The sequence below is a fragment of the Pezoporus flaviventris genome, unplaced genomic scaffold (genome assembly GCF_033815535.1).
Source record: "Pezoporus flaviventris isolate CSIRO_AGI_PZ_B2104156 unplaced genomic scaffold, CSIRO_AGI_Pfla_v1 ptg000063l, whole genome shotgun sequence".
NCBI lineage: Eukaryota > Metazoa > Chordata > Aves > Psittaciformes > Psittacidae > Pezoporus > Pezoporus flaviventris.
This window is the reverse complement of record NW_026892611.1, coordinates 8,712,351-8,992,660: the sequence shown is the minus strand read 5'-3', so window position 1 is coordinate 8,992,660 and position 280,310 is coordinate 8,712,351. Positions and strand designations below refer to the sequence as shown.

Sequence of the window (280,310 nt, the reverse complement as noted above, 5' to 3'; positions counted from 1 at the left end):
AGGAAGGGAACAGAGATCTGGCTGGTGCCCTGAGAGGGCACAGGAGCCTACAGGGAGGCATGTGGGAGGCTGGCCTCCTCCTCAGCTGATCTGCTTTTGTGTTGCAGGTAAAGGAGCAGGCATTGAGGAGAGATTTCAAGGGCCAAATGCTTGGAGCCCAAGTCCTTCCCTGGCCCACAAGACTATTAATTTATTTCCATGTGTTGAAGAGTGCAGCCAGAGCCCCAGCTGCTGAAGACGTGCGTGCAGGGAGAGCTGTGGCCATCACCCGCTGCTGCAGAGAAACAACAGAGAGCAAGTAAGAGACACGGCAGCCTTAGAGGAAGAAGAAAAGGGCTTGAGGTACCTCCAAGGAGCTTTTTTGAGCCCACCCCACTTTGTGTGCTCAGTAACAAGCCTCAGATGATTTTGGGCAAGATCCTTCTTTGTGATGGCCAACAAACTGCATGTCTCTGCTGGCTCCCACTGCAGAGATAATCAGAGAGCATGGGAGAAAAGGCTGCAGGTTCCCTGTCCCTTGCCATTGCAGCATTGCTTACCTCAGTACAGGGGTGCTCTGGACTATAATGAGGAAGCAGCAAAAGGTCAATTCAGCCAGCAGTGCATCAGGGTTTGGCTGCCAGCACTTACTGATGCTCAGGTTTCTGGGGATCTGAGCAGGAAGAAGATACTGACAATGGATGTGCAGTGAGGTCACCCACCATCCATCTCATCCCACCCCAAAGAAATGAGCAATAAACTCACAATCCCTGTCAATCACAGGTGTTCCAGCCTGATGATGGGCACCAAACTACCAAACTCATGGCAAGATGGAGATCTCGACAAGGAATTTGCACCTTGATCTGGAAACCCTGCAAGAAACCTGTGCTCAGAAGGAGCACAGGACCAAGACTGGAGCTCCCTTGCAGCGCAGTGATGTCTGTGCCTCCCTTCTAGGCCTGAAGGGCCAAGAAAGGACAAACGCCAAAGGCACCTTAGTGCATTCCCACCCATCCTGATCTGATCTGGAAACTTGTCAAAGTCATTAATGGACAAACAGCAACGGTGAGTGTACCTGTGCAGACAGGCACTGCCACAGTTCAGGAAACAAACCACTGCTTCCTTTTATTCATTGCCTTTTTTCTTTTAATGAAAGCAAATACTCAGCACACACAAGCCCAAAGTTTCCTTTGCAAACAAATGCCTGGGCTCCCTGAGCCTTCAGAGACATGTGCACAGTCAGACTCACACTGTTGACAAAGATGTTGGAATAGGAGTTTCCCCAAGAAGCTGCATGTGTTGTCTTTGATTTTGCATTTATGATCTATCCTTAAATTATCTATATGCTTTGCTAGGAAGAACTCAACCAACCTGCCACTGCTTGTTTCTTGCTACCCCGATACTGTGATATGAGTGAATCTGACCCTGTAATCTCAGCACTGCTAATACTGATTAAAAACAAATTATTACATATTTATATCAACCCTGGCAGCAGAGTCTCCCTTGTCCTTCAGCATTAGCAAGTGCAGCTCTGAAGCAGCTGATGCCAAGAAAAGCAGATGATGTCCCTGGAGAATGGAAAGCAAAGCAGTCCCTTGAGAGGGGAGGGGAGTATTGCTCCTCAAGTCAGTGCTGTTACAGGGTGGGCAGTGTGTGAACGTCTGCAGAGCTTATCTGTGCCTGTTGCTCGCTCCTCTCCCAAGATGCTTTATCCTTTCGATGCAGACATCACTGGAGCACCCCAGGATCATGCACTGCGGATTACAGTCATTAAAAAGCCTGCCACACTCTTTGCTGGAGAAGGTGGCAAGGCACAGGGATGCTGTCACAGACAGTTCGGTCTCAAGCAAAGTGATTGCTGTCTACAGAACTAATAGAACAAGATGAAAGGTGTTTTGTACAGGCTGAGGATTATCTCCTGCCACACAAATCCAGCACAAATTGTTCAAATCCCCTGCCCTTCTCTTCTTAGCATATCCTCAGCTATGTACATTATGTTCAGGAAAAGAACACATTCTTGGGAAAGCCAAATAAAATCCCAACTCTACTATAATTCCCAAAGTAGGTTGAAAATATAAATAAGGAGGTTTATAGTAGTATCAGAGTGCCCTGGCCTTGACCACAGCCCGTGGAGCCATGTGCTGTAAAAATGTGGAGGAAGACATCCTCTGCCTCAATGACATAGATGTCTCTTAGGTCTTCTAATCCTCTCTTTGATGAGACATGGGGCAGCCTGACAGGAAGCCCAATGATTTAAAGTCCTGCAGAGGGACCCAGGCAGTGAGAGGCAAGACAAGGCCCACAGACCTCTTCTAAGGTATTTTATTACTGGGGAAATGCTGCTAAATTGGTTTCTTGAACTCTAGATATTTCAAGTTTACAAACGAAAAACAATTTTCAAAGAATAAAACTGTTGGGAAGTGATTTAATTGTTATTTTCCCAACCCAAAAGAGTCTGGGGAACCATCCAGACAAATTGATTCCTCCAGAAAAGGGTCATTTCTGCAGAACCATCACTTTTCTCCCTCATGAAATTCAGCACCTCCTGAGAAGTCACCATCTCCTGTCAATCCTTCACCAGTGAGATAAGAAGCATCAGAACTCACTGAAAGGTAAAAACTGTGTTGGCAAAAGAGTTCCCCTCTCTTCCAGTGGATTTGTTTTAGGTTTCACACATTTCAAAGCTGGGAGCAGTTCTAATAACTTTTCCCCTGCTCTATTTTGTTAAGTAGGTAATTCTTCAAGCCACTGACTCTTTTAGTCTATGTACGGATTTTAACACAACAGAATCCCAATTTCCAACAGTGAGTTAATGTTCTGCAAGTAATTAGAAAAAGTCTTGTTTTTTAAAGCCCTGATTTAGTGTTGTGTGGTGCTGGAGATAGAATCACAGAATCATAGCATTGTTAGGGTTGGAAAGGACCTTAAGACCATCTAGTTCCAACCCCCCTGCCATGGGCAGGGACACCTCACGCTAAACCATATCACCCAAAGCCTCGTCCAACCTGGCCTTGAGCACTGCCAGGGATGGAGCACTCACAATGTTTGAACTCCACCGAGAACTAACTCTGCATCTTATTCCTCAAAAAAAAAAGCCCAACAGGAGAAGTTTTGTCCAACCCCAGGTCAATGACTCTCATAGTACCAGAAACAGCAGGCCATGCAGTGATACGGCAACCCACTCTACTACCACCCAAACAGCCTTGATGCTGACCAAAGGCACTGGTAGCCACCACTTGCTGCAGCTGTGGAGAGAGAACTTCAGTGCAAAATGCAAAGATAGCCTGTTCCACGCTTATTCCTGACACAAACAGGAGACCTGTGCAGGACATTGCTCTTTCCATGCTCTACCTACCCCGTGCCTCTGGCTTCTCCCCCTGGAGAGGGTCTTGCATTAATGGAAACACAACCTATGCTCCCAGGTGAAACTGGAAGGCCTCGTGCTCAGGTGGGACAAGAGCCAGCCCTCAAGATGCTTCTCTGCCATCAGGTCCTGTGAAGCAGCTCTCTCCTCAGGCTGGCAAGGTGCTTAGGACTCACGGGAGCAACACAGTTGATCAGGAACAAAGCACCGACTGTTCTGGGAGGGATGGGAGATGAAGGGATCACTTTGCCTCCTAGTCCCCAGTGTTGTCAGCTCAGTGTTGGTACAGGGGCAGAGAGAAGGTCACTCAAACACCATTACCTGATGCTTATGCTCATTCCCAGCCTTGCTGGCAGCTTTCCCAGCGGGCAGCACTCAGAGGTAGCACAGAAGAAAAGTGTAACTCAGGAACCAGGGAAAGGGCAGGGAAATCTAGTAGAAATGAAGAGGTCTGAGGAGGTGCCACGTTATTAAGTCCTGTTGTGCCCACTCCAGGCAGAACAGCCTTTGACACATGATCTCTGGGCACCTCACTTGCTTGCCTTGACAAATGGCTCTCTGCGATTCTTAGAGGGGAAGAAAAATAATACTCCCCCCTACCCGCAGGTCATGCTCCCCATCTGACTCACAGAAATCATTTATCACTTATCTGATAGCTTAAGCATATCTGCATAATGTGTTACACGCAGCTGAGAAGCTCTCTATATTTCACAAATCCTTAGCAATGCATTTTTTAATAGGAAACATCAATCCCAAGTAGCCCGAAGGAACGATCCCTCTTTAATCATCCACCACACTGAGGACTAATTTTAGACAAAGGCTCAACACTCCAAGTCACCTGTACCACATAATCACACAGATGATTCCTGGATTCACAGGGAAAGTTGCAGTCTCCTTTTCAAAGCTGGATTGCAGATCCTGTGGTAACTGCTACAGGAAATTCCAGCTCCAGGAATACTCAGCCGGGCTTTACAATAAAAGCTGTCTGATCTATTCCTGCTCAGCCCCGAACTCTTTGTGGAGTATTTGTAAATGTAATGGGTACTTCATTTCCACCACTGCTCCTGAATAATTCATGCAGTGGAAGATCCTTCTGTGGTTCTGTGAATGGAGAGACTTGGGGTATTTTGTTCTCTGTAGTTAATGGATTAAAAGAGGGTTTTTTTTTCAGCTATGAAACCAGGTAGTTTGTCACCACAGAAAGAAGCATGGTTCATACATCAATGGCTCAACCTAGAAACACATCTGGGAGTATGGATAGCAGGACTTAACAACCAATAATTGCTAAATCATCCCATGTTACCCGAAAAGCCAACGGAGTTGCAAAAGGAAACGTTGAAGAACTGCTTTGGAGCAATCACAATATTTTCCTTCCCTTTTTTCAGGCGTTTCCTTCAGACTGAACCATTTTTTTCCCCCACGAAACAGTTCATTTTGAAACGAGAAAAAGAAATAAATCAAAACTCCTTCCCATTCAGAACATGTCATAACTGGGAGCCGCAGCACTTTCAAGCTATTCCTCCCCAGCTCCCTTCCAAGCAGAATTGTCAGACTCGCTGAGATTTCCTGAGCAATTTCTATTGCATCAAAATGACATTTCTCAAGACAAAACTGTTGTGACAAAAAAAAAAATCAAAACCAAACCTCAACAACCCTGAACATCTCTGATCCAAGTGTCTCTGACTAAAACAAGATGTCTCCAAGATGCCAAAGCTTGCTTTGGGTGAGTCCCAGAACATCGGTATGACACATTCAGGCTGAGCAAGTAAGTCCCTCTTAGGTAGCACAGGCTGCCCAAAGAAGTGGTAAATACTTAACTCCTGGCAGTGTTCAAGGGCAGGTTGGACAGAGCAACATGGTCTAGTGTGAGGCACAGGGCAGTTCCAACACACACACCCCCCCCCCCGGCCTAAGGCAGAGGGGCTGGAACTGGATGATGTTAAGGTCCTTTCCAACCCAAACCATTCTGTGATTCTATGATTTTATGAACCCTAGACCCCAGGGATACCTTCACATATGTTTAGAGCCAAGCCCAGACTTTCCTAGACTATATCTTACATCAACTTCACCATTTTAACTGAGGAAATTCCAGGTTCCAGGCTTAAAATGTGGCAACAAGAAAACTGACACCTTGTCAGGTCCCTCTCTGAAGGTGAGCACTGACCTCTTGGCTCTGCATTGATGCATGATTTGGTGTTAAAGCTCCTTCCAAGGGTGTTAGTGCAATATGCACTTAAACCTCTGGGATGCTGCCTGCTCTCTTGGCAGCAGTTGTAGCCCTCAGCAGGCTCTAAATCTCAGTCCCTACCTGATCCCTTCAATCAGCAGTGAGGAGATGTGCCCAGGCACCAGCTGCATTGTCTTTATCAAATGAAGTTCATTCACCAGCACAAAATTCAGAGCTGTCACACACTGCTGGAGTTTTTAAAAGCTGTCTTTCCAAAGCTGTGTTGAGAGGCACCACCTCCGTTTTCTCAATGCCAGCAACAAACCTGCTCAATTCACATCATCAAACGATTCCTCGTACCCCTCTGCCAAGCGAAAATGCCCATGAACTCACCTGGGAAGATCAAATCATTTTCTCTTTGGCTCAGCCATTGTCACAAGCCATAGAAAGATTCCACTGCTCATGCTGGATACCTCCACACAAGCCCCTTCCTGTGAAAAGGGCTGCACAAGGGAGCTCAAGGCTTAGACATTAAGTCAATCAGGACTTGCAGGAGGAAGTTTATAACTCCATCAGTTCACACAAGGCAGAGCAGACTGCTGTGCTCTCCTGGAGCAGCGCTGGCTCTGCAGGGGTAACAGTGGTCAAGATAGTGAAAACCACCTCTAATTTTTTCCTGCAGCAAAGCAAATGCAACTCAGACACTCAGTGCTTGCTTCCAGAGGAAAAAAGGGTCACTTCTACACTGGCACTCTGCTCACCTTCATCTCTCCAACAGCATGATGTGGGTTTGGATTTGTAAGGTGATGCTGTGTGCTGGGCAGGCGGATGCTCCAGCACTGAATCTCAAAGCAAGAAGGGAGATCTGACACAGAACATGGCAGCGAAGGGGCTGTCAAACCAAAAGGGGATGATGCAGAGAACAATTTCCCATGTGAGCAGAAGAGGACACCAGCATCGCAGGTGCTTGTGATGGAGCAGAGCAGCTGCCTTGCTTCCCAAATTCACAGGCTTGGGTTTGCCTTTTAACCAAATCCCAAGCCCTTATCTTTGCTTGAAAAACTGTCTTCTGTTGTCCTGCACATATTTGCAGAGGTCAGGGGCAGAGAGGGCCTAACATAGTGTTAAACATTTGTACCACCTTTGTATCTGTCTTCATATCACAGACACCACAATTTTCCTGCTAAGCCTCCAACAAACCCTCCTTGAACTGGTGGAGTACATCCTTAGCCCACAGCATCCCACCCCAGCCTTTGTGGGAGCAGCTTTCTACCCACCAGAGGAAAATTTCCCTGCAAATCCCAAAGCCTGTGGAAAAGTCACCAAATTTTGCCAGTGCTAAACAGGATAATGCCTGCTCAGCAGAAACAAGAACCTTGCCAAGGCAGATAGGCTGCAGAAAATGGAGCACTCTGCTCCCATTTAATTAAAAAGGTATTTGGGAAAGTGCTAAGTGCACTGGAGCCTGCTACAGACACAGAGCTTTGCATGCTTTAAAAAACAATTAAGACAAGAATCACCATTAGTTCACAGGAAAGGGCATGAAACAGAAAACCCATAAGCCATTTTCAGCTCACAGGCAAGAGAAACAAGGGGGGAAATGTCACCTCCAGCCCACAGGTTTGCTTGGAGCATCCTCCCCTTTGAAGCCCAGGCTGAGGCTGTATCCTCCAAAGCAGAATGTTCAACATGCAGGAACACAACCAAGGACCAGCTTTCCTGCTCCAGCTCAGTCAAGCTCTGCTCTCTGAGGACAGCTCACTTCAAAGCACGACAGGACCATGATTTATTGACATAGTTTTGAAATTCTGGGGTCTAAGCTGACCATATGCAGAGGAGAGGCTGCATGAAACAAGCAGGGAAGCAGCAGGGCGTCCCTCCTCCGCCAGGCTCATGGAATGTCTCCAATTCCCAATTCATCCACCAGGAAGACTCGTACTTCAGTCCTGTCCCAGTGGCCAAAGAGGACTTCTGATGGTTCCTGTCCAGGAACAGGACTCGATCTTCACTTCAAAGTAGAGAGAAAAACTGAGAGACCAATCCAGAAAGAGAGATTTCCCAAGGGATCTGCCCCTGTTCCCCATCACCTAATCCATCCAAGCAGCCCTGAGCACTAGTTCACAGCCTGGGTGTTCCCTTCAAACAGGAGGGCACTGGGCAAGTTCAGCCCCCAGCATTAAGCACCCTTCTGGTCACAAAAAGGGAAGAAAAGATCCTTCAGCTGGTACCATCTACCCTACTCCAAGCTTCTGCACCAGAACTACCCTGGTTGCTGGAGCTGCACTCCCAAACTGTATGAAAAGGAACCTATGGACAGAGACAGCAACAGTACAGCATGAGACCAACAGACAGAAAGGGAAACTGATGCACAGACATGAATACAGCCCACTCAGACTCACCTACTGAGCCAGTGGCAAAAGGAACAGCAAAGCCCAATATCTTACAGCAAAACCCAACATCCTGCATTAATTTCAGCAGTGTTTCCACACCAAGCAGTTAAAACAATGCTGGTTGAGGTTACCACTATGTTCTGCAGCCATCTTTGATGCCTCTGACAACTCACCCCAGCCCACAGGGCTGGCAGGCAGAAGAGAAGGGAAACATCTTCCGCCTGTCTCAAGGAAAGACACAAACTCGAGGTGTAACTAGAGAATTCATTTGTTACCCCAAGATACCAGGGTTGTTGTTTGACTCCTTTTCACTAGCAAAAGTGCACCTTTCTGAATTGTCTTCTGAGCACCACTCTTGCCTCCAGCTTAGCATTTGGTTGTCCAGAACACACTTAAGTATTACCAAATACTCCCCACTTGAAAGCAAATTTCGGCTTTTGGTTTCAGCTGCACCACCATTAAACACCCAGAGCAGCCTAAAGCCCACTGTAAGGTGGCCCCTCCACATGTCTGCACAATGAGACTGCTGCTAAGGAAAACATGCCAGGGCCAAAGGAAGAACCTCAGTCACTGCAGTTCCCACCTGTGGCTGAACATCCACATCTGCTTCATCACGAACAAGAAACTGAAGATCTCTGCAAGCAAATGCCAAAGAATTCACTTTGGAAGCACGTGCTTCCTCATGGCTGATAATTAGCCAAAAAGCAGAGTCATAAATAAAAATACCATAAATGTGTTGTTTCCTTATTGCAACTTAAAGTAGAAAAACGTGTGGCACTCAACTCAAAACACAAGCATTTGTTTTGACACCTCCCGGTTTCGAGGGATGCTGGAAGAGACGTGTTTGCAGTCAATGTTTTGATTTTGACAAAAATGTTTAAGAAAAAAAAGAAAGAAAAGTTTTCCTGCAGTTTTCTCTGCCAGCTCCCAGAGGGATCAGGAAAAGCTTCCTGCAGCTCCAAGTCATTAGCAAGCTGTCACGGAGCTCAGACCCTAACATGCATCTGACACATCAGATCACAGTTCTATCAGACCTGGCAAGCATGCCAGTGCTGGATTTTCATGTGTAACTGTTGGATCAGACTCCTTTAGGATTCACTCACTTTTCTGGTTGAGCAAGAGAAAGGAAATTGGCCAAGTTCATCCTCCAGCCAAAAGCATGGGTTCATCTGCTGTTCTGGAAGAGGAGTTTAAGGAGGATCTTGTGCCATTCTCACTGCATAAAAAGCACAGTTGCATACAGATATTCTGCATGATCGTAGAATCCCAGACTGACTTGGGTTGGAAGGGACCTTAAAGCTCATCCAGTTCCAACCCCTTGCCACAGGCAGGGGCACCTTCCACTAGAGCAGGTTGCTCCAAGTCTCATCCAACCTGGCCTTGAGGACTGCCAGGGATGAGGCTAAAGAACTAAAATGCTTCTTGTTTTCAAGGTATAATTCACATAAATGATGCTTCTAAAGAGACAGGCTATCAGGGATCTCATGGGCACATGCCTAAAGGGCCTCTACCTGATAATGTTACCTCCTGAAGATCCTAGGTAGAAGCTGCAAAGTGCAAAACATGCTGGTTTAGGCAGAGCAAAGGGTTGGAGCTGACCCACCTGGCAGGTGACCTTGCACTTCCCATAGAGCTGAGCTATTTTCAGATCACAAACCTCTCCTGGCTCTTCCCTGAGCATCAAGATAATGACTTCCTGGGAAAAAGATCGTTCCTGCTCCAGTAAGCAAACCAGAACATGACCCCTCACTCAGTTTTCTTCTTGTAGTTGAAATAAACATATGTTCCAACAGCCCTGATGCAAGCCTAAGCGCAGGTGGTCACACTGAGCTCCTGGTGCAGGCAGATGTCCCCATTTACACACAGGCAGGTTTAGGACATGTTTGCCTTGTTCAAAGTAACCCCAACAGTGCTTTGTGTGGACTTCTCACTGCTCTCTTGGCTGTGATACGGAGCTTATCTGCACATAATGGAACTTTTGCCTGTATCTACCCCAGAACAACACACACCTTACCCCAGATTTTCTTTGCCTTCCCTGATGGACACTGGGACTCTCCCAAATGACAGTGGCCTCGCAGAGATCCACCCCCATGATATGCAAAAGGAAGAGCCTTCCAATTGCTGTGAAGTGGCACAACCCCCATGGCACATTTGCAGTGCTCAGGAGCATTAGGAGTCCAGCTGGATCCCAAGTGCAATCTTTCATTGTTACCACTGTGATCCTCCCAGAAACGAGATCAGGTTCTCAGACAGGAAGCATCATAAGGGGCATAGTGTCCTGTACCTGGGCCATTAGACTAAGAGCTCAGAGCTCCAGCTCTCTGCACCAACCTTGCCCTCAGTGTGCTGGGGAAATCTGGGTTTTTTAGGATGTAGGCTCCTGCATCCTCTCTGGAAGCATCCCACCTTCTTGTGTCCCACACTCAACTGAGATTGAAGTGTCTCATCCCAGATCTGACTAAAGCTCCTTCTTTTCCTGCAAGGACACTTACAACTTTTCTTCCCTCCTAAAGAAACTTGTTCTCTATGAAGAAAACATGGAGTAAAACACAGATCAGGAACTGACAAGCAGCAATGCTAAAACGTGCAGTGGAATCACCCAGACCCTCTGGATCATCATTAGCTTTGAGAGTATTTCAGTCAAGTTTGCAAGGTGCTTTGTATCAGCCAGGAGAGACCTTCTAATCAGCAGAGTTTAAAGCCTTTTGAATTGGGAAGCACGTCCGTAGGAACCTGAGCCCAAGCCTAGATGTATAAAATTGTAGGTGATCAAAGGTAGAGTATCCAAGGCAGGATTAAAAGACGTTTAATACAGCTTTTCCCAATAAGCCTCAGAGATGAAAGAACTGCCACAAGGCCTTGCTGGAGGCTTAGAAATTGCTCTGTGAAATCAGCTGCAATTGGTAATTAAATGGAAACCTTGGGGGTGTTCTGAAGACTTTTTTCATAACCTGGTATAAGGGAACTCATCTTTAAATTACATAGACTTTTACCTTCACAGAGGTGAAAGTAAAACACCATCCTGCTGCTCCTACACGTCCTGCCTGGCTTTATGCATGAGCAGAGGTGGCAGACCTCTTTGTGAGAGGGCCAGGGTGCAGGATGCTCAGGAGCCCCTCAGGACATCCCTGTCATACCACAGCCCAGCTGTGAAGTGCGTAACTCACCACTCACACAGAGTCTGCAGTTGTGGCTTGGTGCAGCAATGACTGTGCCCCTGCCTCATGCAACACACACAATCAGCTGTGCTATGGAAGCCTCCAAGTAGGTCCCAGAATCTCCTCCTCCTTGGAAGTACTCACAGTTTCAACAACTTCTTCCAGCCTAAGTCTTTGCTCTCTTACAGGGAGAGCCCAAAGCTGGCAGGAGGTCCCTTGGCTGACTAAGAAGTGGGGAGAGAAAGGAAAAGCCTAGTCCTGATTAAAGACAGCAGAATGACCGAAATGAAAGATTGGAAGTTCCGAGCATGCACAAGAAGATGAGGGAAACCAGACCATAGCAGAGAGCACAGCCGTGTGAGCAGAGCATCCAAACGGACCTCTGGTCCATCCAATTGGACAGCTCTGCTATGACTTTCCTCACCTTGGATGAGGCACAGCCCTTCTCATGGCCCACTTCCCTTCTCTGATAATAAAAGAGGTCAGTCCTTTTCGATGTACTTGCAAGAATGGATTATTTACTCTTCACTTACAGAGTTCATCGGGTAATAAAAGCCACAAACAAAGTGAACCTTGCACTTCGGACCGTAGTTCCAGTGTTTAAAATGCCTGGTTGATGCAAAGCGCTTTGTTTTCTGTTGCAGCCTTTCCTTTCTAGATGGCATCACACTCTGTGGCAAAGTGCTCCTAGAGAAAGCTGAGCGTGCTGAGAAGCGGCCGTGGATATCCCATTCTCAGCAGAACAAGCAGCAGCAGGTGAGGGCAGCTCAACTCCAGACACTGCTCAGCTGCTGGGAAACAAACTAGGAGAAAACCTGTTTGAAACAGAATTAAAAGGAGGTTCAATTTCAAAACAAAGTGTAAATCTCCACTGAATACAAGTAGCCAGAAATAGCTGCCCTAGGAGAGACCAACAGCCGATATAAATAGGAGTGAGTCATGGCATAATGGGGAGCCAGTTCAGAAGAAACTCCTATCGGTTGCTCAGACAAAGCCTCCTACGGCAAACAACCCTGAAGGTGCAGGCCTAAGTGCTGCCAGGCATCTGGAAATACAGAGCTCAGGATAATATTGCACAGGCAGACAGGCCTTTGTGCCAGTCTCCTGTGCAGGAACTGCTGGGGGTGGCTTTGGTTGCTGGGGATGACTCTGGTTTGTGGCCCAGGACAGAAGGATTTATGCAGAGTATCTCACACAGACGTTCATGTATCAACTGTGTTCAGCTGCTGCTGCTGCAACCTCTCCCCTGAGAGTCCCTCCTTGAGGACTTCACACACACATTTTAGGTGAATGGGACCCACACACACATAGAGGGTTTGGGAAACAAATAACTGTCCTTTCATTTCCTAAGGACTATAGCTGGGACGCAGAGCTCCAGGCCTTGCCAATACTGGTTTGCAGGAGCTGCCTATCTTACAGCAGCTAGCAAACAGCACTCGCACACACACATTGATTCTCACTGCTGCCCACCTGCAGTCAGAGCCCATGGGCAAAGTCAAACCAATCAGAGAGGAGGGAGATAACAGGGAGAGGTAGAATTATTCACAGAATCCCAGACTGGTTTGTGTTGGAAGGAACCTTAAAGCTCATCCAGCTCCAACCACTGTCACGGGCAGGGACTCTCTCCATTACAGCAAGTTGCTCCAAGCCTCTGTGTCCAACCTGGCCTTGAACACCGCCAGGGATGGGGCAGCCACAGCTTCTCTGGGCACCCTTTGCAGCGCCTCAGCACCCTCACAGGGAAGAGCTTCTGCCTAATATCTAATCTAAATCTACTGTCTTTGACTTTAAAGCCATTCCCCCTTGTCCTGTCACTACCTGCCCTTATGAAAAGCCCCTCTCCAGCTTTCTTGTCTGCCACTTTAGGTACTGGAAGGCTGCTCTAAGGTCATCAAAAGCAGAAGACCATTCACACCTGGAAGGCATCCCCAGGATACCAGTGAAATGTTGACTATCTGGTACTTGAATCCTTTACCTTCCTTTTACTTTTAGGGCCCTAGTAGCTAGGCCTGGAGGAGATGCCAGCTCTCTGCAGCCAGTACTTCCAGCCTCTGAAATTGCTTCCTGCCCTGTGCTGATGTTGAAGTCTATCCCACAGGCAGAGCAAGCCTGAGGAATAAGGGAGTAGGAGCCAGCGCAGGCAAGCCAGCAGCTGGGATATTGCACAGAAATGGCAGTCCATGCAACACAGAGATGCTTTTAGTTCAGCTGCTTTCATTTTTTTGCCCCTCCATATAATTCTGTAATAATCACCCTATTAACAATGTTCCATTTACCACACAGCTCGGGATATTAATCCTATTAGTTCGTGCTAATCCTCTGCAAAACAAAATAGAAATATTCATTTTCTCAGGGTAAAAAAAAAAAGAGGAGAGAAAGAGGTGGGGGAAAGAGAAGACAAATTTGCTTTCAGAGCTTTGCTGTTCTGTAAGGAAATTGAATGGTACTGGGTCTCCTGTAGTCTTCATATAGGATTCCATTATCACATAATGGGGTGTCACATACAGCCTGATTGATAAGAGACAGTCTGTCAGATTACGCATTAACTATCATATTCGGAAACCAGGCATTTCTCTACCCATTGGGGCATCAAAACACAATATCCCATTTCCCTTTCCTTCCCCAACCCCTTCTTCCTTTATTACCCACTAATTAAAGAGCAGGGGGGAGACTGGGCTGTGCTGTGAGCCCAAGATAAACTTTGCTGAGTAGGGAAAAAGAACTGAAGTGAGCATCCCAGAGAACAGAGGTCTTTCCTATAGGCTTTCATTATCCCTCCCACCCCCTCTGCTGCTGTATTTCTTCCTTATGGCCGTGCAGGATTGCTAGCAGCTTCCATTCTCCCCTGCTCCACAAGGTGAGACTGGCACCTACTGGAACTCGCCTGGAAAGGCTGAGCTATTTTCATCACCAGCTCCACATTATTTTCGCCCTCCATCAGACAAACAACCAGCGCAGCAGATACAGCACCAGACAGCACATGCTGCATTAAGGGTTTGACACAGCTCTAGCTTTTTTAAGGTGCTCAATTTTTAAGCTGTTTTGTGGTATTCGGGGGTAACCATCATTAGTCCCTTCATTTGTGTCAGCCCATATGGAGGGAATCTCAGGCACAGGTCCTGATAAAGCTCCCAAGGTTATTTTGAGGCTATTCAACTCTGCTATGTCTGAGTACCTAATGGAAGCAAGAGCAAACATCCCTCCAGGTACAACATCTCTCTTCATTAGTTTCATCTCCCCTTCCTACACACACTCTATGCTGGTATTGAGTATTTCCTCACATGAGTTCATATGCTGGTCCATCCACTGGGATTCAGACCCCAAGATGCTGCTTTTCCATGCTTTTCCCCTCACCACAGACTTATTCTTTGATGTCCCCTCCCAAAGCCCCACTGGCCAGCAGCAACAGAGCAGCAACTTGGCTTCATTCCTGTCCCTGCTCCCATCTTTCTTTGCTGGCCCCACTCCCCACCATAAGAGCAGCCTTGTTCCCAGACCTCCAGGAGAGGTCACACAGACCTCCAGCAAAGCCCAGCCATCCACTCCTGTTCTCCAGGCTTCTATGAGCCCTGGAGAACACATCCTGACTCCACCAGGATCATGCAAGAGAGCAGCTGTTTCACCAAGGTTCCCTGCCAGTTTTGCTCTGTACTACGCTGTGTATTTTATCATTTGCTTCAATGCACGGAGCAATGTGCCTCCCAAGTCAGAGATCATCAGCCCAAAAGCCACAAGATAGGTGCCACAGATTATGCAAAGGCACATGAAACAGGGGGGAGGAAGGGCTGATGCCACAGCATGATCAAGGAAGGATAAGAGAAGAAAAGTAGCAGAACAGCCGATTTTTAGCTGGAGGCTTGCAACATCTCATGAACTGGAGGTGCCTCCATTATAGGGCTGCAGCTCTTGTTAAGGGGTGGTCCTCTCTCTGTTTACACTCAGTCTACCCTAAGGCTGCCAACCTGAGCACACATGACTTACTGCTATGAATAAAGCTGTTCCAACACAGGGCACCAGACACCTCCTGAGTAGTGAGGGTAATCCTCCCTCTCCAAACCCCTGCATTAGGGAGCTCTGGCTCAATAGACTCCCCTTTTGTTTGAGAAGCAGGGGCCTTGTCAGAGATGTGTCAGCACCAAGGGCTGAGACCTGACTCATGTCCCCCAGCTGGGGATGTTTCAAATCCTCTGTCCTCAGGAGCAGTGTGCCCTGCTTTGAAAAACAGAGTTCAGGTGTGGTAATTGCCGTGGGCTGCACAAACACACAAACAAACAGACATTTGTTTGCACAACAGCTCTCCAGAGCAGCCTCCGCAGTTGTGTGTGCACAAGGTGGGCTGAGATGCTCTTCCTCACCTCCCAGACTGATCCGCTCCCAGCTGCGAAGGAACCAGAGGTGCACAGCATGGAGCTGCTCAGCAGCCTCCTCCTGGCTGCAGCAGAAAGGAATAGAGACAACTCCTTCCAACAGAGCTTCAGTGTCCTGCTGCCTTCAGCAGCATAGTGGACAATGACCAGGGATCAGACACACGCCACAGAAGAAAGGGCCCCATTAATCTGATGCAAGCTTGAAAGGGCTGTTACGGCATCTGTGAAATTCCTCTGGATTTACAGGGGGGTAAACCAGAGTCAGCACTCAGCTGCAGTGACCGTTAGCACCTACAGCCACCGATGGGACCTGGACAAAGAGAAGGATTGGGTCTAGGGAAGTACATAAGGGTTCAGGTACCAGACAGCTCATTTCCTGGCAGCAATTCATAGCCGGGTTCCGAGATCAATAGATGCTGAGAGCGCTCAGCAGACAGGCGAAGCCAGGTCTGTAATTTACTGCAATTCCAAGCTGCTAGATTACTTTCTTCAGGTTTTCCAAGAGGAACAGTTAGTCACAGTGGTGAGTTACTCCCCTTTGTAGGCTGTTTTCCTGACTGCCAGACCCCAACTTCCTTTCCACTCCTGGAAAGTAGAGTGTTTTCCAGCCTCCCATCGTGGCCTCTGTTACCTCAGTGCTGTCAGTCTGGGGGAAGCAAGAAGGCTTTTGCTGGATTTTAGAGTACAACCTGCTCCCCAGCTTCATGGATGTCATTCCTTACACCGTTCCTTACTCCAGCAGCTACACAGATCTCTGAAGAGGAGCCAGCTTTACTGATGCTTCCAGGAACAACTAAATCCCAGCCACTACCAGGCTTCCTGCAAGATCCCACAGCACATTACACCAGAGGACCAAATAAATACTCAAGTAGAGCATTTAGTGTCTTGGATTATCTCCTCACCTGTGTTTGACAGCACACACTTAAGAGACCCACCTATGTGTCCTACAGCTTAAGACAGACTCAACGGGACAATGGCATTCCCTTTCATGCTCCACATTCGGGATTTATTACTCCAAACACCAACCTATGCCACAGGCCCTCTCTTTTGCAAAAGATGATATTTTACTCTCCTGAGAATAGAAGACTTTTCCACCAACTACCAGTACTGAGCTGTGACTCCCATTGCTTTAAAGATACTGCTTTGTGTAGCTGGTGACAGAGCCCACTGGGCTTCTTTTAGGAAGGAGAACTATCCCCAGCACATCTATGCACTTGCACTGCCAGAAAGCTGTAGCTGGCTCTCTCACTGCTCGGAACAGCCTGGGAAAGAAAGATTTTGACCTCTTTCATCTTGACTGGGTCAAGGGAACACTGACTCTGGTGATGGATGGTTGACTGTAATTCCTGCCTACCCATTTAATCAGTGTGAGCAGACAGGAGCACAGCCATGCTCAACAGGAAAGCAGCAGGCAATGGTGGAAATCCCAGAGGCTCTGCAGTGTAGGGAGGTGTGAAGGTAAGGTGCTGGCAGGGGAGCAAGGCACTGGGGTATAGTTCTGAGACAAGAGACAACAGGGAAGGAACCTGGGGCTTCTCCTTGGATGAGCCCTGTAAACCTAAAATCCCCTCTGCTGGCTGTGCCATTTCAGAGGCTGAAACCATGCTGCAGTGAAAGAACAGCCCCAAGAGTAGCATAAACCACAGCATGGCTGCACCCTGCCTGCCCACAGGCAGCCTGCCTGCCATAAATACATGGGGGCACTCAAGCATGGAGGAGAAAGGAGGGGGTCCAGCCATACCCAAAGCTACTTTTACAGTCTCACGACATGAAAGGCAAATAAACCTGCTCTTAAGGGAGCCTCCCATCTATCAACAGCCAACACATGCACAGAGTTCAAGGCCAGAAGAGACCATGTGGTCTGATCTGCCTAAAAACAGATGACCAGTAAATTTTCTCTGTTTCCAGACCCCAGTAACATGCCCCAAAACCAAGAGCTCCCCACCTCCACCCCTCAGCTCAGCAGCAGTGTGTCTGCAGGACCCTGTAGCCATTAGAGCACATTCAAATCAAACATGGTGGTGTGGTGTAGGGGACCCTCCATGTGCCCCTGAAGCTGGCACTAACCTCAGCCCCCGGCCTGAGGGCCAGTGGGTCAGACACACTGGAGCAGAGTGCTGTGTAGCCAATGAGGTGGAGACAGGAGAGGCCAAAATGGCATTACTGCATTTCTGGCCCCCTGCACAACCAGCAACAGTGAAGCAGCCACAGCCACTGAAGCAGGGGAGCAGCACGATGAACACATCCAGGTTGTGCTGTCAATGAACAGCCTGCTCGGAAAGAAGAGGGACGCATTGCGAACCAAGGCCAGCCCTGAATGTCTACTTCTGATGTAGCAGGAGTACCCTCTAGTGGGAGAACAGCTTGGAGAAAGCCTTGAAAATCATTACATGCACACACAAATGCAGGATTTTAGATCTCAAAGAAAAAAAATGCACTGAGATTGAGCATCAGACAAACAGAATGGGCTTGAAAACTGAGGGCAACAAAATATCATGGCAAATACAGGCATAAAGTCTGATTATCACTTACAGTGTTATTTTTTACTTTTCAAGGAAAGCCAGCTAAAAACATAGTCAAAACCACTCCGTCAAGGACTTCTATGCCAGGAGAGCACTGGCTTGGAAACTAGATAGAAGTGTACTCATGTTCATGAAGCCAGGCCAAGCCTATTTAAATACCCAAAGGTCACAGAAAAGCCTATGGCTGTGTGTCTTAATCCTGCTTACTGCCTGAAAGCTTCTGGGGGTGGAAGCAGTCTCTGTACTCATGGCAGAAGCCCAACACGTTTCCTGAGGACATCAGAGCTGGTGAAGCTGCTTTGCTTTGGCTCCTGGATGAAAGATTTTGCTGTTAGAGCAGGGAGGGAACCGGGCAATGACTGATGCATTGGACATAAAGAATGCAGAGGATGCTGTAAACTGGACACAGATGGGATCAATATGCTCCCCCCAGTGCCCTCTCTAATACCACACTGACACCACAGTGACAGGTGAGTATTAGATTCTCAATAGAGTGGAATTACGTGGTACCTCCAGTGCCCTTGCCATGCAAAAGCCTATCTACCCTCAGTGGTATATATCTAGACATCCCTTCATCCACTATTGAAATGCACCTACCTCTAGGGAGACATTTGTGGTGTCTACACCTCCAAATCTTCTGATTTGGGCAAAGAGAAATACAGCTGAGGCTTCTGAGCTCTTGTTTTCACATTAAAGATCTGAGCATTGTTTTCTGCAAGACAGCAGTTGTAAAGGATTTAAAGAAACACAGTCCACTTTAACAGCCAGGGATAGAAGGAAACTAAGAAAGTCCATCCCAGACTCCACCTAATCTTTCCTATAGAGATGTCACCCAGTTAAGCATCCCACAGAAACCTGTGCTGGTAGAAGTGCCGTCAGGTGAAGCAGGAGTGAGAGCAGGGCATGGGGACACTTCACAGGTCAATTTAGAAATGGTGGGAGAGGTGAGAGGCATAGGAAAGTGATGGGTTAAGCCCAGTATCCCTCCTGAGAGACATCACAGTGCTCCCTCTGCATGGTGTGCCATGTGCAGCCCACAAGTTCCCTACTTCCTTCAAGCTCCAGTTCCTCCCAGAAAACATGGCTAAGTCAGAGCCCCAGTTTCTGGCTGTAAGTATGAAAATCCCTTTTGGGTCCACCTTCAGTTCAAAGAGCCTCCTCTCAAAGAGGAGCTGCCCCACAGCAGAGCTCACTGCCACCTTCTTGCGCTAGACTCAGCACCCACCTGGCTGCTTCAGCCCACAGGGACTTCCCAGCCAAGCACTAACACAGCAAAGTACAACGTGACAACCACAGGAGCAGGAAAAGATGCCAGTCCTAGACACTGACTCCACCTGGATCCTTCTTATTTCACTGGGAAGCATCTGGGAAAAGATAATTACTCATCATAGAGAAGGGAGGAGCCCTGCCCAAGGTGACTGGGCTGCAGAACTGGACCAAAGCCCAGACCTCTCCCAGAGGTTTTCCTCTTCCAGAGGCAGAGGGAGGGTTTGGCTCTGTGGAGGGTTACTTTGCCTTCCAGAGCAGAAGGCTGTGAATTCCCCATTCCCCACACTGCACACTCAGTTAAAGTGACAGATGACTCTGCGTGTGTGTGTGTGCATGAGCCTCCATCACTGTAGCAAGGAGAGTGCAGATGATTGCTCAGGGAGAATGGAAGAGAAAAAGAAAGAAAACAGATGAGAGAAATTTGACGTAGACTCCTGAAGAAAGAAGTGGAAGAGACTCCCTGGATGCAGAAGGTGCCACTGCAGAACCAGGCACACGCAGTGGAAGAGACTCCCTGGATGCAGAAGGTGCCACTGCAGAACCAGGCACATGCAGTGGAAGAGACTTCTTGGATGCAGAAGGTGCATCTGCAGAGCCAGGGACATGCCAAGGAAAATCCATGAGAAGTTTAAACTTTAAAGGAAAAGCAAAGCAAAGAAAAAAAAAAAAAGGAAGAGAAAGGATCCTATTAAGATTAATGCTTTTTGGCTTTCCATCTCCCTCCAGCATGGCTCTTCCATTTCCATAAACCCATTATCCTCACTGCTGTTTCACTTAATTGGAAAATGCCTATTGCAACCGAGCATGTTCCAAGACAAACCTTGGATGTATATAGAACAGGCACTTAAAAGCTTTCAAATATTTCAAATTTGCTCAACACAATTATGTTAACAAAAGCCCTGTGGGACTCTGGTTTGGGTTTTTTTTAAGCAAAACAAAACCCACCAAAAAGAACAACCCCCACAACAGTCATAAAGCATGTGTTCACAGGGCTAGAAACACCATTACACTGCTCCTGATTAGCATTCACTAAGCTTTTATGTGCACACACAGCTACTGCCAGGGTAGGGAAGAGGGGAAAGGAGGAAATGACAGTAAATTATTTGGCTGGTGAAGGTCAGGGAACTGAAACAAGGATATTAGTTTCACTGCAGTGGCACAGTGTCAGCACAGGGAGGTCGTGCTCCAAGTCCCCTTTGAGCTGTACCCTCATGGGAAGGCCCCAAGATGAGCCTGGGGAAGGCAGGAGGGAACTGGGCAGCGTTAGGGGCAGTGAGTAGAGCTCCAAGTGGCTGCTTAGGAGCTAACTTGGAGGAAGTGGGCCTTCCTGGTGGTTCCTGTCAGTTCCACAACTCTAAGAAGCAGATAAACTCCTTTACCTGCACTCCTCCTGATGTCTTCCTTCCCCCCATCCCCACCAGCCTCTCACAGCAGCACTACTTTGGGACGAGCAAGGCATCAAGACACTTTACATGCATTCAGATGTTCACGTGGGAGCTGGTACAAGGCATTACCTGGCTGCAGGACAGCAGGAGTTGCAGGAATCAGGTCAGGAATGCAATATTTTCCTACCCTGTAAATGGTGGCTCTACTTGTTTTTAGCTGGTAAGGATCTCAGCAGAATATTCTGAAGTAGACTTGTGTGCACATATGCGTGGAACAAGCTTAGGGCTTCCCTTAGAAGATAATGGCTAGTTTTTCTATTGTCACATGTCCAGCTAGTCTCATCATGGCCATATTACCTTGATAACGAATAAACTCTGCTACTCTCGTTTTGTACAATAACCCCCACCCCATCATGCCACAAGTGCACATCACTATTTAAGAGACAAGAATGACATAGATTTCAATGAGCTTTAGAAAGCCCTCTGGGGATGAACCCCACAGTACTCAAGGTAAGTGCCAGCCCTGGCCCCAAGAGCTGTGTTAGGGAACAAATCTCTCCGATATTTGCTCTGCTCTCCTCTCCAGCACATCCAGGCTGCTGCCCACAGACATTACTCTCCTGCTGACGTGCCCGCTGTGTAATGCTATTACACCATTTCAAAGTATGAGATTTCCCCTCGCTATCTGTGCATCTGGCTCAGCCCAGCAATACTGTGAAGAGAATGCCAGAAATGTTTCCCATCTACCAGAACTGCAGGAAATCCCCTTGACAGTGTCCCTGACTGCACCGAGAGTGGTGTTCCTGGCCCTGCACCTTCATGCTGCCCATTATACAGAGCTGAACATGCCAGGGTTTCTAGCAAGTATATCACAGCACCTTCACCTCCAACCTTCTCCCTCCTCATCCACACCAATAAAACACCTCTCCTCAGATCTGCCTTTGCCTGTTTGGGGAATACTGAGAGCTATGGCACAGGCTGAAAGTGGAGGCAAACCGTTATCTGGCAGCAGCACAAAGGCAGCAGTAACCAAGCTGTGTGCTGCAGAATGGCATTGCCTGTGCCAGGGCTGGGCTCTGTGTCCTCAGCTGGACATTTCCTGAGACAGAGCTGCTCCTCTTCCAGCACTGTTTGACAGGCACTAATCCTGCCTGTACAAAGTGCCTGTGCTGTGTTTTGGGCTTTGCAACGTGGGGAATCTGCAAGCTCCTAAAGTCTTTTTGCAAGAGTTCTTAGGCCCAATGAATGAATGAAATAGCAGCAGCAGTGATGGAGATGGTGGTGGATGGTGGTGGAGGGCATTCAAAGCAGTACCTTGAAGGTGGCTGCAGCTGGGTTTGTAAGTGAAACAACTGCACACCTTAGGTCTGTTGCACTGCAACTGAGTGAGAGGTCTGAGGTGAAGAGGTGACTACCCATTCTTGGGGTGTCCAGGCTGAACTGAGAACCCATCTTCTGTAAGGGAATAAAAACTGAGGGCTGCCAAATGTAACTGGTGCCTTGGACTATTTCCAAGGCAGCACAACTCCTAAAGTCCAGCCTTGTGCAGTGCATCTAGCAGTCAGAACTTACAAAAACCAATCTGTGCTGAAGGCAAAGTGTGAGGGGACATGCAGTCCTGAAGCAGGTTGTGGAGCATTAGCAAGATCTGAGCACTGTAGGGGGAGGACCAGGACGAGGTGAAAAGAAGATTCCTCCTGGCCAGACAGAAGAGAGCCCACTATAAAACATGACATAGTGGGAGAGAAATTCAGTGTGAGGTGTCCCTGCCCACGGCAGGGGGTTGGAACTGGATGGTCTTAAGGTCCTTTCCAACCCAAACTGTTCTGTGATTCTATGATTCTATGAACCTAAGAAACAAGGATGTATGCTTTAGAGGACCCAGTCCCAACTTCCATCTAGCCACAGCTATATGATCGTTTTTCTCTAGCTTTATTCTTGGCTAACACTAAGGCCTGATATCACTGGTAGAAAGATAAACTCAGTGCCCAGCTAAGGAAATGCTCCTCTAACTTCTGCAGAGACTGCAGGGCCACACTTCCTGTGGGAAGACCACAATTACTCAGCAGCCTGTTATTCTGTACCAACAGAAAGCACATGCAGGGTGATGGAAGGTACGTACCAAAGGTAGTACAAACAGAGACTGAAATACCGTCCCATTTTTCCCTCCCCAAGCATCAGGTGCTGGCTAAAATCTTGCCCAGGCAAGCAGGACACAGGGAAAAGGCACTCTGGGTTTATTGCTAATTCACACAGGGAAGAAGAGGTCTCAGTGACTACCCAAAAGCCAGGCAGGAAGGTGTAGAGAAGAGCAGCAAACCAAGAGAAGACAAACAAGTATCTCCTCAAAGTTCAGAAATTCACCGCTTCCTTCCACCTCCACTGAAGTTCTGCTTAACCCAAGAGACAAATGTACTGCTCACCACAGATGTCCAGACAGTGCAATTTATTGTGTCCAGACAGAGGCCAGAGATGATAGGTCACTACCCCTACATATTTATTTTAACTGCCAAGACAAAGGGTTATGCTGCGGTCGTGCTGAGAGCATGAGGAGTGAGCAGGAAGAAACAGACATTTTGGAACACAACCAGAGAAAAGCAGCAACTTCACTGACATCTGATGCTGCAGCATAAATGCTTTGGAGGGCTTTGCACTACGTCAGCAACTAATTTCCTCATTTAGCTACCTCTAACTCCTAGGCATACCTTCTCTTCTGCTAGTTTCAAACTCAGTGCCCCATCTAACTGGTTTTCAAACATCTCCTATCCCAGATACAAACATAACTGGGTTTTTTAAGGCCAACACTACATTTTTCTGTGGGAGAGATCATATGCATGTCTCCAGAATGACTAAGTGGAAGTGGAGGCTGACCTGACTTGCTGCTGCACAGTGCAACATGCCTACAGCATGTGAAGGCCCAAATGCAGTTGTGTTAGGTCAGCTTTTCTGCACTGCCTCCTCTAAGCCTGCTGGCCCATCACACTGACAGAACAGCAGCTCCACTATCTCTTGCCCTCAGGCTGTTCTTCCCTTCCCTACCCTCCTCTGGGCCCAAACACCATTTTCCCGACATGATTTCCTCCTTCTCCATCACAAGAAAAAAACCTTCCTCACTTTCTCCTCTAATGGAGGCTGCACTTGATGAAGCAGCACTGTTATTAGGGGAATGGACTGTTAACAGCATTTGGGCATTTCTTGGTAATAGGGGTAGTGAGATGGAAGGGGGGAAGTAATCAAAAGACACGTACCAGATGGGCTATTTCAGGCACATTTTTCTCCCTTAGCACCTGTGAAGGGCACTGGCTTTCAGCAGGGACACTTTTTGTAATGAAGTTAAACCCACAGAGCATGGCGGGACAATTCGTGTCTCAGGCGGTAGGAGGGAAGGAAAAGCACTGTCCTCAAGAGGAGTCTTCTGTCACTGAAGGGATTCTGCCCTGGAAAAGCCCAGAGGAGGGGGCGGAGAGCCCCATTTCTCTATCTATTCCCACCACAAGCAGAGGTTGATTCAGTCTCCTCAAGCTTGCCAATGCTTTCTCTGTTATTGGCAACCATTAAGGGGGACAGAGAACAGATGAAAAAGCTCTAGGCAGCTGAATGACACACAGCATCTCAAGGTGAGAAGCCAAAACCACAGCCCTAACACCAGGACATCACCTGCTGCTCAAATCCCACCATTCCCTCAGACTTTGCAGTGGTGAAACACATCCTTAGGACAGAACAGGGAACAGCTCTCCTTCACTTCAGAGAGGCTCAGAAGTGCAAACACAGGGCAGAGTGAAGCCTTTCAATGTCTCCAGGAAGCCCAGACACTGCTCTGGCAAAGCCACAGCTCCAACCACTTGTAGGGGATTGCAGGCCCTGTAAGGAGCTGCTTAAGGGAAGTTGCTTCAGACAAGGAGAAGGGATGTCAGAACAGCAATGGATGCCTCTGAATATGGAGAGTTTGCAAAAAAGATGCTTGCAAAAGGATGGAAAGTCCTGGATGTGAGATGGGGATAGAGAGTGCAGTGGGTTTCACTGCTGAATCAGTGCATGTTCGGGTAAACCAGACAACTCAGCCAGGGGCCACCATCTGAAACCAACAGTACCTACAACAGTGCTGGGCATCACAGGACTGTATCTGTCTGCTGCAGAGATTAGTAAGCTTTGTGGGCAGCTTTAGTACAAGTGCCAGGACTGAGGCGAGGACTGTAACAGGCACTGAAATGCAGAATCTTTCCCAGCCACCCCAGAAGTTTCTACACACCATAAGTCTCCAGCTTTACATCACTTGTTGAACTGAGTGCATATCTCCAGCCTTGAAAAGGGAACAGCGATAATTCCAGCTCATATTGCTGAGCGGAGAACATAATAAGATGGTAATCCTGCCATTTGCATATGAGCTTTATTTACCCAGCTGTTACCTGCAGATATGACAAGGGTAGAACAGGCAGAGCTCCAGCAATGGCAACAAGCAAAGATGTTTCATTATCTTTAAGCTGACACAGTGAAGATGGAGCTTTAACATGTCTTCCATATATTGTGCTGCAACAACTCTTCCCCTGCCCTGATCTGTTTGAAAACCATCTCACAGAAGACAGAGGGTCTAAAGTAAAACAACAAAACCCAGCTCTCAGTGCACTATTTATATGACAGAGGCAGCAGCAAATGGTGGCTAAAACCTGCCCGAGGCATTTGGCTTTGCAGGACAGCAAAAAATCCCAACCAGCCGTGCTTGCATTCAGAGGAGGACAGCCACAGGCTGTCAGCACACAACTGATCACCAGAGGACTGTTGTATTGCTCAGCTTGTTTTGCATTCATACAGTGATAAATTAGCAGGAAATGGTGGTATCAGCTCTACCTGTTTTTAAAAGGGAATTTAAGGTGAAACTCGGGTTGGGGGTTGCTTTATTTATTTATTTGTATCCCCTTCCCTGGTCCTGTTTGCTTTCTAGTCAAGAACTCTGCTTCTTCAAGTGTGCATTCAATATTAAATTGCCTCTTAGCATACTAACAGGCAGACTTCTCTTGAAGAATATGCTCCAGCATCAAGAACTCACAGCATTCATCAAGGAGAAAAGGATTAAGTGAACAGGGACTCCAGCCAAGTTTGCTTGAGGTATTTTTTTTCCCCAGGTAATGGTAGATAAACCCCCCACATTGCCTGGATTGTTCATTTGTTTCTTTATCCTATAGCTACAAAAGCACTTTTTTTGTGGACAAAACCATCTCAAGCTTTAATCTCAGCCACCCACACCACCAGCAGGACTCACCCAAGGTCACAGAGTCTCAGGCAGGGAATCAGACTCCATCTCCCAGATTTTAGCCTTACAAATCTGGCAATGGACAGATTCTTTTTGTCAGGAATATCTTGAGCTCACAATCCTAGAGCCAACCTGGGAAAGAATGAAACACCACCTCGATGTTCAGAAAGAAAGGGCTTTGCCCCTGGACTTCAGATACAAGCACACTTCCAAGAAGGGCACCAGCACAGGCACTGCTGACAGCACCTCCAGGGCTGAGCAGCACAAAGCCAGACCTCAGCATGGAAGAAACTCATTTCTGATAGGGAAGGGAAGTATCTCCCAAGCCTACTAAGACTGTCATCTCTGGGGTCACCTTGTGATAAAGAGGGTATTTTCCTCCCTGTATTTCAGAGTCAGCAGCCAGGAACAGCTGCCTTCGAACTAAGTTTTCAGACACACATGAGCAGCATCCAGAGGGAGAGATAATGTATGAATTTAGAAATACAACGCATCCTTTGCAATCACTCTTCATGGCCTTGACTCCTTAAAACACTACAGGCTCCAGCAGTGTTCCATGGACAGTTCAATTGCTCTCCTGTAACGCTCCACCACCCACTTCCTGAGTTATGGAAGGGCTCAGCTATATTTCTAATGAGAACCACATTAGCCAGTGGAATGATCATAGCTGTGAGGATCCACATTAATACTGCTCATTGCCCAAGAGGTCAAGATCACTGAGATGAGGGCAGAAGAGGGTGACTCTTCCTCTAAAACCAGTGCTGAAGGAAAAGATCTGGCAAGCTAGATCCCAAATATCAAAGCAGAAAAGGAGGAAGGATCTCCCTGCTCTGCAAAGGAGGCTCCTGCTTCCTCATCCATCCATAGAGTGAGTAAGGTTACCTGGCGAGCCGCAGAAGTCTGCAGAGGGAGGGGGACTGGTATTATGAAGACAAAATGCCTGCTTAAAGCACACTGTCCCTCTGAACTAGGTCCCTCTTTTTTATCCAGGGATTTCTGCCCTCCCTGAGAGGACAAAACAATGAAAGGGCTCTGTTCGGAAACCCTAAAACTGCCTGCAGGGAGAAATGGCACTGGAAAAGTCCAGATATGTTTATCCTCCCACATGCCATGTGGCTGCCCCTCAGGCAGGATAACAGCTAATCCTAGGTATGAATCCCCCTTCCCACTGATCCAACAACACTGTGGCAAAAGCCTTCCCGTTCCTATCCTCAGAGTAAGGAAAGCTTTAATCCTGATTAAAAAGCCTCCAAGGCAGCCCAGTTTCCCACCCAGCTTTTCCAGCAGCAAGGCAAATCCCAAGTGCTTTTAACTCCATTGCACTATAAACATGCAAGCACTAAACAGTCCTGAGAAGCACATTTCTGAGTGAGCCTCAGGGACCTTGGGCAAAGCAAATAAAGTGGCAGAAAGCCTTTCTAGAGGTTTCATAGCCTATGATTTCCTCACCCAAAGGTCACAAGTATAACAGCTGTCACTTAAGGCTCTCAGCAATTCACACATCCCAATCTGGCTCTTGCTGTTCAGTGTTTGAGAAACACTCAAAGCCATTTCCTCAATGGTCTCCAGAGTAAATAACATAGCAGTATGACAAGAAAATCAGAGGCTGTAAAGTCTTGAGAAGCAGTGGTAAGGTAAACTGCCTTGCCCAGTGCAAGGTGCATTAACTTACAGCCCCTTGTAAGTCATTTCACCTTGCCTAGAGTTTTTGCTCAGAGCAGCTACCAGCTGAACAAAGCAAAGCGGATGGTGCTGCACTCAAAGGACAGAGCACTCAAGGGGCCATTAAGGGGATTTCTCCAGCCCAGAGAGAAGGAAAGCAGAGGTGACTCAAAGCAGAGCACTGGAATGAAGGTCTGGACACATGCTTAACTGGTGGGATGCGACTGTGGAAGGAGGGACATCCAGGCAAGTGGATAAGCAATGCAAAGACCTGCAAGCACAGACATGGAGGAAGAGCATTAGTACCAATACAAGGCCTTGATACACAGTAGACATAAAACGGGAAGAGGACTACAAAGTTCTAGGAAGGGATAAAGGAACAACTTACAACAGAAAGGCAAATCAAATGAAACAAAGGAAACAAGCGACACAGAGGGCCTGATTTCCACCATCATGGGCTGGTGGCAGGGAGTGATACTGCTTTTCAGGAGATCTAACCTGCTATTCTGTGCAGCACGCTTTGAGGGAGAGAAGAAAAAGTGAAGATGGAGAAGAATAAAGACAAGAAGTGAAGGAAGCCAAAGAAGGCAAGAAACCAAAAGCAAAAGGCTCCAAGGCATGCAGTGATGTAAGGGAGCAGCCAGGCTGGAGGCAGGCAGCCGGGACGCTTCTGCCAGGAGCTCTGTGATCCACATGGGATCAAAAAAAGATTGTTCTGTGGTACCGGAGGTGTTGCATTCCAGTTGTCACAATAGCACAAACAGGGCAGAAATAACTGGGTGACCCTGAACACCCAAGACACAGAAATAAGATCAAATAGCCTAGAACGGAAGAGGTTTTGTCACACACTCACTGCCTGCAAACAACAGAGGCTCTAGATGGGTTTGGAGACTCAGTCCTTCCAAGACCAGCCAAATGATGTGACAGGAGAAAGTGTGAGAGAGAAGAGGCATTTCCATCAGAGAATGAGCAGCAGAGAAATCTCATCTCCTGTAGGCCAGTTGAAAGCCACAACATGCAGGCACAGAGGACCACCATGAGGATGTACAGTGGAACAGAAGGCTGAACAAATGGAGGCTGAGCTTTGCAAACATTTCCAGGTAACTGCACACATTGCCCCCAGCTCCTCCACTCTCTTCCCAGCCAGACTGCCCAGAACCTGGAAAGCTGCACTGGCACAGCGCGAGGCCTGGCTCAACACACCTCCCCAGCAAATGGGAAAGAGGTTGAACTCTGGCAAAAGAGATGCGCCTTCAGTCATGCTTTGTGCCTGAGAAGCTGCTGGGCTCCTTCCCTAATGCAGAGACATGGCAGAAAAAATTGCAGCATAAAAGTTGGGCTTTTAAAGAAAAAAGCTTTCTCTGCTATATCCATCATTACCCAACAATACAGAGTAGCTACTTACAGAGTATCTCTAGGTTTGTTAAGAGACCTGATTTTAAAAGCCAGCCACTCTATCCATGGTGCAATGTATCAAGTGCAAGCTGAATTGACACTTATGCAAGTCAAAGCAAATGTTTTTAAGATGTGACAGCAGAGCCATTACTAGCTTCATATATTTCATTCTACTTTTGTGCACACAACCAAGCATATTATTGGCTTTTTATTTCCCTTCTCGTTTGCTTCAGGATTCTGATTAAAGCAGGGACATATTTCATGAACTGCCAGGTTGTGCTTAAACCATTAGGTCCATCTATGAAAAATATTTATTGTTTTAGGAAATGGGAGAAAAGGAAAGCTGCAGCCCTGGTGATACATCTCGTCCACTTAGAAAACAGAGCAAAAAGCTTTTCAAACCCTTGCTAGCCAAAGCTCGAGTTTGGGAGAGGCTGAACTTGGCTGCATATCAAAAGCTATAATGGCTAGATGATACAGAGCCCTGATCTGGTCTAAAGCTCCTGGATCTCTTCAGCTTTGTACTGAAAATAGTAATGATGATAACAGAATTTATGCTTGGTTAATGGCTTGTAATACAATCCCACAGGCCTCTGCGACAGTCCTTTTTACACTCTTCCCACTCCTGATGCTCTTTGGGGTCACTGTACATGACTGCATGGCTCCTTAACCTTCAGACTGAAGCACTGAGTCTTCTTTGGCATGAGCCAGTGGTGTTTTACTGCTAGCACTGCTGAAAAATGCTTGCTTTACCTGACATGAGATGGCAGGAGGGCAAGCAAGGTCCCAGAGTCACAGCCATCTGTGGTTTGTAGTACAAACACAGGCAGATTTGGGTGCAAGTGCTTGACCTCAAGGAGCTCCAGGGAAGAAGAGAGCAGACAGTGCAGCAGTCCAGTACCAAATGACACTTGCAGAGCAGCCCATCCCATGCTGGTAGAACCAAGATCTTGTGCAGTGCTGTTCTGAAGCTCTGAAGAGGGGTCACCCGTGAGCCAGGGACTCCCAGCAGGCACTAGGCAGCGCCAGAGCAATGTGCCCCATCTCCAAGAGCACTGTTGCAGGGGGTCAAAATTGACTGGGAAAGCAAAAGGCAGAACCAGTAGATACCAGTTCTGGACCAAGAAGTCCCACCATTCAAAGGTATCCAGTACGATTCAAGATGGAGTGAGGTGCAGTATGCCAAAGGCTTGTGTCAGCACACAGTCACTACTGTACCACCTTGCAGTGGCTGTGCAACTGCTTTATTTGTACCCACATCCAGGTTAACTGTGACATTACAACCTGAAAGACCAGTCCTCTAGAAAGCTTAGCTAAGCAGAAGTGGGGAATATGCACATTCTCTCATTGCCAGGTATGAAATAAAGCAGAGGAGGGAGGTACATCGTTTCTAGACTTGCTTGGGTTAACAAGACACTCTGCTGGGTTCTTTTCCAGCCATGCTCGAATAAGAGCCTGCAGAGTTTCACTGCAGCTTAAAGCTGGGTGCAGTAAAACCTGAATAGCCACAATCAACATAACCAGCTCAAGGGCAGGGAAAACCTAACCTTCCCTTTTCATTCTGTGGGGCACAGCAGGAGCTGTTCTGCAATGAAGCTGGTGGACACCAATGCATGAAGTTTCTGTTGTTCAAGCTTCCCCAGGAGGGAAGGGGGAGTCAGAGCTGAGGTTCCAGCATCTCCAGGGCAGGAACAGAGCTGAATGAGAAATGGACGGGGGGCAGAAGAGCAGGCGATTTATTTCAGAGGTTTCTAAACCAGTTCCCTGACCTTCTGACAGTGACTTAATCAGCACAAAACATTCTCTTGATTTGTCACCAGGGAACAGCAAAATATTCTCGGAAGAGCATCATATTTCATCTTACGAACTATTTACATCAAGGAGGTTAAGACACAGCTTTAACCGCTCATAGAGCGTAACCTTTGGAGCACAATCAGATTTGCTGTTCTTAAGAAACATTAAGTGGGAACAAAGTCTTTCTTGTCTTGACTTGTATCTGCTTATCCACAAAGCAAAAAGCTCTCTGTTGCATCATTTTTATTCATGAAGATAAATCCATTGTGTATTTTTCTAATGATCTCTTAAGTCTGCAATATGCACCATTTTACAGCACTAAAAGTTAGAGATGCAGTAAGCCATGTATTTAATGCTGGTAACTTAATAGAAACAGCATTAACTACTATTTCAGATTTTTAGTTATGTCCCCTCCCTATCCTTTGTAATTACCTTGTTACTCACCAGCAGCATCAGCAATTTTATTGATGTGCTTTTAGCACAGGCCACTACCAGAGGACAAGCGTGCTGGAGTATGGTACAGACTCCAGAGGAAGTTTTATCTCCTACTCTTCCTAAAAATATGAATTACCACCCTTACATACCTGCATGCACCACCCAGGCCTGCTTCACAGGCAGTTTCAGTCAGGCATTTTCTAAAAGATAAAAGATCCCTTTTGTCCCCCAAATCAGAACTCATGTTATCCCAAGAGGTAACATCCTCTAATAAGCCTGGCTTTCTCATTTCTCTGGTAACTTTTTGGGGTGAGGGATGGGGGAACTCTGCAACCCCATTACGAGCAAGACTAATTCAGGATGCAAGTCCTTTTGGCTAGACAAAAAGAAGTAAAGAAAGGCTTAGCAAAAAGATCATTGCGATCCTTCACTTATATCTGGCCTGGGTGATAAGTGCCTCTGAACCCCAAAATGGCCCATGCTCACTCACCCTGATCCTCAGATGAAGGCTCTGTGGGACCCCACATGAGCCTTCCACCCAGTGGCCAGGCCTCTTAACCAAGGAGACAACACACCCACCAACAGTCCATGCCTATCAGCACATGCCAGCACTCCCGCCCTGCTCATTTGCCTTCTCAGCCTGATGAGGCTGTCTTATAAACCAAATAATTCCACATCTGGCAGTGTCCAACCAGCATCCACCTTCATTACTGCATTTTCTGTACATCCCCACAGCTGCTAGGGAGAACAAACACCGTCTTCTATCAGGCTTTATATGACTGGCAACAGATCTGGGGAGCTGTATCCACTATTCTACTGTGCACTTTGTCCTGTACACATGCAGCAGGAGAAGACAAAAGGTCTAGCATAGAGCTTATCAGCATATGGCAGGCATTTGAAGCCATCTAGCAAAGAAAAAAAACATATTGTACATGTAAAAGAAGGAAATCCCTAATTGGAAACACAATTGTCTTGTAAGAAAGACTCCAAAATCAACAGCCACTCCAATTTATGCGGTGTTTTATCAAGCCAAATAGCCCCCAAGAGCTTTGAAAGATGAGACTCTAATAAGGCTTATAAAACTAACCCTCTATTGTAGAGGCTGGGGCGTGGAAGGAGGGAGTTAAAGGACTGGGAATTGTAACAGGAATGTAAGCCTGTCAAATCTTCAGCTAATAGAGGCTAGAGGAAGCTCAGTGGGGATATGCAATAGTTTCAAGTGCAGAGGTTCACAGGAACAGGCAGAGCAGCTGGGATCCAGCCACCCAGACTGAGCAACCAGGGCAGGCTCTGACATGGGACCAGGCACAGCTCTCAGCTGTGTGACAGTCACTGGGTGGATCAGTGCCACGTGTGCAAGACACTCACAGTCCACAGGTCACAGCACTGCTGGATCAGCTCAGAAGACACCCCTGTGAGGGGGTGAGAGGTGTCCTGCCTCAACAGCACCAGCCTTCCCCATGGTCTCTAAAATGAAGCCATGGCCTTCATCCCAGGCACCAAGACATTTCACAAGAGAATGCAATTTTATGTCTTTTTTATTTCCTCTTTCCCCCTCCACCCATGTAATAGAAGAGAGGCTGAAGGATTTATTTGAGCCTTTATGGTGCATCTGGAAGGCAATGAAATACTGCAGCAGTGAGTGTGTGCTAAGGAACATGAACAAGATGAGGAGGACCAACTCTGAAATGTGCATGTAACATCAAGGGCAGGAGCACGTCCTCTGAGTACCATTGCTCCATCATCACTGCCCTATCCAAGTGATAATACACAAGTCAAACAAAGCAAAACCAGGCTGCATACAAGTCACACTTCACTGCACACTTCTGCAAATGACGCTAAAAAACCCTCAGAGGAAAGAACCATTGCACAAGTAGTTTCAAGTCTATTTTGAGTTGCACACTGGGGTTGTCAATACCTTGTTTCTGACAGGTCTACAGTGGTTTACAGAAACATGAATTAGCCATAGAAAGCCCAAGACATAAATTTGTTACAGAAAGAAACGCCTCCATTTTGCAACAGAGAGAACAAGTGCTTTAATTTGGTTTACATTTTCTGCTTGGTGCTGTTTTGTGAGCAAGTCTGTAATGGCAGCCCTGTGTTTTGTGGTGATGACCGAAGAAGGATGTACCCTGCCACTCAGCTAACAGATTGAGTGAGGCTGTCACTAGTTTCAATGTCTTTAAGATCATCTTGCTGAAGTCGGTGGGGAGGGAAGGGGAATCAGCTTTAACATTGCCTTAGACTTATAAGTGGTACATGAAAATCACTGTGGATCCAAGGCTACAAAGCATACCCGTCCATAGGGAGATGTTTGTATTTCAGGAGCTACATGTCTGGGCCTCGACTGCATCAACAAGCTCTACAGTCTTTCCCACACGTGCCTTTAGGACTCCCCACAGCTCAAGGTTGACTTCCAGACCTTGGCAGAGACTCTGAACAGCCGATAGAAGCAACCTGTGTCACCAGACCTGCCCAACTGCTCTTGCTGAGGTACTGTGAGACTGCATTGCGTGGCAGGAAGGCCACAGACTGCTTGTCCCGCTGTCACCCTCAGCTCCCTGCTCATTCTCCCTTGCTGCTCCCTGACAAGAGAAGCCTGCAGTTATGCCTGGAGTTAGTAATATCAGCATTAGAAAGGAGCAGAAGCAGCCAGACAGGCAAGTAACTGGCCTAAATAGGAGACCAGCTTCCTCTGAAAAACACAACTCAGGTATGACTAATGCACCAGAAAGCTCATGTCTCAAGTAATCCCCTGCTTAAGACTTTATCAATAATGCAAAATTGGATTGTGGAATACAAAACCCCTGAAACTTAACAGAAGAACTGGCTTAAGCACCACGTTAACATCATTGAAATTGATGAGTAAGGAGAGACAGTTACAAACAAATTACACCTTAGAGCCAGATAAGACCTAATCTCCAGGAGACCGGATGAAAGACAAGGAGCTCAGAGCAGCTGTTCTCACATCCAGAGTGAAGAGGCTCCGAGTGGAAAACAGGTATAAGAATTAAACACACTTCCCAAGCAGATTCTTCAGAACTGAAGGGTTATAAATTGAAGGAGGGGGTGGTGTCTGTCTAATGCTATTTTAGACATTCCAGTAATTGGCAAAAATTCACCCAAACACAGGGGTGGGGATGTTGGTACTATGCTTGCATTGTGAAAGTCCCCGGAAGGGCCACAAATGTGGGTGTCTTGCACCCAGGTCAGTTTCTCTTCACATCTGTAGATGCTTGTGCTAAAGTCTTTCTGCACAAACACCCTGGGGCTATCCTGGCACAGGCATGTGCTCAGTGTTGTCATGAGGGCAGCAATAGGGTCAGCCACAGCCCCCAAATAGGCTTAGTTTGGCCCTGGAATGGGCAAAGCTGCTGTAGGAGAACAGACTCTGGGGAAAACTGGATAAAATCATCACAGTGTGGCACACAGAAAGGAAACTTCAGAGGCAGTCTCATGGGCTGAGAGAACAGGGAATGGACACTGGGTACTGCTCAGAGGGGAGCCAGAACTTCTGCACCAACTGTGGATGGTGCAGAAAGGAGGGAAGAAAAGTTTAAGACGAACTTACAAAAAGCTGAGCCGAACACACGCCATCGATTCATGCAGACTGTGCAAGCAGTGAACTGCAGAGGTGAAGTGCGATTACTGCACCACAAGACCTGCCAGCCAAAATCACAGTTTCTAAGGCTTATCCTGATCCTGACCTTCGGATTAAAGTTGTGCTGGATTCTCTGCTACCATTTCTGAGAGGCTTCTTCAGTGAATACCAGCTCCCTGGCTCACTGAAGCCCAGGCCTAATGTTTAGGTTGCATGTTCCTCACAGGAGCCACCCTGCACCCTTCCTTCTGACTCACAGAGCCCTTCCTGAGGTTGTACAGTGTTCTACAGTGTCCTCAGAAGACAGCGAAGGCATCAGCACTTCACATCACATCAGCACCCACAACTGGCATGCAGCAAGCTCCAACAGTACAAGCAGAGCACCAGAGGAGCCTGTCAGGAGGAATTAGCCCCACACGCCTCCCCCTGCTCAGGCATAGGCTAACAGGACAGCACGGACAAGCCCAGCAGTTCTCATGAACACTTTACACGTTGCAATCCAGGGAGAGAACATCTAGTGTGGAGCCAGGCTCCAACCCAGCTCCAAGTATCAACCATAGGGAGTAGCTGAAATTACAGGAACGCAATTTCAGTATCTTCACAGAGGTAAATGTGCTCAGTTGCCTCAAGGCCTCTCTAATCATTAATTATTAACTTAATGTCTGTCTTCCCTGAGGTATCCATTATCCTGTGTATTAATGGCCCTTCCAATAACGCAGGGGGTAAACAGCTTGCAGATTACCTGAGAGTATTAATGAAAGCTTGCAAATTGATTTGGTTGGATTAGAAAGTGCTTGGCAGTTAACTGATCCCAGAATCTGGAAAAACAGCACTGTACAATGCAAGATGCTTTCTTTCCTCTCAGCTTTATCTGCTCAGAAAAGAAGAGGAGCCAGGCACGACAGTGCTGGCTGTTCTTTTGGATGCTTTTCTTTCCTGTCTCCCATCCAAAGTGTAATTAAGGGAAGCCTCAGGCAGAAAACTCAGCTGTAGCAAAAGGTAACACTAATGCTGCCATGTTCTAAATGTCCCTTCACAAAAGTTAAGTCAATCTTATTCTTAAGACCCAGGCATTTTCTCCAGGCTGCCATATTTTCACTGCCAAACTATGGGAGGGGCCTGAGAGGCCAGATTCACAATAGGATTTTAGTGAACAAACTCCAGTCCAGTCCAACACTGAGATCCTCAGGGCTGCCTAATCCTTTAAATACTTCCAGATCCACAAACACAGAGTGAGGTAAGGGTGACAGGCTAGGTGTACAGACATTCACAGTTGGCACTTTCTTCTTGCATAAGCTGCTGCTCAGCTTATTTCTGACTCCCAGAAAGCTGCTTTTATAATCCCCTGAAACATCTCATTTAACCGAAGGAGTATTTGTTCATTAGCGTTCCTTGCAGCAGGATGCACATGTCAGCGTGGGAGTTCAATCCCTGAAGATATGACAAGACAATTCATACACACAGACTCTTGAGATGCTTCTGTTCCAAGTTCACAGCTCAGCTCTCACCCCAGTTCCATGGGCTGCCACCTTCACCCTGTCAAGGTATCACAGTCAATTCTCAAGCAGAACAACCACATCTGCAGGTTGGTCAAGATAAGATTGACCAGCATCCCCCCTTCAAAAGATAATGAAGCCTGAGCTGATTACCAGTGCTGTTTGTCATCCAGAATACCATATGCTTTTAACAGCCACATGCACAACAAGCAGCAGGCATATTTTCAATCTGCCATGCACATTGCTGGGCCCCTTCTGCTTGAAGAGAGATCTGTATTGTCTGATTCTATTTGAATGTCAGGGAGTGATTTAAAGTGAGAGCAAGTAATTGACTTCCATTATAGATTTCTGGATACGTCGCAGTTTGCTGGTTAGTCAGGTGGCATCTGTTTTTCAAGCAGAGAAACATGATACTGCTCTTTCATGTAAATTTATGGAAGAAGATACGATTTTATCCTATATCCTAATAAGGATTCAGACCCAGTTTTTAAAAGGAGAACCTTGTTTGTGCTGGAGTTCTGTGCCTGTTATTTTATCATAATTTAAAATCAAACTAGTCAGACACTAAATTATTTCCTGCTGAGAAATGTGCAAAAGCTCCTTTTATTCCTATGTCCTCTTTACCGCTGGCATCTTGTATTTATAGAGTGTAGATGGAGAACTTAACATCCATGTTTTCTCCTTTCAAAGTCTCTCCTTTGATCTAGCCATCCATCCAGGAGATTGCTTTGATCCTTGCAGTTTTGCTAATTCCAAATATGCAATTATGCTTATCTCGTCCTGGAGGATCTGGATGTTTAAAGCTGTTCCTCATACAGTGCAGTTTACCAATACACCACAGCTGGAATCAAAAAGAACTTGTTCTTGCCCAGAGCACCGCAGGCTACAGACTGCTCATGTGCCATCCTGGAAAATCTGGGAGAGCAGGCTCCTCCTTGCCTGCCTACATCACAGGGTAACAGGCCTCTTTATGGAAAGCAGGATGGAGAACTGGCTGACCTACTGACTGACCTACTGCCCATGAGAAGGGCATCTCATCGTGCTGAAAACTGAGGTTGGTGAGCAAGAAGAAGAGTCCCAAAATAAATGGTCATCATGAGGAACAGAGTTCTTGGCTCTCAAGACAGCTGCACCTGCAGGAAGCTTGTAAGGTCACGGGATCACACTGTCTTTCCCTCTCTCTTCCATCACTTTTCAGTCATTCAAAAGTCATCGCTTACATCTGATGCCAAGAACCAGGGGTATGTGAGGAACTGGACATCACAGCCCATTAAGGAACTGAAGTTAGCAGGGAAGGCAGCAAAAATAGCACAAGAGCAGTTCTCCCAAAAGACAACCATACTCCCCCTCCCATCAACCACAATGAGAGTGGGCTGAGACTCTGATTCCAGCCTGTTTATTGCTTGTTTCTAAATATCTTCTCTCTTACAATATCATTATGCCACACGAATGAAGCCTATGGTTATCTAAAACTGCCTGATCTCTCCCCAGGGGAGCAGGGAGGGAAGCAGAAGAGAAGGAATGCCATTATTTCATGATGGGATTTGAAGTAGTAGATTTCCTTTCAGGTTCCAGAGGACTGAAACAAATTGAGATGTATCAACCTAATGCTTCATTGCTCAGTATTTTGACTCTACATTGCTGCTTAGCACCTGAAACTGATCTGATGGCAGACCTGACCACAGCCATGCTTCCCTCTACTATTAACTTTTTGCATGCCATTCCCCATTCTCCAAAAGAAACAGAAATCTTTTCTAACATGTTAAAGAGTGATAGGAAAACACTAAAAAAAGGAAGGAGAAGACAATGTGAAGAGACAGCGAGTGGCCACAACCAAGGTATAGCATTTAAACAACCTTCTTATGTGAGCCCAGTCAAACCTGCTGGAACTGCATGTTCCTCCCATCGGAAGATAAATGCAGGTTCCCTTCTCTTTCCTCCTTACACAAAGGTTAATATTTCTGTTCTTGCAAACTGAAGGTTGAAGTGGCAGTTTCTGTGCAAAGGTTTCTCCTACCAACAGCACATGGAAGGAGAATTACCTCCTATGGCTTAGCACCACCCTGGCACTACCAACAGCTTTTCAACTGGCAGATAACATATGGAAGGTAAGGAGGAGAGCCGCTAAATCACCCTCTTCTATCCAGCAACCCCGTCAGCAGCAAGGCAAAGCACATTTTTCAGGCTTTGCTTCAAAGACTGACAACACTAGAGCAGCCCCAACAACACCCTGTGTTTAATAAATCAGCTGGGAGAGTAAAGAGGACTTTATTTTGCCAGTCTGCCCTAATGACAACTACTTCTCAGCAGCTCTAGTAGTTCAGACAGGTACGTGACCGAGGTCCAGTGTCTGCCCTTGCAGAGTGAATCCTGATGCCACAACAGAGTGCAAAAGAGAGGCTTACAGCTGGGAGAAGACAACTATTAAGTGATGCTGCGTGCCCAATCCTGATACACTGCTCTAGAGAAAACCCCTCCAGGCAAGTTGGAGCAGCGGAAAATGAAAGTAGGTGGCTGATGATGGAGCTCTTCTGAAGTCATCTTGCCTTGTGCACTGCAAAGCTCTCATGCAGGCAGAGTTTGCTGCCTCCAGAACTTCAGCGGCCACCATCACCTGAATCTCCAGGCAGGGTCACTGAAATCACTCAGCAGAGTTGTGTTTTGCAGACTCAACACTTCAAAATTGCAGCCTTCTTACCCAGCTCTTCCAAGCTGAATTTCCTGCCTGACATTTGATAAATCTCAGTGAACTCCCTTTCTTTGTAAGGGAAAACCTCTAAAACTCATTCTTCCTTTTTCTTACAGAAATTCCCATCTAATCCTCCTCCAGAAAAGCTTAACATTGTTTATTCTGCAACAGGACTTCCTACCCTGGCAGATTTTAGACTATCAGGGTCATCTTACTCTGAAGAAAGACCACTCTCTAGGTGATACCATAGACATTGAGCTGAAACATATTTAAAACCTGGAATTCTAGTACCTCACTTTTCTGTCCTCAAAACATCTGTCTGCATAGGTGGTTCACCTCTGGTTGCATGGGGTAAAAACAGAGAGAAAAATGGGAGTACGTGGAGGTCATACATCTTGGAAAGAGGAAGGAGAAGAAAGAATTGTTCAAATCTCATTAATTTGCATTTAATGTAACCATCAGCTATGTAACATAACATGGTCCCAACTAAATGCAGGCACCTAACACACTCCATCTGCACAAGCAGCAAGCAATCCAACCTTATCTTGGACGATAGATGTAGGATTGGCACATATTTATCACTTCACTATCTGGAGATTGATCATCAGATAAGCAAGGAGACTGTTAAACAGCACCTGCTTTCCAGCACAGAAATTCAGAAGCTCATACTCTGGAAGCTGCCCCGATTTGAAACCTGCTCTATTTGATTTTCATGCCTGTTTTACCCTTAAAAGATAGAAGGCTCAAAGACACCTGACATTTGTACTAGGAAGCCAGAGCAAACAGACAAAGCTGGATTAGGGCTCCTCTGCTATGTGTGCTAACAAAGGAATGGACAAATATGTCAAGTCAAAAGCCAGAAGCTCTGGGAAGACTGCTGGACAAGGCTGCATCTCTTCACAGATCCAGAGCGAGGGGCTGTAATAGTTCTGATGTGCAGTGTGACAGCAGCAGTGAAGCGATTCTCATGGTTGCAGATGGCATTGGTTAAGACACCTCCTGTTTTAAGGAGGGATGTCTCTGAGGGATGAGGGATGGCTCTGGAGGAAAAGGACCATACAGTAATAGAGGAAAAACTGGAAACTCGGCCTTCCACAGCATCTGCCTGCCCTATGAGGATATGAGGTGATCCACACAACTGCTCTATGCACAGTTACCCTCCTACCAGCTCAGCAGCTTCCAAGCTTAGTTAGACTGCAGAGCTGGATAGCTTGGGGTTTACATTACACATAAGAGGCTTCTCACGGCTGGTTTAAAAATCAGTCTGACCTCTGTTCTAAAGCACTTTAGGGAAACTTTGTCCCAGAGCTTGAGGAAAAGGTTGAGTTATAAATTAAAACTGCATTAGGAGCTGCTTTGGTGGTCCGCAGAGCAGGAAGGAGAGCAGGAGGGAAATACTTTTTGCATTTATAAAAAGTTATACCCCAAAATTAGACGCAGTGCTTCAGCACAGCAACCCAAATCCGCTCAACAGCAAAAATAAAGCACTGTATTGCTCAACAGAGAGGAAATGGCACCCCTGAACGACCGAGTGCATTCACTGCCGTGTCTGATGTTCTCGTAACCCTCTGTGCCTTTGATATCTACATAAAAACACAAGCTCTCATTTTTTCTGAAATAATTCTTTTTGTGCAGTTTCATATACATGAAATGTACAAAACTTGGATGCTTTTACTTGCAGTTTGCACTATTTCCAGGTAATTTCTTGTTAGCACTTAAAAGAACTTCGATCTACCTTTAGCTAAAACTCAAGTTAGATTCCACACATTGATTTCATACTTAAAGGGTAGTCTGAAATTAATCCACAGACATACTATTTTATTGCTTTTGCACTGTATTTCCTGTTTTAATGCTGTATTTTTTTGATGGAAGGTGGCAATCATTTAAACATTAAGAACAGTCATCTTGGGGACACAGTTGTCAGATTTAAGGATCAGAAATTATACAGGCAGCTATAAAAGGGTAGGAAGTGAATAGATCAATATTATGAGGTCCAGTAATTCTTTGAAGTATTAAAATGAAATGGGAGAACTGTTTGCAAGGACAAGTTAATGATTTAAGTTATGCAGCAACTCCAGGGGCAGGTAAGAAAGCAGCAAGCAACCTCTGTAAGGTGTCCTGAAAGAGTTAAGGACATCTTTATCAGAAAGATTTTTGCTCTGAAGCAAGGGCAGGCTAAGTCAGACTTACAGTATGGCCCCACTTGGAAGGCTGGAAAACAGAAAGCCTTGCCAATTTTAGTGCACACCACAGTGCTGGCAGCTATTTCATCTGCAGGAGAGTCACTGAGGAGGCATTTATAGAGAACAGATCTCTAGCATTACACACCCCCTTTAGAGCATCCTCTCAGCACCCTCCAGATCACTATTTACACACAGAAAGCAAGCAAGCCATCATTGAATTAACCTTCCATTTCCATCACAGAGACAGTGAAGCATGTTTATGAGCAAAGCCCTGAGCATGTAGTAACATACTGCTTGGTGCTGCCAATCCTAAGAGAATCTGGCACTGTTTGGAAGCATTTGGTCAATGAATTTTTAGTGCTGATTTGGCATGCATAGGAGGAGGAATGTCCCATCATATTAACTAGAACACAGGTTCCCTCTAAGGATATGGGTCTTTGAAAGAAAGGTAGGATACAGCAACCCCACCACTTTGAAGATCTACTCACATTAACTCAGGAAGAGTTAGACAGCTCCCATGGAAATGTACAGTCAGAGGAAACCAAAGCTCAGTTAAAAAGCTACACACAAACCTGGGTATCCTATTCCACTCTGAATTTCAACCACATACTTCTGAGTGTCATTTATTGTGCAGGAAAAGCGATCCAAGCCAGTCATTATTCATCCCATCTGACTCTAAGCATGCAGTAGAGGTGAGTTAAACTCTTAATCTAAAATGACTTTATGCATTTCAGTGGGATTTCAAAACTCACCCTGCACATCTAAGCACTTCAGATGGGTACAAAAAGCAGCTACTTGGTTTAGTGATTTTTCTAGGACACAGATATTTAAGGCTGCAGCATGAAAGTTTGGAGCCTTTAGTAGTTTGGTGGCTCTTTGAACATGACAAAGCAATTACCCCTTCCTGTGCAAGTCCAAACCAACAATCCAGATGTCTCCTCCAATCCCATCTGAGGATAAATCTAGGGGAACCCCCCTTTTATCTGCCATTAGAAGGTAACTTTCTATTAGGAAAAAAAAAGATTATGACGAAAGCAACTGCCTGTGGATCATTTTCCTGGTCCTGTTATTTCCCAAAACTTTTCAAGTCTTTGTTGACACATCATAGCAGGGTTTGGCTTTGAAGAAGAAGCCAAAGTTTCAGCTCAGAGCACTCCTAAAAGAGGTGTTCCCAATCTGGTTCATCTGTACTGAGTAATGAGAGAGTACGCTGGGAGATGGAGATCACTTTAAGTAACACACTTCCAGAGCAACAGTCGCCCTGGTTATCCCACTGAAGTACAAAGGCAGAATCATTCACCCCCTGTGTTTAGGCACGCTCCCTTCCAGGCACATCTGAGATTCAAATTGGAAGCCTCTGATTTCAAGGTTTTGCCAATGACTTGGACTGCAGTGGCATTAGCCCAGGCTTAAACAAAGATTAGCAATTCAAAACATCTCGAAGCAAGGACATAATCCCTACAGGGAGCAGCAAAATGGTAGAACCCTAAATTAGCAAAACCAGGGCAAAGTGTGGAAGGTTTCCATGGGAGAAAGGTTAACCCCCTTGTTTCAGATTGCAGCACCAGGGTAACTACAGTGCCTGAGCTTTCTACGTAGTGAACTCAGCAACCATACCTGAACGACTCATTTCCAGTAATAACTCTGCTCACACACTGCATAATGAGGTCCCATCTATAGACCCAGAAGTTGTTTAACCCTCAAAAGTGACTTATTCCAGGCTATCAGCCAAGCAAATGCTTAAGTAGAATATATGTAGTGATGATCTTCACGGGCTGGTATTCATCTTGTCCCAGAAATTGTTTAGGGCAGGGAGGTTAAGAAGAATAGAGTACAGGTTTAAAAAAGATTTGTTTCTAAGAGACACTTCACTGGATTCATTCAATTTAGTGAGGAAACTAAGGTTAGGAGAATGCCTTTCAGAAACTATTGTCTCACAGTAATTTAATACATAGGTTTTCAGAAGCAGACAGAAAGCAGTTAAGAAATGGTAAAGTTCTGTTTGATAAGAAGCTATCTCATTAGTATGGATTAGATCTAAACACCTTAAGAATAGCTGTCAGCCCCCTTACACAGCAAATCCTATACCACATCCTTTTAGACTCTACAAGCCAATCTACACAGAGATTTTAACAGGTCCTGTCATATCACAGACCAGTCTAAAAATATTCTGGAAATTAAGGAGAAAAAGATACTGATCTAGATAAAGCAATTACACCTGCTTTAAGGAAAATCCACAGATGCCACAGACATTGTTCTCAACTAGTGTTATAAATCACAGCATCTCCTACCATAAGGGGAAGGACTCTTTAGAAAGACAGAAGAGAGAGTAAAACTCCTAGCTCTGAGCATGAATGCAGCCCACACACCTCTCTCCCCAGGCAAAGAACTAGCAGAGCTGCTGCCTGGGGTTTTTATAACAGTGAGGCCAGTTAACTGGGTTTCATCTGCAGCAGGTGGCTGCCTCCAAAACTGGGGGCATCTGCTCAGACAGTTAATGTGACCTTGTGTGTAAAGATAATGGTGGAATTGCAAGCCTACTGGCTTTGTCCACAATACCAACAGCCAATGATAATGGAGATGGGAAAGGTTTTTTAAATGTATTTGCTTCAGCATGCAGGTGTTTTCACTCACTTTATTTCAATGAGATTCTAGATTTCGGCTAATGAAAGGGGCAAAAGTGGGAGCCAGGAAGGGACAGGATGAGAAGACAGAGGGACAGGCCAAGCCTGGGACCTGAATTTCTAGGCCCCAGCCCTGCAGAGAAGGACCTGTGGCTCAGACAGCAAGAAAGAGAATGTGGAGTTATTTGGCAGGAGAGACATAGAAGTTAAGTGACAGCTCCTCAGCTCACCTTAAGTCATTTGCAAAGCCCTTCAGAAAGAAAGAGGAGTTGTATTTCATTGAAAGGAAAGGGATAAGATATCCCAGGCAGCAATAAACCCATATTCCCCAACATGCTCTGCCCATACACAGAAACAAATAGCCCCAGAAGCAGCATTTGCAGAGAGGTCAGAGGTTTTCCAGTTGCTCTGCCTTTGTTTTTATCCTATTTCCCATGCCCCAGGGTTCTGAAAGTGGAGCAGAGGTACTGTGACAACCCATCCCCTCTCCAGAGGGAAAAATGAGGCATTTGGCAATCATTACAATTCCCACTGTTCGGGCAGGAACCCCAAACCCCAAGTTCCAGCAATGGCATCTAGGCGCAGGATCTATGCAGCAGAAGCAGCAGCAAACAGCCCATCCCTAGAGGGCTACTCTCCGCATAAACAGCTGCATAAACAGCTCTGCAGTGGCAGTCACAATCTGGCTCTGGAGACTTTTATGTCTCCAGTTTCTAATGAGGACCAGTTTAATACTTTTTTTAACATCCTGACTCCCTACTGAAAGTCAGCTCCAGTGTGGAACTGGCTTTAAGAATCGCAGTCCCCTGATCATAAATGCTTTCAAGAGATGTGGCATGGTGATCAAGGCGAAGGCTGGATTAAGGTTTGGACTGCAGCTTTTGGGAGTGATACAAGTCACTAAATACACATACAGCCCTCAGCACAGCAATGCGTAACACCACATACTACTTTAGGGAAGATTCAAAGAGAAATAAAGTAGTTTAGCATTAAAGAAAGTTCCCTGTAACATTAAACACCAGAATTACCCTCCAAGCAGAGGTCTATGCCTCCTTAGCAGGAGGCATCCGGAGGCTCTATTAAAGCCCAGAGATAACAACTCCTACACTTGCTGAGCAGCAGAGGCCAAGAGCTGGCTTTTGTCACTTTGTACCTGAATTTCCATTTGCCTTCTGAAACATGGTCTTGTTTCAGAAGACCTAAAGAAAGCCTAAAGAGTGCTAATACTTCATATACCTAAAGATATCCCACAGCCTCCTTGGACACGACAAAATGGAGCAACTCATTATTGCTACTCAGGTATCAGAGTGAGATTAGATCTGCAATCAGGAGTACTTCAGTCCCACATTGCTGGCAGCAGGGCACAATCTGTACTGTATTTGTTTAGGAGTTTCTTTCATTTAACTGACTTTGCTTTGAATGTACGACACCCATACAGACCGGCTGTCAAGTACGGATTTGACAGATGTGGCTTGAAAGAACACAGGAACGTGCACAGCAGCCTTGGGACTACTTTGTATTAAAGCAGAGAACACAGATTACCTGAGACGCAAAAAGAAGTTAAAACTGCCTCGGCCAAACCTGTTCTCTTCGTACACAACTGCCACTTACTATAATGAAGGAAAGGAGAAGAGAAATTGGAAATGGGAAACCTGCAAGATTCCTGGCTTTTAAGATAATGAGCACATGTATGCTTTTAACACAACCAGCGCAGCGCTGATGAGGACAATGAAAGGGAGGCACCGATTAAATTGCACCATTCTCTTTCTGGTCACAAGTGTTACCTTGCAGGAGGACTATTCAGAAGTGTTTTAATAAAAAGCTGTTTGTATTCAAAACCAGCCTTTTTACCAGCAGCCTTAACGACTTTTCAAATGAAAAAATAAAAAAGAAGTTTGAACTTTTCCAGCCTTTCTTAAAAACATTCCTGGTTTTCTAAACGCAACCGGAGATGTCTCAAAGAATGCGATCAAAATGATCTCCAGGTTTTAGCAACAGCGATTCCCTAACCAGATCAACTGCAACACCTTTCAGTCATGGCTTCAATCTCATTCTCAAGGATTTAAAACTAAATTTTTCCATTAAAATTTTGGAAAAAAAACCTCCTCCAAGCACGCAGCAAAGACGAAGGAATTTGGGAAATGCTTTGAAACAAACAAACAAGAATTTGTCAAGCGATCTTCTTTCAGTTCCTTTGTTTTCCACAAGTAGGTATCATCTTTCAATCAGCGCCAACATGTAGCATGAGATTTGTGTTCGCTATACCTGCATGGCTAATGATGCTGGTATAATTTGCAGCAGATGCACATTTGGGGAGAAATCATTTTCCTCACATTCTATTTGTGTGGGAGGATGAAGTATGGTTGTAATGAAGGTGCTGTGGGAGCTGAACGACTTTGCATCTCAAGTACAGGTGCACTTGGGTGTAACTTAAACATAGTTTGCAATCTCTCTAAATGGAGCATTTATAGCCAATTACACTTGTCATTCACCTTGCAAATACCTCTATCTAATTTAACAGCATATACAGTAAGCAGAAAAATAAAGGATATTCTATTAGCTGACAGCAGAATAGAGGTGTAGATATCAGCGTCTGTATCTATCGCACATTTGGCAGATTTCTGAACCGATATACGATGGATTCAAACACTGCCTCCAATGCCCCTGCTCTCTCTGCATCAGAAGCCTCCTGTCAAATGTAATTTCCTCCAGGAAGACATGTATCTAGCTGAGACTTTCCAAAACCCATCCAAGTGATTTGGACGCTCACTTCTCGTTAGCATTAACAGCAAATGGCCATAAGCAGCCTTTGGAAATCTCTGACATGGTTTTTGTGGCCGTTAAATGACTCTTCTGGGTAACCTGCACAAGACATGACAAATCCCACATTTGTTTCCCTGTACTCACATATTCATAATGCCCATGTACCAAATGTCGAGATTTTCCCACAAAAAGACAACTGAGATGGGATAAGAGAGAGGGAAGAGTCAGACTCTTGCTGTGTTTGGATTAAAGGACAAAGTTCACATTCCAGAACCATCTCCTCACCAGAGGGCCGTATATACTGATTTCAGGACACTATCACAGTCACTGTCATCTTTCTGTCACCGCCTGAGGCAGGCACGTCACTGCAATGGGAGCAGGGCTGCAGAGGAGTTACATGGCTGCATGCGCCATATGCACTGAATCACAAGCACCGCTCTGGAGCACGCTAACGTGGAGGGAAAGGAAAGGTGAACTCCACCTGTACACCTTATAGTATGTCCCAAAGAAGGGAACAGCTACTCTTTTGAGAAACAAATTTTTAGCATTACACTTTAGATCATACTAAGTCCCATTTACTGTTCCAGGAAACACTCTTCTTGTCCATAAGAAGGAAACAAGAACTGAAATCAAGCAAGCTCACTTGTAAACTGGTAATAGATTATATTCTTCCTTTTCCTCACCAAACCAAGTGTCAGAAAGAGGCTTGCAAGAGATTTCATTCTTGTTATATCCAGCTTCCACTTTTCACACTCTAAGAAGCCAGAAAGCCTTGTAAGCCACTTCTCAAACCAATCCTTTCAGACTGAACTGCCATCTATCACTCTATGCTTTACTTCACCATTAAGCTTGTAGTAGCTTTTCCTATCAAAACCTTAACAAAGTAAGTCTAACCAACAAATATATATGCAAATACATGAGGCATATTGAGCTTTACAACTCCCTTCCCCGGCTTCTTGATGTTATTTAACTGACATCACTTCCCTTTTTTTCTAATGTATTTCATGTATATATGTCTGTTTTCTATAATCTTCTCCATTTCTCTTATCGCTTCTGTTTTAATAAACCACATGTCCAGATTCAGTATCTTCTTTAGTAGCCAGACAGGGAGATAGATTGTTCATTGCAGTTATTAAAATTCTAAGTATCTCCCTCCCTTTATTTGATTTTACTGAGATTCTGGACATTTTCTCAACACCAAGATGGGATTCATTGGAATCTAACGCTGAAAGATGTCTTGCATTGAAACTTTAATTTTGGCTCAAAACCCCAGCTATTTAAGATATCCTCAGAAGACCTGAACAAGGTGAACCTTTTTATCTGGACTATTTGCAACACTATTTTAAGGGAAAGAAAAAAAAAAAGGTATTTAGTTTCATAACACTGAGAAAAACCCACAAAGAAACCTTGAGATCATTATTCAGCTTTAATGTGTATTTTAACTCCTGACAGCACTCCAGATGACCACTTTGCTTAAGCACAGACAGACTCAAACCTTTAAATCTGACTTCTGGGGCATTATCTTCCCTGTATTAGTGGAATAAACTACTTAACACAGAGTTCTGCACTGGTCTGTCATTGATGACTTTTACACAGAGAGAGCATTATATTAAGAGGCTCATCTCAGCAATGCCAGTATTACCTACCAAGAGAGACACCAGCAGTGATTCCTTGTTGATCCTTTGAGAAACAACAGTGACTTGTCTCCTCATTTTCTCCCAGCTTTCTGTGAACCCAGTGTCCTGAGTGTTGTGGAGAGCCACTCACTGGAGACATCACTCTATTCACAGCTGTTTAAAGGTACATCTTGGCCAAAGTGGGAGTTGGAAGAGTCTGTTCAAATAAAACTGTAAAATCCACACTAATTTTCATTCCTCCCCTTGCAAGCATACCTTCCCACCCAGAACAGGAAGTCCCACACTAGCTGAAACCTCTATCACTTCCTAATGTACTCTAAAACTTGCCAGCCTCAAAAAGATCAGAAGATGCAGTTTCAACTTTCCACCCATTCCCTTGGGGCCACAGTGGAAGGAAAGCAAAATAAATGTTCCAGACTGAAGAGTCTTCAGTTACATTGCTCAAGAGAGCTGGAACTAAGCATGCCCCAGCTTTGCTGCTGTTATTCCCAGGCCTTTCAAAAGCAACCATCACTTGTGTCAGTCTGTTACTGAAAAAAAATAACCTGAAACTCACACGTGCATTCTGCATTTCACCACGGGTCAGGTCATCACTCTCCGGCCTCAGCACAAGAGGGAAGCCCTTCATTTACCTGCCCATTTTAACACCTCCCAAACCGAAAAGAGCCAGAAGGCAATTCATCTCACCCTAACTGAAGCCTCTGAAACGCCCTCTGCAGGTTCACAAAGGCGTTATCATATATTGTAACAGCCTCATCTACATCATTTTGCTGACTTTTAGCCAGTAAAAGATAGGGAAGCAAATCCTACCGCTGGGAGGCTGCTCAGCTGCCTCATTTAAATCCAATAACGATGGACTGCAGTGGGTGTCAGCCCTTGAGCCTATCTTTCCATCTCTTTTACCAGGCTCAAACACACAATGACTGAGAGATCTCACACAAGGCATGCTGTGAACACCGTGCTGTGCTCCCAGCAAGCTCTCCTTCAACATTACATCTTTTCCCAGGTTTCACCATTTTCTTCCCCTGTAAAACGTCAGTGTTAATGCAAACCGGTGCACCAGGCACTGCTGGTTCTGTAAATAACTTCCTCAATGGGACATCTTTTCCAGAGCAATCTGAATGATTAAGAATGTAACTGTATTAAACGCATACGCTTACCTTTACACCGTGCCTGTCAGATGTGTGGTCTTGGAGCTGGATGTGCACAGCCTCTTGGATCAGCGTTTTAAAACTGGAGCATAGGGCTGGTCTGGATACCTTCCACATGAAGTCAACAGCAGTCAAGAAATCCCGCATGAACTCCCTGAATCCTGCAGTTCCTCTTCTGTGACTCAAAGCCCCGGTTGGATTTGGTTGGGGGAGCTTGTTTCTGTTGTTTTGGGGTTTCCACCACTTCTGCGCCACGAGGCATGTGATTCTGTTCTGGGATCCTGGGTTATTCCACTGTCCGAGAGCAAAGTATTGCAAAGAAATGCAGACAGGCTACTTTACAGCCAAATCCTATTGATCAGAAACGCTTATCTCATGGCCTTCATCCCAGTTTTGTGACCAGGTGTGGTTGTGCTGCTCATCCGCAGCTCCAAATACTGTGGCTTGTGTAGCTGGAGTTTGATGTGCTGACAAAAGGCACTGTAGCTCATCTTACAACTAGCTGGAGGCCAGCACAGAACAGGCACACACCTGGTGAAGAAAATTCTGTACGTTATGTTTCATTCTGTACCTTACACCTCATACCCTGCCTCTGAGGTACAGCAAAGCACGTCAGGGCCAGCCTGGCCATTACAACTCACACAGCATCCTCTTCTTGGGCAAAGGCAGGAACCCTGCAGGAACCACTGCACCTCCCTCAGCAGCCTCCTGGCGCAGCAGAAGAGCACGTTCAGGGGCAGGCTGCACCACGACAGAGCAGACAGCAGGGCTGCAGCCATGTGCCCACCTGTATGGCGATGAAGGGCTGGCTCTGGACGGGGTGGGGGGGGAAAGCTGAAGTCTACATCAGCACCGCCGCGCTCCTGGAGGGCCTGTGTCGGGAGGCCGCACGCACACAGTGCAAGGCACAACGCCAGGAGGCAGAGCAGCGCCTCAGCCCTGCGCGGGGCCGTTCTGCAGCCCAGGGCACACGGCAATGCCTCAGCCCTGCACCGACACGACACGGCGCGGCTCTGTCGCGAGGGCCGATGCGGGGCAGGCCGCAGCCGGGGCTCCCCTCACCAGCCCGGCCCGCCCGCCCGCGCCGCGGCCTCGCCTCACACACAGACACACACCCCAAAGGCGGGAAAACACCGCTCAGCGCCTGCGCACAAAGGCTTGCGAGGCGGGCGCCAGCACAGGGCGGAAGGGGCGGGGCGCGGAGCGGAAGCTCCGCGAGCCGCGTTTGAAGGCCCCGCGGCGGCGGCTCCGGCTCCGGCCTAACGGGAGGGCACGGGAGGGAGCCGGGGAGGCCCCCGCGGGCCGGAGCTGAGGGCGGGATGGCCGCGGTGTGAGAGCTCGGTGAGCGCTTCCTTCGCCATGGGCACGGCGGGGGCCTGCGGGCTGCAGCGGCTGGGCCGGGGCGGGCAAGGCGGGAAAGCGGCCTGTGGGGAGGCGGGGTTCGGGTGTGAGGGGTGAAGAGGGACTGTGAGGCGGGTGGGGGGGCCTGTGGGGAGGCAGCTGTGGGGTGGGTCTGGGTGAAGAGGGTGAGGATCGGGGCCTCCCAGAGCCCCCCACCGGGCACAAGGCCCTCAGCGTGCCCTCTCGTTCACAGCGCACACGGAGCGGGCTGCATGCCCGCAGGCAGCAGGACACTATCGCAGGCTGCCCGGGCGCTCGGCAGGGGCACAGAACTGGTCTTCCACACACAGGTCTCCTTGCCAAGACCCTTCCTTTGCTGTGCTGGCCTCCCCGGGGCCAGCCTCAGTTGCTGGTACCAGGTGCTGTTACAGCCTGTGTCCCTCCGGTCTGCAGGCAGAAACCAGGGTGGTGGTGCTGGGGCTTTCCGCTTCTCCCCGCTTGTGAACGCTTGGCTTCGCCAGGCCTGCACGGCTGTAAAGGACATGGCAGAGCAGAGGTACTGCGTAGACTATGCCAAACGTGGCACGGCAGGCTGCAAGAAGTGCAAGGAGAAGATCGTGAAGGGAATGGTGCGCATCGGGAAGATTGTTCCCAATCCTTTCACGGAGTCTGGTGGGGACATGAAAGAGTGGTACCATGTGAAGTGCATGTTTGAGAAGCTGGATAAGGCTCGGGCCACCACCAAGAAAATTGAAGACATCACAGACTTGGAAGGGTGGGAAGAGCTACAAGATGCGGAGAAAGACTTAATCAACAAGCACATCTCAGGTGAGGTACAGTCAGCACCTTGTTCACTTCTGTACTTTACCCATTCGCAAGGTATGCCACCAATTGCCATGATTTTACCATGAAATCCTCACTGATGTGATGACATCGATATGACAAAGTGCTGCTCAAATCTGTGTTTCAGCCATACAGGAAAGATAAGAATACTCAACTCTAAATTCATTTGTCACAACTTACTATGGAGAACATCTGAGTGATTTAACTCCTGGGCAGAGAAATCCCAGGAGCACACATCAGTTATTTTTTATTTTCCCTTTCAGCTTTTTTCCGTGATCTTTACTTTTAACTTGATATCTGAAAAAACGTGCATTTTTCGTCCTTCCTCACCAGTTCTTTTAAGACTTACTTGTTGCAGCATCTCTTATGTAGTTTATTGAGTGATATATGAGGTTAGTTCTGACTGCTGGTTTGAACCTCACTGTTTTACAGAAGCTAATTCCAAGGCTGGAAGTACACCGAAGAAAAAAGTGATAGTCCAAGCTAAGCTCACTGCCACAGGACAACTAACTACAAAAGATCCATTAGGTCTCAGCAATCCATCACCAAAGAAGTTCTCTGGCTTCACAGGTAAAAAGAATGCGATTCTGGGAAATCCTTCTCTTCTAATACCAGCATCAGAGGTGTTTTAACTTGGCTCAGATAAGTAGTTTTTATCTATAGAAGACAGTTTAGTTTTAATACTGTTCTGAAATCTGTTTTACCAGAAATGGTTAGTGCTTTCTGAGGTTGGTAGTCTTGAGTTTGTAGTATTCCCAAGGGAACAAAGTTTATGCAGTATCCCACATTGTCAGGCTGACTTAGTCCGTTGGTCAACTTAATCAGGCTGTGAAAGTCCAGACTAAAGATACACCATGTGGAGCTCAAAATCTGTAAAAACTTGGTTGTGAGGGATTCCCAGTGGTGGTGTTCATGGAATGGAAACCTGTTATTCCTCCGCAGCTTGTCCTGAGAAACCACTGTCAGCAGGACAACTGGTGTGCGGGCACTGCCTGACCTGACACAGACATGTAGCTCTGAACCACCCACTTATCTCCCTGTACGCAGCCAGAGCTGGGAATGTGCAAGGGTTTTGGTATTGTAACAGAAGAGGGGATGGGAACATTTTCTTCCTCATTTTAGAAATACCTTGGAAAACATCTTGCTGTGAAGGGCAGAGGCCTGTAAAACAGAAAGAAGACAGAAGCATCTGCCAGCAGGAATTCCTTTTCACCAAGGATTAATCGTATTAGTTCAGTAGAATTACAGTTCCGAAGATTCTGGTATACTGTGAAGATCAAACCTAATATAAAAATAGGTTAGGATATATTTTAAGTCACAAATTTTGGCATAGCACAGGTCATTCTTCAGCTCTGAAGCTTTGCCAGCACACTGGGGTTGTTCTTTTCAGGTTGCCAAGCAGAGGTAGCTACAGTTGCAAAATTTACATCATACTGTGCTTATTAAAAAGGCAACTTCTTCTCTTTCTTGTCTTTGCAGCCAAGCCAAAGAATTCAGATGATATCTCTGCAAATTCTTCCCACAAGTCCAGCCTATCTGCAAAACAATGTGATCCAAAGCACAAAGACTGCTTGCTGCGTGAGTTCAGGAAGCTCTGTGCCATGGTAGCTGAAAAGCCCAGCTATAATGTGAAAACACAGATCATCCAGGATTTTCTGAAGAAGGGATCTGGAGGAGGTAGGATTCCTGCTTGGTGGTTTCAGCATATGAAAACCACCTCAAAATGAACCTCAAAGCATTACTTCAAAAGCAAGGGTGACATAAAACCTGCTTGCTGTGTGTTGTGATGATTTCTGAACTATGGAGATAACATTTACAAAGTGAACTGTTTATCACCATAACAAATTCAAACAAGAATGTCTCAGTCTAGAATTGCTGAGAACATTCGTCAGTGCCGCCAAACTTAGCGCTGGGGTCACATCTGGAGGGCAATTGTGAGTGTATCCCTTAAGGAATCTCTTATGTGAAGCAGAACAGCGTGGTGAAAAGAGGAATCCCTGGCTGCAGGGTTTCATTCCCAGGGCCATCCTAATGGGCACAACCAACCAGAGCCTGTGTGTGAAAACAAACTGTGCCCGTTTCCAGTGCTGTGTGCTGTTTTTTTTCCCCAGATGGCTTTCATGGTGATGTGTACCTGACCATTAAGCTGCTGTTACCAGGCGTCATTAAGGTTGTTTACAACCTGAACGATAAGCAGATTGTAAAGCTCTTCAGTAGAATTTTCAACTGCAACCAGGAAGAAATGATCCGTGACCTGGAGCAGGTGAGTACAGACACCAGTTCTCTTCCCTCCCTCGGTATGGCACTGCTGTAATGGGGTTTTTAACTCCTACTTGAAACACAGTTAGCTTGGCTGTTAGAATGGGAGTTGGCAATTCTGGGGATTTTGGCCCCTTGCATAGCACTTCTTGCCATCTGGAACCTTTAGAAAAGAATGCTTGAACAGAAAACAGTGTACGAATTCACATGCCCAACTTTAAAGAGCAAGACTGAAATATTTAGGCAATTTGGGCTGCATCTGCATTGTCTAAACTGCTTTGTGGAGCGTATTCCTGCATAACTGATTTATATTACACTTTTTGTAACATCACTTATCAAAACCTCTGATTCAATTAACAGATCTGTTCCTGTGAGCTTAATGTGGTTCATACAGTTAATCTACACTCATACAATTGTGAGTGCTCATGTGTGCGCTTAATTCCTGTGCACAGGAGTTGTTAATGGACTCTGCACACTTCTGATTCATTGCAAGATGAAGAAAATGGGTGAATTAATGAAGCTAGTATTGGTATATACTGTCTTCTAGTGACATCACTACACTGTTTCAGATCCTTGGATTTACAAGTGGATTCATCCTGAGGAAATAAATGGTCTGTGATGCTGCAGCAGTGAAAAATAGAGCAATGAGATAATACTGGTACTCTTACTTACCTTTCTTTTGCAAATGAAACAGCTGAGCAGCTTTATTCTGTGTCATGGCAGCTTTCTTCTAATGTTTGATTCAGTTCCTTCATGCAATCCTAGCATTATTCCTGTGGTTTATCCTACTTATTGAAGCCATATTGAATTCCCAGTGACATCCCCATTCTGTAGCCATAGCCCTGATCCACACCCTTATTTCTTTTCTGGAGACAGGGAGATGTTTCCGAGACCATACGCCTCTTCTTTGAACAGAGCAAGTGTTGTCCTCCAGCAGCCAAAAGTCTCCTCACCATCCAAGAGGTAGATGAATTTCTCATCCAGCTATCAAAGCTCACTAAGGAAGATGACCAGCAAAGTGTGCTGCAACATATCACTCGCAGGTGAGCAGAGTAATTGGCCTCTGAAGGTTTGCCCTAAAACTGGGAGCAGTTATCAACATATCACAAGCTGGAACAGGTGGAAAACTAATCATAGCCACAGAGACTGAACTTCATGTCTTCAGGCTGCTATTAGTGGTTTGATTAAGACACCCTGACTGCTGACCAGCAGTGGAGAACATGTTTGGCTCATGTTCATGCCAGAGAATTTCATCCTGGCCTGACAAGCCACTGTTCAGTCAATACTAAATAGCTTGCAAAACTGCCCTCATGGGACTTAGCTGTTAATGAAGTTGCTGTACTTATTTATGCTGGGAAAAGCCTTCAAGCCATTTAGACAGGTTGAAGATTCTTGGTGTGGCTCAGACTGTGTTGATCTGATTTGAGGATGTTCCTGTCGCTTCCTTCTGATGCATTAATTAAGTGAATTTTGAAAGCATGTCACCACTGAGGCAGAATTAATACAGGCATTCAAACACAGAGACGCTAAAAAGCTTTTTTGGATATTCTTTTGTGCCTCTGAGGTGTCACTGGTAACATGTCCTTATTTAATTTTAAACCCTCCAGAAGGGGAGGACCTTTTTTGATCAGTTTCTCTTCAGCTGGCAAGTAATTCAGTTAAATATCTGCCACTTCTGAATCTTCTCTCACATTTCAGATGTACGGGCAACGACCTGAAATGCATCATCAGGCTAATAAAGCATGACTTGAAAATGAATGCTGGAGCAAAGCATGTGTAAGTCTTACCTTTCGTTGTGAGAAACCCACCAGAAGTGGGCATTAGCCTCATAAGCCAGGAGCAGCGGAGCTGAGGTTGATCCATGCTTCCCTCTCAATCTGTTGAAGGCTGGATGCTTTGGATCCCAATGCTTACGAGGCGTTCAAAGCGTCACGCAACCTCCAGGACGTGGTAGAGCGAGTCCTGAAGAACCAGCAGGAGGCTGAGAAGATGCCAGGTCTGAAGCGGACCCTCAGTGTGCAGGCCTCCCTGATGACCCCCGTGCAGCCCATGCTGGTAAGGTTGGCTCCCCTGCAATGAGCACCTTCAGCTGCTCGAGAGATGGGGTTCTCACATGCGCTGTCAGACCCTCACCTTTAACAAGCAGTAGATGGATAAATGACTAGTGTGAGCTAACAGAGCATGCAGTGCTGATTTAATACCACTTTAGAAAGTGTTTTCTACCAGGAGGCCAATATTCAGTGTACTTGCATCTTCAGTGCTGCTGCAGAAGCTAAAATCTTGACTTGCTTTCAGTCCAGAAGTGACTTTTTTGTTTGCTGTCATTCCAGAAGTCCATTCTTTCTATAGAAATAGTGTAAGCTTTCAACTGCATTAGAGATTCAAATAAGTTTGAGGTTTTATTTGAACAGATTGAGTTAAATATTTACTTATGGGCTAAGCACTCTTCTGCTAAAGGCACAGTACTTACACCTTTAAGTATTTGGAGGAGATAAGCACTGAAAAGCTGTAATTATCTGGGTATGTGTAGATGATTCTAAGTAAATGAGTAATTAAGAAAAGGTAAACTTGGACTGGATATTAGAGACCCTGGACAAAAAGAGCTACAGAGCATTGTTAGCTCATGAACTTGACTAAAAGGAACTTCATCTTTTAACGTATAATCTGAGTGAGTTTGGAATTTGTCTCTCTCGACCTTCCTAAGGCTGAAGCCTGCAAGTCCATTGAGTATGCCATGAAGAAGTGTCCCAATGGCATGTATGCAGAGATCAAATACGATGGCGAGCGGGTGCAGGTCCATAAAAATGGAGATCATTTCAGCTACTTCAGCAGAAGCCTCAAGCCTGTCCTCCCACATAAAGTAAGCACCTCTCCTCTTGCACCAGCTCCTCTAGAAACATGACTGCATTTCACAACCGCTTCTGTAAGCAAGGGGAATACCTCCTGTTGTAGACTTTCCTAATTACGTAGACTCATGGAATCTGGAAAAGCAATAGAGTTGTAATCAGTTAGTTTGGGTGGACATCCAGAGCTTGAAACTAACGTTAAGCTCTCTGCTTTAGAGTCCTCTTACACAGCGCATTTCGGGAGGCCTGATACCAGCTGGGTGACTTGGTTATATTTGTTCAAGACTCATTTTTCTCTTTGTACAGTGTATACCATAGTAGAAAGCAAAGCTAGTGCAGATATGCCTACACGTGCCTCAGATACGCTTCTGGGAGAGCGGTCTGCAAGGGGGTGAGTCCCTCTCTTCAGCCAGTAGATCTATTTTTCCTTCCTTTTCTCCAAGGTGGCCCATTTTAAGGACTTCATCCCTCAGGCTTTCCCTGGTGGGCAAAGCATGATCCTGGATTCAGAAGTTCTTCTGATTGACAACAAAACTGGCAAGCCCCTTCCTTTTGGGACTCTTGGCGTGCACAAGGTAAAGAAACTTTGCTGTGGTTGGAGGCTGTTCCTCTGCTGACTTCAACACACCAGCATGTGATCTGTTATCCCAGGGAAGAGATCTGGGGGAAAAAACATCATCCCTGAGAAGGCTGGTATCAAAGAAAAGGGACTGCTCTGATACAACAGACTTGATATTAATCTTGCAGGACAGCAAGAACATTTCAGCTCAAGATAAATATTAAAACCCCTTAGAAAACCCTGCAGTTTTGTCATTGTTTGAGCAATGTGTGGCAAAGTGGAACACCACAGTATGTCAAGAGCATTTAGTCCGTGTGAATGTTGTATAGTGTCTATATCTAAACTAAATGGTGGTGAAGAAGAGGACAGTAACATGAAAATTAAGCTCTAAGGGCTTTAACTTAAAGTAGCCATTAATCTGAAGTCTGGAATGGTGGTAGTGATGGATGGATATAACATCTGCCTGAAGTCATTACTGTTTGTAGTGATGTTTCCCTGTCACTAGGAAATGAGCATTTTTTAGTTTCTTTCTCTATGCTTTGACACATTCAGTCTAAATCTTAATTCTTAGAATAATTCTGTCTTTTAGAAGAGGCCTAAGCTGCTTATAACTAAAAGATGATGGAGATAAAAATACATCCTCTTGTTTCTGTCATCTTTCTAAACCTTCCTGTTGCTGCTTGCTATGACTGCAGATTTCTTTTAATCGCTCCTAATTGTCTTGCAGAAAGCTGCTTTCCAAGATGCCAATGTTTGCTTGTTTGTGTTTGACTGCATCTACTTCAATGATGTCAGCCTGATGGACAGGTATGTGTCTGGCACAGTGTGAGAGTAGCCTGACCAGTTTCCCAGCATGAACTTGCCACAGAGGGAGAGGTTTATGTGGGCTGTTGAGCCTAGAAAATCCAGACAGCATGGGAGGATCCTTGCTGTGCTGAGGAGTTTCACTGTGGAGCTCTGTCTTGCTTTGCAGTTCCAAAATACCAGGTTTGACTCTATTTCAGTGAGCGTGGTTCAGTGCCCAGCTCATCTTCTGTCTGAAACAAAATGCACACTTAACATGGAACTTCCATTTTATAACTCGCTCCCTGGAGGAAAGTAAGAATTGATTGTCCTTTCTGGAGCGCTGTAGGATACATCATTTAGTTCTCTAAATAGCTTTTCTCAGTGCTCACATGTCTGCTACTTGCTTGTCCTTCATTCTCCAAACCTTCCTTCAGGCCTCTGTGTGAGCGTCGCAAGTTCCTCCACGATAACATGGTTGAAATCCCCAACCGGATCCTCTTCTCGGAGATGAAGCACGTCACGGTGAGCTCAGTGTTCAGACTGCCTGGCTGGTGATCTCATTGCTTCCACTCTGGACACCCCATTGCTCCTTTACCACAGGGCCTTCTGACTAAGGCTGCAAAGCCAGCAATCCCCTGCCTGTCAGGATGGTTCTGCTGTCTGTACAGGGCTCCTTGAGCGAGTGGTGTTCAAGAACACTGTGCCTGTGCTCCCATCTTGAGCAGTGCAACCACTTTACATAGTTGAAACTTGCACATCTCTTTTTTTCCTCTTGGCTTCTTAATGATTTTGTACCCATCATAACTTTGTTGCTAGGAGGAGCTAAATCCTCTTGTAACCTAGTCTTTACTGTGCAGTGCTGAGCTGTGGAGAAAGACTGGAGTATGACTGAAGGGAGCTAGACTGCTTCTGGCAACTTCAAGTGCCACACAGCCCACATACATCCCAAGTGCTAAAAGCTGCATTTACATTGCAGCACGCTTGGTTTTTCCTTTCACCGCTATGCACAAGGCCTATCTCCCATTATTTTTCCCCACTGCTACTGATTTCTGTAGCATCTTGGTTTTGGTGGAGAATGCTTGGGCGTTTGGGGCAGAGGAAGCATTTTGGGAAGAAGCAAAGAGGATATGAACCAAGGCAGCTGGATAGAGCATTAAGCAGGCTGAGAAAATCCCATCTTGCAGACATAGGACATACCTGGGACACAACCAATGTGTGTCCTCATCTCTGAGGAGTACGTTTAACTAACCACCCCTTCTCTTCCTGGGACATATTCCCATATTAGTTACTGGATGTGCAGCAAAGAGAACAGGGTTTAGTGCACCACTGCTCCACATAGAAAGCCTGAAGACCACAGCCCTTTGACACTCTTGATGCCTTTCCATTTCAGAAAGCTTCGGATCTGGCAGATATGATCACCCGAGTCATCCGTGAGGGCCTGGAAGGACTGGTGCTGAAAGATATAAAGGCAGGTTCATATTTACTCTTCACTGGGTATGCTGGGAGTTGGGGAGTAACAGCGGGCAGATCTGTGGATGAAGCACACAAAGCTGAGCATCCTGGAAATCTCTGGGTTCTTGCTGATGCTGACATCCAATCCAGGTTGCTCTTTATAGATCTGAGCACTGCTGTGCTCTTGCAGTGTTAAGCTGGATAAAACCAAGGGCTGTTTGAGGAGACAGCTGTCCCCCAGATGATCTTTGTGACCGGGGGTTCTTGCCCTGTTCTGCCCAGGGCAATTATGAACCAGGAAAACGGCACTGGCTGAAAGTGAAGAAGGATTACCTAAATGAGGGTGCCATGGCTGACACAGCAGACCTGGTGGTGCTGGGAGCTTTCTATGGACAAGGCAGTAAAGGTAAGTCTGGGGTTGGCTTATGCTGATGCTGTGAAGCCATCGCAAGCCCACAGTCCTTTGACACCCCAAGATGGAAAAGGGTTTTGGTTCATTACTTTGCTTTTTGGAAAGCTGTGGCAGGTCCTGTAGAAGCTGTGAACCACCCTGCTCTCCCCTCCTGCAGGTGGGATGATGTCCATCTTCCTCATGGGCTGCTATGATCCCAAGAGTGAGAAATGGTGCACTGTGACCAAATGTTCTGGTGGCCACGATGATGCCACCCTGGCACGTCTGCAAACAGAGCTGGATATGGTGAAGATCAGCAAGGTGAGAGGGGCTGGGGCATGGAGGTGATCAAGGACTGCTCAGCAAAGGGCTTGTAAAAGCCACCTTCCTGCTGAGCTACACCTGGGTGCTGGCTTCTGTGGAACTCAAGTGCTCTGCTGGGAAGACTCTGGATTAGTGGTCAAGCAGATAAATCCCTCTGACAGCAGTGAGATGTAGGTGCAGCCACCTCCCGAGATGAGGCACTGCCTGAGATTAGGCACTGCGTGGGAAGCCAGACACCATCTGTTTTCCTCCCAAGACTGAGTTTTACCGAGAGGAGCAGAGCAAGTGCCTTTGCCTTTAGTGCATATTGCATTGGTGAAGACAGTCACTAGATGGGGCTGCGGGTGAGCAATGCAGGTCAGGCTGGTTTGTGGCTGGACAACCTGACGCCTTGGAGTTGAGACTTGGTGTGAGTGAGGAATCTTTACTTTTGAAGACTTAAATAAACAGCTGAATTCTAGTATTTACTTGACATCCTGAAGGCCATTTGAATCTTAAAAAAGGGTGGTTTTATATGAAAGACAGTTGGAGCACCAATGTTATCATTCCCATATGGAATGTCAGTAATCAAGAGCTGCTGCAGATAGTCTGTGTGATTCTCTGCATATGATAAACTGCTGCAGATCAGTGCACCCTGCACTGCAGGCTGACAGATTTTCTCCATACAAAAGCAATGTAATACCTGTGGTAGACTAATCTACTTCTGGGTTATCTTTCGGCACCTTCTTTTGTAGAAGTAGGTCCATATATGCTCATAAACGCTGTCATTTTGGGTTTGTGCTTTTTGTTAATAGGATCCCAGCAAAATTCCAAGGTGGCTAAAAATTAACAAAATCTACTACCCAGACTTCATTGTCCCAGACCCAAAGGTAAGTCACAGTCACTGAACTGTTTTCCAGCCCTGATGCAGCAATTGCTACACTTCATTTAAATGTACAAACTGTCTCTATTACAATTAGTCTTCATAGCTGGAACAGGAAATTAAGTGTTTATTTCTGAATCTTGCAGGTGTATTTGAGGCTAAGAGCTCCCTGAAGAGATCGTACCTGCAGCACTTCTGGTACTTTTATGCATTAAATCCCTTCCAGAAGTGAACTCCCTTTAAATTTGAGGCATGAAAAATCTGACTTAGAACATTTGAAGCACAGCTGTACCCCAAAAGTTGCTGGTTTACAGAATGTTTCAGTATGCCTTGTGCCACGTATGGCTGACTGATAGAAAAGCTGCTGTTTAGAAGTTGGCATTCTGTGTTATGACTGTAGTGATAGGACAAGGGGTAATGGGTTAAAACTTAAACAGGGAAAATTTAGCTTAGATATAAGGAAGAAGTTGGTGCCTGTGAGGGTGCTGAGGCGCTGGCACAGGGTGCCCAGAGAAGCTGTGGCTGCCCCATCCCTGGCAGTGTTCAAGGCCAGGTTGGACACAGGGGCTTGGAGCAAGCTGCTCTAGTGGAAGGTGTCCCTGCCCGTGGCAGGGGTTGGAGCTGGATGAGCTTTAAGGTCTTTCCAACCCAAAGTACTCTGTAATTCTATCATTAGTTGAGGTTCTTTGACCCACTGAAAAAAGTTTGTCAAATGAAGGTGACCAAGGTGAGTCTGTGGGTATGGAGCTGTGTGCTGGGGTGGGGAAGCGGGGTTGTGGCAGGGGTAGAGGAATACAGACACATCGAGTTAGTTCATGAGAGAGCACAGGAATGTGACACGGCTTCCTCAATCCTGTGTTTAGAAAGCCCCAGTGTGGGAGATCACAGGGGCCGAGTTCTCTAAAGCTGAAGCCCACACTGCAGACGGGATCTCCATTCGCTTCCCTCGCTGTACCCGCATTCGAGATGACAAAGACTGGAAGACAGCCACCAACCTCCAGCAGCTAAAGGTGAGTTCATGCAGCGTGTCTGCAACGTGTTGGAGAAGAAGTTCTGACTAAAACAGATTTGGATAGCAGGGTATGCAGTGAAGATGTCTGCTGGCCGGTACCTGTTTAATCTAGGCTCAGGCTGCTTGCTGGGTTATTTTGATGTGGATTTTATTCTTTCATGGGCCCTCTGGAGTCTCTTGAGTTGTGTTGTGCACTTTCAGGGAAGTCAGTGCTGGCAGCTGGTTGTATCAGCTCTTGTAACAGCCTTCATGGTGAGGCATTTCCTTCCTGAGAGAGGTGACCTTTGTTCTCTTGTTTATGGTCATTCGGTCTCCCATGAATTGCTGAGGTTGAGGGAGGCATCTGGGAAGTGACATGGGGGAACCTAGCCAAGTTCCAGGGCACAGGGGCCACGTGGCAGGCAGCCAGGCCCCCTGTACTGCATCCACCCCATGCAGCTTCCATACCTCCTGCACTGGGAATCGGGCTGGCCTGCTGCCACCCCAGCTGCTCCTGAGCTCTGGTCTTAGGTCTCAGCCTAGTTATTGTCATTTGGGCTGTCTTCACGCTGCCCACAGGGGTCCTGGCAGCAGACAGAAGGACTTGTTATGCCATTGAAGCAAGGAGGGATTCTGGCTCCCTATGCAGGTGAAGGAGAGAAAGGTAAAGTACGTTCTTCAGACAGACTGTTCTTGTGTGAGCAGTGGTGTTCCTTCTCAGGCTAGGAGCCAGGCTCTGAAGAGGTAGTTTGTCTTGCTGTGTAGCAGATGTGAGTGGCTTTTGGTAGTATGGCTTCTCTTAACGCCAAGTAGCTGGGTGGAAAGCAGAGAGCTTGGACAGAGTAGACAAGAAAATGGCTACAAAGAGGAAGAAAAAGTATTTGAGCAAACACATCAGGGGGAAACAAACTAGAGAAGACCACACGTTACAGCTCTAATCTAATGTCAGAGGTTTCCCTGTGGTTAAAGGCAATGCTTTGTTTCTGGTGGGACAGGAGCTGTACCAGCTCTCCAAAGAGAAGGCTGATTTCAATGTTACTGCTGGGGAGGAAGATGAGTCCACGGCTGGCAGCAGTGGAGAGAACGAGGGAAATTCCAGGTCTTCCACACCACACAGCACTGTTAAAACTCCCCCAAACAAGTCGCCTGCAAAAGCCCAGAAGCCAGAAGGTAAGATGGTGCTTTTGGGAGAGGAACCTCAGGGTGTGCTCTGTGCCTTTGGAGAGGCTGGCACTGGATCTTTGCCTTCTGTCAGGTGCTTGAAGATCCTGTGGCAGCTTCCATGTGTATGTCGGGGATCATGAGCAAAGCTGTGTTTACATAGAATCATAGAATAGCTAGGGTTGGAAAGGACCTTGAGATCATCCAGTTCCAACCCCCCTGCCACAGGCAGGGACACCTCACACTAAACCATGGCACCCAAGGCTCTGTCCAACCTGGCCTTGAACACCATCAGGGATGGAGCATTCACAACCTCCCTGGGCAACCCATTCCAGTGCCTCAGCACCCTAACAGGAAAGAACTTTCTCCTTATATCCAAACTAAACTTCCCCTGTTTAAGTTTTAACCCGTTACCCCTTGTCCTGTCACTACAGTCCCTAATGAAGAGTCCCTCCCCAGCATCCCTATAGGCCCCCTTCAGATACTGGAAGCTGCTCTGAGGTCTCCACGCAGCCTTCTCTTCTCCAGGCTGAACAGCCCCAACTCTCTCAGCCTGTCTTCATAGGGGAGGTGCTCCAGTCCCTGAGCATCCTCATGGCCCTTCTCTGGACTTGTTCCAATAGCTCCATGTCCTTTTTATGTTTGGCCTGTGTTGCTTGAGCACAGACTGAGCAGCCACAGCTCTGAGCTGGGAGTGAGAAAAGATGGGAACAGCATTGACAATGCTGTTTAGACAACTCACTTGGACAATAAAAGCTCTCTGGGATTATATGCTGCTTGGAAGTGGGTATCATCTTGAACCTAGCAGTCTGTTACAATTCATACCAAAACTGCTTTGGAGTGATTCCTCTGGGGCTCAATCCATCCCTTTAATCTTGACTAGCTCAAGGTCCTTAGCAGAAGGTGTAAGACTGATCTGCACAGCAGACCTGCTGCTCCTGTTCCTGCAGATCTCATGCTCTCTGGTTGGATGGGTTTTGGCCGTGAACCAGTGTTTAGTTTTATTGGCTGAAGTTCATGCATGTAACAGGGCACCTGGAGGCAGGGGATTTCCAAATTGCAGAGCTGTGACATGAGTTTGCCTCCCCAGCACTTTGTCACTGGGGAGGAACTGAGGCGGTGCAGTGCCAGCCAGGAGGGAAGCTCAGCAGCTCCATGAGGGCAGGACCATGCCCCGCACCATTTGCAGTACAAAGGCCTTACTTAGTTACATTCTAATACACAGGTTTTCCAGAAAGGGGAGCAGGGGGGAACTTCTTCCTTTTCCTCTCCTTCATTCATCCCCCCCTTTTAATGCACTGTATCTGGACAGAGCACAAATGAGACAAGGTTTTTGTTTCTAGAGAGCAAAGCAGTCATTGGATCCCCTCAAAAATCGGAAGAGAAACGAGGTGAGAAGAGGAAAGCATCTGAGATGGAAGACAATGGCAAAAAGGTATGGTCAGCTGGGCAGCAGCCACTTTGGGTGGGAAGGAGCTGAGGCACCTTTGGTTGTCTCTTCACTTTTGCCTTCCATCAGGAAAGCTGGAAATCCTCCTACAGCAGCACCCTAAGTTAAAATGACACGTAAAGGCAGAAAAAGCAAGTCCCCTGGTAAAGGCAGCAGATGGCTGAGCTCTGCTGGCTGCAGAGCTGATGCAACTGGGTTTGTCATGCTAAAGGCCAATGTTGGTGAGGAGACCCACCAACAATGTCCTGCTCTGCGAAGCATTGAGACTGCTGAGTGGCTGCTTTTCCTGACTGATGCGTACGACGGAGTTGGGAGGTGTAGGAGAGAGCTGTCCTTTCTAGCCCATTGTGCAGCAAATTGTGGGAGTGGAATAAAGTCACTGAGCTGTAAATTCCATGATGAGCCTGGAGCAGTTATTTTGATATAAAAAGCAAGTTCTCCCCCCCGGGGTTGTTACGTTCTCCCACTTTAACTAAGAAGCCTCAGCTTGTAAAGACAGAGACATTAAGATCATGTTTACTGGACCACATCAGCATCAGCACTACAGGGAGTAATGGGATAATAATTCTCTTTAGTTGGGACAGTGCTGTTCAGCTGGAACATCTGGCTTGCAGAGGAACCATGTGGGTGCTGCTCCTGTGTACGATTTAACAGCAGTCCCGTTATTAGGTGTGGGATTAGAATGAGAACCGTGGGAACTGCAGATAGACTCGCTCATGCCTTCAAAGATCTGTAGTGTCATTCCCAGACCAGTTTAATGGCTTTTCCAACCTCTGCTTCTCTCTCACCATCTGCAGCTACTGCTGGACATATTCACTGGTGTGAAGCTCTACCTATCGCCCTCTGTGAAGGACTTTGACAAAATCCAGCGGTACTTTATAGCATACGATGGGGACCTTGTGACAGAGTCTGACACAGCCTCAGCAACCCACGTTATAGGGGACATCGATGACAATCCTGGTGCTAAGCGTGTGTCTCCCAAGTGGATCTGGGAGTGCATCCGGAAGCAGAGGCTGGTAGCCCCATGCTAGCAGTGGGGGGCAGCTGAGCAGGCCCGACACAAGAACAGCAGAGAAGTAGGTAGGTGGAAGAAATGGTGAGGTTCCTCTGTGGAAACATGGATAGAAATAAAGTGCCCAAGACCATCCGAGGTAGCTCTAAAGAGCCATATGGAATCAATTAAAACAGCTCTCTGAGGAAGTGTCACTGCTGACTCCATTTTTCTGCCCATACCATAGGCTGCTGCACTTACCCTGGTGCTGCTTTAGTCTCTGGGTTTTTAAAGTTTGGGTATTTTTATAGATAAATAAAACTGAAGCAGTTGCTCCTTTGCTGTCAGGACTTATTTCCCCAAAGTTACTCTCTGCCGGGCCAGGAACACAGCCCATCAGCTCTGTGAAAGCACCAGCTGTGAATTGCTGCATGGCTACAACTCCCATGAAGGACACGTGTCCTCCTGCTTTGACTTTGCTTTCCTGACACTCAGCACAAGTCTGTACCTGGTGGCAGTGTGCGCCTCTGCGGTAGGTTTCATACCAAAACTGGGGCACCAAATGATCTTCCACTGCAGCAACTGCTGCAGCATTGTCTGAGCATCCCCTTGGAGGGTTTGTTCTCTAGAATATGCTGCTCTTGTTTCACCAAGGAAAAGTTGAGGCAAGAATTCTTGCAACACCTCCTCTGAAGGTGTTCGAAACTACTGCAAGTACTTGAATAGTAAGGAAATAAGGAAAATGGGGTTTAGGAATGGGTTCATTTTAACTGTTATGCAAATACCACTGTGACTCTGCATGACATACTCGTGACTGCATGGGCAGGGCGGGTGCATGTGTACACGATGGAAGGAAAACCAAGTTGACCAGTTTACTGGTTTCTTTAACCTCAAGGGTGCTCTCCCCTTTGTAATCTCCACACCATTAAGACTGCACTGCTGAAAGTCAGTGTGTGTTTGTTACCTTCTTTCCTTCAGCCTCTCCTGTACTTGTCCCTCTCCTACTGCTGGTATTTAAGCGCCTGCTCTCCCAAGCCTCTCCAGGTTGAAGCTCAGAAGTAGCTGTAGCATCTCTGCTCTCTCCTGGCCTGTTGGTAACAGTCAGAAACCAAGGTTAACTAAATCACAGTTCAACTTTATTATAAAATTATAAACCAAACTTCTGTACCAAAACTAGGAAGTTTCACCATCATCGTACCAAGAGGATTTAACATGCCAGTTTAAGGAGAATATGAACTTTTAAAGTATGTACAGTGGACATAAAGCACATAAATATTACCCTTTATTAGTTCAGATCATTATATTCCTTTGGATCTTTAATCAGTTTCCTCCACATTTTGATTTTCCTTTAAAAACAACTCAGCCATAAGTAGAAAATCATTTTTGCAAGGGAAAAACTGGAGCCAGGAGACAAAAACAGAACCTCCTCCCTTCAGAAAGCACATTTCAGAGTTATGGGGGGGGGGGGGGGGGGGGAATCTTCTCATTCCTAAGGTTTCAAGCGTTGATCCACAATTTGATTTATCTGCTGTAGAAAATAAGCCTACCCTCTCCAGGTACATCTGTCTGCAGGGGAATCCTCATCTTCCTGCTTCCCCCCAGCCCTGAGTTTATTGAGAACTATGACAACATGAATTTTCACAGTGAGTTTATGAATGAGGCAGTTCAGCACTTTGTGTGTGTATTCCTGTACCTCTGAGAGGGCCCTGTGAACCTCCTGAAGAGTAAATACAGTGACTGCTTACCTGCCCTTCCTTTCTTTAACATGATGCATGGAACTGTACCAGTGCTCATCTCCTGCTGGAAGCTGTTAAGCCAAATACTAAAGAACAACCTGAACAGAGAAAGAGGGAAAACTCTGAATTCTTAGTTCAGTAAAGCTCAGTAGTGCAGCAGTTCTGCTACCAACTGACAAGATTTCTTCAGCTTAAGTGCTCTGTTAACACTCAGAGACCCTCCACTCCAAGCCAGTTGAGAAACGAGCTGCTACTCATGCAATACTCCATGTTAAAGATGACACCGGTTTAATTCCCTGTTAACATACATTGCCACTTACTGCAACAGTAGATGTCTTTGGTGATGGTTTCTGTAACTGCACTTCTGCTGCTCCAGGAGCTGTAAGTGGACACTTGGTTTTGTGCTGTTGCTCTGCTGGCAGCTGTGCAGAGATGCAGCTTGAACACTAAGTGATCGCTCCCCATGAAGGGAAAAGCTAGACGGGAAAGAGCCTGCAGCAGAAGCTACTCAGCAAATGACTTAAAATGAGTGTACAATCCTATGGTGGTGAGAACTTAAGGCATCAAGATTCTGAAACTCAGGGAGAAATACGCCAGCTACAGCTCTCTCTAGCAAGGCTTCCAAATGAACATGCTGCTCCTGAGGGCTTGCACTTGTCATGAATCAAACCGGAGCCTCCTGTCCACCCTCACACGCAGGAGTGAAAATCAACTGCTCTGATAAGCAGTCTGCATGTACTGGAGTAAGGGTGAGCAAAGGGGAGGATGGGGGAAGCATCTGTAATGATTTGAGGGAGATAAAGCTTCCTTTCTTTCATGTCTCCTCTCTGTAAAGTCACCTGTACTTAAGCATGATTGTGTAACAGTAGAACCCTTACTGCTCTGTAGCTGTGTCTTGGCCTCACTAAACCCTCTGAAAGACTCAAGCCTTCGATTTGTAGCTCCTTAAGTGAAATGAGTTCAGGTTTAAAACTGAAAGTCCGAGGGATCTCCCTGGTGTGCAAACCAACCCACCACAGAGGTCAGGCTCCATGGGCCAGAGCCTCGCTCTTGTTCTGTTTTCAATACTATAAAGTCCACCTTCAAATAAAACCATACAATTGTCCACCGTTGCACTAGGCTAGACGTGTTTATTGTGCTGTGGAGGGGGGAGGCTTGGCTGCCTGTCCTGCAAGCATAGGAGTTTAACATTAAATTAAAGGTAAAATTAACAAGTACAATAAGCTTTCATCTTTGAAAATAAAAGTTGTTGCTGGGCGTTGAGCCTAAGCAGCAAAACAAAGGTCACTGAGATCCCACTGTATTTACTAGTCAGGGGAAAATATGAAGCCTCTGCATCTGAGCTTTGGGGTGGGAAGCCAAACATCCCTGGCTCCCCACCTCTAACGGATCACGTTATCCTCGAACGTAGGTTAAGTTTGTGTGTCTGCTGCTGGCAATGAGCTCCAAGGAGTCCAGGCACTGTGGTGTAAAGCACTATCATGGGAAGAGCACAGCCAGGCATGGCTTGGGTAAGAACAAGTTTTCTCAGGCTTCATCCTTCCCTCACCTCCAGCTTCCAGTGGGGTCCACGTGCTAATCTCTGACCTAACTAGTAGCTATTTCGACCGTTTCTCTCACAGCAGATGAGGCTTTAAGGCATTCCCAGTCTTCCTTCCGCACGCTTAGGACTTAAAGACATGGACGGCCCTTATCACATACTGCCGGCAGATGGGGCACTCGCTCATCCGCTTCCCGCACTTGGTGCAAGTGACCATGTGGCCACATTCCAGCAGGACACAGTCAATGGGGGCATCCATGCAGATTTTGCAGAGGTTTTCCTCCGTGCCCGGGAGCCCGGCGCCACCTGAGTAAAGAAGAGACCGGGGTTGGCAAGAGACAAGGAAACAGAAGGCAGGTACGTTGTCTCTGAGCAGTGTGTGAGTTGGCTTTGTCCAGCTTCTCTGATGGACTTGTGCACACTGAAGGTCTGAAAAAGAAACGCTTGTGTCTGACTCAACTGATGTGGAGGTATCTGCTCCATCAAGGGGCAGGAAGCTGTAGCTTTTAGAGTCATTTGTGCGATGAAAACAGAAATACCACTGAGATTCTTAGCAATGAAGCAACATGGATCTCTCTTCACTAAGTGACAAGAGAAAACGGCCTCAAGTTGTGCCAGGGGAGGTTTAAATTGGATGTTAGGAAAACTGTCTTCCCCAAAAGGGTTGTCAAGCACTGGAACAGGCTGACAGGGAAGTGATGGAGTCACCATCCCTGGAGGTAATTGACAGACATGTAGATGTGGCACATGGGGACACGGTTTTGGCAGTGCTGGGTTAACAGTGGGACTCGATTTGAAAGGTCTTTTTCAAGTCACACAGTTCTAGGATTAAGAATATCACTTACCAGTTTGATCATCAGTGTCAGAAACTGCAACAGAAGAAGAGACAGTTATTTGGTGAGAATAAGGGGAGCTGGGGAAATAACATGTTTCTCAAGCAGTATTATTAACAGGGGACGAAAGCCTTGAAGGGAGATCACTTAAACCAAAACTGCCTTTTGCTGATCCCCATGCAGGGGCTAAAGCTGAGGCTCTGATCAGGATAGGTTCAACTGACGAGAACCTTCTCTTCTGCTGCGCTTGCACAACAGCCAATGCTTCCCAAAGCTCAGCAGCCACCTACAGTGATGTGTCAATGTTTAACACAGAATCGATGCGGTGCTTGGCTTCCAAGAACTACACTTTCAGTTCCTTTGGTGTTGCACAATCTCACCAATATTGCTGAGCACAGCCGAGACAGGCAACAGGGATCGAGAGAAAAGGGCAAGTGCTGTCAGAAGCACAAGATCCAATGAAAGAAGAACATAAACCCAAAGCAGTTGTCTTAAATCTTGTTATCGTTCCCAGAGGACAAAGCTTAGTTTTGAAGACAACAAAGCCACATTGGACAAACAGTGAGAAACAAACCCCTCTATGAAATCAAAGCGTCCCAATCCATTTCTCTTGGAAACCATTTACAAGTGTGCGTCTCTTTTAACCCTAGAATTGCAGACTGGCACCTGCAAGTCTAGCACACCACCATCCCTCCCTGCTCAGCGTGCAGGCCTGGCAGTGCACTGCAGGAATGGCTCTTGTGATCAAGAGTCAAAGCACAGCTCCCCATGGCTGGGCAGCAGTGGGAGCCGCCGTCCCCAGGCACATGCCTGGTTCTGAAGTGCCCGGCTGCTTTCGGGTGGCATTTTCCTGCTCACTTTGCCAGTCACCATGAGTCGACAGATCAGAGCTTACACTCATCCCTCTGCGGTCGCACATCAGCCGTTCAGCGGGTGATGCAGTGACTCCACGATCCGCCACAGAGGAAGGGTGCAGAGTTCTCCTTTGCTGCTAACAGAGGGAAGCCACTCTCCAGAGCTACCATAATGCTCTCCTCTTACACAAGTACAAGCAGTGGTGAATAAAAGTTTAGCTACTTTCACTCTTAAGATACGTAACACTTTCTCCTCCCTTGCACAAAACAGATGTTAAGTTCTAGTTCCTTCTGCAACTGTCCATAAAAAGGGAACACCTGGGAAACAGGCCCATGTTTGCTCAGTTCCTTACCTAGATGTTGAAGGTCTTTCTCTTTATAAAGACGAGTCACCCGCTCCAGCAGCTCCCACTTTTCACAGCAGCCTTTGTAGTTGACAAAGTTGCGAGCAAGGATTTCCTTCAGCTGTCGCACGGAGAGCGCGTTGATGTCTCCAATGCTTGTCAGATCAGACAGAGAAGCCTTCCTCCCCTGCACCAGGTTATCTTCGGAGTCTGTAGACTGAAAGGGAACAAAGATGGAGTGATTCTTGCCCTCAACACATAGCTCTACAGCTTAAATCGGCTTTCAATGTGTGCTAGCAGGGATTCATGTTTGGATATAAAAACAACCCTGACTCCTCTGTGAATTCCTCCATCTATCAGAAACACAAGTCCTAGGATGGAGATAAGTCATTTCTATTAGTATAGTGTCCAAGAACACCAGTTCTTTGCACGTGTGGAGGACACGATGCCAAAGAAAGGGGCTGATTGGGTCTGCCCGTGGGCAGCCTGAGTTACTGGTTAGCCCCCAGTCTCTCTGCAGTAATGATTCTCTGGCAGCAAATACAGCCTTGAAAACCTGGTATTCCTGGTTATTAATTCCAGGACACACAAACCTGAGTCTCCTCCTCTGCTTGCGCTTCAGCTGCAATCTCGACTCCTGTCAAACCAACTTGGCTTGGAGGCACGTAACCATTTGCCTAGAAGAGGAAATAAAGCTTTCACCAAGAGCACGTCTGTGTGTCCAAAGCGAAATAAACTCACTATTCAGCATGACCCTGCCCATGGCCAGGGGTTGGAACCAGATGGTCTTTAAGGTCCCTTCCAACCCAAACCATTCAGTGATTCGAGGATCATTCTGTAACTGCAAACGCTGCCCACTGGAAGCACAGACTGCAGCACAAAGTACAAGTGAGGCACACTCACAGGAAGCTTTTCCTGTGCATCACTAACAAAACCAAGCTTAGAATAAGTAAAACTCTGAAACTGAAATCACCATCTGACCCTTTAAAGCCTCACTTTATTTAAGCCCTGACAAAGTATTTGTACAGCAAGATCCCACATAAGGTTCTTATGAGGCTGGATCAGGAGGAGACCAAATTTATACACACACACATATATATGCAGCGCACTGCAGTGTGGCAGTATGCTGTGGTACGGTATGACAGCCCTGGTGGTACACTGCTGCCAGTACAAGGCTCTGTGTAACACAGCTCAAAGCCAACAGGTCATCTTCAAGTAACCACAAATACCTCCAGGTGGGTTCTGGACTGGACAAACAGGAGATATCACATGAAGGACCACCAGCAGCAAAGCTGGAGATGAGGAGGAGCAGCTGCTTTGAGCACTTAAAGGAACTGCAGTGTCATTCAAGCTGACTCCCCCCCCCCCCCAAGCAGCTGCCGTTCCCCTCTGTGGTTTCCCTATGACAAAGGAGACTGTAACGTTACCATCCTACTTATCTAAGTGGGGACTTGTTAATATTTACCAAGTAAGAGGATAACGATAATGATGAAAGAGCCTGAGCTGCAGCAGGATGTCATGCAAATGAGACAAGCTGACATGTGTCATGGGGGCAGTAAGGGAAGACAACAGAGCTGAATGTGCTGGTAAAAACTGGAATGGCAATAGCCAGAAACCAGGCAATGAAATGGTCTTTTAATGATTTGTGAGAACTGTCCTGCCAGGAAAGCTCTTCTTTGGCACTACACACAGCTGCTGAGGAAGCAGGAGGTACATACACTTTCACAGCTTTGATCCATAGGGAACTAAAGACACCTATTAACTTCCTAATAGGACTAGGAGCAGATGTCAAACACGGAGTAAACTTTCCACAGCAGATAGCAGAAAGACAAACAAAGCAAAGTCAATGAAACATAATTAAGCTCCAATGCCCCTGCCGTGGTTCATTACAGACTGCAGAGTGAATAACATCCTCAGCTTTGCCTTCTCTTGGTCTGAGTGCAGAAGGCATCAAAAACCTCACCTGTACTGCAATCATCTCATCAGTTTCAGTTCCAAAATGGCTTTAAACTGTGCTTGTGTCTTGCACATGAATTAAACAACAATAGTAACCATTTCTTCTAAGACCTACAGACAACTGTCAGAAAGCCATCAACATCAACACACCAGACAGATCTGAGCAGTGACACAGCCATCGGGTACCACAGCAATCAGCCACAGAGGATCTAGTGGCAATGGCACATTTGGACCAGAGCACCAGAGGAAACGCATCTCAAAACAGTGGTGGAGTTGTCCGAGTGAAGGTTCAGCACTGCCCACCAAATTCCATAGTGTAGAATGGGAATAGCACATCAAAGCTGGTGGTGGCATGTTGAGGTTTTGGCTGGGATAGAGGTAATTTTCTTCCCAACAGCTGGTGCAGTGCTGTGGTTTGGATTTAGTGTGAGAACAACGGTGATAACACACCGATGTTTTAGTTGTTGCGACGTAGCGCTTACCCAAAATCAAGGACTTTCCAGTCTCTCCTGCTCTGCCAGTGAGGAGCTGCACAAGAAGCCGAGAGGGAGCAGAGCCAGGACTGGTGACCTGAACTAGCCAAAGGGATATTCCATACCATAGAACATTAGACTCAGTACAGCAACTGTGGGGAGTTGGCTGGGGGCTGATCGCTGCTTGGGGACAAGCTGGGCATCAGTCAGTGTGGGGTGAGCAATCGTATTGTTCATCACTTATCCGTCTTGAGTTTTATTCCTCTCTTTCTCATTATCATTGTTATTACATTCTACTTTATTTCAACCATTAAACTGTGCTTATCTCAACCTGCAGGTTTTACCTTGTTCTTATTCTCCTCCCCATCCCACCAGGGAGGGGCAGGGGGCAGTGAGTGAGCGGCTGCTGGTACTTAGTTGCCAGCTGGGATTAAACCATGTCACAGCAAGTCAGTTTTACACACAGCAAGGCAGTGCAAACTAATTCGTCTTGCTTCCTAATCACTCTGTAAGAAAGCAAAGTTCTCACTGCAAAATCAAAACCAAACCCAAATAGAGCACGTATAAAACACAACAGAAGTATTTTGTCATCTGTTCTATACAGAACCCTCCTTGCTTTTTACGCAGGTATAACATAACACTTTTCTTGCCACACATCTACCTGGAAAACCTCATGCACCCTCAGTAGCTAATCCAAAAATAGAGAGGAATGAGGTTGCAAAAGATGCTTCCGGCTGGAGACTGTACCTGTTCATGTTCCTGAGCTAGTGAACTTGAGACGGGATCTGCAGACCCTGGAGACGCATCATGTGAGGTAGAAGATGCTGGGCCGGTTGGTGGGAGAATCACGAAGCCTTGCTGTCCAGAGGCACTAGTATGAAATGGATTTGTTCTTATCTGATCTTCCTGGGTAATTACAGGCTGCTGGCCAAGAATCAGCAGTACCAGGTCCTCCTTTTCACGACACAACTCTGTGGATACCTCGTGGAGTGCCAGATAGTCTCGCAGATCCTTCACCTTCATCTTTATCAACTCCTCCCGCTGAAAAGCCGTGGCTCGGAACCGCTGGCAGAGGTGGCAGAGGAGGGGACCACCGTCAGCCTGGCTGGAGCAGGACGTACAAAAGTTCTTCTTGCAGTCCAAGCAGACGTGCTGGTAACGAGAAGGAAACAAAATCAAACCCATCCATGACCTGCAACAGAGGCGCGCGACAGCCGCGGGCAGCGCTCCCCTTCCACCTGAAAGGCAAAGGAAGCAACAGCCTCTGATAAAGCATCACCAAAACCTCCTGCTTTATGAAAAAGCATCCAGTTTGTTACTCGTGTTCCTAGATCAGGAAAACCCCCATTTACCCAGAATGAAAAGTTAGATTCTTAGCCTCTTCCCTCAGACGACAGGCATTTTCCGCACCTTATTCAGGACCTGTTCATGCAGTTTAAGGCACAGGTGAAATCAGGAGATACCTGTGAGGCAGCAGACTTTGAAGTAAATTACACCTAGTTGTGCACTGCTTCATAAAACAACCAAACCCCTGCAAATTAAGAAAGCCCTGGCACTGGAGGGAACCACTTAAAACCCTTTCTCCATTTCATCAATGTAATACTTGCTATGAGTGACCTTCCCCCTTGGTTTTTCCTTCCTCAATTTGCTGCAGTCACTGAATGAATCTTTTTTTTGCCATAAGAGGGAAAGGAAACGGCAATGCTGAGTGTCTGACAGACATCAAAGAATCCAACATTTATTTATGCAACAAAAATAGCCAGCTTCTGCTGAAAATACCAGGCAGGCCATGTGCCAGCTAGGTGCTAGGCAGAACGTGTTGGAAGGTTTGGAAACAGCAGGCCCCGGGTGTTTAAATCTCTACAGATTCAGTTCTGTTGGTCAATGTCTCTATTTTACCCTGTTCTGGTCTCCTCACTCAGGGCTCCATTTCCAAGCACTCCCAATCCACGGTGACTTCTGCAGACACTTGGCTGTTCAAGTGGGAAGTCAAATCCTACGTTTTCCAATAGGAAGAGCAGCAGAACAGCCCCACTGCGTGCCTTTTAAAAAGTCCAGAGGGAAGAAAGAACTGGTTTCAGTGCTGCAGAAGACAAGCACCTCTATGAAATGCTGACATCCTGAGCCTTTGGAGCCATGCCAGGAGAAACACACGTGTGTAGTGTATGTGAGCAGAGAAGCAACAAATACCAACTCAGAGACAGAAATATTGCTTCATGAGCTGCTTCTCCTGATTAAAGAACGTTTTTAACTTCACAGTGCAAAGCAAGCAGATGTTCCTAATGGTGGAAATGCACTACTTGCTTACATGAGCTCCTTCTGATCCCCTGGCAGCCCCCTTGCCCCACACACCCCTTACAATTATAACCAACAGGCTTCTCATTTAGACCCTGTAATAAACTTACAGTGACAGTGGAAAGAATCCCCATTTCCTGCCTAAGCATTTTAAGACATGAAAGTTTCTACCACAAAGAGAACCTCTGGTCACGCAAGCTTGAAACCTCATCTCCAGATTGCTGTTTGGGGGCCTGCCAAGTAGAAGTGACTTCCATCAGTGACACAGCAAGAAAGGAAGGGCAATTTCCACATACCCATTTTGAGAAGTTTTGCTTCACTTGGTCATTAGAATAGAAGCCCATTAGTATTTGCCTGTCTTCTTCTGACCTTACAATTGCAGGAGCACTCAGGGTAGAGACAAGAACTACTGGTTGTGTGCATGTCTAGAGTAGGGGAACAGGCATTGCACAAAGGCAGAGGAATGGGAAATAACCCCATTGACAACACTCCCCCTCTCTCAACCTTCCATCTGTGACAAGGGAGCAATCAGAACTGAGGAAGAAAACAACCAAACCCCAAACAGCCCTGCTTTGCTCTGGGCAGGGGGAAGCCTGCACCACACTCCAAAGGGAACCATTGTGTGGCCAAGGACCTTCCAGCCAGAGAAGTCCTACTTATTTACATGGTTAGACATCACGTAAGCAAGCCCAGAACAAGGGCTGCATTATCCAGCACGGGGTTTGGAAGCAATTAACAGTAATAACACAAGCCTGCCTTAGTTATCAAATGATACAGTTGAGAAGTCAAAATAAACCCAGGCCTGTCTCTGGCTTATCAGTTCACCAGTAGGATTTATCTTCAGAGGAAACAAGCTCCCCAGCCTGTACCTAAGCATCGAGTATTTAAACACGCACAGAAGCTGTCTGGAACCATCTCAGCATTAAGCAGCTTTTACAGCTCTTGAGATATTTGCTGAACTTTAAAGACACCAGTCTCTTCAGAATGATTACTTCCAAATGTTGCTGTAAATGAAAACCTGTTCTGAAAAGGTCAGGCCACTTCTGACTGATGCTCACTGACAGTCACAGCGTAGGCAAACCCAAGTGAAATGCTTCAAATCAGCAGCCTGTCCAGAGTGGAAGCTGCTCCTGGTTGGTTGCTCTCACAGCCAGTCTCCCAGAGATACCAGGATGGGGCTTTGATACACTTGGCTCTCGTCTGTATGCAGGATAAAAGAAGGAATGCCAACGTTCAAGCTCTCACTACAGCTACTGTTGTTCAGGGGGTTTTTTAACCTTACACTCCAGCTTGCCAGAGCTTTTCCTGTAAGTATGCAAAGAAAAGCATCTTCCTGAAAATGTCAGCCAATGGAAGGCACTGAAATCAGAAAATGGGGGAGGAAGGAATAACAATGTGACATATCCCCTGAGGATTCCTGCCACAGCCTTCTAGCAGCAGAGAGGGAAATGAAGGATGCTCGGTTTACATTGGAAAGATTTGGGGGAAGCGGTTTGCTGCAGAAAACTAAGGTCAGAAGTCATCAAAGAGAAGGAAAACACCAAAAAACTCAGAGATTTTTGCCCCCGCAATTAAGTTTTACATCCTTTAAAGATGCTCCAGCAGTTACTTAAGAGTGTCTCATACGTACATTCAAATGTCCCCTACCCTGACCCTTTTAGTAGGTGCCATGTTGGACAATAATTCCAGTACAATTAGGATAAAAGGCCAGGCTCTCCCCATGCCACCATCCTGCTTTGGGGCTGGGGGTTGGTTTTCTTTAAAGGAATCTAGGTTATCCTTATGGTCACCAGAGCAGAAGGAATTCATTTTTGTCCACTGTATTCCAGCAGAAACATTAACTGGACACTAGAGTTCAAAGGTATTGACTCTCCTGGCAGAGACTGCAGAGTTTTCCATGCTCTTGTTGCAGCAGACTGAGATCTCATACACTTCTCAGTCCGGATCAACAGCATTAAAGAATTAACATGGCCACAAGCATGTCAGCGTTCTCTAAGTTCTGTATTCAGTTCTCTGCTGGAGAGCAGGGAGCGGTGGAGGAGCTCTAGCAGACTTCCCAGCAGCTGTTTGAGCTTTGCCACCCAGCTCAAGTCAGTCCCAGAGATCACTGCTCTGTGGTTGTGGTGGCAGAAGGAAGGTGGAATGAAGGTTCAGGAGCCCCCCTTCACAATACTGAATCTAAGCCTCAAACTCCTTTTCATTGATAGCCTGCCCTGAATGGGAGCAGCTCAGACACAAGCACACATTGTACTCTCCTGCCCCAGTTATGCTGACAGCCAAGTTGCACAGAACAGCACCTGCTGGGGGCAGAATGTCTTGAACTGTTTCAGCAGATCCTCTACAAGGTACATTTGTGCACCAGAGCTTTAGCTAGCCCCGATCAGTCAGAATGTTTTCACGTATCTGGAACAGTAGCGATTGCTCCTATCCAAGACATTGCTTCAAAGACAGCTTACACAGAACACAGAATTCAGAAGATACAAGGAAAAATGGGACTATGGGTCCAGCACTGCTGCTGTATAATTCATACTTAACTGGGTGAATTGTTATCATTTCAAAAGCAGAATCATCTACATCCACTGTTTGCTACTATGCTCAACAGGAAGCACTGGATCCAGAGTAACTCCTTCCACAAGTGTTTGTGAAGGCACATCACATCAATGAGGACAATGCTGAAGATGACACAGTGTATGGAGTGACGTGCAGTGACTGCACTATTCCAGCTGCCCTAGAACCTGCCTACTGTCAGAAAAAGCCTAAGCATCCTTACATACCCAAAATATATGACTGTGTATGTAAGACACTTAAACCTCGGAGTACAGACACTGAACAACTTTACACACAAAACCATTTTTCAAGCAGCATTATAGAAACCACCATGGCCAAATAATGCCCTAGACAGGGACTGCTGCCCAACTAAAAGTCCTGTGGCAACAATTGTTTTGGTATCTATATGCTCATAAATGAGCTTTACAAGCACGATAAAATGGATTTGGTCTTTTGTAACTTTCTTCTACACACACCCTCCATAAACTTCTATGCTTTTTAGTTTAAGCAACAACAGTCTGGAAAAGAGAACTGTAGGTCCTCCTTTACTGGAAGCACAAACGGATGACTAAAATTCTGGCCACAACTAATTGAAAGGACATCAGTGCTTTTAAATCTATTTCAAAACTCAAGTCCAACTCATGCTCCTTCAAATGGTCATAAGCAGTTTGGCTTTCTTCTTCCAGAGCCTGGCAAAGCCAAGTGTGCTGAAGGTTAACTACCACATTTCCAGTCACCTTTAACTATGCCTGCTAAGGGTGAAAGAATGAGTAAAGACAGAAGCAAAGGCAAGCTGTCTTTTCCCATAGGGAATGCCCTTAAATCAGACGCTGCTAACGTGCACTCTTCAAAGTGGCTCTGTTGTTAAATGGAAGTCACGTATCATAGTGCCAGGGAAGACATTTGCAACTCACCTTCCTGGAGGAGCTGTCGAAGCGCATCCCACAGGCTTTGCAGCTCTGTTCTGAAGTGGTTGGAGATGGGTAGGAGCTGTACCCAGGGTTGGAATAGGCTTGGGCTCTGGCTCCCTGCTCTGGCTGCGGCTGCATCTCTTCAGGTGAGCCATCCAGACAAAACCAATTACAGCAGCTTGCCCACATAGTAACTGAAAGAGGGAAAGAGTCACATTAGAAGGGACATGGGAAACAACCTGTCAGCGAAAGGGAGAGCAAAGCATAAAATGCCTGTTTGAATTTGCCACCGTCAATTCGTTTCTGACAGTGCGTTTGTAAGTTTTGATCTTTAACTTTCAAGCACATGCAAAAACCACACATCCAGTCCAGCATGGAAAGCCTTTGGTGAGAAAGGACAACTAAAGTTCAGGAATTATCACTGGAATTCCTTAGAGTTAAGAGATTACAGTGAAGATATGATCAATTTTATGTTCCAATTGCCTGTATGAGACTATGATCCAGTTTGCTGTAACAGGCTGTGTCTATTCCACATAAACCTTATATACTGACTTTGAGTTTTGTGCATTGGGAAAAGCAAGCAGGAGTTGTGTCTCGCCCATTGTTTAAAGAAGATCAGCAGCAGGATCATAGACAGTGTTTGGTTTTATTCTAAATCCTCTCCAGATTTACAGATACAAACCTAAAAGGCTAAGAGACAAGGACAGTGGAGCCGCTGATTTAACATACGCCAGTTCTCAACTGAATTTGCACCATTACAAGGCTAAGCCATCAGACAGCGAGTAAATGTCAGTATAATGAGAAATTCAAACACCAGCTTCTCGTAACATACTTGGGAAAACAACTGCATTTGAGATAGAATCACTTGGGGGTTTATTGCAAGTCAAATAATGAGAGAGAGACAGAGAGAAAGATACACGCTTACCTAAAAGCCTAACAGTCCAGTGCGAACTGCAGTTCTGGAGCCCTGGAAGACCACCCATGCAGCAGTATTCCAGAAATACCCTGCTGCAAACTTGCTTTTGGGAGTTTACAAAGAAATCGGAATGCATCTGGGCATTCAGTTTCTACAGCATACCCCACGTGTCATCGCTTACTGGTAAAGAGAATACAAATCGCCTCCTCTGCGTTTCTGTATTCACACTGGTGTTCCTGGACCATGTTTCTTTTATGTCTTAAAAATCAGCTCCACCACTGATAGCGTTCAGCAACTGCTCCATTTTATAAACTTCTGGAAATGAAACATCTCTCAGCTACACAGCCAATTCATTTCTTTCCCTCAGTAAGTACTGCCACTGTGAAACTCCAGCTTCCTAAGGGATTGGGGCTGGTATGAGTCCTAAAGGTTATCTGGTATAACACAGCAACATCCTGTTCTGTTGATTTCTCTTTTTTAAGCTGTGTTAAGTCTTTTGGGTTGATGGAGTTGAATTGGGAAGGGTTTGCAGGTTGGTGCTGTTCCAGTGTCTGTAGCTTTAGTGGCATCTTTAATCCTTTCAAAATGTAGCTGAATTTGGCTCGTCAAAGTTGCTGCTGTCATGGGAGTGGACATACGCCTTTGAAAGCCTACAATGGTGAGCTTACCAATGCACTCTACCCTGCAGGCTCAGCACATTTTAATGTTGAAGTGAAACTCTATGGATTCATGACACGACGAACAATTCTTCATGTAACTGATGTGCGCAGTGCTGCAGTATCATCTGCACTTAGACTGGCAACTAGAGCTTAATACATGGAGAGAAGCGTTCCATGAGCAGAAATAACCTCTCATGCATTTGCTTTCACTCTGCACTGCAATCAAAACACATACTTTAGATATTATACAGCAAAGAATGACTCCTTTTCCTTCTGCACATTCATTTGCAAGCTGTCGGTCCCCACTCAGAACTTAATACCCCCTTTCTATTGCAGAGATCCTGAATTTCTATGCAAAACTACGCTGTTTGGAGGTTTAATTTGTTCCTAGGACTTGCAAATCTAAACAACACGAAAGCTGCACAGTCCCAGCCTCCCCAGCAGTGGAAAACTGCATCCCCAGTGAAGTTGCCTTCCTGTTTCAAGGACCCCTACAAACCGAAGGCCACCCACGATAACAGAATACGTAAACGCTGCTGCCTGCCCCTAAAACTTTGTTTTCTTAAGAAAAAAAAAGACAGCCCACTAATTCACCCTGGAACACTGCAACATGACAAACGTGGGGAAGAAAAACACAAGGGAGCACACAGAGCAGGATAAAAGAAGACAGAGCTCAGCATTTAGCTGGAGTTGTACTTTTGTGTAATTGCCAGGAAATGAAAAGGTTGACAAAAGGCTCAGATGTTGCTTTAGAAGAACCTTAATCCTGCCCAGCTACAAAGACATGGAAGGGAAATGTCCATAAATAAACAACGAATAACCAGGACTGGCCTCTGCTCTGTAATGTTTTCCCAAAGGTATCTCCCATCTTTAAGAGAAAGGAGCACGTGGAAACACGAACAGCCATTCACACAACTTGGGTGCACCACTTCCAGTTCTTTGAGGACCTCTGCATACAGGTGTATGTTTCAGTGAGAGCTTACCTACATGCAGCACTTACACCAACAAAGATGCTCCACTGACAACTGCTTTGTGCTGACACTGACGGCCACACAGAAGCAGAGAGCTCTCGCTTCTCTAGCAGCAGCTCAGGACGGTGGGTTCCTGCTGAGCACATCCTTTGTGCTGGGAGCAGGCATCCCACGCTCCTTTTGTGCCACCACCAGCTCTTACACAAAGTGGGAATCTCCTCCAGGCACATGGAAAGGTACCTGCCAGCCAAGGTGAGTGACCACCATCTCTCACCATGGCACACAGCGTGCTCCAGCTTAGACTGCTCATATACAAGTGCAAGAAGCTCATATACACACCTCTGCCTACACAGTGGCCATTGTGCTAATTTTGCCTCTAATTTTGTAGGTATCTGCTACCATTTCCTAAATCCCAGGAGACTATAATGGCTAAAAAGCAAGAATTACACACTGACACCAGCACAACATGCAGTAGATGCTACATGGGGACTTCAAATGCTGCCACCAGATCAGCAAAGCTTTACTAACTGCCAGCTATGCTACTTAAGCGGGTACGACTGAGGCTTAAGATGCTAAAACATCTCTGTATCTACCTACAGCTGCACGAAGACAACAACAAGAAATGCAGGCAAGATTCAGCAGCTGCTTCAAGAGCAGTTCTGTACAGAATCAGTTTTAGATGTGAGGAAATAAGCACTGGTAGGGTGGAATTTCAGGATGTCATTTCCTCGACCTCTCTACAACGTTTGCTACGGCCTAATTATTCCCTTCTTTATTTTGTTACCCATTCAGAGCTATGCGGGCAGCACCATCCAGAAGTTGGTAACTGCTGTAGGCAATGCTTTGACAGATGGGTGGCTGTTGCTACAGCTGCTGCAGAGTTTGAGCACCTCCCTGTATAAAGCCTGTCAGCCTTTTGCAGCTGCACAGAGCCAGGAGCTCCATAGTTACACTGAAGTGACAAATAATTGCCCAGCCAAAAAAGTTTATCAGCAGAAAGAGCTACTTCTTTGTTGTGCTCCAAGAGTTACCTATTACTAACATGTTGGTTTGGAAAAGTTAACACCACCAGAGGTTTCAGGAATTCTCAAGCAACTTCCTGAATAAAGATGTTGACTTAGTGGTATGACTTCATGTTACAGGCATTACTGGTATCAGAAGTCTTCATTATTCTTGGACATCCTGTTCATACTGGCCAACAGGAGCCACAGAAAATCACTGTCCTGACTCTGGAGCTGAACGTGGCTTTGGGAAGCTGAAAGCTCTATGGCAGGCACTCAGTAGATAACTTCTGGCAGCCAAAGAGTACCTGCCCTAAATCGTAACTGCATGTTGTGCTTGGAGCATCTGCAAGAGCAAAGGGAGAAGGAGCTTCACCAAGGGTGGAGACAGGAGATCAACAACATCCACCCACACGGCAATCATCACGCTGGGCTGGGGTTGGAGAAGCGAGACCATTTTATCTTCTTATTGAGTCTCTTTAAGGAAAAGCCAGAAGAAATCCCATAAATACTTGACAAGGCAGGGAGCTGCTTGCCGCAGTCTGTGGGCAAAGCAGTGCTAGCTCTCTATCATGCTCTGCTGCGCTGCCTTTTTCCCCTTTATTTCCAGTAAGGAGCTTTGAATGCCGTGACTCTCTCACTGATTTTAACAGAAGAGTGAAATTCATCTTACCATCCCTTTATTATCATCTATACATCACCAAGAGCTTTGTGTCCATTTGCAAGTATGATTTCATTCCGCAGGAAACACCGGTGATATCAAAGTTTTCCTGTTGAAGATGGTATTCATAATGCAAGCCTGGAGTTTTAGACTTTCCATCGCCACTTTAAAAAGTCTTTGAACTCAGGTTCTCACTACATATGCAATGTACAGTGAGAATAGCTGGAGTACCAAAGATTCCTGTCTACGTACAGGATTTATTACATATGCTTTGTGCACTTCTATCAAAGCGAAGGCTTTGGCTCTATAGGAAAACTGTGGCTTATGTCCCAATATAAAATTTCCCTTTATTTTCCCAAGAGTACAAACAATCAGAGACTACAGCAAGCAAAAGAACATCTCTCAATCACGGAGCTTCCAGCTCTGCCTAATAAAGCTCTCAAGGACGGTGTGTGGCTTCTTTTCATGACTGCTCAGGAATCTGGGGGCTGGAATGCAGTAGCACCATCAAGACACTTGAGTTAAGGGATCAAAAGGAACTGAGCTCCCACAGGCAGCTGGTTTTGCTCCTACATGAGGACAAGCCACAACAAGTTCTCCTCCTCCTGAGAGGCCTTCAACCACTGGAACACCAGGGCTGATGACCCTTGAGGCTACTGCAAATGGAGAAGGATGCCAAAAAGGGAGGGAGATGCAAGACAAACAGCAGCTGTGCTAGGGCATGCTCCCCTACAATAATACTTGCTCATTAGCTCTATCAGCTGCCCTTGCACCTCCTAGTTTGGAGGAAGACTGTTCACCATGAGGAGCTTGTTTTCTATTAGCTCCCTGAACCATCACACTCCTCTTTCCGTATCATTCCACTGGCCATCCTCTTTAACTACCTTCTTCTCATGTTTCAGAACGCCCCAATGATCCCAAACTGTCTTCTCCTTTTTCTCAGCAGTTGCCAGATTACTGCAGAATGTCTCAGTCTTCTCTCTTTTGTCAAACATCAGGCAACTGCCAACCTGCAGACTGCAGGGAGGGCTGTGTGCTTCAAATACAGATGTTACACAACAGCCCATACCCAACCCGTTATCCACCGTGTGGCCTCCACAACGTTCCGTGGTAAGACACAACTTTCAAGGCAATACACTAAGGCTGGGATGAACACTCTTCACCAAATCAGCAGTTTCTGCCATTTCTAGTAGCTGGAAGATCACTGAAATCTGTTCAGGAAGGCAGCAAAGGGCAGCGTGGCTCTAAAATACTTTCTGTCTTGCAAAAGCACCTCTTAAATTATTATTTTGCTATTATTAATCCATGTTGCATCCCTGCAAAGTTAATCAGATCAGACTTTCACTAATGCTGTTTTGAAATGGCTAAAGTATGACTTAACCATCTTGGTGCCTCATTAATAGCACAAATGAGCATAAGTGCTCATTGCTCCAATTTACTTCTTTATTTATCAGTAAACCTGCACTGATAAGAAATGCCTAGCTAAAATTAGTTTCACTAATAACCTACTACTTCCAATTTGTAATCACAGCTTGTTTGGTCAGAAATTAGTATTTACTCGATAACAGAGCTATAATCTGCTCAAATGGCCTCTATGCATGCAGCATTATTTTTATCAGCCCGTGTCACAGGCACACAGACCTGAGTTATGATAAATGGGAGCAACCATATGTCGGGACAGGTGGAAGTCAGCAAATGCAGGAGGCAAGGGGAAGGAGGCAGGTTGCCAGTCTGAGCAGGACACTGGCACAGGTGGTGTCTGAACCAGTCCAAAGCATGAGAAAATGATGAGCAGGAGCAAGCCCTGGCTGTCACAAAGCACATAAACCTCATTTGCTGTACTGAGCACATAAGGATTTTATCTAAGGAGAGAAAAAACAATGTGTTTATGAGTAAAGGTACTAGTTCACATGTGCCTAAGGTGACAGCACGCACAGATTGAAAACAGTGAGTATCAGCACTGTATCACAGCTGGAAACACGAGTGAACAGGTGGAAAAAGAGAGACTGAAATTTTCCTTTGGAGAGAGGAGACATTTTGCCACTTTGTTTTGTGCCTTTGAGACATTTCATGTCTCTCACCATCTAAGTATGCAATACCCAGTAATCTTTACAAAGACAAACACACGACTGCTCACCAGTCTGATCAGCAACTTGGATGCCAGTCTAAAGATTTTCAGGTGAGAAACTGGCCAGCTACGAAGGCAGAGGACAGGGCATTCAGGTAACCTGCACTGAGCTTAGTGAGAACCAGGTATCCAGGTGAGCCTCTGTGGCTTCCGAGCACCCAAAAGTGCCTATGCTATCAGGCACATCAGGGCAAGCAGCTGCACTTGAATAGCATCTCCAAGCTCACATCCACTGGCTCCTTCCAATGGACAGAGGAGGCTGACAATGGCACCCCATGCCCGTACACTGTCTTAGACCTTCCCCGTTGCATGAAGACACTACGTGGCTCATGGTTCAGCTTGTGCCTTCCTGTAATCCATCTTCAGAGCCTTTTTAACAGCATTACACAGTTGCATCTGTGCTTCTCCACCTCAGAGATGCCTCCAAAAGCCTCCACATGCAGGCGCCAGGCGTCCCAGAAGCCAGGAGTCGCAGTACATCCCAACACATCCAGATCCAGGAGCGTGGCACACAGCTGGATTCAGCAGCGCGTGTGCTGACGAGGTGCGCTGCTCCTCCAATCGTGCGAGCCCAAAAGGGAGAGGATTTGGCTGCACACCAGCATTTTAATCAAGGAAGTGACATCCATTTCCCACAGAGCAGAAAGTAAACAGCGTGGTCCGCTGGGGCAGGGTGCAAAGCAGCGCAGGGAAAAGCTGGAATGGGGCCACAGCAGTTCAGCCACACACAGCTTCACTGAACTGCTCTCGCCTTCAATCACTGCTGATTCCAAGAGGAGTACCAGAAGTAACTTCAGTTACGTGGTACAGAGGAAACCATCATGCAGACAAAGATCCTTTTATATTGCTAGAACCTGGTTGACATCGGAGTAAATCATTTACAAGGTGAGCCTTTAGAAAATGTGCTTAAATGAGAGGAAAATTAAGAACTGGAGTTCTTGAATACATGGGGGAAAAAATACAGTGGGTATTCCAGAACACTCTGCAGCTTTATCAGTGTTTATCAGCACCCTGTTACAGTCATCTGCAAGCTTACTCGCAGCAGCACTTGCTGATGTTCTGTTTGTTGGAAGATTTACACACAGATGTTCAGTGAACTCGCCTTTGCCATCAGCAAATCCCACCAATGTTACAAGCACAAAGGATCTAAACTTCAACCCTTCTTTGAAACCACAGAGCTGCAGTTTTCATTGTAAATTGGAGACAGTGGTCTCAAAAAGCGGTGTGATTATAGAGCATTGGAAGGGAAGCTCGTTCCAAAGGCAGAGACCCCTTAATTTGACCCCCAGCCTCGCACCTGAACTCAACACTCACCCACCTTCTCCTCTGTAGCACAGTAAAACCAAATGATTTTCCCCAATTTCAACAAGAGAAGCTTGGAAATTTTTGTTTCAAACGGAGCTGGGTACCTGGCGTGCGCATTAGCTCAATATAAACTGTTTGTTTTGACCCCAAATTGCACTGTATATATTGAGAAATATTTAGATATAACATTCTTCTGGCTACTAACTGTAATGAGGTCTGCAGGCATCTGCCAAGACAGAAATTCAACAACAGCCTTTTTCAGTTGCAAGTCAGCAACATTCTTCCAGCGAGTTAACCCAAACCAAAACATGGTTAATGAAACCAGGTGACTAGGTTTAGAAAATGATTTCTCTTACCCAGTCCACTTTAATTCCTTATTCCCATGCCCCTTCCCAAATAATGTGCTGTGAGAGCAGACAGACTATCATAGAACCATAGAATGGTTTGGGTTGGAAGGAACCTTAAAGCTCATCCAGTTCCAACCCCGTGCCACGGGCAGGGACCCCTTCCACTGGAGCAGCTTGCTCCAAGCCCCTGTGTCCAACCTGGCCTTGAACACTGCCAGGGATGGGGCAGCCACAGCTTCTCTGGGCACCCTGTGCCAGCGCCTCAGCACCCTCACAGGGAAGAGCTTCATTCCAATAGTAACCTAAATCTACCCTCTTTCAGCTTAAAGCAATCCCCCCTTTTCCTGTCACTATCTCCCTTCCACTCTCCTGCTGTGCTGAAAAGCAGTTTAAAACCCCAGTGCATTCTTTCACACTAGTGAGCTGCTCATCAGCAAGACAAAAATTAAGTCAGCTCTAATACAGACCGTGAACCAAGTCAGAAGAAAGAAATCTCTGTAGAAATAAGATGCCAGAGTGTTCCATTTTATTACTCTTCCCACCCTCCTAGCACCCTGCATGGGTGTATGAGTGTCTCTGTCTCTCATCCCACACACCAAAGAGGCAGCTCTCTGTCAATACTTTAGCAATGAGCAATGCAGGAACCCTGGACTATCACTGTCCATTTCAATCCATCCTTTCCATTATGGGGAAAATGGTCAGTGCTGCCTTGCACCCAGAATTTCTTGCCCTGTGCAGTCACACCATCACAAGCCTTGCTGGGATTTACTTTCAGCCAGATTGCTTTTTCAAGCAGCAGGTAGCTGCTAAAATTACCATTTGATACGTAGCAATAAACTGCTAAATTAAAACCTGAAAATTAAATCAGAATTTAAATAACATGTCGCTTCCTTAACCGGCTCTACTTGAGGGAGGCTGCCACTCCATCCTCTCCAGACTTCATCTCAAACCCCACCTAGAACACCCTACTGTGACAGCCACGTGGCAATAGCTGGGGGAGGTTAGCTGGATCCGTGCCCACCTGAAAGCCAGAAATGGTCTCTGAAGGCTCAACATAAGCTTTTCAGTGAGTCCTCCTCCTCATAATGATACAAATACCTCACTTTCTCTGCAAGTTCTACATTGCCCAGAATAGAAGGTTGCTCAAACTGAGTTTCTGCTCTGCTGCAAAGAGCTGCTATGAAGTAAATGACTTCAGCATTCAGATATTACAAACAAGCAGGAGCAGTTCCACAGTTCCAGCAGGGACGTCAAGGAACAGCTTTGAATCACCTCAGCTTTCACCATGGAAGAAGGTAACCACTGTTGGATGGCTTTAATGATTCTTTTAGCCTAAATGAGGGGAATGCAGGGAGCTGGAGAGAGAAGGGGAGGAGAAAGGATGTCAATTTGACATCACATCACTAGAGCTCCCATTTCAGCTAAAGAGACCAAGATATTTCCATTTAACTCCTTGGCCCAAGAGGCCTATGAGACAGCTGCACATCTTGTTTCATTGTGACAGAAGGTTTCTCTCCAACTGGATAACTTACATATTCAACAGCTCATCTTTGGAATGACGCACAAGCATATGGAGCAGGGGAATGGAGGAGAAAGAGGCATTATCCCAGCTACAGCTCCTCAAGCTTATAAAAGCCCTTACCCCCAATCTACCGGGACTCAGGAAGCATCTCAACACAAATTGCAGCAACGGGCACAGAAACTCCTTATCTCACCTGGTGTACAAGGATTCAGGGAGACAAAGCACTCTAAAGCATTTATTCCTAAAATAGAGGCAGTTCTAAGTGCACTCTTCAGTCTTGCAGTGTTACTCATCCAACAGCTGAGCTTGGGTTGGAGGTGGTACAGCATCAGTCAGAACCGCATTCGGTTTGGATGCAACTGGGACTGCAGTTGGCACTAACACTTTAAAGCTATCGCTGTGTCTCAGACACCCAGAATTGAGTGTTTGCTGATAAGCTACACCACCAGTTGGAAATCCCATAAACTACTTCTTACGCCAAGCTTCAGCTTTATTTTTAAACAGCAAACTTCTACTTTTTCTTTTTCCTTCTATTTTCCCCCAGAAATCAAAGATAGCCTCAAAATTCCTCACACACAAAGCCTGCTCTCTCCCCCCCCCATTTCAGGAGTTAATCTAAAATTCAACCTAAACCCCATGGAATTCATGCACATGGGAAAGCGCACGTGGAGCAAAATTGCACGCCACAAGGATGTGTGCAGACTGGCAGGCAACCTCTAACCTGTTTAACTGCAGCCTGAAAAAAGAGCGTTTTTATTTGGCTAGACTGAAAAAATATCTGAATGTATATAATTGAGGCACATCATAGCAAGTACAAACACTGCAGACTCATTTCCTAGCTATGCCTATTCCAAATTCATCTGAATTCAAATCCAAACTAGGTGCTGAAATAGAATCCAATGCAACTGCATATCATCTCCTTTGGTAGACATGTACAAAGACCAGCACATACATCACATCTGAAACAGCGTGGAAAGCTCTCCTCTCCCAGACCACAGAAATACTCAGGAGTTTGTCAGCAGCTAAAGAAAGGTCTGGGATATTGAGTACAGCACTAAAAGGCAACAAACCTGAATAGCAGTTTTGTGACTGAGACAACAAAAGATACGGGAATAAAAAAGTCTGTTCACTTGTGGCTTAGTCATCTCATCTGAGCATGAGGAAAAATACCCCACCCTCATTTGAGGTAAGTTGGTACAGGTGGAACTTTGAGAGACACTTTGAAGTTGCACTCTTAAAGCATTTCCATAAATATTAACTATTACTTTTATGCCAACCTCCATTTAGCACAAAAGCATTTGAAATTCAAAATCACTTGCATGCAGCCCTGGAAAAGAGCTGGAAAACCGAGGAAAAGTTCAAGCTTTGCCTTCTAGTGTCTGTCAGTAGGACTGGCATGAACTACTTACAACATTCATAGGCTACGTCGTAGAAAAGTTCATTTCCAACCATCTACAGGGGTTGTTTCTAGGCAAGAAAGACTCTGAATTGGTGATTTTACCCCCACCTATGTTCAGTTGCCACGCCTCTTCTTCCAGCCTCAATCTCTACAGAACATTAAGGACTAGTAAACCCAAGCCAATGCAGACTGGAATTTGGGCTGGGAATTTAAACTGGGACATGAACAAACCCAACAGCCATCTTATCCCAGATTTTTGGCTGCTGAGTTGAAGGGTAAGATCCCGAGGAGATTCTGCAGGAGCTCACGCAGGAGCTTACCAACATCATCAGTACGAACCATAAAGTAAACATTTGTCTCTTGGAACAAAACCCATGACCTCCCACAAAGGCAATTTTCCTTTATTGCCACACCTCTATACATACATTATGGCAGAATATTAGGATCCTTTGTCAAGCATTTTAAGCATGCGTGTGAATTGCCAACAGAGGCACAACAAGACATCGCCGAAGGCACAACTCACCTAAAACTGCTGCAGCTTATGGTGATCAAAGCAGAAAGTCAGGATTGATGAACGTGCAGTCATTGTTGGAGCCAACCTGTACAAAACAGTTACTTTTTAAAGACTGAGAGGATCCTGGGTACTGAAAGCTTCAAACAGCCCTTAAGGACCCGCATCTTCTGGATTCCCCACTTTTGTCATGAAGAGGAAATTTCCCATATATGGCCCACGCCAACAAGCAGACCAGGGTCACATTTCAGTTCATGGCTGTTGGCAAGCCCAAGCATTCAGACACGGTGAGTCAGTGCTCCAGAAATCATTGGGGTTTATAAACCAATAAATCTGTTTCGTTTGGGGTGGTTTTAATTTGCTTGGGTTTGCAGATTGTTTTCTCTCAATGTCTGCCATACAGCAGCATCATCACCTTCTCATTTTGCTTCCCTGTATCTGGGAGGAGCGCTTCTTTCCCTTTGGGTTTGCTTGCTTTGTAAACTGACAGATGAGATCTTCGTATTAGATTAAATCCTGGTGTTGAAGCATTAAGACAAAATCCCTACCAACTATCATGGAAGTTGGGAACAGACACTCTGCTGTCTCGTCCTTTAACAACAAGGAACACTCAGTTTTTAAATAAAACCTCAAAACCTTTGGGATCTGTTCTCAGATCCCAAACAAGTAACAGCTTATCTGGCCTTCCAGCACCAGCAGACATGAGTTCTGCTGCTAAGAAGCTCCCTGTGACACAATCTTTTCCACCATTAACATCAGCATGAACTTGCTTCCATTCTGAGCTCTGCTTTTCTCAGTTCAATAGGTCAGCAGCAACTGCCCCAGGTTTGATTACACACACACACAATCCAGTTATTCCTATTAAGAAGGAAACAAAGACCTCAAGTTCACCAGAATGCATTGGGTAATTAATTTCAGATTAGTAATGGGATAAATAACATGGGACAGCTGAGACTGAGGATTTTTGGTTTCAGTTTCTAGCTCTGTTACAGATGCCTTGTGCATCCGGCCAATTCAATTCTCTGTACCCCAGTTTTCCACCCGTAAAATACAGGTAATACCTCATCAGGGAATGGAACTGGGTTACTATTTCAGTTCTTCAAAGCAGTACTGTAATCATAATGGTATTAAATACTTTCAGAGAGCTATCACAGCTCACAGAAGTAAGGCACGGCAAACCTTCACAGTAAAGAACCTCCTTGCACGTTTGCAGAGCTTCCTGACATTTTAACGTCACAAACCACATAAATGTATATAAATAAGGACAAGACAAGATGATTTTGAGGGCAACTTCAGGTTTCACACAAGTGCAAAAGACAATGCAAGTCCCATTAGGGTTTTTGTCCTTCTTTTGCTGGGCTTTGTTTGAACTTTTTACCCATTCACAGTGAAAGTTAAGGTAACGTGCAGAATAAAATACTGCCCCATACATTTGTTTTTACTTAATGAGGTATTTTAATGTTTTAAAGAAGTGTCCCTGCCAAATGTGGCCTTGTCAATAAGAAAAAAGGCATTCTTGGTACCTGGGACAAGAATAAGGTCTGAAGGAGGCAGCACGCTGTCACACTGCTGGTTAGAAAAGCATCTCGGATTTTAGATGTCAAGTCTTTGGTGGATGTTGTAAAAATTCCCTTCTTTCAAAGCTCAGAAGGTTCAGTAAGTAATTTTAGACTTTTTCCTCCATCATCAAGGATTGAAGCTGATCAGTCAAGCAGACAGTAACAGTTCACAGCCTTTTCCTCACATTTGCTTTGATTGGGGGAGTTTTTAGGAACTACTACCACATATCACAGATTTAATTTCAAGCTTGCATCTGTTATTCCAGACAGAGCAAGAAAAGCCTGAACTTGCATTATAAAGAGCCACATCCAGAAGTAAAAAACCAAGCTCAGGCCTCCCTAACAACACCTTACCAAGTTACTTGGGTTTTGAGCAGCACGCCAATTGGAAAATACTGATGAAGAGACAGGCCTCGTTCCAAGAACGATCATCTTACTTCACTTAGACAAAGTAAAGCCTTTCATGAGCTTGGCTTGGGTTTGGCCTATGTTCCGTTGCATGAAAAGGCTTCATTATATGCAGTTGAGCATGTTGTTTGAAAACGTGATCCAAATGGCATTTAACGCAGCAAAAGGTGAACAAGCTAAAAATGGTAAAACTGCATTAAATGTGCTACATATTACCTCTGAAATAGACACACTTGGAATATCCTGAAATAGGTTTTCACCCACAGAAGACTTCAGAGATGGTATCAGCACCATTCATGACTATCAGATAAACCTATTTGCAGGTTTAAGTTGTCTCTGAAGGCAGATAACAAGAAATGCTGCAAGCACTTTGTTTTTAACTGCATTACTTTGCTGGATACAAGTAGTCGTTTACTGGTGCTTTGAATTCCAACTGCATTCTCTAAGCACACTTTGTCGGCACTGCAATGCACTCGTGAAGCTCCAGCAGCGAGCTGAGCAACATATTTCAATTCATTTCAGGAATTTCTTCCTTCACTTAGGATGACATTCCTCACTTAGTTATTTCCATCTCACAGTCTCCCTGTGATCTGTCTTCACATCAGAGAAGCAAGTAACAAGAAGCGAGAGTTCTAAATAACAACAGGAACAGAAAGAACAAGAAGTTTGTCAACAGGAAGGCTGAGGTTTGGGGCTTTTTAATCAAATACCTGCATTAACTCCCTCTCACTTCTGCGTAAGAGACAAGATCTAAATCGTCTCACCCGAGAGCCCTTTGCACAAAAGGATGCACAAGGACAGGCTCGAGTTGACTAAGCCAACAAGGAAATGCACGATCACACGCAACAACTGATAAGCCTTTCAATCCGAGAAACACAAGGTAAGAATAATGCAAGTATCAGCCTCTGACTGGAAGAAACCTGCGTTTCCGAGAGCATAAATCGGCCTCTATAGAAACACCAGCTTCCATTTCTATTTTTATTGTGATTAGACAGTCCAAAGGGCCTTTGAAATCTACACTTTCCGTGGAATCTGAAAACTAAACTGTTTCCAAACTAGTCTGCAATGCTTGTGCAATGGCCTCAAGACAGGCAGTCATTTAGACAGCTGTGCAACTGGCCACAGAAGCTGCATTCTAGAAATGCCCCTTCTTTGGAACAATTCAAACTTTCTCCAGGACGGAGTCTGCACACAGGGAGCAGTGTTTCCCTGCAAGCACACAACAGTTTCGTTATTGTTTAACCACCAAAAACCAGCTCCAACTATCTATCAGGCTTGACATTTTACCCGTCTCTGCTGCTAGCCAAGAATACAGGGCATGTATAGGAAGAGGGTGCATGGGTGCAGTCAGAAAGGTTTGTTAATCTAACCAGGAAAACATTTGCCTTCTTTCAGTGATTAAGTTGACATTTAAAAACCTGCTCAGCAAACCACGGGCCTGTTTGTCCTCCAGATTATCAAATCCAAGGATCTATAAATAAATCTATGCCACCAGATGAATCAACGCTTCATTTTAACTCTAAGGCAATCCTATGGAGAAGGGATTCCTCACTGCAGCAGAGCAGCAGCACCAGTTGCGGTTCCAGCCTAGCCATGGTTATTGTAACACCAGACTAGAGCAGAGGATTAACTTGCTGCTCTCCAACCCTCCGTTCCCAGGAACGCCACTGCTCAGCAGATTTCCACGTAACCTTGGCTCAGGCACAGTCCTAAGAAGCACCAACACGTTCATGGAAGAGCTCAAAGTAATGGGTGAATGAAACATGGAACCCAGCAGTAACTGCTTTCTGAGCAAGGTATTTTGACATCAACAGAAAGCAGAGGCACATCAGTTTCCGTGTGGAATTCCACGGGGTGCAATATTACCGTTTCCACCTCATTTGGGGAACAAGCCAAACCAATACAAGCTCAGGCACACTGCAAGTGGCATTGATTCAGTGATGCCACTTGTGATACTGCAATTTGGAGTTATCCATGTGTACGTGTAGAACACATAATGCCCAAAGGAACTATCCTTCTGCAGTAGAGGTTACTATGCAACAAGCTACTCCCAGAAGAGACTACTGTAAATTTGCCTGTTTAAAGTCTCACTTAACATCTGTCTAGAGGCTAAGCCGAAAGATCCAAAGCACATGATGCTTAAATTTATTCTTATAAGCATATCCCATAACCTCCTGAACAGAAATAAAAAGGTGGCAGTGTAAAAAGAGCTGATGTTAAATTAATACTCTAGTCTCCACTGAAATACAATGTGGAAATTCCTATTCGAAGACTATGTGGCAGAGAAGCCGGAGGGCATTCGAGGAAGAAGCCTAATTAATATTGTGGAGTAAAGTGAAAACCTCAAGAGCAATTAACATGGAGAATCTGTAGATTTTATGGACACTCAGAAGAATAAACAGTGCCCCAGAAAACAACAATTCCTTTTTAAAGGAAGTCCCTTATGGGAACCTAAATTGAGAAAGCCAAAAAGGGCTTTCAGAGCCATCCCTCAGCTCTGAGCTCCGGCTGAGAAAGAAGGGAGAAACTAATAGAGAGTTTTAACTCTGGATCTGACTGTCATACTCTGGTTTCTGAAAGAAAAGTGTCATTTTTCAACCTTGCAATGTTCTTTGGAGACTGAGTAATAAATCTGGAGGGCCCATACCATCAGGTGGGTTAGAAGACTTGGCAAGCAGGTGAGTTCTGTTTCTGACATCAATTCAGTGCTGATGTGATTCTCCCCACCTGGGAAACAGATACTGCACTTACTCACCCCTGCAAAGCATTCCATGCTCCCTGAATGCCAGTTAGTGGGAGTTCAAAGTACTAATTTCTGGCTTCTCATAATGACAGCGTCTGGGAAGTGGAGGAAAAGGAGTTTGATATGGGGAGACACTGATAGGTGCTACCAAGAATAATGACTGGAATTACCCTGGGGAGCAGGAGACTGGCTGGAATTTCACAATGGAAGTGGGCAGTCACAAGAGGGCTGGAGAAACACTGGCACCACGTGAATACATATGGTGTATGCAAATCACAGCAGCACAGACCTTACCATAGCATTGACTGTAACACTTAGATCAATACTCAAGCATTTAGCCCACACCAGCAGTATTCAGGTAGTTTAAAGCCATGCTATGCTTGTACTCAGGGCTCAGACTACAGAGAAGTACTGAATTCCCTCAGGTTTTACTACCACATACCAAAAGGTCCTCTTGTCCTAGTCAGCATGGATTCACACACAGTTGTGTCCAAACCAGTGCACACAACTAGCTGCATCTCACATTATCTTTCTGCTGCAAAGTGGTTTATTAAGCTCCAAGTTCTTGGTTGAATGTACTTTCTAATTCCTTATCCCTGGAACAGGCTCTGTATCCCCCAGGACTGGTCAAATGCTTTAGAGGAGAGACACTCTGAGATACCCTGTGTATGAAAACTCACTCTTCCTACAAGGGATGAGAAAGCAACCTAAACCTAATTAAACCCAATTTTCCCTCCATGTATTACAGCAAACCCAACACACAGGAGCTGAGGACAGCATTTTACCTGGCTGGATGTGAGGACACAGAGCTGCAGTACCAGGTCAGACACAGCCTGTCTAGCTCCACAGCTGCCTCCAGCACACGTCCAGGCAATTCAGGGGCAGACACACTGCTATAGGAACACCACAGCAGATGACTGGCTGAAAATCTGCTTACACCCTTTCACCATTCAAAAGCTGGTTCAAAGTCTAAAGCCCAAGTTTTAATAACCCTGCTATATATAGAGCTGACAATTCAACTCAAATCCTGCTCTAGCAGGATGGAAGACTTTACAGTGCGAGTTGTTAGAAACAACAAACCCTGTATAAAAACACATGAGAATGACACAAGCTAAAAACCGAATTAAAACACAACACTAAAGTCAACCCCAATGCAGACAAAACTGAAGGCCTGGAGAAAAGAAGAGAGATTTCAGTCAGAAACACAACTGGTGACCACCAGCCCCAAAATATAACTTAGATATATTGTTCCTTTGTGCTCTCACTGCAGAGTATTGCATTCAGCTCTGAGTTTAAGTTGACTCCCAAGAGCCCAATCACATGTACCTGCCAACAAGAAAGACAAAGCCTCACTGAAAGCCTACTTTTCTACAATTAAACACGATACTTAAGTGATGGCTTTAAAGCTAATCCAATCCAGCATAAACTTGAGTAATGAAGCATTAAGCCATGAACAGCAATTTCAAGGCAATCAGCTTTTAATTAAAAGCTCAACTGCCACCAGCGGAGTGGATGTGCAAACACCGAGCGCTGCAGCCGGGAACCCTCCACCAGAGCTCCCACAGGCACAGAGAATTGTCCCATAATGGAAAACACAGCAGCCACAGTAGATTATTTTGTTTCATTAGACCCAAATGTTCTACCAAAAGCAATTATGTTTTCAAAGAATGAAAACAAGACCCTGCTCCCCACCACTGGGAACACAAAACGTGCTGAGGAGTTAAGAGGGTTTCACAGAATCCCAGGCTGGTTTGGGTTGGAAGGGACCTTAAAGCTCATCCAGCTCTAACCCCCTGCCACATTCAGGGACACCTTCCACTAGAGCAGCTTCCTCCAAGCCCCATCCAACCTGGCTTTATATTTGAGAGGTAGGTAAATACAAGGATCTGGAATTCATAAGAAACTTTCCAAGATCCCAGCTTTCTGTTCCGCTTCTCAGCTCTGGAAAAACAAGGTAACAGTGGAAACAACAAAAGGTTAATACTCTTTTGGGCTTTTTTCCATGTACATGCCTTAATGACCATTTATCTTAAAATGTGGGCTTCCAAGTTTTGAAATACAACCCACTAGGATGTAAACACACCAAACCCACCAACTTACAGCACTGTCACTTCCCATCCTAGTGAAATGGAGAATTTAACAAGCATTCTGCAAATCCACTAAGTTCTTCACCAACTCTATAATCAGGTTAGAAAGGCCAGAAAGCTGCCACGAAACAGCTCTCCCAAGGCTGTGCCATCCATGGCAGACACATTCTGAGCCACAGAGGAGGAAGTGAGCTCAAACAAAACAAATCCTTTCACATCTCACATTAAACATTACCCTGAATACATCTAAACCAAAGAACCATAAACCTAAAACATCCCTATAAATGCTTTAACGTTATACTCACCTCTATGGTATCTCAGCAAGCCAGACCAGCCTCGCAGTGCTTGAAACACGTGAAACTCCCAAGTGCAACACTTTATTTATCACACAGCCACTACATCAAGCACATTCATCCCTAGCTGCTTTGCCTGTGTATGAAAGCTCACTCTTCCTATAAGGGACGGGAAGGTAACCTAAACCTAATTACACCCAGGTTTCCCTCTGTGTATTACAGCAAACCCAACACACAGGTGCTGAGGACAGGATGTGAGGACGCAGAGCTGCAGTACCGGGTCGGACACAGCCTGTCTCACCCTGCAAAGGCTCAGCCCGGACCACTGCAGGGAGTTCACAGTCACCAACCTGCAGTCACACACCGAGCTACCGGGAAGCACCTTGACCAGCTCACAGGACAAAGCGTCCCGAAGAACACCCCAGCGCTTTTGTGTTCCGAGCTCCTTTTGCAACGCGTGGTGCAGGGAGGGCTCGCACGGCTTCCCCTTTGCTGTCTCCAGCAGAAGCAGCTCGTCCTGAAGGGAACAACTCGGGTCCGTGTCACCAAGGAGTCACCCCCCCGCTGCCACCAAGCACAGTACTTCAGACACGCTGTAAACGCCCAGAGACAACGGTTTAAGCAAAGGGCTCTACTGACGGCTGGTGCTTATGCAGAACCCCTCCATTCTCACAGCGTTTCGAGCAGAATAACCTACTGAACCTCGCAGTGCCTTTGGGAGCGTTACCTGGAGAAGGAATGAGTTTCTCAACTCCACTTTCTAAATCCGAGGAAAGAGGCTGCACCTGAGTCTCACCGGCCCTCCATAGGGAACCCTGCAAAGCGCTTCCCATGGGGGAGCCCCTTTACCTCATCTCCCCACCACCAAAATCCAGCCTTTCCCAGTCCAAGCGGCCCCATTCTCCCCCAAACCCTGGCACCCCCCCCCCCCTTAAAACCAACCCCCCCAATCCACAGCCGTTACCCAGAGCCCCTTCATAACCCTCAGGGACGACTCCATCACCTCACGGGCCCCACATTCACCCGCACCCCCCCTGCTCCGACACCCCCACAACGGGGCAGCCCCCACAGAGGCCTCACCCGCCCCCCCCCCGAGCCCCTCACCTGCCTCCTCCGGCAGCCCCGTCCCGGTAGAGGCCGAAGGGGCCGGGCCGCGGCTCAGCCCCGAGCCCCCCGCTCGGCCCGGCGGCGGCGGCGCTATGGCAACCGCCCACGGCGGCGGCGGCGGCGGCCGGCCACGGAGAGCCCGCCCAGAGCGGCGGCCATAGAGCCGCGAGCTAGACAGCACCGGGCGGCCCGCCCCCCGAGGCCTCACTAGCGCCATCAGGAGGCACAGAGGGTAGAGCCCACCGAGGGGCCGCGGGTTCGAGACCCCGTCTGGGCTTGGAGAACCCCTGCTCTCCGTAGGGTTTCTGCTATATGCACAGGGGCTTAGCTACATTAAACCGGAAACACACACAAGGACACCTATATAGAGAGACATACACACAGGCATATATACACAGTCCCCCATACACGCATACCTGTAACACGGTACATATAAACATACACTTGTATTCTGTACATATGGACACATACAAGTCCTCAGTGCCAAAAGGCATCCCCATTCCTTGGGACAAGGGGTGTCCTGTCAGCCCCGAGATGGGTTTTATCACCACTTTCCGGGCAATGGGAGGGAGCAGGGAAAGGGGATGTCCCCATACAGCTTACAAGGCTGCAGAAGTGCCTGTCTTGAGCACAGAGAAAGGCTGGATGAGGACATTCGGGTCTCAGACTCTTTCCAGGCTCATTTTACTACGCAAATTTACGGCCAATCAGCTGGGATAAGCAGCCAAGATCTTCCAGATCAGGGAATGGATTCCCACAGCCCGAACCCTTCCACTGCACCCACACTGAGCAATGACCAGCGCTCACAGCACAGCCAGAATCCATGAGGACATCCATCACTGTCACCATGCACACTGCCTCTCTGCCTACCTCTGCAGCAAACCCAGGAGCCGAGAAGCCCTGCCCCATATCACAGCGTCCTCCCCAACCCGTCCAGCTGCTTCCTAAGAGGACACAAACTTCCTGCAGCTGTAATCAGCTGATTGCCAAGGAGAAAATACCCCCAGGTCATGGCTGTGCCCCAAAGCCTGGGATGGGTGGCTCTGGAGGAGCACAGCCCACATGGCAGTGACTTTCCCCAGTCTCTTCCCCACAGAGCAGCACCATCCCCATTGAATCACAGCCCCATGACTGCTCCCCAGGGATTAAGAGCATGAGCAAGTGATGCCTGTCATTTCCTGAGGCCATGGCAAAGATGCATGCAGGGCACAAAGGTGATGCAGGGTTCAGAGCAGGCTGCTCCACTTCTCATCCTCTTGCTAGCTAGGGGAAGGAAACAGCAAGAAATGCCCCTTGGTTCAAATATAACCAAAGAGGTTTCGATTTGGCTCTTCCCCTGCTCCATGCTCCACCACAAGAGCTTTGCCTCCCCTACGGAACCTCAGGCAGAGAGGGGAAGTAGCAGCACAGTTTTTGTTGAAATTGGTGTGGACCAGCTCTTTACACACAGCTTCAAGACACACAAACCACATTCTCTGCTGGTGAGGACCAGCCATACCAGCTCCAGCAGATGGGCAAGCCATCCTCCTCCTCCTCACCCCAGCCAGGCTGCAGTGGCTGCAGCCAAGTCTCCCCTCCCAAGCTCATAAATGCAAATCAGTGCACAGCTTTAAAATGCATTTATTTTTACTGAAACCTGTTGAATGGCACAGCCCACAGCTCACATTGCTTTGGCATATTCCCCTCCTCAGGCAGCCCTTCCTACAGCACCCCTTTTAGCTGCCTCTTCCCTCCAGCAGCTATTTGCTCAGGAATACAGGGCTGTACACTGTTAGATATAACTCCGGAGAAATTAGCACCCAAATTGTGGCTAAATCAGCCTCCTCTTTACCCAGCAGAGCCTTAGAAAGCTCCAGGAGCTCTACTGCTGTATCAGTAGCTTAATGAGCATGCCCTGATGAGTCTCAGCCCCCACAACCTACATCAGCAGCCTTGGAAGTGCAAGCCAGAGCTCAGCTCACCTGCCAAAGAGGCTTCTTATTAAGCAGTGGGGTTACGGGTGTCTAAGATACCTGGGAACAAGAGGAGAGGCCACATTCCATCACAGCCTCCTGTCTCCTCCCCAGCACTGCACAAGCACCCATGAGGTTGCTCAGAGCAGGCAAGAGCAGCTGGAAAGCACTGGAGCAAAGAGAGGTTAAACTTCACCACATGCAATTGAGTAGGAACTTGAGCATGAGACAGGGCCAGCTGGTGCAACCAGGACTCATCCACCCCAGCTGATGCAGACCATAAGCTTCAGCAGTTAACAGCAATTCTTTCTGAAGCACAGCAGTGCCCCCAAAACACCAGCAGCTCTCTCCAGGGCCTGGTGTTAGTCTGTGGAGGAGGTCAGATGAAGCATCTGGTTATGTCCCTGCTCATCAGCAGCCTGTCCCACCTTAGTCCTGCTGGGGACTAACCCTAATTGTAATGAAGTTAACAGCAGTTACCATTAACTGAACTCCAGCTCTCAACCACCACAGCGGTGTGCAACACCTTTCATTTCTGAGCCAAGACCACTGTGGGCTGCTCCCAAGGACGATCAGAGCTCTGGGACCAGAAGGCAGGGAGTTAAAGGGGAAACAAAACCACCACGAGGAGTTATGGGTTTGTATAGGAACATGACAGCTGGTCCCAAGCCAATACCTGAGGACAGGGCTGGCTCTGCTGCTTGAAGACAGGCCTGCAGCAGAAGAGACAACCTGGTTGTTGTGTTGCTCACACAGCCCAGCCACTGCAGGCAGCATCTGCTGAGGCAAGATCTCCAGGTAGCCCCCCGCTCTTTCTCCCCAGTGCAGAAAACAAGAGCTTCTTCACATTGGTCCTTCCCAGGGCTGCAGGACTCATCTGTAAAGCCTCCAGTGTGCTGATCTGCTTTTTTGCAGCTCTTCTGGAACTTGTCATTTGGTTTTCCACCCACATTAGAGCCTCTCTGTGGGTGTCACATCAGCACTTCCAATATCCAGCTCCGCCTGTATCCCAACTGGCTGCAAGGAGAAACAGAGAGGGGCTTAACCTCACTCTATCCAACACTCCATCACTGGCCACAGAGCCAAAGATCCCCAAACACATCCCCTTGAGCATTTCTCTATGCTGGTGCCCTTCATTCTAACTGGGTCTGCTGAACACAGAGATACAAATAGAGAATGCAATTTAGTAAAGAAAGAACAATTTGGGCTGAGATATCCCCAGACACACTTATTTAGCACATCCAGGATGCATTTCTCTGCCCAGCAGACCACCACATCCAAACCCATTTGGATCAGGCAGCAGAGCAGGCTCAGAGTCAGGAGGCTCACGCAGAGCTGTCTTGTACTAGGCAGGATTCAAGCTAAAGTCACCTTTGCAGGTGTTGGAGCCATTTCTGCAGGACTCCCACTGATCAGGAGAGCAAGACAAGCCCAAGGAACACTGTGACCCACATTGGAAGTGGTGCCACTCATTTATCATGCCTATAAATACAAGCCCAGGCTGTTGCGAACAGATGCTCTTCTCTTCCACAGCACACAACCAGGCTGCATTTGCTCCCCTCCCGTTGCCATGGGTCACCCATGAGACCTGGTGCTGCCTGACCCACAGCAGGAGCCTCACCCTGCTCCAAAGCCAGGTCCAAGTCACACAGCATCGCCTCCATACCTGAGGGACCAGCCCGAGGAGCCTCACCTGCCGGGGTGACTTAGCCAAGGAAGCGATGCGCTGGGTGGTGGCTTTCTCCAAGGTGACTTCTTTGCTCTCCAGCAGCACCCGGGTGCTGGGCACAAAACTCCAGGAGCGGCCAAGGGCTGGCTTTGGTGGACCGGTGCTGCTGTCCCTTGTCACCTGGTTGGTCACCTGCAGCACAAGCAGGCTTAGCAGTGCCCAGGAAAAGCAGTGCCACGTGGTGCAATGAAACACCAGAGATTATCAGGAGATAATGGCCAGTCTGCTACTTCTGTAGTGCTTTTTCTTCTCCATCCTGTGCCCTCCCTTCTTGGCACACTCATGCCATCCCCTTTAAACACAGCCCATGCTACTGCCCCAGATGTATTCAGGTAGGAACCCACTCGTATCTGCAAGCTGCAGAGACTCCATGTGCTGAAGGCACCTGCAAACTTTAAACTTGGAGCTTCCAAGCATCCTTCCAGACACTCCATCCTTGTCACTTCATTGCTAATCAAAGGGCAGGACTGTCTCAACACCTTCCAGTGCCAGGTTTAGCAGAACACTGTTTTCTGTTGTGGCCTTCCCAGTTCAAACACATTACCTGTGGTCCCACTGAAGTAAATGCAATTGCTGGGCCAAGCACTGGGGAAGACTACAGCAGGGCCCCTTCTAGTCCCTAGCTCCTTCTGGATGATGCAATGCCCAGCAGTTTCTCTAAGGTAACTGAGCAAGAGGTTACTTAGAAGCTGGCCAGTTCCTTAAATGACTAGTGTTATATCAAAAATAAATACAAACAACCTTTCAATGCATCTGTGCTTAACTTTACCTTGCTCAATCAAGTTAAGGCCTCGCTGGCTGAGGACAGCGATAAGAGCAGGCAGTAAACCAGCCCTGTTCTCGCTCCACACTCGCTGGAACAAGCTGCAGAGCACTGTGGATACAGGGCTTTTGCTCCTGCTTAGCTGGGATTGGGGTCCCACCCTTCCCAGGACTCCTCACCATGGCACATGCCAGCATGTGAAGGACAAAGCCCAGAAACACTCACCACAACAGCAAGGCTGAACTCCCTGGCCAGTGTCTTCAGCTCCCTGGCTAGCTGCATCATGATGGCCAAACCTGAGGAGGGCAAAGGATTTGGGTGTTTCAGAACAACCCTAAAAGCACTTCTTGGAAGCAGGTGACATCTGTATTTGCATGAGCACTAGATTTAGTGCCACTGCTGGTACTCATAGACACTTACAACCCATTGCCATTACCAGCACCCACTGCACCTGCAAATACAGGGCACTCTGTCCCAATGGATGTGGCATGGACAGACCAATCCCAAAGTTGTCCCACCACCTCCTTTCCCATCCTAGAAGCCCTGAGGTCAAAAAAAAACCCTACGAAAGCACCAGGAGCTCCAAAGCTGGCCAGGCTGATTTAACAGGTACAGGGCCCATCTCTCCAGCTCACAGCTTTATTTCCTACAGCCCATGGTTCCTGTGATAGCACTGGCTGCCCCCCAGGTCTGCAATACCCTCTGGAAGGTGTATGAGGGGCCTCCTTGGCATCCCAGCCAGCAGGAAGCCCCTCACTCCTGATTTATGGTCCTTTCTGGCAGAAAGAGCCCCAGGGGAGCTTCACAAACCGTGCCAGCAACCACAATGTACTTGCGACACTGTAAGCAGAGGTTTTAATCTGTGGGCAAACAGCTCGGTGCCTCCTCTGTCCCCTGGCTGGGTTTCAGACCACCTACACGAGCCTGCATGGCCACAGCCAGCTTGAATGTTTGCTGATAACACTGCAGACAGACTCCCCTTTACATACAGTAGCAAAGGAAAAGCTGGGAGCTGTGGCACCGACATCCATCCTGCCCCAGCACACGTGGAAGATGCTCTTCAGGATGAGCAGAGATCTGCAACCTCATTGCACATCCCAGTGAAGCAGCTCACCCTCTGACTGCTTCCCACCCAGCACCGGGTACATCACAGCCGAGACAGAGTCGATCACCACGATCTTGAGAGGACTCATGGAGCTCACAACCTGAAAGAAGGAGGCACCATGTGGAGTAACACATCTAGCAGTTCTGGAGCTCATGAGCTGCACACAGGCTCAGATGTCCCCAGGGCAGGGTGATGCGATGTCACTCATCAGGCACACAAGCCCTGTTGCTCCCAGTGCAGCTCTGGGGAAGGGAGAGGGGCCCGGTCCCTTGCTCCTACCTGCTGGGAGAGGCGCTCCCGCAGCTCCTGCAAGGCACTCAGCATCTCATAGATGTCAAACACACGGACCACCTGGATCCGCTGCAGAGCCTCCAGCTGCAGCAGAAAGTGGCATCACCAACAGCCTCAACCCCACCAGGATTTGTTACAGTCCTCCTGCCCCAGCTGCTATCAGCTCTTCACATCTATACTATGAAGCCAGGAACCATTATTTCTTCCGCATTTGCCTCCACCCCATGAATACTCTTGTCCCCATGGCACTGATGGAAGAAGCAACACAGATTATGCTCATGGAGCAAAAGTGAGAGCAAGTACAGCAAGTTCTCTCCTTCTCCCCAAGAAAAGCACCTAAAGTGCAGTGTCTGTGCCTGAGCACAGCACCCACCAAACCACAGGAGGAAGACTGTGGATCCAAAGAAGCCCATGGGGATGACAAGGCAGAGCTGGAAAGACAAACCATCTCTGGGGGTTGTCTGCAGGCAAGAGTCAAGTGCGAACGGAGGGCTCAGCTCAGGGGAACTTGCCTGCTCTTCCTCTTCCTGGGCTCGAAGCATCTGGTAGAGTCGAGAGGCAGTGAACCCCCCCGTGGAGTCAAGAAACAGGACATGCTGCTTGAGGCCAAGAGACACGCTGGCTGCAATGCCCAGGCACACCTGGAAAGGCAGGGAAGTCAGCAAGCCCTCCCAGGCCCCTGTGCTTCACATGCCTGAAGGCATCATCTTTGTCCTACCTGTCCTCTCCTCCACCCCACTCACCTGCGTCTTCCCACTGCCCGGTGCCCCCATGAGCTCCGTCACTTCCCCCGTGTACAGCCCGGAGTCCAGCAGCTGGTCCAGGCTATGGGATGAACGCAAGGTGGGATTATCAACTCCCCTCCAGCCAGAACTGCAGGAGCAGCAGTCCCTGGGTGTTTGTCCCTAGAGCCTCCTTCCCAAATGCAGACAAGTGCCTCAGCCCCTGGCTCCTTCCCAGGACACCACCACATTGAGATTCAAAGCCTGTGCTGGGGAACCATGGCCTTCTGCAGCAAGCCCAGCCCTGGGCAGACCCGCTGGCTCACCAAGCAATCACCCACCTCGGGCTCCCAGTGGGCAGGATGGCCGTGGAGCTCTTGAGCTCCTCGTAGAGGTCTGCTCCATTGGCAGGGAAGGCAGAGAACTGGGCCAGGAGCACCCGTCTCACTGCAGCCAGCGCCTGGTGGACAGAGAGATGCCCAGAAACAGGACTAAGGAAGTCCAGGGACAGCACCATGCTGCAGGAGGTGCCCCCAGGAAAACCCATCCAAGTAGGAGCTGAACAGCTCTGAGCTCTGCAGCGAACATACCAGGACTTGGGAGTCACCCTTTACCTTGTAAGACAGGGAACACTTCTGGGCAATGTCCTCCAGGTCTGATGACACGAAGTCCACCACTGCAATAACACAAGGAATGAGAAGCTGGCAGCCAAACCTGGACAGATCATGGACACTAGAAGATGGCCAGCTTAGACAAGCCTGCCTGCACCAACAGGCAAAACATCTGCACCCTTTGGCAATGCTTCAAGTGAATGAATGGGATGCCCTACACAATGTAAAACTGGAGATGGCCCCACTGCCCATTGCAAAACAGATCAGGGAAATAAGATGGTAAAAATCCTCCCTGTTCTGCTCAAGAGCTGCCCAGCACCATTTGATAACTGGTTCCAGCCAAGAGACTCCCCTTCTGCCAGTATGCCACAGCCTCAAGGGGCTACTGACTGACCCAAAGTGCCAGGAAGGGCTAAAGCCCCAGGGATTAGAACTGGTGGCCCCATCTCTGCTCTCAGGAACCACTCCAACATCCTTTTTTTCAGATAAATGTGTTTGTTACTGGTTTAAAACAAGTCAAAAGTAATTCTTAGAGGGAAAGCAAGGATTACAGCATCCAGGGCTCCAGCAGCCACAGGATCTCACAGGCTCCAAATAACAAGAACAAAACAGTGTTTTCCCCAGCTCTAATCCAGTCAGAACAAGTAAAGAACCCACTCAAAATCTTTTCCTTCCCCCTAAGGGCAAGAGGGGCCCAGGCTGCAGCCTGCCAGGAAAATGGGCATTTTTCAGAGGAAAAAACACACAAACCCACCCAAAATACCTTCCAAAAGCCTCTACAAGAGCCCTGCCACATCCTAACACTCTCCTGCTTCTATGGAGAAGTCCTGACTGCCCAGGCTGGCAGATGGGTCCCGCACAGGGGGAGAGGCCCGTGCCACCCCAAGTGTGCTGGGGGTGACATTCCCCAGCCCGAGACCCCAGTGCTCCCCATTACCCGTTTGGATGCTGTTCGCCCTAAGAAGCTGGATCATCTCCTCGGTGAGACCAGGGCAGAGCCCAGCCCGCAGGACCACCATGCCCTCAGGCACCCCAGCAGGGAGAGCCACGGGGCCAGGAAAGGAGAGACCTGCGGAGGAGAGAGGAGAGCAGATTTGGCACCATCCTGTCACTGAGCATACCCGCTCCTGCAGCCGCGGGCGCTGGGGAGATGCTACCGAGGCTGTGTCTGGGAGGGGTAAGCACAGCGAGTGTTCAGTCTCTCTCAACACGGAGGAGTGCGAACTCCTCCGAGCCCCAAAGGTACCTTCCGAAGCAGGGCTCCCGCTCCCTGCCCATTCCCCTTCCTGCTTCCTGCCGGCAACGGAAGAGCCGGGCAACGGCCCCGTTTGCTTCTCCGTGTGAGGGCTGTGGCCGGCAGCTCCCCCGGCCCTGCACTAGGGGTCCGGTCCCCGCAGAGCCAGCGCGTCTCCCGGCCCTCCCCCCGTCCTCCAGCCGCTGGTACCCAGGGATGCTCACAGAAGGGTTTACCATTCGTACCGGTGGGGAGCAGAACGCACTCAGAAACGGAGACAACAGGAAACAGGAATTCCTCCTTATCTATTGCAGCTCCCTGCCACCAGCTGCCTTTAAATGACCCTCAGCACAGGTGCCTGCAATGCTGCAGCCCCCCAGGCTCTATAAATAACAGCCCCACAGGCTGGTCTGGCTTATTAGGGAAGCAGATGCAGTGGGAGATAAAGTAAGCTAGTTTATGAATTGAGCAAGGCAGAAGTAGGAGGAAGAGGTGAAGCTGTTTTAGCCTTCTCTCACAAGTGCTCTGAGTGTGGTTTGTTTCACTTCTAAAGTCACAGTTTGTAATTAGAGCTGGGCTCTGTGCTGCTGGTGTGGCTGAGCAGAGCTCAGTAAAGTAAGCTAGTTTATGAATTGAGCAAGGCAGAAGTAGGAGGAAGAGGTGAAGCTGCTTCAGTCTTCTCTCACAAGAGCTCTGAGTGTGGTTTGTTTCACTTCTAAAGCCACAGTTTGTAATTAGAGCTGGGCTCTGTGCTGCTGGTGTGGCTGAGCAGAGCCATGAGCCCTGCAGAACTGGTGGGGACTGAATCCTTTAGGAGAATTGCTGATGTGAGAGGGAAAAAAAAGCTTTCATTATGATTTCTGTGGTTATTTCAGAGGTAAACCTGAGCTCTGTGCAAGCCACGAGTGGGGTTTCCAGTGGGGCAGGCTCCCAAAGGCCTCGTGAGGAGGAGGCAGTGCTGGGTGTGAGCTGGCTTCCCCATCCCAGGGTGTTCTGGAAGGTGCTGGTGCTGCTGCAGCTGCTGGCATGGGGCCGCTTGTTCCCGAGGCTCAGCTGTCTCATGCTTCCCTAAATAGAAAGGGAGAAGGGTCTGAGCACTGTGGTGGGGGTCAGTCCTCCCAGTTAGGAGTTTCTATGGCATGAACCCCCCCATTCTTGCTCCGCACACTGTGCAGCTCTGCAGGTAGATGGAAGCTGGGGTTTGCTTGCAGAGGTGGCAGAGGATCTCCTCTCCTGTAGAGAGGGGCTGTGTGCTTGCATGCAGCCCCCCCCCCCCCAGCAGGGCTGCAGACAGGGGCCATTCCCAGGCAATATATAGCACAGGGGACAGGCTATGGTGACAGGTGACATTGACAGGCAGCAGGAGCTGCCAGGTCCTGCCCAAACTCGGAGCGGGAGGCGAGCTCTTTGCTGGGACACACAGGCTCTCTGTGGCACCGGTGGACTCCAGTTCTTTTTCTCTTATTAACTGAATCCTAAGGATCTATAACCGTGGGATAAGCTGCTGTGAAGCTACAGCCTTGACCTTAGGTCTTCACTTTCAAAGCTCTTCAGCCTGGTAAGCTGCTTTTATTAATGTGGGTGTTCATTATATGTCAGTCTTATGGTGGGGTAGGCAGTTGGAATGGGACACAAATCATTGTTTTCCCTTAAAGCTCTCCAAATGGAGGATCCCATCCAGCTGAAAGAGGAGGGCAATAAGTACTTTCAGGCCAATGACTACGAGAAAGCTGCTCAAAGCTACACTCAAGCCATAAAGCTCAACAAGGACAAGGCACTGCAGGCAGTGCTGTACAGGAACAGGGCAGCGTGTTTCCTTAAGAAGGTGAGGTTTGCTCCTGGTTTGCTTGGGCTGTGCTCAAGGGGAGAAGAGCAGGGAGGCAGGCCAGGGCGCTCCCGTGCTGCGGGTTGTGTGTTTTGTCCATTGATTGAATAGCATGTTTCAACTGGCCTGAAGTGGTTTGTTCTGGGCTTATTCTGGAACTGTAAAGCTGCCTCCCTGCTTCAGTCCTGATGGTTCAGGTCAGAGAGGGCCTCACATAATCACTTTGAAGCAAAAGCTTTTGGCAGCCACGAGAGCACTGTAGGCCATGAGTTGGGATGCGGAGGCATTGCTCTTGCCATCTGCCCTAGCGCAAAAGAAGCAGAAGTCAGTATTTAGCAAACTGAGTTATTGGTATCTGTACCAAAACTGTCTTGGCTTCCTGCAGTCAGCTTGTAGTGACCTGCTGTGGGGTTTTAGCAGATCTCCTGCATGTGCTTGAGTTTACACTAACCCAGAAGAAACACCAGAACAAGCTGCAGACAGGCTGTTGTGAGTATCCCCTCTGCCCTCACTGCCCACTATCTGCTGCTGCAGCAGCGTATATTGTCTCACCTGCATCAGAGACCTTTTCCTCTTTTCTTCCATCAGTGATGAAAAGGCTTCACTGAGGTGTCCTATGGGAACACAGAGGTCACAGAGTGTGTCAGCAATGGGGACATGCCCTGCTATTCCACTGCTAACAGATTTCTCTCTTGCTGGTTTAACAGGAGGAATATGCCAAGGCAGCCTCAGATGCATCTAGAGGTAAGGAGGGGGCTGTTTTGAGAAGGCAGAGCTGCATTGGTGGGTGTGCTTGCTTCAGCCTGCTCTCACATCTGGTTTTGGGGGGCTGTGGTCTTATTCCTTCATGTCCACTAACACCCAAGTGCTGAGGCCACAAGGGAACTAATGGAGGAGGTTGAAAAGAAGATGCACCAATTTGTTGTATTTGAGCTAATCCACAATAACTACATCTCAAAGAGCTATAGTCACTGTAAAGCAAATCACAGTTTACACAGGTTATTTCCACGCAGCAGACTCTGATGGCTGGTGTTTTGGATCATTCTTCCAGCTATTGACATCAATTCCTCGGATATCAAAGCCTTGTACCGGCGCAGTCAAGCTCTGGAAAAACTGGGAAAATTGGACCAAGCGTTCAAAGATGCTCAGAAATGTGCTGCCATTGAACCCCGCAACAAAAACTTCCAGGAGACCCTGAGGCGACTGGGAGCCAACATCCAGGAGAAGGTAAATGCCAGGGAAGCAGTCCTGGGTTCACAGACCAGGCATGGAATGTTCTTGCTCTGGGTTACATTAACAGAGTATTGATCATACTGGAAACTCCTGACAGTGTACAGGCATAAACAGGCTGCATTTACTGGGAGCTCATATTTGGTGCATGTAAATCTGGGGGTCAGACTGAGTTGTTAAGTTAAAAAGCAGCTCACTCCTCAGGCTGGCCTGGGCCTGAGTGTTGTGGTAAGGTCCTGGCAAGGAACTGGACCAGCTTTGGGGCTGGGGCTGGCAGCTGCCACTCTGACATCTTTACAGGGTGCTGTGAAGAAGTCCCTGCATCACTAGGGATGGTTAGATCTCAGAAATGATGGGTATGGGCTGGCTCTGCTCGTGCCTACAAGTCTGAGATGGGCAATAGGTGCTGGTTGCTGAGAAGTGATGCCTGTTTTAAACTGTCCACGGTTTGAGGGGCTGTGATGTCCTTGAAGTGATAAAGGAAAAACAAACCTGCGCTTCAGGTTTCTGCCTCTGATGCTCCATGCACTCTCTGTTGGCACAGCTGCGCATTCAGTTCTCCACGGACTTGAGGGTGCAGAAGATGTTTGAAATCCTGCTGGATGAGAACAGCAACAAAGAAAAGCGGGAAAAGGTGAGGACTGTCCTGGACTTGACAGAATTGCTATTTAATGTCAGAGGAGCAGTAAGGTGCATTCCCTTTCCCTCCTGCCCTAGATGGAGGATGAGGAAAGGAGCTGGGAGATGAGCTGTGCTTGGAGAGCGGAAGTGTCTCAATGAGGCATCACCCCTGTGCTGAGGGGGAAGGTGATCTCACCTCCCAGTATACCAAAGGTGGGATCAGACTGGACTTATCAGGCCCATCTCTGCCACCTTCCCCTATGTTCCTCTCCAAGCAGTGACCCACTTTAATGGGGCAGGGTGAAGCTATTCCCCAGATGTACCTGGAGAACTGTGTGGTGTGGTCTGAGCTGGTTGTCTGTGTCTGCCACTGCGGGATGGCCACCACCCCAGAGCTGCACAGAGATGTTCTGCAGGACTGGGCCACTGACCTCAGGTCTGTCTCCCCCCCAGGCTGCAAACAACCTCATTATCCTGGGACGGGAGGAAGCGGGCGCTGAGAGGATCTTCCAGAACAACGGGGTCAGCCTCCTGCTACAGCTGATAGAAACCAAAAACCCGGAGCTGGTCCTGGCAGCCGTGAGGACGCTCTCGGAAATGTGCACAGGGCACAAGGCTCGGGTAAGCAGCCTTCGCTGCTACTGCCTGGCACCAGGGGGAGTGGAAAACTGCCATGGTTTAATGCTTGTGGGCAGTGGGGCATTAGATCCTACAAGACTTGTAACACGATTGAAAATGCCCCTGACCTCTAGGGGTGAAAGCTGTACTTGTTCACTATGGTGCCTTCATGTGTGCTGGTGAAGTAGAACTTAGGATGAGTTGTTCTCACAGGAGTTGTGATGAGCATGGTTGGGTCAAATCCATGTCCTTCATCACAGGTCTCAGAAAAGCAACAAAGAACAACTAACTTTAGGAAAGCTTTGTCTAAGGCTTGCAAGCCTTGCAATGCTTTTAACATCCTCTTTGGAAATAGACTTAATTACTGGCAACTCTACATGTTAGTTGTTGCCTTATTAGAAATTAAGGCTGAAAAGCAAAACTCTGCCTTGTACTGACTCAGGATTCACCCAGGAAAAGAGTTCCTTTGTACAAGCTGAGCCTAAAGTATGCAGGAAGTAAAGGCTTTTGCTAACGGCTGCCCTGCTCTCTCCTTTCTGGTGCCAGGCCACTGCCATTCTCCATTACCTGGGCATTGACAGCATTTGTATGTGGATGTCTGTGGACAATGAAGAGATCTCCCTGGCTGTCTGCAGCCTCCTGCAAGCCATCACCGACTGCTTGCTGGGCCAGGGGAAAGAGGAGCATCACGGGAAGGAGGAGGCTGTAGTGCTCGGTAACACTGCATGACCTGGTGGTCCTGTGGTCTTGCTATCAAAGTGGGGTGAGCAGAGAGGACTCTGCTCCTGGGATGTCCACCTTATTCCTTGTTCCTTGGGGAAGTGGGGCCTTTACCCTCCAGCTGTCCAGGATGACAGCCTGCACGCAGGTCTTATCCTTATGGTGTTAAACACCGATATTGCAGCCACGTAATGCCTTTGAATGGTTTTCACCGAGTTCATCTGCTTTTGAAGATAATGTCTTGTAACTGGCTGCTACTGTCTTGCTTCTGTGTAGATACTAAGAAAGATTTGAGGATGATCACAATGCGCTTGCTGGATATGCTGGTCAGCAAGAAAGTGTCTGGGCAAGGACGAGACAGAGCTCTCAACCTCCTCAACAAGAATATACCAAGGAAGGACCTGAAAGACCATGACAACAGCAGGACCATCTTTGTCATCGACAATGGTGAGTCCTTCCCTTCCTCCCTGTTCTGGTCTGGGAGATGTGGAGCTGTGTATTCTTGCCTGAATACCTGTAGAACTGATCCTCTGTAGCTTTCTTTGGTGCATGCAAGCCTGGAGAGAGGTTAGATGTATTAGCAGGTAGCAGTATTAAGATTAAGAGAGAAAAAAGCTGTGTATGAGAACAAGACTTTTTCAGTTTCTAGAGGGCTGACTTCTCTGGTTCATTTATTCCAACGTATTTGCTAACATTAGGAGGATTTGGGTTGGATAACTTGTCTATCTTCAGATGAGATGAGCACCTGCTGAGCTTGCTGGATCCTTAATCTGGTCATTTCTAAAACTGGAAGGGGGTAAGAAATTTGTGTGGGATGTGTTTTTATACTAATTCCAATGCATATGTACGGTACCATTTTGGAAGGTATTAAATAACACTTCAGCAAAAGGAGGGTTAAGACATCCAGGATCCCTTGGAAGTCACTGACTTTTCCTTAGTCAGAGCCTCCAGCCTTGGAAGTCAGTAGGTTTAAACCCTCCTGACAAAAATAACTGATCCAGCCAGGGACCACATGCAGTTTTGCTTATCTCATTCTGAGAGCTGGATAAAAGCCTGATGCTGCAAACCTGCAATCTCAAGAGCAGAAGCTCCTCCCCAGTAAATATCTGAACATCTTCTTTAAGACTTGTGTGATTAGGCTGCAAAGTAATTGAAAACCATCCAAACTGGCTATTTCACTGCAGGAAACCAATAAGTAGTATCTTGAGCTGTGTACAGACCCCTCCCCTCTAACAGCCATACAACTCCATTGTTTCCAGGCTTAAAAAAGATACTGAAAGTGGTGGGCCAGATTCCTGAGCTGCCTGACTGCCTGCCGCTGACAGAGAACACCCAGCTGAGTGCCTCGGTGCTCCTAAATAAGCTCTATGATGACCTGCGCTGCGACCCGGAGCGTGACAACTACCGGGTGATCTGCGAGGAGTACATCAAGTGAGTTGAGCTCAGAGGCACAGGAGTGGGAGGTTTTAAGGATGAGGTGAGGTACTTGGAGTCCACTTAGATGCCAAACTGAGGACCTGGGAAATAATGATTGGGTTGAGATCCTGCTGGATCCTTCAGCTGGGATCCTCAGATCCTTGCATTGTACTCCTACCTGCTGGATCACAGCCTTTGCCTGAGTTTAGGCTCAGCTGTGTCCCATGTACCTACTATCGGAGGAGCTCAGCTCTTGATCTGAGGGAGGATGCTCCCTACTCAAGGGAATGAGAACTTAAGCAACTGCTGTTCCACATGCTATTCCCTCTCTCTATCCCATGCAGGAGCAAAGTTGACCCACAGGACATGGATAAAACACTCCATGCTATCCAGATGGTGTCTGGAGTTCTGCAAGGGCCCTTTGACTTGGGCAACAAGCTGCTTGGCATGAAGGGAGTCATGGAGATGATGGTGGCCCTGTGTGGGTCTGAGAGAGAGATTGACCAGCTGGTGGCGGTGGAAGCCCTCATCCACGCCTCCACCAAGCTGAGCCGGGCCACCTTCATCATCTCCAATGGAGTGGCGCTCCTAAAGGAGATCTACAAGAAGACCAAGAATGAGAAGATCAAAATCCGAGCCCTGGTGGTAAGGATGGCAGCCCCTGCCACACTCACCAGCTTAAACCCTGGACTTGGGAGAGGGGGGAGGACCTGGGAACATGTTGGATTCGTTCCCTTCAGCTGGGAAATAGTTTATAGTGCTTTCCTTACAAGTAAGGGGGAGATTGCAAATGAGGATAGCATAGGGAATACTGGTAACCTTGGTTCATCTTGCATTATGGATATCGGATAAGAGCACAAAACCTCAGCTTGCTGTGCTACAACCTGAACAGTCTACTGGGTATTTCTTTTACATACTGCTTCCTCTGTGAGAACTGACTTCAAACTTCAGAAATGGGGTTAGGCTGTTTGGGGGCAGCAATACTGGAGGATTAATGAACCTTTCTCACTGGTGTATCCTCTTGCTTCTCCTCAGGGTCTCTGCAAGCTGGGCTCAGCAGGAGGTACTGATTATGGACTGCGGCAGTTTGCTGAGGGGTCCACTGAGAAGTTAGCCAAGCAGTGCAGGAAGTGAGTGACCTTACTTTGTCCTTCTGTTGTTCTGTACCTTGCAAAATACAGTATAATCCTTTCCCAAGAGATCCTGCTCACACATTGCCTTCATTTACTGGTGCTGCCTGAGAGCTGACAGGGCCCCCAGAGCCATTGCACTGGGACCTGGAACTCTTCTGTGCCTGATGCAACCGTATGTTCCTCCTGCCTTGGTATCCAGAGAAGCCTTTCTCCCTCCTTGATTTCCTATGAGAGACACCAGACATGGTGCTTCCCTCTTTGCCAGAATGGTACAGACTAATTGAGTGCTATCTAGAATATGCACAAGTGTCTTTTGAAGGTGGATGAGAGGAGGAGCTGGGATGAAGTTAGGAAGTGACTGAATGATCATTGCTCCTGACACTGGAGAGCAGGGCATCATGTGTTTGTGTGGTGGTGAAGGCAAAGCGGTGCTGAGTACCTGTCCTGGTCTGTCTTTTCCTGCAGCATTTAGATCCCTCAAGCTGGGCCATGGGAGAAAGGTCATGTCTCGAGGGAAGCATCCCAGTCTATAGGAGCTGCAGCAGAACTTGAGGACATGTTGGGGCCTGAAACAGTCTCAATATGTTTTTCCTCCCTCTTCTCCTAGAGTAGTTATTCCTGGGTCCTGGGATAGAAACGTGGATGTTTTTCTGTCTTCCAGATGGCTGTGCAACACCAGCATTGATATCCGCACGAGGAGATGGGCTGTGGAAGGGATGTCATATCTAACCCTTGATGCGGATGTGAAAGATGACTTTGTTGAAGATGAGCCAGCCCTGCAAGCTATGCTTGAATTGGCCAAGGTCTATTTCCTTACTTTGTTTCCTCATTCCTCTAGTAGCATCACACTCTCCCAGGTCTCCAGCCCAATACTGTCTCCCCATGCAGGAGGAGCTGTGACCCCAACCTCTCTCCTCTAGTTTAACAAAATTTCAGCCTAGCCTGTGCAATGGAGACACCTCAAGGCTGCCATCATCCTGCTCTTCTCCCAAGGCTGAGGAAGGTTGCTCTTGCCTTTACTGTCAGCAACTGCATGAAAATCAAAGGCATGAAGGTGCTGACAGCATCTGATGATGTCAACAGCCTGTTGGACCATAAAAACATTTGGTTTTCCCTGCCCTGGGCTATAAAGCTGCAGCTAAGCCTAAGAAGGCTTCAGCTAGTGCAAACCACTACAGCGGGGCAGTCCTAAGGGACCTGTTTCCCTAAAGTGTTTTCCCTCACCTTCACATAAGCTTTCCTTTTTCTGTGCAGACAAGTGACAAGACTATCTTGTATTCTGTGGCTTCTGTGCTGGTGAACTGTACCAACAGCTATGACACCAAGGAGCTGGTCCCAGAGCTGGTGCAACTGGCAAAGTTCTCCAAGCAGCACGTGCCTGAGGAGCATCCGAAGGTATCCCAGGGAGCTGGGAGGAGATGCTCGGATCTGAACACCTTCCCTGGTGTATCCATTGTCACAGACCTCAGATCTCCTATCTCCAAGACTGAAATTGCTTTGCTCTCCAACCAGGCTTGGCTGTAGTTAGCAGCATGGCAGCTGCTAAGGGGCTAATCCCTTTCCAATGTCCCCCCTCAGGACAAGAAGGATTTTGTGGTGAAGCGGGTGAAGCGGTTGCTGAAAGCTGGTGTTGTCTCTGCCCTGGCCTGCATGGTGAAGGCAGACAGTGCTGTGCTGACAGACCAGAGCAAGGAGCTCATTGCCAGGTACCTTCACTGCTGTGAGTGCTGGCCAGCCCATGTGCCACTGAGATGGGCTCTTGGGCTGGCTCTCTGCTTGGTGGGGCGGTGCCTTCTGCCTATGGGGGAGGGATAAAAGGGAGAGGGAGAAAAGATTTAACACAAATCCACATTCTGACCCCAAAGCTGACTTACAGGCCTGCTTTGCTGGGCAGCATCTTGAATTTCCAGTCCTCTCTACTGGTTTTGACTAGAACAGAGTTTATCTTACAGGCCTGAAAACTTCTTATTGTGCCATCTGTGGTTTTCTCCTAGAGTGCTGTAGGGCACTGGGTTAAACATCTGGAATTAACTGATGGATCTGGCACCCTTGCAAAACCTTAGGCTCCTTCCCTGGGGGATGCTGGCTATTCCCTTCCCCTGTGGCTGTTTCACTAAATGATTCTGTGCTTCTGCAGGGTGTTTCTTGCCTTGTGTGAAGACCCCAAGGACCGGGGGACCATTGTTGCTGAAGGTGGTGGAAAGGTGATTACTCGTATGTTTGCAGCCCAACCTAATGTGCAGCTTGTCTGCAAAGTGTCTGCAGTGAGGGAAGGTGCCAAAGAAGTGTGAGCTGTCTTGGCATAGCTCCTGGGGCCCACACTGACACTGCAGTCCTATCCCTGTGAGCCTCCAAACAAGTAGTCTTGAAACAACTGAATGAGCTACAAGCTCTGGTGTGATGCCTATCGGAGAACCAAAGACATCACTCTGGGCTACAGTGCAGGCTTATTTCTTCAACAGACACATCTTTAGGTGGTTTTAAACTTATTTTAGTATATTAAGGCAATCCTGTAAATCTTCTCAGAGGCATCATATGCTTTCACATGTGTCACTAGGCCCTGATACCTCTGGCTCTGGAAGGCACAGAAGTTGGCAAGATAAAGGCTTCTCATGCTCTGGCAAAAATTGCTGCTATCTCCAATCCAGACATGGCATTCCCAGGAGAGAGGGTAAGCTTAAAAATACACCCGGAATTAATCTTGACATTTCCTTTAGCAAATGAAAATTGCCAAGACCTGAGAGCTGGAAAAGCAGAGACATCCCTTCTCTTCTTAGGTGTACGAGGTGGTGAGGCCCCTTGTCAGCCTGCTGAACACAGAGAGAGATGGCCTGCAGAACTACGAGGCTCTGTTAGGTCTCACTAACTTTTCAGGAAGAAGTGATAAACTTCGGTGAGTTTAACTGGTTTCTGCCTGTCTTCCCCTGAGTACACGTGAATGTCAGTCAAACTGGTCAGTTTGAGATACCTTTGGCACAGCTGCGACAGTCTCAGAACTGAAAGATGAATACGAAGAGGAGAGTGGCACTTTTTCCTCCAGAAAGAGGAAACATGTGAACATCACAGTCTGCATTAGATAGGGAATGAACCATATCATGAGCTCCAGTGCTGCAGACACTGATTGGTTTCAAGGCTTTCCCTTGTCTGCAGCTAATATTGTGTAAGTTGGTCATTGCTTGTCTCATGATAAATTTTGACTGCTCTTCAACACAGGATGAAGATAGTCAAAGAGAAGGCCCTGCCAGATATTGAAAATTACATGTTTGAGAATCATGACCAACTTCGACAGGCAGCCACAGAGTGCATGTGCAACCTGGTGATCAACAAGGAGGTAACTCACTGGGCAGCTCTAACTAGACTGTGTGCTCTGGTTTGTGAGCCCCTGTGATGAGGCATTCCTGAATGTATTATCCCTGGATATCATGGGTTTGGGTATTTTTTAGGTTCAAGAGCGGTTTGTGGCTGATGGAAATGACCGGCTGAAGTTGGTAGTGTTACTGTGTGGTGAGGATGATGAGAAAGTCCAGGTTGCAGCGGCAGGAGCCCTGGCCATGCTTACAGCAGCACAAAAGAAGCTCTGCTCTAAAATGACTGAAGTGGTAAGACCCAAAGTCTGATTATTGGTAGTAGATATACCCTTGAAGGGGCCTGGCTCAGCCATGGAAATACGACTCAAAAGGAAGATGCAGTGCACCAGTTTTATAGTGAGGAACTTGGTGAAGTTGAGACCTGGCTGTGCATGCTTCTAGTTCATCCCTGCATGAAGTAAAGCAGTCTACTTTATAGAAGACTTCATCTCAGAGCTGAAACATTTCTATATAGCCATTCCACAAGCTAAGTCCAGGATGCTAACTGTCAAGCAAGGGTAGGAATGCAGAATATTATTCTATAGGCTCTTAAAGCTTTTGATAAATAACCTGAGATCCAAACCTTGTTTCACTCAGACATGAGAAAAGCTTGATAGATAACATATTAAGCTTTCCAGATCCCCGAACATCTCAATTTCCTGCACAGGTCTGTAAGTCCTTAGGACTCGGACCCTGCATGGTTGAGTATCTGTGAAGAGCTGTGGTTGAGAACTAATGAACTCTGTTGTGTCAATGTTGGACACCGGGCCTTGTTAGAATAAAAGTGGTGAATCAAGCCACAGAAGGGGCTCAGGAAGATCAGTGCAGGGGGGAATGGGAATGGGTGGTCTGCTTCAGTTATCATTGTGTCAATATTCTGATCAGAATCTTTGCACAGAGATTAAGTGGCAACCTAAACGTGAAACATGTTTCATGCGGTGCCAGTGCCTTTGATTCATGTGCTTCCTTCTGCTAAGAAATGCCTTTCCAAACTCACGTTCTCGGTTGAGGTGTTCTTCAGATCAATACTAATGATCTCTCTCTCCCTCGAAGACCACCCAATGGCTTGAAATCCTGCAGAGGCTCTGCTTGCATGAGAACATGGAAGTACAGCACCGAGGACTGGTCATAGCTTTCAACTTAATCAATGCTGACAAAGACCTAGCAAAGAAGCTGGTGGAGACGGAGCTCCTAGAGATCCTGACGTACATCGGCAAGCAGGAAGACCCCAAGAAGCAGCACATCATTAACGTAGCACACGACTGCCTCACGAGGTGCATGGATTACGGGCTCATCAAACCCCTCTCTCAGGCATGAGGAAATGAAAAGCACCAAAGATAATGTGGACAGGAAAAAAGCCACTGAGAAATGTGTAACAGTGAGAGCCATGAGGGAAATCTCATGCCATTGTTAAGGCATGGAATCATCTGGGGATGATTTTGGAAGATCAGAAACAATATGAGGAAAAGAGGGACTGGGAAAGTTGGGAAGTGTCCATCTGAGTAATTGGTGTTAAACCCTTTCTGCCCCTTCAATGAAGGCTTCAAGGCCCAGCTGTAAAGAGTCGGTTGTGTTGCAGATGCACTGTGGATTGTAGAAGGCAATTCAGTTGAGCTGCACTCTCTCCTGCAACCATCCTGGTAGTTGTGGGATTCCTAGCAATGGTGGAATGGGGAGGGTTAAATGCCTTCTGTTCTGTAGTCAGAAAATAGGCTGGGTAATAGCTGTGTGCTTTGTTAAATTATGGTAGTTTTAGACAGCCTTAAGAGGTGGGTGAACTCTTAATAAATTCACATCTTTGTTCCATGTGGAATTCCTCTTCTGGTTTTATTAAGCAAAGGGAGAACTCCCACTTGCAGCCTTGTATTAGACCCAGGAGGCTGGAGTAAGGGGTAGCACAGGCTGGATTCTCACCACTTGCAACCTTACCCAGTGATGCTCAGATGAATGGGCCAAGTCACTGTGAAAGGCTGTAGGAGCTTAATGGCTTAAGCTGAGGTTCACACCAGGGAACGGCATTTGGCTCAACAGGGAATGCTGAAAAGAGCTCATTGACGGAAGAAGCAGAACAAAGAGAAAACACACCAGTTGGTCATTACATTCAACTTCATTATATAAATTTATATTGAAATCATGTCCATATACAACTTGCAGCTGAAATAATTAATGTTATGGCTTAACCTGCTTCATAAGTTTTCCCCATGAAAGTGATCTAGGCTGGGGACCACTCTGGAACATCCTCAGTGTCACCACCCTCCTTGGAGCCAAATTCCAGCCAAGGCACTGAGATTAGAGCAGTAATGGGAGGACTGCTTGCAGCCCAGAAGCCAACTGTATCCTGGGCTGCATCAAAGGGAGCGTGACCAGCAGGTCAAAGGAGGTGATCCTGTCCCTCTACTCTGCTCTCGTGAGACCTCACTTGGAGCATTGTGTGCAGTTCTGGTGTCCTCAACATAAAAAGGACATGGAACTGTTGGAACAAGTCCAGAGGAGGCCACGAGGATGATCAGGGGCTGGAGCACCTCCCATATGAAGACAGGCTGAGAACATTGGGGCTGTTCAGCCTGGAGAAGGGAAGCTGATGGAGACCTCAGAGCAGCTTCCAGTATCTGAAGGGGAGCTATAGGCATGCTGGGGAGGGAATCTTCATTAGGGACTGTAATGATAGCACAAGGGGTAACGGGTTCACTTAAACAGGGGAAGTTTAGTTTGGATCTAAGGAAGAAGTTCTTTCCTGTTAGGGTGGTGAGGCCCTGGGATGGGTTGCCCAGGGAGGTTGTGAATGCTCCATCCCTGGCAGTGTTCAAGTACAGGCTGGACAGAGCCTTGGGTGACATGGTTTAGTATGAGATGTTGGGGGGGGGGGGGGGGGGATGGAACTGGATGATCTTAAGGTCCTTTCCAACCCTGACTGTTCTATGATTCTATGACTGAGAGCAGGGAAGGGCTTGGGCTTCACCGCAAAGCCTTGAGAAGCCTCTCACAGCAGTGGAGGAGAATTGGTTTGAGGGAGATGAGAGAGAATGAAACTGCAGGGAAAAGAGCAAGCAGGAGAGGAAGGAAATAGAAACAGGCTCTGTTTGTGGGCAGGATTACAGCTTCATGGACAATACAATAATGCTTTTTAGCTTTTCATTCCGTACTGTGTAAAAGAGAGTCCCCTTCCCGACCCCCTTGGCAGGAGACGGTCTTAATCCTCCCCTCCTTGCTTTGCCCCTTGTCTTCCTTTGCCTCTCTTCAGACTGCATTCTGGTGTCCTGGCCTTTATTCCTTACATCTGGCCTTAAATACACATTTTATTCGAACTTGCACATTAAACCACGAAGTTTTGCCTTCCAAAGCACCTCAGTGATTGGAATATTTTTATTTACCTATTTCTATTTCTCCCTCATGGTTTATTTCTTCCCTCCTCTCAGCCGGTTTCGCGCTGCCCCTCTGTGGTGGAGCCGCCTCTACACAATATGCCGCCGGGAGAGCCGGGCTCTCGGGACTGGGCGGTGCTGGAGGCGGTCACTTACCATCGTCGCTTCGGCTCCGCAACCGGCGTCGCTGAGGAAACGCAACACAACGTTAACGGGAAAGGGAAACGCCGCTGGCTCATCCCGCCCCTTCCCGTCCCCTCAGGCCTCCTCACAGGGCGGGAAACGCTCGCACCGCCCCGACCGCGGCTAACGCGCCTTCCGATTGGTGCCCACCCGACCTCGCCGGCAGTGCCGCGCGCTGCCATTGGCTGTTGGCCACTGGGGGTGGGACAAAGGCGGGGCAGCTTCGCCTCGGCGTGTCTGGGTCTGCGGGAGCGGTGTGAGGGGGACAGGGTGGAGAGGGGCTGGGGGTAAGGGGGGATCAGGGTAGGGTGGGTGAGGGCTCGGGGTGCGGGCCGGAGGCCTGGCTGGGAGCGGGAGACCCGACTGAGGCGAGGGATCTGTGGCTGAACGGGCGTGGAGGTGAGCGGGATGGGGGGGGGGGGGGGTGCTGCAGGGGCCGACTGGGAAAGAGGGTGGGGGTAAAGGAACGGGGGACTGAAGAGCTGCAAGGGTCTGGGGAGAGAATGCAAGGAAGGAGGTGGGGAATGGGTGGTTAGATCGAAACAGACACCTCTGGACCCTCGGAGAGCCGCTGGATTCGGCAGCGTTTGTAGGTACGATGGGATATTTCCCCTTGGCTTTGCCTGGGACTGGCCGTCCTGGCCACGGAATCCTAGCTCGTGACCTGTCTTCCCGAGCTCCAGTTCCGTTCCATCAGCATGTCACCTTCCTCCCTTGCTAAATGTGCCTTCTCCCCTTGTTACCTATACCAGGAGGTCGTGATAAGGAGATAAACCACACCGTTAATTAATGGATGAGCTTAAAACTTTATCTGCAGCCTGCCTGCAGATCAGCTAGAGCTTTAATGAATGCTTATTTGGAGTTTCGTGTGCCTTGTGGGGTGGCTTTGCGTATAAATGTCAGGAGGAAAGAGAGGAAGGCTGCTGGTTTAGCTCGTGGTGTTTGGGAAAGGGAAATGGAGGAGTTTTGCCAGTGTTACTCCACCAACATGGATTTATCATGCACAGGAGCTCCTCATGGAGAGACTACATCCATCCTGATGGTGCAAAGTACCACCTCCATCCAGCTGTGTGAAGATAGAAATAGCAGCTTGGGGCTCAGTTTCTTATAACAGCCATGCCTGTCTCATCTCCCAAGGGTTGCTGTTAACTTACTGCAAACTCCATCCTGTAGAAAGCTGTGTGATCCTGAAAAGAATTAACCCAAACCCCAAGTTAATCTGTGTTTGGGTGTGGGGAGATGTGTGTGTGTGGTTTTCCTTCAGGGAAAAAAACTTTTCTGTTTAGTTTCTGAGTTGGGAGCAAGCTTCTTATGGAATGGAAATACACTTGCCTGAAGCAATGATGAGCGAAGTATAGTCTGAACTGGTATTGCTGAGACTGTGTGTCTTTGCTCTGACCAGGGCATGATCATGTAATCTTCTCTCTGAGCTTATTTAGGCTGAGCTCATCTGGAGTAAATAGCTTTGCTGCTTGAAACTTTTCCATGTGTCCTAAAAAAAACTGGGGGGGGGGGGAACACAACAAACCAACCCAAACCCTAAAAATCTTCACATGTAAAGTATTAAGAATTTGTAGCCATTTATTTTATTATCAGAAAACAAAAACCTTGATTTGGCAAGTGAGTGGTGCAAACACTCGTTTGGGTTTGTGCATCCTGCTGCAATGATGGGTTTAGAACTGAGCTTGCAGCAAGGGAGGTTTCTTGTTTTGTCCGTGTGCAGTATGGCACATGAAACCCCAGATGCTCTGCCACTGCATCTTCTCTGTTTGTAAATGCAGTGCATTTTACTCTGTAAAATGGAGTTCGAGCTGTCTGTCCTGTAGGCACCTCATTAGCAGTTGGTTCAGCTGTACCCTCATACAGTGATTGCTAGGAGGAATGGTTTTGGAAGAGAGTTGTGGTGTTGGGCCTGGCTCTGGTGCTCTGCTCTGGAGGAAGTGACAGGGGAAAGGCTGGGCTAATCAAGGAAGTACAGGAAGAGATCTGGAGCTATTCCCTAATCAAGTTTTTAATCTCTTCCAGGTCTTGATGATAGCTCTACATTAATTTCTCTTTTCCTGTGAAGAAGGAAGCTTCTACAGGGAGTGTATACTGAGGAGTATAATTATGGTGGGTTTCTCATAACAGAAGCAATGTGGTTTCTGTAAGGAAGTGAGGAAAGCAACTCAGTTGCTTATGCACTCACTTTCTAAGTGTCTGGATGAGTTGTGAATGTGGCTTAGCTTCATTAAACGCTTTTTAAAAGACTTTAGTCAAGTTCTGACAGTAACATATTGAGCAGCTCCAGTGCTGCTGTTAATGTTGATGTAATTGTATTAAGCCATAGAACTTAGAACAAAGCATCCTGAATGTATACGTATGTGCCTGTATAGAAGTCACAAATCAGTATGTAAGTCTGTAGGATGGTTTAATAAAGTTGATATTCCCTAAAAAACATCTTGTCTATCTTTAGGCCATCATGGCTTTAATAACACTATTACATTTAAAAGCACATAAAAGGGAATGTTTGTATAATCCAAACTGGTTTATAGCTTTGTTTTAGAGCAATAAACCTGATAAAAGGGTATGTATTTGGCTCCTAAGAACAGGAGGGTTAGAAGAAGCAGTCAAATCCAAGTTGGTATTCTGCAGGAACTTATAAAATCTGCCAGGTAACTGCTGAGCCTGTCACTGGTGTGAGCTTAATGCTTGTTAGTCAGCTAAGCATTAAAAAACAATTTAATATTCAAGAGAGTAATTACAGCTGTTCAGAACTGTGGGGCTTAGATGTGGGTGGTTCTGTGCAGGTCTCAGAGGTGCTGTGGAGTTGGTCTGGCAAGGACAGGGTGTTGTGTGGTGTGAGGCGGAGTGGAAGCAGCCAGGGCCTGGCAGGGAGGCATCCACTCTGGGGAGAGGGAAAGAGATTAACCCTGGAAGAAGGAGGTGTACAAGGGGCAGTGTGTGCACGGAGGCAGCTTGGGTTGTGCTTAATTTGGAAAGTATAGGCAGGATAAAAGGACATTAAACCTATCCTAAAACTGAATCATCAGTCAAATCCTTCATCCCTTATGTAAATGAGTGGCTGCAGTCAGTCTCCAGGACGCTCAGGCCCATGTCTGCCTGATCAGATAGGTACTTTTAAGACCACACAGCACATGCATGGAGTGGTTTAGATGCTGTTTTTTCACAGAGATGATGATTTCTCTGTATGAAGCAAGTGATGTGAATTAACAACCAGCTCAAAGCCAGCTACATTAAAAGTGATCTGAAGTCTCAGAAAATCTTGGTCCTTTCTGTGATTTCTTTTCCAGCAAGATGCACATGCTCTTCCTGGCTTTTTAAAGGGAGAGGAGTCTTTAAGGATCCATTAACTACTAAAGGAAAAATGAGAGAGTTTTTATTCCATAGTGGCACAGGTGGAAGGGTCTGGAAGTTGTATAGAGCTAGTAAGACAAGTGACAAATCTCATTTGTTACAGCAGGTGTTTTCCAGAGCATCTTTAGGATACAACTTGCTGTCTTTTTCCATGTTATTCAATAACCTTGCTATCTTGCTTATAGGTGAGGCAGGATATTGGAGATTTTCATCTTCTGAAGCAAAGCTAAAGTGCAGAGGGAAATGAGCTGACCCGGTTCAGTGGATTAAATGTTAGAAATTACCACTTAATCTGGAAAAATCTTGTACATTGTGAGCAAACTTTCCTCTTCATGTTCTGCAAGGGATGTCCTGGTGGTGTCTAAGAGCTGACTGCTGCTCCCTAGAGCCCAGTCAGGAAAACACCTTCCCTCACAAACCCAGGTGTCTCAGGGGCCAGCCATAACATTCTCTCCTCTGTTCAGCAAAAAGATGCTTTGCTATGATGTGAATGTGCTACATGGCTGGGACTGGAGTAATTGCCATGCAGTAATTAAACATGGACATTAAAGATTCTCAGCCTATAAAATACGCCTATCCATTATCGTTGTCTGTAAAGATGAAAGCTGCTTCAGTCCAGTCTCCCTTGTGTAAACAGAGCTCCTGTTTTTCCAATAACCAGAAAAGAATTAAGGTTAGGTTCTCAATCGAGAGATTTTTGCTTTATAAAAGCAGATAATAACCGATGCAAAGACTTATTTAACAAAAAAGCCAACTCCCATCATTGCTGCTTTGCTCTGGTTCATCATTTTTCTCCCTTGTGCACACATGTAATGTCTCTCTTATCTCCTTGTTTGCACACATCAACTTCTCTTCCTTTAAAAAGTCAAACCCTTCAGTTAGAGCTGTCAGGGGAATTAGGGCGTTGATGTTCTCAATTCAGAGGCGAGTAGCCTGAAAAATCAGGGGGACCCTGAAGAACAGCATGATGGAGCAGAGGTTTGAGCCTGTCTCTACCTCTGTGACAAGCACTAGTGCCAGAGCTTGCCCTGGCAGTGCTGAGAAGCTGCTGTGGGAGCAGTAAGTCCCCTGGAGAAGTTTCCCTACCTCTTTAATTTGCTGGCTCATGCCCTTGAGTGGGGAATTTGCCAGTGATGGTATTTGATCTACAGTCTTATCCAGATCAATGTTTCTTCCCTTTCGGTTGGTCTTTGAAGGTGCTTCTGTGCTGGCTGACAGACCAGGGCTGTCCAGTCCCTCTGAGGCTGTCACAGGATGTTTGAACAGTTAATAAAGGGGAGAGCCTTACCAGAATTCACAAGGGCAGCAAAACTGATGTATCACCAAGTGCAAAGCAGCTTTAGAGCTCACTCATGAGCTGTAGTGGTACAAAGCCTTCTATGGGACACAAGGAGGGGAGAATTCAGGCTCAGTGCTACCCAGCTGCAAGGTGCAGGGATGGATCTCTCCTTTCAGCTCTCAGGAGAGTACAGTTTGACAAGATGCTGCAGCTCTGTGGCATAGCCTGTGATGGGGCAGCGCTGATGAGCCTTCACGTACCCGTACGCACAGCGGTAGCAGAAGACAAAGCCAGATGTGGATAGGGCTGTGGCGTTGACGCGAGTTTTGTGGCACAGGGGACACACAGTCTTCAGTTTGGGTAGGAGAGTGGAGCTGGGGTCGAGGTGCACAGGGGGTGGAGGAGTTGGGAGCGCGGTCAGAGATTTGATGGTCTCCTGGTTTTCTGAGGAGTACCACCAGTCCAGGAACTGGAGGAAGAACACGCTGATAGACAGCCCGGTGGACAGGGAGAAGGCGATGGTGCCCAGGGCTTTCCTCACTGCTGACTGCACCTGGGTTTTAATGCTGTAGCAGAGAGAAGGTATTAAGTATATTAATATATTATTATATAGAAATGTATTATAATAAATGTATAATATTATTATTATAAATCATATATAAATGTATTAAGGTATTATATAAGGAAAAACTTACCACTACATATATAAACCACAGCAGAAGGGACTGCTTTACACAACTTCTTAACACTAAGTTGGTCAATGTATCCCATGTTTATAGTAAGGCATCTGCTAGGATGTTTCTCTTAGTATTTTAAGAAAGCTTCAAGTCCTGTTTTATCCAGAAATCTAAATTGGAAGAGTTTGGATTGAGCGGGCCTGGATCACAGAGCTTTTCACCCATGGATCATCATTTTACAGGACGTTAAGTGTGGTCATGGCTAGCTGCTGCTCAGAGGAATCAAAGAGCTAAGTTTTAGTCCTCTTAGCAATATAGTTGCAGTCTGGTTCCCTCGTTAGAAAAGTGCAGGTGAAGACTGAACACGATAAAGACTGAAGTGCCAAAAAAGACCCCCATTTTATGACCACAAGATCTTGTGAAGCTCATCCCCACTATTTGATTCCTCATTCAAACTGACAACACACCCTTTTGGAGCACATTTTGCCAGAGGTAAACCTCATCTTGAAGAATTTCTGGAGAAGTTTTCAGTTGCAGCATCACCTCTACGTTAACACACCCACAGAACCCCCTCGAGAGCAGCTAAGCCATGTTCTGACATACCTGGGTGCCGGATGTGAGGTGGTTCCCCCCAGTTTCTTCTCCAGGGCTAGGATATCCTCCGCAGTCAGTCTGACCAGGCGAACGCCAGCCAGGCGCAGCATGGGTGAATGATGCTGAGCCTTCCCCAGGATATAGCACAGTTGCTGGATGAGAAACCAGCCCTCCCAGGTCATGTTTACAAAGGGGTAGGCAGCTAGAAAGGCTCTGTAGAAGCGCTTCCATGATGATGAAGGAGGGTGGATGGAGTACTCATCCTCTTCCCTCAGGGTGGACACCAGTTTCTCCAGCTTTCCTTTCAGGTAAGGAACAAGAACCAGCAAGAGAAGAGACTTCCAGTGCTGCCTCTTTGGCAGGCCAGCAGTGGCCAAGGGTTGCCGTCTGCAGTCTCCTATGGGAATCCTCTTTAAGCTGTAGAAGTTTTCAGAAAAGGAAGCACTGCACGTAGCCAGGTAGTGCTGCTGGAGCAGCACGTCCAGAAGAACATAGATCTCATCAAACCAGTGCCAGAGGAAGCCGTATCGGCCAGGATTGGACTCAGCAAGCACCTGTTGAAAGGGATACAAAAGAGGAAGGCATAAAACATAGTGTGCTGAATAACAGGAACTAGCATAGAATAGTCTGGGCTGGAATGTGTTGACGCGGGAGTCATGGACAACGCAGAGACGATCAATGTGATCAAGCGATTGCCGTTTATTGAGCATCAGACATGATCTTTTATACACAAATCCACACACTGATTATACGCTGATTGGTTAACATGCCTTGCCAACAAGCTTCTGATTGGGCTTTACACAAAGTTGCTTAATACAAGTTACAACAGCTACTTATGTTTAGCACTAACCTCAACATCCATACACTGCAGTTTTACATCCTGTTTTTTGTTCTTAACATCGCTAATGTTGCAATTTCATCGCTAACGTTGCAATTTCATTTCCTCCACTGCTATCTCTGGCTAACCTTCCCTCTGGCCCAGCATTTTTCCGCTTATAGAGAAGCTCTACTTACACTAACTGAAGCTCTGCTTATGCTGAGAAGCCCGACTCCCGCTGAGTCCATACAACAGGAAGGGACCTTCACAGGTCATGCCTATGGCTCATAACACCATCTGGGTGGGTCAAAACTGTTGTAGTCGTTCATGAGTGTGGTAAATGCAGGTGATGAAGGGCTCAGCAACGCTGTGCAGTGTCCCCAGGGCCCCTCTGCAGCAGCTTCCTCACACAGCAGCCACCCTCAGGCACCGCTCACCCAGGCCTACGGTGATGAGGGACGGACGGCCTCCGCTCCCCCTCCTCACCCCAGGCCTCGCACCTACCTTCACCAGGTGCTGCAGGGCGGGTTTCACGGCGCCCATCAGGCTGTCCTGGGCCACCGCCTCGAAGATGGAGGGCCGGTCATACCCGGCCGAGGCGGCCGTGAGGTGAGCGCCGAGCTCCGCCATGACACCCGCTGCGCTGCGCTGCGCTCCGCCCCGCCGCCAGGGGGAGCCCCCGCGCGGCCCCAGCTTAGGCTCCGCGGAGCACCTCCTCCCGGAAGTGCGGCGCTCTGTCGCCTCCCGCGCGCCTCTATGGTGGCAGGGCGCGGCCGCTCTAGGCGGAGGCGGGTTTATTCTCGCTCCTCGCGAGTCCTCCCGGCCCCTCCGCTCCGCTTCCGGTTCCGCCGCCGCCGCCGCCCCCACAGCGGTGTGTCCGTCCCACCGCCGTGAGTGGGGCTGGGACGTGGGGGGGGGGCGGCACTGGGGGGGGGGGGCAGTGGTGAGGTACTGGGGGTGCGCTGGGAGAGGGGGCTGGGAGGCGGTGGGGGCACTGGTGAGGCCTTGGTGGGACACTGAGGGGGCATTGGGCGCTGGAAGGGGGGGGACTGGGAGGCGGTGAGGCCTTGGTGGGGTGACTGGGATAGGGTGGGAGGGGCACTGGGGGGACTGGGCAGGAGGGTGCTGGGGGTGAGGGGTGGGTGCTGGCCATGGGGGACGCTGGGTGGGGGGGTGGGAATGAGGTAAGTGAGGTGCTGGGATACAGGAGGGGCTGGGCAGGCACCGTGCCGGAGGCTGAGATCGGTGGGGGATGCTCCTGCAACCTGGGGGATGCTGGTGAGGGGGAAGGCTGGTGGGCGGGGGGTTGAGGGGTACGGGGGGTGTCCGAGGAGGGAGGAGGTGATAGGAAGCACAAGGCATTGGAGAATGGGGTGAGGATGGAAACAATCACCTGCCCCTAGCACATGCTGTTAGGGTTGTGAGTTCAGAAGCTGAGGCGCTGTTTTCCCCTTGACATCCATGTTCTGTTCAGTCTCCTGATGCTCTGGGGGCCCTGAGCCATGCTTGGGTTATTGTGTGGCTACTCAGTCAAAATGGGCGCAGATAAGAAGGTGTGGCACCAGCTGGAGTGTTAACCAGGGATCACTTTAGAGGTTTAGGGGTGCAACACTGCGTCACTTCAGTGCTGAAGAGTTTGGATCAATACTGAGGCCTTAAAGCTGCTGCCTTCCTCTTTATAGTGATGTGAAATCAGTGGTGGGAGCTGCTCAGGCTGTTGGAGTCATGCCTGGGGCAAAGCAGGTGTTGGTCAGACACAGGGTCCATTTTGCTGTGTGGTTTTGGGCTGAGGAAGCTTTATCTTTCAGGCTATGGTGGTTCCTTATTCTTTTAATTTAATCATATTTTTGGTTCAGTCTCTGTTTAAATGTCAAGGCAATGCTTATAGGATTAAACATTGCCAGAGCTTCTGGAGAAGTTCCTCTCTTCCTGTTTGCAGGGGTTGGAACAGGAGCCTTTTGCTGTCAGCTAAAACACCTCTTACCTGTTCCCACCTTGGACACAGAGCAATAGTGAGGGCACAATCGGATGTGGATTTTCTCCTAAAAATACAAGGATGATCATGATGTTGTCAGAATTTATCTTTATCTCTCTTCAGTTTAGATTAGTGTGCAAGGAGCTGGCATCTTCCTGAGTTATTTAAAACATTGCTGTTTGTATATTTGGGCTGGTTTGGGTTTGGCCTTCATCTGGGACTTGCTGTAAACCGAGCTGGGTTTGCTTAGTGGATGAGATTATACCCAGTGTTGTCACTGAACAATGTGCAAAGCAAGCTCTGACATCATGAAGCAGCAATCTGAGTGCTCATGAGAAGAAGAGCTCTCTCCAGTGTTCCACTTGGAATATGGTAGTTTGCTAATTGACCTGTCAGATCTCATTTACAGCTATCAAAACAGGGTGTAAAGACATGCACTGTGCTTAGCCTTGGCTGAGTGTGCCTAGGATTCTTCATCTGAAGTTAGAAGAACAGCAAAATGTCCTGGTTTTGGGTTTAAAGATCATCTCTGAAATTCCGGCAGGTTTCTTCCTCCTCTGTGTAGCTTTATGCAACTGGGATGGATGATGTGTATGATGGTCTGTTGGGGTTTTTGCTCCTCAGTTTTCTCTCGTATCTGCTGCTCTGGCCACTGTTAAAACCAGTATCAGGGTAGCTCAGTTGAGAGGTATGACCCGGGTTGATAAATCCACATACAGTGCAAACAACAGCAAGGTTACTTTCAGTGCCTTTTGCATAGCACTATACCAAACACTCTTGTAGAGGAAAGTATTTTAGGTCATCTTTTAAGCTGGGCTCAAGTCTGAAAGACTCTGTCAGCAGTAGCTTTGCAGCTGAACATGGGGTCTGGTCTTAGTCATAAACCAAGACCCACAACAGCTTCGGCTTTCAGGATGCTGTGATATTTTAGCTGGAAAGATTGCAGTGCTATAGTTTCTGTGGCTTTCCCAACCCAGCCTCTGTTTTGGAAGGAGGGCAAACCTCTCCTGCAGGAGGAATGTGCTTCCAGACCTGTCCCCAGGCATAGTTTTGCTCTCCAGCTTGGCAGGAGCAGAAAGGGAGATGAAAATCAAACCCAGTCATGCTGCCTCATTGGGATGAGGTGGTAACCACACAGGCACAGGGCAGGCTGGAGCTCTGGGGAGCTGGATGAAGCAACAGGTTGCTTCTCATCTGGCTGCTTGGCAGTGGGACAAGATGACGACAGCTCTGCATGGCTATAGAGCACATTGAAGGTGGTAGAAACAGTGGCATTCCCCCTCAGCTGCTGCTGCTGCTGGGAATTGAACTGCTGAGGAATTGAACTGGTCAAGGGGGATAAGGGTGGAAAAGAATGGCAGTGGTGTTGGGGTTGGTTAAAGGATGAGGAAGGAAAGTGTTAAGAAACAGCAAGCTGGTTGTGCTGCTGCTGGGCAGTGTCTTGGAGTTCAAAGCTGTGCTTGTCCTTCTGTGCTGAGCCAGCAAGAGCTGCAAGGTTTAGAGGCAGTACAGGCGGTGTTTAGGGAACAGATGACTTGCTGCTTTGCTGATAACGTTTAAGGTCATGGAAGTATGTACAAGAGAAGAGGAATTGGGGAAAAAAGAAAAAGGAGGGAAGAGGTGGGAAAACCCTTTTCTTTGGATAGTTTTAGAGTCATAGATTCTTAGTACTGATGCACTGTTCCACCAAAAGCACTAAAACTGCCCGCTCCTTTGCTTGTTTTTCAGTTCAGCTGAAAATTGTTTGAGTCATGTTTGCCATGGAGCTGGCAATTGTAAGGATAAAATGATGGCTATCCATGTACATTTGGGCAATCCCTGTATTCTAAAGTATTAATAATTCAGTTCTCTGGGACAAGGAAAGTGCTGGTGAGACCATTCTCGTGGCTCTTAAGCACTTGCTGGCCCAGCACCGTTTGTCAGTCCTGTCCACAAACCTGAAGTGCAGCACTGAAATAATCAGCCTGTGTGTGTGTCAGAGGTGGGATGTCAGCTCTTGGCAGAGAAAGATTTCAATTTCAGGCTTCGGAGAACAGAAAAGTAATGGCTTTTCATTGCAAACAACCACTTTGCATCTCTCGGGAGCCAAAGGAGGGAAAGAAATGAAAGGGCCTCGGGGTGGGTGTTGCAAGTGGGGTTAATTGTTCCTTCCATCAAGATGCAACACAGGGAAGTATCGTTAGGGGGAGTTGACAGTTTCCTTTGTCTGCATCATGGACTTCTGGCTTCCAGTCGAGATATTAAATGTGCAGTGCTTTTTATGGCAAACGAAATGGTGAACCCGCGGGAAAGGCAGCTGCAGAACATGTCAGGATTTGCTGATTATAAGGAGTTAAAAGCCCCTTTTCCCCTTCTGAGACTGAGAGTTTGAAAAGCTGGGCTGAGCATCCCTGCTTTCCCAGCCTGCTCACCTCAGGCTGTGGTGTTTTCACTGACATTGTTCATCTGAGCCCTTTAAATCCCTGGGTTTGCCAAGTAACAGCAGCTGCAGGTGCAGAATGAAGATTGTGAAACTTGTGCCTGTGGATATAAAGCGTTTGCTGCTTCCCCTTATGTTACACACTCACCAGCCATCCTTCCTCTGAGTTCCTGCCTTGCAAACTGGGTGTTGTCAGCTCCCAGCGCTGTCTGACTGCTTCTTCCTGTATTTATTCTTCTCCCCAGGTGCTGTAAGGAACTGGAACCATGACGGACTCCAAATACTTCACGACCAATAAAAAAGGTTAGTGTTAAGCTGCTGTGGTGGATTGGAGGTGGTGGGTGGCTATTTATACCCAGCTTTTTTAACTGCATGCGGAAGAACTTGTGCTGTTCTGTTAGCTCTGTCCCTGTTTCTCATCTTAATCATCTAGGGAGGAACTTTGCAAGTAGGTCACATGGTGACAGAAGACAAAACTGATGTATATATGGTTTTGTGATGCACAAAATGACCCCAGTTGCTGCTTTATCAAGGATCGGAGAGCAAAACATTGGGATTTGAGTGCAGATCTGGTTAAAGTTTTAGTTATGGGCTTACAGGTTCAAGACTGAGGGCGATTTCTCTGTTGGGCATCACAGGATTAAGTTGATGACATTCAGTATATAAGGTATAAGTGTATACCTCTACATTGAGCTGTTGCAGATAATGGGATTTCCTATGACTGTTTCCTCCAAAGCTGCAGTGCTCTGACTTCCCCTTGGCTTTACCGTAGGCATGGCGGTCTCCTCACTTCAGGACAATTGCCCTTAAGAAAGGGTAGCCTGTAAGGGATCTTTGAGCATGTTTTTACCCATCCACCTATTCCAGAGCATGGCTTGTTCTGCTGAATCTGTCCCAGGCAGATTTTTTCTTCTAACCTGTTCCTAAACAGAACACTGTTGCTGAATGCAGTTTAAACCTGATGTAAACCATATGAAGACAGACTGAGAAAGTTGGGGCTGCTCAGCCTGGAGAAGAGAAGGCTGCGTGGAGACCTCATAGCAGCCTTCCAGTATCTGAAGGGGGGCTATAGGGATGCTGGGGAGGGACTCTTCATTAGGGACTGTAGTGACAGGACAAGGGGCAATGGGTTAAAACTTAAACAGGGGAAGCTTAGATTGGATGTAAGGAAGAAATTCTTTACTGTTAGGGTGGTGAGGCGCTGGGATGGGCTAGCCAGGGAGGTTGTGAATGCTCCACCCCTGACAGTGTTCAAGGCCAGGTTGGACAAAGCTTTGGGTAAGATGGTTTAGTGTGAGGTGTCCCTGCCCATGGCAGGGGGATTGGAACTTAAGGATCTTAAGGTCCTTTCCAGCCCTCGCTATTCTGTGATTCTATGTTGCTCATCCTTCTCCAGCAGATGTGGAAAATGGTTCACATTAAGCCCTCCTTTTGAGAACAGCTCAGTGTTTCTGATGAATGCTTGCCAGTGAAAAAAAATACAGTGCTGATCAATTTATATTTTGTTAAGTTTCAGAATGAGCTCATAAATGAAGCAAATGCAGTTCACATCTTTCTAAGGAACAATCTGATCTGTAAGTTGGGTCCTAAAGGTGGGGTTTTCTGCCATGGCTGTAAGAAGCCAGTCTGCACTCTCTGAGCTTTAGTGGCACACTGCTGCTGGCTCAGCTCTGCCTGGGACATGATCTCAGTGTGAGTAATGCAAGTATCTCTGGCAGGCAGGAGGTATGATGAGTGCTCACTGCACTGTGTTCTCCAGAACAGTAATTCCTCTTCTTTCTTGAGGTACCTGTTAGTCCTTTTTTTGCCAGGCTCTTTAGTAATCAGTGCAGCTGATGTGACAAAGTGCCACTGGTGTGTAGAAATGGAAGGTTAGGGGCTTGAATGCGTTTTGTCAGAGAGATTTTGGTATTTGTAATGTGTCTTCAGCCTGTGGCTTCCAGTGAGGAGTACTGCTCACCATCCTTCTTGAGGAAAGCTGTGAGACAGAAGCATTAGCTTTCTCTCATCACTTTATCTAGAACAGGCCTCATAAGCAGAGTTTTGCATACAAGCTTGCTTTGCTGCTTTCATGATCCAGCCTGAACTGACATTCCACGCACTAGCATCTGGAAGAATGAGTGTCGTGGAAAAGGCAGCTTTGGCAACCTCAGAATCCAGGCAAGCTGTGTTACACCATTTTGTTAGTAGTAGCTCTCTCTTTCTAGCTTGGAAGGGATTTATTCCACTGGAGTAAATTTGTGCGTCCCTGTTTCTGCTGCTGTGTATCACAGCATTTGGGCTATACCACAGCCTGCAGTTTTCTCTTTACATTCACTGGAAGCAGGTGATGATGAGCCAAAGTTGGAAGTCTGGGCAAAATTCCTAGCTTAGTTAGTTAGCTCTTGCAGGCACGAATCTGGTGTCTCCAAATATCTTTCCATCCCAGTTATATAATAGTTGCCTCTGAGAAACAGACGCTGCAGTGATGTGATTTAATGTTCTGGAAGTGGGAGAGCTGCAACATGCAGCGTGGTTCTTGTTAACTGCTTTTTCCTTAGCAAGGTGTTAGCCCATATCATTATCTTGAGTGTTGCAGCTTTGCTTCTCATTGAAGCATGTTCTCCATAAGGTCTGGCAGATGCTGTGCTGGTTTTATGGGAACAAGAGGCTGGGAAAGTAAAAAGTCACTCTTGATTTATCCATAAACCAAGACCTTTTTCAGCTCCCCAAAGGCTCGGTCTGTTTTGTCTTCTGCCAGGGGAGATTTTTGAACTGAAGGCTGAACTCAATAATGAGAAGAAAGAGAAGAGGAAAGAAGCTGTGAAGAAGGTTATTGCAGCCATGACCGTGGGGAAGGATGTCAGGTAAACCCAACTTTTCTTGCACTTGTAGCAGTTCTGGTTGTCCTGGGACTTGATTGGGTGTAGCAACACATCTCTATGGGGCAGCTCTGAGTGTGTGATCTCAGTGGGGCTGGGTAGTGAGGCTGGCTGTGTCCTTGCCTGTGCTGTGCTTGAGCCATAGCTTCCTTAAGCTCCCTCCTCTTAACTGAGAGCAAAAGAAACAGCTGTTTTCAGTGCTGGTTTAGCTAGGTGCCAGTAGCTCTTTTTATTTAAAAACTCATCCAGAATTCATCCGTTTTGTGCATCGCATTAAATGATATTTTCTCACTTGTAGCTTGTGTTTTAGTGTTAGAAAGGCAATTCCAAGTGTTTTTCTTAGCCTTACTTGTCATAGCATCAATTTAAGCTACATTCAACATAAGTGATTTTAAAACTGACCCTTTACCTCATGTCAGCTCAAGGACACGGGCATTTACCTTCTGCAACACTGTCCCCAAGACTTTATCTGTCTTTGAGACAACCAGAAAAACTTGCTTCAGTGAATGCTTCTCCCTTCCAGCTTCTCCTGTTACTGGAGTCTACCACAAAGTCGCAGTAGTCCTGGATTCATGGAATTGTGCTCTGTTGCCACGGAAATAATATGAGGTTGCAAATTTAGCATCATGACTTCATTGTAGAATGAAGGGGCAGATAAACTGCAGGAAAGATAAAGTAATGTTTTTTGGCCAGCAGCACTTGCCCTTCACCTTTAGCTCTCTCCAGTGTACCCGAGAGCTGAGTTTTGCATGCGGCTCAGCTTGGCAGCATTGAAGCTCCTGATCTCTGTAGCGTTTAGCAGGCTGAGATTTGCAGGTTCTTTGCAAGTGTCCTGCATTACCACAATGTTTTTAAGCATTTCTTTTCCTAGTGGGTTTGTTACCAGGCCTGGCATGGCAGGGTGTTGTTGTTGGGTGAGCTCCCCAGTTAAAACACCTTTGGGAAATTGCATTAGTTTTCACTTGTTCCAGAACTGACCCATGTTAAAGGCCTAGAAGAGATTAAATGATTATTATAAAAGCCATTGCAAACTGGTTTGGGAGGAAGTTGACCTCTCATTACACAGCAGGATACTTAAAACGGAACTCCAGTTTTCCCAGCTTCCTTGGTACTGTTGCTATCTATCCCCTTTGCATACCATACAATCTCACTGCTTGTCTTAATTTTGGGTGGGAGTGTTGATCTGCTTGAGGGCAGGAAGGCTCTTCAGAGGGACCCAGGCAGGCTGGATTGATGGGTTGTGGTGAATCTGTACGAGGTTCACCAAGGCTTAGTGCTGCACTTCAGTCACAACAGCCCCTTGTACCACTGCAGACTTGGGGAAGAGGGGCTGGGAAGCTGCCCGGTAGAAATGTCCTTGGGGTTTTGGTCAACAGACAGCTGAGGGTAAGCCAGGACTGTGCCCATGTGGCCAGGAAGGCAAAGAGCATCCTGGCTTGTGTAAGCACCAGTGTGACCAGCAGGACTGGGGCAGTGATCATTTCCCCTGTACTGTGCATTGGTAAGGCTGCACCTCGAATCCTGTGTTCAGTTTTGAGCCCTTCATTCCAAGAGAAACACTGAGGTGCTGGAGCAGGTCCAGAGAAGGTAATGAAGCTGGTGGAGGGTCTAGAGTACAATGTGAGGTGCAGCTGAGGGAGCTGGGGGTGTTTAGCCTGAAGAAAAGAAGGTTTGTGGGAGACCTTAAGGTGAGTCTCTTCTCCCAAGAAACAAGCCATGGGAAAAGAGGAAATGGCCTTAAGTTGTGCCAGGGGACGTTTCGATCGGATATTAGGAAAAGTATCTTCACCAAAAGAGTTGTCAGGCATTGGAACAGGCTGCTCAGGGGGTGATAGAGTCACCATCCCTGCAGGTGTTTAACACACGTATGGCTGTGGCACTTAAGGACATGATTTAGTGGTGGTGTTTGCAGTGCTGGGTTAATGGTTGGACTTGATGGTCTCTTCCAGCCTAAGTTATTCTGATTCTATTCTTGCTTTCCCTTGTGTGTGCAGCTCACTCTTTCCTGATGTTGTGAACTGCATGCAGACTGACAACCTGGAGTTAAAGAAGCTGGTCTACCTTTACCTGATGAACTATGCCAAAAGTCAGCCAGATATGGCCATCATGGCTGTCAACAGCTTTGTGAAGGTAAAGTGTTGACACTAGTCTGCACTAGCTGAGCACTTCACATGCAGTTCACAGTTCAAGGTGTTGAATGCACTGGTAAGATATGTCACTTTGCTTGCATGCTTTGAAAGTGAAGGTGTGTTTTCAGCTGTAGGGAATGTAGAGAGTGGAAGGTAAATGCACCTTGTGCTTTTGTAGGTCATTCTGCAGCCATCCTTTTCTAGGCTGTTTTGGAGGAGCGTTGCTCAGAGATGTAGGTGGGTTGGATGTATGGAAAATTGTGTAGTCTTGAAATATGAAGTATTACATTCCCTTCTGCTTTTTCTTTTCCTCATCAGAAAAGCACCTCTAGGCTAGCCTTTGTGTACTGCTTCATATTTTGCAAACTTAAGGGATGCTTATGTCTAGAACTGATGGCCTGTGAGAAATAGCCCTTAATTACTGTTGCATTATGTTTAGTTGATTAATTTTCCCATAATCTTCTCTTGCTCCTTTAAACCAGTAAGGCTGGAAACCAGTGTATTACTTTGAAAGTTGCCTGTGGCTAGCTTTTGGGTGGTGAGAGCTAGCTCTCTAGCTTAGCTGTAGCTGCTAGATCATATTGAAAGCAGTTTTGCCTGAGAGAACCAAGGAACACAGAGATCACAAATTTACAAGCTAACATACCTGAAACCATCTTGAGGTAGTGTAGAATGTTTCTGTGAATCTGCAAGCTCCACCTTTTATCCCTGATCTGAAATAATTGCCTTGTTTTAGCATGTAATCGGAGAGAATGCCTTTTGGTTTATATAGGAACAGCCTGATTCTGGCCGCAGGGAAGGTATCAGTGGCTAGTGCTGCAGATTTGCTTACTGTATTTCTGTCGTGTTACAGGACTGTGAAGACCCAAACCCTCTGATCCGTGCCCTGGCCGTCCGTACAATGGGATGCATCAGGGTGGACAAGATCACAGAGTACTTGTGTGAGCCTCTTCGCAAGTGTCTGAAGGATGAAGACCCTTATGTACGGAAGACTGCAGCTGTCTGTGTGGCGAAGCTGCATGACATCAATGCCCAGATGGTGGAGGACCAAGGATTTCTGGATTCCCTGCGTGACCTGATTGCAGACTCCAATCCCATGGTAATGTACATGTTCTCCCAGTGCATTACTTGAGTTCACAATGGGCAGATAATAAGAAATGTGAAGCTTTTTTTTCGTTGCAACCAATGCACCATGATGTATGTGTTGGTTAGTGACCACTTGTTGCCTCAAAAACCAGGAAATGCCTTCTCTTCTTTGATCTCTTTGGGCTTTTGCCTGAATGCTGCAGTGACTGTTTAACTTCCTGGTCAGATAGTCAGAAGAGCAAGAAATACTTCATGCTGCTACCTTGGTGACAGCTCATAGTGATTGCTTTCCTGCAGGCTTTGTCTCTTCTTGGAGTAAGATTCGATGGATTAATTCATTCACTAATGCAGATAAATCCAGTGGCCTGTAATGAGTGGAGAAAAATCAATGCTCATGTGTTTAATAAAGTTGAATGAGTCATGAGAGGTGGAGATCAAGACCAGGAATTTCACAGGAGTAAATTACCTACTAAATCAGTACTTCGTTGTGGTTGAGGAAGGGTCCATTTCCGTGCCAGGCATCTTCCACTATTGTTTTGTAACTATAAGGTGGTGGCCAATGTATTAAAGTGCATTACTGCATAATCCTTTCATTCATTATGTTTTTCCTGTGATCTGCTGGAAGCCAGTGAGCATACTGATACTGCTATGAGTCCTAGCAGCGACTAAAACTTCTGCAGCTCAGTTTAACTCAGTTTAGGCATGTGACTGCTTTTTTAGCTCCTTTAGAGCACAGATCTAAAGGAGCTAAAAGACTGCTTAAAGACATCATTTCACACTATTGGGCCGGTCTGACCGCTCTTTGTGGTGTATGAATCAAACCACAGAAAGCAAATTGCCATCCTGTTATAGCTGTCTTTGGGCAGGTTTGGATACATCAAGTGCAGGGGGTAAGGTGCCATCCCCTTTAGTAGGAGAAAGAAGGCTGCTGACTGCTTTTCTTGCAGCTTTCTAGAGACAGGAAAACTCAAGGTGTCTGACTTCACAGGCACAAGTCTGTGAGCACTGGTAGCTATCAGAAGATACAGGTGCCTGTTGCCTCTGATATCCAGCTCTTTTCCTGTTCTTTTTGAATGCCTGCCTGATGTTTTTCTGTGCCAGATTTCTGCATGAATATTGATGACTACTTGAAGATGCTCTCTGTGGCTAGGCAATTTAAAGGCTAATAGAGGAACACCTGCTTTTTTAATTCAGTGTTGAGGATCTCCTTGCAGCCTCTGAAAGCACTTGATGGGACTGAAAGCTGTTTCAGTTGTGCTTAAATGCTGGCCCCTGACATTCACTGGCTCTCAGGCAGCAGTGGTGTGTGCTCTGGACAGGGATATAACCAACTCTTCTCCTAGCCTTGGTTCCAGCTGTTTAATTTTCTTCTGCTGATTACAGCCTCATGGAGATGAGCGGAGGAGCTCAGGCTGAAAAGATGTGGTTCTTAAGGGAAATTAATATGGTTTTGCTTGCTCCTTCTGCTCATTGATCTCTATGGAACTAACTTTTTGTAAATGAACAGTTGGCTCTTAGGAGAGCACCAATATCAAAAGTACATTAACTTAATACTGACTTAAATGAGAAGAAATATCAAAGGAGAAGAGGAGAAATATCAAAGGGCAGTGTATGCTCCGTTTGCTAAATAAACCACCCGTGGTAGCATAGGGATTCCTAATAAAACAGCAGTGCAACTAATGAGCTCCTTGGTGGGAATGAGGATGGGCTGGGACAGCAAAAGCTTTGCAGCTCTACAGCTACTGAAGCTGTGTGGGACCACAGTACCTGTCCCACGTTGTACTTGCCTGCTCTTCCCAAAGCTGAGGGTTCCCAGCCAGGAACATGCAGTTTGGAGGAGTGATAGTGATGGAGAGGCCTGGGGTGTGGTTTTAGATCAAGCTTTGAGAGGATCACATGGCTGCGGTGCAGTGTACTGGTTTCCCAGGTTTTCCTGTAAACAGGGCATTCTATTTTTGCATTTTAAGGGTGCATGGGGAGAGCTTTTGTCAGGTTTGGGGCTCTTAGAGCTGCTGACTTCGCACAATACTTAATCTAGTTACAATTTTAGATACAGCCATTTCTTCTAGTTAAGTTTATTGCTTTGGTCCCCTTTGAAATTCATTCCTTTGTGGCACAGGGATTCCCTCAAAGGTATGGGAGCTATCCACACCTTTCCAGTCAAACCGTGCAGCTCATTGCTGAAACTCCAGTGGGGGTTCCTGAAGGCCAGCAGCTGTGTTCACCAGTGAAGTTCTGTTTGTGTACAAGTTGATATTTATGAAGGTGTTTCCTCATGATCAGGTGGAACGGAGCCCTGCCTGGAAGCTCTTTTTAAGTAAAATGTATGAATCAGTATTGGCTATCAAAAGAAAGATTACTGATAAGAATGGTACAGATGGATCCATCCTTATGGCCTGTTCCTCTGTAAATCCTGCATCTCGGTCATTGCAGCCTGTTCTCTAAACTCACTCATCATTGTATTATAAATGCTTGTCCTCTTTCGATGACTTGTGGAAATAGGCAACTTTAGACCTTAATGAAGCAGAATTTTGTAGCCAGGAAATCCACTCTTGTTCTCTCTTCTGAGAAGTGAGGATTTTGAGCAGGAGCTAAAACCTCATGTTGAAAAATAGTATTTAAGAAGGGGTTTATTATGGTTTTGTAATTGGCTGCCTCTAGCACATGAGCAAGCACTAAGCATTCTAGCTGAGTAGAGTAACAGCTCCATGTGGGGCTTGCTAATTGCCTTGTAATTGTGCAGGGATCAGGGTGCGTGGTTTCCAGCTGCTCAAACCACCCTCATCATAATGATGGTGAATGCTCGATCCCTGGCAGAGTTCAAGGCCAGGCTGGACAGGGCTTAGAGCAACCTGCTCTAGTGGAAGGTGTCCCTGCCCATGGCAGGCGGTTGGGACTGGATGATCTTAAGGTCCTTTCCAACCCTAACTATTCCGTGATTCTGTGTCTAAGTTGGAGGTGACCTCATCAGAACCATTTTAGTTTGTTTGGGTTTCTTTTTTAATACATGTATTCAGACTAATAGGTTATTAACATGGAATGTTCTGGCCAGTCCTGTTGAGGTGCTGTGTGTGCACAGCCATGGCGTTTTCCCTCTTTATCTGGGCTTTTATTGTCAGGGCCTGGCTTTTTGTTCGGATACAGTGGTGTTTTGCAGAGCTGAGGGGTTGCAGATGAGCTGCAGTAGTTGTGATGAAAGGACTGACACTGGAGGCTGGTAGTTCATTAGCTTCTGCTGAGAAATGCCTGTGGTATTGCAGTTTCTCTTGGATGAATTAATTCAAACTTCTAATTGCATATCTATTGATACATGGCAAGTTACCAAATGGGTTAGTGACTTACTGCATTTCAGCTGAGTTATCTGAGATGTCTTACCTTGGGCAGGCAGTGGGCCAATAACACATACAAGCGCATGGTTCAGTTACTGGGTGGTTGCACTGCACAAGCCTGATTATGGATGGAGTCTTTAATCTTGTTTTACAGATGGGCCTAAAGTGCTTGTGGCTGCTCTTTGTCACTTGGGATCCTGGCAGTGAGTTTCCATTCATAGAGGGAACCCTCATTTCTTCCCAGAGCTGTCTAAGGCAAACCCTTCTTTGCTGTGCATTTCCTCACATGAAGCTTCTCAGGACCAGGTCTGGATAGATGCAAAGCTGGAGCCTGCTTTCTGCTGTCAGTGTGCTGCTGCGATTACTCAGTCCTCAGGACCTTTCTTGCTGGTAACTTTGGTGTGCTACAGCTCAGAAAGGATACCCTCCCATGATCCTTGTGTTCCTACAAAATACAGTTTGTGTGACATCCCAGGGTTTTTGTGTACTGCTGGTTGCACGCAGGTTACTGCACAACGCTGTTTACACCCAACAACAGCAGGAGATACTAGCGAGGTGGGAGAAGTAGGTCTGTTACACACCTACTGTTGCCAGGGGCTCTCTGGAGTGTTGGACAAACCCTTATGCTTTTTAGTTTCTCTTGATACTGTCTTGGTCTGACACTTGTGACACAGACCTAGTGCCTGCTGCTCGATGGAGCATTGCAGGTGCTGGGCCCTGGTGATGAAGAGCAGGACCACGAGATGGCAGCAGCTTAAAGCAGAACCCGAGCTGTCGATGGACACCTTATTTTGTAACTAGTTCCCTCCTGGCTTTTTCACTGCACTTGGTTCTCTCCAGAAATGTAAATATTGGCAGAAAAACGTAAGAGGAAATCCATCTTAAGCCTTCCTGCTCTTTAATATTTGAATGGAATGACCTTTCTCCCCAAATATTTTCAATCCTTGACCTTCTAGAGTACCTTTTAACTCATGGAATAGCTTTCTTGTCAATCTGTTACCCACATGGCTTAAGTTAGGTTGATGTCACTTTCTTCCAGTTCTTTTCTAGGTGCTGTTGGGATTTTTACTGCTCTTTGTAGCATATCTTCTTCCTTATGCTCTGTTTTGTCACCGTGATGTGCACAATCAGACCTTTCATAAGTGCGGCTGTTCTGCTCCTGGGTTTTCATGGACATAGCACTTATGTGCTGCCCAAGAACATGTTATGTATTACACCATCTACCCATCCCAGCTTAATGGGAGAAACACTGTTGTGAATCAATACAGAGCAACCTGAGATCACAGAAGGAGCTGATTAGGAAATACAGCAAGTGTGTGGGATATAATTAAACTCTTTTGTTGTGGCAGGGTATTTTTTTGCCTTTAGCATTAACCTGCACTTAGAAAGGAGTCAATTGAGATCAGACCACGAGAGCTGGTGAGGTCCATCTTGATCTAATCAGAATTCCCTCCAGCAGGGTTGAGTTTCTATAGTTCACAGACTAGACTAAAAATGTAGTGATCTAAATCACAGTGCTCTCTTGTCTTCCCTGCTGTGACAGCAAGAAGTGTAGGTTCCTTTTCTGCCAGCCACAAGTTCACAGTGTATGTGTGGGCTTCCTGGATGACCTTATGGAGGAAGAAGGTCCTCCTTTTGTTCTTTTTCCTACTAGCTGGCAAGCAGTATGTCTCTCTGAGATCATGTCCTGAGGAACAAGCCTGTTTAGAAACAGAAGCAGCTTTTTGTCTCCTGGGCTGTCTTCCACTGTGTACTTTGCAGGAATTCTATCCCTCTGTGTAATAAAGCTGAGAAATTAACCTCTTGCTGAGAAGCTGTTGGTGGTCCTCTGAGTCCCAAAAGGACTTTGTAGGAGGCAGTCTGGGATGTGGGACTGCTCTTGCAGAGCAGGGAGTGGAGCACCACCTTCTGCATGGGCACAGGAAAGAGCTTGTTCCTCATGGGGAAACTTGGACTTTCCACAGCTGTGTGTTTTCCCCTCTGCAGCTGATGTTTTATCTAGTGCCAGGAGTAAACCACTGCTGCTGGATGAGGTTGTGATTCCTGCTCATGAAGGTTGTGAGGACTTGGAAACTCACATCCTACTGGAGTGTTGAATATTGCTAGGAGCTGTGGGCTGTGCCTCTGCAGCATGTCATCAGTCTGAGGCTGCCTCCAAGACACCCTGGCTGGAAAACATCCCTCTTTTCAACCTAGGCGCTGCAGAATGAAGGCTATATCTTGAAGTCCCCCAGCCATGTCTGTGTTGGGCCTTGAAAGGGGCAACATGGGAGACTGCCAGAGGAGGTCGGAAGCCAGCTTGTGTGTATGTGTGTTTCAGCAGTCAGACTGCAAAGATTTAAACTGGGGGAGAAGGGAGAGCTGCTGTCTGCAGTCAATGGCACAGCTTCAGGTTAGCCACCCAGACCCTGCTCTCTCTGCCTCCGGAGACTCTCTTTTGGCTTTGGGCTGAGCTCCTGCAGCTGCTTCTCCAGAGGAAGCTGGAGTCTGACTTAGTGAGTAGCTACTCACTAAGGTTGACATCCTGAACAGGTCTGAGGGAATTCCAAGCCTGTGTGTTGGACCTTGTTTGTTTGATTGGTGGGTTTTATAGGCTTGTGGATGAAGGATGCTGGTCTTGAGCACTTCCTGTAGAAGCTGTGCTTTTCCTTGCCTTTGGAATACTGGCACTCTGGCAGAGAGACGCAAGGATTTTGGATGATAATGCATGGATTCCCGTGACTGTTTGCAGAGTCTTTCATCCCAGACCCCTCATTTATAAAGATTGACAAATCCGTCTATCAGAGACTTGTCTCCTTCCAGTTACTACTACCATTATGTGTCTTAATTCCCAAAGCGTTAGTCTTGCCGAATAGATCATTCCAGGATCTCTACTATCAATCAGAGTGTTGGAGAGCTTTATAGACATGTATCTAGATGTTACATTTTCATTGGAACAGACACTTCGAGCTAATGACAAGCACCATTTGTCAAAAAGTGCTGTGGCCATGGTGCTTTGTAACTCTGCACTCTCCTTTCAGGGCTACAGTAGGCTTGTGTTGATGCTTAGCTGGTGCCCCTCTTCCAAATAGCTGCTTGGAGCAGAGGCAGCCCTGTTTGCCACTGGATGGTGCCAGTGAGAACCTCTGCAAGCCAAATTGCAAAGGGCCTTACAAAAAGAAGCCCCATGAAAATCCTTCCTGGTGTGTGACAGGTGCCTGATCCACGCTGGGATCAGAGCCTGGTGCTTTCTGCAGGAAGCATAGCGGGTTGCAGAGCCTCAGTGGCTTAATTTTCTGTACTGGGGGGCTCAGGAACCCTTTTGAGTTGCAGCCATCCCTGAAGAGCTTCTTGCCCACCAACCACAAGAGGTTCAATAGTTGGGGTAAGTGGTCTCCTGTCTTACAACTAATCCATTCTGATCTTGCAGGACATCAGAGCAGGAGGGGTGTTTTAGTCTGCCACAGAGTGGCATTGTTCTGCTGCGCACTGCAGGAGCAGGGAAGTGCAGAAACCAGTCAGGACAAGCACGCCGCGGGAAGCATAACACTTCGACTGTCCTTTCATTGTCACCTCCAGAAAAACTCATCCTACTTGCAAAAAGCAAGCTGGAGATCTTCCCCACTCAGGCAATATGGGGGACGTGGTCAGGAACTGATCATATATCCACCAGTGCGGTTCCAGGCTTCTAGGTGCAAACCTCTTGCAATGGAATTAGTGGGAGATGAATGACTTACCCTGGGATCTGGGAACCTGTCACAATTAAGACTGAACAGGGGAGCTGTTGCTTTGCATGACTACATAGACTGGGGATGTGTTAGTCTCACAGAGCTTTGGTTTAAAGCTATAGCTAGCACGTGCATTAGTGGTGTGAGAGGTTCATAGAGGCTCTCTGACTTGCCTGATTGGGCCGTTTTAATTGTTTATAGACCACTTCAGGGAAGTAAAGTAAAAGGGGCTTGTAGATGAAAGATGAAATGTGAACAGAAGCAGGGGTCATGCATGGAAGGAGTGCTTGTCTGTGTTAGCACTTGTTAGGGACCTTTCAGGCACACAGCATTGTGTGGCCATGAAAACGAGCAGCCCTGTGAAGTACCCATCCATGCGGATGCCCCTGATATCCCATCTGGGAGTCTGTGCTTAATGACACGACCACACCATGCAAGCTGAGAGTGCTCTTTGGAAATGTCAGCACCTCTCTGTTCTGGAAAACATCACGTGGTGCCTGCCTCTCTTGAGGGCAGGGCCTCCAGCTATGTGAGGAAGGCTGCCTCTCCTCAGCATCTTTACAGAATGCCTTAATTTTGCCTCTTTTTCTTCTTTTTCTCCTCATTTTAATTCGATGGTGAACCAGAGGTTCCTGCTTTAAACAGCAGAACATTGTATTTCATGAACTCCATTACACACTTGGTTTCATTTCCAATTAGTCTAGTGTGCTAGCAAAATAATCTGATTGCTTTATCTGTTGGGTGTTCTAGATCTGCCTAGCTTCCCTCCTGTCCCCCCCACCCCCTGCAAAGCTTTTCCATGTGGGTTGATAGGCAGACACTCAGGTTTTCACCCACCCCCTTTCCTCCTTGTTAATGTATTTTATACCATTTGCTCGGAGCTAAAGGTTTGAGCTGCCAGAAGGAATAACTGGCAAATCAGTGTTCCTACCTCTGCAGCTCTCCACAGGGTCGGATCTGGTCTCTGGCTGCAGAGAGGGATTGTCTGTAGGTGGGTTTAAAAATGTTGGGTTCTTGTTAAATCTGTAATGGAGTTTTAAGTGGAGGGTTTATTGTGTTTTTTAATGAGAGCCTGTGAGACTTAGTTTATCCCAGTGATGCTTCTTTGAGAGTCTAAATTTATTGGGAAATTCCAGCCAAAGAGCAGGTTTATTGTCATTCAGCTCAACTGTGCTCTAAGGGGATGTGACTGCATTTGAATACTGCTGAAATGTACCCGGGGTGAACTGATTTACATCAGCAAGCCAGGCACCTATTATTATTGTTATTTAATCTTCAGTCTGCTCTGCATTTGTACTTTCTAGGTGCTTTTAGGCTGATTCTCAGTGCTTGGTAACTCTTAGCTTAAAGACAGTGGTGTTAATTGTGAGTCAAGTGAGGCATTCTGCTGTGGAGTTAACTTACAGGTTTAAGCTTTCCCTGTTCAGTAGTTGTTTGGGCTCATGTGTATTTGACTAGTGGGCTAGCCTCAGTTTTCTTAGTTATTTTTGAGAACTAAAGACTATAGTAGATGTTAGTTTCCTGTCCTTTAGTCTCCTCCTTATCTGTGAAGTAAGTTATGCAGCTCCTGCTTGGTTCCTTAACCAAATGTTTTGAAAAGCAGGGAATTCTTCCTTTGCTGAAGAAGTTTATGGCTTTTTTTTCCTCAGCAAAGTATGGAAGTGGTTGTGAAACTTGTCCAGTTTCATGTAGGACTTTGTCCTGTGCCCCTTGTAAAGGTTTAGCTTCATATTTAATATGTCCCCCAGCAAATATATCATCACTGATTCCTGGTTTTAAAGGTGAGAAAACCCAACGTGTTGTGTAAGTTAGTTTATCCATTTGTACCTTGTACTTGCTGTTCAGTGCAGCTGGACTTCACTGTCTCGTGTTCCTCTGTTAAGGAAGGAGCTGTCAACTGAGTTGAAGAGTTAATGTACAGCATCAAAGCTGAACGTTTTCTTTGGCCACAAAGTACGCAGTAGGTTACCAGGTGAGGTACTACTTGAATTGGTGTTGACTTAATGGACTTCTTTCCCCATAGCTGACTGACCACTGTTAGTATCCCAAACTGCGGACAGTGCTTCTGTCTTTATTTCCATGTTGCCTGAGCCATCACTTAGTGAGCACTGTCAGCAAAGTCAGAGTCGCTGTGTACTGGAATGAAGCCATGCAGTGCCGGCTTGTATTGCTCTGTGTATTGCTCTATGTTCCTGCCTCCTAACGAAGCCAATGGCAATGCCAGTGAAGAGAGGTGAGCGTGCATACTTGAACCAGTGTTTATGTTGGCCTGGTTCCTGCAATCTGTTTTCATTTCAACTGTGCTGCTGCTGTCTACAAAGCCTTAAAGATGTTAATTATTTTTGTTGGCATACCATAACACATCAATATGTTCAGTGTGAACCGCCAGCAAGGGCTTCTTTTCCCCTTTAATAAATGTTGCTTAAAGTTTGAAGATATTCCCTTATCCCCTTTTGCTTTATTTATCTTGTCACCAAATTGACAGCAGCACAGTTCTGCTAAGGCAGACGGTGAGGACTGGCTGTAATTGTGGGCTATAAGATTGTGGATCCCAGCTCATCTGGCAGAACTGAGCTACTGCCAAATGTTTCACAGCCTCATTCAGCCCTCCTTTCCTAACACCCAGGCAGACCCCAGGCCATGCTCCTAAGTGCATCTTGCCACCTGATGCTCCTTCTTACGGATGCACTTTGTGGGGATCTAAATCTAGTGGGTTGCCGTATAATGTCCCAACCTCAGCACTGATTTGGACACTTGCATTATTGCTGCCATGTTAGTTCCTGAAAAAATCCTAAAAGCAAGTCCTCATTCAGAGTCAGGGCTCTGGGTTGGAGCTGCTGTGAAGCTACCCAGAGTGGAAGTCTGGAGCCTGCAGGAAGGTGAGATGTTCTTGTTCTGTGTGGCTACTCTTGCTGTCAGGCAGCCCACGGTGACAGCATTTCTGTGCATCCTTTGCCTGTGGCAAACTCCATGCTAGACTTCACTTCCTCTGCAAGAAAGGAAACTTGAATGCAGCTTCTTTGACTTGTACCTGCCCCAGGGTTTAGGATATGCACATGGCCCAGTTGCTGCAGTGTAGTGCCTGGCAGTGTGAGTGCATTTGCCTGAGCTCAGCTCTGTTCCTTAGTACACCTGCCAGGTACACGTCTCTGTGATGCTTTGGCTCTGTAACTTTTTATATTACTTCACTTTTGATGTTTTTTTCAAAAGTTGTTTCATTTTAAAAGCATTTTTCCATAATGATTTTGAACTTTTAACTTGCTTTGATTTGTCTGCACTTACATACTTCCAAAATATAATGGAATTGAAACAGTCTTGTACTTCAGCTTTCTGCTGTGTCACGTTAACCGTTCAGGAGTTAGGCAAATGAAATGATGGGGAGAATAAGCAGCATCTCTTAATAAGTTACTCATTAAAACAGTACAAGGAGACAACAGTTCTGATTGCTGCTGATTTTAGTGACAGAAGGCTCATTCAACTAATGAAATTCATAAAATCTTGGATCAAAATCCTATCTCTGACCTCTAGGTGTGAAATGCAAACCAATCAACATTACTTGTGCTTGTGCAATGACTTTGGAATAGATTGGTTTAATGACAGGCAGTGATGGGAACAATACAGAGAATTTTCTGGTCATGCTGTTCTTGTTTTCAGTGTACTGCATCAAAAGCATCTTTAGGCATCCAGAGAATCAGCTGATTTTAGATAAGATGCTTCTTTGCCTTAATCCCATAGAAAATAGTGCTATAAATCTTTGCTTTAGCAGGGTGTACTGTAAATTGGGCTGGACATGCATCCATTGTAAAAGCCTGAAAACGCCTTTGCGTAGGGTATGGCAAGTTGTGTGTCAAACTTGGGCTTAAATCCCTTTTCTAGTGAATTAAACAAATAAAAGACTTTTGTCTCATCTACAAATTTTCTATTTCTGTCTGTCTATTTGCAACTCTTCTATTTTGAACATCTTCACATGGCATCTGTTAGAATAACTGCTGAATTTGAGTTATGGAACCCTGAATTTGTGTTGCACTCCCCCTTCTTGCTCTTGTCGAGCTGGACCCTGGACCCTCCTCTCTGTGCTTCCTGTCATGTATGCTTAGAGAATGGAAGACCTTACATAGTCTTAAATGTAACAGGAGTGTTTTCAGTGTTGTGCTGCAGTACTTGCCAACAGGACTCTAAGGCAGACAACTGGATGTGATGGGGATGTCTGGAACTGAAATAGGTGTTATTTATGAGTTGCCCATTTTAGGGAAATTGGTGCGTTTGCTTTCAGACTGGGTGACTTGGCAGTGTTACGGCAGAGCTGAAGGCACCTGACATCTCTTACCAAGGAGATGGTTGTTCTCATTTCTCAGATGGTCCCTCTCACTTCTCAGATCACACTAAGCCAAGTGTTGTGGGCTGCTGAGGGGAGATTAGGTAAGAGGTATGCGTTCCTGAATAAGCAGGGCAATTAGAGCTTTTGGGACCAGGACTGTTACCAGTTGAGCACCTCCTGGAAGTGAGGGTAGATGATGTCTTCTTGAAGCAAGCCAGGGTGGAAGTCTGGAGCCTGCAGAAAGGGGAGATGTTCTTGTTCCACGTGGATACTCTGCTGCCATGTCTAGCTCCCTTCCAAGTAAAATCTCTTGGGAGGTCCTGGTCCCAGCTCTGTCTGGAGGTGACTTTAACTTTAGTTTATCTCCAACAAAACTACTTTCAAGTTGTAATTTCTCTAGCAAAATGCACCCAGGCTGGCTTTTCATGTTTTCTGTGTGTGTTGGCAGCCCCTTCCTGCTCTGTGCTGCTCTTCTTTCACTTCCTTCCCAAGAGACCCTTCAAATTTTGGCAAAGAGCGAGGTTAGAGTCAAGTTTCGGGGCTCCCCAGGTTGGTTATGAGTTTGTATGGGCTCAGGTAACTGATGCGGTGGATGCTGTGGAGCAGCTGATAGCACACAGGATCTCCATGTTTGTTTGCCACATGGAACCCATGTAAACCCAGGTTAATCCCTGCCAAGCCATTGATGGAATGCCAGCAAAGAACACATCTCCTTGTCTCTTCCCCCAGGTGGTAGCGAATGCTGTGGCCGCCTTGTCAGAAATCAGTGAATCGCATCCCAACAGCAACCTGCTGGATTTGAACCCTCAGAACATTAATAAGCTACTGACAGCTTTAAATGAGTGCACAGAATGGGGCCAGATCTTCATCCTGGACTGTCTGTCCAACTACAACCCCAAGGATGATCGTGAAGCTCAGAGGTATGGTTGTTCATGCTCTTAGCACAAGCCACGTGGGGCTGTTTGGTCACTTGCAGGCTTCTGCAGTGTCAGAACTCTGAAAAGGGCTTGTGATAACAGGGGGTTTTGTTGAGATCTGTAGCAGCACAATTAAGACTTGAAGTAAGAGCTTTAAAAAGGGAAGCAACTTCTGGTAGATTGGGCTGATGCTGGAAACCTGCTGTCGCCTTTGCAGAAGCACTTTCTCTGCTTATCAGTAGCTTTTTTTCCCCTTTTCCCATTTAAAAGTCTAGTTCTTAGGAGAACTGGTGCTACTAAGAAGGGATCAGCCCAAGACCAAACCTGTAACAATGGCAACACTGTTTGGAGGATTTTCTGGTTTAAAGCAGAGCTCTCAAATCTGGTTTTGCTGCTTTGAGAGGCAAGAAGCCCTTATAAGTTTAGAGACTTCCAGAGTACTATAGGTCTGAGGCTGTAATATTTTTTTCCAACTAAAAACTAGTCTGTGATAGAGCTCAAAATCAAGGTAAGAAATTAATTTTCTTATCACTCCAAATGTATCCTTGTGCTTTTACCTTTAGCTGAGTGACTAAACCTAAATACAAAGAGCTTAGGGCTTAGGAACTAGAGTGTTAATTTGTGCACTTCAAACCTCCTCATCTTTGTCCAGAGTCATAAAAAGTCAGATTCTGTACCCAAGAGAACAAGGACCCAGGAAGAAAAAAATACTTGGAACAGGTATTCACTGTTCTTCATCTATTTTGTGTGGGTGATGTGGGAGTGGAGGGGGAAGAAGGGGCAGAAGCCCACATGCAAAATCCTGGGCAGGCCTTTTCAAATTTGACATGTATCTTCATTAACTGTGGTTTTATAATCCACTTCTTTAGAAAAGCCTGCCAGTCTTGCTAGGTTTTCTTTCTTCCCACCTCCTTCCCCGTGTGTTCTGTTTCTTTGCCAGAAACAGCTATTAATGAGTGCTAGAAACCTGCAGAGATCTTCAGGGTGTCAGGCCAGTATTATCCTGGCTTTGTCGGAAAAGGACCACCAGTTTGAACAGCTGTGAACATGTCCCAGTTACTCATCAGTGATTCCTCTGAAGTGGTGTGTGAAACTGGATGGGCAGTAACTACTTTTGCTCCTTTGTGTGGAATTTGAGTCTCAGAGCCTGCCTTTATTTCAGAGGAGAATGATAGCACCTGGTTTTAAATAGCTTTCTCCTTTACAGCAAGGCTGGTGTCATTACCCCTGTGCATGAAGAAACTGAGGCACAGAGAGGTGAAGCAGCTTTGCATGCCAGGAGACCTTGGGCAGAGGCAGCTGGGGACTGCCCTCGTCTCTGACTTTGACTCCTCTGCTCTTCCCTAGCCATGCTGCTTCCCTTCCAGGATGGATGAAAGGAAATCTTTCAGGGAAAGAAACTTCAGGAGGCACAGATGGCAATAAGATTGTTCTGGGTTAGCAATATGCAGGAGGGGGTGGGAAGAAACTTGACAGATGCTGTAAGAAAGACCATATGAACCCAAACTTCCTTTCTGCTTGGGGTGGCTTGTTTAGGATGCTGTTGATTTATAGGATCCACTGAGGCAGGTGGTGAAGCTGAGACTTGGGGGTGGTATTTAGGTCACTCTTTCCCTGTATCATCAGTGGAACAGAAACCTAGTTTTGCAGAAATGAATGGTTGAAATGGCAGCAGCCCCTGAAGTAAACCCGAAGTGTGTAACGCCTCTGGATCATTATAGGGGGGCTAAGGTGTTTTTCTGATCATTAAAGTTGTGTTTGTAAGTGATTACAGAAGATTACAGAAATAGAGAATAGCACCAGGCAAAGGCAGAAAGCACTAATAATGGAACCTGTGTTGGGACTGGAATGCTGAGAGCTGGAAGAGTTCTGAGCTTACTGTGGCAGGAGAGAAACCTGAAGCTGTGAGAGAAGTAGTTCTTTGCTTCCTGCTGTGTTCAGGAAAGCAGGACTTTGCTTGTTCTCTGCGAACAAACCCCAATCAAAGTAGTGTCTGAGAAGCTGTCCTCAGCCATGTGCAGTCTTCTAAAGTCAGATAAGCTCTGAAATACCTGCCATTCTGAATTACATCTCTTTACTCCTCTGTCTCCAGCATCTGTGAACGGGTGACCCCTCGGCTGTCTCATGCCAACTCCGCAGTGGTGCTCTCAGCAGTGAAGGTCTTGATGAAGTTCCTGGAACTTCTTCCCAAGGATTCTGACTATTACAACATGCTGCTGAAGAAACTTGCCCCTCCGCTGGTGACCCTGCTCTCTGGAGAGCCTGAAGTTCAGTATGTTGCCCTAAGGAACATCAACTTGATTGTGCAGAAAAGGTAAAGGCTCATGGGGTGGTATCCCTGGGTTGCCGAAGGGCGTCTGGTTATCTCAGACCTTCAGATAGTTCCACATGCACAGAACTTCACTGAACTTAGGCTCAGGTCCCTTGAGGGACAGATTAAACTGTTTATGACTCTGATAGACTGAATTAATTCTTTCAGCAGCTTATATGTGGTACCAGCATCGTACAGTATTTCTTTATCTGCCCCTTTCATTGCCACCTTTCTAAGAGCAGTAAGAACTGCCCTCTTGTTAGCCTATAAACAAGATTGCAAATAGGAAGGAGACTGTAACTGTACAGTTCATGGTGACCTGTAGAAACTTAATGTGCTTATGCTATTATCAGCATAATAAGAAGAGCCAGGCTGCTGACATACTGATGTACAGTGGGTTGGGTTTTTTTCCCCCCATCAGTTTACTCCCACGTGCATGTTCAAATACTGTTGTTCCTTGCTGGAAAGATGGAATAGGTTGAGTAGCACTTTGTGATTGTGTTCAGGGCAGAGCTACTGTGCACAGGCATCTGGCAAGTGAAAGCAGCAAATGAGTTTGTAGGTGGGTTTTGCATTAAGATAAGGATGTTATTCTTTCACTGAAAGCACTGTCATCTACTGACTGACTGCAGTGGTTGTCTCAGCAGTTCAAATGGAGGAAGTAGAGATGTAGGCAGAGTTGGAGACTTGAATTCCGCACTTTGTACCTAAGCACTCTTGCTCCAGCCTTCTGACTTTATTCAGACTGTTGTTCTCATGTGTTTACATGCACTGGACACAAAGTGACACCATTCTCTTTCTCAGGAAACATTTGGGTAGATGTCTAAACAACAGATACCTGTGGTTAGGATACAGCCCCTTGTTTTTACCAGTCTTGAGTCAAACAATGCTATGTTCCCTCCAGGCCTGAAATTCTGAAGCAGGAAATCAAGGTGTTCTTTGTGAAGTACAACGATCCCATCTATGTGAAACTGGAGAAACTGGACATCATGATCCGCCTGGCTTCTCAAGCAAACATTGCCCAGGTCAGCTGAGGAAATCCTGTCCCTGGTATAGTGCTCTTTACAGCTACTTAAGGGAGGTGGTGGAGTTTTCTCCATACTTAGGATGTTAATAGAATGGCATGTCTTGCATCATGACCGTTAGGTAGATCTTGTTGTACAAGGAGAGCTGACTTCTCCTGTCAAATGGATTGCTGTTAGTGTTGAGGTTGGAGGGAGAGGCTTCTTTCAAGTAAGAGGTGCACCTGTAACAGTGGCGTTCACAACAGCCCAACATGACTGAAGTCTGAATTTCAAGAGTATTAAATTGTTAAACACTTCCACAGATGCTTGTCAGAGCTAAAATGAAGGTTATTTTGCTTCCAGAGTGGAAATGGCACAAAGCTAAACTGAGTTGAGGATGCTCTATACAGTACATAAATTCCCCTTGGATTTGATGTTGGTTTAATCCAAATTCATTTCTTTAAGGAACTGTTCTTGAGTGCAGCCCTGGCCACAAGACCTAACACTAATGCAGAATGATTAATGCCTGTGGTTAGTGCTATTATTGTTCTACCCTAATTGTCGCAGAGCAATTTCATTTAATGTGACATTTTTAAGCAGCTCTTTCCTCTGCTGTTTCTTGGAACAGAGCGAGGTAATTCACACACCTTTTGTGCTGGGGACATGGAAAACATCTTAAAAATCAGTTTCCATGAGAAATCTATTTGGCATTTTCTATTTTTTCCTTGGTAGGCTCCATAGCAATTTTAATGCATAATGTCTCAATAATGCAGGTTGTTTGGATGAAAGGCAGTGGTGTCTGGAGGGCAGAGTCTGGGACTGGTATCTGCAGACTAATGAATGAATCTCTTCCTGGTTCTAAAGAGGCATTCCTAAAGGCAGCCTAAGCTTCATCAGAAGTATGCCCTGAAATGAGACCCAAGGAGAGCAGGCTTCTACCCACATCCTCCCTTTGCAGCTTGTCATGGCTCTTCATCTCCTTGCCCATTCTAGACCAAGGCAGCAGACTAGTTGTGTCCAAGTCATTCAGACTCGGGCAGTGTTTGAAAAGCATAAACTACTAAACCTGGCTGCTCTAAGTCCTGTGCAACAGAGATCAGCCAAGGAAATAAGAAACTTCAAAACACAGCTGTCCTGTCTATGATTGCAGATGTATTTGTCTGCAGTCTGGCCCTTCAAGGCCTTCTTATCTTGTCTTTGGTTGGGGCAATTTGCATTGACTATAGATTTTTTAACCAACTGTCTTACTTTGTGCTGCTCACCTCTCCTTTGCAGTCCATTTGTGACATCACAGTGAAATCCCTGATGTCATGTTTGACATAAGAAATGGACACAAATGAGATTTTGAGGGAATATAAATTGCATAGGGTGTTTTTTAAAACTCGTTTATTCTATCCCAGCAGGTCCTGGCTTAAGCCTTTGTTCAGTTTCCATTAGCAAAAAAACCTTAAGAGGAGAAATATGTTATTAATCTCTGTATAGGTGTCCAGGGTGTCATCAGATCCCCTCTGCATCCTCCTTTTGGATCCAGTAGGGATCCAGAGGTTCATCCTGGCACAGAAAAGGAGAGATCAAAAATGGTTGTTGCCGAGAGCTCTGAGTACAGTGAATGTAGAACAGTAAGTACAATAAACCAGGCATGAATCTACGTGTATGGATGTGACCCCAACTTCACTGCATTTTCAGTGTCAGAAGGAATAGCAGCATTTAATTTTGACAGGGCTGATTTTGTCCCCAGCTTTTAGTTCAGGGGTATTTGAAAATAATCCAGACTGAGCCATCCTTTGACTCTGGATCAGTTTTGCTTCCTGATCCAAACCAGTGGGGTTTCAGAGATAGAGGTTGATTGCAGGGTTTGACTGTGTTAGCTTTGGATGTGTGTGGTTAGCTGTGGAAGTGTGCATCCTGCTTGTTTTCCTGTAGTCAAGCAGCATTACTTGTCAATGGGATGTTCTCTCTGTGCGACCCCAGGGACTCACATTGTTGCATTTGCTTTGCAGGTCCTGGCAGAGCTCAAGGAATACGCTACTGAGGTGGATGTTGACTTCGTGCGCAAGGCTGTCAGGGCAATTGGGCGCTGTGCCATCAAAGTTGAGGCAAGTATCTGAACCTTGAGGTTTTCTGTGATTCTCTCACTTCAGAAGCAGTAATGGGCTTTGTCATCTTGTATCCACGTGACACAAAGTTTCTTTACTCCTGTGTTGGCAATTGAGTGACCAGGATGATGAGAATGATGTCATGCTCGTGTTGATCAGTAGCTGGTGAGCTCCAGTTGAGTACATTGCAGGAGGGTGGTGTGCTCCTCTCAGACCTCAGCTTTGCAGGCAGAGTGAGGCAGGTAAATCATCCCTCACGGAATATTTTGCTGCACTGGCTTCATGAGGGACCTCTTTTAATAGCTTTGGCCTGACCTTCTGAAGGGGGAAGGAGAAGAGGGTGTGCAGAAGAGCTCAGTCTTATGAAATGCTTTGTTCCCCCATATTTCAGCTGAATAGAACACATGCACAGAATTACAAAGATTTGGGGCACTTAAGTGCAGTTTGCACAAACACAGAGTGACTCTGTCTGCTTATTTAGTTGTACAGGTCCATATAGCTTGTAACTTCGTTTAGAGTGTGCCTAGATGCTTATGCAAGTAAGTTCCCAAGAACCCCTGCAGTTATCCGAAAGAGCAGTCTGCAATGTCCTCTGCCAGTTGAACATCCACCAAAATGCTCATCAGAGAATATTTTTTTGGTGATATCCCTGTTAATCTCCCTGTAAATGAGTCCGGTATGCCTGACAGGAGCTCAGAACGCCTGTGAGAAGAGGGAAGACTTATGCTGTGGTGTTAGTGCTTTTCAGTAAACTGATAGCCGAGTGGAAAATGTCACATAAGCCCTCTAATTTCAGCTGAGCTCATTTAGCTTTTGCTAAAGTGTGTTCCCAGGAGCATTGCCTGACAGCAGATTTAAATAAAAGCCTCATCATGCCTGACTGAGTTTGGTGTCAGTGCACAGGTTTCTCTGGTTCCAGCTAAGCTACTGTGACTCTGCGTCAAGAGGACACCAGCTGCTGACCTCTTGAGAGAATGGACTGCCCATGCAGCCTTCACTTCCTTCCTTCAGCTCCTAAAGGCTTATCCCTGCCATGGGCTTTGTTTTAAGCATGGCCCAATGGCACGGGTGATGACTGCCTCTTATTTCATGTCTGCAGTTCAAACTACCAGAGTGCTCCTTCCGTGATGTGTGCAGGCAGGAGGCTGACTGCATGGAGCCACAGGAGTCACAGTAGAAAATCCTCTTGAGCATGGTAGAAGGCTACTGACAAGTTAGAAGAAGCTGGTGGCAGCTCTTTCTGTAGCAGTGCTTGTGCTGGGGACTGGGAGTTGGCTTTAGTTCTCAGTAGGGACTTTCTTGCTAGGATTTGGTCATGTGTGTCTCTCATAAAAGATGGTGTATTCGTGCACTATCAAGGTGGTTTTAGAAGGTTTTACCCTTTCCTGCCCTTATTCCCTACATTCTTTCTTCCCATCCCTAGTACTATGACATTCAGATTCGTTATGATAATGTCCCATCAAATTCACAGTGACCCTCCAACTATGTAATTGTCTCTCTCAGTAGGTAGCGTTAACCTTGATGTTTAGCAGTGCTCCTTTGAAGACACTGCTGCTAAAAATGGGATCTGTTTACTCCTCTGACAAGAGCCAGATTTAAAGAGGGCAAATATAGAACAACGTATTACAGAGTCCTCAAGTCTGGGTTAATCCCTGTCCCCTGTGCATCTCTGTTTACCAGAGCCTGTTTGCACTGTGAGTTATGACTAATGGAAGAGCATCATCCTCTTAGCCATCAGTGTCCAAGTTCCTAAGGCTTCAAAATCTGCTTTTTGACACAGGGCACAGCCGGAGGGAGCTGTTGATGAATGAGCATTCACAGGAAACCTCAGCTCTGCTTCAGGGATCCTACCTTTTGTCTGATTGTCTCTCCTAGATGAGTAAGACATTGTGTTGGCTGTGATGTGAGCAAGTGTGGCATTACCTTTGCTGCAGACAACAGAGGCAGTGCTTGTTTGGGAAATATAAGCAATACCTATGCTGAATAGAAAGGTTGATTTTTGCCCAGGCTTAAGTAGTCATATTGTCTTGGGGCATGTTGGAACAACATCATTTTGCATGGATAGACTAGCTCAGAGTTAGAGTATGTCTACAGCAGACTATGTGATGTAGCTAGGCTTGCATTGGTTTCCTCCATTGACAGCACTAGATGAAGTCATCATCTGATGCTTTGCTTGTAAGCAAACCAAGCATCACTTCTATGGGAAAAGGAAATGAAGTGGATGCAGTAAGAATAGTGATTCTTCTGGAGCAAAGAAGCAGCAGAAGGAGCCATATTAGAGGGGGATTTGTCTCCGTTCCAAGAGATTCTGCCAGCAGCCCAGTTGTTAGAAATCATTGAGTCTCATGGCTGTGATCATGGTGTGTGCTACTTCAGTGTTCTTTCAGGCTTTCATTTGCTTTCTACAGAAAAAAACAAAGGAATTTTGACACTGGTTGGTTTTTCCTCATTCCAACTTGAGAGTTGTTCTGGTTGGGGCTCTCTTTCATCAGTTTGCACAGCACTGCAGTCCCTTGGGATGGCTACCTTCAAACAGCAATGTGTTTACAAGGGATGGGCTGAGATGAGATGGATTTTGCTACAGGGAGAGGGACTGCTCTCCTGTGTGTGTGCCTACGTGGCTGCTCACTTCCCAAGGGACTCATGGACTAAAAATCAATCCCGCATATTTCAAAGTGGAGGTTGTGCTCTTCCTGGAAAACTCACGCTTTGAAGTGCCTAAAGGAAAGTAAATAAACCTTAATTTGCTTTTCCTTGAATTCTGCAGCTCTTCTGCTTTACTCGGTGTAGACTGACAGGGCTGGACTGCTTGTTGTGACTGACCGCTGTAGGTTCTGCGGAGTAGAGTTGGCTTAGGACAGGTTTACCCCAAGTGCCCCTTAAGGCCACTTGTTAAAACATGAAGTGAAAGTAGGTGAAACTGGTGAGAGATGAAAATTCTGAAGCATCTGTCTTCAAGACTTTCAGTGGGGTTCACACTGTGAGCCATGTCAATGTGTGTGGAGCCAGCTCCATGGTCAGTCTCCATGAAATGGAAGCCTTCCAAGTCCCAGGCCTCAAATCTTCTGTTGAGCAGAAGAGATCAGAGCAGGCCATTGTCAAATTGCCATTTCACTGCCTCTGTAGTGGCAGAGGACCTGTAAATCCGTGCTAAGAAGGGAGAGGTATCATAAAATACATGATACCAATCATAATTTTATATGGTACATTTCCTTACTCTGCAACCAATTGTATTGGGTTTGTTTCTGTTTGATGTGAATTTCAGGGGAGATTCCTATGCTTTTTAGTGCCACTTTGCAAAGACAGAGCAAATGCTGGTTTATAGTGTGTTCTCTCTTGGCTGCTCATTGCCACTGTTTGCACTTGTAGGCTATGTTTGTAAGACACCACAGCTAGAGTCACAAGGGCAAGCAATCACCAAGAGGTTTTAGTGTCTGCTTGTCCCCAGTTCAGCTCTACAAGTCTTGAGGTTTGTCCCTGAGCTTTGTGCCCATTCTCAAAAAGCTGATTCCTGTGACTTAAATGCCATTTTATTCCTCCTCCTCCTGCCCAGCTTTCAAGTACTGTGAATGTGAAGGGGACTGTTGGCTCACTTGAACTGAAAAATCCACCTACGTTGCTATTGTCTGTGCCCTACGCTGTTTGTCTCGATGCTGAATGCTTTCTGAATGTTCTGATGGCAGTGTCATGAGCAGTCTGCTTCTCACATTAATCACCAGCTGTGTAATGAGGCTTCATATGTGCTCTGTTAATAGCGAAATTGCTGTCCTTATTTGAGACTCCTTGGTGCTGGAGTTGGCTGCTCCTGTGATGTCCTGCCTCACTGTGCTATTTGGAATTAGACCTCCCTGAATTACTTGCCTCTAACTCCAGTTCTGGTTCCTGGAGCATGCCAGTGTCTAGTCCTTGTTATCTTACAGTGCCTGTGGCTGGGAATTTTGAGCTAGTTAATGTAAAAGCTGTATTAGCAAGAGCTGGATTGCTATTTATAGCTGTATCTTCACTTGTTGCTGGTGACCTCACCCCCAAAACAGTGACGCTTTTGCTGCTGTTACTGCAGTGTGATTGACAGCATGGGTTTATCCTGCCTTCTAGCTTCCCCTGTTAAGGACACCTTCCAGCAGTCCCTACCAAAACTCTCCCCACTCTGGTTGCCATGGCTTGGGAGTGTCTAAGAGGGCTCGTTTGGTGGCCTGTTTCAACTGCTAGCCAGCAAGAGGGTGTTATAAGTAGTAAGGCAGGTGATGTTCTTAAGGTCTTTTATGTGGTGATCCAGCTATCTACTGGCACAGTTGCTTCAGACGTTACTTTTGCAGGAGCTGGAGTCAGCTGGTTTCTCCAGTGTAATACACAAGCACTTGTCAACCTGCAGGTTTCTTCTGAACAAGTATACTGAGGTGGTAGCTGCGGTCCTTTTGTTTCCACCCTTGGGCCTTTTCTCATATGCATGCATTGTTCCTCAGCATGTGCTGTGGTGTTTCTTCAGCTTGTTTTAATTGTATTGTTCCGTTCTCTCTAGCAATCTGCTGAGCGCTGCGTGAGCACACTGCTAGACCTCATCCAGACCAAGGTCAACTATGTGGTCCAGGAAGCCATTGTTGTCATCAGAGACATCTTCCGCAAGTACCCCAACAAGTAGGTGGATGTAGCCTAAGGTTTTTGGAAGCCCTTGTTGCTAACATCAGTATGGAGCAATGTAAAACCCACTCAGCATAGTTTACCAGGGCTCTGAAGCAGAGGTGGCCATTGTTCTGAAAAGCCATGTCCGTTCTGATTCTAGCTCCTACTACAGTAGGACTCAGATGTTAGCTCTAAATGAGGTATCAACCTGGCACATTATTAGTTTGAATCAAAAGCTTTTCCTTCCCCACCGTTGCATATTCATGCTGAGTATAAGCCTTAATCAAAAGCCGTAAAGCTCTCACAGAGAATGCCAAAAAGAAAATTAGACCAAGTTTACAGCATTGGGCATCTGGTTTTGCTCATCTCCTCTGGAAGGTTCATATACAAACCTTCATGGGCTGAGGTCTTGGTCAGATTGTGCTGAACAAAACACATAGTTTTCACCATCAGGAGCTCTCTCTGGCTTGGGCAGTACTCAGCTCTTTTTCAGCTGTTTCTACAGTGATGTTTTGTCTCTTAGCTGCAGAACAGCAGAGTCTTTCAGCGGATACTTCATGATCACCTAAAAAGTAATATGGGACCTCTGCAGGCCTCTCTGGCAATTTCTGCTGTCAGTTACAAGATAGATTACCTGCTTTTTGACTGGGATATCCACACACGGGAATAGGGGAAGCTAAATAATCAGCGTGAGGTTTAGTCTGTTTTACAGCAAAGCCTTTGGGGAAGTGTGATACCCAGTTTAGAGTTACCAGTCTGAAGATGCCAGTGAGGCTGCAGGATCTGATACAGACTCAGGATTTGAACTGTTGGATCAAATGTTCTCTTTATGAAAACAGAGAGGGAGGGAGAATTCCACATCTGGGTGGTCTTGTTGAATAACAAAACTGCAAAGCTCTTGAGGACCATGTGAGCTTGGTAAAAGAAAAAGGCCAGGAATATCTTCTGTAGTTGAGTGAAAATGCTGCTTGTTGCATACAAGTACAAGACATTGTCATTCAGTGCAAGAGTCTCTGCAGAATGATGTGGGCAGAGATGGAGAAACACAAGTGGAATTCACCCCAGTAATCCATCTGTACTCTGACAAACCAGGTATGAAAGCATCATTGCCACTCTGTGCGAGAACCTCGATTCCCTGGATGAACCAGATGCTAGAGCTGCCATGATCTGGATTGTGGGCGAATATGCAGAAAGGATTGACAATGCAGATGAGCTGTTGGAGAGTTTCTTGGAGGGCTTCCATGATGAAAGCACTCAGGTAAAATTGTGTTCATCTTATCTGTAGTGTTTTGTGCAGTGTATGTATGGGATAATAAGTAAGTAACATTGCAGTGGTCAGGAAATACCTCCCAAGGAAAACTTCAATATTTGGCTAAAATAAAACTCTTGGGAGTCTGTAGACTTTCTGTGTTGTTTGTATTTCCCAAACTTCTCTTTTTGGAAGGATAAGAAAGAACAGGAGGGGTTTCTAGATTTTGTATGTATCTTGAGGAATAGGGACCAGAACATACAGAAGAGTGATAAGATGCATAAATGTACAACATAAATCTCAGTGTGCTAATCTGGGACTTGTCTGTGGAAGTGTTTTGCAGTAGGCAAGAGTCTGAGTCTCACTGTACTGGGTTTCCCTGGCAAAGAATAGTTGTAATGCTGTTAGAAAGCACAGGACTCGAGTTCCGTATCAATAATGGATGTTGGGACCTGGGAGACGTTGCTAAAGCATGGATGAATTTTCTAATCTCTGCTGTGTCTGCTTCTCTTAGGTGCAGCTCACCCTACTGACTGCTATAGTGAAGCTGTTCTTAAAAAAGCCTTCTGAGACACAGGAGCTGGTTCAGCAGGTTCTCAGCCTGGCCACACAGGTAAGCCAAGGTATTGAGAAAACCAGAGCCCTCCAGACATCATGTTGGCCTGCTGTGTGGTGTCTCCCATCTGCCAGGCAAATCAGCTTTGCGGTAAATAGGATTCAAGCATGTTCCCCTCTCTCCCAAACACACTCCATTTAAGAGCTGCTCTGTGCCTGTTACCATGCCATCTGGCATCTGCTCTCTCCTTAGCTCTTGCTTCATCCTAATTCCCTCCCATTCCCCACTAAATGAAAAGCTAGGGACAGGGTAGAGTTATGAAGAGACCAAAATACTTTCTCTTTGAAGACGGCTTGTAGTTAAAACATCTGGAACTGACAGAGGGAAAGGGTCTGGCAAAGACTTGGTTCTGTGAACAGCAAAGCTTAAGCAGTGTTATGAAAAAGGAAGAACTGAGGTTTGGGTTTTTTCCTTTGTACTTGGATGCTGTCAGCCAATATGACAGCTTTGCTGGAGGCTTTAACAGTGGGTTAAGATCCTGGATTCATTATGCATGAGGTGCTGAGTTATGAGCTCAAATCACTGCAGGCAGGACTGGGCTTGAGCTGGTAGACAGAAGTGCTGTAGCTCTGCAAGACAGAAGTGAAGATGTCATGGTGGCTGGAGTGGGTAGGACATGAGCTGATCCTCTTACAGTCCCTGGCTGTAATGACTGGGGTAAATGTGTGATGGCATAGCCCAAAAAGAGCCCCTCTGTTCCAGACCTGCTGTGTCAAGTGATGAAAATAGTTTCTCAACTGCTCTGAACGGGCTGCTGTTGTTTATGAGCAGAAAACCTGGAGTCTATCATTAGCTGGCCTTTTTGGTCCTCTTTGCTGCAACAAGCCATGGCCGTGGACTTACGAGTACTTAAAACTTTTATTCATCCCTTTGGGGGTGTTGCATTGGTCAGAAGCAAGAAATCTGTGGTCTGCTTTTCTTCCTTCAAAACCTGCTGTTAGGCAGGCTCCCAGCAACTCTTCTGAGAGGAATTGGGCCAAGGGCATGCTTTATCATTTGTCTAAGCTAACAGAAGAAAGGTACTAAGTGTTAAAACCCACTATGCTGAGTCACAAAACACTTATTGGTACCCTAGGAATATAATAGGCGTCTGTTTTTTCTCTGTTTGCCACAAATGTTGATTCAGTCTAGCTGGTATTTTATATGAATAATAAGTCAGAGTAGGATAACTGGCTGTAAAATACTAAAAAGTCCTGTGCTTCAAGGTCTGATTTCTAGGTAGAGATGCTGTTTTTTCACTGGAGTGGGAGAGTAATTACACGTGTATTTCTTTCCCCAGCTTAGGTATTGTTGCACTTTGAGTTTCTCTTAGGGTATGTCTGCACAGCAAACTGCTGGTGTGATTGTAGAAGAAGCCTGCTTAATCCAGCCAACACTGGTAAAAATAGCAATGAAACAGCTGGGGATGGGAGGGACACGGATGTGTAGCTGCAGTCTGGGTCCCTGGCAAGCCCATAACCTAATGGGTGGCACAGAGCCATTGCTCTTGTCTGGCACGGGTGGGTAATTAGGCTAGCATGGGTTCACTGGTATGCACCACAGGTGTGCATGCAGCCCCTGGAGAGCAGAGAATTGGGAGAACTGTGGAAAAGGGAGATGTGAGCCTCCTGTTCCAGTAGATTTACTAAAGTTTCAAGTCTGTTTATTTGGCTGTGGGAAGAAACAGTCAGTCTTGAATCTGTGTGTGCCTGCAAGTACATAGGAGCATATGGTCTTTCATGTCTGCCCTTGCAGAAGCCCTGCCTCCTCCTGAACTGCCTCTGCAGGCAGGATGCAGAGAGTCTTGTAGGAATTGTTAGGGGTGAAAAGTGTAAAGAGTCCACGACTCCACCATCAAACTGAAAAACAGCACTGCAGAGGGATCTGTCTGTTGTCCCAGATATTGTATCTAGGTCCTTACAACAAAATGAGCTTAGCATGGTCGGTGCCATTACAAAGAGAGGTTTTGCTGTGTGCCTGTGAATGTCTCGAGACTGACAGCAGAGAGGCAGGTGATAGGAGGTCAGCAGCAGTGGGCATAATATCATGGAGGAGGAAAAGAACTACCAAGTAGGAAGGCTAATGAGGTGTATGATGTGTTGCCAGAGTTTAGTGGGGGGTGGAAGCTTCAAAAACCTTTACCCTGTTATTCTGCTGACGTGGGGATTAAAAATCCCAGTTCTCGTTTCCATGAACAGTTCAAACATGTTGCACTACACCACAACACCTCCCTCTCCCTAGAACGTTAGCTGCCAACTATCACCATTCACTTTACTGCTCTGGGCAGAGCTGTTGGAAAAGCGGAGAAATAATTAGCACTTCATGCAGAGGCAGAACTGTCTGCAGTGAAACAAGGCTGTTATTGACAGCTGGAGAACTGATGAAGGACCCTAGCTGTGTGTCATTAGCATCTTTACATACTTCATTAGATAACTAAAAGGCGGGATTAATAAGATCTCTTTTTGGTATGAAGAATATGGCTTATTAAGATCCATTCTGTAGCTCTGCAGTGTATTTTTGTCCAGCAGTGTCCTTGGGTAAGTAGTATATTTCCAGGAATCTTGGATCATTCTGTTCCAATGCGCATTATTGTATATATACTCTTACTGTGTGACAGAGTCATTTTGACCTATGTTCTTTTCTCCTATCAACAACCCTTGGAGTTCTCCTGATATTTACTGTTATGTCAAGTGGCAGGAGAGTTTGGAAAGCAGTTGAAGCCTTAAAGGGACCTTAAAGCTCATTCAGTTCCAACTGCTGCCAAGGACCAGGGACACCTTCCACTAGAGCAGGTTGCTCCAAGCCCCTGTGTCCAGCCTGGCCTTGAACACTGCCAGGGATGGGGCAGTCACAGCTTCTCTGGGCCACCCTGTGCCAGTGCCTCGGCACCCTCGCAGGAAGAGCTTCTGCCTAAGAGCTCATCTAGGTTCCCCTCTGGCAGATTAAAGCCATTCCCCTTTGTCCTGTCCCTACAGGCCTTTGTCAAAAGCCCCTTTCCAGTTTTCTCAGGGGTTTTTGCCTCCTGAGCAGGATGCTAGGCATTAATACTTTGGTTCTTATTTCTCATTTTGGGATGTTCATCGCAACAAGCAGTTCATAACATCATTCTGAAGTTGGTGACTGGATGATTGGGGTTTTTTAATCCAGAAAAATGAAGTGATGACAGGCATTAGTCTGCTTCAGACCTGTGACTGATGTATTGCTTTGCCTCAGGATTCCGACAACCCAGACCTGCGGGATCGGGGCTACATCTACTGGCGCCTTCTTTCCACGGATCCAGTGACTGCCAAAGAAGTGGTCCTGTCGGAAAAGCCACTTATTTCTGAAGAGACTGATCTGATTGAACCCACCCTGCTAGATGAGTTGATCTGCCATATCGGGTCTCTGGCTTCTGTGTACCACAAACCACCCAACGCTTTTGTGGAGGGGAGCCATGGGATCCACCGCAAACACTTGCCGATTCACCATGGAAGGTAAGCTGAGGGCAACCCTAGTGATAATGGGCAGGACTGGTTGTTTCTTTCTAGCAAATAGTCCAAAAGATGCAAAGATCTTTTTTAACACTGTAGTGGGGTTTTTTTTACTGCTATTGTAAGGGCTTGCAGGTCATTCAAGGGGCTATTTCATTGTAAGTTTTACTCCTGGGTATGTAGCTTCTGAGTTCCTGGGTCAGAAGACAGAGGAAGTATCCAAGTTCTTGTGTGAGGAGAAGCTGTGATGTTTTTTTGAGAAGACACTGGCTATAAGCCCTCTTGGCAGGAGAGTTTGAATAAAAAAGCAGAAACTTTGGATAACTGGCTCAAGTGTCTCCTCCAGTAGGAGGGTGACTGTGGTTAAAACCCAGCATCTTTCAGAAGGATGCACTTCACTGATTTTCTAAGAGCTTTTACTTCAGCAACAGCATAGCTTTACAAGCCTCAGTTGTGTAGAGTAATACTAGTTCCCTGGAACAGGCAAGTACAGGGATCCTTTGCTGTTGGAATATAAAATGGGGAAGGACTGGTAAAACTACCTTTCTCTAGGTGCCTATAAAGCAAGGGGAGTGTAAAAGCCATCTAAGCCCCATCATTGAAAACTGTTTGGGCTTAAAAAGATGTCTAGACTGATGTGGTTCTGTCTAACCTTTGTGGGGAAGATGCTTTGGCTTTTTGTCTGGAGCTTTAATGATTCCCCATGATCACAGTCCCAGAAGTGGGTTAGATCTGCAAGAGCAGGCAGTACACTAGTCCTTGGCTACAGCGATGTTGCTGTTAAGCCTGTTCCCATGGTTCCTCATTCAGGTAGACAGTGCTATTTGCACTAATGGCATTAAATACAAATGTAAGTGTGCTTTACAGCGGGAGGCAAAGTATCCAGGCTTACTTCTTAATATTCCCAAAGTGACATTTGGAGTGCTATTTTTTGCTGTTGTGCTGATAAATCAGTGTGCAGTGCTGCTCCTTTTCTATTTTCTGACACCCCTTCTCTGCTATTCTTAGCAACTAAAGCTATTTCTGTAATGACTAGCTTTGGGAAGCCGAATTGTTTTCTCCCTGCCTATGAAATCAAGTCTGACTTCACTGAGACCCAGGACCAGCAAGCACAAGTGTACTGGTTGGACAAAAAAGGCAGCGGATGCTCTCCATGACTGCCTCTTGTAGTCAAAGAGTTGGCTTCAATAGCAAAATGAGCTGGGGTGGGGGTAGCTTTGGTCTTTGGTATTACCAGCCTTCCTGTACACTGTTGTTTCAGGTCACTACAGAAGCTAATGTTTTAAGGGGGTTTAGCCAGCTCAAGGAGCTTTTGCAAGGAGCAGTCTTTCTACAGGCTTCTTGCTTATACTGTGTACGTGGTTTGACTCTCGTAGTTCATGCTCAGACAGTCTGATGACCTTAAATCTTTTCTGACTGTAGCAGTATTGTACGCTGCCCTGGTGGTGTTTACTACTAAATTACCCATTACTTCAACATAAAACCTTCAGGCCTCAGTCAGCAGTGGCAAGCTGGGAAGGGCCTGGAAGGTGCTCAGTGGAGCATGCTGCATACTGATGTAGTGCTCTAGCCTGTTTGGAAAGTTAAAAAAGAGTGGTGTTACTTAATGGCTCACCTCATAAAGAGGCCCCTGTTGTGGTTTTCTGCTTTACTATTAGCAAAAAGGCATTAAAACTTTACAGGTTGATGCCAAGCTGATGTTAATGACCTCTGTATACCAAACTGCCCCTTTCAGCCATGAGAACTACAGTGAGCAGCTCTGCAGGAGCGTGGTTGTGAGAGCCTGAATTTGGGTATCCAGTATGATTTTACTGAATACTAAGAAACTGGGTTGCCTCTTTCTAGTGCTGAATGTGCATGAAAAGATACATGAAGATCCATTAGTTTAAGGCAAGTTGAGGGTGTCCAGGGATAGATAACCTCCTCATCTCGCTATTTGGAGTTACCATCATTACTTCTGCCCTCTGGTAATGACCATTCTTGTGGCTGACCTCTCTGCTAGAGACTGAGGTTTTCCTTCAGATTGCACAGTGAGATAGAGGTAAAGCATGAATTTTAGAGATGTCCACAGTGGATGTGACTTAGGAGGATCAAGACAGCATTGTGTTGAGTCGATGGCCAGAAGTAGCTGCACGAGTGGTGCTTTCCTGGGTATAAACCTAGGAGGAGTTAGTTATGGTTGGCAGAATACTACATACATTGCATTTTGATTTCATTTTCATTTAATGTAAGACAAGTTCCTTTCAGCTTATATGAAGACCCACTGAGCAGCTCATGGGTGGTGAGATGTTCCTGCCTTTGCAATAAGCCCAAGTGTCATAGAGCTGCAGATGGATCCTAAAGCTGGGGGAGAAGTCTCCTGATTGCTTGGCAGTGTTTTTTCATGTGATGGCCCCCACTACCCCTGCTCAGCTGTAATGCAGCTGAGAAGTCTGGGGAGATGTCTGCAGGAGGAGGCTTGGGTAGGAGTCCCCATTCCCACACAGGCTATTTTTGATTCTGGTTAGGTTCTGACACCCAACGTCTGGAAGCCTCTGGAGGCTGAACTCATAGGAGAGCCCAATCTCCAGCTCATGTGGGTAAACCCAGCTGCTAGCCACTGCCCAAGATTACGAGAAAGAAATACCAAGTCTTTTTACCCTTTACAACCTATATATTCTTTGTTCATTTTTTTTCTGTCAAAGAAAATGCAAAGTTGTTCATACAAATCCCTTTGAAGAGCAATGGAAGGCTTTTGGTGCTTTTGTTAATACAAACTGACTTAGCTTTGTCCTTTCCTAATTTCTTGTTGGGCTTCGGGGCAGCTGCAGTTACACAAGACCTTGAAGGATTACTTTATCTCCATCAGAAGAAGGATGAGTAAGTGTTGAAGAGGTGTAGTGTTAAAGGGATTATATACTGGGAACGAACCGAGTGTGTGCACTACCGGCTTGTAATGTGCCTCTGCTCATACATGCTGTTCTTCCCTGTTCTCAGGTTGGGGGTGGGAGTGCATCACAGTAACCACTTGCTCTTCAAAACTATTTTAGCTAGCTGTTCAGCATATTCAGAAGTCTCCCTGCTGAAGCCAGAAGCAGAAAAGACAACTAATATTAGTTCTATTAGGGGTCTAAAGCTTTTAATGCAAAGAAGCTCTAGACCTTTTCCATTGCTGCCTGGTCGCTAATTCATTCTGTAGTACTTACACTGCATCTCTTCCTCTATGCACTGAAGTTGGGAGCAGCTTACATGCTGTTGTGTCCTGGGTTCAGGAGAAAAAGCTGCTACATCTGAACCCAGGACACGTTGCTAAAGCTTTCCCCTCAGTAACTGAATAAGGATGAGGAAGAGAGTTGTGGCTACTCCAAATCAGGAGCTGCAATCCTCAACAAAAGAGCCCCAGCAATAAGCACCTTGTCAGGACGCTTTCCCTTGGCATTTATGTGCAGTTACCTGTTGGCTGCATCTGCAGTAACATGAGCTAGAAATAATTTTGTCAGTTACTGCTGGCAACAGGATAAAAAAATAGATTTTAAGAGAGCTAAAATATTAGTGTCTCTGGATTTAAAGAATAAATACATTGTAATGAGATCTCCAGGAGCTACAGTCAGTCATAGTTGGGGTTTTTTTCTCTCCTTGTTGTAAAATTCAGTGACAAGTGAATATAAAAGGTAACCAAACTGCACACGATGAGTTTTGGAAGCTGTATCTTGAACATTTCTAGGCTAGCAATCAGCATGGCTGCTAACTCAAAGGCAGTTATTGATAGAAGGGAAGAATCTGTTTTAGATTGAGATCTTGAGTTAGAAAAGAGTTGTGGAGCTTGGTGCTGGCCAGTAGAAGGTGGTTCATCCAGACCTGTGGGGAGTGCTTGAGTTTGCAGTGGTTAGAGTGAGGGCTCAAGGGTTGCTCAGTGCTAGGTCTCAAAGGAAATCTGTATTTCTCCCCCCCCCCCCCCCCCCCAGCATGTTTACATGTAGTTCTCCAAGCCCAGTGGGCTAAAAATCCGCTCTATAGGTTTCTTCTGAGCTGGGAAACCCTTATTTTCAGTGCTGTAGTCCATATAGTACTCATGGCTCACTGTTTTGGAGAGGTCTGTGATGCCCGAGGTGGGCAAATTTCATGCCTTTGTGAAGAACCACGTGCCATAACACACTGCCTTGTACATGGCAGTGGTCAGAGCAACTGCTAGGATAAGGTATTTTAGATGGCTTTTGCTTATGAGCCACCTCTTGCTGTTTCCCCAGGCTGGGAATCTGAAGCTGGAGACTGAAGGTCACTAATGTTTCTCTCTTCTGTTTCTTGTTCCTCCCTCCCATAGCACTGATGCGGGCGATAGCCCTGTGGGCACAACAGCCACTACAAACCTGGAGCAGCCACAAGTCATTCCATCCCAGGGCGACCTTCTGGGTGACCTTCTCAACCTGGACCTGGGACCCCCAGTGAATGTTCCCCAAGTGTCCTCCATGCAGATGGGTGCTGTGGACCTCCTGGGAGGAGGGCTGGATAGCTTGGTAAGCAGCATCCTCTTTAGCTTCAGCTGATGTGAAATAATTGGAGCTGTGCTTATCTCTGCAAAGCTGTGACCATTTGTGCCTGTAATGCTTGGATCACTGAGCTCCCAGTGCTGAGTCCTAAAACTCCAAGGGGATTTAACCAGTGTGACTGTACCAGCTTTCAGCAGGTTTTTCCTGCTATAAAACAACTGGTGGTGCATGCTGTAGCATCCCCACGGTCAGCAGATACGTTTGTCCCATGCTTTTGCTGTCTGTGGAAGCAAACCAAAAAGTTGTTTTAAGGATGTGAAGTGTTCCAGTGCTTTGTAATTGGTTCAAGAAGGTGTTTGTTCCACACTGTTCCCACCCCTACTGAATTTCAGTGCAAAGCTCTCAGGGCTGCAGGCCGTAGCCCCGTGTCATCCCATTTGTATATTCTCCAGAGTATGCCATGGTTTAATATCGGTGACATTTTAATTGCAGTTAGGTCAAGAGAGAAGCACTCTGAGTAGTCCTCCCCATGCCATAGCTGCTCATAAGGATGTATTCTAGTGCTGACAGGGTCAGCCTCTGGAGTATGAGTAATCACAGGTTGCTTCTGCTCTGGGTGTGAGCTGGGCATGAGCTGCAATGAGAAAAACACTTAGCAAGGAGACCATGGAAGTGGTGAGGAGCTTGGTTCTTTGATCTAATGCTGGTAGCAGCCAGGCATTGAGGAGTGGTGAGTGCAGTTATCAGCCTGAGAGTTATTCCCATGGTGGGGAGCACAGCCTACAGACCCCTAACACCTTGGAGACTTGCCTACAGGGGTAGGAAGTAGCCTGGGTATACTTGCACCATGTAACCTGAGTAAGACTATCCCAGTGAACACAGGTGGGTGTTTTTCTGACCTACACTCTTGCTTTGGTTTGAGATTTGGCTTGTAATGAGCTGGCTTGGGTTATCTGTGTGCCTGGTTTAGGTGCATCTTCAGTTCTGAGTCAAGCTCTGAATAATAGAGGTAGGAGGCAGCTGGATGAACCCCAATGCAGCAGATCCTTATTTGTCAAAGATTTTTATTTTAAGCTGCCATAATCTTATTAAAGGCAGACATGAAGCACATTTCCAGCTCCAGCACTTCATGAGCTAATGAACTGGAAACTAACTGGCATTAGCATCCACAGAGGTCAGATGTGCTTTAGCCTCTCTGCCATCTAAACAGAAGTTTGCTTATTTAGCAGGGAGACTTCTTTTGCTGGGGAGGTAGGGAATTAGGGCAATAGATTAAGCTGGAGATGCTGGGAAAGCAGACAGTGAGCCCAGAGCAGTGACCTTTTTCAGCCTATGCCCCCTGCATCCCAAGATATGCCACTAAGAAACTAGTATTTTTAACTGTGTTAAGGCGTTGCAGCAAATGGTGCTGTCTGTCTGTGGCAGCAGAAATGCTTAGGAGTTAAATTCCTCTGCCCAAACCATCTTCCAGGCCACTTACAGTGAACCTTTGTGTCTCATTAGTGTCAGAGACTAATAAATGGCCACAGCAGGAGGGCTGAAACTTGGTTTTGGGAAGAGTTCTCTCGTAGTTGGCATTAATGGGCTTAATTTAGTGACCTGCTTTGGCAGCAGAGCTGACAGCTGATACAGTACAAGGCTTTTACTTAGTGTTTTCCTCAAGCCTTAAGTAAATCCATGGGGCTGTGAAGTGTGATCAAGCAAAGTGCTCATGGCTGGATGGGGAGGAGCTGTGCCTCTGGCTGCTTGGGCCAGTGCTGTCTCAGCTGAGTTACTAGATGGGGTGAGCACTAAAAGGAAAGTATCTGAATGGTGGTGAGTTTGATTTCCCCTGGACTGCTTCCTGTTGAAGTGCTGTTGCATCAAATGTCTTCTCTCCTGATCCCTCACATGTAGAAGTGAGTCTTTTTCTGGTAAATCTCTGTGCTTCTCTGGCTTTTCCTTCCTTAATACAGACATTGCAAGTGACACCAAGTTGGACAAGAGTATTGATCTGCTTGAGGGCAGGAAGGTTCTACAGAAGCAGAGACTGGATTGATGGGCCAAGGCCAAACAGTATGCAGTTAACAAGGCTCAGTGCCAGGTCCTGCACTTGGGTCACAACTCCATGCACCACTACAGACTTGGGGAAAGAAAGACATTGAGGTGATGGAGCGTGAAGAAGGGACTGAAGCTGGTGAAGGGTTTGGAGCACAAGTCTTGTGAGGAGCAGCTGAGGGAACTGGGGGTGTTTAGTCTGGAGAAAAGGAGGTTCAGGGGGGACCTTATTGCTCCCTACAGCTGCCTGAAAGGAGGTTGTAGTGAGGTGGGGGGGGGGGTCAGTCTCCCAAGTAACAAACGATAGGACAAGAGAAAACGGCCTCAAGTTGCCCCAGGGGATGTTTAGATGGAGAGTAGGAAATATGTCTTCCCCACTGTCTTTTGGGCAGTGATGGAGTCACCTCCCTAGAGGTATTTAACAGACGTGTAGATGTGGCTCTGAGGGACATAGGTTAGTGCTGGAGTTGGCAGTGCTGGGGTAATGATTGGACTTGGTGATCTTAAGGGTCTTTTCCAACCTAAGTGGCTGATTCTATGATAATGAGTCTAATGTGTGTGAGTGAATGTGATCTGTGTTTATTGGTGTGCGCATGTTTGACAAGTGTCAAGCTGAGTTAACCCTAACCTGGTATTAGCTAAATTGCTGGGCAGTGTCTCCTGGCTGCATGGCTGGGCAAGGGGATTGGCAGTTGGATCCTAGGCTAATATTAAGCCACATTTATGCAGTGCCAAAACTCAGGGTCCTGGCTGTTAGTGCAGCAAACAGTTCCTCTTTCTCTTCCAGATACCTTATACACACACCTTTTATGTTGTATTGCTGCCTAATTTGTTCTGCTTTGAAGTCTCCCTTTCCTTTACTCCTAAAGTCTTTTTTATTGCATTTCTTCTGCTGCTTTGCTGGGCAGACTGAGGCTCCCATACTCTTGCATGAAACATGCAGTGGTGGAAGCATCCCTCTCTCCTCCCCAGACCAGAGTTTACTTCACTTTTGGCCCTTGTGCTACCAGAAAGTAGCCCTTTTTGGTTGTGAATGTCAAGGGAGAGGTCTTCCTCTGCATGTGCTGCTTTGGTTTTACTTTTACGTCCCTTCTGTTGTCTTAAGAGTCTAAGTAAGAGTACTGGAACCAAGCGTGGCTGGGGTCTGATCTAAGGAAGGATTGAAGATGCATTTTCCAAACAGGAATTTGCCTAATGTAGTGCTTTGAAGATAGAGTTTTTACCACCTCTACTGTTGATCCCCGTTTTCTGCTCATCACTAGTGGATTCCTTTTGGATCACAGGTGACCTGAGAGGAGGCAGGTGAACATAGTATTAGTCAGTGGCATATTCTCTGCGTTGTGCATCCGGCATTAACTCTCAGCCTGAGCAGGGACATAAGTTGCTTTAATGCCAAAGCAGAGCAACCTCAAACCCCACTTCCACTTTCCAAGCAACCTTTTGGTATGTCAAAAGTAAGCCTCTCTGTTAGAGTGGAAGAAAAGGGTTTGGGATGTGCTTGAGCTGATGCACAAAGTCATGGTCTGTTGCTGTGGTGGTGAGGTTGCATCAGTACTGCAAGTGTCTCAAAGGCAGCTGAAGGTCTGGAAGAAGCTGCTGCCAGGATCTGAGCCAGGTTGTCACATTCACTCACTGTCATGTGTTGAGCCCCTCGGAGACTTGTAGTAGCTCTTGTGTATTTGTTAAGGTCTCCTTTCCTTTGCAGGGGTGTCTGTCTTCAGAGGGATGCTCTTTCAGTGAAAGTCCCAACAGGACTAAGCAAGAAACAACAGCGGCATTAACTTCCATGGCAAATGTCAGTCTGCATCTCCTAAACTGTGGGTTTTTTTTTAAAGCCAGGCATTTATATAGAGACTGCATGTTGTAAAACTGGATAAACACCAAATTAATAGTGTTCATTGGAGTTTTCCTCAGCCTTGCTAGAGATTTGTCCCCATGACCAGTGAGAATCCAGCTGCTTGTAAGGTTCATTTCTTTAGTGAGTAACTATTTCATCACCTTAGTAAGTCCTGTAATTGGTATCAATGTAACATGCATATTGTGCATGCACAGATGCTGAGCATGTGTTAATAAAAAGGGGGGGGGGGGAAGCCTTTAGTTACAAGATGATATGCTTTGCTTATAGCCAGAGCATGCTGTATGACTTATGGAGAGCTGTTCTCTAGTGAACAGAGCCAGCAGTGAGCCTGCTGTGGGTTGTGCCCCTATTTGCCACCCTGGGCAGACCTCTGCTTTGCTTTCTTGTCTGTGAAATGGTGACTAAGCCCATTGTTACAAAGCTGTCGAGATCTCCACAGTGTGAAGTAGTGATGTGGGAGAAGCAAAACTTGCTTGGACAGCAGAATGCCGGATGCAGAGTTGTGCATGCTGAGAGCTGATGCTTTATCCCCTTAAAGCCACCTCATCAGTGCCTAAACTTAATTCAGATTATAGGCAGCCCTCCAAATCCTGGTTTAGTGTTGATGCAGCGCTTTGTACACTGTCTGTGTGTGCTCTAATGGGTCAGGGTCACTTTGCCTTTAAACCTTTCTGTGTGTTCATTTGCTCTGAAGATCCACAGGGCATGAGAGCTCGGGCTGGGAGCCAGGGAGGCTGGCTCTAAACCTGGGGGCAGAGCAGTAAATCTGTAGGAATGGACATGCTTGGATTGTCTCTTATGTAAGGATTTTATTTAATACTCTAGCCACTCATCTACAAGACTATTATTGATTCAAGGCTGGCAGCTGATCAGACTGATTTATGTCCTGAATTGTGAAGCTGGTTGATAAACACTGCAGTTTTCTGTAATACCTGGGCTGGTTTGGGCTGTTCCAGGTGGAACTGTGCCCCTCTATGGAATCAGGTTGGACATAAGGGGGGGGCTGACCCTAGAGGTCTCCTCTGCATGGTTCAGGGCTGTGTCCTACTGCTCTGCTTGCTCTGAAGCATGGTGGAGGGCAGGGACATGAGCTCTAGGGTAACTCTCCCATGGGGTGTCCTGGGCTCTGGATGCCTGTAGGCTTGGCAGCCTGGGAAGAAACCCTGTTCCAGCAGTGGTGAGTGCCTGCCTGATCCGAAAGGGTGGTCACTCCTCCCTCGCTGGCGCTTTCAAGTGGAGAGTTCAAAGTTTGGCCTCAGTGGACAGCACCCTGGCTTGTTGAGGTTGATCAGGGACTCACCAATGTTGTATAAAAGGAAAACCTACTGAGTTATTTCACATGCCCGGAGTAGGAAGCCTCACATAGTTGTTGAAGCCCAAAAGTGCCAACTTCCCCTCCTGGCTCTGCAGATGACTTACTGTGTATAATCTTAGGAAAGCTACTTCATTTACCTTTTCCTGGAACTACAGTGTGAACATGCCTATACTAGGTCAGCCCTAACATCCATTTATGCAGTGGATGTGATGCTTCCCCAGCCTCCAACAAGGTGCTGAGCATCTCCTTTCATCTGGGCTGTTCTGGTTTGGTGATCTGCAAAGGACATCGGTTAGGATTTCTGACAAAGGGCATGTGTCCATTGCTGGAGCAGTGCTGATCCGGAAAAGGAGCTCTTCTGGTGAGTCACTCATTCATGTCTGATTTAAGGCTTTTGTTGCTGCAACAGTAATAGGACTGCTAGAGCTTTGCAGAGCTGCTTTTTTACACTTCAGAAATAAAGATGTTAGCACTTCGTTTCATTTGCTGATGGAAATCATTCAGCAAGGTAAAGCATTAGTAGTTAAGTGCTACTGGAACTAGTGGCTACGGTATTGGCAGCGTAACCCATCCTCTACCACCTTTGTCACAGCTCACCTTGGTTTGGACAGTAGCCTGGCTTGGTAGCAAGAAAACAAACACATAAAATAGGCAGCAAATGAGGTACTGAAAATGCCTCAGTGTGAGCCACAGTGGCATTGCAGTGAGATACCTACATCAGGAAGTCAGCAGATGTAGACCATGCATGATCTGTCCTGCACTTCAGATGTGTCTTAACACGGTTAGCCCACCTCAAATGGCCTTCTAGCAACCCTGCTCTCAGCGTTTCCTTCAGCCCCATAGCCTGATTGTCATTAGGTAAATGCCTGGCTGCTGTGTTGAGGGCATGCTCCCGTCTAGCTCCTTGACATGCTTAACTCTTGGTTTGGGGTGTGAGGGAGAGGGGAGGCAGCATTTGTCCCCTGTTAACCCATGAATTGTGGCTCTATGAAATGCATAGCAGCTCTGAAAGCCCTGGAGATGCGATGGATGCAAGGCAAAGCGGTTGCTGAGCAGTGGTTGTTGCAGCTTGTGTCCCTGGCTCCACCTGGTTATGTTTTGGAGCTCCAAATGCCTCACGTCATGTTGCAGAAGTGATTGTAACCCCTCCAGATCACATGAATGCTTCAGCAGTCACTTCATTATGAGCTGCTGTTAAGATGCAAATAAACCCTGCTAATGCAGTAACTCCAGCACTGCTGCACTTCATAAGTCAGCGTAACTGCTTACACCGAGCTGGCATTACAGGGCAAATGCTCTTCCACTGCAGAGCAACGCCATCCAAGCCAACTAATACAAAGTAAAGATACCAGTGCAGTTTGGGAAGAGGTTTTATTGATACAGGATGGAGCCTAGCTTCTTTAAACCCATGTGGCTGCTCGAGTGCTGTTATGGCAGGATGGGTTTGGAGGGAATAAAGAGAATTCCTCTTTCAAGAACTTTGTGTGTTTGGTGGCCAAGGCTCCCTGTTCATCCCCTGAAGCCCTCAGCTCTTCACCCTGGGTAGAGGCCTTATGCTCTTCAGCAAGAGGCAAGCCTGTCAACTATGGGCTCAGGATCAGGGCTCTGCAGCGCTTTGAGTTCCCCTTGGCCACCAAGTGGCAACTCTAATCCGCGCCACCTTCACAGCAAGTCTGAGGAGGGTTCACAGTGCCGTTAGCCTGGTCCTTTCCTCCGTGGGGCTGTTGCCTGCTCTCATGTGATGCAGGTTCATGTTGTCCTCCCAGTAGGAGTGGCTGCCCACCCCTGAGATGAATGGAAATGGTTAACCAGAGCTGCGAGCCCTGGGGAATTGGTTCAGCAGCACTTCACGCCTGACTAATATCTGCTTCTTTCCTTCTGCACTCTGCCTGTCACTCCAGATGGGAGAGGATTGTCTGTGGGTAATTGGTTCCTGTTCCCTCTGCCTTCCTCCTTCCCTCTTAATCACACACGTTGCTGTTACCGTCTCTTCCATCGTTTTGAGTTTGGAATAAAGTTAGGTCTTGGGCATCTTGCAGGAGGGCTGGGTGAACCAGACCTGTAGTTTCTGAATGCGGAAAGCATTGGTGCTGTAGGAAGGTGACAGGAAAGAGAAACAGAGAAAGGGATTTCTGTCCTGCTGCAGTGGGTTGTGCACCACGGGTCTGATGTGGAACTGATTAGTTGTTCACTAACTTTCCCCCTTTCATTTCTGTTGAAGTATATGTGTTGTCACTTCTCTTTTCGCTATGTTAGGTAGAGCCAACTCTGGCTCTAGGGACCTGGTGAAGCTGCCAGCTCCTTGGAGCTTGCTCTGCAGCTTTGTAGCACATCTGCAGCACTTACTCCCAAGCTGGGAGCTAAAAGAGTGGCAGCCTGCTGTGTGCAGACCCCTTCTGTGAGTAAAGCAGGGCTTCAGGGGGAGCAGGTCAGAGCTTCCTGGCATTGAAAAGAGATCCTTTCTACCAGAGAGGAATTAAGTGCAATCTAGAAATGTAATGGTAAATTCTATGAGCCAGTGAGGCTTTTTTCTCTGCGTTGTAGGGGGTGAGAGCTGGAATCTTGGCTCAAGACAGGCACTAAATCCAAATTCTGCTTTTCCCCCAAGGCCTGACAATTAGGGAAGATGAAAGGCTTGCTGATAGCTTGAGGAACCCCAATATGTTATTCCTCACAGTGAAGACACGCAGATACCAGTGTACGGGTTTCTCCGAGGTTGGATTCCTAGCCTGCAGCTTCTTATGATGAGTGTAGTAGGAAGTGGTACAATAGTTAACATCTGGCTTCATTATGCAGAATTATTCAGTCATTTCCATAATACCCTTTGTAAAATGCTTGCTGCTTGGTAAACCAGTCTTTCTCCTGCTTCAGACAACAGTACCCGAAATCCTCCATGCATACAGTAGTATCTGGAAATGAACTGGATTCTTTACCTTTTTCCTTTCTCCTCTGCACTTCACTGCCTGTCAGTATAAAGTGTAAAGTTCATCTGCATGCAGGACTATGAATAGTTGCATTTATTACTCCTCAGTGAGCCAGTAACAAGATCTAAATGATCTGATGTATTAATCTAAAACACGGCTTGGCTTATAGAGCAGGCTGTAGCACAAAACTCTGCTCTGCCAGGCTCTTTCAGAGGGGAAGACCTGACAGTGTAATAAGCGCTATTTTATAAGCTTAGTATTAATTGGATTTGCATCCTCTGGCTGGCTTCCTTCAGTCTGTGCCTGATCTTTCTTTCGACTTTGGAACTGTTCAGTGTTACCTCTTCAGTAAGAGAACACAGAGCACTGCCATGGGCAGCAAGAGGATGGGTTGCTCTGTGAAGAGGTGCCTGTTGCAGAAGATGAGGGATGTCCTGTAACTTTCTACCATGACCTCAAGTAGGGATAAACTGAGCTTCACACAGGATAAAAGGAGCTCTTAAGGCTTCTTAACAAAAAGCAAATTGTGTGTGATTTGTACTTCTCTGACACCTACTCATGGTAGCTAATGTTGCATTGGGTGGCTCCTGTGGGGACCAGGGGAAGGAGAGGTGCCGGGGATAGAAGGAGGATGCAGAACAGCACAGTCAGATTTTAGTATTGTTGGAGGGTAGTTACCATCTGTAAATCACTCTCTTGCAATTCACTGCTGTTCTCAAGGCCTTTTATCCTTTTTATCTGTGCTCTGAGGGAGAGAATTACGAAGCTTTATGGTATCTCTTGACCAGCGTAAAGTACATTTGCCATGAGATCTCCTGGGGAGCAGGCTATTGGGGACCAGAACACGGTTGAGGTTCCAAGTCTTTTGTGCAGAGAGAAAAGGTTGGAGCCTTTTTGGCTTTAAGCACAGACTTACCTGGAAGCTTCTGGTGTATCTTTTTAGATATCTTAACATATCAGCATATATTTGAACACCATATCTAGAGCTTTTATTGACCCAGTTTGTCAAATGCTTTTTAAAGCAGATAGACCTCCCCAAACCTTGATCAAATGGAAGAGCAAAGACATCTAGATCTGTGGTGTTGTGGTCTGCTAGTCCAGCCTTTTCCCCCTGGGGGTTGGCTTCTACCTCACCCCTGCACTTGCTTCATCCTCCATGCACATTGCTGGGGCATGATCCTTATCTGAATGTGACCAAAAAAGACCCTGCAGTAGGCAAAAAGCTACCATGGTCTTCTGAAAACAAAAGCCTAGGACACAGATATGCCTGGAGATGTCTCTGTAGTGAATAACCACTGCAGATGTATGCTTATTTCCTCCTGGCTATCAGTCATCTATCAAGTGCTTTATAAATATTCACAGGAGTGATGTACTTGCAAACAGCACTTGTAGTCAGCGTTGGAGTCTGTCCTGATCACTGAGGTATCTGAAGCGTGTAGAATGGTATGGATGTTTCAAAACTGGGCTTTATCACTGAGAAAGTGGTCTGGATGCTTTGTAAAGGGAGTTCATGGTAGGACAGCTTCTAGGTGGGCTGCAGGATGGTTTGGCAGAAGGGCTCCAGAGAGGGTTTAGTGTTTATGGAGGGTTGCGCGGGTGGTACACAGCGGCTATTTCAGTCGCTTCAAGCTGTAGCTGTGTAGCTTGGCAGAGATCATTACTGAAACATTCTAGTGCACTGTAAGGTCTCTTTACTATTTGAGTGGCCCATTAGATCATGAAGCTAGTTTGTTCCTGTCTAAGGGAGGGGAGCATCTTCAAAAGGAAGAAAAGCCCACCTCTCCGAGCTGTTGTAATAGCCCGTTCTCTTTCTTCCTCCTTACTGAATAGAGCCGCGTGTCAGATGAACGTAGCCAGGATGCGTTGTGTTTTCCTGTTGTTCGTAGTTGTTCCCTAGAAAACCAAAGCTTTCAGGAAGTGAGCTTCCTGTCAGCTTTATGCCATTTCACAGCTACCCCACTGGGTTTTGTGGAGCTGCTCCGGGCTGCAGGCAGGCACCGTGGTGGGCTGAAGGGAAAGCGCTGGTGCACGAAGCACAAAGAACTGGGCAGAGATTTTGGTGCAGATGACAGGCGCAAGAAGGGGATGAGCTTTTGTTCTTGTTAACCTGCAAAACACCCCCGTCCACTGTAGGTGTGTGGGGGTAGTTCTCCAGCAGCTCTGCTCACGCAACAGCAAAAAAGCCCCTCTGTTCCCTGTGCTTTCATTGCATTTCTGTCTGTCCTATGCGTGGCAAGTGAGGGAGCAGTGTGAGCAGCCCAGCTCCACTCCAGCCTGCTGACACTTGGCTTAAATGAACTCGGCCTTTCTCTCCTCTTTCTCCTTCTCTCTTTCAGCTTGGCAGTGACCTTGGCGGGGGCATTGGAGGAAGCCCGGCAGTAAGTGCCATTCCTTTTTTTTCCCCAATTTCAAAAGCTGCTCAAAGCTCAGGGTGTTTCAGTACAACCTCACCCATTATGGGCTGGAAGATGCTTTAAAATCCCTCAAGATGTTTGAAAATGGACAAACGCAACTGAAACACACAGGTCCCCATCTGTGTTGCTTTGAGTCCAGATGTCACCTGGGCTTTCCTAAGAGCAGCCACGGCCAGAGCTGTTGACTGTCTGCTTAGCTCTTCTTTCTCAGAGCTTTTGGGTTGAGCATCAGCATTACCACTAGCAGTACCCCAGTCCTTGTGCAGCTGCTTTGGGAGCTGAAAGGCCAAGGTGCTTACCTCTCTACTCACAAAGCCTGCTCTGCTGTAACCCTAACCCCGTGTCTCCATGGGCTTGTCTGAACTCAGTGCTTTTCTCCTCCCAGATGCCACATAAGGTTTTTTCGGAACATCAGGAAGAGGTGCTTTGAGCTTTCCTCCTGCATGTGGTCAGTGCTGAACTCTGCCGGCCACCGGCCTCCTCCTCTGTGCCTGTGCTTTGTGAGTGTCCTAGTGCCTAGAGCGCCTGCCAGGACATGGGAGACTTTCAGGCTGCTTCCACAGCACCCTTGACTTCAAACGCATAGCAGCTTCTTCCAATAAAGCATGGGAAAAGGATGCAAGGTGGCTGGGAGATGCAGTGAGCAGGAGGGAGCGTGTCTCCAACCCACAGCCAAAAGCAGTCTCCTGGAGAAAGCTCCAGTCCCTCTTCCCAGGACTGTGTAGGCAGTAATGCAGTGAGGAAAGCATACTCAGTTCTGGAATGGGGGCTTTTCGGAGACCCTTGTTCTGGCTGCAGTCATTCTCTCTCCTTCTTTTCCTGTGACTCCTGCGTTCCTTTCTAACCTCAGCACCAGGGCAGAGGAGAGCTGGTGGCACAGTGTACCTGTAGCCCCCAGGCCGTACAGACCAGCATATGGGAGATGCTTACACTATAGAGATTGTACTTACAAAGCCAGGACTCTTGCCTTCCTGGGCCATCATAAACCCACCAAGCAGTTGTGTAAAAGCACCAGTCCTCCCTGTCCAAGGGGTTGACTGAACACCACATCTCAGGTGGGTTCCTGAGCAACAGAACAGCAATGAGACTTCAGACCTGCCATCCGTATTTCCTATTGCCTGCCTTAGCCCTTCTGCCTGTCCCTGGGCTGCTGACTGGTGAATCCTCTTCTCAAGCACATAATTCTTCCTGCTCATAGTAAAGGAGAACTTGGGAGTCTAACTAGAGAGTCACTGTCCCAACTGGAGCTGGGCACCTAAAGGTTAATCCTCCAGGTCTGGTGCCCTCATTTAAGTCCTGAGAGGGAAGGATTGCCCTTGTTGCAGAAAGATTGTCCTGTGGCAGAGACAGCTAGTTCTGCTTCATGTAATGAACCTTTTGGACCATAGTGCTGAGAATGCAGAGCTCTGGCTTTGGGTGGGAGTACACAATATGATCATGACTCCCTTGCTATCTCTGGATATGCAAAATCATGAAGATTCCTGAAGACTGTCATAGTTGGGGGAAGATTTGAAGCGTGTTTTTCTTTCCCCTGGGTTTATATAGGGTAGATCCACAAAGCATATTGTTTTTATGAGGAGGAGAGATGGAGAAGAAGGATTCCTCTACAGTGGGAATAGGTAACTGGAGCTATAAGAAATGATGTGAAAGCTATTGCATGGTTGAGGCGATAGCCAAGTGTAGGGATTAGTTGCCAGGAGCTTTGGGATTCAAATGCATTATTTAGCACTATTGATAATTCAGCAGGGAAGCTGCAAACGGCTTTAAAATATTGAGTATATTGCCTGAATTTGTGGTTTATTTAATAAGTAGTGCTCTTCATGCGTGATGTTAATCAGTGCTTGTTTTTTCTACCCCCTCCAGGTGGGGCAGACCTACATTCCCTCCTCTGTTCCGGCCACCTTTGCCCCTTCACCCACCCCGGCCGTGGTGAGCAGTGGACTCAATGATCTCTTCGAGCTCTCCTCTGGTATAGGCATGGCTCCTGGAGGATATGTGGCTCCAAAGTCTGTACGTAAGGAAAAAGAATCATCCTCAGTATATTGCCTTACCTTGGGCTACAAGAAGTCAGAGGTTGCTCGCTTGTCCCCTTTATTGTGGGTCTCTTGTGCTATTGGGGCACCCAATTCAACTCAGTCCCATTAGGGATGCTCAGGCAGTGTAACTGTGTTGGAGACCGTGGTAATTGTAAGTTATATACTTCTGTGTCTTTAGCAGTTCCCTCATTTTTCCTGTAATAATATTACTCCAAAGACCAGCCCTTGTAAGATAAAAGAATCTCAATTTTGTGCAAGCAGCTCTTTCCTGGAGATCTGCTTCTTAGCAAGCTTCCCCAGGAAACTGAGGGCGGGATGCAATTTGCTCCAGCTTTCATAGAAGATACGTTTATTTGGAGGAATCCAGTGTGACAGTGAAGGTAAAACCACGTGATTGATGAGCACACTGCAGCGTAATGCAGAGAAACGCTCTGTTAGTGACAGAGATCACAGATGCAGTGACTGAAGTGTGCTTAGTCTGAAGGGCTTGTGAGATACAGAATGTGGTTCTGCCAACAGGCTGTGGGGGAGCTCAGATTCAGCCTTTCATGCCTGAAAGGGAATAAACAAAACTCAGCACCCTGATTAAACACTCAATGGATGAGTAAGCCTAAGTCATCCTATGAAATCTAGGATCTCAAGGTACTGCAGAGCGTACTCAAAGCTTTTGGTCTTTAGCTTGCTAGTAAATAGTACACCGTATGTAAGACCGAGTACGAAAGACCCCAGTAATTTTGAGCTAAGAAGTACTTCATCTTGCACCACTCAAATGTGGGTCTGGGTTTTTCCCACAGAGATGGTTTGGGAATTCAGAACCCAGGCAGGTAGTAGTATCAGCCCTGTGATTTTATTTGGTTCAAACTTTAGTGTTGTCCTGCCTCTAATAGCCCAACATGTCCTTGGAGAAGCCTGTCCATCAGCAGACTTGGTAAGTGTTGCATTAGTGTGATGGACACAAGCTTTCCCTGTTTTGTGCACACTAATGCTATAGTATATTTGAATTCTTAATGTGAGTACTGTGGGCAAATACAGATTAGGAGCAGTGAGCTTATTACTCATTGGTGAGCTTGATCCTTTCAACACCCCATGTTGTGTCTTCCCTGTAGTGTTTCCTTAGCATTTGTGGGCTTGATGCGTCAATGTAGCTGAATTTCCAGACTCAGGACTTTGTTGCTTGGAGAACTGCACTTGTTTGTTACCTTCAGGCCAGACTTATGCTGAATGACATCTCTTGTGTTCAAGGTTTGGTTGCCTGCAGTGAAGGCTAAAGGACTGGAGATCTCAGGCACATTCAGTCACAGGCAGGGACACATCTACATGGAGATGAACTTTACCAACAAGGCTTTGCAGCACATGACCGACTTTGCCATTCAGTTCAATAAGAACAGGTGAGAAATCAATCCACTTCCTCTGTTAAAATGATTGCATGCTCCTATGAAAGGAGTCTGTGTCTACGTGGATAGATACAGGGAGGACTTTTATGTAGGTATATGATGCAGTTATGGAAACAGCTGTATGATGCAGCCTGAGCTCTCCATCACACCCCAATTGTGTGAAATGCCTGGAAATACAGACTGATAAATCTGTGAGGCAATGGGCAGCAGACGGTCTCCTAGCTCTGAAACAGCATCTCCCCCATTTAATCTCTGCAGAGTTTTAAAGGAGCCTCATGAGTTGTTAGGCAGGTTAGTGGTTTTATAGCCAGTAAGAGCCCCGAGGAAAGCAAGAGCATAAACAGGCAAGCATTTGAGCAGCACAAGTATCAGTCTGTAATGCCTCCACCTCCTGACTTAATTGCTGTGCTGCCCCTCAGACTGTCTGGAAATACAGGTCTCATTAATAAAGCTATTTGTCAGGGAAGAAGTTGCAAGTTAAGAGCCTGTGGCACATGTTTTCCCTCTAATTGGCAGCAAAACAATTTTGTCAGAAGGAGCAGCCACTTGAGTGTTTGGAGCATACAGATTGTTCTCTGAAACCCATCTCAGCCAAAAGACATGACATGGCAGTACAGCCATGGTGCCTTCCCACAAATAAGCCTTCCTAGTCATCTTATCTTGTGGTTTGCTCTGTGTTATCTTGAGCAAGGACCAGCCTGCTTCTTGTTAAGAATGTGAAGGTTATCTTGTGACTGAAATGCTCCCCATATTTCTTAATATCCTTTTGCTGGAAAAGGGTTCTCTGTACTGCAGATCCACTGAAACTGTCTCTTTAATATCACTGTTAGCCTTGCAAATGTGGGATTTCTTGGGACGAAGAAGATTTACTTACAAAAGTCATTATGCTAACTAAGTCTTAGTAAATGTTCTCCCTGGACTGCTGTATTTTCTGGAGAGTTTTGCTAAGCTGCTGTGTGCAAATACTTCATGCAAATTGGCCTGAAAAAAAGCTGGTTTGCTTGTGATTTTTCCCCATACATCAAGCTGTGTTCTAGCCACACCTCCACAGTACTTCTCAAGGATGCAGCAAGTTTAAATACTGTACAGTAAACCAGCAGCTTCTCCCTTTGCAGCATCTCAGCACACATTCTGTATACAACCTACTACTGTTTACTCTTCTACAAATACTGTTCTCCTGCCACAGCTTTCCACGGTGGCTGGTGCATTGGAAAGAGCTGCAGTGGGCTGGCAGTTTAGGTCTAAATATTAAGGCTTGCAACTCGGAGGTTTCTATTGCGTTTCCCCCTCTCCTGCTGCTACTAATCACATTCACTGCAGTCTTGGGATAAAGCCCTAAAAAAAAAGGAAAGAAAGCTAAAGCTCTAGCGTGCTGGAATACCAGGCACTTAGTAGCAAAATACAACTTTGTTTTCCCTCTGAGTCTTAAGGAAAACACTAGGGCTTATATCCCCCAAGGTGAAATGGCTGCAAAAGGCAAACCACGTGGGTAGGCCCTTGCTGAGAATATTCTTGTTTCAGCTCCCTAAGGCTGAAAATAAAGAGAACAAAGAATGGACATCTCCTGGTTTCTGAGAGTGACAAACCCAATGCACATGCACCGTGCAGAGGCAGTCTCAGTTTCGTAGTGGGTAAAATAGAAGTACACACCTATGTTTTTGTTGCTGTAAATATCACTTCTGAGCTCATGTGAATTCTGCTAAAGAGAAACACAGTTGTGAGTGGACAGACTGTGTTATGAATCTGTGCTTGCATCTCGTTTTGAAACGAAGCTAGTACATAGTACAGAGGTGTTATGGTAAATGTTAGCTGCTTCCCTCTTATCCACATGAAGTAGAGATGCCTGTGGAATTAAATGCCTCTTGGACTGAAGGGCAAGTAACCATTTGCTTTTCTATGGTGGTATATAGCCCCAGCTGAAGGAGCCTCAAACCAAGCAACAGAGCCAGACACTGTCATTTGGGACCAGACAGCTGGCTGTGTTGATTCATTTGTTCTGCAGTGCTCTGCTACAAACCTCCTTGGCTATTTGTTCTGTGTTGGCTTCAGTTCCTTCTTCCAGAGCTCCCAAAGATGCAATAGCCGTGGAGTGTGTGTGATACACTCTATTTGCAGTGCTCTACAGCTCTGTAAGAGTAAGCCAAGAGGCCCGAGTTTGAGGTCAGGGGCTGCTCCTTGCTGGGCAGGCTGCTGCTCAGCACATAGACCAGTATGGTGTGGGTAATGGAAGAGTTCCCAGATGCTGGTCCCCTGGGCAGGATGGTGCACGTTGCAGTGAGGCCGACCTGATTGAGTTTCCTATGCTTTGTCCTACTTTGAGTGCTGTTTTGAGCTGTGTTCCTCCCTTTGAGTGACAGCAGGGGCAGCTCAGAAGTAATGGAAGGCGAATCAGCTTGTGCTTGGCAAAAGAGGAGTAGGTGCTGGTCAATGCAGTGCTGCTCTCATTGCCTCTGTTTTTCTCTTGCTCAGCTTTGGGGTCATCCCAAGCACCCCACTGGCCATTCACACACCTCTGATGCCAAACCAAAGTATTGATGTCTCCCTGCCCCTCAACACTTTGGGACCAGTCATGAAAATGGAGCCTCTGAACAATCTCCAGGTAAGGATTGGCTCATTCTATACAGGGGGAGAGAGCAGCAGGTGCTCAGCCCAGCTTGTTCAGCCCAACACAATGTGGTAAGACTCTAGGAACAAAATACCATGTGTGTAGGGTAACTAGGCAGACTTACGAACTGGTCTGAACAGAGAAAGTGCATGCCTGGGGTGGAGGAGGCAGCAAGAGCTGTCACCAAGAATTGAGGCAATTAAAGGAATTGCAGGAAAGATGGCAACTACTGAGTGATTAATACTTCTTTAGTGCTCTTAACTTGAGGGTGCTTTACAAAGAAATTGGCACATCCCTGCCCCAGATAGCTTAATCCAAGGCAAACAAGATGTTCCAGGAAAGGCAGAGGAGAAATGACGTGAGCAGCTAATGTTTCATTAATGAGGCTGTTGCTGCATGTCAGGGACAGCATTCCCTAGATGAGGCTTTTTATCAGACTGGGCTGCCAATCTGATAAATAAACCCACACCAGATCCAGGAAGATGCTCCCCTCTGGTTTTGACCAGAGATTGTCTCCAGCAGTCCTGATGTGCCTCAAGGGTGTTGGTCTTGAAGTACTTCTCAGGCAGACAGTTCTACCTCCCGTGTGCAGCCACTGTGGAATGGAGCTCAGTGAGGGACTCCTGCCTCTTCTCTGTGTAGCTGGGTCCTCCAGGATGGTTTTCCCAGTATTCCAAAGATGTGGTTAACTTGCTCTGTAGCACACCTCACTTGCCTCCAGTCTCCAGGAGATGGAACTCGGTTGTGTTCCTGTAGCGTAGCAGCCCATAGAGGGGAATATTTTGAAGTAGCTCATTCTCTTTTTAGATTAAGAGAATGCAATGAAGTTACTATTTATTCTGCTTGAGCAACTGGGGTTTTTTTCCCTTCTTTTGACTTCCATTCTGGGGCTTATGACTTATTGATGAGTCTTTGGGCAAACAGCTCGAAATAGCTTCTCTGGCGCTCAAACGAGCAGTCCTACACTCGGGCTCTGAGCTCAGTCATGCGATGGAGCATGTGGACAGTGTATGAATTACATGTGCTTGTCTTCCACAGAGGGCCCTTCCAGCTTGTGGAAAAGCTGGATTCCCTCTGTATCCAGGTCATGAGGATGAGTCTGTATTACTGCATTTGGGTCAGACGTGGTAAAGTCTGCCTCCTGCTCTGAAGGAAGTTTGGAAGGCTCTAGGAGGTGACAGTTGTCATCTGCCATAACGCTGGGGACTCTCACAGAGGCACTCTCAAGTTGCTGCTTCCTTTGATCAGGAAGGAAGTGGAGTATTTGGATTAGTCAGTCTCCAAAGGAATCAGAACACAGTTTGTTTCTTGCAGCAGCATCTTCTGCTAGAACAAAGCAAAGAAAAAACATGCGAGGAAACCTCCAACTACCTTATATTGAGACAGCAGAGCATTCATTAGTGCCAGACTTCATTGCAAATTTGCTAGCTCTCTCATTGCCATAGAAGTTGGCTGCCCTTTTACAATTGGGGAAGCTGCCATATGGAGTAATAGTATATTTCTCTGCAAAGAGTTGAATCATGATAGCAGATGCCAAGTTAAAAAGAGCACTCCCCTTACTTTTTTGACAGCAGTGGGTTTGATGGAGATCTGTCATTGCCCTGACAGCCAAGGCTCTGGTTTTGTTTTGTGAGTTCACGTAGGAATTATCTATCTTAAAACATTCAGAAATCGTTTTGGTGACCTACTTAGGGAACAATTTATAGCATAATATAGGAGTAGAGAATACAAATGTTCCTGTATTCATTGAAGAACCAAAACACTCATCAAGTTGAATTTGCTTAATGTGGTTTTTCTGAGCTGGGGAACATTGAAGTAGATGCAGGGCTGGTTTGAACCTCAGGACCTTATGTTCATCTGTTCTGGTGGGGTTTTTGTTGTTCTAGTAACAAGAAAAATAACTCCTGAAGTAGCTAAACTGATAGCTTTCAACTTTTGTCATGTAAATTAGAAACTTCAAAGCCTAGTTGTACGTCCTTAGGCAACTATTTCAAAAGTAATGAATTCAAGTCTTGTTCAGGTTATTTTTATTACCATTTCTACTTTTTTGCCCAGTACAGCTGGTTTAATCTTAACATTTGTAATCATGGAAAGAGACTGAAATACGTGGCAAGTTAACAAAGGGCCATTTTACAAGAAGATGAGGAAGACTGAAATATCTTCAGAGGCTTTCTTGGGTAAAATATAACAGAAGTCTTCTGTTCACCAGTCACCTTGCATCTTGTGAGGCTGAATGCCAGGCTTCTCCCTCCCATCCTAAAGTAGAGATGATCATTTTCTGGACCTGTTAACTCAGATTCAAGCCCCAATCAAGCAATGATTTATTCAGAGGGTAGAGTTAGACTGGACAGAGCACTGTAGGGGGCTGAATGGACTCCAGCCTCTGCTTTCTGGCTCATCATTTTTTGCCTCTTGCAGATTTAAAAGCTGCTGATGGATGCCTTTGGAGTGCACCAGTTGCTAAAGAAAATCTGACTTAGTTATTTGTGCACTGCTAAATTCTGCTTGGGGATGCTCTTGCAGTGCCCTGTCAGCCCTTCAGAGGCTACTTGGCACTTGTAGGTGCTGTGGTTCCCCTGCCCAGAGCTGTCTCTGCAGAGCGCAGCGCTAGTAAATGATAACAAGTTCTTGCCCAAGGTGTACAAGAGGCTGCATTGAGCTCTGTATCTGATAGCCAAGGCGATGACTATTAGTTGTACAGGGTCCTGTAGTTGCCTTTTGACAATCAAAGCAGTGATACCCCTCTGATGACATGTAGTCAGGGTTGTACCTAGTGAAACAGATGCGGTGGGTGAGGTATCTTTGAGACCTTGAGCTCTCACACACATGGTGGCAAGGAGGAAAATGGGTTCTGAAATAGGCATTTGCATTGGTGAGGAGCATTAACTCCTTCCAGATACTTTGAGTCAAATTTGGAATAAGAAAATGCCTGGAATGAGAGCCTTTCTATGCTAAAGAAAACCTCTGCTCCTAATAAATGGTCTTTCAAGGGTTGTGAAATCGGAATACCCTATTTGTTCATTTGGGTACATGAGAATTGCTCCCTTGACCCTGGAAATGGGTGAGGACCCAGCCTGTTGTGAGAGCTTCAGAGCTCAGGCCTGGCCTGTCATGGCACAAATACGATAATCAATTCTGTGAGGTGGTAACCACTTGCAGGAGACAATACAATTGAAAACAAGCCTCAGGGACTCCCAGAGCAGTGTCGAGTCTGAGCCTGGAGCATTGCCATTCTCTTGGGATCCACATTCAGAACTGACAATCAATGTGTTACATTCCCCAGCATTACCTGCTGTCAACTGGCAGGGCTCTTTGTTGCAGCTACTGAGCATGCAACTGAAAGAAGCAGAGCTTCAGTTTTCCAAAATGCCTGTAAAATGATCTGGTGAGTATTGAAAGGGAAGGATCTGCCAGCTGCGCTTTTTCCTCCAAAGTGACACTTGGATACACAGACCTCTCCCTTGCTGCTAGCAGTGTGAACACTTATTTCTTCCAGTGAGGTTGGCAAAACCTTTTATAAAGGCAGATGAAGTTGCAGTTTCTTCATTGAGAAAAGATCAGTCTTGCTGTTGCAATATCGTATTTCCTCTTCCATGCTCAGTTCTGCTGTAACTCATCACCTGCGCTCCTCCACTCTTCAGTGTTTCACTTGCAATGCAGAACCCCTGGAGCTTTCATTCATCAGAAGTGTTAATGTACCTCAGGTCACAAATACAGAGCTCTCAGTACTTGGAAACAGATTCCACACAGTCATCTCTCCATAAAAGCAAGGCTGAGAACAGGCGTGAGCAGTGAGTCCAGCCAGCAGATATTCTCCCTTCAGAGCCTACTTAATAAATGGCACGCTATCAGCCTGTGTGTGAGCGGAGTCAGAATGACTGGACCAACCACCACAGAGCAGCCTTGGGTAGCTAGATGTGGAAGGTGTTTTCTTGGGTTTGTTGCCTAGGTTGCTTTTTAACAGGCTCTACTTGTAAGGGTCTGATTCCAGCAGAGAGCCCTCCTGGGAGCACCCTGAATGAAGGACTTGGATCACAGCTTGGCATCTGCGGCCAGTTCCTAGCTCAGCTGTGGAAGGCTGTTAGCTTGCTGCTGAAGGGTAGGTCTGCCACATGGTGCAGCACATTTGATAAGAGTGTACATTTTGAACCTCGAGTACAGCCAGGCACACATGGGAGCATAACCCTCCCAGTAACTCACTGTTCCCTGACCATTGACGTAAGCAGCATGCCTGGAGATGGCAGGCTCAGCACCCACCCTTGCTGTCTGTGCACAGCACCACTGCCCAGGCTTAATACTCCTGCCTTTAGGTAGAGCAGCGACTGTCAAGCACCCCCCAGATCCTGAGGAATCTACCAGTCAAACAAACTGAAGTAGCTAGCACTCCCTGGGGGCATCTGACAGCCAGAACAGCAAACTGTCACAGAATAAACCATGCCTTCGTGCTAGCAGAGGTAGAAAAGTCTCTGCAGAGGAGAGTTGTTCTCTCCTTAACAGTTTGGCTGTTACCAGGCTCTAAAGCAAAACCCAACTTGAAGTAAATCCTTAATTTAGTGTAGGTGCTAATGGGATTCCAAGTGGGTATGTTGTGTGCTTGCTGCTGATGGAAAGCATCTGTGTTGCTTTCAGACTTGACTTTGAAAGTCACTTCTTATGCTGAAGTCTGGGATTTAAAGCATCAGAAACCCACACTGTTGAAGAAAATAACTCATGAGGTACCTCTACCCCAAAATACCATGTGTTGGCTATCGGAGGGTTGCACCGCAAGAAAGGACAACAGAAGGGTGCTCATGCTGCAAGATGAGCAAGTGTGTCCCAGGGATTATTTCTAGAAGTGCTGCTTCCTCTAGGCAGATCATGAACAAGATGTAAGTGATTGGGAACCCGGTGCTCACACCTCTTTAACAGTGAAGCATCACATGAAAATCTGGCACCTTTTGACTTTTATCCCTCAGCAGCTTTGTAGTCTGCATGACTAAATTCACAAGGTAGTAATATTTTGTTCCTCCTTTCAGAAGGCTCACAGATGGAAAGCCATTTTTTGTTGGAAATGCTTCCGTTTCAGCTCTCAAATGTCTGAAGCTGAAGGTCAAGCTAAAGATTTAATAGTTCATGGCCAGGTCAGCAGGTTAATGCTGCAGAGACAGGCAAAGTTAGTCTGGACTGGAGGGTTTATTGAATGCAAGTGGAGGTTCCTTACAAGAAGTCCAACCTGGAGAGAGGTTTCAGCTACTGGTATCACTTGAAATGCCATTGATTGTCTCAGGCTGATGTTCCCATCTGAGGAGCACCGATTTTTTTGGCAAGTCACTGTTATTAGCTACTCAGTTTCTCACAGGCAGTGCTGTGGATGTGCTGTCTGCCTGCAGGTGCTTTTGTAGCCTCTCAGATGGCATTGGATGCTCCCCATGTGACAGTGCAGAGGTTAAAGCATGACCTTGGTAAACTGTTACCAGCTGGTAGGGCCTCTTAGCTTTCCCCTTGCTGCAAGTTTGCCCATCCAGGTATCTGCAGGTGCTTTGTCTTGGGGATCACAGAATTAACAGTGCATGCCTGGCTGTTGAGGGGCAGTATGTGGTGATGAATGAAAAGCTTACTAGTTTTGTCCTAGTGCTGTAGGTTTAAGGAGACTGTAGCTTTTCCCTTTCCCATTTGCAAGTGTTATTTGTAACAGCTGGCTTCTGCATCATTACAGACACTTGCAAGGTGACACGTGATGTCATTCCTGAACCCAATGATGATGCAGTCTGGGAGGAAGGCTGGCATGTGGCTTGCTTTTCTTTGCTGGGGAGAAATTGCATTTCAGAGCATCTTAATTGGGTAGCTCTCCAGAGTATAGCCAAAGCAGCTTACTCAGTATGTTTCTGCAGAGTTGAGAAGCAGGTCAGCAGATACCTTTTTATAGCATCCTTATAACTGCAGGGACAGGGTTAGCATATTAATTTGGAGTGTGCCTCTAGAACCGTGACTGAAGAGAAAGCTCTGCTTTCCAGCCCCTCTTGTAAGAAACTGTTGTTGTATGGCAACAACAATTAGCTACAAAAGCTAATTCTAAGGCAAGGCAATTAATCATTAAATCAGAGTTGGAAAAAATCTTGGGTCACACAGTGTAGTGCCTGCTATGCTTTGTTGTTTTTCTACAGATCCTCTTACTGAGAGCATTGTCAAGGTTGATTTTAAATACTCCAAGTACTGGAGCTCCTCTCTTCCTCAAGAGTATTTTGTGCTGCTTAGTAATTCTCACTACTGAGTTTTCCCAGGTGTTTAGCCCAGATTTTCCCTCTTCTGGCTCATCTCCATGCCTTACATCCGAGCATAGCTATGGAATGGCTACACTGCTGTCTCCCCCAGCCCTCCCCTCCCAGACTGAGAGGTGCATTTTTGGCTGCTCAGCCTGTCTGATCACATTTTGCAGAGGTGAATCACTTAAGTCCATCCATCCACCAAATCTGCTTTTACCCCTCTGGCTTTGGAGCCTATAGCTCAAACACTGGACACTCCAACTTGCAGGTACAACTCCAGCAGTCAAAGCACATTACAGCTCCCTGTTTCAGAGGACAGTTTCCCTTTTTTTTTCCTAGGTTGCTCCATCATTTACATGGTTTTAGATGGCTTTAAATTAATCCTTCCTTAAGCTGGTTTGCACTGGGGGAATTAAATATAAGCTACTACCTTTAGTGATGGCTGAAAGCAGGAGCCCCACAGACTATCACAACTGCCTTTCTGCTGTTCTTTGTCCTTCAGGGGCCTTCCCAAGTGCTATAAGGGTTTGTTCAGGAGCTTGATCTCCTACCACTTATCCTCTGGCTTGCATGCATGTCTAATCAGCTGACTTGGGTTTGAATTCCCTGGTTTATTCCCCTCCCTTCTCTATCTGCAGCTGGTTTTACAGACATTTGGGGATGTCTTTCTAAACCTGCTCCTATAGATAATAGAATTTCTCAGCAGGGCACTAATATATGTAATTATTAATGTGACTGGAGTTTGTCTTGGCACACCTCTTTTGTAGCAGCAGATTTATTTCTTTGGCTCAGCATTTAGCATGGTGTGGTTTGTGTTTCAGCTGGCTGACAAGTTGGAGAACTCCTTCTGGGGTTTTTCAAAGGAAGTAAGAGCTCAAACAGCTCCTGAAATTCAGGGCTCCCCACACAACTTCCATTCTCAGTCTCTTACAGGCGAAGTTTCACTCATTGCAAGCAATGGCAGGTGTCTGCTGAACTCTATTCCCATGGCAGGCTATGGCTGTGTGGGAGGATGTGAGGAGAGCGTGAGAGGCATAGAAATAAAGCCCAGAGCTCCCTTTTCCTGTGCTATATTATGACAGTGCACTTTCTCAGACCTCCAGGCTGCTCCTGCTGAACCATCAGCTCTCAGCCTGGGGAAAAGTGAACGTAAGGTTGCTCTCTGTTTTAGGAGAGATTAGTGGGTAACGTGGCAAGCATGTGTGATAAAAGGCATTCCAGTGAATCTCCCTGGCTGGTGGAGTTCAGTGACACTGAGAATTAAGTCTTCTGTCAAGTGATCTTTTTTTACCTGCCCTGATTGCTCTGTAGCAGGGCTTTCTTCCAGGAATCAACACCCAGCACGCATTCACTGCATCACTTTCACTCATGTAAAGGCAGGAGACTTAGGAGATGCTGCAAGGAAGGTGCAGGCAGTGGACCCACTTCAAGCTCTCTGGAAAGTGTGGACTGAGACAAGACTAATCAAGGAGGTGGAAAATGAAGAAATGGGGGTGAAAATAAAGAATGCATAGGGGATTGGAGCAGGGGACTTGCAAGAGTGAGGTGGCAAAGAGGGTGGTGGGGAAGCTCATGTGCAGTATGACAGACATGATAGTAGCTGTGTGCAGCTGAGAGGTATGAACATACCTCAGAGGTGGAAGAAGCACAGGGAAGGAGAGGCTGAAGAAGAGCAGGAAAGAGCAGAGGTGCTGGCTGTGACTCCATCAGTGCAATTGGCTCTGAAGCAGCGTGCTGAGAAGCTCACAGGAGAGGATTGAGCAGCTTTTAGTGAAAATGGGGTGAGCAGAGTGGTGGGACTGAGCCTTGTCTGAAACTAACCAGAAGCTCAATAACATCTCTCCAGATAATCTCAACGTTCAGAGCTGGCCTCTGCTGAGAGAGAGCACTGCAGGGTGCATGGGAAGGCGATGAGGCTGCTCGAAATCTTGGGATCCCTTTGGACTTCCAGCTGACAGAGCCACATTAACCCCTTGTTTCCTTCTGTAACAGGTGGCTGTGAAAAACAACATTGACGTCTTTTACTTCAGCTGCTTAATTCCTCTCAACGTGCTTTTTGTAGAGGATGGCAAAATGGGTGAGTGCCTTTAGATCTGTGGTCAGCATCCTCCAGCCAGACTGTGCTTGCAGCACCTGGCTAGCTGAGATTCATGTGTGCTTGGCCATGACCTTCATACTGGTGCTTCTCAGCAGCCTGAATTGATCTGGTTTGGTAGCCTGGCCCCATTGTGCTGCAGCTCCAGTAGTCACAGGAACTCTGCTCTGGGTCCTCTGCTCTGGTTCTGTCTGCCAAATAAGGGGTGAATCTATTTTCCTTGAGGGTGTTTGTTTTGTTTTGGGCTTTTATGGTTTGGGGTGTTGAGGTTTTGATCCACTTAAATGGGTCTAGAATTTGCCTCCATACCACTTCCACTATAATTAATGTATTCCTCATCACCTATATTAAGTTGTTTGAAGTGGCTGGGGAAAAAGCAGCTTTCACTGATGTCATCCTAAATGTGTGCATCTCCTTTCTTTTTGTCAAACCCTGTCTGTTCCCTGTTCATACACAGTTCATATGGTAAAGACTGCCTCTGCTTTGAGGGTTTCAAAATCCATCCAAGCTTTGCTGCTCTTACAGTGAGACTGAGGTTGTTATAGGAGCAAATTCTGGACCTTTCCATGACAGGACAAAATGTGACCAAAACCTCTTTTTGTGTGTCTACCTTGTAACATTCTATGGTGAATTAATGAGTGCTCCAGTCCTGTGAGGATCCAGGAGGGCTCATTGTCTGTCTTGTTTCTAGAGCGCCAGGTCTTCCTTGCAACATGGAAGGATATTCCAAATGAAAACGAGCTTCAGTTCCAGATTAAAGACTGTCACCTGAATGCTGGTGAGTAGCTTAATTCTGCCACGCTGGGAGCACTTTTGATATGTGGTCACTAGACATCACCTTGTTAATAGCTATGGCTAATGGATAGATGGGTATTGCACTTCTGAACAGAACAGCTTTGGCTTATGAAGAGAACAGCCTTGGATCCTAGGGCTTGTTTCAGGCAAAAACTTTAGCTGGGTCCCTATAAAAGAGTATCTAAAATCCTTTTAGATGTCCTTTAGATGCTGGTTTTAGATTTTACCTGTTTCTTTTTCCCTTTCATTCTGGACCCTTGTATTCTTGTTTCCTCTTTTATACTTTGCTTCCCTGCAAAGCTGCTCATTTAAATAGGCCTGAATATGGTGCTGGGGCTGTTCAGCAGTCCTGTCCTGCTGCTGTGTGTTCCAGCCCTGACTTTAACCTGCTGCATAATCCTGGGCCAGTCACTTCGCCATTTAGCATCTGCTTTGTTCTTTCTGTTGTGAAAGACTAGAAAATGGTTTGACATGTATGGAGGACAAGAAGAGCTTTGGTCTGCTGTTGTCAGCTGATATATTGATGTGTTTTGATCATACTCTGTCCTGTTCACCCCTGTGCTTAGCTGTTTAGTTGCCTCTGATCATCCTGCTTGTACGTATGACCTTACTACTGCTGAAGGATGAGGGAGTGTAAAAAAGTGGAATGGGGCCAGTGTAGCAGCTTTGTTCCCGTTCAAGAGGTTCTGGGCAGGAGCCAAGTGATTCTACCAAAAGCTGCTCTGTATCACAGAGGAAAAAAACCTGTCCCTATTGATTACAAACCCCGTAACCTTTTCATTTGCTCCTGTCTATTACACGATAAATATCCTCTTGCTTCAATTGCAGACAGAAACTATGGGTCTCTTTGTACTCGTAATTATTACTATTTTGGAATATAAAAGATGGAGCCCTGCGAGAGGGGAAAAAATAGCAGCTGTTGGAGGACCTTATGACTTGATTTCACTGTGGGGTTTCAAATGAGAACAACCTCTGCGCCTCCCCCAGTCCTCTCTTCTTCTGACGAGCTTGGCATAGCTTCTCCCCTGCACCGCAGTGCAGCTGCTGGTAGTGCCTCCTGCCCCAGCCATGCTCTGCCTGTGCCCTCTGAGCCTCTTTGGATCTCAAATCAGAATTGTTGGTGACTTGCAGTGTTTGGCACTGGGCTCTTGCAGTGCTGGCTAGTGGAGGGTGTAACTGGGAGGGAGAGAAGGGGGTGTGCATGGCTGGGAAGATGAGCACTGTGATCCTGCAGCCTGGCCTGAGCCCCCTTCTCCCTCTGAGACCATTCGGGGAGGGTTTGCCTGCTCAAGACCAGGCTGTTTGCCCAGGCCTGCCTGAACTGGTGATGCTCAGTGGAGAATGTGTTACTAGCTCGCAGGGAGAGCACAGGAATGCCGGGTGGTTTCTCTGCAGTGCTATCCGCAGCCATTGCCAGGACTCGGGTGGGAAGAGGCTTCTCTCAGTGCTTTAGCAAGAGCCCTGGATGCAGTGCCTCTCCTGAGCACAGTCCATCACTCGGGATGCTCGGGGGCGTGCAGGACCTGCCAGCCTCTCTGGCTTATGTATGAGAGAAAGTGGGTCATGTCTCATAAACAGATTTCAAACACTTCCATCTGCTGAGGCTTTTGGGTTTGTGTTTCCGCTGCAGACATCTCCTCCCTTTTGCAGCTACGTGTCCATTTCCTTCCTTGACCACCTGGGCTTTGGCACAGAGCAGGCCAATACCTTGCAGGAGGGAAAACTAGGAAGGTCTTGTGTGCTTTATCTTAGTCCCTAGTGCAACCCTGCCTGAGTCTGCTGCTTACCTTGATTTCATGTAAGTGTAACCTCCCCTAGTACGGACCATCCTAAGAGCATCAAACCTTGCCTGAAAAGGGGTCACCCCAAACCCCATGGAGTGCTGGGCTCCCAGCATCCTCAGGGATGGAGACTTCTCAGTGTGGCAGGTGGCTGGTGGTGCACAGCAGGGCAGAGGCACAGACAACCTGGATGAGCTGTGTTGACAGTTGAATCCATCTTGCTGCAAGTTTATACCAGAGCAAGGATGCGTGTCTGGCCGTGTGCTGCAGTAGGGCAATAGTCTTTCAAGATTCACAGTCTTGATCACTTAAATCCAGTAAAAATAATCTTAAGACATCTCCTTTCTTCCCAGAATAGTAACTCTGGGTATAAAATCTTTCATCTTTGTGGAGGAAAGACTGGTTCATTTTCAAAAGACTGTCTCGTAGGAGATGCTTAACCAGAATAAAGCTCTCAACTTGGGCTGGTGGCAGTTCTGTTGTTCACTGATGAAATACCACCACGTGCAGCTCTCCCATCAGCACATAAAACAAGGTGCACACAAGGGCTGCCGTGGCAGAGCTGCGCAGAACAAAGCCTCCAGATTTCAATGGCTCCTGACTAGACCTTGGGAGACGCTGGGTTTTTGCAGCCCTTCAGCACAGGCAGAGAGCTTCCAAGCACTGCCAGCTCTGCAGAGGTGTGCAGCCACCGTGCGAGTCCTTATCCCTGCTCTCGTATCCACTGGGATAACTAATTCATGCTGAGCGTGAGCCCACCCACTTGGTGGCGAGTCGAGGCTCGAGGACGCAGCACACCATTCATGCTTCAGTCTGATTCCAGCTCAGTGACGTGAATTAAGCTGGGAGCTGAAAATACCTCTGCTCCCAGCTGATGTGCCCTGATTGCAGCTCTGCCAGCCACTGCAACAGAGCTGCGTGGCAGCCGCAGGTGATGGGTAGACAGAGTGCCAGGCGACATGTGTCTGCTCCTGGGCAGAGGGCTGAGCAGAAGTGTGGTCCCTGCACCCTCAGTGCCTGCTTTTCTAACTGTAAAGAGCCTTTGCTTTCCTGAGTGCTCAGATCTGTGCTGTTCGTGTGCCATGTGAGAAGTGGGGCTGAAGTTACGTGTAGACACGCAGGAGGCCCTGCTGAGCAGCTGAACGGGGGATGCTGATTTATTCAATGGAGAAACTGGAATTTGAATTCCTTTTTCTTTAGACCAAAGTGAAAGGGGCTTGGAACAGGGATTTTAGCTGTCAAAAAAAGCAGCTTGTATGTTTCATGTGCACCCAGAGCTGTCTGTCACGGTGCAGCAGTCACCTTACAGCACCTCCTGTGTGTACTGCAGGCTTTTGCCCAGATTCCTTCCTTTGTTCCTTCAAGCAAAAAGGAGATAAACACAGTCCATCAGTGGAGATGCTTGTCTGTGAATCAGTGTCCCAGGCCTTTGCAGGTAAAAGATCCATCCTGTGCCCGCAAGCCGAGCCAAATAGGGTTGACTCAAGCTTTGATGGTTTGCAATGAGGGTGGCAGAGAAAGCTCCAGTCCCTGGCAGCTCACCCTGTAGCAGGGCACAGAACAACCAGAAAACCTTGGCTGCTGCAGGCTGAAGCCTAAGGTACCAGGCTCTGGGGCCTTTCAATGGTGAGGGCTCTCCACTCTTGATCCCAGCCTCCAGCATTTTGGTTTCCAAACAGAAAGCAAATCCTGAACCCTTGAAGGTATTCCCACAGTTCCCAGTGACTCAGTGAGAGAGGAGTGCTTACTGGGACTCAGGTTCCCACCAGTGAGAGCTGGCAGTGGTCTGAGGCTGTTCTTTAGGGTTGGAGCTGGATGGCTGTGGAGGAACAAGTCTCTCTGGAATTATATATCATGGGGTCAGGGTGCACTTAGGATGCACTGTACATCTTGAATTCACTGGAGCTCTTTCATGTGTCTGCCTCTTAGGAAGAGGTTGTGATAGTTCCATGGAGCAAACCATCTTCAGCAATAGAACTTCTAATGGAAACACAAGGTCAGGGCTCTACCCAAACATGCTCATCTCTTATGAATCCAGTGCTGTTAATTGAATTGGGGTGGGCTTAATGAAAATAAAAGAATCTAGTGCGTGAAAATAGATCCCTAGACTGTTATATCCCCAATAATCTGGGTGCAGTTGGTGTCACTGTGCCAAGTGAGGTTTCCCCTGCGTCTGAGCACGCGTTAGAGCTCGCTTTGCCTGTTTGCACATGCTAAGTCTGATTGAATCTGAAAGGACTGTTAAGTTAAAGTACACAAACCAGATTAACTTAATGTTTTCCTTTCTCTAAATCCTGCTTACCCAAACCCATGGAGTGAAAGAGGATGAGCTGACAGGAGGGGCAATTAGTTGCTGTGCTCTTCAGTAGCTCTGAGAGCTTTGGGTTTGCTTGTTCTGCCCCACAGTTTGGTGTGAAACAACAGTTATTAGTGTTTGGAATTCATTATGGCTTTATTGGAACGCAGCGGTCACTTTGGTTCCCCAAGTAATTTGCTAATGCTAGAACAAAGAGAAATTGGATATTCTTGCTGGAACCCGAGGGATAATCATACACAAGCTTCTCTGGTATAATCTTATTCTGGATGTGCAAATCTAGTAACCTGATCGTTTAATAAATTATAGAACTCGTGTATATTCCATGTCTTGGAAATGAGTGTACTGTCATAATATTGACCAGAGTGCCTCCCCACTAGATCAGAGTCTGCAAATGCATTTGGTGTTTTAATGCAGCTCTTGGCTGGATGCTCAGAACCGTTCAGTTGTTGCTGGGAATGCCATGGGGATGTTTCCAGCTACCACAGCGTAAAATATAGTCATTAAATGTTACTTCCTCGTATCCAGGGCTTGTGCAGAACACCACAAAGGCCCAAGTTCAAAAGAAGCTGTATTGGTGGTGTTGCTCCTGAGTTGTGCGAGTCCTCTGGGAAAACTGTTGTTGCCAGCTGGGCATCTCGGCTCTTTGAGTTTGAAGTGAACTTCTTAAGTTGCAGGGGTAGAGGATTTAAGCATGTCCTTTGCTTTACCCAGAAGGAGAGTGCTGTTGGAAAGAACTGGATTAGTTCAGTGCAAAGGAGTAGCCCTTGTCCAGCTTTCTTCCCTATGTGCCTGTGTTTCCATGTGTGCTGTTCACTTGTTGGGCTGAGGCAAGGGAAAGAAGTGTGTTTAAAAAGCAGAAGAAAAGGGAAAGAAGTGTGTTTAAAAAGCAGAAGAAAAGGAAAAGAACCAAAAACCAACCCTAAAAGATGGACTGATGTTAGAGGCTTCCCTGGCCTTGGGGATGGGGAAGTCTTTCTGTATCCTTACATTGTTCTTCAAGAAGGCTCTGAGAACAAGCCTTGGGCCAAAAGAAGCAGCCCTGCAGAAAGTTGCTTAACAAGGTCAGGCATAGACTGTGCTGACTTGCAGGAGCACTCAGGTGGCTCTGGTTTGCAGTCACCAGACCCCATGTGTCGGGGGGGCACACATAGCAGCACGGCTCAGCCCTCCTTCTGCCTGTGTTGTGCACTGAGCAGGGCTCCGGTGGGTGCTGTGCTCTCACTGAGGGAGCAGCAGAGCTGGGCTCAGTGCTCTGCTCCCAGCAAATATCTGCCTTTTTAAATGTATTTATCTTTTAAAGGCTGTGCTGTCACATGGCATTAGCAGTCCTGCCTTCAGCCAGGCACAGCCTGGCACTGTTGCTTAGCAACTCTGCCCCATCTCCAAAATCCCGAATCCTGACACTCTGGGAGCACAGGAGGGATGGGAGCAAGAAGGGGTAGGGTCTCACCAGTCCCCACAACTGTGCTGAGAGAGGAGCAGGAGGAGCCAGGCAAGCCAAGCATCAGAACTTGAGCCTGCTCACCATTGCTGTGGGTGCCTGCTTGAGACAGGGTATGTTTTGGTAGGGTTTCTTGCACTCTTCAGAGAGTAACTGAGGTCAGACAGGGAGGTGGAAAACAGGCTTCCCTAGGAGTGTCTTGCCTCAGTTTCCCTCCCTGTATCCCCCTACAAGCATGTCCCTGTTTGGAAATCTGCTCTCCAGCAAAGGCAAGGCTGTTTAAGTGCAGGAGGTGCCGTCAGTTGAAGACTGGCATAAGGGTAGTTGCTCTGCAGCCCCATCTCGCCCACTGTGCCCCCAGAGCACAGCTCCCTGGGCAGCAGGAGCACTCCCTTCCTCTGATGTGTAATGGGGTAGCAGCTCCACAGCTGCCAGAATTACAGCTTCCCAGTTGCAGCCTTGCTTCCAACCTGCACCCGTGCTCCCTGGGGAATGCCTTTGCTGTGACAGTGGATAGGTAGATGGCTGCCAGCAGGTCTAAGGATGACTGGAGAAAGCCCGAAACCCTTTCCAGCAGTTCCACTTCCAGGATATGTGTCCAGAGAGACTTCAGACTGGTAAGGTTTAACCACAGCCTGTTAAAACTGGGCAAACAAAATCACAGTTAATACCACCATCCCTTGCAAACGAGGATGTAGTCTCTGAGCCAGTCCTTGTTGAAAACCCTGCCTTTTAAAAGCCCTGGAGGCTGCTCTCGTTGGCTGGGGGGACACAAAGAGATGGGATCTTGGGCTTTATCCCTGGCGTGTGATGTCTCTCGCAGCCATGCTCTGTGCGAGCAGAGGACTGCTCTGCATTCCCCATTTCCCAAATCTGGATGAGTTTGTTGTATAGAGGAGGAGTAGAGGTGGGAGGAGGAGACAGAGGGAATGAGGGTTTTTAAGCAAAGGATCTCATCAGTTACTTATATCTGCCAGTTTCCATAGTAACTGGGGAAGAGAGAAAACCTAAATCTGAGTGTATCTGGGTAGCTGGATGCCTGAACCCTCCTCGACCTGCATGTGGCTGCTCTGAAGCCTGGGGACCAAAGAGGTTCAGCCCAGCTGCAGGCAAAGGGTCCAGGCTGCCTGTGGAGCTGCTCTGCAGCTCTGGTTATCAACACTGCCCTGGGGAGAAGCAGTGGGTCCAAGTCTCTGCATCAGTGTGTAGATTCACAAGGCTCTTTCTTTCCTGCTTCTACCATTCCCTGGCACATGTTCCCTCTCTCGTCCTTCCCTGTACTTGCACAGACTCGTGTCCATTCTCAAATCTAGCACTGATGCTGGCAGATCTTGGTGGTGTTAGGTGCAGGGATGGATTAGAGCTGCACGGTCACTTTGTGCTGCTTCTCTGCTGCTGTCTTGCTCCTCGTGCTCCTTGAAATGGATCCCACATTCCCAATCTCTTGGCTTTCAGCACAGATTGGTTTAGGGCCACTTCTCCCGCTTGCTTGCTTTCAGAAGTGCACAACCTCCTGATAATGGCCCAGCACAGACAGGGCATTCCATCCTGCCCTAGCAGAGAGCTTGAATGAGTTCAGTTTCTCCTGTCGGACACTAGGGATGAGAATTTGCCAGTGATGCTTGCCATGGGGGGAGTCCAGAGTGGGAATGTGCCCCTCTTACTGGCATCCAGAGACTGAGGTTTGCTCTATGCCATGTTGCGAAGCTGCCCCTTGGCAGCCAGAGGCCACTGATTTGGGTCTTTGTGCTCTGCATATTTGCCCGGGTCCTTGTTTCTTTGAAAGGCCCCGTAGAAATAACATGTCATGCTTCCATCCATGCAGGCCTCCAGGTGAAATCACACATCTGGGAGTGCTGAGGTCTTAAAAGCTGTATCACAGTCCTGTGCTGTCTAGAGGCAGATGTCTGTGGGTTTTTACACTTTCAAGTAATGGCTTCAAAATGAAAGGGAAGGATTTTTACTACCTGGTGGGACACTGGTTTGGTCAGAAGTGTCTGTGCATGGGGGAAGCAGGAGGGAGCTGTCATGGTTGGGACACAGGACCTTAGAACCAGGTTCCCAAGTGAGCCTCAGGCAGTGATCTTTGTTCTTCTCTGTCTTCATCTTCTGGCTACCTCCAGGTTCCCTTGCCTGGGGCTGGTTGGGGGCTATAGATAAAGCAGAGTTCTTCCACCCTCTGAGCTGCAGACTCACACTGATAAAGGCAGTAAATCCTGAGCATCCCGGAGCAATGAGCAGTAAGTGAAAGCCCTGCACGATGGGCCAATCCATCACAAGGGTTAACAGCCTGAAAGGAATGAACTGGAATTTTTTTCTCCTTGTGTCATGTCTGCTCCTGTCCCCAGGGAAAACCCTGGGACAAAAGTCAGCGTTTCCTTGTGCACTTGCATCCTGGGATTGCTCCTCTGGGCTCTCCTGTCTCTGCCCATGATGAATCTGAATTAACAGATGTGTTTTTCCTCCGTCTCTCTGAAGACACTGTCTCCAGCAAACTGCAGAATAACAATGTCTACACCATTGCCAAGAGGAACGTGGAGGGTCAGGACATGCTCTACCAGTCCCTGAAACTCACCAACGGCATCTGGATCTTGGCTGAGCTTCGCATTCAACCGGGGAACCCAAACTACACGGTGAGGTGCTGGGCTGCAGTGGGCACATGGGGCAGGCTGGGATCTTTCTAACTCGCATCACACACAGAGTGATTTCTCCTGGTGTGTGTGTTTTGTTGGGGAGATCCTGTTAATTGACGGGGGGAGGTTAGGAATGCCCACGGAACTGGGGAAAAACAAGTGAGAAACAACAGGATTCCACTGCTCTGTTACCAGTGAGCTGGGATAATGCCCGCTCAGCAATGAGCAGCTACTTGCCAAGGTTACCCAGAGATAAAGCCAAGAGACATTAGCGAGGAAGCATTGCCAGGATGCCCTTCCCCCTCTCACAAACAAGGACATATTTATGCCCTGCCATGTTCCCGCAGCGCAGACCGGCTGTCTGGATGTCACAGCCTCTTTGGCCTTGTGCTGGCATCAGCCTGGGGCTGGTGCAAAGGTGCTCTCTGTTCCGGGCACCTGCATGTCTGAGCATCCTGGTGTTAAAGGATTTAGCTCCTGTTGGAAGCTGTTCCAGGGGTTTCCAGAAAAACCCATGGTCTGAGAACCTGGGTGGGAGCGAGCGTTGGAAGGTGATTTAAAGTGTTTGCACAAGGATTGATGCTGCAAACCTGGTCTCGGCCTGACCCTTGCCTTAGAGAGGGCTGACAGCAGCCAGCTTTGTGTCCATCAGGAGTGAGCCCCCAGGTTTAGTGCTGTGACTTATGGCATGAGAGCAAGCGAGTCCCTTGTCTCAGATTTGGGGCGTCATCTCCTTCCTTCATGCGTGCAGAGGCGCATACATTTGTTAAGGAGTTTGGGAAGCCCACAGTGGGAGTTTGCTTTCATGTGCCTCCTCTTGCTTGTAGCAAGCTCTGAAAAGGCAGTTTGGTGACGAAGTAGAAATATTCAGGTTGACTGCCATCAGCCACGTCCATGGTGCGTGCAACCCATGCTGTAGGTCAGATGTTTCCAGTTGCCTTCCTGGAGACGGTAGGAAGCTCCTGCCTCCCCTTGCACCACCGCTAACCTCTCCTCTCCTCTTTGCAGCTCTCCCTGAAATGCCGAGCTCCCGAAGTGTCCCAGTACATCTACCAGGCCTACGATGCCATCTTGAAGAACTAACAGGAGATCAGCCTGTGCCTCACCCTGCGGAAGGAGGCCGGGAGAAAGGGGTGCCCAGATCCTCCTTCACCACTAGCGCAGGGGAAAGCACTCTTAACTGGAAGCAGCTGTATTCATGTGTAGGATGTCAGTCAAAGGCACTGATTCAAGGTAGCAATTAGTATCCACGTGCTAACGATGATAGGGAACAAACCCCTTTGGTATTTTTAGCGTCCATGGAGTTTGTAACCACTGCTTCGACTACTCCCACGTCCCCCTCGCCCCTCACTCCTTGTCCGTTCTCGTGGGCTTCTCCATCTTGTGCCAATGTCCAGTGTTTTCTAAATGGCTTTAGGCGTAGGCATTCCGGTTTTGTAAACTCATTGGGGAAAAAGAGACAAGCAGAAACCCATCCGTCGGCTCATTAAAACAAGGTGAAAAGTGTCGAAAACGTTAACACTGCACTTTATTTTCTATTTTTATACTTTTGGGTTGGTTTTTTGAGTTTTTTCTATTGGAATTGGCTTAAAGGGAAGGTCATTCCAAGGAAGTAGTGGGGGAGCTTTGCAGGGATGTCAGGCTCTAGCAGGGTGAGCGCAGCCTCGGGGCATTAGGAACAGAGCCATCAGTTTGGTCCGTGGAGGCGGATGGAGCCTTATAGAGGGGTTTTTTACTACACTCACAGCTTCAGCTCTGCTTTTGATGGTGTTTTCACTCCAGCCATCTCCCTGGCTCATTAGCTGCTGATTGGAGAAGTGAGGCTGCTTTTGTGTGGGGAGAAGCTGCAGACCTGGCTTGGTACCAGGCCAGCGGTGGATGAAATGAAGGAAAAGAGCCCACTCTGAGAGCAAAAGGCTCCAGGTATGCTCTCTGCATCCTCACCCATCTGCAGCCCCTCTTCTTGTGCTTTCCGTGCCTGCTATGGCCAAACTGCCTTCTCAGCTGTCCTCTGAGCTGTGCCACCTTCACCCAGCGCTGCGCTAACCCCTGAGGCTCGTGGTGGTAAATCCAACTGTGCCCCTGCACAGGGGGGTGGCTGCTGGCAGTGTCTCGGGTGCCAAAGGGACCGGAGCTCCTTCTCCCTGTGCCGTCCCCCAAAACCCAGGCCATGGTGTGATGGGAGATGCTTTGGGCTTATGGTGTTTGCTCCCTGCCTGCCTGGGGCCTTCAGGCTGGGCTGAGAGTCCAGCAGATGGTGGAAGTGTTTCTTCCATGTGCAGCTTGGCTCTTTGTGCCCAGAGACACACAGGAGCACAGAGGCTGTTTTGGTTCCTGCTCTCACCCCGTGTCCTGAGCAGCCCCATGACCTGGTCCCTCTTTTCCAATCTCTCCTTAAGGCCAAGACTGCTTCCCTTTCCAGTCCATGCCTGTGGACTTGCCACATTGCAACCACTAAGGGCTGCAGCAACAGCAGTGAAAGCAAAGCCTCTTGCATGTCCTTGCTCCATCCATAGCTTGTCCTGCTTGTATCACTAACCAGAGTGGCTTTGCCCTCCCCAGCATGCATTGATGCCATCTACTCCCCAGCAAGCAAAGCCTCCTACGCATAGCAACCCCCATGTTGCCTTTTTAGATGCCACGTTCGAAGTCCATACATGTTTTATGGTGGGAGATAGTCCATCAGGGCTTTGGCATTGTCTGCAACCAGGAAGTCAGTGCAGGGAAAAGGCTACAGTGCCCTGGAAGAGGCTCCAACAGAGAGCTGAGGAGCTCCGGTTGGAGCTGCAGGACCCCGAGGAAGGTGATGTCCCTGTGTTAGGAACCCCTGTGCTCTGGCTGGGGGAAAAGTAGGGCAGGGCTGGAGCAATCCAGCCCTTGAGCCCCTGCCTGTGTGTGCTGGAGGTGATTTGCAGAGCATCCTGCAGCAGTCATTCACAGAGCAAGTACGGAAGCACCGGTGGCACCGAGTGTGGTGCCGTGTTGGGGCAGGGAGGAGGGTGTAGCTTTGATGCAAGGAGGGGTTGCTGAGCACCCCCTTCTCTTGTCTGATTTCCCAGCTTTTTGGGTGCATGCATGGGTGTCTGCACTGCAGGGCAGAGCCTGGGCTCCCTCGGTGGTTGCCCTCTCCCACCGCGCTGCTCATCCAAGCGTTGGCCGCGTAGTTGTGTTGCTCTTCAGGCTTTACCTGCCCTCCGTGTCAATAAACTCATTTCCACGATGCTGTGGCTGCGCGTGGCTCTGTGGGGCTGGGACGAGGACCCAAGTCCTGTGCTTTTGGCACTGCCTGTGGGAGCAGGCAGGGCTGAGGGCTGCGTTCCGTGAGAAGGAGGCTGTTTGCTCCCTGGAGCCTTTCGCCCTCACTGCAGCAGCCATTTCTATGGAGACACCCCCCCAGAAACAGGGGCTTTCAGGGCGAGGAGGTTGCAGTCATCCTCGATCCTCTGCCTCTGGCTGCTGCTCTCTTTGCATCTCAAAAGGCAGCAGGAAAAGGGCACTTGCTTGCAGGGGGCACTGGCACCTTGTCACAGAGGGCCTCTGACAGGGAGCAGGAGATGGATGTACCCATTTAGCCCTTGCTGGGCCCCAGGTGGGCTGTGTGTAATGGACCAGCTTTCCCTGCAGTGAAACGATGGACTCAGGACAGTCGGTGATGCATTTGGACTGCTCTGGCCTGGTGCTGGTGTTTTCCAGAGAGTTTTTCCATCGCTGGTGCTGCCTCAGGCTGCAAAACCTCTGGCCAGAAATGGGACACCACAAGCAGCAGAGCAGCTGCATCCCTTGCCCTGCCCAGCCTTGCCTTTGTGGCACTTGGAGATGAGGCCGAGGGTGCTCTGTGTTGGGATGGTTTTGTGTTAGAAGCTGGTGTATGTCTGTAGCAGCAGTGAGAGGCTGGTTTGGGGTCACTGGTGGTGCTGTGTCCCTTCATGCATCCCCTTGTGTGCCTGGGGTGGGATGGGGTGGTCATTGCCCACTGTGGGGCTGCTCCTTGCTGTGGGGCTGGGGCTGAGCCTGGGGCAGCATTTGGCCCAGTTAAAGCTGGTGAAAGATGCTGAGGTCTGTGCTGAGCTGGCTGCTGTCCCCTTCACATCCCATGGCAAAGGGAAAGGGTTTTGCCTCCTTCCCTGTTCTGCAGAGGTTCCTTGGGCAGGGATTGGTCTTTCCTGGTGCTCTGGGTTTGCAGCAGGCGCGTGGCCTGTAAACAGGGACACACCAGTACCTTGCACACTGGGTTTGCTTCATTAACAGCATGAGCCTGTGGTGCTGGGAGCTCAGGGGCCACCAGAGCTCTCTGAGCTGGCAACTGCCACAGGGATGGATGGGGCCTTCACCCTTCCTGAGGCCCACGCTGTGGGGCAGGGACCCCTGCGTGCTCTGGATGAAGATGCTGTGCTGAATGGGCTCCCCCACCCCCTGCTGCTCCTTGCACCCATCCTGCTCCATGCTGGTACATGTGCTAAGGGCCAGCACCGGGTGCCAGCAGATCCCCGAGCTCATGATGCAGCACGGGGAGAGGATTTTCGGGCCGACCACGTGCCGGGACACGGGAGCTCTTTGATGGATGGGTTTAGGTTTGCGTCGGATGAAGCTCGCAGCCAGTGGGGATGTGCCGGGATCCGGGATCCAGCCCCGCTCCCTCCCCCTTGCCTCCTATATTAAATTTCACACATAAACCTGCGAGCGAAGAGCATCTCGGAGGGAGCTGCTAAAAATAGCCCGAGGCTGGAGCCTGGATTGTGCGGGAGGGTTCCTGTGCAGCCGCGATCCCTGCCCTTTCCCAGCAATGTTCCAGGGCTCCGGGCTGCTTTATGGCGATGCAGAGAGAGGAGCTGGGGAAGCAGAGCAGCATCTAGGGCTGGTGATAACCCCCAGGGACGCATCAATACCTCCCTAGCTGTGAGCATCAGGCACCTCCCCGGGGAAATGAGCCCCGAATGAAAAGCCTGGGTGTAATGTGAGGCACGAAGGGGCTCTGACTCTCTTTGAGGTGTAGGGTGGCACAAAGGCTGCCCTGGGGTTTGCCCTTGTTCCCCTGTGCCCTGGGGCTGTGTCTGCTGTCCCTGTTCCCCCAGGAAGGGCACGGCAGTGTGTTTCCCCTCCTCACCCTGGAGAAGACCCCCTGGAGGTGATGTTATTCCCGGTGCTGATGAGGCTGGAGGGAGCCCAGCCGTGCTGTGGCCGGTGTTGGGTTCAGCCAAGCCTCCGTGACCGCAGCCAGAGCCGTGGGGACACCCTGGTGCTTGGTGGTGTCAGGGGGACCTGCAGCGGGGCTCAGGGGCCGCTTCGAGGAGCAGAGAGCTGCAGGGAGCCCATCGGCAGCGTGTCCTGAGGGCCTGCACCAGGCTCCCGGAGCTGTGGCCAGCATCTTCCTCACTACCCGGCCTGCAGGTAAATGCGTGGTGTGGGGTGTCCCAGAACTGCAGCAGCAGTGTCCTTCCCTTGGTGGGCACTGGCAGCACCCAGGGACAGCGGCCCAGGGGTCTGGCGCATCGGGGATGAGGGGATGTGCCTGAGAGCACAGGAGCAGCGGTGTCGGAGGAGGGAAAGGCTCCTCGGAGGGGTCCTACCCCCCGTCCTCAGAGGAGTCTGGCCCTGGGGGGTCCCACGGATCGGGCATGAGGACACAGACACTGCTTGGCGCCGGCGAGGGCAAGGCTGAGGGTGTTGCACCCAGCACACTGCAGGGGGGACATGGGAGGGTCTTTTCCCATCGGCACCTCCCCAGAGCCCCGGGAGAAGCCGCTGTGTCCCTCCTGGCTTCCTGCGACTCTGTCTGGGCATTCCCTGCCTCCTTTCCCGGGCGCTGCCTCCTTCCCTGCCTGGCCACCGCCTGCATCGCTCCCCGGGCATCCCCTGCATCCCCGCCTGGGCAGAGCCTCCCTTCCCTCCGCGGGCTCTGCCTGCATCGCTCCCGAGCATCGCCGCCTGCATCCCTGCCTGAGCGGTGCCTGCCTCCCCCCGGGCGCTGCCTCCATCGCCGGCACCTCCCGCCCCGTGCCCCCGGCCGGGCTCCCCCGCCGCCGCCCGACCCCTCGGTATCGCCGCGCCGGGCCGGGCCGGGCCGGGGCTCTGCAGCGGGGCCGCCCGCCCCGCTCCGGGCTCGCCGCATGGCTCCGCCGCCCGCCGGGGCGCCGCCGGCCCGAGCCGCCGCTGCCAGGTAGGGGGGGACCCGCCGGGAACGGGGACGGGGGGGGACAGGGGCGAAGTTGCCGCTGGGCAGGGCCGGGGGACGGGGGGGAGCCGGGTCCGGAGGGGGGGGGGGGGTCCCTAGCGAAAGTTGAGCTCCGGTGCTCCCCGGTTCCCCATCCCCGCCGGCCTGGGGGGTGCGTTTGTCCCCGGTACCCCCCGAGCTCCTCCAGCCCCAGCGCCCCGGTGCCGCGGATGCTGCGCTGCCGCCGCGGAGAGCATCCCCCGGCTGCGGGGTCAGGGCTTGCGGGGGGCAGCGCTTGCCCAAGGTCGCGCCGGGGCCGGGGCCCCCTCCCCGGGGCAGCCTCCCCCTCGGCGCCCGCTCCCACCGCGTCCCTGCTCCGCGCCTCGGCTTCCCACGGAGGCAGGCGGGTCGGGATGCGATGCTGTAGGGTGCAAAAGCGTCCTGGGGCCGGCTTGGCTCATGCGTGGCCCCCGGGTGCCAGCCCGGAGGGGGCCGGCGTTTTTGGGGTGGCTCAGCCCGCTCCGGGGTGAGGGTCTCGGCTGTGTCTCCATCGCCCTCCAGCCCCGCATTGGAGCGGGGTTCTGTGGGGTTGTCCCTGCAGCAGAGTGGCCCCCGGGGACTTGCAATGACAGTGCTTTCTGCGGGTGGAGAAAGGCCCCAGCAGGGCCGGTGTGGGGGCTCCTGCACCCCAGTGTCCCTATGGAACCACTCCTGGGGCTGGGGTGAGTGGGTCCCCGAGGGCAGCAGCAGCACCCCAGGGGATGTTCCCAGCACCATGTGCCATGCATGTGCAGTGGTACCCAGTCCAGGGCACAAACCTGCTGCTGCCCTGGGGCTGGGTCAGGCCCTGCCAGCCCCAAGCCCTTGCTGTGAGGAGGGTGAGGGATGGTGGCAGCCATGGCCCAGCTTGGGGTACCACAGGAAGCCCAGCAATCCCGGCACCCAGCAACCAGAGCATCCACGTCCAAGCTCTCCTGGGGCAAATACCTCCATCAAGCAGTCAGGACAGGGTGGTTTGTGCCTGCTGCTTTCTGCCAGCTCAGGGACCGCTGCCCTGTGCTTTGGGGATGGTTTGCAGGGAAAACGGACCAGAGCATCACACGTTGCTGAAAGCATCTGTGCTGGGATTAAGTACAAGCCGCTTCTAATGATGGGAGCAAGCAAAAGCGGGACCCAGCCCCTCACCCTCATTGTTTCCATCATAGCCCCTGCTTGGGAACCTGGGGCCAGTAGGTGTTTGGGCTCCTTGATTCTGCTCCTTCATCCTTACGTGTGGGCCATCACCCTGTGTCCCCCCCTGCCTGTGTTGCCCTGGCCTGGGTTTCTCTGGCCTCAACACATGCGCCAGCAGCTCATGGGCTCACCCCGTCAGCTGGCTCAGAAATTAGCCTCCATCAAGTTAATTGCCAAACTGCTCAAAGCCTGGAATTAAACATTAAAGCTGTTGCAGCACAGAGCGATCTCCCCCCCCTGCCCTAGCAAAAGGCAATTCCAGCTGTCCAAGCGGAACGAAGATGGATTCCCTGGCTTGGGGCAGCACTGGGATGGAGCAGCCAGTGAGGGTCCCCATGGATGCTGTGGGATGAGCCCCCCAGTGCTGCAAACCCTGAGCCACGCAGACCCTTTCCTAGAGGTTTTCTTGCTCTGGTACCAAAAGGGTTGAATAATGGAGCTCCTTCCTGGCATGGAGTTCACCCAGATCCTTGGCTCTGCAGGGTGGGAGCCCCCGAGGGGGGGACACTGCAGCTCCAAAGCCCTGGGGGACGCTCCTGCTCCCCGAGGACAGCTCAACCCTTTCCCATGGGAAACTCATCCCCTGCAGTTGTGCCTTTGGGATCTGACCGTGTCCTCCTTGGCCTGGCAGTGACAGGGGAAATGCATCCTGAATGGGGCTGAGGCCCCCTGCGTGGGAATATGCAGCCTCGGCACCGCAGGGGCAGCAGCAGGGCAGCAGCCGGCTCGCGGCAGCGGCGGCGGCATGGTGGCAACGGTCAAGATCGCCGTGCTGGGAGCGCAGGGCGTGGGCAAGAGTGCCATAGTGCGGCAGTTCCTCTACAACGAGTTCAGCGAGGTCTGCGTGCCCACCACGGCCCGGCGCGTCTACCTGCCCGCCGTCGTCATGAACGGCCACGTCCACGACCTGCAGATCATGGACTTCCCCCCCATCACCGCCTTCCCCGTCAACACCCTGCAGGTAGGGCCGGGGCCTCTGCGCTGGGGTTGATCTCTCTAAGGGGGATCCCGGGGCCTTCTCTTTCAGGGGATGCTTCTCCCTGCGCTTGCTGGTGTGAGGGACCGCGTCCTCGTGGCTCTTGGTTGGGATAATGTGGCTTTTAAGGCTTTCTCACCTAAAATGATGGCGAATGTGGGAGGGACGGTGCTCCTCTAACGATGCCCGCGGTCCCATCCAGCTGGGTGATGGATCCCAGTCAGAGCTGGCACCAGCAAAGGGAGCACGGCCAAGAGCATTCAGGGCAGAACCAGGGGTTCCTAGAGATCCAGACCCCGATGCACGCACTGCCCGTGCCAGGTAGAGGAGGGCTGCACATCCCCTCCTGGTGTGATTGTCACCTCCCCACATCTCTTGAGCACTGAGCCCACCAGCACCTCCTCAAGCTCCCCTCAGGTGCTTCCAGAACAGCCCCAAAAGGCTGCATGGGGTCCTAAAGCCTTGCCACCAGTGCTGCTTCAAGGGGGTTTAATGGGGAAGAAGGGGATTTTAGGCTCAAGCCATAGTGCACAAGTTGTGCCACTGCTGTGGGGAAAGAAGCCGTGGCTGAGGGCAATGGGGCACCTCCATAGGAGCTGGGCTCTCTCTTGTATCTAATCAGTGTAATGATATCACTCCAGTGCCCCATGGGGACGGGGTTATGGGGCCTTGTAGTGCTCCTGCCCTGTGCTGTCAGGTGGGAGGTGACAGGGGAGCTCCAGGGGCGAGGAGGAGGTTTAGGATTAATCGGTGTGTGCAGGGAATGAAAGGTCAGTGCGAGAGGCAGCCCGGAACAGCAAAGGGTGAGGTACTGACACGGCAGCGACGCTGCCACACTCCGTTAACTCCCTGCCTCGCTGGGCTCGAGAGGACACAGCCGGTGGGAACAGATGGAGGTTTCCTGGGAAGAGAGGCTGGGCACAAGGATGGCTCCAAGGGGAAAGGATTGCGGTGGGGGATACACGGCTCTGTTTGCTGGGAGGCTCCGTGGCCAGGAGCAGCATCCCTGCTGGTGGCTTCCCAATATCCCGCTCCCACATGGGACCCTCCTCCAGCCTGGAGCATCCCGGAACACCTGCCCACACAAGGAAAACCATCCTGACATCACAGCCCCGGAGTGCTGGAATAGCTGCAATTTATGGATCTCCCAGGTGTACCGGGACTGAGGGATGCTGCCGCTCCATCCACCAGCACCGCTGTGACACCGAGGAGCTGCACAGCACCTCCTGCCCTCGGTGTCCCAGCTCCTTCCCCTGCTGCAGTCATTGATGGAGACCAGCCTGCGCCCAAAGCTTTCCTCTCCCCACTTCCCTTCAGTCCTAGGTCTTGCTTTGCATCATCCCAGTGATAAACCCAGCAAGGGATGATTCATGGTACCAAAGAGGTTTGCTCAGGAGAAGTGATGCCTTTCCTCCTCGGTGCATCTCCAGTGGTGCTCAGGAGGGTTTGTGGTGCTGTCAGCATGGGCTGCCATTCCCGGCACTTCTGCTGCACTGGGGAAGTGGCTGGAAGTGGGACAGATCCTATAGCATGGAAAAAATAATCCTGCTATTTCTGGAAACCCAGAGCTTCCCTGACAAAGTGTATTCCTTACAGCTCCACACTGGGGCTGTGGAGAGGCCACCCCTGCTGCCTCTGCCCCGGCTCCCAGTCCCACAGACCCCACAGCAGCCACTGCTCCTCTCCTGTCCCCATATCCCCTCCAAAGAGCCCTGCTGTCACCTTCCCCCTCTGACCCACAGGGATGGGGATGCATCCTCAGCATCCTCCTCGCCTGCCCTGCCTGCAAGCCAGGGTGCATCCCTGCTTAACTACAGCTTTGGAGGATGAAGCTTTTACATCCGGGGCAAGGGGTGCATTCAGCCCCGCTCCCAGCTCACCCCTGGACCAGTGGGCATCGATCCTTGCTCAAGAGAGGAATTAGGGCTGCAAATCCCATTTGTTCTCCTATGGATTACTGAGGGGAAGAAGGGATCTCTGGAGATGGGGTGGCTGAAGGGCTGTGGGGGGCAGATGCAGCGTCGCAGGGATGGGTGAGGGCAGAGCAGAGGTGAGATGGGTGCTGGAGAGCAGGCACCCAGTGTGGGGCATCTCCCAGGCACGGCGCCGGGGCCGAGCCAGGATTGATCCCTCTCTGCACCTTGCAGGAGTGGGCGGACGTGTGTTGCAGGGGGCTCCGGAGCGTCCATGCCTACATCCTGGTCTATGACATCTGTTGCTTTGACAGCTTCGAGTACATCAAAACCATCCGCCAGCAGATCCTGGAGACGAGGTAGGGATGCATCCCCCCGCAGCGCAGTGCTTCCCTGCTCTAGGCACTGGGGATGTGATACTGCAGACTGGGACAAAGCCCCTCTGCGGGGCTGGGAGCCCTGAAGCAAAACTGGACCTGAGGGCAGAAGGAGCTGGATGAGGCTTGGAGCAACCTGGTCTAGTGGAAGGTGTCCCTGCCCATGGACCTGGATGAGCTTTAAGGTCCCTTCCAACCCAAACCAGGCTGGGATTCTACGACCCCGGGCGGGTATCACCTGTGGGTGAGGGCAGAAAGCAACTGGGTCTGACACAATGCAGGGCTGGCCACGAAGAGGGACGAGGCAAGAGGAATCGCATCCCTCTTGCCAAGCCAAAGCCAAGAGCTGGTTTGGGATGGGTTGGGGTCTGCGGGCCCATCATCACGCTGTGCCCTGTCCCCTTTCTGTGCTCTCTCCGCAGGGTCATCGGCACATCGGAGACACCCATCATCATCGTGGGCAACAAGCGGGACCTGCAGCGGGGCCGGGTGATCCCGCGCTGGAACGTCTCCAACCTGGTGAAGAAGACGTGGAAGTGCGGCTACATCGAGTGCTCGGCCAAGTACAACTGGCACATCCTGCTGCTCTTCAGCGAGCTGCTCAAGAGCGTGGGCTGCGCCCGCTGCAAGCACGTCCACACCACCATCCGCTTCCAGGGCGCCCTGCGCAGGAACCGATGCACCATCATGTGAGCCCCCCCCCGGCCCCCATGGACCCCTCTGGCCGTGCCATTGTGGCCACCCATCCTTGGGGACCGCGGCTCCCCCGGTGTCACCGCTCGATGGGGGTGATGTTGTGGTGGAAGCGGTGCTGGAGGCACCTCGGGGTTTGCTGCCCCGCCAGCGCTGGTACCCTGCGGTGACATATGGGGACAGTGCACCTTGGACAGGGTGATGCCATGGGCAGGAGGGTGGCCGGGATGCCTGGAGAGAGCAAGGGGTGAGGGAGGACCGTGGTTAAACTGAGCCCTCCCCAAGCCTCCGGCGCTCGGGGTCAAAGCTGTCCTGGTTTGTATCTCTGCGGTGCCTGACATGCTGTATGGCACTGGGGGAGGGAAAGGAGATGCCTCAGGTGGTACCCACAGGTTGGCTGTTGGGTCCATCCTTCCCTGGCATCTGCTGCCTGCCACCACCTGCCTCCTGGAAGGGAACTGCCCGGTGCCTGTGTCCCAGCGTGGCTCCATCCCTGCGGCACAGTGGAGCTGGGAGTCCCCCCTTCAGAACTGGGGTTCCTCTCCTAAGGGCAGAGCAGCCTCCAGCAAGAGGCCGGGTCAGAGGGGCTCTCTTTTGGCTCGGTTGGGTCACATTTCCAGGTGGAATTTCTGGATGAAAGCAAGAAAGGGGGGGGGGGGGGAGGAAAACGCTAAACTACAGCCCCCATCCTGCCCCTTACATCCCATGGGTGCTGCGTGCTGCTTCCCCAGGGCCTTGAGTCCCCCTTCTGCCCCCGTTCAGCCAAGGAAGGCTCCTCCTCCCCACGGCCTGTGGAACACCAAATAACCCCGGAATGCTGCTTGCCGGGCAGGTCACCCCTCCGCTACCTCGTGTCCCGGGCTCAGCGGGATCCAACCGCCCCCCGGTGTCCCCAGGGCAGCCCCTCACTCCATCACCCCACACCGGCTTTCCCATCGGGATGCTCGCCTCCATCCATGTGCGATGGCAGCGGTGCGAAGGCATCCCCCAAAGCAATAGGGACCTGGACTTTGATTTCCAGTTGCGTTCCTTTTTTTTTTTCCCTGTCTATCCCTAATAGGAAATGGAGGCCTCGTTATTAGGTTTTAATCTTCCAGCTTGTTCTACACCAGATTGAAGCTCATCCTTGTCTTCTGGTGCCAAGGGCAGCTCCTGTTAGGAAATGGTGCTGGGAGGATGTGCTGGTGAGGTGTTGTGGTGCCTCCTTCTCTGGCTCCCTTTGGGACATGGGGAAGTGCATCCCCACCTCCCAAAGCAGGATGTGATCCATGGATGTGATCCATGTCAGTGGTTTCTGGTGTGACAAAGGCGATGCAGGTGTTCCGCAGCGCTCTGGCTCCATCTCTTCCCCCACTCCAGGTTTCCATCCCACAGCAGCACCGCTGTGCTCTGGGGGGCACTTTCCACTCAGTGCATTTCATACCCCATGAGCTGCCCTGCAGCCCAATGCTGGGGGGTTTGGGGTCACCCTGCTCCTCTTTCCCACCCCCGGCACCCAAACCCCATTCCCCTTGCTCCAAAATGGTAAAATAAGGGAAAACCAAGAGAAAAGGTGATGGAGGAACACAGCTGCTCGGAGGCAGGCAGTGGCACCCATCCCCATCCCTCGCCTTCATGGCAAACTGACCGGGCTTCCTCATGGCCCTGACCTCATCCCATCAGGATTTATGGACACGTGTGAGTCCACGTTACCGGTCTCTGGTTGGCTTTACCCCTCCAAATTGTTTGAGAAGGAAACTCCTTGGTAAATGCTAATAATAAAGCATTTCTAAAGTGCTCCGATGTACACATATCAACGACTAAACCAATACATTGTTTGTTATAACCCTGTAGCCTGCAGTTTATAGCACAATTAGTTACCGGTTTTTATAGCATCTGTTTAGTATTTTGGAGAAAAAGAAAGAAAAAGAAAAAGTTATAAATATAATTGTTATATTCTATTGCACTTTATAGACAAAGTTATATTAGTAATAATAACTCACTGCTCTGACAGCATTTCCCAGCTCCCGAGATAAAGAGGGCTACAAAGAGCTCCTTTCCCAGGAGGAGGGAGTATGTGGGGGTACCCACAGGGAAAGCAGGGCTGGGAGGTCTGGAGCATCCCAGGCTGGCAGGGATCAGAGCAGCAGCTGCAAGAACCCTGCTCCTTGCCCTTCAACACAAAGCCACCCTGGTCCTGCTTGAACCAACCTGCTCCTGAGCCCGGCAGAGGCTGAGGATGTCCCCAGGGTGGTGATGGGTGCGCGTGGTGCCTGGGCTCGGTCCAGCCCAGCAAGGATGCTTCTCTCTCCTCCTCCTCCTCCTGCCCCCGTGAGTGTCCCAGTTGCCTGGACTTGGCTTTCCTTTTCCCCATGGACCTCTTGTTGGAGCTCCCCGAGGTGTCTGCACCGCCTGTGACGCCCTGCACTCCCTCGTTTGAAATGGAATTAAAAATCAGGTCTGTCCCCTTGTTCCGTACCCGCCTCGCTGCTCTTTGCCCGTGCCACCAGGTTCCGCTGTCGCAGCTCTCGTACGAGGGGCAATGGGCCAGGGAGGGGGAACTGGTCTCTCCCTTGCCAAAGGAGCAGTTTTGCCACCAGTTTTGGCACCCCCAGGACCCCGGCGCTCTCCTTTGCTGCTCCTCTGCAGGGGTGTGGGTCTGGCTTATTCCTCTCTCGGAACATGGGGTTCTTCTGGCCCCCATGGGGCTCTCAGAGGGATGTTTGCTGTGCACGCACAGACCCACAGCGGGAATTCCCTTCGCCATGACCCCCCATCAGGATCATCCTCTGTCCCTCCCCATCCGTATGGAAAAGATGCTGGAACAGAAGAGCTTTGGTATGTCTCTATTGCACAAACACGGACGGGTCCATGGCTGCAGGCGATGACCCTGGGTGACAGCCACCACAGTGACCATCACCACCGCCCCCCTGGGTCTCCCACCATAAAGAAGCCCACGGGGCTCAGCAAGGGTCACTCCTCTGAACCCCCTCCCTCCAGTCTTTAAGGCTCTTGGTGCTGTAAGAGGGTTGTTAATCCTGTTGTACAGATGGGGAAGACTGAGGTATGAGATGGTCTGTGCGTCTGGGTGCTGAGTGCGAGGTGTCCCCACTTTGTGGGGCCAGCTGCACCCCTCTTCCCTGCAGAAAGCACCCCATTCTCTCAACCTGGGGCTGGATTTTTCCACCCAAAACCGGCACAAGAGCGCCTGCTGAGGAGGAGAATTAGGGTGGTCCACAACCAACTCCATGGGGAAGGAGAGGCTGCAGCTCCAAAAAGCAATGGGGGGACCCCTTGGGCGTCCTGGGAGCAAATCCATCCTTCCCACACCAACCCTGGGTACCACAGCTCCAGCTCCAGCATCACTTAGGACAAGTGTAGGGTCCAACCCTGCTGAAACCTGGGGGTCAGACCCACGCCTCCTCATCATCCTCGGTCAGCCAGGCACCGCTGTCAGCCAGTGATGGCTTGGCCATGGGATGGGTGCTGCTGGGCTGGGGGTGCCGGGGGAGCCCCGTGGGGCGATGCTGACCCCGGGGGACTTGCGGCCGCTGCCCCATTGGGGTGGGGATGCGCGAGGGCCGCTTGCCTGGCCTGTGGTCCCGCCGGGGACGCACCTTGGGCCGCAGCTTCAGCTTGTAGATGGAGGGCACGCGTTCAGGCTTCTTCAGGCACCGCCGGGGCTTGGGGACGCTGCCGGCCCTGGCTGCCCGCGGGGTCTGGGCCCCCTTTGCTGACCCCTCTGCCTGCCCCTCATCCGGGGGCACAGTGGGCTGTGGGTCAGCTTGTGGGACCATGCTGGGGACCCAGCTCCCCGCAGGGCGCAGGGGTTGGTGCCCACGGGAGAGCTCCTCCACTACCTTGTCATAGCCAGGGGGCTGCGCGTGCCCCCGGCATCCCTGCATCCCCTCACTCCCCACAGCAGGCCCACAGGCTCCCCCCGGTTCATCCACCAGCTCCTCAGCATCCCCAGCCCTTGGGCTTGGGGCTGGGTGGCACTGCTGGGGGGCGCAGCCCTTGCACCCTGGGGTGGGGGGCCGGCAGGAGGCTGGGCTGGCTTTGGTAGGGGGTTTAACGCTGCTGTCCTGTTTTGGATGCTGCCTGGAGGGGGTTCGGGGTGACAAGGGGTGGCCCCGGCCAGGGGCTCCCCATCTCCCTTCCCGCGGGCTCTGTGAGTCACCCTGGTGTGGGGAAGGGGCACGGACCTTGATGGGGCTGCGGGCACGGGGGTGCAACACAGCAGGGACCCCCCCTTCCTGCGGCCTGGCTGCCTCCGCAGGCAGTTTCCCCCCTTGCTGGGTGGGTTTCGGGGGTGCTGGTGCCAGCCGGGTGCTGGGTGCCCTGGGCCTGCCCCGTGCTGGTGCCATGGGGGATTTCACTGGGGTGCTCCCATGCAGTGCCCTGCCCTGCGCGCTGGGGGCTACACGGGAAGGGGTGGGTGCCCTGCTCGGCACCCTGCAGGCGGAGCTGGGTCGAGCGGGTGACCTGGATGGCGGCGGTTGCCGTCCCAAAGGGGGAGCTGGTGGCTCTCGGGTCCTGCAAGGGGAAAGAGGGGAGAGAGGGGCTGGGGAGATGCTGCATCCCCCCCCCCCAATTCCATCCCGCCTGGAGCCGGGCACCTCCAGAAGGGAGAGGGAAGGGAATGCAGGGATGTGAGGAAAACTGCCCAAAGCGGATGGTTTGGGGCACGAAGCATCCCTGCATCACTCACCTGCCCGAAGGAACCCTCCGGGGCTGCTCCCGGCGGGGGCTGGCACTCACTGGGTGACCTGAGCCCTCCGGAGACGGGGGCCTCGGACCGGGGGGGACTCGGGACCCCCATGTGACAGGGGGCAGGGGGCTCTGCGAGCGGCTGACCAGCACGGTGGGTTGGGGCTGGCCGCGGCCCTTGGCGGCTGGGCACAGCCTGATCTCGTGCTGCACTTGCTGCTGCGGGCTCCTGCTCTTCAAGGCTTGTTTGTGAGCTGTAGGGAGAACAACGCGGGGCTCAGCACCGCTGCCCGTGCACCCACCCCCCCCCCGGTACAGCACCCCCCTCCCCAGCCGCTGCTCAGCATCCGGCCCCTCCGGGATGCTCCCTGCAAAGGGGCTTTTTGGGGACCGGCTCCATCCATCAGTCTGCCGTGACCTCTAGCGGCCACCGAAGCCAACGAGAGGCCCCGCAACCAGGCAAAGCAACGGGGTAGGGCAGGAATGAAGCCTTCCCCTCTGTTAAACGGGACCCAGACCCACGGCGGACCCCCCACCCCCCCAACCCCAGCCGCAGGTCTGGGGATGCAGGGACTCACAGAGCGAGGTGCAGCGGCACGGGTCGTGCTTGTCCAGGTAATGCTCCAGGGTGTCCCAGCCGCCCCCGACCCGCACCATGACGTGCTCCCGCAGGATCTGCAGGGGATGCCGTGTGCTGTGGGACCCGCTGGGACCCACACCTCTATAGGGACCCTGCTGAGCAGGGCTTTGGGGGCTCTGGGCTTGCTCTAAGTGCCACCGGGTCTCCCAAAGGATACAGCTTCATCCCTGGCTCTGTGCACTGAAGAGGGGCAGGTGGGGGACTCAGCTCCTGCTGCCATCCCAATGGGCACATTTCATCACCCCGAGGAGAGTGGGGAGCCTTGTGGAAAACCCCGCTCCACCATGACATCCTTTGGGATGGATCCAGGGAGGGATGGAGCATCCCAGTGTTCCCACTGCTGGATAAGACCTGGCTCTGGCTGGAATGGCAGGTTTTGCCCTGTACACATGGGTGGTTATATCCATGCAAACGTGTACTGCAGGGCTGAGCCTCCCTGCTGCCCAGCATTGGGGATCACAGTCAAAACCCACACATTGACCCCATTTTGGGGGGGGATTATGGAAGGGGCTTTGTGGCAGCAGAGTAAGATTCGTGGTGCCTGGGCCCTAAAAGCTCAGGGCCAAGCAGACTCACCCGGACAAAGATGAGGGTGTCAGAGTCACCCACACGGTATTTCCCTTCAGATATCTTGATCATGGGGAACTGGACGGGGCAGGTACAGCGGCTCACTAGGTGCTGGACCTGCAGGCACCAGGGATAGGTCCTCATTGTGGTCACTGGGAAAGGTCCTGGGGTGGACATCCCCATCCATCTCCATCCCTATCCCTATCCCCATCGCCATCCCCATCTCCATCTCCATCATCTGTCTCCATCTCCACCTCCACCCATCTCCTTCTCCATTGCCATCCCTTTCCCCACCCATCTCCATCTCCACCCATCTCCATCTCCATCCCTATCCCCATCACCACCCCCTACCCCACCCATCTCCATCTCCATCCCCATCCCCTTGGCCTTCCCCATCTCCATCTCCATCTCTCTCCATCTCCATTGCCATCTCCACCTCCACCCACTTCCATCTCCATTGCCATACCCTTCCCCACCCATTTCCATCTCCGTCTCCACCTGTCTCCATCCCCATCCCCATCCCCTACCCCACCCATCTCCATCTACATCCCCATCGCCATACCATTTCCATCTCCATCTCCATCTATCTCCATCTCTGTGACGATCTCCACCTCCACCCATTTCCATCTCCGTTGTCATCTTCACCTCCACTCATCTCCATCCCCATCGCCATCCCCTTCCCAACTCATCTCCATTGCCATCTCCACCCATCTCTATCTCCATTGCCATACCCTTCCCCACCCATCTCCATCTCTGTCTCCACCCATCCCCATCTCCATCATCTCCATCTCCATCCCCATCCCCATCCCCATCCCCATCCCGCTCCCTGCCCCTCCAATACCATCTGGTCGAGGTTGTGGAGGTCCCGTGGTTTCCGGGGGGCCCGGGGCAGGGGGATGTCTGTGGGTGGCAGGTCCAGCTCCTGCCGCAGCTCCTCCTCGATCTCCTGCTCCATCTGCACTAGGGTCGGGGCGCGCATCCCGAAGCGGGCGGCACGGCGCGCCAGCTCCAGCAGGCACAGCACAAAGTTCTTCTCATTCTTCCTCAGCACCAGGTCCTCCGTCTCGAACATCAGCACATCTGGGGCAGGGCAGGCTGGGCTGAGCTAGGGCCGGTGCGAGGGGATGGGGACAAAGGGGAATATGGGGCACAGGTGGAGTCAAAATCCACCCGAAGGGATGTTGTTCCCTGAAGCCATCCCTCTAGGAATGGTCCCATGAGAGTTGGGGTAAAGAGCCTTCTCCTTGAGCATCCACAAGTGAAATCACTGTGGCTCTCTCATGGCATCCCAAAGCCACAAAACCCGGTGTGCAGAGGTTGTGTCACTCCATGCCTATGCTTTTCCCAGGCACGCACCGATGGTGGGGACAGGGTGAGAGACCCTTTGCTCAGAGCCAGGACTGCGCCTGACGGGATGATGTTTGGGATCATGCCGTAGCATGCATCCTTTCCAATTCCACCCTTCCAGCACCCAAGCAAACACATCATCCGAGTGCCAGCACCCTGCTGCCAAGCCTGGAGGAGCTTGTGCAAGAAATCCCAGCTCTGGGACGTGTGCCCATGGTGCTGGGTGGCACTGGCTTTGTGGGACGTATGGGAAAACCCACAGGGTGATGCCAGGAGCAGCCATGGGGGAATCGCACCCAGTCATGCTCAGCCTGGCACCTTACCTTTGATATCCATCTCCTTCCTGCACCACTGGATGAAGTTGGAGACGTTGTCCCTAGCCTGGAAGGTGCCGGGCTGCGCGGCCACGTTACAGGCGACACCGGCAGCGGGCAGGCGGAGGTGCTGGGCTGCATCGGGACAGGCACGGGAGAACTCCGCGGCCACGTGGGTGACGTTGTTGGCGTGGGAGCAGAGCACGGAGCCCGTCTCCAGCGCCTCCACGAAGGTGCCCACCTCGATGTCCAGGTCATAGAGCTCCTTCAGCCACTCGGCCAGGTCCTCCTTCATGGCATAGAGGTACTGCTCGCTGGAGCGGTAGGGACGGATGCTGCGCACCGCCGGGCACGGCGGCCCCCACATTTTGCCATAAGACTGGGAGGAGACGGAAGGGAAAGGGTGATGGGGACATGGGTGGTGTGGACACGGGTGATGGGGACGTGTCCCCAGCCCACCTCCCCACCGGCCACACTCACCCGGTGCCGCGTGCTCTCGGCCACCCGGGATGGCGACGCCGTTGTCCCGGTGGTGTCAGGAGCCCTTCTGGGGTCCGAGGGCTGTAACGCAGCGTGGGGAAAGGAAATCGCCCTCCTGGGCAGTGGGTGTTTTGTTTCCTTCCCAAGTGCTGCTCCCTTCTCCTTGGTGACAAGGGACCGGCTGCAAACACTCCCCGTTAACCCTTCAGCACCTGCTCCTCCTCCTGCTCCTTCTTCCCCAGCCACCCCAGGGCTGGATTTTCCCAGAGGCCCCTGGATCTGGGGCAGGAGGCGGTTAGGGAGCAGCTCCTCAGCATCCCGAGTTGCTCACAACCAAAAGAGGGGGGATTTTCCCCCTTCACGCCACCCTTGCACCCACCTCCAGGATCTGAGGGCCCTACAAGATGCATCTTCAGGGCTTGGTACCCTGAATTACAGCCCTGAGGCAGTCACACTCTTTGCACCCATTTCAGAAGCTCAGACGCAGCTGAGGTGCCACCGAGTGCTGTGCAAGCCCAAACACACCGTGGCGAGGAGCCAACCCAAACAGGGGACCTCCAGCATGGGTGATGCTGGGCAGGGCTCCCTCCTCTCTAGATGGGGTGCCCAGAGGCTGAGTGCAGGTCCAGTGTGAGGACCTGATCACATCATGGGGGTGATGCTCACACCAGTTCCCCCTGCATCCCTCCTGTCTGCTCCATGCAGCACAGCAGCACCAGGAGCTGGAAAGCCAAACCCTGAAGCAAGCGCTTCCCAAAGCAGTGGGGATCAGGGCAGAGAGGCCTCGGAGGGGGCTGATCCTGATGGAGACACCACTGCCATGGATCGCTCTGTGCTTTCCACCAAGACATGGAGCAAGGACTGAGAGCCGAGCAGTGCCGGACCCCTCTGCTCCCCCTCCATCAGCCACAGCCCCCAGGCTGATCACAGCATCTTCACTTACCCCGTCATTTGCTTTCATCTCCTGATAAAAAGGCCGGTGGTTTTGTTCAAGTTTGGGTGCAAATCCCTATACTTGAACTCACGATGATCCCTTGATCCCGCTGCAGGCGACAGACAGGTCTTGTCACCCCCAAAGGCTGGGGACCAGAGCAGCTCCCTGCAAGGACCAGCTCCCTTTGCCTGAGGGCTCAGCCCTTTGTGGGAGCTGCAAATCACAGCACAAACGCATCAGTCCTCTCCCCCAAACCTCCTTCTGAAAAGCAGATCCATACAACGAGCATGAGGGGGGCGTTGATTGCATCCCACCTTTGGGGGTTGTCTGCACTGTGATCCCTTGCAAACTTCATCCCAAATTGCCCATGCCAGCGAGGTCTGTGGCAAAAGCCGAGCTCCTCCATGGATGGGGTGATCCCAAGAGCTGGGGCTTTAAGAGAATGACTACATGGATGAGTGGGCACTGCTGGGAATGTCGGAGACTCCCTCCCTAACCCAGAGCTGCCCAGCACCCAGATACTTGTGCAAACAAACCCACCAGGGATGTGCTTGACCTTGGGACTGAAATGGAGCCTCTCCTGGGCTCGGGGGCTTCTTGCTGTGTCCAGGGCCCTGTCCTCTCCCTGGAGGATGCTCACTGCAGATAACTGTCTGTTCAGTGTCATTTTGGGGGAGGAAACGCAAGAATCCCAGCTATTCCAGGGGCCGGGAATGCACGGAGGCCGGAAAAGTCTGTGCCTGCCGTGTGCCAGGGAGCCCAGCAGCAGAAAAGGACACTTGTGAAGCAGGAGTTTCAACCAGCGGGGCTGACTGCACGGCTCAGGATGCACATCCATCTCCCACAGGTCCCCCCACCCTTGTGGGGTTCAGGCGATGCAGCAGTCACCCCATTGCTCAGCATCACCCGTGACCACAAGGCATCCTGACAGCACAGAGCCTCTGGAAACACTGCACAAGCAAGGGAAGGAAATGAAACCCCAAACCCAGGAGAGCAGCAGGATTCCTCAGGAAGCACCAGCCCAGTGCCCTGCCTGGGCCAAGGCAGCTCCTGCCTTCCCTGTGGGAAGGTCCAGGGTGGGAGAGGGCAAGCAGAGGATGCTGGCACTGGGAGGGGATGCTGACATGGCCCCCGAGCTCAGCACCCCAGCACAGCACCATAACACAGCCAAAGCAGGGCACCCAGTGCTGGGACTGAGTCCTGGGCGAGCCATCAGTGAACCGTCAGCCCAGCACGGTGAAAATCCCTAAATCCCTCGAATCAAAGCACATCATGAAGCTCAGCACCTGCTCAGCACCAATGATCGGCGACACTGAATTCAAGCCCTGGGGGCCTGACACTCCCCCACCAGAGAGAGTCATCTCCTATGGGAGACAATGGCCCTTTGCAGACGGGACCGGTGACTCAGTGCGCAGGAGCCAGCAGCGTTTCCAGGTGGAGAACCTGCTTTGGGAAAGGAATGAGGACTGGTGCAGCCGAGCTGTCCTCGCAAGCGTGCACGGACACGTCCGTCTGTCCTCCTCCGCCAGTGCTGTGCCAGTTATTCACATCCAACTGTGGCGCAGGACTCAAAGGCAGGTTGATCCTGTCTGCTGCAGATGGAGGACACTTTGCGCACAAGAAAAGCTGCCAGCTCAGCACAGCCCTTATTAGCCACCTGAGAACCCACCCATCATAAAGCCTGGCTGCAGTGCTCCTGCTGCCTGCGAGTGCCATAGTCAGCAGCTCAGCCCTCCCTTCCTCATAGAGGCTCTTACACCAAAACCCTCTTCACCCCCGAAACCCCGCAGTGTTCGTGTCTGCAGCTGGGATGTGAACCCAGCACGGCACCGCAGGGCTCATCCTCCATCCTGGGATGAAGGAATGGAGGAGGCAGGAGCAGGGGTCTGTGCACACAACACGGCAAAGCTCAACATGGACCCGGGGTTTTTATCCCATTCTCTCTTTTCTCTTTGGTTGTAACCAGGAAACATTCTCGAGGCTCTTATTTAACCCCCCCCAAAGCCCAAGGTGAGCAATGGCAAAGCACTTCTTTGCCTGGCCATGGCTAAAGGATCAACAGCCCCCAGTCCCAGTGTGGAAGACACATGCACAACGATCCCCTGACCATTCACGGGAAGGAGCACTGCAGTCTCATGGCTTATACCCTTGCTTTGCAGTCTTAACATTGTCTCTCCAAGCCTCCAGCCTCTGTCCGTGGCGGAGCCGCTGGGGCTGACGGCTCCATCCCCACTGCATCACGCACGGCTCCAGCCACCCTGCTGGTCCCCTCCAAACCGCTCCCATTCAGTCACACCAAGAGGGCTGCAGGCAGGGGCTCAGAGCCCTGTTTTGTCCAGCTCAGAAGAGGTCCTGCCCACCGCCGGCATCCCAGCAGCCCATCCAGGGCAGCTCTGCCGCCCATTTGCCGCTGGCCACCACTTGCAGCTTCCCCGGGTGGAAGCGCCAGTACCGCTCATCCCTGAAGAAGTAGACGGAGCCGTCGCGGTGGGTGAGGGCACCCGCGGTGCCCGAGGGCAGCCCCTGCCAGTCCCGCAGGCTGCGAGGGTAATAGGGCTCCGGGGCGAGGGGCTCCTCGCCCAGCACGAAGTACTTGGGTCCCTTGAAGAGCACCATGCGCTGGAGCTGCTGGAAGTGCAGCGCCGTGTCCGGGTGCCGCGGGAGCCCGCGGGCGCTGCACTTCAGAGGGAAACCTGCATCCAAGCTGGAGCCCGCGTAGCGCCAGCATCTCCCTCCTAGGGAGAGATGGGGAGAGGTTAGGGTCCATCCCGGGGCGGTCCTGCCATGGGGCCTTGCGACATCCACCCTGCTGGTGATCCAAGCAGCACCCATGGAGCGGGATGTGGGGCAACTGAGGCACGGTGGCTTGGAGGCATCAAAAGGGACCCCGGGGACAGAGCAAAGCCCCCGTGCTGCCTGCTAGCCCATGCTGCTGCCTTGCAAGCCTCCCCCTTGTTCCCCAGTGTGTGGGGCACAGATCCAGAGCAGTGCTGCCGCAGCAGGAACTGCAGCCGGGGCTGAGCGCTCAGCTCTCCCCACAGAGCCTTATCCCCACAAAGCAGGCAGACAAAAGCCTCTTTCTGCTCACAAGCCGCAGCCTGCTCCAGCCATAGGGAGGGAGGGAGCAGCCGAGGGCTGTGGAGGCAGAGGGGCTTTTGGCTCTCACCCAGCCGCAGCAACAAAGCCCCCTTTCTGACCAGCCAGCTCCGGGTTTCCATTCAAAGCTGTGGCTGACCCTGCAGTGGGGCTGCCTGCTTTGACCTCCCTCTACCCAGCCAGCCTGTGGATGGCATTTGAGCTCCCCACAGCAGCTCAGCCCCTAGCGTGGCGCAGGGAACCATGAAAACACCGCTCTCAGCTCCCCTCTGCCCATGTGTTACAGGGGACATGTTCTCCCTGAGACCCCAAAGGGTTTGATGCATCTGGTTTTGTTGTTAAACACCAGTGAGCGCTGCTCTACTGTATGGGGAAACTGAGGCTGCGGGGGTGACACCGCCAAGGCCACGCACAGGGCTCCTGTGGGGTTCAGCACACCGGGCACGCAGCGATGCTCCCTCCCTGTACCGTGGGCATCACGGGCAGGAGTAGGTGCTGTGGACACCAGGCAGCCAGGGCAGAGGCAGGAGCAATCCTGCTCACCTACCTTTGAAGAAGTAGAACTTATTGCTGCTCTGGGACCAGGCAGCGGCATCGATGCCAGCAGGGAGGCCAGGCCAGCGGTTCTGCAGTGGCTGTGGGTCACTGGCGTTGCCGTGCACCGGCACCATCCAGTAGTGGTTGCCCTTGAAGATGTAGATGTTGTGATCCCCATCTGCAGAGAAGAGGGAGGAGTGAGGATGTCCCGGGTGAGAAACCCCACCCCAGCTCCCATGCGCCGGTTCCCCTCTCCTCCCCATGCAGTGCTTTGAGGACACTCAGGTTTTGGATGCTCCATTCTGCCTTTCCAGCTACACCTCCCTGCTTTCATCGTTCATTGTCTCCAGCCTGGAGAGGATAAAAGCTGAGCACAGCTCCTGCTCAAGGCTTGTCTTTCACACTTGAGTTCCTGCAGCGAATAAGCCTTTGCCATGGCCAAGTGCTAGGATGTTTTCCCTGCTCCTAACACACTGAGCCATTGCTGCATCCTCACGATGGACTTTGTGGCAGCGATGTGCACCAGTGATGCCATCAGCCCCAGGAGCAGGTACCGGGTCAGCCAAACCCACCTTTCCCACCACTGTAGCTCAACAGAGCAAGGGGCAAGCTGGGGCAAGCTGGAGCAAAGGGTAGGGGTGCATGTTCTGGGAGAGGTTTGCACCATCCAGCACTCACCAGAAGTTATGGCATCGAAGAAGGAGTGGCAGTAATAGGCACTGGGGCTCCTCTGCTGCCGATCCCCACCGTAAGGATCTGTGCTCCAGTCCTGGAAGTGAGTGAAGACCTTCCCCGGGAGCTGGATGGCCAAGCCCTTGGATGGCTTCCCTGGGATGGAGCAAGGGGTGTGAGCTGCAGAGAAGGGGCATGGAACTGGCTTTCCCCAAAGCACTATGTGACCACAAAGCTGGGCTCCAAACACTCCTTTATCCCACTCTCTGGTACCTGTCCCCCTCTATATAGCAGTAGAAAAGACCCCTTATTACCCCCAAAGCATATGCACCGTCCTTTCCCTGGTTGCAAACAAGCACCTAGCAAGCCCAGCCTTCCCTGCCCCGGAGGGCCTGGTACCCATCCCACATGCCCTACCGCATCTTCCTCCCCAGCTGCAAAGGGACGAAGCCCATCCCCACCATGCCCTTTCCATGTAGCCCCCTCCCCTTGTTCCCATCCCTGCTCCTCGCTCTCCACCGCAGGGATGCTCGGAGAAGCCGTGCTCACCGTACAGGCTCTGCACGGCCAAGACATCGTCCCAGCTCAGCACAAAATCCTTGCCGAGCTTCTTGTAGTAGGGAGACATCAGAGCGCTCTTGACTGGGGAGTGCTCCAGCCCCAGCGTGTGCCCGACCTCGTGGGCCACCACGATGAAGAGGTTGCGCCCTTTGCCGCTGTGCAGGGACCAGCGCTCGGCGCTGTCGAAGTGGGCTTCACCACGCCGGGGGAAGAAGGCGTGAGCCAGGGCACCTCCTGGGGACACAAGAGCCATCAGGGACCATGGGGCAGGAGAGGGCCTCAGCCACAAACAGGGGCAGTGGGGCACATGCAGCCCCCGAGCTTAAATGTGCATCAGTTTTAGGCCTTTGGGAGCGCAGCGGCTTCCCATGGCTGTTCCCATCCAACCCAAACCAGCTGCATGCTCTGTGGTTCATGCGTTTGGTTTCTTGCTGGGCTCGGGCCAGGGATTGAAGCCACCACAATGACCCATGTTGGGAAAGGCTCAGGAAGAGAGAAGCCCTGGGCTTGTCTGATGGTGGGTAAGCAGAAAGGCTCAGCTGGACGGAATGAGCTCAGGTCTGCGGGATGCTGTCAGGGCGGGGAGGACGTGATCCTATAATGAGCATCTCAGCTGCCTCGCTGGCAAGCTTCGGTTGCAGAGCTGGGAGTGAAGACCCCAAATCAGAAAGCAAACTGGGTTCTGGGCAGAGCCTTGCCTCCATCCCCCCTCCCCAGCCCTCCTCCCTGCCGGGGAAGAGCCCACGTGGTAAAAGAGAAGCTTACGCGGGGTAAGCGACCAGCACCTGGCCCGTCGAAGGCGTTGTTGAGCCCGTCGTTGTGGTCCCCACGGAAGAAGGTGAGGCGGATGTCGGCGGGGCCGTCGCGCACCTCCCAGAACACCAGCGAGGACACGTTGCTCCAGAGCTCGAAGGCGGCTCTGACGGCGAGGCGCACCTCGTGCTGCGGCAGGTACGGGGGCCGGTTCACCACCCGGTACGTCAGGTGCCGCTTGTACCACCTCCCGCCTGCAAGAGGGACAAGCTCAGCACAAGGATGGGGACCTGGGCTTGTTCTTCCGTCCTGGCTGGAGGAAAGCATCCCGGTGCTGGGAAGAGCCATGGCTTTTCCAAGCTGAAAGTGAAAGTCAATCCAGGAGTCCCACCACCAGCATCAGCATCCTGCACCAGGATCTAACCCGTTAAACCCATCTGAAGGTGTCTCCACCGGATCCTACCCACATTCCCATGGATGGAGATGCAACCGAACCCTAAGAGAGGGGCCGAAACCTGTTTGAGGAGAGGGGAAGCTGGGGCACCCACTTTGAACCCCTCCTGCCTCATCATGGGCCAATCCAACATGGGTTCCTGACCTGCAGCTCTCTGATGCCAGCTTTATGCCCAGAAGATGCAGCCCAAGGACTGGATTCCAGGGAGAGAAAACAAAGCCACCTCTGCTATAAAGCAGATGCTGATCTCCATCACCCACCCAGGGACCCCAGTCCATCATTCAGCCTGCAGCAAGCACATACCTGTGTGTGTAATGCGCACACAGCAGACAGTGAGCCAGGAGAAGCAGGCAGGTCCCCAGGCTAGGGCTGTCTTTTCACTGCTTCTAAGGGCATCCTGACCAGTTCTACCTACAGAAGCCATTGCCTGGAAGCCCAGCCGGGGGTAACCCAGCAGGAGCAAACCACTGCTCACCATTCATTTTAAAAGCATCGATTTACTAGCAGCGCAGATCTTACTGCCCTACGTAGCTCCCTTATAAACCCTTTCAGGGCAGACAGAGCTTGGATGCCACCAGGGCAGATGGTGACAATGAAGGGGATGAGCCTGTGAGACCCCTCTAAGCTGCCAGTCCCCCTCCCACCACACAGGGGTGCAAAGATGCGTGCTCATTCCCCGAGCATCACAGCTCCCTCCTCCTCCTCGGCAGCTCTGGGGACCCCGGGGCCTCATGATTACATGCATCCAGGGCTGTCCAGGAGTGGGAAAGATGCCATGGGGCCGCGCTGGGGAGATGCGGGTGCCAGCACCTGTGCTGAGGCATGGGAGCAGGGACAGATCTCCAGTGCCTGCTCCAGCTGTGCGGGGAACAGTGGGAATGGAGCCTGCAGCACACCGGGAATCACTGCTGAGGGTCTGAGCTATGCAAACCTGGTGGTCATCGCATCCTCTCCCATCCCATCCCATCCCAAACCATCCCACCCCATCCTATCCCATCCCAAACCATCCCACCCAATCCCATCCCACCCCTCTGTTTCCTTCTCCCCCATTTCTGAGCAGTGGCCCTGGGCCAGCTGGTTGCAATCCTTGGGGCAGAATCAATTCTTCCTGCTCATCATTGCAGCAACAGCCTCCAAGTCTAAAGGCACACAGCTCTGCTTTCCAGCCAGGACAATTCCCTGCATGGCAAAGGCTCAATACCTGCCTAGATGGCTGCAGTCTAAGATAAAGCCCTGGCATCCCATCCTTCCCTCCACAGGAGCAGAGCATCTACTGCTGGAGAAGGATGGATGGCACCAGCTGGCAGGGGATAGGAGGCTCCAGCCACAGCATCTCCCTTGTAAGAGCACCAGCAGGCCAGGCTGGGTGAGGTAAATGGGGCCAGCTCTCAGCAAGAGGAAGGCTGGGCAACACACACAGCCACTAAGCCCAGGATAATGACGGCAGGGATCTCCCCAAGGGGAAATCCAGGATGCTGGCTGCACGACATGCATCTGGCCACGGTCCTGCTGGTCAGCAGAGCTCCCGCCCAGCTCCAGTGCCTATAAAGCCCAGCAAGGCAGCTGGAAGCAAGTGATCGCTTCCCAGTGCCCTGCACTGCAGACCCCAATTTCCTGCTGGGAGATGGGTGGGTAACGAAGCACTTTGCTGGCTCAGCTGCATTGGCTTCCTGTTCCAAGCGGATAAACAGCCAGCTTAGCACAAAGCCTCCGGCCTTCCTGGACGGGGCCACCAGCCATGTGGGCACCATCCCTCCTTGTTGCCTGAGGGCACTGCCATGGCATCACTCCCATTCTACTGCCTGCAGGCACTGCCATGGCATCACTCCCATCTCTGTCTGCAGGCACTGCCATGGCATCACTCCCATTCTACTGCCTGCAGGCACTGCCATGGCATCACTCCCATCTCTCTGTCTGCAGGCACTGCCATGGCATCGCTCCCATTCTACTGCCTGCAGGCACTGCCATGGCATCACTCCCATCTCTCTGTCTGCAGGCACTACCATGGCATCGCTCCCATTCTACTGCCTGCAAGCACTGCCATGGCATCGCTCCCATTCTACTGCCTGCAGGCACTGCCATGGCATCGCTCCCATTCTACTGCCTGCAGGCACTGCCATGGCATCACTCCCATCCCTCTGCCTGCAGGCACTGCCATGGCATCACTCCCATCCCTCTGCCTGCAGGCACTGCTCTAGCATCACTCCCATCCCGCTGCCTGTGGGCACTGCCATGGCATCACTCCCATCCCGCTGCCTGTGGGCACTGCCATGGCATCGCTCCCATCCTGCTGCCTGCAGGCACTGCCATGGCATCACTCCCATCCCTCTGCCTGCAGGCACTGCTCTAGCATCACTCCCATCCCGCTGCCTGTGGGCACTGCCATGGCATCACTCCCATCCTGCTGCCTGCAGGCACTGCCATGGCATCACTCCCATCCCTCTGCCTGCAGGCACTGCTCTAGCATCACTCCCATCCCGCTGCCTGTGGGCACTGCCATGGCATCACTCCCATCCCGCTGCCTGTGGGCACTGCCATGGCATCACTCCCACCCCTCTGCCTGCAGGCACTGCCATGGCATCGCTCCCATCCTGCTGCCTGCAGGCACTGCCATGGCATTGCTCCCACCCCTCTGCCTGCAGGCACTGCCACCTGCAGTGCCACTGCACCCCAGCTTGCTGGCACAGATCTGCCACCACCAGACCACCGGAGCTTTTAAAGCCCTTCCTTCTCTGCCTCATCACCATGCCCTGGGCACAGCATCCCCTCTGCCTGCAGGATGGAGCCTGCAGGAGTGGTGCTGTGTATCAGGGGTTTGTAAGGAAAGCCAGAGGCAGGAGGAGGATGATGGGGATGTCTCCTGGGGCCGTCCATCGCCAGCCCTGCCAGATGCAGAGACAGCCTGACAAGGCACAGAGCCCTTTCTTAATCTCGCCTTCATTTTTCCCATGTCTTAAGCGCAGCTGGCCCCAGCCCTCTTGCTCTCTAGGAATCCAGTTACTCACCCACAAGCCTGGGAGGCAGGCTGTGGGAGACAAGAGGCCAAATCCTGGACACTCAGCAGCAAGAGAAGTTGCTCGGAGCAGAGTTAAACCCCTTAATGTGGCTGGAACACCTCCCTTCGGCCAGGCTGCGCCAGCACCAACGGGTTTTGTGGTTACTGCCGGATAACCAACGCACATTCAGAGTGCCAAAGCTCATCAGAGAACCCCACAGCCAGCGCTCACCGTGCTGCACAGTGCGCCTGTGGCGCCGGGTGCTGGGTGCCCGTTGTGTCCCTGTAGTGCGGCTCTCCCCATCACCGGTGCCACACCGCGGCAGAGCCATCTGATGGAGTGTGGGGGCATCCAGGACCCCGCTGAGCGGGAGGTGGGTCACCCGCTGGAAATCCCTGGGAAAGGAAGGGAGACGTCAGCACACACATCCGAAATCCCGCAGCTGGGTTGGGTGCGCTCGTGTTTGACCTGATGAGCTTCATGCCCCTCCAACAGGAACGCATCCAGGTGATAAAACCAGAAGGGTTTTGCTCTGCAACCACATCTGACCAGTGAGCCGCCTCCTAGCAGGGCAAAAGTGGACAGAAGAGCCTGAAAAATGCCTTTTCCAGCTTGTAGCCCCAGTTGTTTGACTTTGCACCTGACTTCGAGCAGGGTCAGGCCAGGGATGCTCCCAGTGTCAGTGTGTTCCCATTAGCAGAAGCCCGAGCAGGGGCTGTCAGCTCACCCCTGACATCTCCCAGCCATCCCCAACCTTGGCCTCGCTGCATGGGGAGCTGTATGGGGAGCAGCAGGCCATAAAAGGGAAATAAAGCAGCACAGCGAGGCACGGGGCTGCCAGCAGCCAGCATCCAGCTGGGCACGGACCAGCTCCTCCAGAAGGGGCCGGTTGTGCTTTACCATCAGAGCGTGTGAGATGCCGGCAGCATCCGTGCAGCCGGAGCTGCTGCGTTAGTGCTTGGGTGAAACAAAGGCTTGTACCTCAGTGCATCCGTGAACTCATCAGGGCTGTGTGTGCCGGGAGCCTGCTTCCCAAAGTAGCCGTATTTCTCCAGGAATAGCTGGAAGAAGAGACATGGGAGAGGCACAGCTCAGAGCAGGGGCAGGCATTAGCTTAGGAATAAGGGAAAACTGGAGATGGGGTGGGAAACAGTGCTGCAAAGATGGGACTGGGCAGAAAAGCTTGGGTTTATTCCTGGCACCTCAGCACCCCAAACCTGCGCTCACACAGGGTTATGTGTGTCTCCCCCCCAGTGTTTTTGGTTCTCTTGGTGTTTGGCCATGGTGAGATGGAGGCGGAGGAGGAAACATCGCTACCAACAGATCAGAAAGCCCTGCTGCCGTGTCACCCGCGGGCAGAGCCACCAACCCCACAGCTTGAATCACCTCAGCTCAGCGCAATGACTATGTTAAAGGCTCGAGCGCTGTGGGCACGAAGAGTGGGGTGAGACGGGGTCAGGCTGCAGCCTCCCCCCATCCCCATGCAGGATGTGCTGCTGCAAAGCGGAGACGCTCTGGGGGCAATCTGCTCTGCCAAACCATTCTTCTTCTTATCAGCCCTTGACATGGACGGAGATGGTTGCTCTGAACTGGCTCCAGCACCGAAATTGCATGTTAAGGAAAATAAACAGCTTCCCTCTGCTCAGCCCGTGCCCCAGCTCCCGGAGAAGTGAATATTCCTGGTCACAGGAATGCTCCACACCCGCCGGGGCCGTCTGCAGGGGTCAAACAAGCTGCTCAGCATCCTGTGAGGGCAGAACTGGAGCTCTAGTAATGAGCAATAGAAAGGGAAAGTGGCTGCTTCATTTCCCGCATCCCAGAGGAGATGTGGGCTGAGCACCGGGAATGCCACGGGCTGCCCCGGGACAGAACTGCAGAAACTCAGGCTTCTAAAGCCTCTTCCCATCCTGCTTGTCTCAGGACAGGGGAAAGCAGGGGGAGAGTGTTAACCTGCACAAGATGCTGCTCCTGACTGTCTACTTCCAGAGGGTGACTCAATCCCACTGCACCCCCAACCCTTCCTGGGCACATCCCTTTGCCTGGCAGGGATTGGGAACGGTTGCTGGATATGGCAGCCCTGGGGTGCGCCAGAGCATGTCTCTCTCCTCCTCCTCCTCCTGCCCAAGCCCTTTGCTTGCTGTTAACAGTCATCATCACGTCATCCCCACACACTCATCCCCTGTGCCCGCCAGCTCCCTGCAGGCAGGGCAGGCACCTTCCATGTGCTCCTGCACCCGCTGAGTCTGATCTCCTCCTTTACACCCCTTCTACCTGGAGCATCCCGTTCCATTAGCAAGGACCAGCACATCCTCCTGCCGGGACACGCTCTTCACCAAAGCCCCAGCCTAAAAACCTGGTTGTGCTTCCCACCAAAAGCATTCTCCAACTCGGCTGGAGGTACCAGCATCTTGGAGCAGCATCAGGCTGCAGCAGTGAAAGCATCAGTGTCACCCAGACACTGCGCACCCCGTCCCACTGAGGTTAAATCGGGCATGAGCTTGTTTGCTGAGTGAAGCTACACCACCTCTGCATGAGGATGGACCATAGAGCCTGGACATGGCACCTCCACAGCCACAGGGGGATAAATCCCCCCTTTACATGGGTACCAGCAGCAACACAGGATGCGCACACAGTGGAGGATACGGGGATGGAGGAGCCTCACAGGGATGCATGGCAGGGAGGTTTGAAGAGTAGTCTGGGGAGGAGGAGGAGGGATCTGGCCTCTTTCTCTGCAGTTGTGTTTTCACAATGTTCTCCTCCAGTTAGAAAAGCACCAGCTACATATATGGATGTGGGGTGATAATCCCAGCACTTACATCACCGCAGATAAATGCGAGCTCCAAAGCACCCAGACAGAGCCCCAGTCTGTAAACCTTTCCTACCACAGTTTTGCTTCCACCCATCATCTAAAACATAACAATTTGAAGCTATTTCCTCCCCTGTAACCTAACACAAGCCCATTCTTCATGCATGAAAACGGGGTTTTCCCCACCATGATCTCATGAAGGCTTGAAACCCCATCTGGACCATCAGCATACATGGCAAACAGCAACGGCTGTCGCAGCAGCTGCTCCTGAGCAGCACCACGATGTACACAGGCCACTGGTTTTATTATATCTGTCCACGTCTCCCTGAGCTTTGCAAGTCCAACCAAAGCAGCAGTTTCCTTGTAGCTTCTGGCCCCTGGGGACCAGACGCTTTGCAGGGCTACAGGGGAACCCAAGAGCCCCATAGCACAGTGTCCTGTGCCCAAACTAGTGCTCAAGACCCCCTCCAGCACTGCCCATGCCCTGCACTTCCCCCTGGGACCAGCCAGGCTTTGTTAAGGCTGTGTGGAAGCTGGCACATCCCATTAAACCTCTCCAGAGGCTGCAATGCAAAGCCTGGCCATGCTGGGAAAACCGCCTCCCGGCTGCCCCAGACAGGGAAATGCTCTTTTCCATACAATGGGGAAAGAAAAACAGCAGGAAACCAAGGGCTGAACATTAACACGAAATATGCCCAGCTCCCGCTATGCACCAGGGAGGGAAAAGAGGAAAGATCCAGCTGCCCAGGAGCCAGTGATAGGGTGGAAAAGCCTTTGGAGCGGCAGCAGGGAGAGCAGGAGGAGAGTTTGGGACTGACAAGAGGGACACTTCCCACCACAGAGCTCTGATGTGGAGCTGGACACAGCCCTGGAAATCATCTCTGCGGAGAGCTAAAGCCAAGGAAACACCTTGCCCTTGACCACAGGCATCCCAGTGGAGCACAGCCAGCAGTAAATACAATCAGACCTCCCTCCCTGGAAACCGGGATAACAACAGTGCAGAGCAGCAGGCTCTGGTCCTGCATGCCCCCACTCCACACACTCAGCTTCTGGCACCTTTCCACCACTTAAGTGATGGAGAAGCCTCACGTTGGGCTCTCGCTGACTGTGGTCCCCTGTGCTCCGCATGGATACAGCCCCATCCCTCCCCTCCATCCCTCAGCAGCAGAGGGAAGCGATCGCATCCTGCCGCGGGGTGGGCTGGAATTCCAAGCCATGGTTACAGTAGCTGATGACCTGGGGTTGAATCATGAGACAGCAGCAGCCCAAGGGGATCTCCTCAGCCCTGGTGCCCATCAGCCCCAGGCTGCATCCCACAGCACCACCAAGACAGACACAGGGGAAGCTGCAGCTCCTGCTTTGCTGCCTCAGGTTCCCTCAAGCACAGCACAGACACAAGCAGAGCTGACCCCAGCATCTCCTCCTGCCCATTGGGTTGCTACCTGCCTGCGGGCTGCCTTTAAACACACTCATTTGTCTCTTCTCTCCCAAGCCACATTCCTGCCTGCGCTTGCAAACCCTTTGGCAGAGCCCTCGGGTCTTTTGTTTAAGTGTGTGTGTAAGTATCTGTATAAATATTGTATACAGAGACACACAAGAAGGGAGATTAGCAAGCACTTGGGCATCCTCCTGCTGCAAAGACAGCGGAACCTCGGCTAATTCTGCATGTTAATGACAGAGGGGGATTAAACCCTGATCCCCATCCGGCTGCTCCCCTCCTGTGCCAAATCCGGTCCTGAAGGAATCTCCTCTCCCAACTGCCCCTCCTGAAATGCTGCTCCAGCAGCAGTTTACCTCCTTACCACTGAAGATGAGGAGCTGGGAGAATCTGCACCCAGGTTCTGTTAAGCTCCTTTTGTTTCCACACTTCTGGAGCTGAGAAGCAGGACTAAAACCCCTCCTGGTTTCAGTAACCTGCATCTTCAGGTTGCTGAGCTCCCTGCTCCCCCCCTCTGCCTGGACAGGAGGGATGCTTCGGGACAAGAGCAACAAACATCACTCGAAAGGAAAAGAAACACCATGAGATACACCAGGGTTGGTGTTCTCTGCTTCTGGGGCTGCAAATCACTGCTTGTGTGCGTGTTAAATAGAGGGATATCTCACCGGCAATCACTACAATTCACTCCTGCATTGGAAACGAGCTCCAGAGCCATGCGAATGCGACCCAAAGCACTTGGGGAGAGCAGGGATAGAACAGGGCTTGGCCAAACCTTCCCCTGCGAATACCAGAGCAGCAGACAAACCAGTCTGGTCACGCAGCCTGGTTCTGCTTTCATGTCAGAGGAGAGAAAGGAAGCCAGACGCTCCATCCTCGCCCTCCACCGGGATGGGAACCCCCTGCCTGGCGGGCGTTATTCCCTGTAACAGGCAGGGATTGTCTGGGAACGGAGCTGGGAAGAAAGGGGGGCTGTTCACACTGTGTGACTCAGGGGCTGCTCGGCACACGGGTGCCTTGGAACCACTTCCCACATCCACACTGTCTCAAAAGCCTTGGGTTTTACATCCTCTCACAGGGGCGATGGCACCCGAGTATTTCCTCCTCTCCTCCACTCCTTCCATTGCTGTGCAGAGGCTGAACAGCAAGGAATTCCTCCCAGGGAGAAGGATTTCTTCCTCTTTATGTCAATGTGGGGGTTCCCTGGAGCACACGGGGGTCCCAGCTGACCCCAAGGCCCACAGGGTACCAGAGACCCTCGCACCAGCCAGGCAGCGCTCAACATCCAGCATCCCGACTGGAAGTCTGCTCCATAAAGGAGCTCATCCGGACACTGGAGCGTTTCTAAGCACAGCTATGGCTCAGAGCCCAGGCTAAATGTGAGCCTTTGGGTTGCAAAGTCAGAGGTCAAGTGCAGGGGGAAGAGGGACAGGATAGGGAAAAGTAAGAGAGGGAGAAGGAGGATAGGAAAAGAAGATACCAAAGAAGATACCAATAGAAAATAAGCCAGAATGAGAGTGGCTCAGTCCCTCAGTCTCGCTCCCCATTCCCATTCCCATTCCCAGCTTTTCTCAGATTTCTACCCAACTTTGATTCCCATCACATCAGACCTGTAGCTTCTCACACAAGGGGCTCTATGGTCCTTTGCCCCTGGCCCCACCAGCGCTCTGCCTTGCTCTTCACTCCCAAACCGGGATGAGCTCTCTTGTGCCTTGTATTCCACACCATTCCCCTGGGATCGGGGAGACTCGGGCATTACCACACCCCCCAAACTGCCATCCCGAGCACAACCCAGGTCTGCCAAGCTACGTGCTCCAGCCCTTCTCCTGCCTGGAGCCTGCAGATAACGACAGGATTTAGCACACAAATGGTTCAAATTGGATTTCCTAACTTCTTTTTTGTCTCTTGGAGCGGCAATCGACACAAAGGCGCTGAAAAGCAGGGCAGGAGCCAGGAAAACAACACCGCTGGGTGCTTTATCCCACTTTTACAGCCCATTGCTGCAAACTTCACCTGGTTTAAAAGCAATAAGAATAAAGCCTTAGAAGCAAAGCCTGGCAGTGGTCTGAAAGCCGCAAGTCACGGGAGCTATTGGATGCTACAGGAGACATTCAGCTCCCTCTTTAAAAGCAGCATTATCTGCTCACTTCATTTAGACAAGCTTTGTTAGCCCAGGTTCTCTGTGTTTCCACTGTGTACGTGGTCCCTGGCCAGCACAGCACATCTCACCGGGGAAACTGAGGCAGGGAGACAGGAAGACATCGGCGAGGAACCCAAAGGCAGCTCTTGCCCCCAACGAGCTGCTTTTAGAGTGAAACTGAAGTGAATTCTGAGCACTGAGAACTTCGCAAGTTTGTTTTTCTCCAGGGCACACTGGGAGGAGCACATGGATAAATCCCCTCTTCAGAACAGCGTCTCCCAGAGAAGCCTGCACATTAAAACAACCCTTCAAGCATTTATTGCATGTGAAACCCCAGTTAATGCACTAGGATTTGCTGGGGTTTCGGATCAAGCATCTGGGCAAACGTGCACTGGATTGGTGCCTAAACAAGAGAAAATCCCCAACACAACCTTTGTTCACCAGCCAAACCTCACACCTCACACCAAACAGGAACGGATGGGGCATGGAGGGACAATGATAGGGGGACAAAAAGAGGAAATCCAAACAGAGGCGATGGGACAGCCAGAGGAGGGGAAAGCCTGGTTTTTGTCCCTTGGGATTTGCCTGGAGATGGGAAGTTTGTGGCACACGGGGCTCAATGTGTGGTTGTGCCTGTGCGGGATACACATAACAGGCACTCACAGCACGCGTGGATGAACAAACGTCAGGCTCTCGTGGGCATGCACCTATGGTGTTAATGTACCTCAGGGATATGTCCATGCCTATGGCACAGCACACACCTATGGCACTTGTACTCCTATGGCATGAGTACACCTGGGGCTTGCACACACCTATGGCATGGGCACACCCAGGGTATGGGCACCCCTATGGCATGCACACACCTATGACATGCACATGCCTATGACATTTATACACCCTTGGAACACACACACCAGTAGCATGGGCCTACTTGGGGCCGGCACATGCCTATGGTATGCACACACCCGTGACACATACACACCTGTCACATAGGCACATCTATGGCACACACACACCCCTATAGCACAGGTTCACACACCCCTATAGCACAGGTTCACACATCCCTACAGCAAGGGTTCACACATCCCTATAGCAAGGGTTCACACACCCCTAGAGCAAGGGTTCACACACCCCTACAGCAAGGGTTCACACACCCCTAGAGCAAGGGTTCACACACCCCTACAGCAAGGGTTCACACACCCCTAGAGCAAGGGTTCACACACCCCTATAGCAAAGGTTCACACACACTTATAGCACAGGTTTACACATACCTATAGTACAGGTTCATATCTATAGCACAGGCTTATGCACAACTATAGCACGGGTTCACACACCCCTATAGCACAGACACACCAGGGCTCACACACATATAGCATGGGCACACACACACCTATAACACAGGCACATCAGGGCTCACACACCCCTATAGCACAGGTTCATGCACCCCAGCAGCATAGGCACACTGGGGCTCACACACACCTATAGCATGGGCACAGCGGGGTTCCCACACATACATAGCATGGGCACACATACACCTATAGCACAAGCACACCGGGGCATGCATACATATATAGCATGGGCTCACACACCCCTATAGCACGGGCACACCGGGGCTCACACACATCTATAGCACGGGCACAGCGGGGCTCACACACATCTATAGCACGGGCACACCGGGGCTCACACACATCTATAGCACGGGCACACCGGGGCTCACACACATCTATAGCACGGGCACACCGGGGCTCACACACCCCTATAGCACGGGCACAGCGGGGCTCACACACATCTATAGCACGGGCACACCGGGGCTCACACACATCTATAGCACGGGCACACCGGGGCTCACACACATCTATAGCACGGGCACACCGGGGCTCACACACCCCTATAGCACGAGCACACCGGGGCTCACACACATCTATAGCACGGGCACACCGGGGCTCACACACCCCTATAGCACGGGCACACCGGGGCTCACACACCCCTATAGCACGGGCACACCGGGGCACACACACCCCTATAGCACGGGCACACCGGGGCTCACACACCCCTATAGCACGGGCACACCGGGGCTCACACACCCCTATAGCACGGGCACACCGGGGCTCACACACCCCTATAGCACGGTCTCACACGACGCCCTGGCTCAGGACATCGCGACGCCGGTGCCGGCCCCCCCGCTCCCTCCGGCCCGTTCCCCGGTCCCCCGCACCCCGGTGCCGCTCCTACCTCCGCGTCCCGCCGCTGCCGAGCTGCCGGCCCGGGCTGCGCTGCCGCCAGCAGCCCCAGCGCCAGCGTTGCCCGCAGCGCCCCGGCCGCCCGCGGCCCCATGCCCGCTCCGCTCCGCTCCCACCGGCCCCACTCGCCTCTCCCCGCCCGGCCCCGGGGGGCGGCCCCCTCCCGGCCCGGCCCCGGCCGAGGGCTGGGCTCCGCCGCTCGCTCCCGCAGCCCCGGCACCGCCCGCCCTCGGCCGGGACTCGCCTCGCGTCCCCCTGCACACAGCGAGGTTAGGAGGGGTGGGAGGGAGCTGAGCCCGTCCTGCACCCACCCGGCTCCAGCAGCACCCGGGCTGGGTCCTCGTCCGTCTCCCCTGTGCAGCATCTCTGCTCTGCGCTCGGGCATCACCAGCTCACCCCAGCCGTGGGTGGCAGAGCTGGGCACGCAAGTGGCCACGCCAGGAGGCATCCCATGGCATGGGCTGTTGGTCCAGGCTGCACGGGGAGCAGAGCATGGGCAGGTTTGGGTGCTGGGACAAACCCCCCACCACGGCAGCAAGGCTTGGGCTTGAACATGGGGAGCAGAGGAGGAGAAAGCAAGTCCAGCATTTCCTAAACCTGCGTTCATCTGTGGTCCAGACCCTGAGGATGCAGAGCAGCGCAGGGCTCAGATGCAAGGCATCCTGCTCCAACAGCGCTAGCCACGAGCACAGCAGGCTGGACAAAGCCCGCATTAGAGCAGTGCCATTACGGCAGCGGGCCTTGGGTAGTGAGGGGCTTGTTGTCACCGCAGGCAATACAGTGCACCAGCATCAGCTCTGTGACCTGCACACAGTTCATGATCTTGCGGCTCCCAGTGACAAGTGAACAGCTCTGTTTACTCCCCGCAGTGTTTTGTTTGACTGTTGTGCTTTAGTTTGATTGAAGCAAAAGGATGTTTTGGTTCTGCTTCAGTTCGGGGTGGGGGGGAAAATAGGATGTGATTTATATCTGCTTCTGTTTCCATGCCAGCTTCAACCACACACCTATTCTACAGCTAGCAGGCCTCTTCCTCTTCTTTTTAACCATGCCAAAAGCTGAAGTTCCAGGAGCATCTGCTGAGTGCAGCTTGAAGAGGTCCGCAGGGATCCTGTAACACATTGCCTTCAGCTGCACAGGGATTAGCATGTCGGGAAGGAGGCGGGATTCAGAGGAGGGAGAAAGAGATCTGCATAACACGGCAAAATAAGTCAGTTGCTGGGGTATGATTGGGGGAATAAACAGATGGGAGAAATGAGGAATGTTGGGGATGATCGATGGGATGCTGGCAGAGGACAGAGGGAGGCTGGCACGGGTGAGGGCAGGACGGGGCTGCTCCTAGCCCAGGTCAGCCCCATGCTTCCCTTCAAAACAAGAGCAGCTCTGTCTGCAAACGCATCCGTGTTTGGTTCGTATCTAGGAAGCGACTGATCCATCTGCTCTTCCACTTAAGAACATGGATGATGAGAAAGTGACGGGCTCGGCTCCAGGAGGAGCAGGAAACTCCCTCCTCTGCTCATTGTAATGCAGGGAAGCTTCTGGGAGGGCACCTGCAGCCCCTGGAGCAGCCAGCTTTCCGACCTGGCATTTCCCAGGGCCGCTGCTGTGGTCCTGAGGGGATTCAGCATTCAGATGGAGAAGAATCCAGCCCAGCCTTGGAGATGCCGAATCACAGCTCTGCACAGGCTGCTGGCTCGGAGGATAAAGCTGTTTACCCAGGTGCTGTAATCAGAGCAGTATCAGGAACAGAGAAGCTGCCTTGTGGGAAGGTGAACACATTTCCAGCTCCTTCAGCATTAGGTTAAAGCTCTAACGTGGAGCAGAAGAAAGAGAATCCTCGTAACCTGTACCCTAAAACTGAAACGGAAGAAGTGAAACCTGTAGCGAAGAGCTGATGAAGCTTTACTAACCAGTAGTGGAAGAGGATGATAAACAGAGCCATACAAGCCCTGGCTGCCTGAGCATCCCTGATTCCTCAGGTTTCCAGACAAAATCCCATCTCCCTCAGATCCACACAGGTCTCACTGCAGGCAGGTAGCTTAATTTCTAAACCCTTTCCTAAGATGCCTTCACAGCTTGAATTTGGAGGTGCAGAGGGTTCCTGATCCAATACCAGCAGTGTATTCACCTGAGAACATCAGGGAGGACGTGCTGCTGCTCCCACAGGCACCGGTCTGGAGCAAGGGAGCCTTGTCAGTCCATATGGGTGCGGGGCAGAGCAGTGAGGCACCACGGAGTGAATCACTGCCTGCTTCCGACCGAGGTGAGCTCCGAGAGCAGCCCATAAACACACATTATGAAACAGCACTCCAGTGACGTGATGCTTCTTGGAACGGCTCTGACTGTTTACCACAACTGATAAAGCAAATAGCAACACCATCACTCCTCCGTGCCAGCGTCTACCCGGGACGGATGCAACACGCAAGAGCTGCCAGGTAAAAGCCTTGAGTGCTTTGCGCCCCGAGCACGTTCAAGTTGTTCTGTTCCATCCACTCGAGACACAGCCCCTGTACAACAGCCATTCTTCACGTGTTTGCTGCTCAACACGGGTTGCAGCAGCCGGGAGCTGTAGGATGGCCCCAGGGCAGCACCAGATGTACTCACCCCGCTGCTGGAAGCTCTGCAGCTACATCAGTGTAATGAGATGAGCAGCTGTGGCCTCCCCTGCCTGCTGTGCTCACCAACCCTCGCCTGCAAGGGTCTGCTCTTCAAAGGCACAAGCAGCTTGTGCTCCCCTGGCTTCAGCCATCACAAGGGTCAAGCCTTTCTTGTTTTGATGGGTACATCCATCATGGTGAGCTCTCACGAGTCGAAGGACGTGATGCATTCAGTGAGCCCGCCCAGGCCAGGGTCCTGTCTTACACAGAGCCAGGAGCAGATGCTCGTCAGAAAGGTGTTTAGGAAAGAAGGAAATGCAAAAGCTGTAGATGCTTCCCTTGGCTTTCCCTTTCCTGCGCAGGGATCCTGGGAAGTCTGGAGAGGCTGCAGCCAGCCAACAGGTCCTGCTGCAAGCACACCAGTGTGAGTCGTACTGCAGGGGCTGGAGCAGTTTAAGCCTCACTGGTTATTAGCTCAGAGGACAGCTAAACCCATGCATCCCTCTCTCCAGGAGCAGGGTGTAACCTAAGCGACACGAGAAGTGGGTTTTTTAAGCCCTTTTGCAACGTTGGGTGCATCCTGGCAGCTGTATTTTATTACAACAGCATTAACACCACCATCTACTGGGGACAAGGTCACACGAGCTCTTTGTTAGCCTGGAAATGGGAATTACAACTTCCATCTTAGGCAAAGCAGCACAGGCAGAATCCTGGCCTCAAAACCCCCAAGAGCCGAGCTCTTGGCTTCAGTCACTGCTTCCATATCTCTTCTAGGACTGTGGTATTTGAGCAACTTAAGTTGCATTACTTCTAAGGGTGAGGTGGGTTTGGCTGCATAGATCCAGCATGGAAACTATTTGGCCATCTCTTAAATTGTTTAGCGATAATAGTTGCATTTCATGTCCGCAGGGATCACATGCCTCTCCCACACTGGCACCCCTCCGTTTCTCCATAAAGCTGTTGTTGAGCTTGGCAAGTGCGGGATGTGTTTTATAAATAAACCACCAGCATCCCATACAGGACTGATTCCCAAACCTAAACCCTCATAAACCCTTATAAAGCGAGTTGGGGGATAGATCATGAGAAATGAAGGAAGCAGAGCAAAGCTGTTCCCAGCTCAGACATCCCAAACTGCCCCTTCTATTGGGATAGCCGCTCCTGGTTTTCCACCAACACGTCGACATCCTTCCCTCTCCTTAGTCTGTAGGTTTGCATGATGAAATCCTACTAAGCTCTCACATAGGACCGCTTCTGGTACCTTTAAACCCCAAGCCTTCTCGTGGAGATCGCTGGCCATTAGTAAAGCACTTTGTTTGCACAGTATTACAAGTGAAGTCCCTAAAATAGGAGCAGCGTATCTAACTAAATACAGGGATAACCCCAGTGTGATGGTAAGGCCCTGTGTTTAACCAGAGTGCAGCAAGCTGTGAACTTGTGTGTCAGGAAGAGCTAAAATTCATTCATTCCTTAATACACTGGCTTCTTGGAAAGGTTTTTACTTTGCTTTTAGCCTCAATGAAAACTTACCCTGTAGGCAGTGTGTGCAGTGCAAAAGGACTCAGCAGGAAGAGCTGGGAGGGCAATGGCATTGTTAAAGCTTCACCTGGGTTTGTAACTACAGAACATCACTTCACAGGCTTCTCTATGAACTCATTTAACTCTCTGCACCAAAACCAACTAAAACACATGCATGCCCCCAACCTGGTGTCACCCTTTCTCTGCCCTGCTAGCTTTCTATGAGACAAAGCAGCCGGTGAAGATGTCTTCACAGTCGTAGAAGCCATGTAGAACACAAGTTGTGCTTGCCCCAGTGAGGAACAGAACATGAATAAAACAAACATCCAGTATCTTTGCCAGGCTGGGAAGGTGGCGACAGCTCCACCAGTTTTGTGGCTTACTTGAATACTGGTCTGGGTAGTGATCCAGCTGGGGAGTGACTGCTTAAGGATATAAATGCTTTTAGGCTGGGGGGGGAAGGCAGGGCTGGCAGTTGAGTCAGGATTAAAGGGAGCTACAACTGTTGCTCCAGGTATTGAAAATCCCAGAGGGAAAAGGCAAGAGAGACAGCAGGGAACGTGCAGGACCAGGGTGCCTCTGCCCCATTGGGTTTGCTCAGCCCAGCCCTTCCCAGCTTACTCACACAGTGCGATGGGATCAAGGAGCTGCCCTAAGGAGGTGCCTGCAATTTGCAAGCGCGACTGTGTTCGGCAAGCAACCTGAGGCCGTGACACATCCCTTTGTTCTCAGCTGCATCACTGCCTTCCTCCAGCCCCTCATCCCTCGGATCCGAGGTGCAAGAGCACCCTCTAGCCTGCTTCCCTCAAACCATCACTCCAGCTTAACTGTGACTCCAACTTAGCCAGCCTGGCTCATTTTTGACAGTACCAAGTTAGGTGTACCAGGCCTCGGATCTTAAGTCTTAAGCAGAACAAGACACTGAATTTATTTGCCTTCCTAAAGGCCTCCCTCATCCATTAAACTTCATAGCATCACTAACACACATACACCTCCAGTTCCAGTGTTTCATGAACAAGCTCTCCGTGATTTGTGACAATTGCACTTTCAAAGAGACACCTTAAAATACTCCATTTACAGCCATGGGTGATTCCCAGTTTGAACTCCCCATCACCGTGACTGCACACCAAGGCAGGGAGCTGGCTTACAAGCATGAACAAAAGCTACTGTTAACCAGACGCTCTCTTGGAGGCCTGTGATGAAGAGGCAGCACTGGACACAAGCTGACTGTGGCAGTGCCAGCTTCTCACACAGCCCCACCACCTCTCCTCTGTAGTGTGCAATGACCTAGTCCAAGCAGGGGCTCCTGCTTCTTCAAACCTTGGCTTCAGTGCTGAATCCCAAACGCTTACAACGTGTCTTCTGCATCTGTGTCACCTCCATCTTATCTCAAAGATGAGCGCAGCACTCGTTTGCATCACCCACATTTCAAAAGCAGCACTAAAAGGGACAGCAATACATAGAAAAAGGAAGTCGATTTGCTAAAAGCCGTCCCACTTTGGTTTTGGAGCCTGGGCTGGTCACAACATGCTCCCTGGCAGCACAAGAGCACACTGCCATCTGCCTGCTCCTCCTGAAGGCTGCAGGGTGCACCAAAGCATGTGTAGCAGGCAATATAGGAAAGCAGGACTTCATCCTCAGAGGGAAATGAGAAAGGAGCCAGGGACAAGTCTGCAAGTCTGGGATAGAAAGTATGGACAGCAAGTGGGCCCACCACAGGATGCTGGAGAGGGGCTCTTCATCAGCAATTGTAGTGACAGGACAAGGGGTGACGGGTTCAAAGTGAAACAGGGGAAGTTCAGGTTAGAGATAAGGCAGAAGCTCTTCCCTGTGAGGGTGCTGAGGCGCTGGCACAGGGTGCCCAGAGAAGCTGTGGCTGCCCCATCCCTGGCAGTGTTCAATGCCAGGTTGGACACAGGGGCTTGGAGCAACCTGCTCTAGTGGAAGGTGTCCCTGCCCATGGCAGGGGGTTGGACTTGGATGAGCTTTAAGGTCCTTTCCAAAACTATTCTATGATTCTATTTACTACTTAGGTCATACACAGGAAGCTAGGGAGCACAGAAGGAAACACAGGCAACTGAATTAACTTGCACCAGTGAGATTTCACAAATAAAACAATCAGCATTTATTGTTGTATTACAAAACACTTCATATTTTGGCAATATTTTACAGTTTATCCTTTTTCTTCTCAGGGGCCTGTTGAAAAGGTATGGGGGAGGGGGAAGAAAAGAGGAGAATGTTGAAATCAAGATTAAATTTCCATGTCTTGCTTAAAAAAAAAAGTCCTCCCAAACCACCCCAATCCCTCCCACCAAAATAAAACTCTAGTTTCACTCAATTCCACTATCCAAAGAGGCCATGGGTGAAGCTGCAGGCAAAACTCTGGCAATTTCACTATCAAACGCATCAAGAAGACAAACAAAACATTCACAGTGGTCTTCAGTATGGTCTGTTGCGTTGATCGTTTCTGAAGTCATTTCTGGAAGGGAAATGCAAAGTTATAAGGAATCCCCTTCAGCAAACAACAAACAGCCCTTTCAGTGAGACATCTCCACGCTAACTTCTGTGCTTGGATAGCCTCATCCAAAAACACTCACAGAACACACTCAACTGACTTCCTTCCCCTGCAAGCTCCCATGTGGAGTTGGTATTTTCACAGCACAGTGTGCATGCACACATAAACAACATTCCTTTCCCACATCCCTATCACTTCCACAGCCTGTCTGCTCCAGCACCAAGCAAGGACAAAGCAAGTGCTTACCTTCCTCCCATTTTACCCCCATAGCCACCTCCCCGGTCGCCACCTCTGCCACCGCGCCCTCGGTATCCTCTTTCTCCTCCATAGCCACCTCTCCCACGGAAATCTGGAGGGGATGCAAACCAACACACATCAGCCAGGTTATCCAAAAGGCTGCAGGGGACATGAGCACTTTAAATGCTTCAGAAGAGAGACAGCTGTTCCCTACACACCTCCTGATGGACGGGAATCTTCTGGTCTGGGCTCACCGCACTGGTTGCAGGAATTCCTGCGAGCGAAGTTCATGTTGCCACAGCCCCTGGAAAAGACAAGGACTCCCCAGACTCAGCTGCCAAGAAACTCAGAGAGCATCCATGAAACACCACTGCCCAATGAAAATGACACTTACGGGTTAGGACAAACCCAGTCACCATTTTTGGGTTCCCCACTTCTACCCTGGAAGCCTCCACCTCTTCCATATCCACCTCGTGAACCTGCACACAAAATTACAGTCAGAATAAAGGAGGGGAAGTGTCTTTGACCTTATACATAAGAAACATTTATTAAGGGCTGTCACTAGCTTCAGAACCTGAGAGACAGACTTTACAGGTGGAAGAAGTGTCTAATGTAAATACATCCCTCCAGACAAGCCATATTAGGAATTCTGGAAGAAGCAGGGAGTGCCAAGGACAGTAAATGGTACCCTGGTAGAATTCAGCAACTACCAGCTGAGGTTTTCCTAGCTGGAAAACTTGGACAAACAGAAGTTTCAGCCACAACCAAACCTCAACAGCATTTGACGTCCTGAAGCTGATGTATCCGCATAGCTGAAATACATATGCCCATACGAGCACATTTCTAACTCAGGCAGATGGAGAAAACAAAGAAGCAAGGATAGCACGTGGTGGCCAGAAAAAGTTTCTCCACCATGTACTTATTATATATTCTTTTTCAGCAATAAAAGGAAACCTGATCCACTTGAACTGCCAATGGGTAAATGTAAACCTACTGTGTGTATTAATGAAATTTCATAAAGATTTAACAATGTCTATCCATCACATATGGCCAGGCTCAGTCACTGAACAAAAACCACCCCAAACTGTCTGGATTTATGCCAGGATGCATCTGACAAGCACAGGGACACCACAGTTCTTGCTTTCTGCAGCAAAACACAGTAAGAACTTTTACATCAATTGAAGTTCTTGACGAATCCCTTTTGTACCAGCCTACAAAACTGCCTGATTTAAGAACTAAGAGTTGTTGACAGCCACCACACAAAGCATGCTTCCTGTAAAATGGTAATTAATATCCAATGGGCTACTCACAGAACTGCATTATGCAGAGAAGCAGGGAGATAAACATCCATGTAACTGAAGGAGTCAGATATTCAACTGCTGCTCTAAGTCAGTAGCAGTTGAATAATTTACCTTGCTTGATACCATCTGGAAACACAGTATCTCAAGGCTTTGCTGTAATGAGTAAATACACTCACTGGGAATTCACACCTATATATGTGGAAACTGCACAGCCTCAACATCCTTGTTACACTATCTCTTTCAAAGCAATGCTGAGACATGATCTGGAGACTCTCCAGTTCAAAAGGAAAGCGTAAATTCTGTGCTGTGTAGAAGAGATCACAGATTTCAGTTTAGCGTGCTTGGTTCAAGCCTTATTATTCCCTTTCATGGCAGAATCCCAAAGTCCCCTATGCTTGATGAATCACTGCTTCAAAGTCAACTTTTATAAACTAAGAATAGCTGAAACGCATTTAACCATTAAAACCCAAGGATTCCATGGATTTCAGTCCCCACCTCGACGTCCACCACCTCCACCTCCTCTCATGAATTCAGGCCTTCTAGTTGCAAAAGAAACTTTGATAACATTGCCATTGAATTCTTTTCCTGTGGAAAGACAGGGAATGAGAGAAAGATCAATACAGCTCCCAATGGCACAGCAGCAAGTTCAGAGGCACAGAAGTGATTTGCACATACAGACTGAATACAAAGCTTCTAAGACCCTCCTCAAGTTTACTGCTATCAAAGAGTATAGCTGTATTTTTGCATCAAGAATGCAAAGTTTTATATCACTATATTTCTGGGATCTGCTGTCATCCTCCACTGAACCCACAATTTAAGAAAACCCTTGTTCTTCACTGCTCATATACATGCACTTGAAACAAATTGTCAGAGCCATCCCCAAAGGCTAAAACCAACACCACAGCACTAACAGTATCGATACTAACACTGTAGGAAACCCCTCCAGCTGCTGACAGATCACAGCTCTGCTGGTCTGAACAAGAAGTGACGTGATGCCACCTCTCACACTCGTGAGGTACCGCAGGCAAACCTTAATGGTTTCATTAGAGATTTTTGGTCTTAACCACAAGCTGCTGTTTCACCAAATGAGAAAGCCAGCACACAGAAAATAATAACAGCCACACAACAACCAGCACAGGGTTCCCAATGGGGTTACTGATTTGCTTCTTCAACTGTGTGTTACATCCATAAATAACCAGAAGAACAGGTACTCTCACCTACCATCAAACCAGTCAATTGCTGCTTTAGCAGAAGGAGGGTCATCAAAAGATACTGTTGCTTCTCCCTTTGGTTTGCCCGTATCCTTATCTGTATAAAGATTTATCATAGGTTTGCCAGTCTTTTTGTTGGTCTGAAAAGAAAGGTTGTACACTTGACACAGGAGAAATACTGGTAAACCTAGTTAAAAGCTAAGTATCACTAGAAGGAAGATTCTCCTGGAGCTAGCCTGCAGAAGCAGATGCTTCTGACTGAAGGATACTGACTGGCTGTTCTCCAGGATGTAATGATGGGCCCAGTTTTAAGAGAAAAAAATGAAGTCAAGTGCAGGAAGCCCTAATTTAGAATCACAGAAACAGAAAAACCAGCCACAGAACACAGAAGCATACGTGCTGAAGTACGGGGGTGGTACAACGGATAGAGTGTCAGTGTTAAGGGTTATAAAGACTAAAGATATGTGAAGCAATCTAAATGTCACTGGGAAAAAATGGTGCTAGTGCTGCCAGCTTATAAATGAGCTGTCATCTCATATACTTATGTATACATCAGACAAAAATACTATCTACAACTGGGAGTCAGAGTGAGCATCTGCCTTGAATGATACCAGTACTTTTCCAATACACTAGCTCTGCAAGTTCTCTTTCTTCTTACCAATGATTTCTTATTTCACATACCTTTATGATACCGATTTGTTTGAAATAGTCTGCCACTTGATCTGTTGAAACATCCTCTCCGAGTCCTTGCACGAAGATGGTGTTGTTATCAGAGTTGTCAGACTCTGAATCTAGGACAAAGTAAGTTACATTTACCATGCATTTCTGTGGTAGCAACAAAAGCAACATTTTAAACTCAGGTTTATGCTGCCCAGGAGCAGACCCTTAAATCTCAAAGACAACTTGCATGAAATAAAAGATGAGCTGAGAGCATCATTTTGAAGTTAACACTCTCAACTTCCAACACACATGCACAGCACCTACAGATGCCACAGTACATCAGAGACAGAGAACATTCAATAGCTGACCAGCATAGCTGTCATTGCTGCTGCTGAACCCAGGACAGCCACACACTCAACTTATCCATGGAGCCAGCACATCCAAACCCATCAAAGCAGCTTATGTTTTAAATAACTCAAGTTCAGTGGAAGTCTTATGGCAGTGAAAGCAGCTGCTGGGCTCAAAGGGATTCAAAGTTCATCAGCAAATTCCTACTTGCTCCATGAAAAGGCATCCAAAAATTCACACGTGCTTTCATAAAACAGATTCCTCTCAAGGAAAAGAAGCTTTAGTTAAGGTTTCTTTTGAGGCATGGGAACTGCAGCCACATCCATCTTTCTAGCAATACATTTTAAAAGCAACGACCTGAGAGCTACAATGTACTCCCACCCACTGCTTGTTTTCTTACCAGCATCTGATCTCGGTCCATAATCCCTCTGACCTATGAAAGGAGTTTAAGGGGGGGAAAAAAAAAAAGAAAAGGAAAAAAAAAAGACTATTTTTAGCAAAACATTTTCAAGTGACTTTTTTAGAAACAAGAAAATATTTAAAGCATGTATGTAATGCAGCTAAGATCTAAAACATTAACCAGAGATTTAGAGGCCATTTAGCTTAAAACGTTCAACAGAAGGTGTCTGTAGGACGTTAACGTGTTCTTTAACTTGCAGCACGTGGCAGTTGCCACACTGATGCTGTGCTGGTGTTCTCTTGCTGGTTGTCACATCACCAAGCAGTTTACCGCTTTGTTTAAGTTTTTACCTCTAGAACCTTTCTAAGAAGCGTTTGTAACGGAAAAAGAACAGAAACAAAAGAAAAGAAAAGAAACAATCCGGTGAACGTCACTGTCTCCACAAATTCGTTCATGCAATTTGACAAAGGAGGAATGCAGTTTATGGCTAAAAGTTTGGCTCTTTAAAGAAACTCATGAACAACACCAGCCTCACCGAAACACCATAATGCTTCTAGGAGATAGTAACGAGATATTATTGGTGGCTTTTAGATTTATAAAGGATTTCCACTGAAACATTTTTGGATACTCGGCACTTACCACCGTAATTTTTGAAGCCACCACGGTCACCACCACTGCAGAGGAAAAATTGAAGAAATGATTTCTTCCTTAAGTCTCTATGTGCTGAGCTCAAGGCTCAATCTACAGTTAACTGATCACAAGCTGAGAGTTACTGTCTGGCACCTAAAGCACCATCTCTACGCTCTCCTCACCACTCATTCACGTTCAAAGCTTAAATTACATGAAAGTGAATAAACTCACTGGAGGAGAGAGAAGCCCTGAAGAGTATTTTAAACTAACCCACACACATGTCGTTGCTTCAATAGTCTCTCCCATCCCATAAGGCAAAAGGACTGCTATTAAAACCTGGGGTTTCAAACAGACACATTATTTCATGAAGGTTAATGGGCTTTAATTGTGGGTGTAATTGCTCCTTTGGAATAATGAGTGCTTTAGGACTTCCCTGGAAGTAAGAAGAGCTGAAGTTAATTAACCTCCATTGTAATGCATTTATATACAAGGGGCAAATGATCAGTATCAGCCGTTCTCTGAGAAAGGGCCTGTGGGGACCTACTGTACTGCTAGCACTTGACATTACAGAGAAGGTGTGTGTATGTGAGCTTCAAAAGCAGAGGCCGTGAAGTTTTATTTCATTCATTCTGATACCTGTGGCACAAAATGTAGACCAAGTTAAGAGATTACACACATCACTTTTCAAAGGTTAGAAGGGGGTTTGAAACTCTAATTATGTGCATGAAAATAAACCCTCACTCTTTTCAATGTCAATGTTTGTACTAGCAGGATTTCTCACACCAGCATTTGTAAGTGCATCCACGTTATGAACATAACATAACCAGTATTCAAAGCCTTGAGGAAAAATACGACCACTGGGTTGTTTAGGAAGCCAAGAAACAAGCGTCAGAAAGTCTCATGCTGCCGTGTACAACAGCCCTGCTTGCCCTCCTTCACACAGGGGGCTTAGCTGCTACTTTAAGATTAGGCAGCTCACCTAATCCTGACAGCAGCTAAAATAAAGCCAGCATAAGTTCAAACCATGATGTGGAGTAGCTAGGGAACTACTATGCTAGTATGAGTAGCCCCTTCACCACTGTGCTTCACAACTAGAAGTCACTCCAGGCTTTGATTCAACCTATCTGCCAAGACACCAGAGTGCAACCATGGGACAAGCACCCCAGCAAGAGGCAATGGTATAGAATTAGGGAGTAACTTCTTGGCACTTTGTGCATCTGCTTTCTGTTACAGCAAATGCAAAGTGATGAAGGGAAGGTATTGCTTGCTTAACATTTATGAGGTAAAATCTGCCCCAAGTGAGGCATAGAAAAGAAACAAGGTTTTAACAGCTATTATCAAAGCTGGATTAAGAGACACATTCTTTGAAGGGTGACTGACATTCTGTAGCAGTACATAAAAGGACTATTAGATGTTTGCCACAACAGGCTATCACTTTTACTGGGACTTCTCTTATGCAGTGTCATTTACTCCTATGTAACTCATTCTGCTCATTAAAGAGGTAAAATGACTAAATTCCACATGCAACATCAGAGCTGGTCTTTAGTCAAGGCTGGCTATTTTCAAGGACTGATGACAAAAACACAATAGTGATCATAAAATTGACTGTAAATACCTTTCTGCCACCTCCAATTCACTTCAGCTAAAAGAAAAGCTTGATTATAACATAACATTTCAGTCGGATGCCTGTTCTTCTAGGATTTTAACTTAGAAATAACAAGAGTGAATACATCAACCATGAAAATGTTATCAAAGTTTTCCAGCCCTAGATTATGTCCCCAGTTCATCAGGAGAGCATTATCCACAACATTTGTTTTCTGATTTCTAAGCATACAGCAGCAGAGACATAAATTAGGACAAAATCCAACAATCTAAAAACATACAGAAAGGTTGTGATCAACACAGCCAGGACTTCACAGGGTTTTGCTGGGATGCTGGGGTAAAAATGCATGCACCACAATACTGAGAAGTGGTACAGAGCTGGATATACAAAATGTAAAGGAGGTCACATCAAATGCTTCATTTGTAACTTTGCAATACAGCAATTCTGTACCCCACACTAACAAGTGCAATCCACATTTTAATTAGATTTTTTAATTAATGTCTGCAGAAATAGGGTTTTCCCCAAGTATGCTTCAGCATGGCATCTTCTGCTTAGTCTTGACTCACCAACCCAGCAAAAATCTGCATCAGTTCAGTGTCAAATACCTTTGATGACAGATTTATGCTCTCCTCCATTTTTAAGTCACATCTCCTATGTGATTTATAAAGCTGCAGTGTGTTCCCTTTCCAAGCTCCCTGGGCAAAGGTACCCAAGATCCCCAGGAGGTCCCTGGATATGCTGCAGCAAGCAAACTCAAACACAGAAGCTGGTTGCAAGCATCTCAGATTCACCTCTCACCAAGACCCAAAATTCAAGTCTCAAGCTGGCTGAAATAGTTCCCACACCATCGTCACAGAACATGTGGAAAACCTAATATCAGTGCTTCACTGCTTTACCAAATAGATGGGCAACCAACTGGAGTTTGGAGTTTTAACACCTTATGTTAGAATCATGAACAGGCAGCTAAAATTCAGCTATGTCACCAACGAAGATAAGTGACTGCACTGCAAGCAGTCAGAGTGTCTGCGAGGCACCATTCATAGGGACAAAAACTTGCTGCTATGAAAGAAACACCATCAGATGTTCTTTTCCCCCTGTATATGCTCACACATTTAACCATCACCTACTTGACTGTAACTGGTGTGCATCTGAATATTGCTTACTTCAGCTGGGAATCACTCTTTGAGTTAAAGGCACAGTTACATGGCAAGCTCAACACTACAGATACAAGAAATACCTTTTTTAAATGGCAGAAGCAGCACCAAGAACTCAGGCACCAGATTTCAGCCTCCAACATGGATCTGTCTTGCCAAGCATGTGGGAGTTGCACGTAAGAATGTATTTTTACAAACAACAAAGGAATGCTCAGTGCACCCATAAAATCACTGACAGATGGCTTTTTCCCCCCCGCCTGTATTTATTGCCTCTTTTCATGTTTTCCCAAAGTCTACCTATAAAAGGCTGAGCTCAAGCATGAATATTACAAGTTATAATATTAATTCTGAACACAAACCACACTTGTAACAAAAACCCACCTGCACTAAGTTGTAGTTTCTTTTTATAACAATAAGCTTATTCCCACTCATAGCCGATACAACAGTTAAGCTGCACAGGTGACTGATTTATAGCACATCAACATCAGCTCTGCATGAGAGAATAAAATCTGTGCTGAGCAAAGTTGGGATTTCTATGCCAAACCCTAACACAACAGTAAATCCTCTTCTAAACTGCATCTATGTAGTTCCACCACACAGACTGCGCAAGCTGATTCAAAGGCAGAGCTTCTCCCATTTAATCCCCAGGCTCTAAGAGAAGGGCAGTGTCACAGGTACAGCTACCCGACAGCCCAAATGGCTTTCTCAACATCAAAGAGCACAAACCTGCTTTGTATTGCTACTGTATTTCCCACTTAACCTGCTTAACCAAAACAGTTCAGTCCCACAACCACAATAAACTGTTAATTCCTTATTTTTCAGACAAGAACTCTAACAAAAAGGGAAATAACCCTACAAGGAAACTTGAAGAATAACTGGGTGTAAAACTGCATTCTCCAGACCTGGTGTACCCACTTTCTAACCAAAAGAGCTCAAAGATAAGACTCTTCTACTGTGGGTTTAAAAACACAGAAAAGATTTTGCTTCTTAGCCAGAATACAAATGAGACCATGAATTCTTCAAGCTTCACAATGAAAGGGTGACAAATTCTACTAAAGCCCCCAAAGATGTAATTCAAGGCCATTAAAAAAAATACCTGAATGATTCTGAAACCCTGAGTTACTGAGATTAAAAAGTGAACATCTGACACAGAAGAAAATGATTGTTCTTTATCGTAACATCAGCTACAGAATCTGAACAGGAACTTCTCAAAAGGTATTTTCCTCTCAGTGCTGCCTGACTTTGCACAGGCACAAAAGAAAAATGAGTGCTGAAAGCATTCATCACAGTACATATTCAAATCATTCTGGTTTTTGGAATAACAATTCATACCTTAACATTGCCAATGAGGTTGTGAAGTACTTTCAGAAAGGTTATTCAAAGAAATTTAAGCTCTTAGAATTTAAAAATGTTAACTGGATTTTGCCTCAAGTATGCCAGAATAATGTCTAGCACTTGCACACTGCTCTGAAGGTTCCTACACGCAGGGTGGGTTTATACAGGCCATTGCAACTCACACGAATCCTGTGGGAGAACTGATGCTGCAGGCAAAGTCACTGTCTCACAAGTGCAGGATGATGCTTGTAAGGGGGATGCAGCACCCAGCACGAGAGAGCAGGTTAGGCAATACAGCTGTAAGAACACCAGCCACTGGGTACAGCTCTAACAATGAGCAACAAGCTGCAACATGTTCTCCCTGTCCAGACAAAATCTTTCTTGCTTGCTAACACAGAAGAGATTCCTTTGCTACAGTCTTGAGTTAGCTATTAATGTTTTTATAATGTCAAAGAACAACTTACTTCTCTGTGTGTGTATTGGCAGAACTCAGTTACACATTATGTTCTAAGCACTATGAAAGTCAAAGCCTACATAAGTATCTGTGTAGGCAAGACTTTTAGCTTATTTCCTAGTGGCTATGGATTCATGAGCATTAAAATGTGATCTGAAATGCTAACTAGTTACTGGAGATAGACTTGACATTCCTACACAAGCTTTTAGGGGAGGGGGAAAAGGAAAAACCCAGGGAAACCCAAGAAACTACCCTGAAATCCCACACTTTCACAGGATTAAACATGATTTCTTACCTTATTAAAAGTTATTTTCCTCTTGATTATACAAGTTTGGTATTTAATTTAAACTTTACCCTTTCCTATTAGGAATGACTTTGGTAAAACATGTCAGAAACAGAATTCTCCATCATAATTATGCAGAGAGACTGAATAAATATACATGACAGTGTAGTTTCAGAGAAATTTCACTATAAACAGCACCAAAGACTGCATCACTTAATAGAAGTGAACAGAATTCCTACCCACTTTGTGGTATTTTCCCCCACTTCTCCATTCACTTCCACTCTTTTTCTCTTGGCTTTCCACTGAAAAAGCCAAAAGTGGTTTTTGGTTCGACCAGAAGTGGTAATACGTAATAATCCATGTATTACCTACATGGATGTGCGAACAAGATTTTCCTTACAATTTGGAAAAACATGGGAAGAGGCTTTATTTTCACAGACATCAATTTCATTTACTTCAACTTGCAAAGACGGAAGTTTGTTTCAAAGTGATAAAATCTACCAAAAGTAGGTTTTCTGAAGCTCACATTTGAAGCTCTTGAATGGAAAGGGCTCACCTGAAGATGGCTTTTTAAAGACCCATATTTTACCGTAGGAACATGGAAAACCCTCATCCACGCAGAAAAGCTGATTTAAAAGCAATTGTTCAGTTTTAACTGAAAATTAATTTAGAGGTTACTTTGCTGGTTAAGTTTCTATTATACAAAACCCCAGCAAACTCTAACATGAAGTAAGTATTAACACACACTTGTAATTATGCTACCACCCCTAATCAAGAGAGGTAGGGTTCACCTATGTCATCGAAGCGACAAGTCACAAAGTTCAATTTGGGACCACTTTAGAAACAGGTAAATTTAAAGTATGGTTTTAAAATCAAGACTTTCTAACCAACCAAGTCTTAACACACTGTTAGATTATTTTCTTTAGTTAAGGTCAGTTCAGTGTTGTACAATTCAGAGTTCTTTGTCTGGGGTTCCAGCAATAACCCACAACCGTGCAGCCTATTAAAGGGCAAGGGGTGTCAACAAGCAGCACTCTACAGCTCATTGGAAGCTCCCACATCCTTACTTGGCATCAGTGAGCACTCTACACCCCCCAACCACTTCACAGAGGGAATGAAAGGGTAGCAAATTGTGACAGTTTATTAAGAAATATAAATGTCATCTGGTCTAATGCAACAGGATTTAAAGCAAAGGTCCCAATGGCCTATGCACGAGATCATCTGCATGCACTACATCAAATATGTGCATAAATTTTCTTGACAGGAGCAAGGCCTAATACAATGGCAGAAGGGGTAATGGGGTTGTTAATATTTAAAATCTGCTTTAAATAAATGTGTTGAAACTGACAGCTAAGCCAATAATACAAACTGTATTTTAATAAAAGTTTAAACTGAAAACCACCCCAAACCACAAAACAACCCAGTAAAGAACAAGTAATGCTGTCACTAGGAAGCAGAAAGACACTTAACCACCCTTAGCATAATGATTTGTCACTGTAAAGTCAAAACCTCCCTGCTAAAATGTTAGCTACCTTAGCTATGAATTGTGGAAAACCTTCTCAATCCCTGGCTGTTGGTTTCTTCCAATTGAAAACAACTGTTCCAGGTTTTACAATGTCTTATTTTAGGGGATGGGCTCAAGCAGTTTGTGTATTGCAACTCATGTAAATAAAACACAGCTACGTGTCATAATCCAAAAGCTTTTCCTAGGCAAAATGTGTTTCTGTGCAGTGCAGAAAGGTTTAATTTTAGAAACTTCCCATTTTTAGAAATCTAAATCTGAGCCACATTAGGAATAGACATATAATAGACAAAAATTAAAGCCAGCTAAGTAATAACAAACAAGGGTAGGGAACTGCAGGCACAGGAATGAGATCACTTACCTATATCCAGACATATGACCTCTTCCATCCATGTCATATCCCCCTCTACCTCCTCCCTGTGACCCGCCATATCCTCTATTATCTTCTCCATACCTACTCTTTTCTCGACGATCATCTGGAGGAATGAAGAGAACAAAACATGAGTGAATTGTAGTGCAAACTGCAGTGAAAATTCCCACCCTACAGCTTTTCCTCCCCTGGTTTGCCATTTAAACCAGGAAAGCATCAACTCCTAAATCTCTTATGTTATCTACACCACAAAGTAACGGAGCAAAGTTTGGTTTTGTTCTGGTTCTCTCTCTTAGCCTCCAGAGCCACAAGATATCTCCAAATGTAAACACTGTTCCTCACACTCCATTTTCCAATGTTAAACACATTGTCTAAAATATACTTTGCATTCTACTTCCATATCACCCTCCCAGTTTGCAAAAGGCATCACTGAAGACAGAACAAGGATAAAGAGTGTGGGTTGTGCCGCTGGTGTGAAGTTACTGCAAAAAGAAGGGCCGACCTTAAACTTCTCATTTCCTTCTATCTCAGAATTCACCTACACAGCACAAAGCTGGAATGCGAAGTGCAAAAGCTCTTCATGACTGATCAAGACATACCACCTTCATGTAGGAAGAAGGTTCAAAATGGCTTAGGAAGAAAATTCCATCTACATTTTGCAGATATGGACTCTGCGAGGCTGCCTCCAACAAATGCAAGAGTTTTGGGGCCCCAAGTTTTTCATCTCTGCATAATGTTTTGAAAGTCTTCACAAATAAAACACTTCCCAAAACCAACAACATGAAAAAAGAGTTTTAACTATTCATTAAATCAACTGCCTGTGGAATGCAATCCAGCTATTTCACAGCATTTCTGCTTAATTTTACTAGCCAATATTGAACTTAACCTGTGAATTTTACCTTGGCTGTTGTGGCTATAGCTTCCCTTCTGAGACTGGTAGGATTGCTGAGAATGGCCATATGAGCTTTGGTGCTGGTTATAGCCTGACTTTTGGTCATATGAGCTCTGGTGGCCATAGCCCGACTGCTGGTCATAAGAGCCCTGGTGGCCATAGCCCGACTGCTGGTCATATGAGCTTGACTGCTGGTCATAAGAGTCTTGGTTTTGTCCATAGCTTGACTGCTGGTCATAAGAGCTTTGGTGCTGACCATAGTTTGACTTTTGTTCATAAGAGCTTCTTCCACTTAAAATAAACAGAATCGGTATTAATAGCTTAATGTTCACAGAAAAGAGAGCAAAATAATGGCTGAAAATTCATGACATTGCTCAAACTTCCTAATCCCAGTTACCTCCCAGTCGTTACTGGCATACAGATAGGAAACACTGTTTCACCTCTGTTGGTATGTATCTGGGTTCTGATAAAAGGTAGAAAACTGTATACTACCAATGCTTTCAAGACATCCTCCATTTTCTCTATAAATGTAACTTACGAGCATCACTCACTGTACATACCCCAGTAAAATGCTGCTTTCTCTCCTCTCCCAGTAGCATGACTACTGATGGATACATGGGCTGATGGATAGCCCATGAGCTGCCAAACAACAAAGCCTTCTCTGCAGAACTGCAGGGAACACTTCTGCTGCCCATATTGTATTATGCAGCTTATATCTGCTGCCTATGAAACAAAAAAATCCCCCAATTTTGCTCTCACTGAATTGCAGTTTATCTTTTCCTGGGCTTTCTACCATTTGGCCAAGAACTGTTCTAACTCCTGTGATGTCCCCCATCATACTTGCAGTTCTCCTCACTTTCATGTCATTTACATATACTATCCAACCAACTTCCATCAGAAACACTGACCAACATCACATCTAGGATATTCCAATACAACATGGCTATACACTCTAGGAGAGAGCTGTAACTCTTCTCTGACTAGTAACAACTTCAGAGCAACCACAAAGAGATCTCACCTACACCAAGCTTCCCTTGTAGAAACAAAAGTGTTGTAAAAATCTAGAGAATAGCTCCAGTTGGGTTACCCTTTCATAGCAAGACATTAGATAGGTTGATGAGAACTTGCGTCCAGGAAACAATGGCTGTTACTCACACCTTTGTTTTCCCCCTGGGTAAATAGCTGTGGCTTAACTGTATTGTTTTTTTCAGTAACTGAAGTTAATCACTAACCTCTGCCAGCCTTTCTTCTCTTCCTCCTCCCTGCTCCCACCCTTTTCCAAAGGACGAGGCACTGTGTTTGCCCCTCTCTAGTCTTTGGCAATCGTACTTGCTAGCCAAAATGTCTCAGAAAAGCAAACAATAAAACCTAAGAGCCTACAGAAAGTCTCCACCAGCTTTTGGAAGCACCTGAAGATGAAGTCCATTGGATTCAACCCATCTCAAAATATCCCATCGGCATAAACAACCATCTAGCCTGCTCTGTCCCAGTCCTAGCCTCGATCTTAGCTTTAATACAACTAACCCTAGTGGCAAAGAGCTTGTGAAGACTTTTTGTTAATATCTTAAGAACAAGTAAGCTCCACTTTGCACCATCTGGAAAGAAGCATCATTGAGAGCATCCACTATTGGCTGCTTTTCCTTCCTTACCTCCCTTAGGAAGTGAGAGCTACAACTTTGTGGCCACCCTCTTCAAAACTGTCACCATTTAATTTCTCAACTTCCCTTACTTGTTGCAACTATACATTGAAGAGTTCCCCTCCAAGGTCTCTTTTCTGTTTTCCTGAACAAAACCAACTTGTTGGAGCATCTATACTCTACTGCATTTTTTCCCCACTGGATGTCGACACTTAAACCCCACATGATTGCCTAGTCCTTTGTACAGCTCTAAAATGCTTAGAAAACAAAGCACAGCAAAACTTAATTACCTACCAGCTTTTGTTAGGGATGTGTAAAAGACACTGGGAATGACAGCACCTACTGCTGACAGATAAAGACCCTGCTTGTTCATATTAAGACGTTTTGTACCGATAACTACAAAAGCAGAAAGCCAGTACAGATTTGTTCAAGTCCAGACTGCTTTATCAGCTTGTAAAAATACACAAAAATATTTGGACCTTGAAAACAAGAATGGGGTTTAGTACAGACTGTCATTTAAAGGCCACATGATCCTTAATAAAGATATAATGCATGCAGCAACCTTGGGGTGTATGCACGAAGCTTGCAAGTTAGATAACAAAGGTATTCAAGCAAAATGTGGCCTTGTAAGTCGTTAAGGGCAGCTGGGTTGTATTTTCCAACACACTTTCAAAGCGGTATCATTAATCCTCCTGAAACTTACCGGAGGTATAATATCCCTTACAAGAAAAATACATTTGCAATAGCGTGAAGTACTGAATCAGAGTACACATTTAAGTTACTGATGAGGATATAAAAACATCAGGTTTTGAGAATCCTACTTGGTTGGAAAAAGATAACTCCTTGAATGACATTTCTGAATCCTTTCCTCTTCCTTCAAAAAGAAAAGGCATTCTAAGTCAAATAAGAAGTCTGCAAATCTAAGAACAGCTAAGAATTTCCTTGCTGACAGCTTATCAGAAGTTAATAAAAGAGTATTGTAAGTTCATACAAAAGAACGTGACTGGAGAGGTACCTGATACATCTTTTTCCTAATCAAAATACTCTCTACCAGGTTCATTCTTCATTTTAGTCACTATCCAAAGACTTTCTGAAGTGTATCTCCCGTACTCCTCGACTTCAAAACAACTGTATCCCATCCTTCCCACACAAAGAAATACTCTTCCTTTTCCTCCTGCTCTTTCAGACATAAAAAATGTTTTAAGAATGTGGATTTTCAGATGTTTGTCCTTTTTTTAGCAATGAAATTTGCTACAGCTGTAGTTAAAAACATACAACTACTAGACTGTAAATAGATCCTGTTAATCTCAGCCTCCTTACCCTCTAGACGACCCTTTCTGCTGCCCCTGACTGCCATAAGACTGCTGGTTGTATGAGCTCTGATTCTGATTTTCATAACCGGATTCATCATCGTATCCCTGGGAATCTTGTCCATAACCTGGGAATGGAGGAAGAAAATTTTTAGTAAATATTCACCTTTTAATTACTGCCAATGAATGTAACAAGCTAACCAAACCTGTTTGATTTTGTCCATAGTTCCCATGATAGCTTCCATAGTTCTGTCCATAGGAGGAATTGTCTCCACTCTGCCCATAACCAGAATATCCCTGTAATTTCAAGAACGTCCTCACATAAGTGTAACTTCCAGCAGCTAATTACAGTTGTTCTTTACTAGACACAACTGCACACATCAAGCTGAGAATGGATTTCTTCCTGGCCCATGTATGGTCACTCAGGAGGAATTAGTTTTACCCAAGGAACATCTGCTATGAAAGACACTATGGGTCTTTTCACCTTACCTGTGCTTGGCCATAATTTTGACTGCTCTGATTGCCATAGGACGAATAGCTGTAAGAGAAAAATGCATTTAGTAAATGCTGACAGTACCCTCCACATGGGTTGGAAAGTAAAGGTATTTCTGGTGTTAAGGTTCTTTTCATTCCAAACCAAGTGTTTAATCCAAGTACTGCAGCTGTAGGCACATTAGAACCACATCAGTGAATTACTGGTTACCACAGTTGCCTGTCAGAAGGCAGAAAAGCTTATTCTAATTTCTGCTGTTTCAAGTATAAATTTGAAGTACATAAAAGTTGGGATTACTGTCATTTGACATTCCTCAGAATCACAGAAACTGTTATGAAACAAAGCATTTTAAGTTTTGCAGCATACTCTTACAAAGTTAATTTTACTTTCATCAATTACTGTCAGGTTGGTATTTGTTGGACTATTCAGCAATATCATCAGCAAAACCACACTTGCTTGAGATTATACTTACTTGTATGCTGCCACTTTAAGACTTCGTGAACAGAGAGAACCACCATGTGCTGAAACACTTGTATCATATCCAGATATGAACTCAAACTCACACAGTGCTATACACATAGAACCTTCTGACTTTCATTAGCACCGTCAGTATTAGCTATGATTTTCATCCTTCCATAACACCACTTTTGTTTCACCAATGAAAATACACACACACCCCCCCCAAACTTGAGCTATTTCATGAGCAGGCTTTTAATTTTCACAATGATGAACAGTTATCAGATGGAAACTTGAAATTTCACTTCTATACAAGTATAGAAGTAAATATAGAAGGAAATATGTATGTATATCTTTACATCTATACAGCCCATCATCTTTCCACCTATATAAGCTTTGGCTAAAAATCCTGAACAGCTTAAGGCAGTTACATGAAAAATATTTCTCTATATTCATGCCATTTCCTAAGTTCTTTCAATGTCATTCCAATATAAACCTGCTCATTGTCTTCTCTTCAGGAAGATTTTCTTTTCCCCTGGTTTAGAAGATATATTAATAAAGGCCCAGGGCAGCAAGCTTTCTGCACCCATAACTCCAAGAACATATAAACACTTTGTTATGCCTGAAGAGTCAAACATCATGGTGGGAATACTAAACAGCCTTTTACTTTGCAGATTTAATTGCTAACAGCAAAACACCCACACCCCCCCCCCCCCCCTCCACACACATACCTCTGCTGGCCCCCAGACTGACTGTAACTTCCAGAATCTAGAAAAAGAATTAAGTCATATTGAGAACTTAAAATGAACATTTTCTTCTTCTACTTACTGTAAAAGGAAGAAATCTGGGGAGAAGGAAAAAGGTTCAAGTACAGTGGGTAATGCAACCGCTTTCCATGCGGAATGAGACAGCTTCCTCTTTATTAGCAAATGCTAAGGCTGGGAGAACAGGAGCACAGGGTGCAGGGAACATGACACAGGAATGGCCACTTTGAACTTTCTTTTTGAAGGCTCTGAATCCCATTTTCAAGGAGTCTCTTCAAACATCCAGGCCTGTAAAACCCCCTCTAATGGCTATCACAGACAGTGCCATCACCAGTGAACAGAAACAATGCAGCAGCTTTAGCAGTCAAGCAAAGCTAAGCAGGTCAGGCCAACTGAACCCCCTTTTAAGATGCCGTAAGAAAACCCTGCCTAGCAAAAAGCAAAGAGACAGGCAGAATATGGAGATGTAAAATCGGGGATGCAGGAGCCACATTTCCCTTCCCTCGTATTGCAAAAAGAGAAACATTACTGATAGCTCAAACCGTGCAGGAATAAATTCATTCACACAACACAACAGGCCAGGCAGGCATTATGGGTATTACTTCCAATATAAACATCAGTTATCAAGGATATTTATTGTGGAAACACACGGGAAAAATATGGATTTCAAAAGATGACCTGAAGTTAAAATAAAAATCATTGAAATGGTTTGGCTGGTTGTATTTAAAGCACAGAAAACCCCTACTACCTGCCAGCTGGAATTCAGTACGGTGTTTGCCTTTACTTATCACTGTCTGTTTATCATGCTATTTTAGCTTGTTAATCTCCAAATGATGGATTTCCTCATATTTTTATGTCTGCATGTATCTAAATTTTGTAATGCAAATTCTTACAATCCTATGTGTTAAAAGCTCTTACTATCCAGGGGAAAACACACATTCCTATCAGTTCAGCTTCCCAAACCAGCAAACAGATGCAGGCACCCAGAACACACACACACTGCTCCATCAACCTCAGACCCTTCAGAATTCGGGCTGTCACAAGCAGGCCCCATCACTTCAGAGATACCCTCACACCCCTAAGCTGCTCAACGCCCCACCACCTTCTTAACTACACAGATTCCATCCATCTGCTGCCTAGGAGGGAGCCTCAATTCCTCTTGACATTCTTGCTTGAAATTCCCACCTTCTTGTCAAAACGTAGACAAGAAGGTGGGAATTTCCCTTTCTCTACCAGCCTGTCACTCTGGGTAACAGCCCTGCAATTCTTCTCTTTCCTTTCAAATCACTTCAAGGACTTGTACAAATATTGTGGTGCTGTGGTCTAATAAAAACTGGCAGGAACGTCTCTGCTTTCAGCCCCGATTTCAGGCTTTCCCCAAAGCTCTGTCTCTAACCTCTTAAAACTGACTGAAAAGCTGAAATCAAGAATTAATTACAATGCAAGATAACTAGGAATGACTACAATCATTTTTCCAATCAAAACACTCCTCAAATTGCTGAAAGCCTGTTCATTATAACCTCTGGTTATAAATCAAATCCTACTTACACATATACTTCAACACACAGGTATGTAATTCCAAGACAAGGGTACCACCTAAGCTCTTCAGACATGAAGCATCATTTTTAATGCTAAAGTATCTCCTCGAAGCAACACAAAGCAGCAAATTTCATATTCTGCAAGAGAAAAGTTTACTAAAAGCTAAGATGAGATGAAAGAATATTTCATTGCACACATCCTATACAGGAGTTTCACTCAGATGTGAAACACTCTCACTCTGCACTGCTACACAAAGATTTCATTGCCTTTTCATAATGAAAAGCAATTAAAAAGCCAACCTAAAAGCGTAGCTCCGACATGTTGAGTGTTCTTAATGAGATGAAGGTCAAATTTTGATGTTATTTCAAATTAAATGATCACAAAGATGAGTATTAAATAGGCAACCACCTTCAAACCTCTGGTTTAGCTTGAAAATTTATATGCCATTAATGCTGCTAATTAAAAGAAAGAATATTAATGGTTATATCAGAGAGAATTCTTGACTAAGGATGCAATTAGCTATAAACTGAATGACTATATTTAATCTCCTTAGCTTCTCACTTAAACTTCTGCCAAGCCACAACATTTGGGAAAAACTTCGGAAACAACCACATAAGGAGCCTGTAAAATAGGAACAGGCAGAATGAGAGGATTCTCCTTTATTTATACATCCTTCACTGGATCTTTTAGCCTACAGGCTTCTGATTGGATTGATTTTGGTGGGCTCCATGGGGACAAGAGACCATTAAGGATTTTTGGAAACAACAGATGGTTTATTCTGGGAATTCCTGGATATACAAACACTTTTTCTGCATGTTTAGAAAGCTCCTAGAAGAATCTCCTGTGGATGAAGCGGGGCACAGCAGAGCAGTCAGCCTGCACCACCCAGGACGTGTATTCTTGTTAAGATAAAGGAACCTGCTGCGTGTATTTGAAACCTAAAGTTCTCACACACAGCAATCTATATGAAGCAGCAGCGTTGCTTTTGTTGTATTCTTATCAGAGAAAGAACCTCATGTTTGAACGCCACCACAGAGTAAAACCATAGCAGACACTCAGGTACTTGACTGCAAAGTATCTGAAGGCTGGGAAGAAAGAGGTTTCAGTTTACTGCCAAACTTCAGCCATTTAGTGAAGAATTCATGGTCTGAACTCATTTGACGGTGTCTTTGGACAGGCTTTCTCCTAAAGAACTGTTCCTTGCATCAAAGGATTCCTTCAACATACCTTGCTTTGGTTTTGTTCTCTATCATTTATATATGTATATGTGAGACAACACTAAGATGGCTCAAGCCTTACAAAACATGGCTCACTCCACAAAGCACTTACGGCTTTGGGGAATTCCCTCTCCCATTCCAGGATACACTACCTATCCACGGCTTCACAGGGACACCACTGCTGCTGGGACCTCCGATGGGATGAAAACCAGCAACACAACGTGCTTGCAGAAGGCCCAGGAAAAGCCGGGCTGCATCAAGTCATCTGGGACAGCAGATCTGCTGTCTCCATACCCAGCTAAAGGCCTCCACTGGAGAATTACAGCCAAATTTAAGCCCACTATAGGGGGGCACGGAGCTACCCCCTTCACTGTGCTGGTGGCTAAAGCAGAACATAGGACAGATGCTGGAACACAAAGGTGGGTCCCATGCTTGGGGGGGGGACGGGACGGGACAGGAAAGGGGTGTTTGCATTCCATATGGGAAGCACATAAACCATGTGTGGGGAGTGGCATCACCGAAGGATGGGTCAACATCTCACGCTGGCAGGAAGACACACAACACAAAAGGGGACCATGACCCTAAAGGGGGGCTTACATCTCACACCGCACGGGGGATGGGGGGATGAAGCAAAATGGGGCTCTCCTCTCACGTCCTGGGGAGGGAGGCACCACCCAAAGGTGGGTCCCACAGGTTGAGGGGGAACCCCTTGGGATCCCCCCACCCCATTGCGACACGGGAGGGGGGGCGTGGCCAGACCGAAAAGGGGCGGCCCCGGGAAGGCTGGCGGAGGGGGGGGCTCCCGGGGAGGGGGCGTGTCCTCGATAAAAGGGGGCGTGTCTCCCCTTCTCCCCCCCCCCCCCGGAGCGGGCGGTAACCGGGGGGAAGGGAAGGTGTGAGAGGCTGGGCGGGGGGGAAGGAAGAAACCACGTCTCCCCGTAACATGGCCGCGGCCTTCTCCACACCTGCGCCACATGGCGCTCGCCCACCCTTCTCCGCGCCCACACCGCCACACCCGCGCTTAGCGGCAGGAAGCGGAGACGCCGCCACCACCACCAGCGCCCGCCCCCCCGCCCCCCGCTCCCCGCTCCCCTTCCCTTCCGAGGCCTGGCGGGCCTGGAAGCACCTACCCGAAGCCATGGCGGCGGCCGGTAACCGGGCTGGAGGGGACCGAACGACGGAAGGACCGAGCGCCGCGCCAGCCGCGCGCACACTGGGGCACCCGCAGCTCGCGCGGACTGCGGGGCCCCGTAGCCAATCGGCTGGCGCGGCGCCTACCACTCGTGTGGGGAAGTAGGGGTGGAGGGGAAGGGCCGTACCAAGTGAGCGCGGTGGGAGGGGGGGGTGGGTGATGGGGGCAGCAGGGGGTGTGCTCGGCGCTGTGCGGGGATGCGCGGGGAGGGTGGGATATTAAAGTGATTAAATCGGTTTAATTTACACGCAGGGTGATGAGAGGGATGCTGGTGAGGGAAGCAGGGCATGCGCCTGCTTGTGCATCGCCATTTGGGGCGGGATGCTAAGACAGTGGTAGGACAAGAGGTGATGGGTTTAAACTTAAACAGGAGATATAGGTTGGATATAAGGCAGAAGTTATTGCCTGAGGGTGCTGAGGCGCTGGCCTAGAGAAGCTGTGGCTGCCCCATCCCTGGCAGTGTTCAAGGCCAGGTTGGACACAGGGGCTTGGAGCAAGCTGCTCTAGTGGAAGGGGTCCCTGCCTGTGGCAGGGGTTGGAACTGGAGGAGCTTTGAGGTCCCTTCCAACACAAACCGGGCTGTGGTTCTATGAGAGAGTTAAAAGAAAACATCCAAAATCTGGGTCCTAAAATAAGAAAGGTTCGTCAGAGTTTCTGACTGTCTCAAAAAGGCAAATATCGACTTGGAGAGAGGCTTTCCAAGCAAAGGGGTCGTGATGCTGGGAGCCACTTCTAGGAAAGGAGGGACGTCAGAAAGGAAGATTAAGGAGGAATGAACCAAAACAGCAGTGAAAGCAGCATTGATTATTCCATCCGGCTGGGGTTTCAGCAGCCTCTCAGTTCAAGCTGCCTTCCTGCGAGAGGGAGAGCCAACAGTTGCATGCTTTCTGCCTGGTGGCAGCCTGCACATGCTTCAGCGAGGTTTTACCCTGAATCTTTTACTTTTCAAGGCAGTGAAGGGCGTTCTCTGGTTTCAACTAATGGGTTAAGCAGATTTGCAAGTAATATGGGCTGTTTCTTCCCCCCTGGGCATAGCAGCAGGAAGCAAATCCCACTGCCACAGCCTAAAATACGTTTCTGCAGAGCAAGCAGTGGCCAGAATGATTACAACAAAAAAGGGGGTTGAGCTCTCTGCCCGGCTTTTGCTTTCTCCTTGAAAAGCTTCATCTCCTCCAGCCTCGACATCTCCTGCATCATTGGGCTTCAACAACCTGGGATCCCTCAGCAGGATTAGGGCAGATCCCAAACAATGCTCCATAGCCAGGGGCAGGGTGGGAGTGCTGGTGGGATCTTTGGCTCTGTGTTGAGTCTCTCAGTGCCTTGGTGTTCCTCAGAGACTGAAGGATTCCCATGAATGGAAAATGGCATTAATGGAGATGGAGCGATGAGCTCCCGTGAGCCTGCTGCCACAGCCGTGGTGTGTTCTCCTGTTGCCCCCAGTCAAAAGCTTTGAAGCTGGGATGGGGAAAAGGTGTTGGCCCCTCAGTGCTCTGCTCACCCCCCTTGGCTGGAGGTGATCCCAACCGCTTCAAACTCTTTCCTCACTTTGCAAAATCAGAGGGGGTATGGGAAGGTGAATCATAGAATGGGTTGGGTTGGAAAGGACCTTAAGCTCATCCAATTCCAACCCCTGCCATGGAGAGGGACACCTCACACTAAACCAGGTCACCCAAGGCTCTGTCCAACCTGGCCTTGAACATCGTCAGGGATGGAGCATTCACAACCTCCCCAGGCAACCCATTCCAGTGCCTCAGCACCCTTACAGTAAAGAACTTCTTCCTTATATCCAATCTAAACTTCCCCTATTTAAGTTTGAACCCATCACCCCTTGTCCTATCACTACAGTCCCTAATGAAGAGTCCCTCCCCATACCCTTGTAGCCCCCTTCAGACACTGGAAGCTGCTCTGAGGTCTCCATCAGCTTCTCTTCTCCAGGCTGAACAGCCCCCATGTTCTCAGCCTGGCTCCATACAGGAGCTGCTCCAGCATCTGAGCATCCTCGTGGCCTCCTCTGGACTTGCTCCAGCAGCTCCATGTCCTTATGCTGAGGCTCCTTCCCATGTGGATGACACCTCACTGTTCTCTCCTTAGACATGAGCCAGCGACTAGGGTCTCATCTGGAGGAGGAGCTGGGGGCTGCAGTGTCTCTGCCACGTAACTGCTCCGCTTGCTGCTGGGGCCTCCCATCGCCATTGGAGCAAAGCCTCTATTTCTCTCTTCTTTTCTCCTCCTCTCTTCTCTCCTCACTCAGGGGCTTCACCCCATCCGCCGCTTCCCTTGTTGCACACACCCTGTAGACAGACAGCAAAGCGGTTCCAGCAGGTTCATAACCACTGACATGGAGGACGCCTGTCTTTGAGCATCCTGCTCCTCTCCACCTCCACCCCGAAGGGAAACGCGCGGTCCAGCCCACCAGGGCTAACCGGACCCCGGGTAACCCTGCCGGGCCTTCCCGGCGCAGCAGGGCCTTAGCGGGAGGGCCGGCGGGCCGCGAGCCGCTGCTGCCCCCTCCCCAGGGGTTGTTTTTCCATCCTGCAAAAGGGGAAATAAAAGAATTAGAAATAATTAAAATTTAAAAGGAGGGAGAAAAAGAAACCCCTCCCGCCCGTCTCCATGGTAACAGCCCCGCGTTGCCACGGCAACGGCCCGTGCCTTCCGGCGGCGGCCGGAAGCGGGGCGGTTTGCGGAAGCATGGCCCCGCCGTGGGCTCCGGCTCCGCTCCCGGCCGCCGCTGCCCTCACGCTGCTGCTGTCACTCGGTGCCTCCGCGCCCGGGCTGCTGCGGGGAGCTCCCGCTGCCCGCTCCGCTGCCGCGCTGCGGCCCGCGGCCTTGCGCGCCGGGGAAGGTGAGCGGGGGCCCCTCCATGGTCCCACTGCCGATCCCCCATTGCAGGCCTTCCCTGGGCCCCCGCAGCGAGCCTTTGCTTCCCTTCTCTCCTGGCCTCCCTGAACAGAACCCCTCGGTCCGCCCTCTTCACCCCCTGTTTCTGGGCGCTTCCTCGAGTCCCTCACCCAGCCTGCTGCTCCCTCCGTGGCTTCTCCATGACCCGCACCGTGCCCCTTGTTTCCCCCCCAGCCCCTTCCCCTCAGCAGCCGGCTCCTGTATCAGACTGCTTCCCCCTCGGCCCTGCCTCTGTGACACTGTGCAGCGTGGGTACCCTGCTAAGAGCTGCAGGGGTTTGCTTTCCTCAGTTTGCTTCCTTGTGCTATTCCCAGAAGGATTTTTATCACTCTTTTAATCCCTATGTTCTTGCTTGCCCCCAGGGAGTGATCTCTTTTAGCAGTGCAGCGCTCTGAGATGGTGGGTGAATTCTGCCATCTCCTCCCACGTGTCCAAGGAGCGCAGTTGGGTTGCACCGGGTTGTATTCACAACTACTGTTTTCCTGGCTGTGGGACTGAGGGAGAACTCTGGCTCCATCCTCACTGGGTGCCCAGAAGAACAGCTAACCTGAGGTTACTTCTGGTAACCTGCAGGCATTTTTTGGTGAGAAAGCCAGCCTCTTAGCAGTTTGAGTAGTGTTTATCCTTTGAGCAAAATCCCAGGTACAACACCAGTCGTTTTTATGTCTCCTGCCTTCTCTTTTAATGAGACTGAAATTTACTACAGATGCTGTTCCTTTTCTCCAGGCAACTTCCCAGGAAGCAGCAAGAGTCAGTCCCTGTGTCTGCGATACCCAAGATAGCGCTTACTTTAACTGATGATTTATGACTGATTTTAAAGCATTCAAGTTCTCTTCTGCACCGGGATAGAAATGAAAGCCATTAATCCTTGTAGGCTCGCGCTCCCTCTTGCTCAAGCGTGTTCATTGTAGTGGTTGCAAACAAATGCATTGCTGCCTCTGCCTTTCTAAAGTGCTGGTGTGCTCAGTCTACAGGTTGATTACCTACATCTTTGTCTATGAAGACCTGATATCCCTGACCTGCGGTGCCATTATCATCTGGTATTTTGCTGGCAGCTTTGAGAAGAACGTGGGCACTGTGAAGCACTGCTTCCTCACCGTCGCTTTTGCTGTCCTCTCTGCCCTCCTCTACCTCTTACTCGAGCCCGTTGTCTCGAGGCTGTCAGAGGTGGAAGACGCCGAAGGATTCATGCCAGTAGCTTTTGCTATGCTGGGTGTCTCCACCACCCGCTCACGGATGAAGAGGACTCTCTTTTTTGGGGTTAGAGTCCCGGTGGTGCTGGTGCCATGGTCTATGCTCTGCATTGCATGGTTTATCCCTCATTCTTCTCTCTTGAGTAACCTGTGTGGGCTCTTAGCTGGGGAAGCCTGTATCCTTTCCAAGTGAAGCCCTGAACCAGAGTGGGATCGCTGGCTCACGAGGGGGAGGACATCCTGCAGTTCTTACTGCCAGATGCACTGGCTTTATGCTGTTTCCTGGGCTCTTGCTTTGCATTAAACTGTCACTGGTTTTGTTGGTCCTCATCCCACCCAGTTCTGCATTTGTTTTTTACCTCATGCTTCCACTTCCCTGTGGCTTTGGTGCATGCAGAGAACACAGAGCAGAGAAGGCTCTGGGTAGAACTGGGAGGATTCTCCAAGGGAAAGTGATTCGTGGCCAGAGGGGGATTGCATGTGACTGTGTTAGGAATGAGTGGGCTTTGTCTGTGGTCCTCCTTAACATGCTGCTGACTTCAGATGGGCTTGGCTACTGTTTCTGCTTGGATTTTCCAGAGTCGGTGGGCTCTAGGCTGGACCGGGTGTTCCCTTTCAGCCTGCTGAAGAGGATACCAGGGCTGAAATATATCCCAGGGTCCTCAGCAGAGAGAAGAGCCTTGGAAAGCAGCAAGTAAGTACGGGAGTTACTGTGAAAGATCTTATGATAGAGGAGAAATTTGAAGCCTAAGTAGAAGCATCAAGTTGCCTTTAAGAGCTGTATGCTTGTTGTGCTCATATCTTAGGTGTTAGGAGGAACATACTGATGTTACGCTGCTGACATTACAGTGACAAATACATTATCCCGCATTAATTCAACCAGGTCTTTCAGTGAAAGCTAAACTGAAGTGATCTACCTCTCACCTGCTGCAAGGGCAGTGTGTGCACATGCAAAGGTGTTGCAGCTGGGCTGACATGAAAGCTAAATTGTGTAGTTCTGCCCCAAATTAAGATTTACAGTGGGAGCTGTATGGCTCCCTCAGGCATGATCTTTATCTTTCTTTGCCCCACCTCTCTTCCCAGGATGCTGCGAGGTGAGTTGTGTCCAAACCTCTGCAAGAGCAGAGCATCATAAATTGAAGATGTCATGAAGTTCAGTGTAAACTTTTCAATGCATTATTTCAGCGTCAAAGCAAGATTGCATTAGCAAAAAGAAACCTTGGGGCCTGTGGCTGACGTTTAGGAATGGTTTTAAGTTGGGTGGATCACAAGCCGTGAGAACACCCTTGTATTCTAAAACAGGTTAGAAATGTAGGTCAATTTTTCCCTATTCTAAGATGTGATTTCAGCTGTCTATTAAAGGTTAAACTCTACATATTGTGTAAGCCATCAGCTCACTGTAAAGCTTTGTGATGGAAACATTCCCAAGTGTTTGCATCTGCCCTCAGCTGTGGGGAGACCATAAAAGAAACCCTTGCCTGCAGGAGGAGGGTACCCCAGATCCAGTGGGGCAACTCAGACATGTGAGCGCTTGCAGGGGAGGCCAGGCAGATGCAGCAGCGTTTGTGGTTTCACTCTCTCCCTTCTGTGCAAGGGCTGTTTTGGGGAAGAGGGACTGTCTCACTGCTGTGCGGTGTCTGAATCAGTCTCATGCTTCTGCTGATGATTGTTGCACACAGCACCTCAGCCCTGTGTCTAAACCTGCTTGCCTCAGGTGAGATGACATAAATAGACTGTTCTGCCTCAAAGGTATTTACATAAACATTTACATTCAAGCAGGGTGTGGGAAGGTGTTTCTAGATCTTTCCATTGTTGCAGCTGAATTTGCATGACTCTGTGTCTTAGACACAAGTTCTAGACGTGCATCTGGGGCTTACTTTTGTATTAGTTTGATTCTTATTCCCAAGCAAAAGCTCTTGATGGCTTTTTGTTGGGTTTTTCTCTTTAAATTGTCCTAAGACTTCAGGTATCAACTTGGCACCAGGCAGGAGACACTTCCAGGAGGTCCAGGCTTTGGCATCACAATAAAAATAACCCCAAACCAAACCCACACCTCATATAAAATAGAATCCAAACCCCCAGCATGAGCCACTCTGTTATTCTTGCTGGGAATCTGGCAGTCATGTTCTTCATGAGTATTGTCTTGATTCAGTGGTGAGCGTGGGCTGAGCAGTACTCCTGAAGTCCCAGAGGCTTTGGCTTCCAGGCAGCTCTTGATACTTCCATCGGGATGAGTCATGCCTGCTGTTGGCAAAGGCTGTTTCTAGGCCTTGCTTCTGAATGATTAATGTTACTTGTAACTCTCTCTTCCTTCCCTTTTCACTCTATACCCTGGTCTCTTACTCGCACCAAAGGCCTTTATGGCTTCTTGATAAATAATAGTTGGCAGCTGTGGCTTCTCCTGATTAATAACTGAGCAGATGTGTTGTTCAGTGGAAGGGAGGGAGGATGCATATGCTAATTTTCAAGCACATTGAAGTTTGGCTTGAGTATTCCTTGCACAGAGACCAAGAATCAAGCTCCTTCAGTGGGTGTGGAATTGCTGTGGGTTGGAAGTGGGAACATCTGTCCTGGGAGGCCGGTAAACCTGTTTTTACTTGAGTGCTGCTTATAATTAGAGCTTCTCCTGTAATGAATCCCTCTGATGGATTGCAGTGACCTTTCTAAGCACTGGTCAGGAGGAAATCTGCCCTCAAGGCGATTCCATCACTAGGCAATGCCAGTTCTGAGCACACTGTAACCTTCTGTTTTCTTCCTTCCCAGGATTAACCCTTCACCAGGCACTTACCCAACCCAAAGCTACTACTGCGCTTCGCCTCCGGCTTTTCCTACTTTCCAGATGCAGCATCCCAGTGTTCACAGTCAGGGGTTTCAACACAGCTGTGCTCCAGGCTATGGTGAGGGATCTCAGCACAGCCACACTGCAGGGCACAGCCTCATGTCTTCCTCCTACCAAGCCAGAGGTGCCTCTGGAGGGTGCTACATGCAGTCCCACACTGGAGCCTTGCCTGGACAGTGCTGCCAGTTCTCCCCATCATCGCACACATGCCTGACTGACCCACAGACACTTGCAGGTCCGATGCCCCCGGCTGGTGTTCAGCAAGCACTGGGGTATCCAGCACCCACAAGGGCTCCTGTTCCAGCTGAACTTTCAGGGGTCCAGGTGTACTGATCCTCCAGAAAGCAGCAGGACTCTTGTACCATGCAGGACCATTGTGCAGCAGTGCATTGCTGGCATCTTTGCTGTGTCTGGGGTAACTGTGGAGTGGGTTAGTAGGTCCAGCGTAGACCATTCCCCTGCCCCCTGGCCCAGGAGGCTTTATTATATTTCTTTAATAATTATTTTTTTAACTCTTTTGGATATTGCTGGGGGTGGGACTCATTTCTGTGTTTCTCATCCTTTTGGAGTCTTGTTTTCATTGCTGTATTTAGCAGCTGCCTTTTTCCATGCTTCCACTCGAGCTGTAGTGCATCAGCTCCCTGACTCAAGCTAGGAACCCAGTTGCCAAAACACTGGACTAATCTGGGGTTTAACTAGGCTGCAGTGTTACGACGTGCTCCATCTCTTAGCCTTAATCTCCTATCTTGTTTACAGACCCTAAAGAGGTTTAAATCATGAAAGCCTTGGTTTATAACTCAATATTTGAGTGAAGGACAGATGTCTTTTCTACCAGTGGCTTCTCCACTAAGAGTGTGCCTTGAAGGGGGCTTGTTAAACCAGGGTGGGCAAGAGGGCATAATACAGAGCATCCCTTTCTGCCCCCCAAAACACAGCTCTGAAATGCTGAAGGTCCTTTTTAGCTGCAGTCTGTGCATGCATCAAAATGTTGCCTTCATTTTCTGACAGCCCTGTGCTAGCTCAGCCTGTGTGCCTCTTCAGTAAGGGTTTTTTGGCATTTGTGAGGCAAATGTGTATAAATCCAAGGAGCTGGGAGGGACCATAACAGTGGGTTAGAAGAATTGACTGGAATGTGGCAATGCCATTGGGGGTGTTCACACAGCTCAGCTTTAGATGTTTCACCCACCAATATTAGCACAATCTCTCTCTGTTTTCTTCAGAGCTGATGGAAAGGGATAGGGGAGGTTTCAGCAAAGGATTCAAAGCAGGATGCAGTGTTTGGTGCCTGTGGCAGTAACAAAGGATGTTGGTTGAATAGGTGGGACTTGAGCTTTATTTCCAGCTGTGTGGCTGCTTTACTGTGCCATGCCCAGGAGGAATCTGTGCTCTCTTATTTGGAAGTTAAAAGCATGGTTTTGATGTCAGGAAGGAAATGCTATAGATAACATTAGCATCTTGATACTCCACTCTTAGTGCCTTGGTTTTCCTCCTTGTGAGATCCTTGCCTGCAAACCTAAGAATTTTATCACTGTTCATTCCAGAAACCTGCTGGAAAGGTTGATGAGGACTAGTAGCAATTGCAAATGATGTATACCTCCAAACTGGAAGCTTGAAACACAGTCTGAAAGACAAACTACTACGTCTCTGAGATTGCTTTCAAGTGGGGATGTGTTGTGCGCCCCTCCGGGTGGGATGGGGACCGTGGGTCCCGCTGTGTTGGTCTGATGACTGCTGGGTGCCTGTGAGGCTGGTGACAAAGGACACACACTGGGAGTGAGCGGTACTGCACGTTGGAAAACGCTCCTGGGGCTGCAAACCGGTTGTTTTTCCTTTCTGACTCTTATCAGTTGATCTGATAAGAGATCACTCTCCCTGCAGAGCCAGCAAAGGGATGGCATCTTTCCAGCCAGTAGTGTCACAGCCTTACAGTGATCCAGGGAGCCCTGACCTGTGAGAATCACTATAGCATCACTGGTAGCAGTGAAAACAGCCCCAGGCTTGGCTGCTGTGGGGAACAGACAGAAAACCTTTACATCCCCCTGCAGTGGGAGTATGTGCAGGGAGCAGGCACCAGCCCCTGACCTTTCCGTGCTGGGACAAGGTGAGCCCAGGGGATGGGACGCGGTGGGATGGGCACAAAGCCACAGGTTGGGGTTTTCCCTTTGTGAGTTCCTGGTGACCCTGGCAGATCACTTGGGCTCTCTCTGATCTCTTCCACCGCATTCCCAAGGCTGTTCCACATCCAGCTGCACGACTGCCGTGGTGCCTGCGTGTCACTTGCGATGTTGTACCCGTCCTCAGTGGCCTTCAGATGGATGTTTGCAATGATCCCTTTTTTCCCTGGTGAAGTCTGTTCCCTGCTTTCCCGAGAGCCACCGCACGGTGCAATGCTCTTGTACAATCAGCTGAGGACCTTCTGCTCCTCCAGCAGTGGAGTCCCAGCGAATCCCAGTTTCCCAGTGCTGGTGGCAAACTCGGAACTCCTCACCCAGGGAAGTTGCTGGATGAAAGGAAGAGGTCGGGATGAGACATTTGCAAATGTGTTTAAGGCTGAAAAGAGGAATTTGTAAGAGAGGGAGGTAAAAATCATCAGCTCATTGGGCTTTGGCATTTGCCTAACAGTTCACAGCGCTAGTGGTTGCATGTTGCAGTACCAGGTCATTGCCTTGGAGGGGAGTCAGAGAATCAAAGTTCCTAAAACGGGGGGGAGGAAAAAAGGGTTAAAATAACGGATAAATTCCCAGTTCAGCCTGGACGTGCTGTGCCTGGGGGTTGTTATTGCTGTTATTGCCTGCATTCCCAGGAAAACTGCCACTTCTGTCAATGCCAGGGTTGCATCCACTCTGGAAGCAGGATGAGTCCAGAGAGCCCCTTGTGTTGCCCCTGTGTCCTCACTGCAGAGTGACAGGAGCCTGGGGACAGGCTGCATCCCCTCTGCTCTTCTGCACCCACATGGTGTGAGAGACAAGCAGTCAGGAAGAAGGAAAGCAGAACTGACTTGGACCTGCACCACTGCCCCATGTTGGGAGCACGGGGAAGCCTGGCATTGACGCTGGAGGAAAATCAGGTCTGTAT

General features: G+C 48.4%; 11 protein-coding genes and 1 non-coding gene across 18 annotated transcripts; 6 read left to right on the top strand and 6 right to left on the bottom strand.

Moving 5' to 3' along the window:
• The first annotated feature begins 50,546 nt into the window (after positions 1-50,546).
• On the top strand, positions 50,547-65,867 carry LIG3 (DNA ligase 3). Its single transcript, XM_061470472.1, has 20 exons — positions 50,547-50,620; positions 50,874-51,448; positions 51,896-52,033; positions 52,943-53,140; positions 53,575-53,726; positions 54,599-54,765; positions 55,421-55,498; positions 55,609-55,777; positions 56,427-56,582; positions 57,012-57,143; positions 57,855-57,934; positions 58,348-58,435; positions 59,304-59,381; positions 59,648-59,771; positions 59,935-60,077; positions 60,875-60,949; positions 61,806-61,952; positions 62,929-63,103; positions 64,438-64,529; positions 65,342-65,867. The coding sequence occupies exons 2-20, from the start codon at positions 50,893-50,895 to the stop codon at positions 65,573-65,575; spliced, it is 2,982 nt and encodes a 993-aa protein (XP_061326456.1). The 5' UTR covers positions 50,547-50,620; positions 50,874-50,892; the 3' UTR covers positions 65,576-65,867.
• Positions 65,868-68,575: 2,708 nt separating this feature from the next.
• Positions 68,576-98,803, bottom strand: RFFL (ring finger and FYVE like domain containing E3 ubiquitin protein ligase). 5 transcript variants are annotated; one of them, XM_061470467.1, is made up of 8 exons: positions 98,639-98,800; positions 90,457-90,532; positions 79,028-79,218; positions 74,019-74,423; positions 71,436-71,519; positions 70,852-71,059; positions 69,657-69,680; positions 68,576-69,117 (listed from the first exon to the last, which is right to left on the bottom strand). In XM_061470467.1, the coding sequence occupies exons 3-8, from the start codon at positions 79,211-79,213 to the stop codon at positions 68,936-68,938; spliced, it is 1,089 nt and encodes a 362-aa protein (XP_061326451.1). In that variant the 5' UTR covers positions 79,214-79,218; positions 90,457-90,532; positions 98,639-98,800; the 3' UTR covers positions 68,576-68,935. The 5 variants fall into 5 exon arrangements, with proteins under 5 accessions (XP_061326451.1, XP_061326452.1, XP_061326455.1 ...); XM_061470468.1 differs by lacking the exon at positions 98,639-98,800 and adding an exon at positions 95,940-96,047; XM_061470471.1 differs by lacking the exon at positions 69,657-69,680 and having other exon boundaries at positions 98,639-98,803.
• A 1,442-nt stretch (positions 98,804-100,245) lies between these two features.
• On the bottom strand, positions 100,246-109,472 carry RAD51D (RAD51 paralog D). The gene is made up of 12 exons (XM_061470466.1): positions 109,426-109,472; positions 107,932-108,116; positions 106,752-106,883; positions 105,818-105,879; positions 105,545-105,663; positions 105,225-105,306; positions 104,994-105,122; positions 104,470-104,565; positions 104,200-104,290; positions 103,311-103,381; positions 102,287-102,454; positions 100,246-101,610 (listed from the first exon to the last, which is right to left on the bottom strand). The coding sequence occupies exons 2-12, from the start codon at positions 108,074-108,076 to the stop codon at positions 101,545-101,547; spliced, it is 1,161 nt and encodes a 386-aa protein (XP_061326450.1). The 5' UTR covers positions 108,077-108,116; positions 109,426-109,472; the 3' UTR covers positions 100,246-101,544.
• Positions 108,386-119,730, top strand: UNC45B (unc-45 myosin chaperone B). Its single transcript, XM_061470465.1, has 20 exons — positions 108,386-108,606; positions 108,704-108,873; positions 109,581-109,617; positions 109,925-110,100; positions 110,648-110,737; positions 111,178-111,345; positions 111,889-112,057; positions 112,339-112,509; positions 113,322-113,493; positions 113,823-114,123; positions 114,514-114,608; positions 115,273-115,414; positions 115,866-116,006; positions 116,190-116,317; positions 116,749-116,815; positions 117,169-117,282; positions 117,389-117,504; positions 117,825-117,942; positions 118,055-118,210; positions 119,012-119,730. Exons 2-20 carry the CDS (start codon positions 108,712-108,714, stop codon positions 119,273-119,275), a joined length of 2,787 nt encoding a protein of 928 aa, XP_061326449.1. The 5' UTR covers positions 108,386-108,606; positions 108,704-108,711; the 3' UTR covers positions 119,276-119,730.
• A 3,108-nt stretch (positions 119,731-122,838) lies between these two features.
• LOC133278218 (Z30 small nucleolar RNA) lies at positions 122,839-122,936 on the top strand. Its single transcript, XR_009746475.1, has one exon. It is a non-coding gene; the product is annotated as a Z30 small nucleolar RNA (small nucleolar RNA).
• A 960-nt stretch (positions 122,937-123,896) lies between these two features.
• On the bottom strand, positions 123,897-128,876 carry PEX12 (peroxisomal biogenesis factor 12). The gene is made up of 3 exons (XM_061470462.1): positions 128,732-128,876; positions 127,420-127,964; positions 123,897-126,705 (listed from the first exon to the last, which is right to left on the bottom strand). Exons 1-3 carry the CDS (start codon positions 128,855-128,857, stop codon positions 126,312-126,314), a joined length of 1,065 nt encoding a protein of 354 aa, XP_061326446.1. The 5' UTR covers positions 128,858-128,876; the 3' UTR covers positions 123,897-126,311.
• Positions 128,877-128,960: 84 nt separating this feature from the next.
• AP2B1 (adaptor related protein complex 2 subunit beta 1) lies at positions 128,961-207,886 on the top strand. The gene is made up of 22 exons (XM_061470464.1): positions 128,961-129,117; positions 132,867-132,924; positions 135,362-135,467; positions 137,477-137,612; positions 138,465-138,710; positions 150,781-150,971; positions 153,061-153,282; positions 154,184-154,304; positions 156,284-156,379; positions 160,899-161,014; positions 162,092-162,257; positions 162,763-162,861; positions 166,057-166,316; positions 170,614-170,806; positions 181,250-181,291; positions 183,191-183,337; positions 184,606-184,751; positions 187,227-187,356; positions 195,597-195,681; positions 196,391-196,477; positions 204,512-204,666; positions 205,675-207,886. The coding sequence occupies exons 2-22, from the start codon at positions 132,888-132,890 to the stop codon at positions 205,747-205,749; spliced, it is 2,856 nt and encodes a 951-aa protein (XP_061326448.1). The 5' UTR covers positions 128,961-129,117; positions 132,867-132,887; the 3' UTR covers positions 205,750-207,886.
• A 1,873-nt stretch (positions 207,887-209,759) lies between these two features.
• Positions 209,760-216,319, top strand: RASL10B (RAS like family 10 member B). Of its 3 annotated transcripts, none has more exons than XM_061470459.1 (4): positions 209,760-210,054; positions 212,682-213,011; positions 215,254-215,298; positions 215,739-216,319. In XM_061470459.1, exons 2-4 carry the CDS (start codon positions 212,796-212,798, stop codon positions 216,177-216,179), a joined length of 702 nt encoding a protein of 233 aa, XP_061326443.1. In that variant the 5' UTR covers positions 209,760-210,054; positions 212,682-212,795; the 3' UTR covers positions 216,180-216,319. The 3 variants fall into 3 exon arrangements, with proteins under 3 accessions (XP_061326443.1, XP_061326442.1, XP_061326444.1); XM_061470458.1 differs by lacking the exon at positions 209,760-210,054 and adding an exon at positions 210,217-210,823; XM_061470460.1 differs by lacking the exon at positions 209,760-210,054 and adding an exon at positions 210,282-210,823 and having other exon boundaries at positions 215,174-215,298; positions 215,739-216,144.
• Positions 216,320-219,226: 2,907 nt separating this feature from the next.
• GAS2L2 (growth arrest specific 2 like 2) lies at positions 219,227-224,947 on the bottom strand. The gene is made up of 7 exons (XM_061469856.1): positions 224,047-224,947; positions 223,576-223,945; positions 222,747-222,985; positions 221,915-222,022; positions 221,277-221,373; positions 220,700-220,952; positions 219,227-220,524 (listed from the first exon to the last, which is right to left on the bottom strand). Exons 2-7 carry the CDS (start codon positions 223,931-223,933, stop codon positions 219,396-219,398), a joined length of 2,184 nt encoding a protein of 727 aa, XP_061325840.1. The 5' UTR covers positions 223,934-223,945; positions 224,047-224,947; the 3' UTR covers positions 219,227-219,395.
• A 1,979-nt stretch (positions 224,948-226,926) lies between these two features.
• MMP28 (matrix metallopeptidase 28) lies at positions 226,927-242,791 on the bottom strand. Its single transcript, XM_061470457.1, has 8 exons — positions 242,663-242,791; positions 235,031-235,110; positions 234,281-234,444; positions 230,632-230,853; positions 229,835-230,080; positions 229,292-229,441; positions 228,624-228,791; positions 226,927-227,715 (listed from the first exon to the last, which is right to left on the bottom strand). The coding sequence occupies exons 1-8, from the start codon at positions 242,762-242,764 to the stop codon at positions 227,321-227,323; spliced, it is 1,527 nt and encodes a 508-aa protein (XP_061326441.1). The 5' UTR covers positions 242,765-242,791; the 3' UTR covers positions 226,927-227,320.
• A 6,089-nt stretch (positions 242,792-248,880) lies between these two features.
• Positions 248,881-270,388, bottom strand: TAF15 (TATA-box binding protein associated factor 15). Its single transcript, XM_061470456.1, has 16 exons — positions 270,241-270,388; positions 266,322-266,358; positions 265,131-265,179; positions 264,848-264,938; positions 264,652-264,769; positions 261,702-261,985; positions 260,794-260,908; positions 254,091-254,125; positions 253,452-253,484; positions 252,725-252,834; positions 252,054-252,183; positions 251,328-251,417; positions 249,926-250,010; positions 249,750-249,835; positions 249,541-249,643; positions 248,881-249,258 (listed from the first exon to the last, which is right to left on the bottom strand). Exons 1-16 carry the CDS (start codon positions 270,248-270,250, stop codon positions 249,219-249,221), a joined length of 1,416 nt encoding a protein of 471 aa, XP_061326440.1. The 5' UTR covers positions 270,251-270,388; the 3' UTR covers positions 248,881-249,218.
• Positions 270,389-272,915: 2,527 nt separating this feature from the next.
• On the top strand, positions 272,916-278,868 carry RHBDD2 (rhomboid domain containing 2). The gene is made up of 4 exons (XM_061470733.1): positions 272,916-273,147; positions 274,171-274,572; positions 274,940-275,090; positions 277,160-278,868. Exons 1-4 carry the CDS (start codon positions 272,916-272,918, stop codon positions 277,566-277,568), a joined length of 1,194 nt encoding a protein of 397 aa, XP_061326717.1. The 3' UTR covers positions 277,569-278,868.
• The last annotated feature ends 1,442 nt before the right edge of the window (positions 278,869-280,310 follow it).

Excerpts from the sequence above, each read along its gene's own strand:
- LIG3 (XM_061470472.1), top strand. The coding sequence starts at position 50,893 with ATGCCCGCAGGCAGCAGGACACTATCGCAGGCTGCCCGGGCGCTCGGC. Across the intron at positions 55,499-55,608 it reads AATGCTGGAGCAAAGCATGT|GCTGGATGCTTTGGATCCCA; the intron begins GTAAGTCTTACC and ends AATCTGTTGAAG. Across the intron at positions 58,436-59,303 it reads CGGAGATGAAGCACGTCACG|AAAGCTTCGGATCTGGCAGA; the intron begins GTGAGCTCAGTG and ends TTTCCATTTCAG.
- RFFL (XM_061470469.1), bottom strand. The coding sequence starts at position 79,213 with ATGTGGGCAAGCTGCTGTAATTGGTTTTGTCTGGATGGCTCACCTGAA. Across the intron at positions 69,681-70,851 it reads GAAAGACCTTCAACATCTAG|TTTCTGACACTGATGATCAA; the intron begins GTAAGGAACTGA and ends CTTCTGTTGCAG. Across the intron at positions 69,118-69,656 it reads TGACACTGATGATCAAACTG|GTGGCGCCGGGCTCCCGGGC; the intron begins GTAAGTGATATT and ends TTCTTTACTCAG.
- RAD51D (XM_061470466.1), bottom strand. The coding sequence starts at position 108,076 with ATGCCAGCAGCTGCAGCAGCACCAGCACCTTCCAGAACACCCTGGGAT. Across the intron at positions 106,884-107,931 it reads GTGGCTTGCACAGAGCTCAG|GTCTCTCCTTTCCTGGCCCC; the intron begins GTTTACCTCTGA and ends TCTCCTCCGCAG. Across the intron at positions 105,664-105,817 it reads AGTGTTCCCTGTCTTACAAG|GCGCTGGCTGCAGTGAGACG; the intron begins GTAAAGGGTGAC and ends TCTGTCCACCAG.
- UNC45B (XM_061470465.1), top strand. The coding sequence starts at position 108,712 with ATGGAGGATCCCATCCAGCTGAAAGAGGAGGGCAATAAGTACTTTCAG. Across the intron at positions 112,058-112,338 it reads GGAGGAGGCTGTAGTGCTCG|ATACTAAGAAAGATTTGAGG; the intron begins GTAACACTGCAT and ends GCTTCTGTGTAG. Across the intron at positions 116,007-116,189 it reads TGCCTGAGGAGCATCCGAAG|GACAAGAAGGATTTTGTGGT; the intron begins GTATCCCAGGGA and ends GTCCCCCCTCAG.
- PEX12 (XM_061470462.1), bottom strand. The coding sequence starts at position 128,857 with ATGGCGGAGCTCGGCGCTCACCTCACGGCCGCCTCGGCCGGGTATGAC. Across the intron at positions 127,965-128,731 it reads CCCTGCAGCACCTGGTGAAG|GTGCTTGCTGAGTCCAATCC; the intron begins GTAGGTGCGAGG and ends CCCTTTCAACAG. Across the intron at positions 126,706-127,419 it reads ACCTCACATCCGGCACCCAG|CATTAAAACCCAGGTGCAGT; the intron begins GTATGTCAGAAC and ends TCTCTGCTACAG.
- AP2B1 (XM_061470464.1), top strand. The coding sequence starts at position 132,888 with ATGACGGACTCCAAATACTTCACGACCAATAAAAAAG. Across the intron at positions 166,317-170,613 it reads TTGCCGATTCACCATGGAAG|CACTGATGCGGGCGATAGCC; the intron begins GTAAGCTGAGGG and ends TCCCTCCCATAG. Across the intron at positions 181,292-183,190 it reads GCATTGGAGGAAGCCCGGCA|GTGGGGCAGACCTACATTCC; the intron begins GTAAGTGCCATT and ends TACCCCCTCCAG.
- RASL10B (XM_061470459.1), top strand. The coding sequence starts at position 212,796 with ATGGTGGCAACGGTCAAGATCGCCGTGCTGGGAGCGCAGGGCGTGGGC. Across the intron at positions 213,012-215,253 it reads TCCCCGTCAACACCCTGCAG|CTTCGAGTACATCAAAACCA; the intron begins GTAGGGCCGGGG and ends TTGCTTTGACAG. Across the intron at positions 215,299-215,738 it reads CAGCAGATCCTGGAGACGAG|GGTCATCGGCACATCGGAGA; the intron begins GTAGGGATGCAT and ends CTCTCTCCGCAG.
- GAS2L2 (XM_061469856.1), bottom strand. The coding sequence starts at position 223,933 with ATGTGGGGGCCGCCGTGCCCGGCGGTGCGCAGCATCCGTCCCTACCGC. Across the intron at positions 222,023-222,746 it reads TCCACAACCTCGACCAGATG|GTCCAGCACCTAGTGAGCCG; the intron begins GTATTGGAGGGG and ends TGGTGCCTGCAG. Across the intron at positions 221,374-221,914 it reads ACACCCTCATCTTTGTCCGG|ATCCTGCGGGAGCACGTCAT; the intron begins GTGAGTCTGCTT and ends CATCCCCTGCAG.
- MMP28 (XM_061470457.1), bottom strand. The coding sequence starts at position 242,764 with ATGGGGCCGCGGGCGGCCGGGGCGCTGCGGGCAACGCTGGCGCTGGGG. Across the intron at positions 234,445-235,030 it reads GAGTTCACGGATGCACTGAG|GGATTTCCAGCGGGTGACCC; the intron begins GTACAAGCCTTT and ends TTCCTTTCCCAG. Across the intron at positions 230,081-230,631 it reads CAACGCCTTCGACGGGCCAG|GAGGTGCCCTGGCTCACGCC; the intron begins GTGCTGGTCGCT and ends TTGTGTCCCCAG.
- TAF15 (XM_061470456.1), bottom strand. Across the intron at positions 252,835-253,451 it reads TGGACCGAGATCAGATGCTG|ATTCAGAGTCTGACAACTCT; the intron begins GTAAGAAAACAA and ends ACTTTGTCCTAG. Across the intron at positions 249,644-249,749 it reads AGATTCCCGTCCATCAGGAG|ATTTCCGTGGGAGAGGTGGC; the intron begins GTGTGTAGGGAA and ends CATCCCCTCCAG.
- RHBDD2 (XM_061470733.1), top strand. The coding sequence starts at position 272,916 with ATGGTAACAGCCCCGCGTTGCCACGGCAACGGCCCGTGCCTTCCGGCG. Across the intron at positions 273,148-274,170 it reads GGCCTTGCGCGCCGGGGAAG|TCTACAGGTTGATTACCTAC; the intron begins GTGAGCGGGGGC and ends TGGTGTGCTCAG. Across the intron at positions 275,091-277,159 it reads AGAGCCTTGGAAAGCAGCAA|GATTAACCCTTCACCAGGCA; the intron begins GTAAGTACGGGA and ends CTTCCTTCCCAG.